Raw genomic sequence first — 288,358 nt, 5'->3', positions numbered from 1 at the left:
CTCATGTCAAACTGACTAGTGTGTAGTTTCCTACTATGTCTCTATAGGTTCACTTTTAAAGTTATGGCATTATGTATTAGTCATCCTTTTCCTCAGAGACCACTCCTGAACTCAGTAAACCTATGAAAATATCTACCAAAGTCTTTCCAGTTCCTACTGCTATTCTGTTCAGTATCCTCTGACACCCTGAGCACCAAAGACCCAAAACCTGGTCCTGTGGAACATCCCCAGGCATGTGTCTCACTTTGTTACACCCCTGGAGATCAAACAGTACGTGTAGAGGTGCCAGAGGAGTTATTTTGGCTTTGCACAACTGTTAGTGACCTCAAAGTCTGGTCAGATAACATTTAAAATAAAATTTCAAATATCATGAACAGCAGCCTGTGGAGAGGTGCTACAATTTACTCTAGGCCTCTTGTATCTTCAACTATATCATGAGGCAATAGCTAAATATCAGTTCCTTAGCAGAACTCCAGTGTTACTTTTCTGTCCAAGTAATTTACCATCTTCTCTTGTAATTGTTTACATCCCTGATGATCTGAATTCTGCCTTTTGGTGACATCGAAAAGAGGAAAAAAAGAGGCAAAATCATTGTCCCCTGAGATCATTGTCAGGTTGTTTGATTTCTCTACTTCTGCACTTCTCTATAGCCTGTTCTCATATTCACTATGAATTTCCTGAGTTGATTACAAGTGGCTACAAGTGGCTTTGAAATAATCACTGTTCTTATAATACATTTTGCCTTATGTTACTGAGATGTTCTCCTGCCCTTTATTCAAATGTACTTGCTGCGTGGGATTTCCATATCAACAACATTGCCTATCTCAGCATTTACATTTCTGTTTTTACAAATACAAATTTATATTCTACAAAAGATATTTTCCCCAAATATTTTCAAACTTGAATTTAACAGATGAACCTATGAAACAATATGGAAGTACAAATACAATTGTAAAATTTATAGTAATGGATGAGGTTTGGAAGAATGATGCATTTTAAATTTGGGACCAACAGGAGAACGGAAGAGAAGAATGTACTACTGTAAAGATCCATAATGAAAAATTACTTTGAAGGTGTGTTTTTTTACTGAAGGATTAGCAAGGAGGCATACGGGATGTTTAAGGAATCTGATTTTCCATCTATAGTGCAATAGCCTCTATCTGTTGCTTAATGTGGATAAAGAAAATCTTGACGTAATATCTTATAGTTCTTCAGAACTTTAAAAAAGGCCAGTGTTTTCCAGACCAAGTATTCATGGGATCATTTGAGAATCAGTGGATGTTTACAAGCCTTACCTGTAACCTGCCCCAACACCATTTTTAGCAGAAAATATTTTGAAATTACTTCTGCTCTGTCACTCTGTTTATCTTTTACTAAGCCAGCAATGATCACATGGGTTTTAAGGACTTTCTCTATTTTCGGATACATTTCTGTACTGCTAGGTGGTTGGGGAAGGCAGGATGTTTGTCTTTTTTGTTTTTGTTTTTTGTAAAAGTCATTTTGGATTCAAGGGCAGACTGAACACTTTCTTGGAAGAGAAACCCAGTGAGGATTATTAAATACACAGGCACCACATCTTAATCAAGAAGTCCCAAACCAAAAATAGTTGGAAAAGGGGAGATTACTAATGGGAAGTTTCATATACGCCCATCTTGTTCTTTCTCTTCTTTAAGCATCCATTTAACTACCCCAGACAGAGAAAGTATAGCATGCTCAATGGACTTTTGCTCTGGTATGTTATGTCTTGTTGTCTTTCTTCTAATGCAAAATTTTTTGATGATAAAAAATGGATTTAGTTTTACCTGGTAATTGCACCCCTACTAGGGGAGCAATTTGGTTGGCTGGCACCACTGTAGATGTGCCTGGAGGTATTCAGGACATTTGGACATTCAGGACTAACAAATGCAATGAAAATCCTCCTTTAAAAGAGAAAGCCTGAACAGATGACCTACAAGAGACTTGTACCCTTCTGGGGAGGCACTAAGAGGCCAGGTGGACACCCTAGGGTGCCTACGATGATGCGATGTGTCTGTTTAGGCACTCATATCTCACCTAAAGGCTAGGTGTTCAGACATTCAGTGCAGTCAAGAGAAACAAGTACCCTAAAGGTGGGATTTACACAGTGCGCCTTAGACATGCATCTTAAGATGGAGTGACTCCCCAAGCCCATATATCTGCCTCTCAGCGTTAGGGGGAATAGAGGGCTCCCAGATAACTACCTAGACATCCAAAGTTGTGGGACGTGAATACTACACACCATTACTTTTGTCTTACATTAATGACAAATCTGTTACGAAAAGAGAAAGAAACAAGGACTGGCCTCTCAGACCAGGCTCATATGCTGCCTCCCTGATGTCACTGTCCCAGCTGGTCACTCTAACCCCACTCCAGATGGCCAGATGTGTGACTGTTCCTTCCCATTAAAATGTGTATTAGTGAAATCCCACCAGGTAGCCTCGGTCAGTGGAAAATGCTTGCTTTGGCAGCATATATAACCAATGTACTCACCAAGCCTTTCCCCAAAACATTGAATTTGAACTCTGCTCTATGTTCCTGCTTGCAGTGACACGTGTTCCTATTTATTAAGCTGACTTCTATGTAGTCAGTGTCTTCTTCAAAATCCCCTATATATATGCATTCACAAGAGATTTTTCCAGCTTCTTTTCAGAAGCTGAATGGAGGCAAATAATAGAACAAAGACCTTAAAGCACTTTTAATGCACTGCACAGTACCCGCAGCCACCTCTTCAATAAAAGTGAGATCTGCTTCTGGATTGTATCCTTATGCGGAGTTCCAGTTTCCAAATCCTCCTTTCAGAGACTCCCTGAACCTGGGATGGTCGCATTTTCTGCTGCTAGCTGTTCCAAATTCGCCATCTGGCACTTCTCAGCACTGGAGAGTGAAGATAGTTGTCAGCAGCAATGCAAATCATTGTTGTTTTGTTAAACTAACCTATAGTACATCCCCTCTTTTTTTTTTCTTTTGCTTCCAGAGGGTATAAATAATAATGTTTAAAAATGAATAAACACACATGCAAAGACATATAATATCTCAACCACATTCCAAAGTCCTTGCTCAGGTTTTTCATTCACTTCCAATGCCAATAAAACTCCAGCTGAGGTGAATATGATTTTGGTAGACTAAAAATTGAGTAAAATTTGCAGAAGAAATTTGGCAGAAATTTGCAACAGCAGCATTGGCAATTCAACTCAGAATTCTTATTAAAAGGAAAGCTGAGCTGCCATTTGTGGCTTGGAAAAATGTCTATTTTGAGGACTTGGCTTCCCCCTTGTCCCTCCATTCTTTCTCAGTAATGGTATAATTATTAACACTTCTGGGTGAAATTATGAAAATCTTCCCATATCTGCTACCTTTCACAGCACCAACAAGAAATCTGCCTCTGGCAGAGTGGTAAGCTCACTAGCATAAGACATACAGGGATCCTAACAGTATCTTTGCTTTTAGTCCTTTTGATCAGTGAGCGGGCTGTTTAATTAATTGCGTGGTTTAGTTAAACAGCAGTTGTTTTGAGTACTGTGTTCATAAACTCCCTCCCTCGGCAAGGTTGTTCAGGAAAATCTGTCGAGGACAGGCTCAGTCACAAAGCACCCAGAAGAGGTTCTATTTAGCACCTGTGGGTTCCTGCTGCCAGTGACACTGTGAATTAGCTTGATGAGACACTCTGGAGTGGTGGAGCTGCCACCCTTTGTTCCCTGGGACTGCAACTGTGCAAAGTTTTGATCTCCTCCTACCTAACAGGCAAATGAGATCGTTTTCTCAGATACAAATCTTTGTTAATTATTAGTGGAGATATTTTTTAAAAACTAAATAACAAAATGTAATCTTGAAGAAGGGAGCACCGTAACTGTCACAGAAGCAGTTAAGGATCTGTCTGGAGATGTTTGAAATTTCCCGTTTGTAGGATTTCCACGCTGATACAATCTAACACTTTTTGAGGACTGTGTATTTCTGTTCTGCTAAGATATCCAAATTATCCATCTCTTGATTATAATATTCATGATACTCAAACAGACCAGAAAGATCACTAAAATAATTTAACCATTTCCACTTCCATATTTCCAAAGTTGCTGATACATTATCCTGGTGCAGTATAACCTCGCATTATCTCTTTTTGTTTAGAAACACTCCATTCTGCTGTCACATACTGGTCTGAGCATATTTTTCCCTTTCTACCCTTTTCAGACCTGTGGGTATCATCCTGACCTGAGGTCCACCACTACAAATTCAAGGTACTGCCATTTGTTTGCCATTACACAGCTCTAGTTTGCACCGATACAAATCACGGCAACACCTGACCCTTTGCATGGGGTGTATTATTCCTGGTGGATGGCCTATTGGCTGGTCTAATTCAGCAGGGTTCCTCACAAAGAGGAACTGCCCTTCGCTTTATCTGTCCCAGTGCTGGTACTGAAGAGGACCTGGGTGACTTTTCTGTTATGATCTTGGTGTACCTTATGCACGACCGATCACTGCAGCTCAGTCCTGCCAAGTCCTCAGGTTCCTGCACCCAGGTTGTTCTCTGGTGACATTCCTGCTAACAAAGGGTGGATGTAGCAACTGCCTTCCTCCTGCGTCTCTGCCCCATCCTCCCCTCCACTCCCCAAAAGGGAAACCTGGAGAAGGAATACAATAAAAAGCAGGGGAGACACAGAGGAGCACAGACTGCCTGAGGTTCAACAGCACCGAACTAATCTGTCAACAAAATCTCATTACAGTAATATACGGTAAGTCTTTCATTGTACTTCCAAGGCAAGCCCATCCTTGCCTCACATTGTTTTGCTTCCAGAACTTTTTTCCCTGATCCCACCACCTCTTTTCTAGTGCTGGATGGTCACAGCTTCTCCCTGTCCACTCAGGGAGGGTGGGGAACAAGAAGGGAGCCTGTTAACCTCATGCCTAACTCTAATTGGTTTGTGGCCTTAGCCAGGAGAAAGGAGTAAAGCAAGGGTTAATTACTGTGGCAGGTTTTAGAGCTGGGTATGGTGCGCACACCATTGCTATCAGCTTTTGTTCATGTAGCTCTCAGTGCTGAGTAATACCCAAAGTTTCGTGCCACTGCAGCTACAGACTTAGCAGCTGCCCTTGCAGCTTCAGACCGCAAGTTGTGGACTGACTGACAGATAGTAAAGGAAAGGACTCAGCTGCTTTTCGGTGGCATATCATCTTTGGCACCAAATATATTTTCTATTCCACATTGTCACATATCTTGTCCAAAATGATCGCTAGGCTCTGTGCAAGAAAAGGTCCACACCAAAAGATCTTGAAGCTAACAGCAAAACTTTCGGTGCCTGTAAGGAGCCCCAGTCATTGCTCTGTGGGGCAATAACAGGGCAAACACTGCAAGGGAAACATCCCGGGGGGCAGCAAGGTCTTCTGAGGAGGGGCTACCTGCTTTATTGAGACCAAAAGTTCAAGTGTAAACCTGATGAGCTGAGAGGTTTCTCCCTTTGCCTGCAAGTCACACTGACTCTCTGATATCTGAGAGTGGATTTTCTCACTCAGCAAAACCTATGAGTATCAGAGGGAAAGCCATAATAGATCCGATATATTTCTCTCATTTAAAGTTCAAAAAAATTACTGAGATTTTAAACAGTAGTGAACCCCAAAAAGGAGTCAGCCGAACAACTTTTTAAGAAGTTACTTTGGCTCGTCATGCTCATAATACAAATGACCTTTGAGGAGGAAGGCAAGAAATGAACGCAAATAGCTGTTGAGTTTTGAGTTCAGTCTGAGCATCTACCTCCTAACCTCCTAAAGAGAAGACACATGTTCTGATCCAGTCATTGAGCACAAGAATTTATTAAACTTCTATTTCTTGGTTTCTGCATCCATGAAATACATGAATGTACTATTCAGTTGAAGGTTTATGAATTGGGTTTATGAACTGGGTTTATGAACGAGGTAATGGTTTTTGAATCTTGCATTACCTAATGGTTAAAGCTAATCCAGAACACTGCTGAATATGTCTGAAGCCACAAATAAAGTTGGTTTTATGTCTGGCCCTTTTGGGAAGGTAGACTGACTTGGTTTTTTAGACTAAACTGTATAGAAAAACCTGTTTTCACATGTGAGATTTGGATGGACATTTCTCCTTTTTCTTTTACTGCTGTTGTCTTAGGTTACATATAGATTTAAAAAAAAACCACACACACACACAAAAAAAAAAAAACCAACAAAACCAAAAACCCCACAACTCTGGATCCTGCAATACAAACAAAAGAGCCTAAAGGATGTTCAGAGAGTCATATTGTGATTTATTGTTCCCTGTCATTTATAATTTTAGTATTCTTACTGGCTCATCTGTGGAGATATTATATTAATGTCTTTTAAGAAGATTGCCATATAAGCCATAAGTCTATGCACATAAATATTATTTGACTTTTAATGCAAGGGTATGGAAAAGCTGAGATGCTGCTGAGATAAGACATCAGTGCTGTACCTAGAAGAAACTTGTGCAGGCCAAACTTGGCCCAGTTTCCAGGTTTACTAAAACCAGACACCTTTGCAGCATTTAGCTCCCAAATCCATAGTGCTTTATCCAAGCCATGACCCCTGGGAGCTGCTGTCACCCAAGGCACACCATGAGAGGGTGTCCCAGTGGCTGCGACAGCAGCGGTGCAGAAATTATGGGCTTGGTGCAAAGGGCTCTCTTTTGGTATAATTTGTAAGTGTGTTTAACTCTGTGGGCTGAGTTAACCATGGTAAGGATCTAAGCAGGGCCAGGCTCAAGGGGAGATTTCCCCAGAGGAGGCTGGGGCTGTAGTCACTCAATATTGGAGGATGTGCCTGGGCAGATATTTGGAGGCAGATTACCAGTAAGTCCTTTGCAGTCCACTTAAGATAACTTGCAAAACCCAAGGCTGGGGCTACACAGGGTTCAGGAGGCATCCTCATGAGGCCAGAGCTTCCCTCCTACCACTGCAAAGGGTATACCAGGACAGGGGAAGGCAGTGGCCTGACTTGGCTTCTCCCAGCTGCCATATGGTGCCTTGATGACCGTGTCCAGCTGCCACAAATTAAGGCTGTCCTTTAGCCTCAGACTGCTGGAGGCTACACTGGAACTGGGCAGGGAATCAAAGGAGTGTGCCTGACTGATGCCCCAATTGTATCCCATCACGGTCGCTCTGCTGAAGCCTCTATGATGTGCACATTTGGATGCAACACAACTGTCCACTGCCCAGCAGTACTTTTGAGGCTCAAAAAAGGTTGGTTAACTTTTTTTCCTCCTCCTAATCTGTTCCAATTTTACATTCTCACCTGTCTCTGGAAATAGATACTTTTAGCTTCTCTTTCAAGAACAGAAATTTATTATTGAGGTGTCTTGGTTTGCCGATGGAAACTTTAACAAGACAAGTTTTCTCTCATGGGATTTCCATTTGAGGTTTGGCCCTTCTGTTTTTTATTGCTTTTGTGGTTTTTTTGCCCCTGTGAGTAATGGAACTGCTCATAGACAGCTTTCACATGAGAAAGGGCTGCTGTGCGATGGCCTTATTTTGCAGCTACAAGGAATGAGATAACTGGTATGTAAGTTATACTGGTTGTCGTGACTGTAAGCACAGATTGAATGGATCCTACACCTAGTATCTGTACCCTAATACAGATATACTGAGGCAAAGGGGTAAAATTCCTTGTCAGCTGTGGAGTAATCACAGGAAAATAGCATTTAGGGAAAAGAAGACCTGTATAATGGAAAAGTGTGATGGTGTATGGCCTGAAAGCAATCTGCAACACAAGTTCAGAGTATAAGGCTGCAACGTGGCTTCCTTTCAGTGGACATAGTCTAAATTTGTAGAAGGGAACATCATTGAAACCAACTCTGAAACTTTCTGGATCCTTGCCCCACTGTACCTTAAAAGCTGGTTACCCTCTGTATAGTAGCGTGGAGGACCAATGCATACCCCTACTGCTGTCTTTGAACCCGAGACAGACGCCTCATGGTATAGATCAAGTATCTAGATTGTTGTACACTTCGTTTCAGTAAAGGAGAGCATCTAAGGGAAAACAGTAGTATGATACATGGCTTGAGACACCAAGGCCAGCAGGATCAACGTTTAGATGTATTAGTTTACATTTAAGATATTGTCTGCAAGATAGGAGAAAAAATATTCCACAAAACTTGGGGAAAGACTATTTCAGTCACAAAGTAAGACACATTATGTTTTTCTATATTCGTGCATTCTTGTACCTCTAAAACACCCCAAGTCTTCCCCAACAAAAAATACATCTTGTAGTCTTTCCCTATCGAATGCTATAATTGTAAGGTGAATTTCACCCTTATTGGTCAAAATTTCCATTTACCAAAACAGCTTCTTTATCTTCCCATTTGTTCTGCTTCCCCAGCTGAGTTTCTCTGAGGGAGGAAAAAAAAAAAGTCCTTTTTATGGGTTACATTACTTATGCACAGGCATGAAACTGCAAACACCTGGTAGAGTTTCCCTTGTGTGAGCTGCAGCCTACCTCAGAGTACTCTGCAAACATCTGAAACTCATTCTGTGCATCTCAAAGGCCCTCTCTATCACTGATTGAATATTTTTATGAGATTCATTATGGAACAGCTGTGATTGATACTGGTGATCACACAATAGAGGCTATTAATGTTTGAGATGTGGTCACTGTCATCCAGAAGACTAATTATTAAATTAAGGTAAATACAACATGTACCCCTATTCCACACGTATTATGCTTCCTCTTGGCAGGGAACATCTGGATGAGGTGATGTTCGCTGTAGGCATGGTGATGGCTGGACTATTGGCTCACAAGGATGTTAATTTTGGCTAGTGAACTGAGAAGTAAAGTATCTGAAAGAATTGCTAAATTAATATCAGATTTAAAATAGCTAAATAAGAACTGAATGGACAACAGGGTATTCTGTGACTGTGCTGCTGCCTTTCTGTGCATTTCCTGAAATATTTTCTGTTTGGTACCAAGGAAACCCCAAATTTTGCCCATGCCAAGTAGTATGTAGTATCTGTGACATCATCTTATACTTGGAAACCCCATGCCACATTCCCACTATCATAGGGAAAATAATGAAATTTTTTGGATGCAACATGAGTGCCCCTTTCATGGATGAAAATCCTGTACAAATGCAGACCTGGTATACGTACTTGCAGAGTGGGGGGTGTGTGGGGGTGTGTGTGTTTATTTGCACACACATATGTCTATGTAGCATAGTGTGTAGGGTGTGCACATGCATGCGTGTGCATACTTCAGAACTTATTTTAATTGAATAAGACTGTCACACAAGAGCAACGTTTAAGAAGCCTATCTTCATATGGGGGGAATCAGTAAGCAAGCTACTTCATAACTTACAACTTACCTCTGGCAGCTGGAGCACAGCCACTAGCAGTTGAATAGTGCTAGGCATAACAACAGATTCATATGAGGGGCGCTCTTTGGCAGTAGCGCCCTTTGAAGGAGCCAATCAAAATGTACATTGAAAAGATGAGAAAACAAGAACTGATTTTTTTTTTTTCTTGTTGACTTGCACCTTCAGTAGTTCTTGCTATGTAGTCTCAGGCCTTACTAAGTGCTATGGTTTGCATAGGGTTTATATACTGACTAAGAAAACCTCAGCCTAGTCACATGCTCTTTAAAATACTTCATTGATCACAAAATGGCTCTATACTAAGGATCTAAAAATTACCACTGTAACAAAGTTTACTGCTACTGCTGTAACATGGTTTACAGTATTGCCCATTTAAAAGAAACTTGTCCAGATTGTTTCATCTCAATGGAATTATGTTGGTTTATACCTGGTGAATCATATGACTCTAAGTAGGACAGAGGACAGAAATGTCTTTTTAATTTTGACTGTTTTGATCCTTTGTTGATTGTTTTCCTCCAATCTTTTTTCTGACTAATCAAGTGGATATTGTTAAAAGACTAAGACACAATCCCAGAAATTATTAAAAAGGGAAAGCAGCTACCTTTTTTCAGTTTTTTTTTATAGGCAGGCTCTGCTGTTTTTCTTGTTTCCTACATTTTTTGTTTTTTAAAGTCAATGGCAATAAGATCTGTAGTTATAAAAACACTGAGTGTTTCTTTACTTTGTATCTTGCTAAGAAATAATAAATCAAATAGGATCTTTCTAGGTTTATTTTTTCTACAAGTGGCCAAATTCTCCTTTCAGTTATACCTGTGTGATTGTATTGAATTCAGGGCTGCTCACTGGTAGATACAAGAATTTAGTTCATATTTTATAAATGAATGAAGTGTTTTACCAGGTTCCTCTTTTCTTCCTGTGTGAGTCAGTTACACAATACATTGAGACTTGCTCCAGCTGGGACTTTACACAGTAATCCACAGTACTCATATGCCAATCTCAAGTTTATGCTAGAAAGAATCTTTAAACAGTTATAAGTTCAACCAAACAGAAGTTCAGGGTTCAGTGTCAGAGAATTAATCTTTTTCCAGATGCAACAGAATCTGGTCATTGTAGATGATCTCAGTTTATGTGGCTGAAAACCGCATTTCTTTAAAGTGCAATTATGCTTACATTTTACATTTGGCTAAATCAAGGATCCAGTACTTCATATCTCTCTTCTGCAAGTCACACTACTAGAGGTGACTACAAATCAACATATGGGTTTTTTCTAATGTAGAGAAAGCCCAAATACGGCAAGGCTGAGTGGTTATTTGACATTTGTATAAAGTACACATATCTTAAGGTATGGAAAAGTATCATTATTTTCAGATGGGAAATACCTGGCAGCCTATTGAACAATGCCTGTGAGAACCTTTCTTGCACAATGCAACATTCAGCTTTGCACTTTATGTTGCTTGCAAGCGTGAGTGTTAGAAGACAAACAGAGAGGAAAAAGCCTCGGCGTGCTACTTCTGTGCGTTGTTTAAACATGACCAAAATTTCTTTCTGTGCATTCTACAGTGCTTTTAATTTGCAGAATCCTTCTGTATAGGTGACTGCATCCATCGGCATTTGAATTCTGGTGGTAAGAGCCCAGTCACCTTGACAAGTGTACTCGCACAAAGTTGTACATATTATGATCTTAATATCCAAAATATGCCTTCTTAGCTTCATTATGTCCAAGGATTTTCTAATATGTTAGAATAATTGAGTCCTAAATGGAGGATAGATAGGGTATTTTCTGTAGCACTTTTCTGCTGGGACTTTGGAGGAGATGAACAGCTGCTAAAAGAACCCCGGTGGTATGTAGTGTTATGCTGTCTCTTGCCACACATGTACAGGCAGCTATCACCAACTAGCCAAGCATGGCTTCCAGCTTAAAATGGATTCATCCACCCCAATGGAAGTACTGGTGTTACCACCTTCTATATTTTGAGGTATAAACTGAAGGACCTTGTTTTCAAGGTGCTCTGCCTTGAAAAAAACAGTTGTTCTTGTACCCTGAAGTCCTAATGCAGGCAGTGGGAGTGGGCTGGCCAAAACCGGAGGTCCACCGCTGGAGGTCCCTGGTTCTGTTGGGTATTGTCCTTTAAGTCAAGTCCTGTTAATATCACTGTGATTCTCAGTTGCAGTTGACTTTGCAGAAGTTGTGAGCGAGTTAGAAATACAAGCTGTGTGGATAGAAGGGACAAGAGAGAGGTAGCCCAAAGGCTGTCCCTGAGGCATCCTGATAGGCAGCGAGCAGGGGTGCAGTCCCCAGGTGCTTACAGCTACTCAGGTCCCATGCTGCCTTTCCAGCACTGCTGTGTTTTAAGACACCTCCAGATCACCAGATAAGGAATGTGATATTGCCTCTGTGTTTTCCAACCATACTTCACCGGAAATCCAGCCTGTGCTTCCAAAACCTCCAGATTTGAGTGTGCATGTTTTTCTAACCTAATTACATTTCAGAGATGACTTCTTAAACCACCTGAGATGAGATCATATCCACAGCAAATGGACAGGGAGAACTTGCTTTTTATCATAGCAACCAGATGGTTGAAAAGAGTTCTCTTTCAGCCATCCTTTCAGAAATCCTAGATGATCTCATACATTTGTGTCCCTTCAACTTAGTTGCGTGCTTTTTTAACATTTCGTTCATTTTTAGCTTATAGTATATGATTCAAAGGGAAAAGCAGCACCGAGGAGCTGCAGATAACCTAGTGAGGCCTGGTGGTATGTACTGCAGTATGCCTCAGAGGGTCATGTTGAGTTTGAAGTGAGATTCACACTCCTCACAGCAGAGATCAAATTCAGTTACAGCAAAACTTCTCTGTTCCAATGGGCCTAAGATAAGGATGCCCAGACTTAAGCATGCAAATCAGCTCTATCCGAAGCTTGAACTTAAGAGAAGATGACTCAGGAAGAAGGGGTGTGCATACCAGCACGTATGAAAATTTTGATCATAACAGTCTGGATTTTTGCTCTGGCTTTCTGTGTTTTTCTAATTCAAAGGCAGAGAGCTGTGCTGCTTCTGTATGTCTATCCACTGTGCCCTACAGCAGATGAATGTACTGGGTGCTGTAGGAAAGCAGTCCCCAACACAGTAGTACATCCCCATATCACTGCTGAAACCCTAATAATAAGACTGGTACCAATGACGTCTCCCCACCCCTTATTTAGGGGAATGAATATTGGTGGTGTTTTGTTCTTGCTAGTGATCAGACGGTGTTTTTAAACATCAGGAGGAGGTGAAGCTATATAAATAGAGCTTTTTTCATGTGTTTACTTGTACACTGGTATTCAGCCAAGGGCTATCTTAGACATAATTCTTCTTAAGCTCTTCCTACTTGGTCTGCATTCTAAAAGCCATGACACAGTGTAGAAAAAGACAGAAGACGTATGTAAATGGGTATATGCACAAATATGTGATATGTGCAGTGCACAATGTTTAATACTGGAATTTAAGAGGTCAGTTTGTCTGCCTGTTGTTCTAGTCTTCTGCTTGTGCCACACATCTCTGATGCCTCACAATTCAGGGAAGCACCCATCATGTACTTTTATTCCCCCAGGCACCATGAGGCCCAGGGCCTTATTTAATATATATCATCAGGCCCTGCAGTGAATACAGAAATGTTAATTTCATTGTAGGCTCACTTGTGAGCTGTTACAAGAGCAAGAGTTGGGTGAACATTTTACAGATGTTGAGACTGATATTTGAAATATGAGATGCGATGGTACTGCTATGTCTATTTTATAGACGAGGAAAGGAGGACTGGGATAAAAATGCAGTCAGCTAAAGGCATCCACTAATTTGGGACAGAGGACTTAGCAACTTTATACAAGTTTGAATTTTTAATGCCTGGCGCTGGTTTGTTTTGTTTTCTTCTGTGGAAGGTCAGATCTCCACTAACATGACCCCAGTGTGGACTTCGTCACATCCTATTTAGGTGCTCACCATGGCTACTTAAGCTGGTAGCACTTCCGGTGTCCTTGTCTAGACTCTCCACATAACTTAGAGAGAGGTAGGCTCTTCCAAGGTGGGATTCATCAGGTCTGTGTAAGGTAATCCACCTTAGGAAGAGATGAAGAATGTACAAGTATGCATTTCTCTCCATGGACTATGAAGGGAGTAAGAGCCAGTAGTTCAAAACTGAGGCCCCACGTCAACTGAGGTGAATTCCTCTCAGGTGTCTAATGTTAGGAATGCCAAAATGAAGACTCCAGTTCTTTCTGGGCAGTTTTTTGGATATCACATCAGATACAGGTAGCAGTGTTGTATTATATACAAAGTTTGTTATAATAAATACATATCAGTTGACCGCATATTTATTAGATACATACACACAGAGATTTTTGCAGCCATCTACACATTTTTTTATGTATGGACGTTGAAACTTAAAGGCATCTCTGAGAAAATGAAGGGCAACTAATGCAGAGCAGAACTATGCTGCTCTTAAATTGAACTTTTGATGTTCTTCAAAAGGATTTTATAAGGAGCAGGTAGTTTCATGTTAACCATTTGGGAAAACACTGCAAAGATCTTTATTGCTGGCTAGTTGCAGGAACTTACTGAATATAAACCTAGGAATGTCTGTACAGGAATAGGATGGCTACATTTATGTATTGCTTTGTACAAATATTTTTAGTGCCTTTGCACTCATTACTAGTGGTGTCGCCTTTTATATGTCAGACATTAAATTTAATTCTGCTCCTCCTTCCTTGATTTACTTTACAACAACAAAAATCTTCCTCAAAAAATTGCCTACATGAGTTGTAGACAACTAGTTGAGCAACTTACCAGAAGATTATCCGATTTCTTGATTGATACATATTGCTGGCAATTCTCTCTGTGTCTAGAGGTCTAAGAAGATATTGTCTTTTCTTCCAGCCACACAAGCAGAGGAAGTGCTGATCAGTTACGTTCTGTTTGTCATTTACTTTCTGTCATAGGTTGGATTGCATGCCTTGACCATATGAAATTTAAATCTCCTCAGCTTTGAGGCAATAGAAGTGCAGCTATTGCTGCTTTACCCACAGCATTGTTGCTTAGTTTCTTCTCCCCTGCCCGTTCTATTTTTCTAACTAACACATTGTCTTGCTGTGTGGGCTGTATATAGTTTGTCTTATACACCCTGCTGGTTGAGTGAATTATTTTAACTACTCAAAAAATCTGTTGTTCTGATAGCGACTTATACATTCATAAGGAAGAAGGGAATAAACTGAACAGGGGAGGGGTGATGCTTCCTGTTACAGTGCAAATGAGGTGGCACATCTGAAGCAACATATCTTAGCAAAGAACATGAGTGTTTGCTTCCCCCTCCTTCTCCTCTCTGCTCTCCCAGTTACTCTGTGAACTGGAGTGGAAATGATACTACCAGCATGCCTCAAGAACAATCTTGGTGACACTAACTTAACAGCAGATAAGTAAAATTTCAAGATAAATAAACATGTAGCTGTATCCTCATCAACTACCTTCCACCATGCCAACCCATGTGCTGCCTTCAAGCCTATTATGTGTCAGTTTCTGACTCCTTTTCATTCCAAATTATCTCCTTCAGGCTTAGACATAAGATTTATTCCATGTCTGCCATTTGTTAAGACTTTTAAAGAAAATTAAGGAGATTCCATATGACTTCTGGGAATATATTTATATTTCATGCCATCTTTTCAGAGGCGTTACTAGTGTTGTGTTTACAGTCTGGTTTGTTTGATTCAGAATAAATTGAGGGAATGTGGTGAAGCCTCTTCAGTCAATGTTGACCTGTCAAAATGTAAAACCACTTTTTTTTTTTTCTTTTTTTACAGCTAGGGTAATAGTATACAGATTAATTTAGTGCTTTCTGGGACAGCTGAGAAGATGCAGACAATGTTTCTGAGGTTGCCTGCAGAATAATCTAAGTATTGGGGGTGTTTACTCAGATATAAGAATTAACTGTTCGTTTATGACCAGATGAATTGTAGGTACATACTTCCCAAACTCTTGGTTTTACTTTAAACATCCTTATTCAGGAATCAAGAAACTCTTGCCATTCACAGCAATGACCAGTTTTTATTTTTTTCCTCCCAGAATTGCTCATTGTTTTGCTTTCTTACCACTCTGAGGCCACAAATTCCACAACCAAATGAACTTCCTACAGAAAAGGGGTTTCTATGTTGATTTTTCGTTCTGACATTTTTCCAAATCATTGCATGTTCCCTGTTTCACTGAATAGTCTAAAAAGGCTGAATATAAATTCCCAGACTATCTACTCTCGTGGTTTTTATTTAACCTATTTTAAAATCAGAGCACCTCTTGCTAATCTCGTATTGAGGTAAAGGAATTATCTGTTAAAAATACCCTTTTAAAGCATTTATCTGAAAGCATTGTAACACTACAGGATTAAGGTACACTCAGGAAAACACTGAGCATTTTGAACACCAAAATGAGTCTTTCTACCTGAAGCGTGTAACATCTCTAGTTCATTGTTATTTGTGGTAAAAAGAATTAGCTCTTAGCAAAGGGCTTTATTAATTTGCATTGGCCAAACAGAGACGACAAAGCCCATGTTCTTAAATTATTTATCAATACATGAGGATTTTTAAATTATTAATTAATTTAATAATAACTATCTGCTACATTGATTAAGCAAAGTGCTTCCCATGGATCCAAACAGGAGCAGAACTACTGAATGTGCTTGATGCGGCTCCCTCTCATGACACCTACCCACTGCATTCAGTAGGACAAACCATATGAGCAAAACCTATAGCACTGAGCGCTCTTACAACTGATTTAATATCAGTTATAGCTTACAATGGGAAAGGTATTCATGGAAGGAGGGGAAGGTGTCAGAATTGAGATCTAGGATAGGAGAACACAATTCTGCTCTCAGGTCTCCAAAACGTTCTACAAAGTTTACATACATTTTATGTACGGCCTTTGGATCCTTTCCAAAATCCATGGAATTAAAAAAAAAAAAAAAAAGAAAAGAAAATACTTTTAATGATTTTGCTTGGTTATGAAGCCAGCTCTGTATTATCGGAACACTACTAGTAGTTAAAATATCATCCATGGGAAGGAGAAAATGTTCATTTAGAAATAACTTTCCTTTACAGAATTCTCAGGCTGTAGCCTTAAATGCAAATTTCATTAACATAGATGATAAAATAATACAATAAGATACTTTTTTTTCCTCCAGAATTCTCAGAGTAATAAAAAGAACAGTGGGCAAAAGTGCTTTAAATATATTAACATTTTTTTTTAACTCTGCAAGCCTTTGTTCTCAAGAAAGAAAACTGCTGTTTCACTTCCCTGAAGCTATTGGTAATATGATGCAAAAACATCAGAGAAAATCTAATCCAAGATAGGTGCAGTCCCCAAGGGAACATGCTCTTCTTTGTTTTATATTTCCATTGGAAATCTAGGAGATTTTGCATGCAAACATCTTATTTCATGGGGCTGCTTCTCAAATTGAGAGATTAAATCTAGCACAGTATAAAGGGCTTTTCAATAAAGTGGGTTGCACAGTCTTCTGTTTACAGAAAATTGATGCATCATCTGATATGTCTGAAATTGCTAACTTCTGTTTCAGTAAAGCTGAAGGAATTTCAACCAGCCCATTATCTAATCAAGAAAAATATTCCCTTAGCATCTTGTCTTAAGGTGGCTGGCTGGCAAGCAGTGCTTGGACTACTATATATCACGATTCATTACAGCTGCAAAACAGGCTGATTTGCTTGGGAAACTCATATTTGTAGAACTATCCATCATCCACAAAGTGTTCACAAATGCCTCAAAATCTGCTAAACACCTATTAAATCCTAACTTCATTTTGGGTCATGTCTTCCCCTTCATTTCATATGCAATCAAAATTTAAATATTTAAGATAAGTGATCATTATTGTTGAGTGAATGTTGACCAAACTCACTGCAGTAGAGACACTCGGTATGAGCCACTGCCAATTTCTCAGCCCTCAGAGCTTCACGGGCCCCTGTGCCCCTGACACTTCCCGTTATTAACATACCTTCCACCAAGGCAGAAGCCAGCTGAGTTTGCTCATTCCTCAGCTCACCGGTGTGACCAAAAGTGTCACTTGCTCTCCAGCAGGATTTCAAGCCATATTTTGCCTCAGCACCTGCATTTCTCTGTGTTCACTCACATGGCAGTGGGTGTATGCATCTATGGGTCCCCACGACAGGGATGAAAGGGGAGCGGGTGGTAAACGTGCCTGCTGGTGAGACCCTGCAAGTGTAGAACCAGCACCTTTCTCCTGCTCTTTGGTGATGCCCTGTTGGACATGCAGAGTTCAGGTCCCAGCAGCTGGTTGCACCCAGCAGCTGGAGCAGGAGGCTGCCGACAGCCTTCCTTGGCAAATGAGACAGGGCGTGAGCAAGCAGAGAGGCCCATGCCATATAATGTGTGGGGGTGCTTCACCAGGTCTGCACACCTTGGGCAATGTTTTGTTGTCCCCCGGCTGTTCTCAGGCAAGTGATGCTATTTAAAACAAGCACCACAGAAACTTTTCAACCCACACTAAGGAAATGAAAGCTGACATGAGCATGGTTGAGAAGCAGGGCAGGTAGCAATGAGTGCAGGCCCAGGGCCGTGGCCCAACACCTTTACAGCTAGCGGCAGAGCAAACACTGTCAGACAGCTGCATTTCATCTCCTACCAAGTAAGAAAGATATGAAAGCTTTAATTAACAAGGCCAACCTTTTCTGCAGGACTTTCCATGAGTAGAACTCAAAGGGCTTCACTAATGAGTTAAGAAGAAAAAGTGCACATCTCCTGGGTTCCCATCCATCCCTCCCAGCACTGCTTCTTCCTTCCTTTGCTGTTCTTCCTTTCTGTGGTTTTGCGGAGAAGAGCAGGTCTTGTATGCTTGCAGGGCAGCACTGTTGACACTCCCCCATGCCTGGAAGGGGCACCACCATCCACTGAGGCAAGTGGAACAGAGGATATTTTTCTGGATTTAGCTTTAAGAAATGAAAAGCTGATCCCTGTTCCCAGGAGGTGCAGTGAGAAATGTATCTGAAGCAGAATCTGCTTCCACATACCTTCTACCACCATTTCCATCTCAAGGTTACTTATATAAGAAAAAGTACAGTCCTTGGCAGAGGAGCCAATTAATACATAGATTTCAAATTTTGATTTTAGATACTTGTTTTAATCAGCAAACCAAACAGAATCCCAAATTCCTGTGATTTTGAACAATTGTTATTTTGTGTTTTACAGCAATACTTCTAGGTACCAAACTTAATGTACTAGGCACAGCACAAATGTACAAAAGTAGATAAGCTCTTCCCTGATGAGTTTCTGAGCTAAATAGATACATTGAGGTAAAGGGAGCATAAGATTATACATCATGTGCAAGACAGGGCCAGGTCACCCAGCTGACAGTCCACGTGCTGACTCACACTACTTCATCTCTTGGGAGGACGTTTGCTTTCAACTAACAAGCCGTTACTTCTGCTAACTGTACCATATGAAATCTATTTAATCCAACAGAAATAAGTTAGTCAAGTATCCGTACTAAAAGCAATTAGAGCTAATGACAGCGATGAGAGAGGGCTGTCCTGGATGCAGCAGGGTCAGGGCGGGAGCGCCCTGTGCCCTGCCCTTTCTGCATGAGTCCTTCGGAAGAGCAGATGTGTGAGCAGCGGCGAGACTTGCTGCACTGGAAACCCCCCGGTTCCAGAACAAAGCTCTTCTCTCAGCCTTGCGCCAGTGTGTACAGACAGACTGACTGTACCAGCGGCATGGGGAGGTACTGAAGCGCTGGCTGGGACAGAAAGGCTACGGCATCCAGGATATCTGATCTCCACTCCATGATTCAGAGGCACTGGAAATCCACTCCAGGCCCTCCCTGGCCCTTCCTCTTCTCTCTCTTCCTTCAACTTTCCCACCCAAAAAGTTTTTTCATGGCTGCTGAGGAGGGTAGGGAAAAATCTGAAGATGCAGGTAGTGTGAGGGGTTTCAGGTGTCAATTCAAGTAAATGCCAAAACAACTGGGAAACCAGCTTCAAACCATGATTCCATCTGAATAGTGCTCTGGACATCATCCCTGCCAACTACTCCTCTGAGGTTGATGGTGAAGGACTCCAGGCTGCCCTCTCCTCCTGCCAACACCAACGGCAGCCCCTTTCCCATCCCACTGACAGCTACTGATGCTTCATTCACTGAAAGAGAAGGGCAAAGACAGACATGTTTTTTCCAGTGCAACACCACCAGTACACTTTTGAAAAGTTTCACCAGTGAAAGGATTTTTAGGTAAATAAATGGATACAGGAAGCATTTTGGTAGATTATCTATTTGTATTCAGTGCGGGGAGAAGGGGTTAGGAACTGATTACTGCCCAGGATCCTTGTCCCAGTCAGCTCCATGGGGAGCAACATTCAGGCCCTGGAACCAGTGCTTGTGGGCTACCCAGCAAGGCCAAACCTCACATTGTGTTGTGCACTCAGGCTCAGTTTTATTCAACTGGAAATCTTTGCTGAGGCAGAACTGAAGCAGAGGCATAACCTGTTATCAGGCATCACAGCAAATCCTCATAGGGTGAGGACAGAAAATCCCGGATGTGTCCCTCACCAGCAGGACCCTGTTTCAGGGACTGTTAACTTACTGAATTTATTTATGTTTTCCTTTGTTGCTGAAAGTGGCAGTGATGTAAGAAAGGGTTGTGGCCACCTCCACCTCACACGCTGTGGGGTTTGATCTTTGAAGGAGATGGAAGTGATCCATGAAGACGTGCCTCAGAGGCGGTTGTTGCCGCGAGGGGGATGCTCCCTTGTCAACTGGGAGGTAGCTCTGGGAGAGCTCACAGGCTGGAAATGGAGGATAAGATAGGAATGGGAGTCTGCAGCTGGGGAGCAGAGGGTAGAGATTACTTTTTTATCATTTTATTTTAAGCATATGTATTAATCATGGCTCAAAGCGGGGATGGCAATGGGAAACTGCAGCTGGAATGGGTAAGGCAGGAGGAGGAGATGATTTTTATTTCAGCCATAAATTATGTATTAATTGTGGCTTGAAGGAGGGGTCAATGTGGGAATCTGTAGCATGGGGAGGACAAAAAGGAAAGATGATTTCAATTGCAAGTATATTTATTAAAGTGTAACTCAAAACAGGGACTGGGTGGGAATCTGCAGCTGGAAGCGATAGGGCAAAGGGAAATATTGCTTTGGTGGAGGGGTATTATTTTAAACACATGAATAAGTTCTTAGCTTAAAGCAGGCATGAGGGTGGGATTCTGCAGTTTGAAGACTCAAATAACACTTGTGGGAGAGAGGATCTTTGTGCCTTTTCACATTCACTCAGAGCTGGTGAAGGTTTCAGGTGCACTCAGAGCTGGTGAAAGTTGGTTAGCTGACTTTCTTAGAGCTGAAACGCCGTCTGTTCCCAGAGCTGGGTAATTCAGGATTCCCCAGCAGCCCTCCAATGCCCCACTGGCTCTCAAAAGCCTGCTCTGCCTGACAGACAGAGATGTGCCTACGTGACTGCCGCAGCAGAGCTCATAACTGGTGAACAAGGCAGCTGGCTCTAAATGCAGTTTGCAGCTCCACTCAGCATGGAGTTTTGCTCGGGGATGGCTACAGCCATCATTAAACCACTGTTCAGTGCAGCCTTCCCGTAGGGCAGCAGCAGCGTGGGCTGTCATGGTCCATATGCCCTTTCCCTGGCCCACAGGCAGTGGGTCATCCCCCACCGCCTTGGCAGGTTGCCATTCCTCGTGCTGGTGATAAGTGACCTCTGGGCCATGGACTTTCTCTGTAGGCACTACCGATGCACAGGCAGTCAGAATGGGCCAGCTGGGAGCGGGGCTGTGTGTTGCTTGTGCCCGCTCTTGTCTGGGCAACAGAAACAGTCATTCCCCAGGAATTAGCCTAAAGGAGCTGGCTGGCGTGTTCTGGAAAGCCATTTTGTTGGAGAAGGCAGATCTTTCATTCAAATGGTGCACAGCAGTGGTTAGAAGGAGAATGCTGATCCCACAGAAACGTCACCAAAGTGCTCGTGCCAATTCATATTCATATATCCTAGAGACAACAGGCCTTTCCTGTCTGAAGCTCTGGTCTGAAGTCTTGCGTCTGGCCAGTATGTTTTGTATTACAGCCCCGAGCAGGAACATTACTGCTTCCACAGGTTGATGTATATGAGAGCCACTAAACACCATGGATTTTTTTCAGTGCATCATTACAAAACCACCTGTGCTGAGTAACTTTTCACTAACAAACTGTGAAGACTGTTAGAGTACTCAGTGAGCTTCATAACATAATTATTATTTTTTTTAGATAGTTAGCTTTACTGATTGCTTCTTTGCTCCAAAACCTAAAAAATACAGAAATACTTGATTCCAGGCTTTGCTTCGCACGCTTTACATGAGGCTTACCAGTGCCTGTTTCCCTCCTGCTCTGTAGCTGTGCTGCTGCTTTCTTTTGAAATCCCCACAAGTGCAAACCTTCTTTATACATTCTGTGTCAGTGTGTGTGTATTTGTGTACATCTGCATATTATATAATTAAGCTTTTTTCTATAGTGGCTTCCCAGTGTCTAGAGCACTCAGGAAAAGCTGTTCCTGAAGGGGATTCAAAGTGCCTGAACTATCATGATATAAAACTTCCTCTTAGGCTCCAGAGTTTTTTTGTTACCTTGTCCAGCTCATGCATGGCATGATGCTAAATAGTAAAGGATACAGGGGTCCTCGCCACATTGATGATGATCAGTGCTGAGCTCATCAGTTGTACCTAACTTTACATTACACATAACTGACCAACGGCGACTGATGAGCTGCAAATAAGAAACTGCTCACGAGGTTTCATGTCAGCCTGGTTTTGCTGTGGACCAGTTGTTATTCTTGAGATACACAAATTTTGAGGTAAATTTACTTTAGTTCATGCCAGTTGCAGACACACTGAAGAGAGACCTTAAAAGGTCTATTTTCCTCTGAGTAAGATAGCAATCTTTGCTGGTTTTCTTGGGCTAAGCAGAGCTGATACCCGTCCTGCTCCCTGTCCTTTAGATCTCAGATCTACTCATCTTCCAGTGCTTGGGCTCATTTTTTGCCTGAGTTAGTCTGTAAGCTCAAAGTGGGATAAACTAGCCAGAGTTTTTGGGCAAGGTACTGTGCCAAACTCACAGCCCAGATCCTGACCCAGTGTCACTCACCTTCAAAAGCTTATCCTGCCTTTTTCTGCCTCACTGTGCTTGGGGACCCAGACAATGTCATAAACTCAGGATGAGGAAAAGGCCTCACCCTATCTCACAGTATCTGAGTCCCTATTTCAAGCCTCAAAACCTTCCTGAAATTGCTATGAAGTCATAACAGTTTAAGCCAAAATTTCTGATTCTGAAGTAGGAATTTCCAAAAATTATAACAAAACTGGCTTTATCTCATCCTGTTCTTTCCTCATTCTTCCTAAATAAATTAGGTAGAGTAGGTTTTTTTCTTATTTTCTGTTTCAACTACAAGCTTGGTTTTTTGCCTCTTTGCAAACTTAAAAAACAGGTGAAGAAAATAACTTATTTTAGTTTAGTTGAGAATGTGTCAGTTGTGAAAACTCAAGGTAATTAAGTATTTCTTGAATTTCAAACATTACTAATATCTACTTTCTATTGCAGATTCTCTGATATTACTGTTTTTACTCATTCTACCATCAGATAAATTTCCTGCCTTTATGCCTTTTGTTTCATGGACCAGTGGCAGATGATAGGCCACAAAATAATTTTAAATTCTCACCTCCTCCAAAATGACATGACTGTTCTCAGATATTCACACATGGAAGTCAGCAGGGAAACAATGTAAGAGAAAATAAATGAAAAAACATTCAGACTATAACCTAATTTTTGTATGGTTGCAAAGATAAACAGTCACAGCTGATTGTGGAAGTTTTTAAAAGGCTGATTTTAAAAAGCTTAAGAGCTTTTTAAATTAAAAATGGTCATGAAACACTTGCCTATATTATTGCTCTATCAAAAAGCAAAGTTGAGCACTTATGACTGAGATGTATTCATGATTTACAATTTGAGTCTTGTTTGGAGATGTCCCAGGGGCGGGTCCTTTTTCATTCATGTCTGCTGTGTAGCTCTGAGTCAGGATGCTTCTCCTTCAAAAGTTTTATAACTCATGATATTCAAGAGAGAAATCTAAAGGGGATATATTTTCACTTGTGAGTCCGTGGTATCAGGTGTTTAGAAGACAGTTCAGATGGCTGGAGTTGGCTCAAATCAGCAAATGTTTATATGGGATGGATAAGTAAGTCTTCTGCTGAAACAGATACCAACCAATGTGGGTGGTTTGGAAATAATGTTCTTATCCTCCAAAAATTTCTGAGATTTTGGAAAAAAGTCTCATATCAAACTGAGATGAAAAATCTCAAATATTGTATTTGACCACTCAAAACACTCAAAATACAGTATTTTGATATCCTTGAAACTTTTTTCCACATTTTTTCAAAACGAGAAATGTTCAGAACTGATCTTTTTCCATAAAACATTGATTTTTGTGTTAATGAATGTGCATTTGCTAATGAAAAGGTTCCTAAATTCCTACTAGCCAGTACTTTCTTAAGTTTGAGAATGCTCAGGGTGCTAAAGTAAAGAGATAGCTCATCCAGATTTAAGTTTTTTTTCTTGTCACTCTCATAGACTTTGTCAGTAAAAGCAAGGGTTTACAGTGAATACTACATCTTTCTCTTGAATTTTATGTATACCTTCAGTTCTTTTCCCATTTTCAAATAGAACTCCAAGCTAAGACTTTTTTTCTCTTTAGTAAGACAGACAACATTGTGCAAATATGCTACTTTAACTGTGCTAACCCCTACATTTCAAGAAACAATAAACCTTTAACTCCCGGAAGCTAAATCAGGGCACAACATAGCTCATATTGGTGCAATTTACACCTTCTCCAATCTTCCTTTGGTTCTCTTTATCATCCTTTTTCAGTTCAGTCAAGTTGTGTGTTGAATCTCCCCATTCATTACCTGGGTTCTCAGGCTTTGAAGTCTTACTGTCCTCCAGTTCTTGGTTCTGCAGTACTCATCCTCAAACCTTTGCTGATCATACTCTCTGTATGATACTTCCCCGGGGCTTCAGACTGCCTATTGATAGTTTCTCTTTCAGATCCTCTCTCAGCTTCTGCTGTATTTCTCTCAAGCTTGAATTCATTCATGTCTAAGTTGCTCCAACTGAAATATTTTAGAGATGTAAGGAACTAGAACCTAAACTTTTTAGACTAGGGTAGTCATGTAAAGCATAACACTCAAAGCATAAGAAAAGCAAATCATGGCAAAAATCACATCACCTCCCTTCCCACCCCCCCACCCCCAAAAAAAAAGAAAGGTGCCATTATAGCTTTGCAGCATTGTCTAGTTAAGGAGTATATATGAGAACTAGGCTTCCAAATAATAGTAAGACTCAGACCTGCAAATGACATTAGACATGGGACATAATGGGGACGATGAAGCATACAATTCTGAAGTGTTAGCAATGTGAACTTTTCTTTCGTGGTGATGCTAACAGGCAAATAACCCTGGAGAGAGCGCACTGTGAGCGTAATGCAGAAATCATGTAGGACTAATGCACTAAAATATTAGCTTCCTATCCCCAGAATTGCATAAGGCAAGCACTATGCTTATCGCCTCTGTATCTCATAGAAGTTTGCCAGACTGCCAGCACAAACAGCACACAGGAAAAGCTAGGTGTACACAATAAACTCTTGGTGTATATCCAAACAAAAAAGGAATCCAGGGCAAAGAAGCATGAATGTTAATAATCTTGCCAGAGATCCTTTCTTCAAGGCTAATAGTTCAGTAACCTCCTTTGATGTATGACTTGAATATATCACAGCATCTGTATGCCTCCAGCACCTCCCCTAATGCACGACTGCAGCCAGAATTAATTAGTAAGCAGGAGCGGGAAGGAGCAAATGACCCTGTATGTTGCAGATCAGTTTGTTCTTACTGGTAACGCAGCACTACCAATAATTTAAGCAGAATTTTAATAAAGCACACACAGTGGCCGGTTCCCAGTAGCCAAGAGTCTGTGGCAGACTTCACGCCCTATAGACTTTAATTATTCATCTCTATGAACAACAAAACGGAGGGATGCCTAAGGTACTGGACGAGTCCCTTGACCTGCTCAGACAAGAGATGAATGTCCATTGGATTCATTCTTCTATTTACCACTCAGTTTCATTACTCCTAATCTAATTAATTTTGTTTGCACTGAGGGATAACACTATCCAGCAAGTGATCACACCGGCAATGCAGGGAATTCAACTGGGTTTAATCTAAATGGCTTTGAGGGAGAAGTTTGATTCCTCTTGCACTGCTAGAATTAGTGAAAGCTGAAGTGTAACAACCTTTGCCCACCCTTGGCTGCAAGCTGTGTAACCATGAGCTGGGATCTGAAATCAAGTAAGTTCTCAGTGCCTGTTGTGTTTTCTGCCTGTGCATGGGACATAACTGGGAGTCTGGTTGACTCTGTGAGAGAGGAAAAAAGTCCTCCTCACAGTTTTTTAATTTTCCTATTCTGGGGATCACAGAAAGATACTCGACGTAGAGAGAAGGTAGTCAGAAAGGAAAGGCAATCTTTCTGCGCATGCAGTCTTGCCATTAAGGTCCTTTGCAAATGCCTCAGTGGTCTTTTATGGTAACATCAGTTATTCTCTTCACCATACTTCCTTTTCCATTAAAAACTTTTGTTCATTTCCCCATGCTACTGCACTGTCCCTATTGAGAAAATTACAAAATTTCTTTTTCTTCACTTCCTTTCTTAAGGCTTAGGTTTGTGCTGATACTGGCCAAACATAGCCTGCTGGCCACAGAAAGACCAGTGGCTACTCTTCCCCTCTTCTCTCCTTTTCTGCACATGTTCCCCTTGATTGTAACCTTAATTAAAACCAAAGAACGCTTTAACTCTATGGAGCATGTAGCTAGCATAACCCATACCTGTTTGTCACAGTATATTTCTATCTCCTGTTTCCCTATATTTGTCTGAGGAGAACGATTCCCTATTCTGACATTAAGATAAATACAAAGCCCCAGTCCAACTGCAGCCTTTGAATGATGTTATAAATAACAACAACAATTATTCCTAACGATTATATAAAGAATCACTTTTGTGTCTAAGAAAAAATTAGAGTTCTTATATTCTGCCTATTTAATCCAGCAAGATTGCTGTGGACTATATTTATATTTATAGAAGTGGAATCACCACCGTGTAGAGATGAACAGGAAAACAATTAAATACCCTTCAACTTGGTTTTCCCAGTCTAAAGCAGACTAAGGAAAAACCATTTGAGGTCAAAACTATCATTGAAACAATAAAACTAATTCCCCAGGCTAAACTCAGTGACTTAATTCAGTGGGGTTATACTGGGGTGAGTTTGGCCCATTATTTTTTAATTGTTTCCAAATGTGTCTCTGCCTAGTGAACTATCCCGATAAAACTAAAGGACTCTCATGAACTCCTCAGGCAGCAGCAATATCCATGGTACTGCTAAAATGTGTCTACCAGTGAAACCTCATCTCTCCATCTCTATGAACACAAAAATGTATAGGCAAAAGGCTGACCCAGGGGGAATATCTGAAGACAAGACACTGGCCAGAGAGCGGTGTTGCAATCACGTGGCCAATCCCATGATTGCCATGGAGCAGCCGCAATGCACAGCCAGGTTAGCCCTCTCACCAGCTCGACTTTCTCTCCCACCTTGTTTGGCCTGTCACCCTTCAGATCTGGAGTCATAAAGCGGTCTTTTGTAGGGTTATAGGTTTAAAAGACATACTCACCTCTACTGTCTCTGGAGCTCAAATCACCATTACCAAACTCATTTCCTTCCTCCATTTCATTTTTTGTTATTGTTAAGTTCTGAGGTGTGGTAGCTACTATCACGACGACATAGGAAAACCGGTTGCTTAAGCAAAGCTGGCTACAGCTGAAAACTGTCCTTTAGTTCTTATGAAATACTCAATGATCAGTCTCCATATTGCACCTGGCCCGCTGCTAGCTAACTGGATGCAAAGTGGAAAAAGGTTAGAAAAGAATCCCAGTAACATCTCCAGGTAGGCCCCGCATGGATTAATTCTCTCAAAATTTGTTTGTGGGATAGGGTGAAAAAGGCTTGGAGCTGTAAGCAGCAAGGCTTAGGAAAGTGTAAGTCCCAGGCAGAACCTGTGCATGATTGTGCCTGAGATCGCTGGGTTTTGATTTTGTTTCTCCTAAGTTGGATCTCTTGACCATGCATGAGCCAAGGCATGGCTGACCTTTATACTTTGTACCCTTAGTATTTTGTACCCTTAGTATTGTTGCTTTTTGACATGGAACACTCTCTAGGCCTGTCTGAACACAAAGCCAGCTCCCTTCTTTGTTTCCTACAAACCACAGGAGAAAAAACAAAGTGGTTATTTTATTTGCAGTTGCACCAAAAAGGATGTAGTAGAGTACCGCTGTATTCATCAGTCTCAAACAGAGTCTGACAAACTCAGATGGTCCTTATTTGAATTTCTGGTGGGCAAAGTAAGAGAAAATGCCTTGCTGCATGCATGCTGTACACATTAGACATGTAGAGCAGGAACAGGAATGGTTGTTTTGTTCCAAATGTAATTCCTGGTCCCACAGGTCTCTTGAATGCTCTTCTGATGGTACAAGCTCTCTCATGATTAGAAATCCTGTAGGCCCAAGCAAGAATGGACATTTTTCTTCCAGTTTGCAAAGTTCCATACTGGTAAAAAGGAGACAGGTAGATATAACAGTTTTAGACTTTTAAGAACACTAAAGGGATTTAAGATGTGGGGCTTTTTAATGACATTTTTTACAGCATTTTATAAAACAATTACATATTTCTAAAGCAAACAGTCCAAAAGCGTGTGTTATTTTGTGTCACAAACTCCAATGGCATAGAACTACTTCCTTGATGTCAGTTTTGTTCCATAAAATGCTTGACAGCATCTGCAAGACAAAGTTTGCTGAACCTCAACTCTAATAAAAATGAGAATGTGCCTATGGGTCCAGGGAAGCTGAACCAAACATCACTGAAGGGGTTTAAGAGACAGGTCTGTGACATACATATTACTACTGCCACTGCCCTGAAAATGCCACCCTTTTCTCAAATAACTGTGGCAATAGACATTCACACCTTCATCACATTTATGCTGGATAATTAGGACTTCAAGTTAGGGTGCTACTGCAACAGCAAAACATGGACGGCCATTTCTCTTTGGAATCACATCGGTGGATTCAACAATTTCTTTTCTCTAATATCAGTCCAGGTGATCAATAAGTCAAGATTAATTTAATGAAATCTCTCTAGCAGCTTGGCCATGGAGGCCCTGAGCTACAGTGCAGCCCCTCAAGGCAGCTGTCATGGGGGCTGACTGGGATCAGCAGCCTCCACTCTCTGCTCAGGTTTCCATTTAAATTCAGCACTAGTCTGAGACATGGTGCTGTGAAATGAGGATGCTGAGTCTACCCAGCCAGTCTGCTGTATGGACACTAGTCGTCTGGTGCATATGCAGGGAGGCTGTTCTGAGATGGTGTGTGGGCCTGCAGGCACAGGGAATACCGGACTTGCGTTAGAAGTGGACTGAGACCAGTTCCAGCCTTGCCTGCATGACTCTAACCTTCCTGTGTGGCTAACGCGGGTGTACTGCGTGCGTATGCACGGAGATGCCTACGGTCATCTCATCTGAGTTAGCTGGGCTGCAGGGCCATCCTATTTTAGGGGGTCAGTTTTGAAAGCATCCTTTGGAGATACTTGTCTCCATTATTTAAATTCATGCTTGACCATCTTATCTTTCTTCTTCTCACATGCTCTTATGTTTCCATTCCCTGTTTCCATTGCTGATGAGAGGATTGATTCTCCTCCTGTTGGCTATTTTGGCCCCATTCAAGTTCATTAGTTTTCTAAGTATATTATGGCTAGAGCTACAGGAGCCAGTGAATGTTATTATATTATTATAGTACAGAGAGTTACCAGTATCTAACTAAATGTTTTTTAATGTGTTGGGATAAAATTTGGGAGCCAAAAGCAATATATTTACTATTGACTTCTCTTCCTTTTGTCAGTGGTATGGAACGAATGTAAAGACTGAACAGAGGAAAGTGTAGTAGCATCAATACCGGTTCCAGATGTTCTGCTAAAAGGTGCTATTTATGAGAGGATATTATTGGGAACAGTCCTGACCTAATACCTAAAGGATTACACTAACTGTACATTACACACACACACACACACACTCACATATATGTGTACATATTCCCACTAGCAATGTGAGAATTCTACAAGTCTGGAGGGGAAAAAGTGAAAAATATGGGAGCAGTGAAAACTGAATTGTGAAAAAATATCTGTCCTCAAGCTTAAAGTAGAAATGTAAAGACTTAGGTTCCCTAGCTAAGTGCCTCAAATTTCCAAAAGAACACTTGATATTTCTTAGTTCTTACTAAAATTAGTAGAGAGAAGATCTGAACCTCGACTTCAAATCTGTTCTGTCTACAGATTGGAAAAGCTGAGAGTTTATCTGAAAGTTTCTATCCAATCTGCAAAACTATGTTGGATATTGCGAAACTTCTTCTTCCAGGTCTTGAAAGAGAATTATCTTGAGAACAGATGTTGTACTGGTGCTTGGACACCCCCAATTCTAATCTCAAGTGAAACAAAGACCAAAAATGGCGAAAGAAAATAGAAGTGAAGATAAACATTTCCAAATCCTGAATGAGATTTGCTCAACTTCTAGGTGAGTCCAGGACTGAGTGGAATCCTCAGAATTCAAATATCATTAAAACTTCATCATCCATTTTTAATAGATCAGGAGCAAATGAAAACTATTTAAAGATTATAGGTGAGAAAGTTAAAGAAAACACTGACAAAACAGTCAGAGGCAGGTGGCCTCTTCACTTTCATATTCCACACTTCCACCTCCTTATTAGATATATGAGGACAAATGTGTGCCTGATGCTTTACAGCCACATAGGAAGATGTTGTCGCTAACTAAAATTTCTCTTAGACTCCTGAGGGCAATGGGACTCTGTGTGTGTCTGGACTGCCCGCACAGCACTCATTAAAGATTGCATATTTTTCCTGAACAGCTTGTACCTATTCACGTGTCATAGGATAATCTTCCAATTACCCTGGAACAAAAGAGTAAAACAGTATTGGGAGATGTGCAGTTTCAAACTAAATCGCACAGGCTTTGGAGATTACATAGACAAACTGAGGGCTATGTGTTTCGGATAAATCCTCGTGCATTAAAGAGTGTGTTTGTTTTAATGGCAACTTGAATACTGCATCACCTTCTCTAATAGGGAAGCAATTAAACCTTCAGATATGTCAATTAGCTACTGATGGGCTGATTTCCTGTTTGTTAGTGTACCATTAGAGAGTCATATGGCTCTGGAAAGTTTCAAGGCTGCTGTCTGGGGCTTTTTGCACTTCAGGGACATTTCTTGCAGACATTAAAACCCTGCTTGATTCCTGATCATTAAATATCAGCTAAAGTCCGGGAGCAGAAGAGAACTTCAGGCTTGAAACCAGCAAAACTGCAGAAAGTGAGCTGCTACCTCATTATGATCATAGAGTCAATAAAGTCACCTGATGGCAGATTTAGAGGAACTCATTAGGAGATGGAATTTGGTTGTGCAGACAAGCTGCTGTGATTCTGGAACCAGGCCCTTTCATTAAGGTCTTCAAATAGGATACAAGGCAGAGGGAGGGGGAGCCTGCAGGGCATTGCAGCTTAAAAGCACAGCAATAAGGATTCTATATGCATACAGCACTGACTTGCAAGGTAAAGGAGGTAAGCTCTTAGGTTAAATTTAAAAGAAAATAAATGAAAAAGGAGTTTAAGTTACCTATATCCCCTTAAAAGTGATACTTTGCAATTCTGACTTGGAGTGCAAGCTATGACATCCAATGAGAATACAGTGCAACAGACCTTTTATTACCTAATCTCTATGTAAATGCACTTATTTCTCCTTCTTGGAACTCAACATTTTTTAAGCATAATTGAATTAATCTAAGTCAAAACAAACCCAAAGGTTTTCATGTGGCCAATCCATTTTTCCTTTGTTTCTCCAGTCTGATTGATGCTGAAAGCAAACATCTAGCACCCAGCTTCTCATCAGTGGGCTCTGTTGCTCTGGCACTTGGCCTTACCTCAGAAAGGCAAAAAGATGAAGCTCCTATAAAGCATAGGTCTAAGGTACACAAGTCATAGAGGTGTCATGTAAAGCCAGCCCGGAGCAGGAGCAACGCCATCTCGTAAGCAGCGTGCAGCCTAGTGAGCTATGAGTACAGAAGCAGAAATAGGTGCTATGACTCTGAGCCAGAGAGAAAACCACCACTAACAATTCTCCTTTTGAGAATCACCGATGTAGCAAAAGTCTAGCTATAATGAAAGAGAATAAAGCTCCTGAATTCTTTCACTGTGGACACTGCAATTTTGGTTACAGTGAACTTAGAAAGAAAGTGAATGGAGGGGAGTGGCTTAATTATAAGAGGGCTTGCTGCGGTTACTTTAAAATCTTGGATACGGTGTAGGGTACTTTTTCTCCCAGCCGTCTCTTTAAAATTAAGGAAGGCCAGGAGCGTTCTGGACAGTCCCCCAGAAAGCACATAGTCAACGCAGTGTGTACTTGAGTTGCTATTTTTTTCACTATCCTATGTCTGCCTTCAAAAAATTTAGCATAAAACTTTGCTCAACACCATTGCGATGGAAAGAAACACTGAACAATTTAGCTCTGCTAGTGAGACAAGTGCTTGAAAACTGCAGGCAAATAACAGATTATTATTGTACTGCTAACTAGTTTGAAATAATTATCAATCCCAGCCCTGTTTGGAAAAAAAAAAAAAGAGAGACCTGGAGAAAGAAAATATGCATCTTTTTATGCGCTGGGAGCTCAAACCAACTTAAACTGTCTGACACTGTTTGCTGTAACTGACCTAGCTCTGTGAACATTTCCAAAGCCGTGTTTCTAGAAAATACAGTCTGTGTTTAGCTTATAGCCATGAATATGTAAAGGTCTTAACCTGTGTGTTATTTGTCTGCCATGCTCCTGTTCCTGTGCCTGGCCGTCCAAACCAGAACAGGCAGCCTAGTCTTCCTTTCTGAACCAAGTGAAGCCAGCAGGAAGTTTCTTGCAAATGTTCATACAAAATGTTAAAGGAAATCACTCTGCCCTGCTTGCTCATTTGCCTCTCAGAGGCAGCCTCGTGAACAAGTCTGCTGCTTTCCTTTAGACTTTTTCTCATTTGTGTTACAAAGTCCCTTGCAGTCCAAACCGTGGTCTAGAACCACTGTGCATTAGGTGCTGCAGAAACATAAAACAGCCAGCCTCTGTCCCAAAGGACTTATAGTAATTATAATAGAAATATAAGCCCAGTGACCACAGGTAGATAAGAATAAGGGAATAACGAGATCATATAAGGGGACGCTTTCCATGTGCCTGTAAGCTAACCATTTTCAAGTTTTTGGCAAAGGAGAATTTTAATAAGGGATTCAAAGGAGGATAACAGTTGGTTTTATGAATGCACATGCAGGCTCTTCTCAAGCCTGAGGGGCAGCAAGGGAGAAAGCACAAAAGATGCTTGTTGGAAAATTTAACAAATTGATCAATTGAAGCTGGCATCTGAGGCTGACTGATGCTGGGCATTTATATTTTGATAGTGAATAAAAAGTGACAAGTTGGGAGTAAGCCATGAAGGGCCTTGAAAGTTAAGAGAGTCACAATAAGCTTGATGTCCCAGAGGAAAAAGGAATCATTGAAAAGGTTCAAAGATAATGGGTATAGTCAGAACAACAGGCTAGGAAAATGATTTATATAGCTGGGGTCTGAAATGAGCAGGGCAAGAGTGCTTATGTGAAGGCCAGAGAAAAGGGCACTGCGCTAATCGAGATGAGTGGCAGGACAAGAACTTCAGCAGTAAGTAGAGACAATAAAGACTATTGTTTAGAGACAGCGTGTGGAAACATGATGCGGACTGGATAGGAGACTCAGTGAGAAGACAGGATCTCGTGTTTCTGCATGTGAACATCCACAGCTGGAAGCGGTGTTGCTCACCACGATCAAAGACAAAGATAAGGGAAAGGACTTATGAACATTCAGGGCTTATAGTCACCCTACGTGTGATAGCCAGAGACCAACCAAGACTCCCATTTGTATAGGAGACATGTCTGGAATAAATTGATATGGAACAGAGCTCTGAATCTGTATGATTGAAATTGTGGTTTGTTTGCATGGGTGTAGGAGATTATCCACAGACAATATCTAGAAAAGGAAGAGAAGGGAACCTTGTGGAATGCCTACAGAAAGCAGGCATAGGGAAGATACTTTCCTTTGAGGAAAAGGGGAAGAGCAATATTGGTAATTGAGAAAGGAGAGGTGGTCAAGAGGAATTTGTTTGATAGCGTTACTGATAGTGACAGGCCCAGGAAGGTGAGGGTGGGGTAGGAGTGCTGAGATTTAGCTAGGGAACTGCAGTTATGGTTTCTGCAGGGTGAAAGGGGAAGAAATCACATTGGGGAGCAGAAGGTAGAACCAGAAGGGAGGAATTCAGGGAGTTATTGTAAAGAGCATCTTCAGTCTGCTTAGAGAGAAAAGAGATATGGGACGGAAATTATAGATTTCATTGGGGTGAAAGGTGGGAGATTTTAGATAGGAGAAGAAACAAGGCATTTTTGTAGTGTGAGGAGAGAAAAGAACCAAATGAGAATGAGAAGTGAAGAAAAGAGGAAGGGAGCAGATAAGAGGAAACACTGAGACTGGAAGAAAGGGTAGGATGAGGTCACTGTGACAAGCGAAAGGTCAGCTAGAAAGAATGTTAAACAAAATATCTGATTTTAAAATATATCTTACAGGCTATTTGTGGGAAATGCATTTGGGAATTAGATATCCACAAGAATTTGCCCTGAAGATCTGCTTTGAAGACCTAAGCACATGCAGTCAAGAAACAGAAACATAGAGACAAATAAGACATGCTAATTGAAGCAGCTCAGTTTTCAGTGCAGGTTTCCAAAGCAGGACATCTGTAAAGAAAAATACAACATCTTTTGAGAGTGGAAAACTGTAGAAAGCAAACAAGCACAAAAGTTCTGAAGGCAAATGGGTTTCTGGGTTGGCGCCGACCTATTTCAAGGGTAGAAGACCATTGGAGAGTACAGAAGTGCGTTCATTTTTCATCAGAATAGTATTTAAGGCCACACTGCGTTCATGGAGATATTCTTCATGAATACATGTCTTCGTAGTTTGGATTTTAAAATCTGTAGCACGTCATGGTCTCACCCTTGCTTAAAGTGACACCCCATTGAATTGCTTCTATGACTTGCTTCAGCAGAAAATTCCTGAAAAGCCATCAGAAAAAGCTAGTGTTTTTAAAATAGACTATTTTCCAGAAGATTATCCATTTCAAAAACCTTCTGACAAAGTGCTAATGACATCCCGATGAAATCTGGCCTGTTTTCCAAACATCTTGCCTGAGTGCCTGCTCAGCGAGCCAGGTCTCCAGCACCTCTTGCTCTGTAAGAGCAATTCTTTGCAGAAAGAGAGGCAGCAGTCTTGGGGTTTAACCTTCCAAGTTTCATCTAGGTTTGAAAGCGATGGTTTAAAATACCTTCAAATAGTTTTCTTTTCCCTCTTTGGGAGACTTCTGATGTTTATTCAAAAGTGAAATTAATTATTTTTTCCCGGCACTTCTGAACATGCTGTGGAACTCAAATACCAGCTTTCGAACAGCATAAATGCTAAACACTGAAGTGAAAAATCAACACATGCCTTTCAGTCATTAAGAAACAGTACGAAATGAAACAAGTCTTTCTTGCACATTGTCAAATGTGTGCATTTTGGGGAAAATTTCAGTAAATTAATGAATGTGTTGAATTCACATTAAAACTTCCATCGAATAGTGCCTGTATTGCGATACTTAACAAATGTTGCCTGTGTTATATGGAGCAGAAGAAAATTAGCTGCAGTTTGGGGTGAGGGGAATGTATAATTTGGTATTGGCAGTGCTTTGCAGGGAATGGCGCAGACATCGGATTTCTTAATTTTATCGCTGGATTTGTGGATGAATCAATTGATCGCGACAAGTAGCCCTATTAAAATTGCAACTTAGCATTTTATCTTTGCAGATCACATTTCATTACGTGGTCTTGTAAACACATGATATTTTAAAGAGAATGTTTTCTGTCTAAACTGCATGAGATAGGATATAGAAAGATATGGGGGGAAAAAAGGCTTACTGACAACAGACTACACTGAAATAGGTGAATTAGCGGAATTTTAGGAACTGAGATTGAAATCAATCCTGTGAACACAGATAGGTCAGGCACCTGTGTTGGTCCTCTAATAGAGAGTAACAGCTTCATGTGGCAGTCACTGTTAGTAAGCTGATCTGTATTTCAAGGGACAAAACCGTGCTGTAAGAATAAGCTATTGGGACAACATCCTACTGTTACTGTAGTAAAGGTATCCTACACTATACAAAATCATAATGTTATATGTTTGCTTATGAGTTAAGTGCATATAAGACAAAAAGGTTGAGCGATCACAATAACTTCTAGTTTAGAAACTAGAGAGGAACAAACAGATGACTATCATTGTTCAAATTTATATTTTATTTATTTTAAGGTAAGCTGATCCTAAAGTAAACTAATTTCAAAGTAGCCTGGAAAGGCTATTTTAGTTATTGAAATAAATTCTGAAGAAAGGAGGTCACTGGAAGGGCAACATTATGGAGATGGAAACAGCTTGAGAACCACTGAGAGCATGCAGCATCTCTTCCCAGCACCCCCATTTGCTGCATGGAAATCACAGTGTACTACCTATTATCCATCTGCAACCAACTTCGAATGAGTCGGCACCTAACGTAATAGGACCTTGCCCCAAATACTGAGTTCTGCTTCCTTCATGATAGTTTCTGCCATAGATGAACATCTTTTTAAAGTTGCCTTGTAAAGCCAGTGTGTATATTTGTGAAGGGATATATTCTTTAATGTTGAAATGAATTGGAAAGGGAATTGGGAAATGCTTCTCGTTGTTGGATTATTAGAATACTGCGATGTTTAGCTTGGCATGTGTGTATAATTGTGACAGTGCTCAGCTTTTATTGAAGTGTGTGATAATTATTTTATATTTAAACAAAATAGCAGAACTGCACAAATATCGTATTTACTGCAGGTTGACACCACTGTGCAAGAAAGGTCTTTTTCCTTTCTTGCACAATGTCAAAAGTTCCGAAGTTGTAGTAAAGATAGTTTTCTTAATACATTTTGCTTCCTTTCACAAAAATCACAGCATTTGATTCTTCAGGAAATGTAAAGATAGAGTGTTTTCCTCAGATATACATACCAGGATAATGCTTGCTTATCTGTTTCTTTTCGGGTTGTTTTTTTCTGTATATTCGACATCATTAACTAACTCATTTTATTTCGCCAAACAGGACTGCAGTTTGTAAGTGGATTGAGAAAATCAGAAAAAAAGCCAAAAAAAAGATGAGGAAATGAAGTGGGGAAAAAATCAAGGATCCTTCTTCTGGAGTCAAAATCCCATCAGCTGATATAGTTTGCATGGGAAAAAATGGTAGGAACAATATACCTACATATAATGTTAGAAGAAAAGTAAATAATATGTAGGTTAAATGAAAATTAAATTTACTGGGCAAAATTGTGTACTAGATTGCACTAATTGTTCCCAGGGATCTGAAAGAAATGTTGCATATTATTAGTATGAGTTAAGCTTATTTTTATTTCTAAGAAGTTGCTGCTAACCATAAAAACTGTCAGATGCTTCAAACAGTGTATGGGCAATGCTAAAACGGAATATTTGCATTTTGTAGTTGTTGCAAGCTGTAATGTAACCTATAGCAAAAGACCAAGTGCCAATCTGTTCCAAAGTGATTCAGACTCTACAGAGATCTTAGTGAAATTCCATGACACCTGCAATAACACCTGAATAACATAGTCATAACTATTTATTACGTTATATGTGCACATTTTTGGCTTTACATAAATTTCCATAATGTCAAGGGTGTTAAGCTGCTTTCTGTATGGAATTAAATGTGAACTATTTAGTATGGACAGTTTTGACGCTATGGAAAGAAAGATACCTTGATAAGAAAAGATATTTGTCTTTCACAGTTCATGCGGACCTAAAGATTCCTTGGGAACAGGAAGAAATCCAGAACTAAAATCTCCTTTGACATCAGTATAACCATCTCTTCTATTTGTTAATCTTAACCTTTTACTTCTAAGACTGTGACAAATATGGTTCTCTCTTCAACAGAAATAGCATTGTTTTACTCTAACTATATAAAAAACTTCTAGTGATTTCTGAGATGTAGCTGGCAGAGTTCTTTGGCAGCTAGTGTGGGACCTTATTTAATATTTTAACAAAGTTTTCTAGACCTTCCAGATTGGAAGGCATTGCTGATATGTGGGAGGGTGAGAATAACCTACAGAAAGGATAGCATGAATGATTTTGAGAAGTGAGGTAGTAGTAATGGGATGATAGTTAACAACAGAAAGTGTTCATTTGGGGTCTAATAACTAGCATTTCTGCCCTAGCCCAGGAGCTCTGGACTCACCGACAACGGTGAAAAAAGGCTGATGGATACATGGTCACAGCAGTAACACACAATCTCAATTGCACTGGTGGGGCATTTGCAGTAGAGATAGAGAACTTGGGAAGGTATGAGTAAGAGCAGCTAGAATTACTGTGCGTGTAGTTATGTCCTCACAGAGTAGGAAACATTAACTGAATCTAGAACAGACACGAAAAAGAACTGGTAGGATGATCTGGGAGTGGCAAGTTTGATGGATGAGATGAAAGCAGGATGGCTTGGCAGAGCAAAGTCTGGGAGGAGAAATATGTAATTCTATGGAGGCAGGAAGGATAAAGAGCAGGTAGGGAAAGCAGTATTTCAGCATTTTTCAGGTCAGTGTTGACACAAAACCAAAGGAAAACCACTGGCCACAAATATATCTGTATTTAAATCAAGATGCTTTTGAACCATCAGAGCGGTGAAGATCTCCCGCCAGAGTTTTTGAAGACAAGTAATCCAGCTAGTTTTACAGTAAGTTTGGGGTAAGTTCTGAGAAGTTTGGAAAGAGGGCCTACGGAAAATATTCCGTTGGTTTTGTTTTGAAGCTAATTAAAATGTTCCTAACATATTGCTTGTTGGTTGAGACAATAAGGATTTGGACATATATCACTAGGAGATCTCTGTCAGTCTATGTTTCTTCACAAAATTATATAAATCTTATATTTATGTAAATTTTCAGCACAGCTGTGAGGTATTCACTCCTCATCATAAAAGACATGGTCCTGGAATCCTCATCAGAATAACAGAAGAGAAGAATGCTAGGAAAACACCATCGACACTGTGAGGAGTTACTTTTATGTTAGTTTTAAGAATTAGTTTACTGTTCAAGCCAATTTGGTAGGATAAAATCTGGCCCTCCAAGCACATTTATATAAATGGGCACTTAAATTTTTTTGGTTTTCCTTCTTTATGATCTTACGGAAGACATCCTGAGTATCCCACGAGGATTGCAACAGCAGAACACTAAACACTAAACTTAGGTGGTGGCATTTTGAACCCTGTCTTTCCTACAGTATCGTTGGCAGGCCAGGTCATCAGATTACCTGAAAAAGCACGAGGCATCCTTTACAAGGTGCTTCTCCATATTGTTCCCTGGTGCATCCATTTTGGACTGCCACAGGCCTCCTCCTCTAGTGTAATGCATAACGAAAGCAAATATAGCAGTGTCTGTAAATTATAGTCTCTGGTGTGGGAATTGTAACAATGTGAGAGAAGTTGTTCAATTCCCTCTTTTTCTTCCCCCTTTAATGGCCACTGAAATGTGCTTAAAATTTTTAAAGCTGTTGCTGTTATGATAATGTTTTATGAAACCTCTTTTCTTTTTCTTGTCTCTAAACCTAAATTTTGGGCCTATTCAAAATTAACAGTGTCCCTTTGACATTCATGGGATTTATGGGCATGCATGGAGGGAAAATACATCCCTTTGCTGGATTTGAGTCAGGAGGATCCCAGAGGCATATACTGTACTTCTGAATTTCCTTCCGCTTTTCATGACTGTAATTCTTGTGTCCTCTTTTGCATACATAATTGATTAATCTGTATTTTTAAAGGTTTAATGCGTTTCCTCTTTGTAATCTGGAGGCATATGATTTCAGTTTCATTATACTCCCAAGGTCTCTGACTTCAGTTTTCGATTTTCCTACCCTTCCATCTGTGGGAATAAATTAGAGAGAAAATAACACTTTTGGATTATTGGGATAAGGAGAGAATAATACAAGCAGAAAAGGAAAAAGGAGAATTAAATTGAAATTCAAAGATATAGACATGGATTCCCTGAAACAGGAGCAGGGAAATTTAAATTACGCTTTGTTGTGCCAGCATCTCTCTTGAACTGCAAGGGAAGACAACCAATATTACCATTGGTGCCCTATTGCCACAATTCCCACTGGGACGGCTAGTCCCTGATCCCACAAATTTCCCACTGATGGAAGTCACTTAATCAACAAATGCTTCAGATTCCCTGGCTCTACCTCCCTACCTTTTTAAGGCTTAAGAGAAGATCCATTAAGAGATTTAAGGTCTTTTCAGATGCGTAAGTGTTGCTGGGCCTGTGCTAATCTGTGTAGAGGTTGTGGTGTCCTAAGCATCCTCTGCTTTCACCACTAAGACTTGTTTTGCAGGGAAACATGGCAACTTTGCCCTAGATTATGACCCAGAAATCCTCTCTCAGTAGGCTGCCTGACTTGTGTGTTGAATGGTTGAGTATCAAAACCCCAAATCTCTTTACGAATATGCCCCTGGCAACTCCTCATACCCTTGGCGTAGAGAAAAGCCTATCTTTGTGCCTTGACACAGCAGCACTCTCTTCTGGTGAATTCTCAGTCTGTGGGTTTCTGCTCCTGCAAATCACTGTGAACCCAGAGTGACTCTAGCCCATTCAACAGATCTGACCTAGTGTTCTTCCAGCTTTCAGCCCCCACTATTCAAAGGTAAATAAATGGAATGAGGTGTGAGGGAGCAGAGATTGGAGAGGTTTCATCTTCTCCCTGTGACTGTACGGTGAGTCAGATTGCTAAGAAACAACTTTATCACTAGCCAAGATACATATTACTTATAACTCAAAATAAGAATTAAAAATGTAGATTCACAGTAATGTAAAATTACAGAAATTTAAAAGAACAAAAATGCATTTAGCAGGACTATGCATAGTCTTAATAAGCATCTAACAATAATGTTCAAGTCATCACAATGTTTCAACTGACTTATATGGCTGACTATATGGAGTCCTTAACCCATTCAAGGACTAGCCTGCCTTGGACAGTCCTTCAGCCTACATCTTTCCTCACCTCTTAAAGATAAGTGCAGTAGCTGCTCCAAACAACTGGCCCAAGAAGCTTCTGTAGCCAAAGGTGTAATGACCTTCTCCTTCCTCTCTTTTCCTGTTTACCTGCCCTCGTCTCCATGACTGGGCACTGAACATTTGGAAATTAGGTCATTTCCTTCCCCCACTGCTTAAGGTTGTTTGATTATTATTTCTATTGTGTTTGCACCTTCCTTCTACCTTCTGAAAACAAGCTGGTACAGCTTTATGTGAGATGTCATGAGACATATTGTATACATGACCTTCTTACCAGAACTGTAACTATCCTCACTCCACGAATGTCATATAAAAGCAAGATGTGATACAGGAGCGGTGATGGTGGAAGGGGGAGCCTTGAACATCTGTTCCCATTGGGAATTTGAGGTGGGGGGTGGGAAGGGAAGGAGTGTGACTGTGTACTTTCCTAATTTGTTAAGGTGCTGATACAGTAATTTGGTTTTTTTTTGCAATACCAAGTTGTAAACTTCTCTTATGGCTGATACCTTTGAGTCTGATCAGCAGTTTGCAGGACTGAGATAGCAAAGGGGTTTGTTGGAGTGGACTTGCCTCAATGCAGGAAGAATGAATCCTGCTTCCTGCCCCAAGAATGAATTAAACGTTTTCCATGTGGATCACTAAATGGTGTGTCCAGACAGGGCTGGGAGCAGGGAGAGTCTCCATTTTCCTGACTCAGGGAGGAAAGCATTTTGTTTTGCTTTGTTCCTCTCCCTGTCCTACCTATATTTCTTCACCACCGTGGCCTAGCCTCACCAGGAGAAAAGACTGATCCACCTTTCACTGTTTCATAGTCTGAGGAATGTTACTGTGTCAGAGGAGTTGTCATCCTTCCCTCCTGTTCCTGGTGCTGCTTGTATCTTCACCCAATGACTTCTAAATACAAATGTATTGGTGGTCCTTGGCAGATGAGCAGCGAGTAGGACATGGTACGATCAGGGATACCAAGGTGTCACACCAGTGTAAACACCTGTAGCATGTCTGGTTTTATCTTATCTCCTTATCAAGGTGTGTGAAAGGAATTAGTCAGTAATTTGTACTGTCAACAATGCTGTCTGGCCTGTTAGCCAAATTGCTGAGCTTGAGAAGAGAGACGGGCTTTGTGTTATGCATTAAGCTCAATAATGAAGACATTGGTGTTTTTCTAACATGGATTTATTTTAACTGTTCAGCTGCAAATACACATGCAGGCTCCAAGGCAGTTTAAAATAGTTCCAGAAACTTCTTCTTCATCTCATTTCTGAAGCAGATTATCAAGTTACAAATATTACATCATCAACAAAAAGTCTCTTTGGCTGACCACTCTGTAAAACGCAGTCCTTTAGGTTTCGCTATGTAGGCATTTCCGAGTGTCATGCACACTCTGCTAGCTCATGTTCTCAGGGACTTTGTAATTCTCCATTGCGCAACTCAGGGGGTTGAATTCTGGAAAAGCTCTTTTCAGTCGTTTTTCCCAAGTCTACCTAAGCGAGTGTCCTTTAGTGCTGGCATCCGTCTGAATTCTGTGATCTGCTGGAGGATGGCTGGTGGTTTTTGCTGGATGCATTCCATTTCCCTTATCTAAGTGTAAAAGGAACATGGTTCCTGCTTTAAAACAAAGATAAATGATTACCTAGTCACTTCAGAGGTGAAAACAGAAGGTCATTTTCCCATCATCTTTTAGCTGACTTGGGTTGTCTTCACCAGAAGCGATGTCATTCCTGATGATTAAGGAAAAGGTTTTTTTGAAGGAGGTGCTATAACCTCCATTCACGAGAACAGGCAACATATCTTGCACTTCCTACATGTCCCTCCTCAGCGGCATCTGCAGGAGGTTTGGGCATTAATCTTGACTCAGGCAGGGCCTGTATTTTAAGCCATTTGCAGCTCCAGGTTAAAATATGTCCACTGGAGAAATGCAGCATTAAAGACGCTACACTGTAGTTCTGTTCTGCGTGTCAGTCCCACAAGCCAGTATCGGTGAGGTCCCATGCATGCAGATGAATGGCATATAACCCAAAGCCTTAACAAAGAACATATTTTCTTGGGTTTTGGGGCTCCAGTAGGGACTATATAAGCCTGTACTTAAAAACTGACTGTTTCTGAACACGGCAAGTAGAGTTATTGTTTCTTGCTGGTTTCAGGGTAGCATTATCTCACTCCTAATGAGAAAGAGAGGATGAGTTTTGAGTCCCATGAAACAGTGTTGCTGCTCTTGTAAACTATTAAAGTGGGTAGGGACTTTAAAGCTGGTAGGTGTTAGTCCTGGGCTCTTTCAGACCTCAGAGTCCTCAGCTTGCATTGCCAGAACTGGCTGGTTCTCCTCATGCTCATCTTCATGTGAAGTCACTGTCCATCCTCACACAGGCTGAAAAAGAGCAGTCCTTTTCCTTCTGCATCTGCAGAGCAGCAGGGTGAGGAGGGATGTGAAAGGAGCGTGGGCTTTACTGCCCAGTTACTGGCTGCAGTAGGTCACCTCGCATAGGTGCTATCCATCTCATGTGGTTACTGGGCAGATCGGCAGTATTTTATTGTCCACCTACAACAAAGGAGGCCCTGAGGAAGGAAACTTCCTAGGAAGGTGGTGTAACATTATTTTCTGTTCCAGACACAATGCAGGCCTAAATGCTTTCTACTCCAGTCACATCAATTCTCTATTGCAAGAATTCCTCTTGATTTTGCACCCCTAAAGAGTTCATCAGATATTTTTTAGAAAAATGGTTTGTTTGCTGTTTTTGACAAAATGGAGTGGGCTGGGGGGGCAGGGGAGAAGTGTCTCTATATTTAAAAAAAAGTTTTTTAAAATTACCGTGGGAAATAAAATATTTTTGCAAGCAGCTCAGCTCCAGAGTGATTCCATTAGGCCCCATTCTCCTTTTACTGATGAAACTAAGCTGATTTAAAGTGGGATGCTTTCCTCTCATGGGGAAGTCACACAAGATCTTTCAACTAACTTTGAAAAACACTTTCTTCTGCATCTCACTATTTCTATTGAAAAGTTATCCTAATTGAATCAGTTTACCTTTTGAAACATTAATTAAATTAAAAAGATCTGGTGTTGCCAACAAAACAGAAAAATGTTTTTTTAATTTACAGCGGAAATCAATTATCCAGTATCTGTACATAGAACTGAAAGAATATTATTGTAGTTTCATTTTATTTTCTTGGGGGGAAGAAAGACTAATTGTTTTTTAAATGAAATGTTAAGTAGCGTAGTTTACCAAGAAGTATAACCACAGAGTGGTTTGATGTGTGTTGCACAGCTGGAATTAGAAACACACACAAAAAGAAAAAGAAATAGAAACCACAAAGCTATTAAGCTGAGACAGTAAAGAAGCAGTGAAATTGGCCTGGCTTTTCTTTTTCCACTTAAAGGTATTATTCACTTGGATAAACAGTATGGTCTTCGCAAATAAACTAACTTACATTTTTTAACAACAACAAAACAAAAAAAGAAACAGAAGAAGGAAATAGGAAAAACCTAAACCAAACAAAGAGTGAGAACATAGGGATCATTAAGTATGTGATTTCAAACAAAAATGCTGTTAATTAAGGGCAACGCCCAGCAGCAGGAATCTGGGAAAGAGGTTGAAACAAGAAACAAATATCATGTCCTTCAAGTTTAATTAATTTCTTTGGACAATCTCCAAACATGTAGGGGAAAAAAAGGAACATAAAATAGCCAAAGGAAGAAAAAAAAAGTAAAAGTGAGAGTTCCTGAAGTTTGAAACTGTAGGATTTACAGAAGTGCAAAAGTCAGTATGTTTTCCTCCCAAAAGGCTGTAAGTAGAACCTGAGAGGTTAGGAAAATGAAGTTTAAGCTCTTACGTGTCTAAACAAACAGGCTCTTTTGAAGTGTTTGTAGCAGCGGGATGCCATGGCAGCCTCTTTGTGCAGCACAAAGTCATTTGGTGGCAGAACACCCAAAGAAGTGATTCCTGCTTCTAGAAAATATATGCTTCCTCCATGCTTTTTAATTGCCTGGGTCATCACTGTCTGCAGTAGTCCTGACCATACCCCCAGCAAAGCTCTTCCCGTTGGTTCAGCAATGCCCCCAAGACAGTTTGTAGCTGGAAATGGGACCAGTGCAACCAGAGAAGAGTAGCAGAGTGAAGTGCCCCTGGCACAGCAAATCCCTGCCAGGTGTTACTGAAAAAAAAAAAAACCCAACAAAAACAAAACCAAAGGCAAAAGAAATGAGTCAAAGCAAAAGAATATGTATTAATTTCCCACTGAATTTGCTTTTATTTTTTTTTTTTAATTACAGAAGTCTTCCTGTTCTTCATGTATTAGCCAGCTTCTTCATCTCAAATTCATCCTGCTGCTGTAACTAACTCATGAAAATATGCCAGTCATGGACTAATGTATTTCTAACCTCCCACTTTTTTTTTTTGCTTTAACATTTCCTGAGTTTTCCAGTCAGCTATCTGACTCCCTTCCACTCCTCTGCCTTCTCTCTTCTTCCACCCCTAACACTTTCCATCACTGCCTAAAGAATCCTTCCCATCGCCAGTCGCTTCCCTATCTCTGTGCTTGGAGCTGAATTTCCTTGCCTCGCTCCAGCAGCCCTGTTATTTCCCATAGTATTTTAAGAGCTTTTCCCACTGTAAGTGACAGGGTAAAGCCTGCCAAGGCAGTAAGTAGCCAAAGGGTGGAAAATAAATGGATTCAGAAGCTCCAGGTATATCAGTGGTGCTGCAGATTGCAGGAGGAAGGAAAGAGATAGGCAGTGTGAACAGATACAGTGAACTTGTTTATGGTGAACACTCATGGGACTGACAGAGATCAGTTGCTTAGTGGAAGTGGGTTTCCTATACACACTGAACGGATTCCTACTGAGTGTCCTATGTGGATATTTTGGGCAGAATTGCATTATGCCTATTAAAATATTCATAAATAAACAAAGATATTTTTAAAAGGCATCTTTTAAATATGTAAAAAGAGTGACTTGGACAATTTATGTTACTGTATTCTGTCTAATTGTGTACAACCCATCCCTTGGATAGGTTAAGCTGCATAAATGTTGGCTGAATCTGCAAATAGCTGAGGATGCTCAATGAGTGGCCACTCGGTCATCAGCCTTCCAAGGTGCTCCCTGTCTCCTGTGAGACTTGAGGATACTCAGCTCTGAGGATCATTTGACCAATAATATAAAGTGTGTGGTAATGAAGAAGTAGGAATGCAAACAGAATTTCCTTGCCTTGAAAGAATAATAGTTTGATAAGTTGCTCTGAAGAATGTTAACCAGATTTTTTAAAAAGTGTTTATTTGTATTTACTATTGTGCAGTCTATGAGGGGAGTTAAACATCTGGATAATGACATGTTTACAGTTTAAAGAACATCCTAACAGTCACATTCCTTCCTCTGTAGAAATGCTTGCACGTTTCTAAAGAAGGTACTTGTTTATCTGTGTTGTTTATTGATCTACTGTCTGGCTAATACACCACTTGAAAATATTCTGAGCCAAATGTACCATTAATGTAAGCAGATGCAATGTCATTGAAACTGGTTGTGAGTCTGGCCCCCTGAGTTTGCTCATGAAAAACATTAACTTGACAATGACTGGTCAAAAATATCTATTTGTTTTAGTTTGAGTCTGTCTCTCTAAAACCAGATTTACACGGAGATAACTTCAATGAGTTCAGCAGAATTGCTCTCAATGTGCTCTAGTACAATGAAAACCCAGCGCACTTGTTTTAAGGAAGCCCTTCCCACCACCAACACTTTAGAGAATTAAAAAATATTTGTTCTCCTTTTTTTATGTCACTCACGTAGCAAAGCAAAATGAGAGCAGCCTATTTATACTGAGGTTCTCCTGGTTTGTATGCAGTAACACAATTACAGCAAGAAAAAGTTCTGAGCACTATAAAGGAGAGTTTAGGCTTTTTCAGTCAGATAAGAATGGAAATCTAGAAACGTATCCACAAAGAGATTAAGGCTGACATTCTCAAAGCCAGCTTGGGTATTTAGATATTCACCTTGCACAAAAATTAACAAGATTTGTTTGTCTAAATACCCTTTGAAAATTTTAACTTTTTAAGCAAGTTCTTCCCACCTCCTAAACTTGGACTCTGGCCTACCCAAATCTGGAGTCTTCCTAGTATTAGATTAGAAATACTGCGTATCTCTGTGTGCGCAAATGTGAGCCTGTGTACCTTTGTATGTTTGAATCTTCAATAACGGATGTAACATTTCTATATGATAAGAAAAACCTTAGCAAATGATGTGAGAAGGTGAGTGTCAGTCAGGTGGTTTACTGTACCTGCATTTCAAAGGCAATCCATTTGAAATATGATGAAAGGTGGACCATGTCCAGCCTGCCACTGTTTGAAAAGATTTTCCCTACCCCCATCTTTAAATAGCATGAGGGAGATGATGCTTTCAAAGCAATCCTTGTCTCAGAGGTCAGTATTGTGGGGAAGGATAACGTTGTTTCAGAGAAATACATATTCATTTTATTTTTCTTGGCAGCCCATTGGTTGTCATCAGGGTTGCTTTGGTGGAAATATTTTTTTCTTTTAGTTAAGAGAAACAAATTGTGAGATCTTCAGCTTTTTGAAAGGTGAGCCAAAGTGAGATTGGCATTGAAACAGACTAAATGGTATAAGCTTCAGCTTCACGACTATTGTGCCTAGCAGAGTAGTACTCAGGTCTCAGTCATACCCTAAAGAAAAAACTCCAGAAGTAATAAAGATTGAAGTTTTGTTGTATGAATCAATTAATTCTACATCCTTTATCAAGAAAACATTGCTGTTTAATCTGTTTAATATATTTTATCCAGGATGATGAAAATCACTATGGGTCTGTTGTACAAGCCAGAACAGGTTCCAGCACCTTTGATGTTCTGCCAAAAAAAACCAAACCAAAAAAAACCCCGAAAGAAAAGGCATTATCCCCTATAGAAAGGAGGAGGTTCTCAGCCTCCCAGCCCATGGAATGGGGTCTGAGTAGAAGCAGCTTCACAACTGACCTGGGAATAAGTGCAAGGGAACCTACTGAAGGCAGAGTAGTCCACGCGCGTGCCCCTTCAGCTCCTCCAAAGCTTCTCTGTGGGCAGGACCTTGAGGTCCTATATCTGTCTGACCCTAAACACCAGAGGGTTTCTCCTTCAGTTTTGGAGCTGCCAGATCCACTTTAGGGAGCGGGTTGTTTTACATGTAGATTGGGCAGGTAGTGAGGATGCATGGGTTGCTGTCTGTCTTTGGCTTTGCAGATAAAATGCAGCTCTGTGTTTGTGTCTCACCGATTTGGTTGGAAGGGCTGATTGTCTCCCCTGGCATGCAAGGTTGGGATATGGAGGAGGGCCAGCTGGCTACAGTGCCATCCAGATAAGAGTGTGTTGCTGTTAATAATGCAGGGAAAATAATCAGGAGTTATGGTAGGGATAATATCTGCCCCTTTGGGAGGGTGTGTACCTGCCACTTATTACTCATGTTCCCAGTTCTGGTTAGCTTTCCATTTCTTGTTGGATAACTGGAATCCAAGACTAATTGAGAAGGACATTTTTCCTCACATTTATCTCCACTTACCTCTTCTCCAAAACAGACCTCATTCGTGTGATTCATGCCTTTATCACCCGCAGACTCACCACTGCCTCACTCACCCCCACCAAGGCCCTGTCTCAGGCACATTCAGGAGCCGGCTTAAAATGTTTGCAGTTGGGCTGCCTTGCTCTGAGCGCGCAGTGCTGGCATTGGCTTTGATTTGTAAAGCCCCATGAGGTCCTGAGGTTGGTCTACCTGCAAGGACAGCTCTTATCCTCTGGCAGAGCCCTGGGCACCTCAGTAAGTCCCTGAGCTCCTCCCAGCCCCGAGGGGCTCACAATTGCTGCTTGCAGGCCACATGGCAAAGTTCATCTCTTTACATGCTTGGGAAGAGGCAAAGAGTCCTTGTCCTTCTCTACAGAATAGGCTCCTGGTTTGGTCAGGTTTTTTTTTGCTATCTGGAGTGAGGAAAGAGTTGCCACTGATTTGTTTCTCTGCTTCAGTCTGTGCAGTTCAAAACTTGGGGTCTGGAGAAGCTACAGCCTCATTTTGTTACCACAAGTCTCAACAGATTCTTCAGAAGATAGCAGACTGAATACAGGAACAGTTTTTGAAGTTTTTATTCAGCTTTTTCTTGCTGAAGGAAGCTTTCTCACTGATGTCTCCCATTCAGGCAGTAAAAAACCATGAGAGGCAACTGGACAAGGACTGCAGAATATGGCCCACTGACCTTAGCCCAAGCAGAAGGAGCAGAGCACACCAATCAATCACAGTTTGATACCTGGGCTTATAAAAAGCTTACTGGAATAGTATGTATAAATGTATAATGCAACTGTGACTCTGCAGCCAGCACATTTTCTCCCTGCTCCATGGAAATTGCCGGGGTTAGACCAGAAAGATATGCTGCTCTTTGTGTGGTATATAAAGAATACCAATACCAAAAGAATTTATGTATGATCCAAGATTTGTTTTTTTAATAAAGTATGTGTTCTCTGGCCATTGCTTCTGTTCTTTATGAATAGATATAGGGAGTGATACAATTTCATCTACGATCGTACACCAAATGTAGATTGCTAGCTGTCTGTAACCTCCTTGAATAGGCTGGGCTCTGGAAGAAGGAGCTTTTAATGTTTTGATATAGTGAGTGATATCAGACTGCTCTTACTTTAGGGCTCAGCACATCATGTTACACAACCCAACACAGTAGAACAAATTAATCACACTTTAGCCTGCTAAATGGGATTTGGGGGGCATAACTATAAATTAAGCTTTCTTCTACTCCACCTCAGAATGATTCCTCCTCCATATTGCTCCTAAGTCGTACCATTCCCAGGCTCCACAGAGCTGAGTAAACCCTGTTTGTTGTCTTACTGCACACAGACTTTGGAGGTCTACCCTGATGGTTGGAGGTTTTCTGTTTGTTTTTAATTGTTTGTGCTTCTCCTCCCTGCATGGAGATGGCAGGTAGAAGCTCGCAGCTTTGCGGTTGGAACAGAAGACAGTACAGATTTTTTCCCAGTGTTGCCTTATCCCAGTTTCCTATACAAACAAGGTTCACTCTGGTAGGCTCCAGTGTGTCTGAGGAATGATGTTATTATTATGGTTATCACCTCAAAGCATTAGGCATGTTTTTTAGCTACAGTAAGCTGAGGAATCTCATATTCTTTGGGATACTTTGGGAAGCCAGAACAGAGGACAAAGGATAGGCTTGATTTGCTTTCAGTAGTCTACGCTGTTGAGGAGACTTCATGAACAGGGTTCTTTTTATGTTATTATAGTAGAAGTGTTGTATCAGGCACTTTTATCAGGCAAAGGTGAAGAGGGCAAATGCAGAAGTCAGAGAGGAGGTCACTGGCTGCCAGGAAGGAACCACAGATGGAAGAAAGTGCTGCTCAGGGACCTGGAAGGTCAGAGCCCAGGTGGGATTTGTCTCACCAGACCGTGCTGGGGCAGCCGGATGCCTGTGCCTAACCTCCTCCCATGACTTCCTTGCAGTCGGCAAGATTAATCGGCCCTGGGTTTCCAGAGGCTGATTCATCTACCCTGTCTTAGTCACCTGTTTTAGGAGGGGTGAATTGCACCACAAGGGCTGTCAAGGATGTCCAGGTGAGGACTTCAAACTGGAGGACGAGCTTTTAGCCCATTAAAGTGGAGTTGACATGATGTCTTCTCACAAGTGTGAGTGAGGGAAAAGCTCTTGTGAACAGTGGAGTGCACTGACCAAATGCTTTTATATACATTTAGGTGAAGGAGACAGTATCATGGCTGCAAGTTCTCCACAAAGCTCCCATCTGCCCACCAGCATTGTCTCTATCTTGTTTCTTTACTTTCCTGTTTTCTATCCATTAGCTGATCTTATCTAAGTCTGGGCCATGGTATGAGTATTCATGAAGTTGTATATGGTGAAGGATGAGCAGAGCTCTCTGTCATCTTTTGGTCATGTTATTGTCTTCTGCTTAAGAATATCCTTTCTTTAATCTATTTAGGAAAATGAAAAGTACCCTCCCTTTATTCCTGTCAGCCTTGTTAAATTCCCTTGTGCAGTGTCCTCAGATTTCCAATTCTTAGCTCAGGTATCCCACTATATCATTTGGGGTTTTGTGAGTACTTATTTATCTCTCTTCAAATGCCAGATTCCTGAATCATGCGAGTATCAGATATTGTTCTGCTTTAACTGTGTCTTCCTTGCCTTTGCAGTTGCAAAGCAAACCAAACCTTGCAAGTCTAGCGCAGTTTCGATTTTTATAGCATACTCTTCACTAACTGATTAACCAGAAGGAACTGGGGAGATTTCAGTAGTATTTCAGTTGTATTTTAATCTTCTTTTTTAAGCACATCTCATGACGCGAGAAAGCCAAATTCATTGGTTTCGAACACTTTGATGTCTCTATTGTGATTACGTACTGTGTGGTACCATGAGCATATTCACACAATATATTCAGAAAGCTCTATTAAAATGAAAGTGGTTTAGATCCCGTTTGTGCTCCTATTAACTAATGTTTTGAAAGGTAGGAAGAATCTGATTTGCAAATCTAGTTTTATAGGTCAACAACAACAGAAAAAAAAAAGAAAAAGGGCAGAATAAAATTGAGAGGGTAAAACAATAAATGAAGGAAAAGAGAAAAGAATCATATTTCTGCTTTTGGAAAGGGAAAAGTGGAAAGCTTACCATGAACATAGGATAGATGCACATTTATGGTATTTGGCATTCTTCATTTGGATTGTGCTTCACCCTAAATGCTTGTAAAATGAACACCTGGAACGATTCTTTGTTGCTTGGGATTTTTTCTAGTTTGTTTGTCTTATTTTTAATAGCTTATTTTTTCACTTTGAGATATTCTGCAAGCTTGCTTCTCCTCTGTAGTTATTTGTGGTGGTTACTTGAACTGACGATGATAACCGTAAAACCATGGTTGGTCTCCATTGTAAAACATCCTAGTGCCTTTGATGGAGCATTGGTCTTACTGTGCTGGGTAAACGTACAGATTGTGAACTGATATTTCCTGCCTAAAAACTCTTGTGATTTTTTTCACAACTTGTGTTTGGTTTTGTCTTACTGGCTCGAAAGGCAGGACTATATATTACAGCACCTCTCAGATTGTTTTCCTTGTCTGGTGTTTTCTTGGTTGGCCAATTGCTGGGCTGTGTCAGTACCAAAAACAAGTTAGCACCAGCCTGCAATGTTTATTCAAGTAAAATTTCACAGACTTTTTGTTTGCTTGAGCACTGCAGGACTGAAACCTTTTAGATTCAAGCAAAATAACATGCACCTCTTCCAATTTGTTCAGTATTTTTTAGATATTCCTGCCAACTGTTGACAAATTTGAGACATGTTGACAAAGTATCGTAATTTCATAAGGAAAATGCTCTTCTATTCCTTACTTTCCAAATAGCTTCCTTTGGATGAAAACCTTCAAACATAAAAAAAAAAATTACTATTTAAGTGTGGGGTTAACTTCAGTAAGTTTAACAGAATGTATTGTTGCAATTACATCCCTTATGCCCATCAAAGCCTACAGCAAAAACTCCGCCGACTTCAGTGAAACCCAGGAGCCTTGATACTGAATTGGGAGGCAAGATTTGCATTTGACACAAATGGTAAAAATAGTTGCCGAGTCCAAATGTGACATCTGCTTTCACTTAAGACTTCCAGGTCCCTGGGTGCCGCAGCTTGCTGGAGGACATTGAAAAGAGCCAGAAAGTTCAGTTACTTTTAGTTATCACCTGGCATTGTATTCAACTTGAGTGGTGGGGATTACAGCCAGGCTGGTGCTGGGGATGGCCAGTTGGGCACGAGGCTCCTCTTCAAACTTCCACTTTATACAACTAACTAGGTGTAATTTTGAGAACTATCTGCTTAGTATTTCAATCCAGGACCTCAAATCTGGATGGAGGGAGCTCATCTTTACTGTATTGTATCTTTCTGAGTTTTGCAACTGAGAAATTTAAAAAGAGGTACCAAAGAATTAAATATGAGGGTATTTTCAAAAAAGGGGGGCATATTGCAGGATCAGTTGTGAACCTGGGATCCCATGTTTGGTTGGCTTGTTTTGCTAACGGTACATAGGAAAGGGTGTAACAGAAAGGTCTGGTAAAAGGACACAGGGCACATCAGTGTATTTTTTTTTTTCTTTCTGAACTACCAGGTCTCTTCTTCCCTTTGAACACTAACTGCATGAACTTAAGCTGCAAATTTCTTCTTGTCTCCCAATGAGGCGTTACCGAAACCTCCAATCTGGGGAGCAGAGCGGTGTAATTCAGGTTACTCCCTCGTGGAACAGTGCAACTCTTCTGCTAGTCAGTTCCTTCCACGCTCTTGTGAATGTTCCTCCTTACAGAAGGGGAAAATAGGGGACTCAAATACTCTGACATAAATGACACGCAAGGCAGTGGCATTCCTAACTACAGGGAAAATGAAAGGCTATAAATGCATTTTGTATATATGTGTGTATGCATATGCGTACATGTTGTCCTCTGTCATTAATGAGAGCTGTGCATACTGCTGGGTCACACACCAGCAATAACTTCATCTGCTGTAAGTGCCTGGCCACTTTTCTGCTGAATTAACCAGATACAGAGCTTGTGCTGGTTTTATGCTGGCTGCAGGGAAACAGAAAATCTCTCACCTGGTATAAATCCTGACTGATCAAGCTCGTTAGTACTTCTTGATGTCCTGACTTTCTGCCAACAGAATAGCTTTATATTGAAGTGGTCCAGTACTAGAAGCTATAAAGCTAGACTTACTGTATTTCTGAACCGTAGCCTGATATGGGGCATGATGCCAGGGGTAAAGGTGGGAGCAAAGTCACAAACAGACACTTCAAAGCACCATCTGGTGCAGTATATGCATTTTATTTGATCCATTTTGTGGGTGCACAGCTCAGTGTCCCATTCACAATGGGACTAAGTCAGCAACTGGTATTGACAGATAGACATGAGACTGAAAGATTGAGAGAGGAAGATATAGATAGATATATCACATGAGGTCTTGGTGGATGAGAGAATCCCGCTTTAGATTCACTAATCCCAGATATCTTCTGTCTACATACCATCAAATATGTTGCGCCCTGTCTTTCTGTAAAGACAAATGTCCACCAAGGACAGATTAAGGTCAGGAAACTGGCTGGATTCCTGTCTAGATTGGAGTTTGCACCTAGGCGGCCAGAGAGGATAAACTAGCAGTTCTCAGGGACTCCTTAATGCCTGTGGAACGCTACCTGATTTATAACCGTTATTGTCACACTTTACCTGGGACAACTTTAACTGGGGATGCTCTGCTGCTAGTGTAGTAGTAGAGCATTAAAACTTTATGAAAAAGACATTGGCAAATGCTCACTAAGCAGTCTCATTATAGATATGTAAGGCCAAGATTAAATTTCTTAGATGCTGTTTACCTATTTTTCCTGTTGCCATTGAAAAAAGCAAACAAATCCCTTGTATGTGCATTTGAACCATGACAACGGGCATCCATGAGCTACTGAAATATTTATTTAAGAGGCTGATGAAAAGCCTGAAGACTGCAAGCTTTCCATGGTATTTGAGAATGCTTTAACTTTAAAATGTTGGCTAGTAGATTTAAGGCTGAGGGAAAAACCTAGTCATTTCCTAGGGGAGTGTCTGAATGCCATGTTTCACCTCAGAATGTGTATTTCCAATTCACTGCATCAACAACTTAAAAAAAAAAAAAAAAAGACATTTTGACGGATCCTTTATGTATGTGATATTTCCCACCCACAACTGACATAACTATACTAGTGTCATGGTTCAACCCTGTGGGCAGTGAAATGCCACCCAGCTGTTCACCCACTCCCCCGCAGTGGGATGGGGGAGAGAATTAGAAAAAAGGTAAAACGCATGGGTTGAGATAAAGACAATTTAATAGGACAGAAAAGGAAGGGAAAATAAAAATAAGAATAAAAAATTATGCAAAACAAGTGATGCACAATGCAATGGCTCACCACACACTGACTGATGCCCAGCCAGTTTCTGAGCAGTGGCCCCTCCCCCCTGGCCAATTCCCTCCAGTTTTTTGTTCAGCATGACATCATATGTTATGGAATATCCCTTTGGTCAGTTGGGGTCAGCTGTGCTGGCTGTGTCCCTTTCCAGCTTCTTGTGCACCCCCAGCCTTCTCAGTTGGTAGAGCGTGAGAAGCTGACAAGTCCTTGACTTAGCGTAAGCACTGCTCAGCAACAACTCAAACATCAACATATTGTCAAGAGTATTCTCATACTAAATCCAAAACACAGCACTACACCAGCCACTGGGAAGAAAAATAACTCCGTCCCAGATGAAACCAGGACAACTAGGCAATGTTAAAGTAGGATTGGATATGCTAGGAAAAAACTGTCTTTTTTCTGATAAAGATTATGTATTCAAGCAACTGGTTTAAATTCTGCCAGAAGAGTCTATATAAACTCCATCTCCTATACTAGGGCTTGTAACTACACCCTGTAAAATACTGTTAAATCTTTTCACATGTAGTCCAACAGCTCAGTCGGCGGCGAAGCTGAGGCAATTCCCTACAGAGAGGTTGAAAGTATCCCAGATCATTTAAAGGGGATGTTAATGATGATCTATCTAATTATAACAACCTAAATATCAGCACCGTTAGCAATTTCATTTCTTATTATAGCATGGCAAAAAGGAGATAAACAGATTATTTATGCTTATTCTGCATGGAACGTTATGATTTTGGTGTCTTTATTGGATGTAGCCTGTTAGAGAGACTGTGCTTTTCCCCATGTGCTCCCCACCTGATAATTAACGTATGCAGGGTGCTTTTAAATAGCAAAGGAAACTCACTCTGCTTGTTTGTTTGGTATGTTTATGGTCATATACCAAAATATCACACCCCCAAAAAAATAAAACATTTTTCTTATTAAAATGGTGTTCATAATAATGAAGTGTTTTAATGCAACCATACCTCTGAAGTCAGAGAGGGTAAAAGTAGCTTGAACAAAAGTTCATATTTAAGAGCTGGAGAGCTCAGGCTTTCTATACAGCCAGCTCAAAAGTACAGAAATTCCTGCAGAAACTAATGCTCTTTTTGTCCATGCATAAAACCTAGCTTTTTTTTGCCTTAGTTTTCCTTCAGCAATCAAAGCAGAGTTAAAAAAAAAATCCTTACATATTTAAGATGGAAGGGAAAAAAACTTTGCCTTGTCCTGTTTGATTTTATTGTAAGGCAAAAAACCTGGTGATGAATATGATATAAATAGCTAGCTAGATTAGTTAGATTAGACATCCAGAGAAAGAGGATGGTGGATAAGAGATGATCTGCTAGAGCAGAAAGATAAACATGATCACTACGGATCAGTCCTTCTTCCACTGAAATCTAGCAGGATTCCCAATGTTACTAGAAGTAGAAAGACACAGAGGTTCCTCGCTAAGGACTGCCAGAAGGAATGATGTATGTCAAAGTCTGTGAAGCGCTATAGTATGCATCCTTAGAAAATTCAGGCTCTTGAATGAGGGTTGTTGTTTTGAAAAATCTGGATATTTGCTGACAATTTTCCAGTTCAAAAAATCCAAATACTGAAAGAACCTAAAGCAAAACAAAAAGTCTCTGTGAGGCTGGAAGCTGAAATGTGTCAGCAAAAGAGATTCTGAAAGGGAAATTGATAGCGAAATTCGTAAGACCAGTTTAACCTTATAAGATAAATGAAATGCAAAGAATTACAAGTAAGTAAATAACGAACTTCAGGTCTGCAATATTTTTGTAAGTTTAGGTACATTCCACAACATGACAATGTTACATTATATTGCCATTAATCTAGGAGAGTAAAAGATTGCAAGCAGACTGCAAGAAAAATAATGATATTGGCTCCAAATATTTTAATAAAGTTCAGTAGTCTGTCTCCCAGTCTTCCTCCAGGAATATAGCAGGTAGTATACTGCCTTTCTCACAGAAAAGTAAAAGAAATTTGGCTTCCACCAAAGACCTAAATTAGACTCGTGTGCAGTGGTACACCAGTTTATAATTTCTTCAAAAGCTATGAGTTTCCAACTAATAAGTTCCTTCCCCGCTCAGGCCCCATCTACCCATTTACTTTCCCTACATCAACTTCCTGTTAGTATTGCAGTTAAGTTTTTTGCCCTGACCATTATAGGCCTCCTGAATTTGGTCACCTCCACACCCCATTTCTGCCTACCACCTTTCCCTGTACTCCAAGCTGCTCCTTATGCAGACTGAGGATTTTCACAGAACAGTAGGGGTTGAAAGGGACATCTGGAGATCATCTCGTCCAACTCCCCTGCTTGAGGAGGGACACCAAGAGCAGGGGGCACAGGAACACATCCAGGCAGGTTTTGAATGTTTCCAGGGAAAGAGACTCCACAATCTCTCTGGGAAGCGTCACTGCTCCATCACCCTCACAGTAAAGAAATTTTTTCTCGTGTTTAAGTGGAACTTCGTGTGTTCCAGTTTGTACCCATTGCCCCTTGTCCTGTCATCAGGCACCACGGGACAGAGTCCAGCACCATCTTCTTGACACTCACCCTTTAGATACTCATAAGCATGGACAAGAATGCCCCTCAGTCTTCTCCAGGCTGAACAAACCCAGGTCTCTCAGCCTTTCCTCATGAGAGAGATGCTCCAGGCCCCATATCATATTCATAGCTCTCCGCTGGACTCTCTCCAGTAGTTCCCTGTCTTTCTTGAACTGGGAAACCCAGACCTGGATGAAGTACTCCAGATTCGGCCTCACTAAGGTGGCGTAGAGGGGGAGGATAACCTCCCTCAACCACCTTGACATGGTAGCACCTCATACCCCTCTTTTTCTGCCACCAGCTACCTCCTGAGCCCTCTCTGCTGTACCAGACAGCCATGAAACAAGAGGGTTGCATGGGCAGGGGTGCAGGCAAGATGCACTGGCCAAGTTCTCTTGTGATGGATATTGCATAAATGACCAGAAACCAGTGTGATTGCTCCATATTCTAGTGCTCCACCCATGCTCCCTGAGTTTGCCCCTGGGAAAGCACGCAACAGATGTGCCCATTTCGTAGGATTTATTCCAATAAGGTATTTGCCAACTGGCAAAAACGTTATTATCTTGATAGCTTTATCTGCTAGGGGGTGACATTTGCCTGGATAACCAGCAACGCTAGGGGGGTGTCTGGCTGCTGAGGGAAAGGTGAGTGCCGATGCTCCAAATTGCGTGCATGTGATGGGGTGGGAAGCTCAAAGGGTAGCAGGTACCAGCAAACCTGGAGACAGCAGTCTCCAAAGGCCGAGTACTTACTGGGATTGGTGAGAAAGCGGAGGGTGGTGCAACTGGGAGTGGTGAGAATACCAGCTTTTGGTGTGACCTAATATCAGGTCTTTTGCGTTGCAGCTTTTGTCAGCAGAGCGCCTGCTCCTCCTGATTGCGCTTTCCTGGAATAATGGGTGCAACAAAAAGGGAATATAAGCGCACAGCCTGGAGGCCTGTAATTTTCAAGGCATAGGCTAAGAAGAAGTGGGGACATAAGGTAGGCTGAAGAAATGCAGGAGTATTGCGTGCGATACAACTTTTGGCAGAAATGTCCTGCGGTTGTGGTATCTTTTGTCAAGAAAGATGGGTTTGGCACTGACCAACAGGTCTTCTGCAAGAGCCCATTCCTATTTGCAGGGGAACATTGTAGACAAATGTCAGAGGTCAGTTTCTCTTGGAGGGGCAACACAGATGTGTGGAAAAAATCATTACATTTTATTAATACATAGCTTTTGTCTTGCTGTCACGTCTTTCAAGTATGATTCCTCTGAAGCAGACATGAAAGATGTTAAGAAAGGCACCTCCCTAAACAGAGCTGCCCATTTTCATTTTGTTTAGCTGAAGGGTCTTGGATGCTCTAAGCTTCTGTTCTGCGCTTCATTGTCAAGGTGTTGAAACATTTACAATATGTTTCAAATGGCAAATGTCACCCACTCCCCATCGGTTTTTATTTTCTGCTTGGCCTGACCATTCAGACAGGCACAGGCAGAAACCTTGGTTGTTGTTCCTGTTTCCCTTTTCTCAAGACTTTCACTGCTCAGAAATGTGTTGGGAGTCTTTTTTTTTCTTTTTCTCGAAAGCAGAGCTCAAAGCGTACTATTCGCGCCTTAGTTTTTAAAATTTCTTGACTGTCTGATTTTTGGTGGAGTTGAGTGTAGTGAAATGTTTGGGGCTTTTTTATCTTAAATCAGAAATGTGTGCCTTGAACAGAGCTGGTGTGAATCAGAATAAAATAGAAGAAAAAAAAAGATGAAATGTATTTGACATGACAAGATGTCCAAACTCTCAGGAAATAGGAAGCTCTTTTTTCAAAAGTCCAAAAGGAATACTGATTTGAAGGGCTACCCTCAACTTAAAATCACGCCCCATTTGAAAATCTTTTCTACCTATTGTTAGAATTAGTATCTTAAGATCACCAGTACAGAATTACAAATGGTTAGACAAACAGCATTTTCCACATTAATTTGTTTCTTTTATAAAGTAACACTTTGTACGTTGGTTAATTTCCCCTGTTACTTTTAAGGGCTTTCATTATGCAAAGAGGAAAAAAAGGTTAAGAAAAAAATTGATTGCAAAAATACAAAGGAATTGGCAACAGGCAGAAAAAGAGAGAGGGGAACTATCAGCTGAAAAAATCATATAGCTCTTAAACGGATCTCTAAAGGGACAGAGGTTTGCCTAATCATTCTGTATACCCCCACCCCTGGTATATAAATAAATTTATATAGAAATATATATATTTTTATATATACATATACTTTATATACATAAATATCAACTAAAACATCCATAGCACCATATCACTAATGTCACAGTATCTGAAACAGCCAAAATTTTCCCAGAAAAATGGGACGGGAAAATGAAGTCGTGTAAGATGAAAAAAGGTGGAAGAATGTCAACTCTTGATATCTGTATTCAGATCCTGCTGGTGCACATGCCTCCTCCCCACGTAGCGCTACACCTGCCAGCAGTATCGGTTGGGCAACCAAGCGCTCCTCGTCCTGAGCAGGGGCAGATTTGCCCATTGGTAAACGGTAAAATTGCTGGCTAGGGAGTCATGGCACCAGGCTCACAGACTGCTGTCCTTTCTACCGGGTTCCAGGGCTCGCCTTTAGCTCCCCACAGCGCAGGGGAGCCAGGTGCTGGGGATCTGCCGGGCCAGGCGTGCAGGGGAGGTTGGAGGATGTGCGCCCCTCACTCACTGTAAAAGCATCTGCCTACTGTGTCTGTTCTAAAAGTCAGGGTGCACCAGGCCGGTGCTGTGAAATGTGCACACAAATGAGTGTGCCTGGGACTGCCAGTGCGATGGGTCTGACCATGCCTGGGACATCCATAAATTACAGGCATCTCTCCAAAATCACCCCTCTGCACCCAGAGAAGATTCCCAGGAGAAAAAAAGCCAGTGAGTCTGAGGAAGTTTGGATTGAAGTGGCCTTTGGGTAGATAAGGCTGCCTTCTTTTTGTTTCTAATAAACTCACGAATCAGGTCGCCCCAAACCACAAATACCTGCACCTTTGCTTTGTAATAAAATGAGCATTTTCAGCGGTGAGACTAAGGGCAGCTTTATGAAACACAGAGCATCAAAGGCCAGCCTCCTCTCATTTCCATCAGCAAACATGGCTTTCTTCAAGAACCATTGATTCTTGTGGGTCTTCTCAGACGCTTAGGGTAGCCCACGCTTAGGTACTTTGCTAAATCATCTACATCAGTAACAAATCTTTACTTGGGTCTGTTGCGAGCTGAGTTATGAACAAAGGTGCATGTGAAGTACTTGGCATTGTGATGGCGACAAATTTACACAGTTTTCCTGAGAGCCAGCCTCACCTTTTGACTTGATGGAAAATGGTTATGGAAATGTTCATTTACAGTTTCTTAGACTTTTTTAATACCAGAGGAGCAATCTGTGGCAGTAGAAAAAGGTGAGGTGCCTTGTCAGGGTGTGTAATTTCCCAAAGGATGGACACATTGGAACGAACTAGTTTTTGCATTCTGGTTCTTGCTGTTTCTGAACCGCAGCGTGCCTCGCTGTGGGAGACCTGCTGACACGGATTCCCGGGGGAAGCCAGAGCGTGGGGCCGTGATGGCGCCAGCGAGGAGCCCCATTTTGGGGTGTGAAGTGAAGGCCCGACGACGCCGTCAGGGCACTGGGGAGGCTGGCAGGCGGGCTGGGACAGGAGGAGCAGGCAAAGGCACCGCTGCCATCCTTCCCCTCGCCCAAGTCCTTGCATTTTTCCCCAAAAGCGCTATTTTTCAGCGCTTAGGTGAAACTTTCCTTGAAGTCCGTCAGTGAAGTCAGCCTGTGGCGCCGCAGCGAACGTGAGTCCAGGAGCCGCAGCACACGGGGAAAACCCACGCGGAGGGCACGTTTTCTCCCCAAAAGCCCTATTTTTTGGGGGTGGGAAGGCCCCGACCCCCCAGGGCGGGAGAAAGGGGGGTCCCACGCGCCGGGGCGCGGGGAAAGGGGGCTGCTGCCGCAGGCTGAGCTGAAGGATGAAGCGGGAGAGGAGGAGGAGGAGGAACGGGAGGAAGCGCGTCCCGAGGCGGCGGGGGGCCGCCCCGGGGTGGGGGTAGCCCGCCGTCCCCCCGCGCTGCCTCCCGGCTGTGGGCGGGGTGTCGCCGCCTCCGGGCCGCCGCCGGGGCGGGCCGGGCCGGGCCGGGGGGATGGCGGGGGAGGAGGAGGAGGAGGAGGAAGGGGGGAGCGGGGGTGTCATGCCGAGAGCGCGCGTCGTCGCAGCCCGCCAGGCCGCGGCCCGACCCGCACCCCGGGGCGCAGCCTGCCGCCCTCCGCCGCTCCCTCAAGGCAGGCGGCCCCGCTTTCCGCCGGGCCCGGGGCACCCGCGCCGCGGGCGGCAGCAGCCGCGTCCCAGGCGGGCCGAGGGAGGGGGGGACGGGGAGCGGAGCCCCCTCCGCCGCCCACGAGGAAGGGGAGGGAGGGGGGAAAGTTTGGCGGAGGGTGTTTGCATTAGGAGTTATCCCTAAAGAGCCTTTCCCCTGCTCTGATCCAGAGCGCAGCGCCGGGAAGAGGGGGCGGCGGCGGCGGCGAGGAGCCCTGCAACATCTGCAAAACTTGGAGGCGGCGGCGGCGGCGGCGGGGACCGTGCGAGAGGCAGGAAAGCAAAAGGGACAACTTTTCCGACACGTGAGTATCTCGGCGCGATGTGTTTATACCCCTCCTTCGGTGGCTGCGCCGAGCCAAAACAATGCCGGGCGGCGGCGGGACGGGACGGGACGGGACGAGGGGTCGCCCCCCTTCCCTCCGAGATCTCTTTGGTACCAGGCGTTGGATTTGGTCGGGGTTGTTTTTCTTTTTTTTTTCTTTTTCTCTCTTTTTCTTCTTTCTCTCCTCCCCCCCCCCCCCCCCCGCGCTCTTTTTGTTGAACCAAATCAGAAATGTCAGTCAGTGCGGGTGAGTCAGAAGGGATCAGATTACAAGATCACTGAAACTGATGTCGGATCGGCGCGCACACACACACATACACTCAGAGGCAGAGGCGCGGGCTGCTCCCTGCGGGAGGCGGGCAGGGATAAAACAACCACCAACAACACCCGCCGGCCCTCCTCTGCCGCCCGTGCCCCGTGTCCGTGTGCGTGTCCGTCCGTCCGTCTGTCCGTCTCCGCTCCCCGGAGAATGCCCGCGGGCCGCGGCGGGGCCCGGCCCCACTAGCCGCGGCGGCGGGGCAGCGGCGCGGGGGCGAGCCGCGGCGGCCCCGGCCCTCGCCCATGGGCAGCGCGGGGGCTCGGCGGCGGCGGCGGCGGCAGGTACGTACCCACTTGGGCGAGAAGTTCTTTGTTCCCCGCGCTCTGCTCCGGGCCACTTTTCTTCTCGTCTCCCAGCGCTCCGGCCCCGCTCCCGGCCGCCTTCCCAGCTTCCCTAACTTGGAGGCGGGGGGTAGGGGGAGCGAGGGGTCTAACCCCCAAAATGGCTGTCACAGAGCGCGGGAGCTGGGGGTGCGGGGGGAGGCGGGGGCACTCCCCGCTCCGGGCCGGGCCGCCCGGTCACGTCCCGCGGCGGAGCTGCCGGTTTGCGAGCGGCAGCTGCTTTTTTATTCCCCCTCCTCGCCCCCCCCCCCCATTCCCCGAGTAACTCCCGGGCATTTTCACGCCCGTGAGGCGGGGGGCCGGCCGCAAACTTTGCCGGGCGAAAGGCGAGAGGCGCGGGGGGAAGGCGCTGTCACATCTGGCGGGGCGGGAGGGGGGGGCGGCCCTTGTTCCCCGCCGGCGGCTCCCTCGGGGGAAGGGGCGAGTTGCGCCGCGGGGGTGGGGGTGCGGGGCTGCGTGCGCCTTTTCGCGTGGGGGGTGCGGCGGTGTGCGGCGCGGCGTGGGGCGACGCTCCTCGCCGCCCTTGGCGCTGGGTCCGGCCGGGCCGAGGCGGGAGGAGCGGCGCGGCGGCGGGAAGGGGCCGGCGGGGGGGTGGGGGTGCCGCGCCCCGGGGGAGCTCCTCGGAGCCGCCGCGGCCCGTCCCGGCACCGCGCAAGTTAGGAGTGTCCGCGGGGGAAGGATCCTCCGCCGCGCGAGTTACCCCGCAAAGTCGGGGTGTTGACACAACTCCGGCGGGCGGGAGCTCCGCCGCCAGCCCCCGCTCCCACAGCCTCGCACCACGTGAAAAGGTAAAAAGGAGCACCCCCCAACCCCCAAATTTTCATTATAACCCTCTGGTGCGTAGTTTTGATCCAGTCCTGCGGGCACGGTGTCCGTGGCCTTCTGCCAGTTTGTATGTAGATATATTTATGTAAAACATTTTCTCTGAGCTCCTTGCCAGCTGTTCCACATTTTCCAGCTGCCACTTCAGTTTGAAATGATGGACTGTACGGATCTCAAAGAGCCTTTTAGTCAAAGGTAGGGATAGCTGTCCGTTTGATATAGGCTGCTTCGCTAGAGGAGCATTAGGTAGCGACCCACAGCAAAATACTCACCGCCGTCGCGCCCCTGCTACCTCCCGCTTGATTTTCAAGGCTCAATAAACGTGATTTTTTTTTTTAAGCTTCAGCGTGCAGGCTTCATTTCTTTTGTGTGTGCCACAGGAGAACTTGGGAGCGAAATTTTTCAGAGGCCTTGGGATGCGTGGCCAGTTGAATCAGCAAACATTTTTAAGAGGGCACGGCTGCACCTCTTTTTGTGCAACGACCCGTTTGGGTCGTTGGAGTACTGAGAAATCACCAAGTTTCTCTGTGTTACAAAATTGTTTTTGATGTGGTGTTCGGCGAGAGTACGTATTGAAATTTGCAAGAACTGACCTTAAGTAGTTTGAATATTTGTGCATTGTAATTTGGAAAGGTGCCTCACTGATTGATTCCTATAATTATTTCACTTAGGTCCTTTATTAAAAATTAATAATGATCTGACAGTTTCTTAATTACATATGTCATGATTATTTTGAAGGAAGACGAATGCAGTGTTTTAAAAGTAAAGTAACCTTAAAATGTAAAAATTGCCGTGTCCACACCACCGTGTTTCAGTTGAGGAAATATATATTAAAAGTAATGCTGAATGACTTTAGCAATGTAAACTGTAGGCAGCCTCCTGAGAGTTTGTTTATATAATGAAGGTTTGGGTTTAACTAGCGAGTATGTAAATACTTTCAGTTTGGTGTACAGCCCAATTCTAAAAACATAAATAATAGTAACTATGAGAGAAGGCTATTTTAAGGGGGAGGATTATTTCTTTAGAAGCAGGATTATGTGATTTTCAATGAGTAAGAAGAATGAGTAAGAAAAGGGCTCCCTCGGTTTATACGTCTTTTTTTTAAGAAGCAGTGGTAGTAAAACTATGGCTTAAGGTGCCTAAATGAACGCACTCTTGCATTCCGATAATTGCACATGCTTTGCAGCAGGACATGCTGTTTTCCAAAGCATTTCTGCGGAAGTACTACAAAACAAAGGCATCACCTGCGTTTTCCTGCTTAAGTGGGGTAATGTTTTTGGCTTGAGAAGGCGTGCAGTGGCCAAGACAGTGTTTACTGCTGCAACTAATCTTCAGTTCTGAAAGACACGTTGTGCGTTTTCAGACACAAAACCATGTTGTAACTAAGAAATTAAAGGATCGGTGGTTATAAATAATTTCACTTTGTTTTGGAATTGGTGTTAGGGAAACCAAAATACTCAATTTTTGAGGTATAATCATAATTTGTCAATCTTACAGCTTGCTTAATTTTTTAACAAGATAAATGTGAGCATTTGATGCTGACCCGTAAAAGTTGCAGTTACACTCCCTGCCTCATTTCTGGGAAGGCTATTACCTGCACTCCATAGTGTGTTTCAATTTCATCCTGCGCATTTGAGGAAGGAATAGCGTATTTCTGTCTTGCAGAGTGTTAGTGAAAAGTTAGTCATCTTTGCCTGATAAATAAGGAATCTGATGGTTATTAAAGCAGGATTTATTTGGAGTTATAGAAGGAAGCAGTTTAATGATCAGTGTTGCATGCACTCAACTATATGGAGACAGTAATGTACAAAGAAAAAGCAGACTTGAAGGAAAAGTGAATCAATGAGTCATGAAATCCTCAGGAAAACCTTAGTAATGGAATGTTAATGCTTTTAGACTATAGTAGATTATCTTAAGAGTCAGACTTTTCTTCTTTATGCAATTGTTGTAAATCCCTAGCTAAAGAATACTTTGAAGAAGGCTTTAGTTTTTCTGGCACTCATATTCTGTAGCCCATCTGATTGTTTTGGAAGATTCAAGAAATTTTCTGCCAACTTGCAGTTAGGCAATTAAAATGCTGAAATGGCTACAGAGGAAGCTTTTTATTTAAGAAAGGTTCAGCTGTAATGATGATTTCAAGTTTTCTTTTAACCATAGGTTTTATAGACGTCCTCCCTTTAGACTTTGTCATTTTTATAAGGGAATTGATTTGTTATACTTTAAAATCAAATAAAATGAGACAGAATAAACAAAAATAGGGCATGGGTGCTGCTGCAAACTTTTCAAGTTCTTACAGTGCATGTTTCATCTTTACTTTTATTTGATAGGTCTGTGAAATAGAGCTGTAGACTGGCAAAGACTTTAAATGAAATTTCACACTTTGATGTTTTTTTTTTAAACTTTGATATATTGACAGCAAAAGGAGCTGCAAAGCTTTTATATAACTTGAGCAGTAACGCCAAGCAGCAGTCAAACGTCTCTATGCATTTGTGTTTAACTGCAGAAGAAAAACATGTCCATGGGCAGTAGAGGGTTCTTATCAACTCCCTAATCCCAGATCCCAGCAAACCTTGAGGGCATGCCTCAGATCTTGCTGAAATCATTGTAGACTCACAGTTTGCAGATTAAATATGCTATGTGTTCCTGGCTCCAACAACAGTTTTATGAGCTCACTAAGCTTCCTGTTTTAAGATCCTTTTCTGAAGTTTTTAGGAGCTGCTAAAGGCGATGCTGTCTATGGCAAGTGGTACTTGTTAATTTAGAGACACTTCAGATATTTCATTCTGTCTGTAAAAATAGCCAAAATTGCTATTTTCAAATTGGAAGTCGAGTTGCACTGAAAAAAAACCCAAAAGAGCCCCTTTAAAGAGGGATTCTGTTTTAACGTGTTTGTCAGTACACAAGGTTACAAAGTGTATGCGGGGCTTGATTTGTTTTATGGGGGCTTGACTTTGACTGGCCTCTTTAAAACGAGACTTTTTCAGTTGTAATTCTAAGCACAATGCAGCTTTTAGTACATAATTTCTGAGCCTCTTTTAACCAATTGTATTTGTAGCAGCTCATCAAACATACCTTTGAAGTTCTCATTCTCCTTTAAGTGTCAAAGAAGGGAAAATGTATTCTGCCAAGGGTGAATTTCAGTGAATCAGGTAGTTAACCCTGGGGTTTGTTGACCCTTCTGCACGAATGGTGTTGTACCCCAAATTCTGGGTCCAGTCTTCTGTTCTAGCTGCTAAACAGTTAACTTATGTTTTATTCACTGTAATCATGTTTATGTATCTGGTGTAATAGTTTTAATTAAAAAGGAAAATGCTTATTGTCCAACAACATGTGTCATGTTATTCCCGAGAGAACTTGAGCCAATTTTGTGCTTAAAGGTTATTCAATGAATGAAATTTTGAAAGCCCATTTGTCAAGGTACTGCACGGTTTCTGGTAGTTTTCAACCCCCAAATTCATTGTCTGCATGGCCCAGTCATTAGTCATCAGTGTATTAGTGCTGCCTTCAGGCAATGCTGCCCAGCACTTCTTCACACCATTATAGCTCTAAAAGTGTACTCTGCCGACTTGTAGAATTACTGCTCTGATTTCCGCTTGGCTGGGTTTGAGGTAAGTCCCCTCCCTACCTTCCAGCTCACTCTAATCCCTGCTTTCTTTTAAGTCTGCTTTTTAGGGGAAAACTTTCTTAAAGATTGTGCTGGCATCGTGCTGTGGTTTTGTTGTGGGATACGCTGTACGTATAAACGGTACCTGCGTTACCTTGAAAGTGTATTAAATTGGCTGCTGATCTGAAGAGTTGGTTTCTCTCTCTTTTTAAGAACAAAACAAGAAACAAGACAATACATTGATCTTAAAAATGCCTGCAAGATGGTTTAGATTACAAGGGGTCGACTAATTGGCATAGAAAGCATTTGTCTCTAAATACTTGCTGGGTGTCAGAACTGGTAATATCAGAATCCACTACCAAGAGATCTGATTGAATAATTTTCTTAGCTGAAGCTTCCACTCTAATGCCAGTTACTTTTTGCACTGATTACCAAGACAGTTAATACTTTTTTTTTTTTTTTTAAATGATGCTCAAAGTGCAGCTTCATTTTTTTGGTATCTGATGTTTAGGGCAGGACTAAAGAACCCAGCTAACCTTTTGGTGGTATAGAGCTAAACCTCCCCCAACTATGTCTGCTGCTTCGTATGATGCTCTGTTTTCTTTACATAGAAATGTGTTAATGTCAAGAAAATCAACTGCATGTAAAGAATACTTCATCCAGCTGCCGAGAGAATGACGCCTTCATTAGATAAGATGTATGAATACCTGAAACCGAATAGTCAGAAACACAGATCAAGTTAGTGCCACTTCAGTACAGCGTCTGCTGTTCCGAACCGCATATATTAAAACGAAATCCTAGCACTACTAATTCTGAACTAAGAGGATGTGGTTTGGTGTGGTTTTGCTTGGCTCTTCAGTCCACTATGGGTGTTTCTTCTGGGAGAATAAGACAGTTGTATAATGCTGTGATTACACTATTTGAACAGGGATAGTGGATTGCAAAGTAATTTATACTGCAGCAGTTCAGCGTTGTCCTGTTGCATTTTGTCAAGCTACAAAAACGTGAAGGAATCATGAGGAAGTTTTACTGCTACTGTGAGACAGGTGTAAAACCTGAAGTAAACTGTAAAAGCTGAAGATAAAGTTTTATAAAGTACCTTTCACACTTGAAATTCTTCCTGGATATATGGAGCTTTCCTAGCTCTTTTACGTGTTAAAACATCTGTGTTGGGTTAGAATGTGAAATTCTGGAAGAAGGCATCCCTTAACCTGAGAGTATGCTGAGGAGATAAACAGGCTTCCAGGAACGGGACTCATGATCAAAACATGGCACTTTCAAAAACATTCTATTTGATTTCTTTAATCTTGTTTTAAAATGCTAATTGTAAAATATTGAATACAGCCTTTTCTTCTTTCATTTGCATATCGTAGGTTGGAAACAGAAGGCACATCTTCACAATAGATGTATATTAAATATATTCTTCCTTGAGCTCAGTTCCTGTATAGATTGACATTGATATATAGATCTAGTTTTGATTCTAAGGAAACTTTCATCTCTTGGGATTGATGAGATAAAGCAAAAAGTGTGAAGAAAGTGGTCATGGCATTGGAATTCACGTTTAGCTCCGGTGCTCTAAATTAGAATATTTCTGCATTTTTCTGTGGCAGTTGTAGTGACTTCTTATTTGATGAACTAAAATCGTGGTGCAAAGCACTCCCGTTACAGACGTTTGCAGTTTGCTTTACCAAGCTGTTTGTCGACAAAGTGGCAAGAAGGGAAAGAAGAAAACACCCTGTATCATCACCATAAGTGCCCGAAGTGCTAGTAACAGTATCAGCAGAGGAAGTCATAGGGTATGTTATCAACACAGCAAGTCTTGCTGGTTGTCCTCCTCTCTGCATATTCCTGTCCTTTCAAATCTTGAGCATATAAATGCTCTGATTCAGGTTTCATAAAAACAAGTGTTTTACGGAATGAATTCACTGTGGTGTTGTTTTTGTTTTGGATTTGAGGCTGCTGAATTCCTGAAGAAAGATAGGGGCTGAACCTGAGCGTAGACTTGATAGGGAAGTTTGAAGCGTCACCACTCATTTTAATCTATTGCTACAAACAGCAAAGTCCACAGGAATTTTTTTTCCCCCTCTGTGCTAATTCTTTTGCAGCTAATCTTACGTTGACATAATTATTAGAGTTTCTCCTGCAGAATTTGAAGCAGAAGGACACATAGGATTGCAAAACAAGCAGTAACACATCTTGCACTGAATTTTTACACTGCAATATTAGGCAGTTTAGTTGGCAGGAGTTCTGATTTCTTAAGGGTAAGTGCCTTACCATTTTTAAACCTCCCTGCCTCCCCAAGTATATTTACAGGTTTGGAGACTTGAAAAATATGTGGCACTTCTCTATTTTTTACGAAATAACTTTTGTTCTTTCCATTGTCTGTATTTAGATAGTTTGTAAGAGAGCCAAATGAAGAATAAAGAAACCCAAGACCATGAGATTAAAATAACAAATGCTGAGATGCAGAGTTAATGACCTGGTTTGTTTGTTTGGTTTTGGTTGTGGGGTTGGTTGTTTTTTTGTTTTGTTCTGTTTTTTTTAATTTTAAAGTTCAGTTACTTACTCTAAAGACTTTTGATAATGAATGGATTATGAATTTTTATCTCAGAAGAGACACTGTATCTGACATGTAAAGCCACTAAGATGTCTTGTAAGTTCTGGCTCTGTATCCCCCAGCTTTGTGTTGCATGTCCCCAAACAACAACTGCTGTGAGGGATGGGCTGGTTGGATATGGACAGTTTCACCCAAATCCTTCAGAGATGATATCCGTTAAATTCTGTTTACTGGATAAGAGTCACTTCTTTCCTGGTGGAAAGCTTTTTTATTTAGATACAGAGTTTAATCTGTTGAAGTAATAGTAAAAACATTTAATTGGGGTTATACTTAACAGCTCTCTAAATGCTGTAATAAAAGTAGAGAATCTACTTGTAAGAGTATGTGCGTGATGGGTATTAAAAACAACTGAGGTGCTGCCTCAGTAGAAAATGCCACTTATTGATCCCACTATATGTGTATGTTTTGTTTTAAATGTTTTCAGAACTTTTGGCAATCCAGTTTATCTGTAGCAGAAAGATGTAAGCAAATGTAATTCCTCTGGAGTTGAGCAATTATTACAGTTGATCAGTAGTTCAATGAACGCCATAGAATAGTTTCTCACTTAGGATCTTAATCACGAGGATACTGATAGCACTGCTTTGCCTTAGCTGATTGCCTTTGTGTTTGTGATCCTGCATTATTGTTGCTACAAGCTATTTAACCTATCAGGAGCAGATCAGATCATCATTAACCAGGCTTTAGGTCTAGTTGTTTTGCAGCCTTTATGGGGGGAAGAAATCAAAGGAATGTAACACAGGAAAAGACAGCAGATAGTAACGAATGTGGAAAGATTGTATTAATACATGTTGTGCACTGTAACGGGGTATTTTTAATATCAAGTGACAAATCTGCCTGTTTCTATGAGAGCGTGCTCCCTCTCCCCCTCTCTCCCGCTCCCCCTCTTCCCCTCTTCCCCTCTCCCTCATTTTACTTTGCATTTCAAAACAAAATTAAGGTAAGTATGCAGTTTGCAACTAGCACAATTATAGATTATGCATGTAATTTAAATGGAGATAAGTATTGCGAATTATAAGATTTTTTTTTTCCCAACTTACAAGAGTTTTGTGTATTTATATATAGTGGATATAAGACTATTTCTTTGCTCTGTTCATACTGGTCTTAGTCCTGTTGTGACCAGTTGGCTCAACAGGGAAGAATTTGAATGAAATTTGCCCAGGAGTAGTTAATGGGGGTTGCAGAATTCTGATTTAGCTTTCTAACTGGAAAAACACAAAACTATTTAAAAAATGTACAGTATTTAGATTAGTTCCTGTAGCCATTATAAAAATGGTGAGGTGTACCAAGAGGTTAATGTTACACTTGGAAGACACTTAAAATACCTGAGCACTTGTGTATTTTTCAGCAAGTACTGTCAGGGGTAACTTTGTCAGTGTAGCTTTGCCAGCAGGTTTGATGGAAAGCAGTGCTGAAATCTAGGTGGGTTTTGGAAGTTAAATGTACCTGAATCAAGCCTGTATAAATCAATGTGAAATGGCTCCCGTATAATAGCATAAGATTGCCTTATGTAAATTCTGCATTTGAATGTATCTGAACAAGATAGATTTTTTTTTTATCCTTAAATAATCCCAAGGAATGGTGTAACCAGTTTTGATAAAATTGATAAAGGGTCCTTTATGGTTGAGAGAGACTGTAATTTCCTGATTGTTCTTCATGCCTCCCCTTGTGTTTTTCACTTTCATACAGTTGTGCTGTTCAAGATGTATTGTATCCCCAAAGACTGCTTCCAGTAGCGTGGATCAAAGTAGTACCTATGAACACCGTAACTACCCAGAGTCATTTTCTGAAAAATTAAACATGCTATGTTTGCTTGCACGCTGATTGGGGCACTCTGGTCGCTGATAGCAATCAGTATGAACTTCCCTACTGCTGATGTAATGATGATGAATGCTGTGACACTGCTATTTCAGACAGCTCTTCTCAGCGGATGCAAACCACTTGTTAATGAATTGAATACAACTACAGCAGCATCGAATAAAACAGGGAAAGGATTTTCTTTTTTTTTTTAAAAACCCAACACATTAATGATATCCCCTCAAAAAACTGTATCAAATAAAGGCAGAAGAAGGTTTAAGTTCACAAGAAACAAAACTGTCTAACTAGCAAATTGAGAATGTTAGATTCTGATTCCTGCCCAAGCACTTACACTGAAGCAAGTAGTCTTGTTGAAGTCAGTGAGTTTATTTGCACAAAAAAAGATTTGCATGATCTGGTCTTTAAAACTAACTCGCTCAATATAAATGCAATGATTTAAAAAGTATAATTCAGAGAGGAAAAGGAACATGGAGCTGAAGATTTCTCAGAAAATCGAAGTGTGTGTTCAGAAAGGGTCACGTTTCCTGCTCTTCCAGGCGGAGGGCTGCTCCACTGGTTTTGGTTAGTTGGCACTGTGAGTAAATGAACAAAAAGATTTTTTTTTTCTCCCTGGTGTATTAATATGATTATTTTTACTACTGGGGCACAGTTTTACGACCAGCATACATAGGGACTGGAAATTATATCACTTCAAATTGCTTGAAAGAATTTTTTTGCTTGAAATATGTTACCAACATACTGTTCACACTCCTTTTAAAAGAGAGTTTCCCTAGTTCATTCAGGTGGCGTGTTCCTAAAATTTTTGCAATCTAATATGCAATTGGTGAAAGTTTACATTTATGATTTAAAAAAAAGAGACACACCTGCAGGTAGGTTGGTGTTTTGAGAGGGATTAGGTTTAAAATGGGGATCTGGAATTAATTGTGCGGTGGGTTCAGGCTTTAGGGAAATTACAAAAGGTTCAAGCATGGTTGAATGGGGAAAAGCCATGAATGTTTGCTTTCAGGAAGGAATGTTTATCCCTCTATTTACCTATGAAAGTTCAGGCTTTTGCCCATATACTGTTACAGAATTTTCTTGCCATTCATATGCACATGGAGATGCTGGATAGCCTAGAGAAACTAGCTTTCTGGTTTTTTGAAAGCAGAGCTCCTTGCTGTGGAATAGATACACCCTGTCTTGGGCCTGGGGGCAGGAACAGGGAAGTGACTGACCCACAGGAGAGCTGGGGAGAGCCGTGTACATCATCACATAAACCACTTTGTATTTTAATGTGAGGCTGGCTGATTTTCAGAATGCTTTTTGATAGGGATTAGCAGCCAGTGGAAAGAAATCTTCACATCACCCTGGACTTTTTTTTTTTTGGTAGACTGCAATTCTCATATTTCAGTACAACTTCTGAGAGAAAATAAAAATCACAGCCAAAATTAAGGGGAATGATTCTAGAAGATGTGTGTCTGGTTTGTGTTTTCAACTTGGCCTTAAGTCTGTCTTCAGGAAAAAAGAGATTTTTGGGGCACCATATTGATTTCTAGTTGACTGCTTCCGTATCAGGCATGCTTGGCAAAACATACCAAAACACATGCCTCTAATTATTAGTCCTGCCATCTATCCAGGCTTTCCTTACTCTCCCAGCCATGCATATCACCATGATGTGCTGCTGGAATTCTTGCAGATGCCCTTGCCACACGTGTGTGGGTTGGGAGCAGCGGAAGGAAGGCATGGGAGGAAACGTCTGCAGTGCCGGGGCCATCTGCTCGTGGTGCAGGGTGTAGAGCTGAGTGAGAAAGTCTACTCTTGCTGTGTTCCCTCTTCCATGCTGACATGAATAAAAGCAGATTTCTGGACATAAACTAAGCAGACATGAACCAGAACAGGTACCAAGAGCAGATGTTTATATTAGCTCACGGCCAATTCTGCAATTTTCTGACCAAAAATTCTCTTTAAGCTGCCACTTCAGGCCTGTGTTCTGTACCATTGTTCAGACTAGGTAGCATAAAACAGGAAAGTGATAGAAGGTGGTGGGAGATGTGGAATTATGTTGCCTAGTCTTCACTCCATTAAAAAAACCAACCCAAAAACACCAGAAAAATCTTATTGGTAGGCTGTTGGGGAAAGAAAAAGATAGCCAAGAGAATGGGTAGATGCCAGTCTGAGCAGCCACATGTTGCTCTTGAATTGCATATGATCCAGAGATGCTTTTTAGGACATTAAAGCTGTGCTAACTCCTTACAGTACCTTTGTCTCCTTCCTTTTCTGAGCAGTGGTAGGATCAGGCTGTAACGGAGGCACTGTCCTGCCATGGTGGAGAGGGGAAGGAGGTGCAGATAAATGAGGGCTCCTGGGTTACATCTGCACAGATACCTGCATAGCAGGAAGTGGTGGAACCGGTGTAGATACCTGTCATCATTTCTGTGACCTTTGTCCAAATATCTCACACCACTCTGCTGGCCTTGTGAAATGGGGGCAAATTATGTGGTTTTTTCCTTTCTAGTTGAGTAAGGAACATTATTGTTTCCTTTCCTGACTTTTAGCCAAAAGAATCAGGCTTGTGAACCAAGAACAGAACAAAATGGGGGACAAATTCTGCAGCTTCCCCTTCCAAGATCTCACACAGTCAAACTCTTTGATGTAAATGTAGATGTTACCTGAATAACAGACTTGGCCCTTAAAAGGCAAAACAGGAGGAAAACGACCACAACTGAAAATATACAGCTTTTAAAATTCCTTCAGAGACACCAGAAAAAATTGCTCTTTTCAGAGATCATTAAATAACTTAAAGGAGGGTAGTCAGAGCACAAGAGGATACATTGAAGGACTTGCTTACGTGGTGGCTGGAGGCTGGGTAGAGGCAGATTTTGGTATTTACGTGGCCAGGGCTGTCCAAAGAAAACAAGCACGATCTGGTCAGTGTTGGGTGAACAGCGTGGCAGCATCCTCCCAATTTCTGCCAACACAAGGGACTGAAAGCCTGATATATATGATAACTGACCAAAGCTGTGGATGTTCTTGCTTGAGGTGTGCAAGGGGAAAGGGGGAGAAGCATATGAGAAATTTGGAAAGGTGCCGTTTACAAAGCTCGTATGAGGTCTCTCCTCAAGGAGGTTTGTGCATTGCTGGGTACAAGTGAGGGCTATTGCAAGTTGAGTATTGTTGGTTCTCTCCATATTTGAAGACACCGGACGTTCCCCTTCATGTTCTGGTGGGAAGTTGTTTTGCAGATCACAATAACATTTATAGCACTTTCACAGGTGGATCTTGGAAGTACTCTTACAAGTACTCTGCCATGGCAGGGAGAGCTTTGTTATTCCTGTTTTATAACAAGAAAGGATCTCAACAGAAGAAAAATGCCTAGCTGAAGGTTGGACAAGTAGGTCAGTGGCAGAAAGTTTCTGATACCTTGTCCAGTTCTCTGGCTGTACTGCCTAGCTAAGTAATGATTCATTTAGTCACTGGGCTCTTCTTTGATCCCTACTATATAACAGTGAGGCATTGGAGTGTTTTATTGTGCTATTAAAAAGAACTCCTACTAGGGAGGTGGGAAGGGGAAGGTTTACTAGACAGCTGTGTTCATGATGAATTGGCTTTGTAGCCTTTTTTGGGGTTTTGGGTTTTTTTTGTTTTTTTTTTTTTTTTTTTGGCCTGTCAGAATAGGGGAAACAGGTTGCTAATGTAATTACACTTCATTATAGTTTATTTTGTGGCTTGTCTTGAAGCCTTTGGTTTTTTAATTCATTTAAATGTTGTTCTAGAACAGTGTGACTTCCTTCTGTTTCAGACCCCTTTAGCTAATGACTCCAGTGCTGCTCAGAGCTGAAAATGCTCTCTTTATTTATGACTATTTTTGTTGTTCTTGCATAGGATCTAGGATCATGTTCAAACTACTGAAGTACCCAGGTACTTTGGTTCTAAGCATAAAGTGTGCTGAATATTGATGATTTGTGTAAAGCTTATTTGAACAGGCTGGCATGTGTCAAGTTAAGCTGTAGAACAGCGCTTGGAAATGCTTGTGGTCTTCAGAGCCTAAGATCCCTGCAGTCTCAGATCCGTACCTGCAGGGTGTGAATACACTGCTGCACAAGCACTGTTACCCTTTCAGAAGCTTGTGGGTTTCTTGGGTTTATGTCAGGAATGTCACAGCTCTGAGAAGTGATCTGTGGGGTATAAAATGAATGTATCACTGGAGATGACACTGAGAACATCCAGGAAATGCAGAATAACCAGACACACACCTCTGCAGTGTTTTCCATTTTTAGCATTTTCATGCAAAAGAAAGTGATCTCATTATCTGCCACTAGTAATGGTATTTGCCTTTCCCTGTGGTTTTCAGGGTGTTGCTCCAATGCACTTTTGTTTGAGTTAGATTTCTGAACAAACAAGGTGAGAGATGTTTACACGAGTAGGACAAGGTGTAGAGATAGACAGGATAATTCTTGCTGCAGTGTATTCGGGTAGCGTGAATGTTGAAATTTAAATATTTGGCTTCTATAGTGAACATGAAGTCTTGATTTTTTTTGCGTTGTTCCGGAGTGTTCTGGACATAGGAGAAAAATACTGGCTTTTCCCCCCTGGGACCATTAAAACCCTACCGGCTTGAAAAAAATGAACCTACCCATCAAGCAGCATAGTGGTTTGGGATGCTGATTCTCTCTAAAGGCAAACATACTTATTTTGGGTGTTCCCATTTCCTTAAATTCCTCAGGAATTCATGCATGCAAACATGAATTGATGGGCATCCAGAAATGGTCTGTGGACTGCTAATTCAGTTGTGCTGCAGGCTCTTCTTCAGGTGAGGGGTTCACATACTATTTATGTCTCTCTTGTTGCATTCAGGTATTAGTACAAGGAGAGCTGAAGTAATGAGAAGTCATCATGGAGGCGCAGTCCCATAGCTCTACCACGGCGGAGAAGAAAAAAGTGGAGAATTCCATCGTGAAATGCTCCAGTCGAACAGATGTCAGTGAGAAAGCTGTTGCCTCCAGCACAACTTCCAATGGTGAGTAACAGCAGGGATTTACTAGCATCCAAACCTACAGTAATTTTATGTTCACTGCATTCCTTGTGAATTGAGCATTTGCACCTGGATTAGTGTTTGTTCTAAGGAAAGGCTAAAGAAAACTAACAAGGCGGGGTGGTGGTGGTGGAAAGTGGTAGGATACAATAAGGCCTGTTTTGGCATCAGGTGTAGTCTTTTTCTTCCAGATGTTCTAATTTGAGATGTAAATGTGCTAAGTTATTTATTATAGGAAGTTCCTGTTTTTGGTGTTTTCGAAATTGTCTTGATTAGCCTGGCAGGGCTTGTGAGTGCTTTGCATTTGGCCATTGAAATCTTTTACACGAGTTAGATAATTAGTTATTACAAAAGAGACAGAAGTAGCTCTGTCAAAATTAATGGCAAAGGTTTTTTTCTTCTCTTCTTTTACAAATAAACTTTCTCCTTGCAAAGAGCTGCCCCCACCTACCCAAATTTCTTTAATGGCCAGGGACAAAACATCAAGAGAAGAGTGTATCCTCCCGTGAATTCATTTCAAAGTTGTGAATGTACAGCTTGTAGATCGGCAAAACTGGAGTAGTTTGTTTAATTCTCCCCAGAGATTACCTCACTTGACAATTCTACATATTCTCTGCCTCCCTGGAGAGTGGGTAATCCCAGGCCTGGCCCTTTCATTGTTCAGTGTAAGAGGAGGGCTGAGTGTATTGGTCCATGCTAATACAAAAGTCCCTTTGCATTAGGAAAGAAAATAGCTTGAAAAGGTGTGGGCAGAGTTTAGACCTGTGGATTTTGGATAGCGGCAGATTGTTGGTTTTTGCAAATCAGTCTAATAATGACTAAATCCAGAAGATGTCTTTCTGCATATTTTGGAGTCCTGCTGTACTCCTGGCTAAACATTTTCTGTTCACCCTTTCTGCTTCTATCATGCTCACTCATCTGGGCTTGGGGTCCAGGTCAGGTTCTCACTTTGATATATTGAAGAAAGGTTTCTGCTTTCTTAAAGAAACATGTGTCTCCCACTAGACTAAAGCAGAAAATACATGAAGCCTACAGCCATACTAGAGGGGGATCAATGTGGGTCAGTAAAAATTATATGGCACATGTCCCAGTATCCTTCTGTGTGACTGGACTTCAGATTCAAAGCAAACTCAGCACCTGCTGACCTACTAGTTGGAGATGATCCCCACGAGAGTATAGAAACTCTTGAGCAGCTATGGAAAAAGTTGCATCAGTTTTTTAAGGCATATGAAATTAGATCCTCAGCTGGTGTAAGTCGGCACAGATCCGTTGCTGTCAATAGAATTACAGTGGTTCACATTAGCTGAAGAGCTCCCCATTGTTTTTTTGTTTTTTTTTTTTGATAATAGGATTTTCCACATTGGCCCAAGTTTTCAAACAGACATGCACTTAAACATGTATACGTATTCTTTGATGTGTCAGGTTTTGTACACAAACTTGATATTGGCACATACCTCTGACTGTTTGGGCTAGCTTTAACATTATCATTAAACATTTAGATTTAGAGGGCTAAAAATAAAGCCTTCAAGATGTTTTTGCCTAATTCTGACACTGATTTACCCTGTGGTCAAATAATTTGCTCTCTCTATTCTACCTATCAGCTTTAATGGTAATACTAGTTCTTAACTACCTGCTTCATCTAGGTGGTGTATTACTGCACGCCAGGGGCATCAGACTCCCAAGGGCTGGAATTATTCTAAGACTAATGAATGCCTAGAAATTTTTGACATTGGTATTGTTTCCTATGAATGGAATGAGGTGCTAACATAGTACACATCCTGGGGCCTGAGGCTGCATTTGTTAAGGTAATGACAGTGACCTTTGTTTTCAGAGGGTAAGGACTGGGTCTTGCTAGTCTTTGTATTTAGGGAAGTCATCAGGATCGCCTAAGTTTGGGTTTCTAACCAACCTTCATGTATAACCAAGCAGACAACTTTCCAGAGATATAGGTTTGGGCTTCAAAGGGATAAAAAATTCCATTCCTTCCTGGATATGAAAAATTTCCTTTTAGTGTAGAGGCTCCATGGAGCATGTACCAAAAAAAAAAACTAATACCAAAAGTTCAGGAACTTAAACATGAGTTCTACTGTTGCAATGTTTTAAAGTTTTGCTTCTTGTAGATGTGATTGTCGTGATAATGAATTTTGGTTACAAGAACCAATTTTGCATGAAAGCTGGAGCTCGCATCGCATTTGCATCTTTTGTTCTTTCATGCTGGTATGAGCATTACTACAGGAACGTCATCAGTTGGTATAAGAGCCACTCCTACAAAACCTGCAGCTTTTGTTGATTCAGTGGCTCTTTTTTGCAGAGGGCTGTGGTAATGTTAAATGGTTGTGATTTGCATTTGAATGCTCTGTTAAACAAGGTAAGGTACCCTTAAAAATAACAAAAAGGTAGAATGATCCTTGCTGGTTTTGTCAGAAGACTGCTGTCATTGCAGAGCAACATCGGCCTATCATACCGATATCACCTCCTAAGCATGCCTAATATCAGTGCTTCTCTCCTTCTGCACAACACATTAATTGGCAAAGTTTGCAGCGTAACATGTTCTTGAGTGACTTCTGTTGGAGGTGTGATGTAGAAACTAATATTTTCTCAGTAGCTCTGCTGTCTTCTGAAGGAGTCAGAACCTGGATCATAAATAGATTGAAAGCTGTAAGTTACGGGGTGTATGCAAAGCTTTCAATCATGAAGAAACAAAGAAAATGCCATTCTTTTCAACAGCTCCCAAAAGTGAGTAACACACCCAGTATAGCAGAATCTATGTTAAAACGTATATTGAGTGTGGAAAACTTTTAAATCGTGTGATGTGCAATTGAAGAGCCTGGTGTATACCTAGGTGCAAGGGAAAGAAAGTGGAAAAGGTGACCTGGAAGGGCAGCTCATGTGTTAACCCTAACTATGCAGTGCAAGTTACGAGGCCCAGACTTGTGGGTGCCCCTTGGATGGTACCACCTGCACTGTAGACTCAAAAAATAAGCAAGCACAGGCTGTAGTTTTAATGTTAGCCACTTCTGCTGAGTTCCTGTCATTACTTAATACACAAAAGACTTCTGCTACACTCACCTAACTACAAACTGACTGTATTCCTAAGATGCTTGCACTGTGTTAGATAAGGGCCTGCCAGTGTTTCCATTATAAACCCCTAATTTCAGGGATTTATAACTAAGCCATTAAAATGTGCTCCAGGCCGAAACATGTGGCGAAGGTCTTAGTGCTGGAGCAAATTAAAACTTCTTTTAAAATCCACGTGGTCAAAAAAGTAAAAAAAATAAAGAATTGTGATAACTAACAAAAATCATCGGTACACTTTGATCCCCAGTGGGACTTTGTAATTTGGGATCACTCTTGCTTTGTTTTGAATTAATTTTGCAGGCTTTTGATTTTTTTCTCCTTTATGTTTCATCTTGTGTATCCCAACCAAACTGAACACAGTTTGCTAGGACACATTTCTTTGCAAATTGTTCCTTTTACTCCTCCTTTGTTTGACTGCTATATTTACTGCTAGGCTAATATCCACGTGGGGGAAGGCTGCTAAAGAAAACTGCTAACGGAGATGTTAATTCACAGAAGGCTGTATGAATAAAAAGTTTGGGCTAGGGTATGTCACTGGTATTACATTGGAATAATGAGGCCAGCGTCCCAGACCATGTTGCTACCATGGTGCCGTGTTGTCAGGCCTTGTCTTCTCACAGGCGCATCCCTGCCACTTTTCTGGAGATGAAGCAGTAAGACCCTGTTCCCTACCATGTCAGTGCATGGGTTTAGGTCATCATCCTGAAAGTTGCTGCATGCACACATAGGTTTCTGTCAAATTGTGCAAGGAATGGCTTTCTGAAGACAAGTATCCATTGATAAACTCATTAAAATTAGTTCTGTGCTCCCCTTGGAGAGCCTTCACCTGGCATTTCAGGTCACGAAACCTGCCTTGCTAGACCTCCGTTGGATAATACAGTACCTCCTGTAATTTCAAGTAATCCCAGGAATAAAAAGAAATCTTGAGGTAGATGCTGTAAACGTTGCAGGAGTCCACATGGTGACCTGACTTGCTGAAGTGTAATGAACGCTGACGGGGAGGTTTGTTCTCGGCTGCTCCTCCATGCTGCTCTGCTGGCGAGCTCCAGGGCTGGCAGGGCGAGCAGCGTGCCTGCTCCTCTTGCAGCCTGGCATATGAGCTGTCACTGAGATCAGCAGCACGCTAAGTCGATACGTCAGGCTGAGCACTGCAGTGCCGGAGCAGAAAACTGCTCGCTCCCCTGCCTGCGCAGCTGTGCTGCCCACGCCTGTGCAGTACCCTCCTGCACCCCGGCACGGGGAATTGCCAGTCCTCCTGAGTCCCAGCATTGCAGTAAAGTCTTGAGCTCCAGTCCAGCAAGTACTCAAGCGAACGCCTCGGTTTAGGCACAGGAATAGCTCTGTTGGCCCTAATGTGGGTATTTGCATGTTTACAATTAGGCAGTTGCTTGAGTGCTTTACCAGGCTGGCTGCTTCCACTCTATGCTCTGCTTTGTAGGTGAATCAGATTTATTGTTAGAGTACTTCCTAAGAGGCACTGACCAAAAAAACCACACGCTAACCTAACACAGCCCTCAGCTATATGCAATTTATTTTTTTTTCACTTGATCCGTAGCGTGGATATAATTAATTTTTTTTGCTTTATTTTCTAAAAAGTACAGGGAATTTCTGTGAGGGCTGAATTAATACTTTTACAAGGGAAAGCTGCACTTTGCAGCATTGCTTGGAGAACATTAGGAGATTGTAATACCGTGTCCAACCCTGATTTATTTACTGTTTGGCTTGTGAATTTTGTTGATGACTAAAATGCTTTCCTCTTTTGCACATTTTGGCTCTAAACTGATGTTTTTAATGTTGCATTAAAACAATGCAGTTATTGTGTAGGGACTCCTTCAGTGTCTGACAGGCAAGCACTTATTTTCAGTTTGATGTGTTTTGTCTAGTTTTTGACCCATGAGCTTGTTCCAGTGTAATCTGATATTGCTTATTAACCTATTACTCTGCCTTTAAAAAAAAAACCTAATTATAAACGTATGTAGGTTGTGGACTTGACTACCTTTATCAGGATCAGATAGTTATTGAGAACATACTTTAAAGTGATAGAAAGCAGAAATTATTATCTTAATGATGATGTAACTTAAAACCAAGCTTGATAGATGAATAAATGAGAGGAAGTTCATGCATCCACTTTGATTCTTTCAGAAGAAAAGCCAGCTTCATCTGGGTCTCCTTTTTTGTTTTTCCTAGAAGTTCTTTCAGGGTGAATGTGGGAAGTGTTCAGCAGTCTGCAACCCAGTAAGAGTCACGTTTCCTGTTTAAACTTTCAGGTGGTTGTCCTGCTGCTTGCTTTCAAGCTCACCATAAAATAGGTGTTAATCATAATACCCGTTTTTGGCCCCCTCGTTGGACTGATGTGCACAGGGTCCCGTTGAGAGGTCAGGGTTCAAAAGAGGTTGTTAGGTATCAAGAAACATTGTACTATTTAGCGGCCTGCAAATTGAGTCCTGAATTGATTATATGAGACCTCATTCTACAAAATGATCAGGAGATGCCCTCCTCCTGAAATCAAACGGGATGGAGGGGCCCTCTTCACTTCTCATTTTCAGGTCAAGGAGGAAACAACATCCTGTAGTATTAGATATTGGAAGTGATGACTTCAATTTGTAGGTTTTTCTGGAGGTTTTGTTTTTCAGCAAGGCAAATATTGCAAGTAATTCTTATCTGTAACGGTGGCATACAGCAGCATGAGAAGTAAGGCTAGAATGGTCACATGTGGTAGTGCAGAAAAGTAAGGACAAAGACCTGAACTTGTAAGGTTTTCCTTACCCTTCTGTTCTAATCATTGTGGCCAGGTCCTAAGAGGATAAACTAAAAAGAAGTACCTATCGCGGGGGAGCATAGTCTCTCCTGGTGCTTGGAAGTATTTGAAGCAAAAATATTGGTTGTAATTAAGTGGGGACTGCTAGTCTTGGTATATTGTAATCTGACGTGAGTAGCTGATTAAATATGTGTTCATTCGGAGTAACGCACACGTGATCCTTTAAGCTTACTAATAAAATTTCAGTTGTCAAGTTAGGGTTTATTGTAAACTGTAATAACTCGTTCTGCCTGATACTATTTTCTAGTGTAGTTTGTCAGCGAGCCAGCCCTACCTTTACCCTGCTCTAAAGCCAATGATCTGCAAGTGCAATACAGTATTGCTTCATTAATTCTGCCTAGATTTCCCTCCTTTTTTCCCCCCCTTCTCTCCCCTCCTTGCAGTGGTTAATAGCATAAGGGATATTAAATGTCAATCCTCCTGTATCCCTTTGCAAGTTCCAGAAAGAGATGATTGAGTGGCTTATCCCTGCAATCACTGTAATCAGTAAGTAATGACTTAACATCCTGCTGGATAACACGAAGTGGAATCGGGAGAAAACATTAGTTAGCAGCAGAAGCTTGCCACCTGTACAGGGTGGAGGTTAAATTTAGGGAATTATACACTGGGGATTTTTTTTTCCTGAAAAACAAACAAACAAAAAACAACCCCAAAACACCCAAGCAACCATCTTAACATTTTACCTGGGTTTTGAAATGGAGTAAGAATTGATGATAATAATAAAAAGGTTTTAAATGGGTCTCTACAGTATGGCAACGGTACCATGCTCAATAGCTCGTTCTTTGCAGGAGTCCAGTATCAATCAGACCTTAAAAAATTCAGGCTGTAGCCAACAGTACTGGGGAGGGGGAGTAACCAAGAGGTTTGATTTTTAGTAGGAAGAAGGCTCCTGGCAGCTGAAGCTTCAGTGATATTGTTAGCCTTCCAGAAAAGGGCTCACTAACTACCGTTAAGTCCCGGTCTCTGGGGAAGATACCCTAAAAGAGAAAGGGCCTCCTCATGACCTTGCACCGCTGTGCCAGCATGTGCCACTGAAGTGGAGAGGCTGCACGGCAGCGTGGCAAGGCTCTGCAGCAGCACTGCTGCTCCAAGTGATGGCACCTTCCTCCCAGCTGCCAGAAACGGGTGTCAGCAAACACATGGGTGCCACGCGGCTGGGGAGGATGGGAAGGGCGCTAAAAAATAAAGGTAGGAAACCTCTCTCATCCAGACGGTTTTCCTGGGTCCTGAAAAAAGACTGGGCTTGGGAATCTGCAAGTGAAGGAGCTACACGGGATAGATCTTCTTCTTAAAGTAAATAAGAATTTTTGAAAATCCTTCTGACTGACTTAAAACCAGGCAACCCCTCTGGCAGGCATGGTATTTGGCTTTATGATCTGAGCTGTGTAAATTAAGGCAGTTGAAGTAATTAAATTACTTCACAGGTTTTCAAATGGCATTAGTATTTTCTCTTCTAGATGTTTTCTATTTTGTATCTGTCTCCAGTTAAAAGGAAATAATCAGGCGTCAGTGTTGCATTTGATTATATCCCTGCTCTGTATGTTTGCCTTTACCTCCCTCCCTCCCCCCCTTTTTTTTTTTATTTTTTCTTTTCCAGAAGGTATAAAACCGTAGCTTCTTCTTACATAGAATTTTTTCCTAAATACATATGCCAATAAGTGGGAGAAGTGTGCTTAAGGTATGGTATGTGATTATGTAAAGAAGGTACTGTATTAAAACTACGTTCTCTGTATTCTTTCCAAGCCATATCTCATTATTTTGGGGTGAAGGTGGGAGGGGAGGGAGATGCATTCTTTTGCCATCCCAACTAAGAGTGAATGGGATGGGTTTTATTGCTGCGTTTTTTTATTTCCCATTAAAAGTCTTTGCCTTTGATGTATACTGCAAGTGGTCACAATTTAATTTGCAGATTCTATTTTTGTTCGTAAGGCTGGCAATTCAGAAAAATGTTGATTTGCTTTTAAATGTGATCTGGACCTACAGATGAATGCGTATTTCAAGTGTGCAGAGGCACTTTGGAAAAGAGAAGTACGCAGGAAATACTGGGTTTTGTTCAGATGGTTTCCAAATTCGTAAGCTTTATGGGTCAGATTATCAAAAAGCAGCTCCTAATCTTGTGCCTGCAATCAGTTGGAGTCTTGCTACACAGGAGCTATGTGTGCACATTCTTTGCACATGCCAACCGCTTAAAATATGCTGGTTTCCATGCATTTAGTATAACTTTTCATGCATGTTCCACATGCAGCCAAGTGGAAATGTGAAAACTTAAGTCCCACACGTGCAATAGGTTGAAAATGTACCCAGATATCCCAGACTAAGGGGATTTTTTTTTCTGCTTAATAGAACAGTTTTGTACTGATGGGAGTTTTTCCTAAGATGAGACAATAAATTGCTGAAACTTAGGTTAGTATTAGGAACTGTGTCTTCTCTCTCTCTTGCTCTCTCCTCTCTCTCTGGCCCCGTCATGTACTTGCTTTTCTCTTCTTTTCCAGCGCAGGGGTTCATACATAACAACAGAGGATTTTGTAGAGAAGTTCCTTCTGGGCCTGACCAGTATTGTATTCCCGTCCTCCTTCCTGGTCTTTTTCTTTTCTTTCCTTCTTTCTCTCCTTTCTCTGCTCTCCCTTTTTTTTTTTTTTTTTTTTTTCCTTTCTTTTAGTTTCCAGAAAGTTGAGTTCCATCCCAATTATTAAATCTTCGGAGACCATTCCCACATGGTTCTGTAAATGGTAGCTTCATCCTGAGTTCTTTCATCTCTTTTCCTGCTCTCCTGGCTTGACAGTTGAAAAGGTCTGACTGTGCCACACAATGGTTTGATTGGTTTCTCTAGGGGAGGCTTTACCCTGCCTCATCATTCGCCAGGCAGGTGGACCAGAAAGTCTCTTGATTCTTTTGTTGCCTCTCAAAGTCCGAGGTCTTTGACTGAATAAATCCTCCGTCATGGGATAATTTGCTAAAAGGAGACTGAAAGATGTGAGAGAAAAGCCTCACTACTTGGGTGCTGAATTAATGAAATAACTGGGCCTTGGAGTTTGCAATTGAAAAATAACCAGGAATGCAATGGGTGGAGACAGGCCTCAGAATGCAAGCCCCTTACTTCCCCATAATAAACTATGAGAGCTTTAAATGATATTGCTAAATACGTCGGCTCGCCTGGCCGCCTCCGGTTATTTGCATTTGCAGCCCTGTTCGGCAGGGGAAGCCCGAGCAGAATAAAAGCCGTTTTGGTGCAGCGCCTAGTTAGTCATTAGATTATTACGAGGGGCTGGAAAGAATTCCATATGACAGAACTAGGGTTGAGTTAACACAGGACGAAAAGTAATTTACAGATAGGCTGTCCTCAGCCATCTTCGTAGCCCCTGATAAGGTTTCATTTCAGAATGGATAGGCGACATTTCCACTTACGGGCCCATTCTGCGACACCTGTGATAACAGCTTCTGGATCCTAATTGAAATTGGTTTCAAAATGGATTTTCACTTTTCTCTGTCTGTGGAAAATATTGAATGGACTCAGAGCTGCCACAGAGAATCCCAGACCTTGGAAAATGGAGCAAGAAGCCAGGATCATCTTTCATAACTGTGTCGATGATATGACAGTTTTGTTATCTGTCTTATTAATGAAATCATTGATCACCTGATGAGGGAGATAATAAACTACATTTTTGCTGCTGTTCAGGAAGCTCAATTAGATTTTTTTAAGAATACAGATGGGGGAAAACCAAGCCAAAACAATGAAGTGAATGATTTCAGGTCTATTTTCAACTTTGCTTTTCTTGAAGATTTTTAGACAGAAGAAGTCTCTGAGACTGTAAAATGCTTGCTGCATCTTGAGCTTTTTGAAAGGAAAAAGGAAAAAAAAAAAAAAGCAAACCTGATGCTCACGTTAAGACTTCGTTATTGTTTTTCATTTTTAACAAACCGCACTAAGTAAATAACACTTAAGTCCTAGTAAGTGCCATGGAAACTCAGATGAACTGAGAAACAATGGAGCTCAATTTTAGCTGAAGTGGGATTAGTGATCTGAACTCTCTGAATGCCCTGACGTGGACAAAGGCCGGTGCTAAGTGTAACGAATGTTTGCCATGATGCTGGTCCTCCTGAAAATTATTTCTTCTTTAAAAGTGGACTTCAGCCTTTAGTTGTTAAAGCTGCTCAGGCATTTTGGAAATATAAATTCTTTTTTTTTTGTACTAATGGACTTGAGAAGATTTTTAAATGCAAGTAAACATAATAAACCGCCTGCTCAGGATAAAATGCATTTGCAGGCTTTGAAAATAAAACCTGAAAGGATTTTGAGATGTGTTGTTTCCCTGGCTGTTTCCTAATTATTGGGGAAAGAGACAAATCTGTTGTTTGTGCTTGGTTGCTCTGGAATGCACGCTGTATTCCTTGAGGAAGGTGGGAAGGGATAGTTTTTCTGAAGAGGGATGCCGGTGACTTCTCATATTTCACTGTGAATTGTATCCTAGGTGTTTCTTCAGTCCCTCCACTGGTGTGGGTCAATCTATCCCCCTTTTTAAGCTTGAAAGGGGAGCTCTGATCAAAGGCTTGAATGATGTCACTGATCTCTGGTGATTGATTAGGAACAGAAGTTCTGGAGCATTTTGCATGTCCGCCTTTTCCTTATCACTTCAAATCCATTAGTGCCTACCCGTTAGGGTAGCTTTCAACCAGGGGAAAAATAACCCATGCACATATATATATATATATATACACACACACACACATATATATATATGCCCTCCATGTATATGTGTATGCGTACATAGAGAAAAGGAATAGGAGGGTGTACAGGCTTCATGGTAGGAGTTATAAATGTATTTTTCCTTAATGTAAAAGGGAACAATTTTTATTGGTCTGTGTTGATACAGGGGATACTTATTAATTGCTAAACTCTCAGGTGCAATTCTCCTCTGTTCTTCTGCAGCAGCTCTCACAGATTTAAATCCATGTAGGTCTCTCTTGTCAGTGGGTTTTTGGCTCCTGTACCTTAATTTGCTGTAGTTTACCCAGAGAGGAACCATACCCCTGCTTGTAATTTCTTTGCTGTGCCTGTGATGCACGTTAAGATCCACTGTGTGTGTCAGTGGCTTAGAGATATATTCTAATTAGAGATTGAAAAAAAAGATTTAAAATGTACATCTCTTGAAATCTCAGAGTTAGCCAGAACGTATGTTAACATGTTAAGAGAAAAGATCTTTTGTTTGTAAAGGAGGAGCAGTCCTCTGACTCTCGGTGGTGTGGGAGGTGGGGCAGTGGGGTTTACTCGTGCACATAAGGGTGGTGTGTGTGAGCAAGCGGTATAGGACTTGAATCGGACTTCTTTGTGGTATAGATGAGGAAGATGGGTGGTGTGAAGCTGGAGTCTGTTCCTAAATATCCCTCTTCTAACAGCATATTGTGATTTAAATGAGGAAGGTAAAAACTCTGCACAGGCTTTAAAAATCTTGAGTTAATTAATTATTCTGGTAAATTGAAGCTTTCAGTATGTAGGATAATTCAAAAATGTTAATGTTATTTTTGTGTATCTCTTTTCCCCTTTCTTTTTGGTAGGTTGGCTCATTTCTCTCTCTCTCTCTCAAATCTCCTTCACTCTCTCTTCTACTGTTGTGCATTTCACACCAGGAGATGACAAGTCTTGTGATTGCAGCAGAGGCAATTGAAAGAAAATAAAAAGAGAGTTCTTTTTCTCTGGTGCTGGCCCATGAACATACCGTAAAAATTGGATTAGACACACCTAGAGTTGGGATTGATTGCATCTTGAATAGGAAATTAGAACATCTGAAAAATTCCTTTTTGGATGGAACAGAAGCACAAGAAGGAAAAGTTGGATGGAAACCAGAGAAGAACTGTAAATCACTATTAAAGTTACTTCCTATGGTTTACCATTGGCTGTCAAAGAAAATTGCCTCGGGCTTGTTTATAGCTAATTCCCTTTATAGAAAACTTCAATTTCTGGACCGGCCTCTGAACGGGATTGATAACTCTGTTTATAAGACCAGGATGGGTATCTAAAGATAACAGATAATGCAAATGAGCCTTTTTTTGATAAGCCAGGGAAGCAATTATGGATACAACTTGGTTGATGGATTTCAGAAAGTCTTTTCACAGATTATTGATTTTTTTTTTTTTTTTTGCATTATAGTTTTCTTAGTGGTGTTAGAAAAACAAAATCAAAGTCACTTGAATAGAACTGAAAAGATGGAGCGGCTGATACAACCAGCTTTCCTACCACTTGTAAACATAGCGAATCAGATTAAAAAAATAAACAGGCAGTCCTCAGCCTTCTCTGGGAGAAATAAGTTTTGATAAAAATGTGTGTTTAATATTCAATTTACAGTTTCATCCAAAGTGTGTAAACCTAGATGTCCAGTGGGAGTTTACAGTCCGCTCCAACTTTAACTCAGATAAAGCGCTCCTCCTAAACTCTCTTCCTGCTTTTATTTTTGAATTTGTATTTCTGCTGGAGAGGAGGGAGGCGGAGGCTGCACCCCGCAAGGTGTTTGAGGCTCTCTCCCCAGGGTGCTCAGCACCTGTGATGATTAAGCGCTTAACCCTGGGCTGATTTTGGTGCTGACTGCAAGGTGTAGGTTGCCGTGCGGAGCGGGGTCAGGAGGCGGCTGCACTGTGTGGCACGTTTCCCCCTCAGCTCCATGGATTTTCCCATTGGAAGTGCCTGGGAAGCTGTGGCTTCTCACAGCCAGGAGGAGACCTCGGTGGGGATGGTGGCTGCTGAGCAGGAGAGGGGAGGCTTGGCTTCCCCACCTCAGCTGTTTGGCTTAGCTTGCTGATAGTCCAGCCTGCTGCTTCTGCGTGTTGCACCCCGTGTGAGGAGCGTGCACGTTCCTTGCCCCATGGTGTTTGTGGGGCTGCCCTGAGGAGGCAGATCTGCCTGCTCCCTGCAGGCCAGAGGACATCCAAAACAGGGAGCCTGACTTACAGGATCCACAGTGAGACCGGGGTGAAACAAAATTAACCCCATAAAAGGTGCATGATAAGGCGCATTTGTGGTCATAATTTTGTCTTGTTCTTTAGTGGTAAGACAAAGCTTTATTTCATTTAAGGCCTCAGTCCAAAACTCACTGAAACGCTGGAAGGATTTTTAGCAACTTTAACTAGTCCAGGCTTTAAATATTTAATCTCATGTGTCGCTTCCCAGTCTCCTTACTCAAGCCATTGTCTTTTAGTTGATTCCCTTCAGTGGGACATCTGGGGTCCTGACACTCTTGATCACTGAATTACAACCTTCATCTCTGAAACTTGAGATAACTTCTCATGAAGCTGTCTCAGGACCTAATCCTGGAAATGTGCTTTCTTTTGCAGATGTCCTATTTGAAGGCTCTTCTGTATCATCAGAAAAAAAAGAAAAAAAATTATGACTTAGTTCCCATGCAGTTGTAGTAATTAGAGTGACTCCTTGTAGTTTGAACTACTCCAGGTTTCAGGGATTTGGTAAGATACGAACTTTGCTTCTGTCATGAAGCCAGTGGCGCAACTGCCATTGACTTCCACTGAAGCAGCATGTGAATCCTTTTATTTATTTGATATTTAAATATTCAGTCACAAACTGCTATAGAACTCTTGTGTTTTTCACAGGCGTTTTCAGTGCCTTCATAGCGGATCACCATCTCTCACTGGAAAGCAAAACTGAAAACAGCACAGTTTTGCTTAGAGAATTGCCAGACTTCTAAGCTGTTATCTGAACATTATTTTAAAACTCCTTTTCTGAATGTGTGCATGATGAATTATTTCTTACCTTCAGAGACTTTTGGCTGAAGCGTTAGAGTGAATGGTCATTGGCATCTTTAAAACTCCAGGGTGGGTACAGGATCACAGCTTCTCTCCCAGCTTCATTCCCAACATTCATCCCAATCTAAGTCAGTGCCATGTTTTCTACATATTGGTCAAGGAAAGATATTTATGATGGGTTTTATTTAATATTTTCAATTTGATGTGCATCAGCATCTTCTTCTGACAGCCTCCACGAGCTTAAAATGTCTGTTCCAAGACACCACTTAATTTGCTGACATGATAGATTTTAACGTTGTATGTATAAGAGCAGAAACAATTTAGAAGTCCTGTTCTCAGCTTTGAACACTTTCTTTTGATTGTTCAGAGGATAGGGGAAGGTAGGTTGGTTTTGCTGTTTAAATTCCCAAAGACCTTTTCTTCAGTCATCTAACGTAAATCAGAATTAAAGCCTTGCATACGTTTCCTTTGGCACCACAAAATTAATTCTTCTTTTTCTCTGAGAAAAAAACTCAGTGGGAAGGATACCAAAGCATCTCAAGTAATAAAAATATTTCAAGGGAATGTGATTTATTGCTGCATTTATCTTCAAGGCTCAAAACAGATGCTAAAAATAAGCCTGCTCTTAAAAAACAATAATTATATCAAGTGAATAAGAACCACAAGCAGATATCAAAAATTCCACCAGGTGTTTACAACAAAGGGGGAGAGAGCAAGAGTGGAATAAAGGAAGAAAGGCAGGACCTAAAGGAAAAGGAAGGAAGGAGAAAAAGAAAGACAGAAAGAAAGAAAGAAAAAGAGAGAGAGAGAGAGAAAGCAAGCGCTCTGTGCTCCTCTATGGTGCTCTCATTTAAACAGATTTCAGGTGAATTTTTTGGTTGTCATAGTTGGACTGAGAACATGTCAAAAATCAGTATTTTAGCATTGTTAGGCAGAAGTCGTCGTTTGTGGGACCACTACCTTAACTGCAGAGGTGTAAGAGCAGGTGTGCAGGTGCAGAGTAGTTGATACAGAATAATTTAAGATGAATTTTCATGATAGATGAAAGTCAGAAAAACATTGCATTTCAGACTCCTTAATTATGGAGAAATATGTTACCTTTAGATGTAAATGTTAGACAAGAAGGGAGAGCAACGGAATTTTGTTGTCTGAGTGCCTGAACATAGTTTAGGCTGCTGCTTTTATGCTTGCATTTTGGCCAGGCATACTGTGTTGGATTTACGTCACTTACCGTCTGACATGTGTAGGCTCTTTGGGAAGTGAAGGCAGAACCTCAGCCCGACACAAGAACAGAGCAGGAGGTGGGCACCGTGTTGACTGCTGGCTTTTTGCAGTCCCAGATAAGTCAGACTCCCTGGCCGGGCGTCTGTGTAAGTGGGGTTGCTTTGAGCTTGTGCTCGGCAGGGGTGTGATGGGCATCCCTCGTATCTGCAGGTCTCAGGCGTGGCCTGGCTGTATGCAGTATTGCCTTGTACAGATGCTTCTGGATTTCCAGGAATCTTGGCTGCTGTGGACACCAAATCCTTGGCAGTCTGGTTGTAAGAGCCCCCTGTCTTGCAGGATTAAACTTATTTTAATGTGGAATGTACCTAAACAATGAGAAATTTAGAGGAATCTAAGGAAAATCCTTTATTTTGTTGGGCTTATATTTTGTTTTAGCAATAAAGAGAGCAGTGAAATTGCTTTTCCTTGGTTCTGCTGGAGGAGTTGCAGAGGGCAGCAGTGTGTCTATCTCAGGCTACCCAGCTGTAATTGAAAGGGAGAGCGTTCAGAACTTAGCAACAGTTAATTCTTCTTCAAAATCTAAAGAGTCTTCGAAGTTTGGTAGATGTTATCTGAAGTAAACACAAGCCACGAAGAGGTATGAAATGATCTCACTGAAAATCTGTTTCCCAGGTTTCTGTCCCTTCAGGTTGTAGACTTCTCTTTTGCTTGTTCTGGAGGTCAGGCAGGATCAGTTTCCAACCTGAAAAGTGAGACATAAAAATAAAAATGTGCAGATGTTGCAAACAACATGGTAACACTGCTCATTCTTCTGTTGCCTTCTCCTTGATAGGTTCATCCAGCGTAAATTCTTTCTTAAGAGGTCAGCAAAGAGTGTGAAGTTGGCTCGTGTGACTATTCCCAGTGATCCTAGTGATCTCAGTTTATTACAAGGAATGGAGTTGAAAGGGAGAGATGGAAGGAGATTCCACTTCGAGTTTACAGTGTGTTCGTTAAACTTTTGTTTTACTTTTTTAAAAAATTGCTCTCTGGTACAACTTTTTTTTTTAAAAAAACCAAACCACTCAGAAGGCTTCTATTTATAAACACATGTTTCTTTTTGTTTCAGTGCAGTAGATGCCTGTGCGTGACTTAAAACTAAAACGGACCGTGGAGGCAGGGGAAAGGAGGGTAATGTTTTCCATTTCAGTGTTTTAGGAAATAAAAATTAGGAAACACTAATAGGTGTCTGTTCTTTCCCATTCTTTATTAAAATGCATGGGATGTGGATCAAATTACTTTATTCAGTGCTCAGCATTTCAGCTACCTTGAAATGGGAGACTGCAGGCAGTGGGATAAGTTCCCAGGAAACTTGCCCAGTTTCACTACTGCTTATACAAGCTTGCCTGTATCCTCTGGGGAATGCTATTTTGTAACGTTATATCAGGATGAGTATCCCTATGTTTACTTTAGCTCTGGGATGCCAGAAGTAGGTGAGTGATGGTGGTGGTGATGATGATGGCTGTCTCTCTCTCTCTTCTTTCTGGGGTTCATGAAAGACAATCATTCGGGACCTTTACCAAATCAGGGTGCTACCCCTCGCTGCTTTGCTATCATCTGAAAATAACATGCAATGTACATTACTCACAGTAAGCAGTTATGGTTGAGTTATAAATTATTTTGCAATTGCCATGTTTTTGGAATTGTCTAAATGGATAGTTAAACTTGTGGTGGAGACAGCATAATTAAGGATGTGCAAGTGACTCCCTTATTAGACTGCCTTCTTGTTGGGTTTCAAGAAAAAAACCATCACAGTTTGTTTATGTGCTGGTATTTTATTTTTGCGGATGTATGTTCAGCTCTTGGATGTGCTACAGTTAAGATGGGATTGGAGGTCTTGTCCTTACCTCTGTTAGATAGCTGTTTATGTCACAAGGAAATGCCTGAGAATTTCACAGTTCTGAGATGACTACTGTAAATTCACTGTTGGGGCAGATGAGATGGCTGTGAATCTGTAAGCACTGCAGACTGGACCTTCTTGTCTTTGTCACGGCGGTAGCACTGGGAAACATCTTGTTTGTGGAGGCAGACCCTTTCTTTTATGAATGCACATGCAAATTCCTCACTGGAACCTGCAAACGAGCACATGTTGGGTGCGCCTACACGCGCTCTGATTTGTCACTGCATCCTTCTGCTTGGGTTACTTAATGCAGAACCAAGAAGTCATGCTTTCAAAAGTCTGTGCCAGTAGGTAGCAATCTAGCTTCCTTACCTGCAGGCCTAATTTTATGTCAAGAATTGCCACCACCTTGGCAATAAACCCTTGCAACCAGGTAGTTAGTCTGATGATGTTAGTTATTTGCATTTTTTAGTGCTTGTTGAGGGCTGGAATGCTCTGAGGACTCCAGTGAGGCTTGGAGTGACAAGGACAATACATCTTATGGCACATTTCAGAGTGAAAACAATCTGTTAGGGTATTTATTGTCCATAGAGACACTTAGCATGAAGGTTCTCCCATGCAGAGCAAAGAGAGATGCTCTCCTGACAGAAAAAGCGAGACCTACAATGGAATGGATCTGTGAGGGCATTGTGAAGAGGACACTGGGAAGTGGGTTGGGTAATGACAGTGGTCACGGAGCTGAGGTGACACAGGTCACCTTGTAGGGTGGTATAGCGATCAGTTATGTTATCTTAATTCCTTACTGTCTCCCTAACTGGTAGGGTCCATTCCTCTTTGAGAAGTTCTTTTTGTTCCTTGCCTGAAACCCACTAATCTGGGTAGAGGAAATTTCATTGTGTTGTGCTTTCCAAACTGTCACTAATCCAGCCTTGTACTGTAAAATTAGCTTGAAACGGTGATTGCTTGAAGATAAGGACCTGACCTAAAAATCCCAGATCTACATAATGTAAAATTGTCTTTGGATGCTGATGGGCGTTACTTATGCAGGCTGCTACCCTGGAATAATTTATATGTATGTCTGTTGGTGGGACTGGGAAGTTGTATGTAAAATGCCCATTTAAGAACAGAGTTACAGGTTGAATGAAATTAGAGGAGAATCTCTTGGCTTCTTTTCATCGTGGATATGAAGAGATTTCTCTTTCACGATGTACAAGGTTGAGCAAGCTAGAATAAAGTGGCAGGTGTCATTCTTAACACGTGAGTCTGCACTGGTGGAAGTGATTGTGCATATGGCTTTTGCATATGCTCCGGGAGTTGCTGTTAAGTCAATATTTACTTCTCAGGGAGTAAATGCCAGAGTTGTGTCGGAGAGCTGCTACTGCTGCATCAATGAAAGAGTTATTTGCTATGTCATCAAGCATCCTGTGGTGCAGATTCCTGGAGTTTTAGAAGTGTTGTGATTATGAGCTTGTGGTAAGTAGCTGGAAACACAAAAGGTGTTTTTTCAGGAACTCTGTACAACTTTCCAGATCATCTATTTAAAAGATGTTGCACAGTGGCTCTCTAATGTTTCACAAACAGCTTAAGTGTTTCTCCTTTAGGACCTTTAACATCATCAAGGACGGTATATGCCAGCTGGCATCACTGAACTTTTGGTTAGAAGTTTTATTTTGTTGCGGGAGGGTGATGGGGGAGAGAGTTCAGCTGATAACTTCTGGAGCTGTTTTAATTAGCAGCCTTTACACAGAGACTACACTCAGTCCGGGTGGGACTCCCTCCCAGCAGAAAAGCCCTGGGCTTCACTGAAGATTACAAACATCTGACATGAGGTAGGGTATGTAAGACGGTTGCAATATGGTTTTGTGTGAATGCTGAAGAATGCTTTAAAAATGCTCTTTTTTTTGTATCAGATCACCATTACCTTCCTGGGGGACCCACCTGTGCAGAATTTATGCAGACAGGTTCTCTGTCAAGGGTGGGAGAAGGCAATCTGCAGGTGCAAACGTGTGCTGCAGTGTCACATCAGTGCTGGGCACACCTGCCATGTGTTTGTGTTTATGCATAAATGCATTACTCCTCCCACCCTTGCTTTCTGCAGAATGTGGCTACAGCTTTGCAAGTCTGTGGGAGGTAAGCTGGTGGTTATGTGGTATTTAACCTTTGACTGCGCTTTGTGGGAAGCTTAAAAGTCTTCTGGGAAAGAGGCTATGGTGTGAGGCTGCCTGTGTCTTCTCCCTCTGCCTGTAAAGCCAGGTTGAGCATAACCTCCTCGGAAGTGGGAGGCTTCTGTGAAGTTCAGGGCCTGATTCACAGTGTATTGAGGTCAGTACCTTCCTAATGGGCTTTGGCTAAGTCCCTGTGAGAATAGGAGCAACTGGCCCACAGAAAGGGTGCTAACCCATTTTTCACAATTGCCTCCTCTCCCCTGAAGGAACTAGTGGGGAAAAACATGACTCTTAATGACTGCTGATTATAAGTAATTAGGAGTCACTCAACATTTAGGCTAACACATTTAGGTTGTGTTGTGTTTTGCATTTATTAAGTGTTGGCTGCTCTCCTGTGGCTTGGTGTCTTTGCTTAGTATCTCTCGCCAGTCCCTTGTGTAAACACTGGGGGTTAGATGAGGAGATGGGCCCCTGGTTTGAATACTTTGGCATCCCATGGAGGCTGGCTGCCATGCGAGCCCCTTCTGTGCTGTGTTTTGCTATGGAACCACTAATTAGGAAGTGTTGAATTTTATCTTTAGTGCTTGCGTTTATCTTAGCTGGATTTTGCATGGAGTGAGAATTATTAGTCTATAGGTGAAGCACAGCATAGAGCTTAAATAATTTAAACAACGTGGCTTGTGCAAACACATAGCATGCTGAAATGTAGTAAAGCCAAAGATTTTTCATTTGTAGCACAGGGTCCAGTAAAGATCAACCAGTCCATACTGCAGTCATGGTACACCAGCCGTGCTCTTTGGCATAACTGAGTATATTTCTTCTTCTTTGCAGATCATGTAACAAAAAGGTAGCAGATGAATCTAATAAATAATCCAGCAAACACTTTCATGTGTTGTTTACTGTAAAATAAAATTAAAACCTGTACCATATGTTAGTTTTTCAGGGAAACAGGTTTAAAAAAAAAAAAAGAGGAACACCTCAAAGGCTAGATGTTAGCATTTACATGTACCAAAGAGAATTTTGAAATTAAAAAAATTAAAAAAATATGGATTTGCACTTCAGAAATGGTATTGTCTTCGTCTAGTTCATACATGTGGAGGTGAGGTGAAATTACACAGTTAAGCTGTGATGTGACAAAGGCAATGTATAACCTCTTTAAAGTCTATATAAATCAAACCTTTAACCTACTGCTTTTAAAAGGGAATGCCTAGAGGATGCTTTTGTATAACACTTTTTTTTGTATTCCATTTAAATGTAGATTTTTAAGGCCTTTAGTATAGTGGTGCATCTTTTGCAATGAAATGTTCATCAGGACTCTTTTGTAGCAGCTTGGTTGGAAGATAGAATATTTAGTACTGTTGTATATTGACCCTACATTCCTTACACATGCACATACAGGCTCCCCCCCCCCCCCCCGTGGTAAAGAAGTATTTTAGTTAACATTTGAAGAACTGATCTGTGCTTTCCATTACTGGTAACTTGACTTAGTTCCATTTCTAGCAGACTGCTAGGAGAGGAGTATAGTACTTGGGTGGCTGAATGTAGTTAATATCCAAGATTGGTCCCTTTCCCCATGTGTCCTGTGTTTCTGAGTAGTAGGTAGGTTACTTTGAGCAAATTTGTGATATTATTGGAGATCTGGGCTTCTGTTTCCATTGATTACAGTAATTCTCAACCAGTAGATACGACTGTATTGTTGTGGTTTAACCCAGGAGGCAGCTAAACACCACACAGCTGTTAGTTCATCACCCCTGCAGTGGGATGGGGGAAAGAATTGGGGAAAAGAGAAAACAGAAAGATTTGTGGGTTGAGATAAAGACAGTTTAATAGGACAGAAAAGGAAGGAAAAAATGATAGAAGAATATACAAAATAAGTGATACACAATGCAGTTGCTTACTACCTGCTGACCGATGCCCAGCTAGTTCCTGAGCAGTGGCTCTGCCAGCTAGCTTTCCCCTGGTTTACATACTGAGCATGACATCATATGTTATGGAATATCCCTTTGGTCAGTTGGGGTCAGCTGTGCTGGCTGTGTCCCCTCCCAGCTTCTTATGCACCCCCAGCCTTCTCAGTTGGTAGAGTGTGAGAAGCTGACAAGTTCTTGACTTAGCGTAAGCACTGCTCAGCAACAACTCAAACATCAATATATTGTCAAAATTATTATCATACTAAATCTAAAAGAGCACTACACCAGCTACTAGGAAGAAAATTAACTCTATTCCAGTGGAAACCAGGACAATTTTAGTGTCACGTAGATTACTTGGGTTTTGGTTTGTAATGCTGTAACCAAAACACTAACATTCAAGGTAAGTCCTGAAGCACACACAACTGCTACTAGAAATTGGGTTATTTAGGTGTGTAAATTGAAGTGTGTGCCTAGACTGTTCACAGGTTGAGGGCCTAAATGATCAGTTGAGTTACTCAATAAATGTCTTTTTACAAAGTTTGTATCTTTTGAAGAAAGAAGCATAAAAAGTAAATTTTGTCCTTACTAATGTCCCGTCATAATGAGCCGAATTTGATTTCCTCTGGTGTAATGGGTCAGAGTTTGTTCCAAGATTAATACTTGTTTCACAGAAGTCATATTTCATGTAAAATGACTTGGTTTCTGTCAGATTTTTCTTTTTGATTTCTTGATCTTTCTGGATTATTTTTTCACTAATTTGATTTTGTGTGGCTTGATAAAAGCCATAATGATAAGGATATTGTAACATTAGACTGAGTTAACTGAGATTTTCACAAAACCCTGGACTTCACAATGCAGGAATGATCCTCCTTGATGTAAGGCTTTACTTCAGCTGTGTCTCTTGTGTATCATTTTCATTTTTTAAAGGGGCATGGTAATAAAAGATGTCAGGAGTCAGTCTGTCACAGAATGGCAATGTGTGGGATTAAGTCTGTAGGGTCTACTTTCAGTGAAGTCCAGAGCACAGATTTGGACTGTGAGGATGAGAGAAGCAAGGGAGATCGTCCGCTATTCATGCACTGGCAGGTATTTAGTGTGGGATTATACTTTGTGTTGTCTAAACTCTGCTTTCACAGACATCAGTGAGTTTTCTGCAGCACAAACAGAGCTGTGTCAGTGCATGCAGCCTGATGATCCTTCTTTTAAAACTTGGCAACGGCCACTGCACTGGAAATCCTCATCATGTGTTTGTTTTTATCTCCTTTCTAACACGGGGTGGGGGGGAACCCCACCAAAACTCAAGGGGACTTGATAAATGACCACTTTGACATCTTCTCAAACTTTATCTGTTAGGCTCGTGTCCTGAATGTAACGTTCTCTTCCCAGCTGCCCCAAGCTATTTGCTTCGGGATGGTACTGTGCAAATGCAAACCAAGCTGAATGTTTGCAATCAAAAGGCAGATTGCATCATGATACTTTGTGTAACACAACCCAAAACATGCAAGGATACCTCCTGTGGGGATGGTGGAGTTGAGGTATTCCATTTTGAAAAACTGTGCCAGCCAGGTTCACTTGATCTCAAGGTATTGCTATATTACACTGGCAAGTTAAAACCAAAATAATGCCAGGTGTTTCAGTATTGTGTTTAGCAGGAACCTAGTATAAATATTTCTGATTTTCTGCCAGTCTCTTCCAGTTCTGCAGGAATCACCAGAGCACTAGGAAAAACAAGTCCCTGGCTGTTGTATATGTATGTGGACTATTTGTCCCCCAAAAAGAGTCACACTCGTACAGAATGAATAGGCTGACTGGCCCATTGCTTTGTAGGCTTCAGACTTTATTTTTTCCTGATGAGTCCTGAGATTTTGGAAGGATCTGTACTCTGCAGCTCTATGAGGAGGTGGTAGCATTTCTTGCTCCATTTCACTGAGAATTTTACTGGGAAGTGTGGACTCAACTTCTTCCATCTGGCTTATTACAGTGTGGCTACAGCTCTGTTGGTGACAAAGCATGGTAATTTCTTAGTTTTATAACAAGGAGTCTGTCTCTAGACCTGAAGGCAAAACAGCAATCAGTAACCTGCAAGAGTTCAAATGAAGCAGGCAGTGCCATTATATGAAGGTACAGTAAGAGCTGTTGTGCTGGATCACAGGGAAGGCCAGCTTTGATGCCAATAGGGAGCTATTGGCATTGGCAGAATAGCTAAGATTGGCTTAGCATGTAAAGAAGTGATAGCATGCCCTAGGAAGGCCTTACTATACAGAGGGTAATTTTTTCATGAAACTTCGTGAGATAAGAGTCACTGAAGTCACAAGTCAGCAGCAAGAACATAATGACACTCATTGATTGTAAGCCAGCCCGGGTGAGGGGGAAACTCCTTTCCCAGGATTGTGCTCCTTCAGATGCCTGGATCAGTTTTATCTCTGTGTTGCTTCACTGTATGGCTCCTCTTAGTTTACATTGGTTTTGAGTGAGTGTGGAAACAATTTTTTAGTGTTTAGCTCATAGCACTTTGTGTGGTGTGCCCTTTGGAAGTGCTTTCTGAGGCCTTCCCCAGGACTATTTGAGCATGAGGTGGGATACTTAAATTTTTTAAAAGCAATTGTCATTTGCTCTGGCTGTAGTCAGTTCCACCTGGCCTTTCAGTTACTGAGCACAGCTTTACAGAGCCTGTAAATGCTGTTCCTTAATTGCTTCTGAGCAATAAAAGGAACTCTAACACTAGCCAGATCTTTAAAAAAATCACTGTTAAATATTAAGCTGTCTCTTATGGTTTAAATGAGGCAGCCTTGCTTTGTAGGGAGTAATGCTGGGGACCAAATCAGTTGCAATCTGAGGTTGATCAACTTGCTATGTTGGGCCTTCATTCTTTCAGGGCATGTTACTGTCATCGGTAAAGAGAGTATTATATATCCAACAGCCTCCACACTTAATCTTCTTTTGTTTTGGAAGAGTGTGACATACAGAGGGTTGTTTGCTGTACATGTTTAAGATGGTACATTAAGATGTGTGCGTGGCCTGTTGTCCTGCTTCCTGGAGGACTTTGCTTTTACTCTGAAGTCAAGTATTGCAACTGCTTCACTTCACAAAAATCTGAGATCTTTTTCCTTTCCTTACCCACCCTTGCAAAATGAGGAGAGAAGTCAGGACAATAAAACAATTTGCAGCAGTTTCCACTAGCTGCCTAGAAGAGGGAGGATCTCTTCAGGCTCTCGATCCCCCCTGCCTGGAAGCAGAGGAGTGGGAAACACAAGGTGGTGCGTCCCCATGAAAGACTGCTTTGAGCTCCTGCTGCTCTCCCCTCCCAGGCCTTTTGCCTCCATGGTGTGTTCTCTCTAGTAACAGTCAGCAGGTATTATAGCTGGAGGCTTTGGCAGAGGCGGCAGCATAGATCAACCTGGCCTTGCTCAGAGCAAGCCTGACCCTTAGATGTTCCTTCTGCTAGGGCAAGGGAAGAGAAACAAGGAGGGACCTACTATGTGGTAAGAGTGGTGCAGGAGGTGGATCCTGTGCTCTCCTAAGACAGTGAAGGTAGCAAGGCCTCCCAAGCTCGGGTACTTTTGCAGCCACGCAGCTGCTCTCGTTTCAGAAGAGGGAGTGGACTCCCACCAGCTGATGGTGGCACCAGCACACTTCTGTCCTGGGGGATTTGGGTCAGGGCTGTATTTGGTACCTGCTTTGGTTCATCTTCCCCTGCCTGTGCTTTGCAGTCGCTAGAGGCATGGCTCAATCCTGGACTGGAAGGACTGGGCTGTGGGATGCTGGAAAAGAAAATGGAGAGTGGTGGAATGTGGCAGATTAAGAAACAAGGCTTCCCTATAGGATGAAGGAAATGACAGCTGGATGGAAAAAAGAGAGGGGGAAGTGTTTTGAAAATGGTGGTGCATAGAAGGTAAAACAGCTGAAAGAAAGCTAAAAATAAGTGGTAGATGAGATACAGGGGAAACAGCAAATGGGTGGGGGAAGACAGACATAAGCTTACAAGAAAAGTTGAGCACGTGAGCATTTTTTGGGAAAGAGAACATCTGTGGTGAATCACAAGCAAAACAGAGGAACAGAACTGAGGTTAGAGAGAAATAAACAGAAAATACCCAATCAGGGAAAGACATTAGAGACCTGTGAGGAGACAATTTAATGACAAACCAACATTGTGTTGGTGTAACGTACTGAACACCAGCTTCTAGGTAGGGCTTCTTAAACTCGCGGTTTCTTTCTGCCTGACTAATGAAGTAATTCAATACTGTATGTAGAAAAGACAGCATTTTTACACCTATAGAATGAGTGATGTCATGTGTTTTGGTTAGGATGACGAGAGTTACAAAAATAGTCCATATGAGTGTTTTAAGTTGGAGCAGATAGTGAGATCACAGCATGAGCTGAAATGCAGACATTTTGCTGAAGCAACTTCATGCATAAGAAGTGGCCTGTAGATTTTTTTTTTTTCTTAAGCAAGCCAAACAAACCTGAAACAAAAATAACCTCTCCCCCGGACTTTTTTTATGGCAATCTTCAGGCAGGCCCCAACCAATGACTCTCACGACAGGAAACCTCAGTTTGCAAGTATTTTGAGTCACTAGGGTTCTCATTATCCTAAGTCTACAAGTGATGAGTGGTGTAGTATGTAGTGGTAAACATGGAAGTACAGCAGGATTTACAAAAACAGCATAAATCAACTGGTGTTGGTTTTCTGGTGGCAGAGTTCCCAGTGGAGTTGCCCAGCAGAGGATGACAGGAGCTGTGTGGGATGGTGCCCTGCTGCAGGGAGGGGAGATAAGGCTGCATAAGTGGGAGGACAGGGAAGAACAACATGAGGGGTTGCTGAATTTGCCAGAATTGGGAGCCCTGACTTCCTGAGGGGGATAACATGGACCTGGTGCTCAAGATAATGTGCTGCCCTTCCAGCTTTTTTAGTGCAGTTCTTTAGATTCCTTTTTTTATGTTGCACTTTGGATCTGGTATTTCTGGCTCTTCTCACTAGCCATTTCTGTTTGTGTGCTGTGGCAAAACTGGCTTTTCCCATTTCTTCTCCTGCCTTTACCTCCTCTTCAATTTTCTTCCCTTCCTTCCTCAGTTTTCTCAAGTTACCCTTTTGTCCATCATCATCTGATCTCCTAGTGAAGTATTTCTCTTTGCCAGGTTCTTGTTGTTTCTACCTCATTAGCTCTCTTAAGGGTTTTTTTTTTTGTGTGTTCTCATATGCTCATAATGATTCGTCCATTCCCTCTCATTTTCTTTTCCATTTCTTCAGTTTACCCCATTTATGACTGATTAGCAAAGATTTCCTTTTTCTGCTACTTATATACTTTAGTTTCCAGTGAGAATCTTGAACAGGGAATTAATGAAGTGACTCCAGTCACTGTGCAGGATGGAGAGAATGAAATGGGCAACTTTGCTAGTACATTGAAAAAAAAGGTGGAAGTATGTATATCAGATTTTCCTCCTGTTCATTCACTATCCCTAAATCCTTTATGCATTTGGCAAAATGAGAACTCCTTTATTATGTGTGTCTGTTCAAAAATTGGTTGGGACAAGATAAGGTGATGAATGGATGCCTCAGGGCTCTGATGAAAAGCTGTATTTATTTTTTTTAAAAGTCTTCCCATTTAATGAAGAACAGGCACCACACTAGACTGAGCATGCCCTCAAGATATGCCAACGTACACAAAACACAGAAAAATCTGTGAATCGCACTGCATAAATGGTTGCAGATACTGGCACTGTAGTTCTTCATAGACACATGATGGTGATGTTTACAAGCTGTAGGCATTGTGTGGCTTCAAGCTTCATTTAGAAATGAACGTGATATAGATTTTCTTGCTGCAAGGTTTGCAGTAAGAAAACAGTATGTGTTGGTGTCTTGTGTTCATTTATTGGTAATGTGTGTGCCCAAATAAAACTTTCTGGTTTTATAAACATTCACTTCAATGCCAAATGTTGATATTAATATAAGTGGATTCCTTAAATGCAGTTCTGCTAAGGCCTGTTAGACTTTGGTTAGTCCTGTAAATACTGGTCAGCAGTTCTGAGGTATTGCTCTCATGACTGTGAAGGGGCTGCACTCTGTGCTGTAACGGTGCTACAAAGTTCAGCACATGTGCAGAATGCGTTTAAAGGTGCAATGAAAGGTTATTTTGTAATTGTCACTCGCTTCACCTGTACTCTGCCTGTTGCTCTGTCCTCATAATTTATTCTCATGTGCTAACAGGTTGCTATTTTCCAGATGAAGCTGAAGGGGAAATTGTTAATTCCTTTCCCAAAAGTGTCCTGCCTGTAAGAGTGCGAAAAGCTAACAAATATCCCCAGAAATAACCTAAGTGTTTTCTTTAAGGCCACATCCAGGTGCAGAGCAGCTTTTCTCTCTTTCCTTTGCTGTCCTGGAGACTGGTTTGGGCTAAGTCAGCAGGGAAGCTGTTGGAAATGATCTTAGTAAGAATATGAGCTATCAAACAGTTCATCTTATTCGATGCATCACTTCAGCAGGTGTTGTCTGCAGGTACAGCAATGATGAGGAGCACAGCAAAGAGCTATGTTGAAGCCAAAATGACTGATGTGTGTGGAATTGTATAATACCAGGCAGGGCTGGTGGTGCTGAGTGTCTTCTGTGTAGGACTGGTAGCAATGACTGTGTCTGTGTGGCTTATAAACAGAAATGATATAGAACAAATGTGTCATTGTTCATAAACTGTTACTACCAGATTCCTTGAACATGATGATGAACGCAATATAATTAAACTAAAATGTACATGAGTAAATGTGGGGTTTTTGTGGTGTAAAGCTGCAAGAGAAAGTCCCCTGACTTCTGTGTTCTCACATTTCTAGGAATGATACAACTCTGCAGTAAAAGGCCAGTTCTTACTCTGATGTACAAAACATGGAGACAGTTTCTCCAAACTGAAATTGGAATATTTTTGGAGAGATCAAGCCGTAGTGTTTGGAGTACTTTCAGAGACAGAACAGTTCTTCCTCTTTCAGCTTCCTAAGACAGCCTGTAAATTCAAGAAATAAAGGAGAAACCAGTTGCCTTCATTTTTAAATTTCAAGTTCTTCCCACAGCTACCCTCTGCAGACTGGATGAGGTTATTGGGGGGAAGAACAGCCTTTGGTTTTTCAGTGCAAAAAAGGGAGTAATGACGTGTGTAACACTGAGTTAATAGTGAGGATTTGGTATTTGGCTACTTGAGCTTGTTAGCATGCCTTTGGGAGGCAGAGGAGCTGAAGACATGACTTCTGTGGAATCCATTGAAATCCTTTAACTTAATATTTCATAACATTTCATGAACTTCTGTAGACAGTCATATTTATAGTTTGCATTGTATGTGCTGCCTATCTGTACTTGCAACATTATAGTACAGATGCCAGTGATCTGTCCATGCTGAAGTCTGTAAAAGATACGGGATTATTCACTGTCCTCTACAAACCTCTGATGGTGCCGCGGAAGTGGTACCTGTGTGTATGTGACAACTTGAGTGTGACTGGTCATCAGTATTTAAATGAACAGGTCCATAAATATTTTGTTAGTCCATACCATATTATTTCCAGGAAAAACTGGTGCACCACTGCTGACCAGCTGCGTCCTCACTACTGCTTTGCTGACTGGTCACACAATGATGGCTCCTTGCTTGCTTGAAGCTGCTAAAATGCATTAGGCATAGCTAGAAGGTGCATGTAGCTATTCTTTCTGGACAGGTAACTTTTGTAGTTGCTGTCGTGAAATTTCATATAAACATTAAGAATGTTAGATTCAAAACCAATCTAATGACTTAAGTTCTGAACAACCTTGTAAGAAGTTTGAGGCACCCTGCTGTATTTTCCTTTGACGTGAATGATTTCTGGGGATGTGAGTACTTTTGTGGTTTTTTTAATACTCTGAGGCAACTCTGTGTAAATCAAATATACATTCTTTGGCTGTCACCTAGATGGTGCTTACTGTGTCAAGCACGAGACTTGCTGAAAACTTCCTCTTTTAAAGGATCAGACTGCACATTTTGTCTTCACCCAAGAAGGTGGGAAAGTTCAGGAAGTAGAAGAAAAACAGCACAGATGTTAAATGAAGAGGTGTAGTATTGAACAGATAAAGATATGTGTTTTTTTGTTTTTCAGTGTTTAAGATGTTCTTTCAAATGGAGATATCACTGGATGATGCTGTTTTACCTTGCCATATGTTAATAGCTGCCCTGAACCCGCTTATGCTCCTGTGCAAGAAGAGGTTTAATGGTACATAATCAACGTCTGCCAGATGCTTAACAGTGCAAAGCCTTTAACAATTTGTACAGGAAAGGTATAAAACAAAACATTTGGATTTTGGATGCAACTCCATCTGACTTGATAAAAATTGATGCGAGAGCAGTTGGCATAAAATGTAGACTGTTCTGAACTAATATTGACCCAGTATATCAAGCTAGTATGTGTCAAACACACAAGGTCACACAGAATAAACACTGATCTTAAAAGCATTGCATTTGGACCAAGGTTTCTTTTGCTTTTTAGCTTGGCAAACAGTGTGGGACTTAGTCTGATAACAATTTTTACTGCCACAACAGAGGAAGATTTTTTTGACTGTGTGGGCTCTAATAGTTTGAAGATGTTGAGTGTTTTGAGGAGGGTTCTGACAAACTGCGACTGCCAGGGTGTGATTCCAGCTCTGCCACTGATAGACCATAACCTCTCGACCTAGGTGTATACTGCTCCAAACCCTGGGCTCTGGCATCTGGCTGATACTGCTGATGTCCTTCAGAGGTATCCCTGGTGCTGGCTGCCACAGTCTTACTGGGAAAACCTAGAGGTCTTACAGGATGTGGTGCTGTTGGAGAAGGATCCTCAGTGCTGAGGTTTTGCTGTAGAAAGGATGGATCTTTGTACCTCGCTGTTAAAGTGAGCTTTAACAATGTGTGAACTTTCTGTATCTGTAACCAGGTGATGTATTGTACTGGAAAGCTGGTCCTGGCAGCTGACATGACAGGCTAAAATCATATTCTCTGGTTTGTTGTTTTGCTTTTCCTTCTTTTCATGCTGGGAAGTGAAAGGACATAAAGGAGAAAGAAGTAAAAAGGGGGAGTTTATGGGGTAGTACAGTTAAATTCTTCCTCTCTAAGTCTTGTTCTCATGTTGGTCCAGGTACTGCAATATCATGAGTGGGAGTAGACTTACCCTAGCCTAGCTACAGTTTCTTGCTTATTGGCATGCTTCAGGAATGTTAGGAGTGTTTTAACTTTTTTCTTGTTGCTCAATTTCATTCACAGGAATTTCACATTTTTGCAGTTACTACTCATACTTCAAAGAAGCAACACTTCAAAGTTATGTCCTTATGGATACTGTGACACCGAACTTGCTGCTCTTTTAGCCTCAGATTTTGTCTTTTTGATTCTGAGAAATGTTCATCTCTGCTAATGAGGGATAGCTGTCAGGGGCTTTTAAGCAGTCCTCTGTTGAACCCTGCCTCCCTCCTCTCTTGCTATCTTAAGTTATAACTTCTCAGAAGAGCTCATAAGCAATGATGTGGTTTGGATCCTGAGAGCTAATGAAGGCCAGCAGCCTAGGAACTGCATGGATCTGTTTTCTATTACTGGATGGTTGTGCCTTTATTTTGATGGGCTGCTGTAACCATCCTCTGTGTCTGGTTTGGGCAGTAGTTCTCTCACTCAGTGAGAGATGCAATATGTTCTTGCAGTAGAGACATTCCAGTGCATGTTGTCACTGGTCTGCTTGCTCTCTGCCTTCTGCTAAAGACCTCAGAGGTAGCTGGCCAGGTATTTCCAGAAACGAATTCAAGAAAAGCAGAAATGGTTTAGCCAGGGCCCTTGCAAATGCTGTGTGGACACAGCTCAGTTGCCTTTGTTGCCATCACAGATAAACTGGTGGTCATCTATTTTGAAATAAATGTAGTTATTATATTGTCAAGACCTCTGACTTAAAGGCTGGAAGTAAAATACCATTGTCTGTGGTGTACAGTTGTGTGCAAGCCTGATGAGACAGGGACCTCATTTATTTGTATCTATTCTGAGAGGGAAGAACATAGTTTGGTTTGTAGTTCTGCCAAGGGATGTATGGTACCCATGAAAACAAGGATGCTGTTGTGATGCTTTTGTGTGTCGTTATGTCTGGGCAGCTTGGCCATGGGAAGAGGAGGTATGGGCAAAAGTTGGAACAATGTGCTGCATGGTCTTATTTTGGATGGATGGATGGACAGATGAAAAAGGTTGTTAACGAGAGAGCTTCAGGCTTCTCATTATTTAGTACGTGCCTTTTGCTGGGAAAATTGGATGCTTCAGAGAAAGTCATTGTATAGTAGCAACTCTGAAAGCCTCCCACTCTGGTATTTCCAGAGAACAGTACAATATTGATGCCAAGCTGTGATAACGAAGTTCTATGTTAAGATTAGCTAAATGACTGCTGTCCATAGCCCCACAGTTCAGCCACCTCTTGCCGTGCTGTTAGCAGAGCCCAATTAGTATCAAATAACTAGTCTGTCAGAGTTGGGTGGATACATCAGACCTTTTTGTTCAAAATTACTGGCTTGTAGTTGTTGTTTTGGCCGTTTCCAAGCTCCTTGTGCTGTATGCAGTTGTCACCAAGATAGTGCTGGATGCCATCACTGTGGCATCTTTCTCTTGTGTGCATAGTTCTTGGAGTTTATTTGTAGAGATTTCAACATCAGCTCGTTTATAGACTTGTCTTCCCCAGCACTCTTGTCTTCCACAGGCTTGCACTGCTGGTGAGGGCCAGTGCCACATACAGAGCTGGGCAGACTGTGTGATTAGCTAGGATTTCCTCTTTGCTGTGTGTCACCCCACCCCCAGCATGCTGTTTTCATATGATGGAGAGCATTTTTTTGCCTATATTTGCATAAGCTGCCACCAGATCCTGTTATCTCTCTACATCTGTGACGCTCTCATTCACTATTAGGTTTCTGCCAGCTGGGTTTATCCTTAATATTAGCAAGATGTAACTGCTGAATAGTTTTTACATGTTTTTCTCTGCAGATTTCTTGCTTTTTTTACACTCTGTGTGCAAAATGGACAAATAGCATTACTAGTAATCTGGACGTTTGCATAACGGTGTACATGTGTGGTCAAATTCACTACTGTATTTGAAACCAAGTAGGGGTGGTTGGGAAGGAAATGAAATCCTTCCGAGCCAGTTGTCGGAGTGGGTGGACAGTGCTGTGTTTTGTTGGAAGTATGAAGCATGAAAACCTGCAATATTTCATTTGTTAGCTTTGCTTAAAATCACTGCCAACTTTTCTTTTTGAGTGACTGCCTTCAAGATGGCAGAGGAAGGGGTGATAGGGCAGTGGGAAGGAATTACTTGCTCACGTGTTAGTGTTTTATATTTTACTCAGTAGTGACCTTTTGATACGGAAGAAAAGTCAAGTAAGAAAGGGGTGGTGTATAAAAAAAAAGTGGAATAAGGAGAAAGGTGGGAAAATAAGCTTGGAGGGGAAAAGGTAACGCCAGTATTCTTGTCAAGTTAAATTCAGTCTTTGTCAAAGCACTTTTGTGCTAGACACAAAGTTCCTCAGATGCTGGTTGTGTAAAAATGAATACATTTTCCACAGGTTTATGGCTGTATTCTTACCTGTTAGTTCTTATGAAGCCATTTGGTTTGCACATACGGTCAGAAAAAGAATTTCCTATTTAAAATACTCGTGTTCAATCTACATTAAAAGCAGGAAAAGTTTTGTTGTTGCTAGTTCTCGTAGAAGCCTTGATATGTTTACTAACAGGAAGAAATGTAACTCCAGTTTAAAGAAAAAATAGATGCAAGCCATATGTACTGTGCACGAAGGAAGCATCTAAAATCTGGTTTGAGTAAAGAACTGTTCTGTGATCTCTTTGTAGAGCTGAAGGGAGAAGTATTTTTTGTTAACAATTCCCTTGTCCCAGTTTTGTTCTGTGGTTGATTTTTTTTCCTCCAGATTTGTTAGCTGTTAAGAGACAGCAACAGTATTAAAACTTACTGTCCCTCAATGGTAAATACAGCCTCCCCTGAGTTTGAAATGAAACGTTTTGGCAATGCAAGTTAAAATTCAAAAGATGAAATCTAAACACATACCAGCTATGCACAAATGCTTGACAATTTTTCATGAATTACTAAGGTTACCCTTTGCCTTATTTACAAACACCCACACTTACTCACTCGCAACAGTTCTTCCATGATTTTGTCTGCCAGGAGTGGGCTGTTTCAAAGCTGTCTTAAGTCAAGCTCTGAAAGTAAAGAAATCTAGAGGGTTTTTTGTTTCTTATTTCTACCTGTGTTTCTGTAACGTGGAGATTGTCCTGAGTGTGTAAGAGGAAAGAGGGCATGTGATTTAATTACTCCACAGCTTTAATAACTCATCTGGGAACAATGACAATTAATTCTACTGTACAGTTCATCAATCTTCACTGGATCCTGGATTTAAAATAAAAAAACAAGGTGTTCTCAGAAGATAGGGTACATGTGCTTTTCTTTCTCCATGTGATCAGGAGACCAGTGGTACCAGACAGCCCCCAACTCAAGTGATGTTCTTCAGTCATTACTGGAGGTTACAGTGATGAGGTTAGAGGGAAACACTTAAAAGTTTACAACCTTTTGCTCTCCAGGCTAACTACCTCTGCAGCAGTTTAAATGAAAATCAGAAGGGAAGGGTGAATATTCAGAGTGCGGCATTCAAGAGATTACTTTGTTAAAACATTAGTGGTGCCAGTTAAAAATGACAACAAAGGGAGAATTCTTGCACTTCCTTTGAGACTCAACCATGACTGAGACCTCACCATGTTTACCCTTCATGTGTAGCATGCCATTTTTTGCAAAGGTTAACTGTATGCACATGGGGTAACTGATGCATAAATATAGGTTCTCCAGTAGACCTCTGAGACACTCAAATTGTGCTGCTTGAAAAACATTTTTGTGGTGCCCCTAAAAGACCCATTCTGAGAGGCATCACTTTGCTCAGTTGTGGATATATATCTGATATCAGTCAGCTCCTGCTGTGGAGGGTTTATAGTCCGAACAGTCAAAACAGATACAGGCAGGCAGATGGAGAAAGAGTTAGAGAAGTAACTGGCTGCACAACACTCATGGAGATTTTGTTCTCTTGCATCCCAGTCTTCTGTGAGGGCACAGACTGATACCAGTTGTTCACTAGGACACACAGGGTTTTGAAATTCAGTTGCTAAAGACAGTGCAGATTGGTAAATTATGACTGCAATTACTTAATGCTGTGAAAATCCATATTGTTTTAGGCCTTGACTTTCAGATGCCCAGTTTGAGCAGACTTTGAAAGTTTCTGAGTAAATCACTGATGTAAATGGTCTTGTGAGCATTCAGTACCCTTGCACCTCAGGCACCCAGATGTCTAGAGCAAGGTGTCTCTAAAGTGAGACATCTGACCAGGAGAACATTTTTGGGAATGGAGTGATCTACCAGTCTTACAAAATGCCTATTGTAGCCTTACTGGTTATAAGGCTGAAAGTGTTAGGTGTGTTCCTTAGACTTTAGAAAGACATGGCTGAAATGATTTGGCTCTGTTATCTTAACTGTGATCATAGCTGATAGCACCTTATTACAAGACGGTACACTATATATTTGATTAAAATAAGCAATCAAGATGAGAAGGCATATTATTCACTTGTAGGAGTGATATTGTTTGGTTGCTGTTTTGGTGTTGCTGTTTTCTAGTTTTGGTACTGTTTGGCCTGGCTTTCTTATCTAGCCAGTGAGAAGATGATCTGGTCTGTCCCAAGCCACTGTCGGTATCCCTGGGACTTAAGTTTTCCCAGTAAAGATTTGATGAATCATTTGAAAGTGGTAATTATTCAGTGCTCTTCAAATTTCCCTGCAATATTTGGTTGCTGTAACAAAAACGGAGAATGAAATTTGTTTGCTTCAGTTTGTTTGCTTATTTTATTGATAGATTAAATCAGACCAAACAGTTGCAGAAGTAAATTGAAGATTGGATGCACATAGTTATTACTGGATGGCAAAACAGTACCTTCTACATAAACCTATGAAAAAACACTTTGCATTCTCCATTTTTCTAAAACTTGAAGTGGATTCACCTTACCTACCCTTATCTTTCTGAAAGGTAGACATCTAACTGGCATTAATTATCTGGGTGATCTGTAGTCAGTGATGCAGATCCAAAGGATGAGTCCTTCCATTTTGAGATAGGCTGAATCACCATCTGGAGGTGTCTTTTCTCACCTAACGATAGAAGAAGCCTAGACAACTAGATTATGTTAGAATTAGGTGAGATGGATCCCACTTTATTTGTTTGTATGAACTGGCATTTCTCAGCTTCCATACACTTAATGGCAAATATTAAAGTTGCAGTCATAAATACTCTTCAGGTTGTTACCTTCCTTCCGCCTGCAAAGCCTGCAAGTGGACTTTAGGCCTGTGTTTTTCATCTGTCACAGTTATGATCCAGCTGCTTCAAAGAAAAGGCAATGCCAACAAAACTGAAGAAGATCCTACAGGATCCCCACTGTTTTGGATATAATGTGAAAGACATGTCCACCTCTGTTTTCCTGTGCTAGCTCAGGGTTTGATGCTGAGAACGATGGCGGAAAGCTTCTGTTCAATTAAATGTAGGTTGGAGAGTGGGAATCTTGTCAGATGGGAGCAAGGGGTGAGAAAGAAAAGATCCCATACAAAGAAGCTGAAGTAAGGAGCTCAAACTCAGGGTGCTGAGATTAGATGGCAAACCTGGAGGGAGAGACAGGGAATCATCAGGAATGGGGTGCAGTGACTGGCATGCATGACTAAAAAGTAGGAAAAAGATTGAGTGGAAAGATGGGAACAGCTGAGCAAGGAGATTCTTTCCACAAGGAACAGGATGAAGTGCTTCGATTTCACAGCTAACATATATTGGCTGAAGAGAATGGGTCTGAGATGAGAGGTTTGTGGAGAGCAGGGTTGGCGTAGCAAATAGGACTGGGAGGAAGAGGCAGTAGTAGGAAAGATGCAGCCTTTTAACAATAATACAGTAAAAGATGGAACAGCAGAAGTACATTTCAGTGGAAGAAGCAACAAGTTTGTTCTCACTGGAGCAGCCTTCCTCTTCAAAGCCTGGGGTAGGATTCAACATGCCAAATTTGCTGTTATCAGCAACTGTGTGTGAACCCTTGACAAGCTGACCGTTGTCTTCTGGATGTCTTAGGGGATGATAACTTACTAAGGTTACAAGGTGTTTTGTTTGCTTGAGGTTTCAAAGGGATCAGTGGGTTGAATCAAAAGCACCTCTTTTTTTATGGCTGCCATATTCAGCTTTCCATTCTGCTTTTTTTTGTTGCTTTTTATACTGTATGAAGCTACGTGCAAGCCATTAAGTTTAAGGAATTTTATTTATATCACAAAATCAGGAATGCCAACATGGAATTCTTTGTGCCTGTGCATTATAAGGCAGTTTTAAAATATATGATCACATGCATTTGTCCCTCCCTAGTGTGGTAGCCTGAGGAAACAGGACACGTGACTGTAGTATTTCTTTCTCTCTCCCCCCACCCTTTTTCTCCTCTTATAATAGCCTGTCACCCCCTAGGCCAACTTTTGCTGCACTGACAGTGAGGTAGAGGTCTCAGTGATATAAACTTCTGTATTTTCAATAAAATACATAACCAAGTAGAAGGTAGAGCATCTCTTTGCTGCCATGGAAGATGTTACAGACTGAAATCACCTTTTAGATAATAAAATATCTGTTCAGGAGGGAGGCTTCTTATAAGTGCCCCAGAAGCAAGGAAATCTTCAGTTGCAACTTCCATCTTTTTAAACACATTAACTGCGAAAGTACAAATATGTGGGAACTTTTGTGGTGTCACTAATTACAGCACGCCTACAACTCTGATTACTCGGGGCAAGTCAACACCACTAATATATGGTGTGTTTCTTGTTTCCTTGGTATGTGACTTGCAGTTGGTTTTCAAAAAGGTATGTACTTCATGCTAACAAATGCAGTCATAGATAACTCTTAAACGCAAACTGTATAAAGTAGATGTGATGCTACATACTCTGAAAACTTGTGTTCTCAGGCTCTTTAAACTGGGCACCTACAACTAGGGACAGTGAATGGGTAGTCTCTGTAGGCAGTGGATAATACCATCTCTTCACCTTGCAGAACTGTTGTAAAATACATTTTGTTAATATTCATGAAGCACTCATATTACGGTGATGAGTGCCAGAGAAAGCCCAGGAGGAAATTAATAATTCTACCTGGAGAGCTGGGCTTCAATGAAGTGCAGCACATAGAGCGGAGGAGCCACACATTGAGCTCTGAGAGGAGAGCCAGGTAGTGACAAGCTGCTCATTAAACACACACTGTCCACCCTGTGCACTGGATGGAGCTGGGGTCTTGCAGAACAAAAATGGCAGATGGTACTTACACATGTGAGGTCATAACTGATGGTGCATAGGTGACCTTAATTTTGCCATGTCTTTCTTTTGCAGGCTTGATATTACATTCCAATTATCCTCTTTCTTGTATTATGTTTGACTGGCTCTGTGTGTACATAAATGTGTAATGCTTCATCGTAAACAGTATGTGATAGTTTTGTTTTACACTTGTGGCAAAAATGCGCACTACTCTGAAGTCCTTACAGGTAAAACATCACAATTTGGGAAGAGGGAGGATAAATTAATGACCTATCGTTACAGAGTAGGTAGCTGCAATCATGTGATGGGCTTCCCTGAGTGGTGCTCCTCAGATGAGTAGCTGCAGGACAGCGTCCTAGGTGATTAAGCAGGCTGATATTTTTTCCTCATTCCCCATATTGTTGATGCTCTGTTCTGTTGCCTAATGATTTAGAAACCTGCTTGCATTCCATGAAAATTTTGATTACTGGCTCCTTCTCAGTAATGAGACAACTTGCTGGGTCATAGATATTTTATTGGTTTAAGGTGCAATTTGTTCCCAGCTTCCTTTGGGCCCGCTCCTGCTATTGTTTCCTGCTTGTAACTTTCACCAAAGTGAATTGTGGTCTTCCTTTGTGGAGGAGTTGAGAAGAAGGCCCTTTTGCCAGTAAACCCTGCCTCTGATATACAAGTCTGACATTTTTACAACCATGCTGCTAGTCTATGAAGATGACTATGATCACTCCTGAGCCACACTTTTAATTGCTAGCCTTCGTTAAGACTGTGCATGTATAGCTTTTCTAATTTCCCGTTTGTGACAGATTTTATGGTAAGCCTACCAAGAGCACTCAACTACTTGCAAACACTATGGATATCTTCATCATCCAGATACTGTTGTAGCGCACAGAACTGCATATGAAACTGTTCTTTGGTTAGTTAGAATCAACTACACTTCTGTTAGTTATGATTAGTTAGTAACTTAGAATCAACTACAGCATTCTGGTGCTATAAGTTGTAAGATTTATCCTGGAAACTTGCTCTGAGTCACATCCCTAATCAGGATCTTTGTTTGTGTTTCTGTGAGACACAAAGCTCCTTGGAGTAGGAATGGACCTTCCTGGGAATTTCTTTCTGGGCATGATTTTCTGGTGTCTAATAAGGTGCTGGTTCTGATCAAGGATCTTTTTTTTTTTCCTTCTGGTGGGACACTTATTACACTATGCTTCTTAAATACTCTCTTGGGTGATAAAGAGAAGTCATTCTGCAACCTTGGTGTTAGAAGGGCTGATAATAGAGCATCTCTTCCACCTGGCTGCTTTTTTTTGGTAGAGATCTAATACAGAAACTCCTGCCCCAGACAAAAATGGTTTAATCTGATCAGTGGGTTTGAAAGCTACGGAAAGGAGACACCAAATGCCTTTTGTGGGAAATGGTGAAGGTTAGGAGGGAGTAAATATTATTTTTAATGAGAGAAGTTCTGTTGAGATATGCAGATTCAGACATAAGAGTGGATACATGGGATACATTGTATATTATTGGCATCTGTTTACCTTACTACTTTATGCACTTCTATATTCTTTTTATGCTTAACTTGAGGCTTTGGCAAGCTTACTCTCAAAGTATTTTGAACCTTGATTTCCCTGAACTTCCTAGGAAAATAGCAAGTTTCACCTTCTTTTGACATGGCATTATGTATTACTTCAGGCTTACTTGAAAGGGTTTGGTAGTTACACTGGGGTGCTGTGGGGGACTCGTGGTGGTACAAGACTGAAAAAAGGCTGAATGTCTCTAAAGCCTCTGAAATGCTATACAGTAATTTTTATGTGAACGAAAGGGCAGTGATGTGATGCAGTCCATGGTTTGCCACTGTGCAAGGGAATTGCTCTAGATGGAGACATTAAAGTTTTAAAAATGTGTTAAAGAAAAAGAAACAAATAGGCTTCGTGTGTTCAGAAATGTGGACAGATTAATTCTGAAGATACCAAGAAGTGAATTAGGATTCCTGCTGCTTGCTTGATTGACAGCTAGTTGTAAAAACATACAGCAATAGTGTGTTTGAAAAGTCAGTGAGCAAATGCAGGCCACGGCAGAGAGCTCAGTTCAGCTGTTTCTGAAATTACATAGACACCCCTGATTTGTGCCAGTTAGATTGCTGGTTCAAGGCTTTGGTTAATATCAAAAGTAGTGCATGTACTTTGATGTTAACACTCTTTAATGTCCAAGTTTACATCTTTGTTTCCGTGATTTTTGAAGATAAGACCCGAAAGAGAGGGAAGTACGTAGTTCAGTGCAGCTGACAGTGGTAACCTTACTGCTCTAGAAAAGATTTCCCCCCCACCCCCCCCAGTCTTTAGAGAAGAGTTGCAACAAGCAAGCTCGATACGTGTTCTGTGAGGAAGCTGTGGACTGTCAGTCTTTTGCTATGAAAAACTAGCATTTTCTAATGGGAACTTATTTACAGCTAGCCGGTTTTGATGTTACAGTTCTGGTACATCTAAACAGGCTAACTGAATTTTATAGGACAAGTGTGTTATCCTCCTTGCAGAATATATGAGATTTATGTTAATACAAGAAACTCTTGTGGCACAGTTGACAACATTGTCATGGATAGCTGTAGTATACCTTAAAGGGTTTAGGCGACAGGTTATCTTGTGCTATTTTTCATGCTTACAAGACTTGTGGTAAAATTGGTCCAAACAATGAGATTAGCAGGAAAGTATTATTCTTAATCGGAAAGATTTGGCAGTGTGATGTGAGAGATCTGTGTTCCAAAAGACTATTGTTTCCTCTATAAAGGGGAAAAAAAAAGAATGCTCGTTGCTGGCAAGATGGACCTTCTGTCCTGCACTGGGGAAGAAAGAACATGGCCACTATTTGGAAAAAAGCTTCTTAAAATATTTAGCGGTCCATAGAGAACATTGGTAAATCAAGTCCACTGCCATTATTTTTTTTTTCGGGAAGCTTATTAAAAGCTGCTGTTCAGAAGGTAAGCCAGTTTAAATATGAAGAGGGGGAAACGGCGTGTTTTGGGTGAGATTTCTTTGTTAATAATATAATAGGCAGAATGGTTGGATGGGGTAGGCTTTGTGAATTCAGGGCGGTAACACTTTAAAGGGTGGTTTGTTTCATTCTGATTTTACAGGTGGGTTTTTTCCCCCTCCCCTTGGAGGGAAGTGGTAAATTGTTATTAGTCGGTAGTTATGTATTTGTGGACAAGTTGTGCAAGTCGTGGACAACCATTTTACGTAACAGAAATGGGAGGCATGCTGCTTTTTGTGGAATTGGGACATGTAATATACAGGGTTATTTGTAGGGCAGCTTTGGGTTGACTTCAACATATTCTGCTTTCAGGTCTAACTGGATGTTTTTGTATATAAACCAAATGGACCTTGAATCCTTCCATCATTACTGTGCTTATTAGCTATATAAAAATACTTTTATTAAATCGGTTACCAGTATTTTACCCATTTGGTGAGTGAAGAAAGACAGTTGTGAGAAGTGAAGTGGCTTATGGAAGACCAGGGTGAGATTTGAGGAGCGGAAAGATTTTCAAGGCCAGGGTCCACTGTGAATTCTCCCGTAATGATTTTACCTTTGCAAGAACAAGCAACCCATGACAGTTGCTTGTGAAATGCTTGCAGAAGTTGTGTTTTCCTTTAAAAGAAAGTTCTGGTTATTCTTTTCAAGAGGAAGCACCCTTTCTGACATAAGTTTTGTTTCTTTTTGCCTCACCTTTGTTCAGTGCAACAGTGCAGCACCTTTTTTCATGCAAAACTTGTTAACAGGAATAGAGGAGAACGGATTTTCGTTCTGATTCCGCCATGATGGGGAAAAAGTGTGTAGTATGCTTAGGGATAGTTAGAATTCTTAGTGGTACATTCAAGAGGCAGTCCTACTTTGTTTTTTAAAAACAGGCTCCTTTCACTAAAATTTACTAATTCTTTTGTTGTTGGAATACTTTCTGGATTGGAATGGATCCTTCTTTACTGGCTACAGTTTTGCATTCTTTCTCAGCACACAGAAGTGATTATACTCCTGGGCAGTGTGCAGTGACTTATTTTGCTTATTTGTATATAGCCAATTGAACTTTTCAGGTGGTTCCCTTTTTCTTCCCCAATCTCCTTCTTGTACAAATCATGCTTATTTAACTTTTTTGGGGGATGAAACTTAATGTATTTTTCTATTAAATGAATGTTGCCTGAAAATCTAGGTAGCCAAAAACTAAGGAAACATTAAAATCTTCTTTTGCCAGATTGTGCGTGGATGAAGCCACCAAAACATGATTAACAAGTTAAGAATGCTCTTTTTGAGCTGCCGTGGCTAGTGTAGTAGGAAGAGAGGGTGCTGCTTTAATAAAATTGTTCTGACATTTTCTTTCTGATCATATGAGTGTTTTTCTAACTTGGCTATCTTTCTGATCTCAGGTGTCCTTTGCATAATGAAGTATCAAAACCAGTTTTGCTCATTTCTAGAACTCAATAGAAAACATTAACCACTAACTTGTTTTAATCCATAAAATTATCTGGTTGGTGTTCAGTTCCTCCTGCTGTGGGGGTTGTGTTGAGAAACTGGAAAAAGCTGTTCTGCCTCAGGCTTTCTTGCCTCTGCTCAAATGTAGCAGACGAGGCTGGTGGACCCTGCCAGAGGCTGGGAAGCCTGGCCAGAAGTGTGCAGCAGAAGTGGAGAAGGGAAGAGTGCCACTGGCAAGGAAGAACTCACTGGCCTGGGAAGGGGACCCTAGATGCTAGTGAGCTGTAGTCAATTATCTTAATTCTCCAACTCCATGTGTCACAAGCCTTCTCTCCAAAGCTTTAAGAGTATTCTTCCCCTAGGTGAGGTGAGTGGAGATCATGGTACGAAGAATTTGCTCCTTCCTTTCCTCCCAGGCTCTCTGTCCTCCATCCCTCTTTGCCCACTCACATGTACCCGTCCTTGGATCCAGTCTGATGCTTGTGGCTGGCAGTAGTATTTTTTGAAGAGTGGAATGTGAAGACAGTAACTATGAGGTAGTATGACAGTGTGCACCTCTGCCAGAGCTCCTCCATCCTCCTTAGTGGAGAAAACTGAGAAGAAAATAAGTGGGGGAACCAGGTTGGTCTTTGGGAAGGTCAAGCACTTTTTAAGGCCTGAGGAGAGAGCTTTTTTTTTTTTCCTTTTGTAAGGAGGTGTCTTCAGGCAGGTTAGACAGCCTCTGAACTTTAACACTTACTGCACCTACTCAATAGGTAAAATAGATGGCATCAGGTCTGAGGTTCTCAGAATACCAAATTCTTGGGGGAGAAGCAGTGTTGATAAAAGGAATATTTGATGATATCTGTGGATTAGTAGCTCTGCAGTTTAACTAATGCACCAATGCCCAGAAGATCATTCAAAGCATCAAATCGTTTGGTCTATAGGACTTGATTGTTTTGTGGGGTGGTGTTTTTCTTTGCTTGGAGGCATCCTTTGCTCTAAGTCTTCCATTTGTTTTGCAGTGTCTTCTCCCAGATTATTTAGACTTCTGATGAGGAATGTGAAAAGTCTCATTTCTATGTTCAGGCATCCAGCATGCCTGTGTGGACACTTACATGCTGATATCCGTGTATCACGCGGAGCCTCATCTGCAGTCATTTGGATTTTATGGAATGTAAGGTGGAGCTGAATTTGTGAGTGTACGTGACCACATGTGTCTGTATACATATGTGTATACAGAAATACATATACCTCTGCACACATAAAAACATGGCATTCAGATTTTTTCCCGAGACCTTGATGAAATCATTGTTCGCAACTGAGATTGTAGCCACTGTAAATCAGGGCAGAGTAACCCATAACATATTTTTAAACAGCTGGTATGCTTCAGAGGCCAGAACTACAGGGATGTAATGGAAACACTGACTCTTACTGCAACTGTGCAAAAGGATGCAGCAATAAATAAATTTTGCAATGAAATAGGTGATATCTGCCATCTAAACTGAAGGGTTGCCATGGCTCTGGGTTGTTGCAAACCACCTAGTGATTGGCTAATGATTGCATTTAGCAGTTTGAATCCACTGAAGGAAGAAAAGGAAGAAATGTCAACTCTGTGTGCAACACTAATTGAAGTAACTTTTTTATTCTATCAAGGCTAAGGTGTCTGGGCTGTAGATGCTAAAGGGAGATGGTGCACCAAAGGGTTTATAACTTCTCTTTCACTCTTGTACGGCTTCTAAGCATGGCTGACCAAATTTATACCAGGCTACAAACAGCTTTGTAAAATAGCTTTAAGGCCCAGTGTTGCTGCTGCTTGGTAAAAGTGACAGCACCACAGAATGTCCCCCAGTGTCTGAGTGAAATGAGGCAGTTACCCTCATATAGGCATAAATGTGCTATTAGATGGTTGAGAAATAAATTCCCCTCCCCACCCCCCCAAACCCTCCTGGGAATTTATTGTAGTGCCTTTGATGTAACTAATTAGCCTGCTCGAAGTAAGCAGTGACTAACAGTCTAATAACTGGCTAATGGAAGGAACTTCATAATGTTTTCAAATCCTTTTGAGTGTCTTGCAAGAGGCTGGGGAGCTTTTCCCTGCTGAGAAATGGTTGCCAATACTGAGATCCTGATGTCTGTAGTCAGCTTTCTCCAAGTTATATTTGAGACTCCTGGCTTTTTGAAGGGGCTGGATGTTGGAGAGGAGCAATAGTCCTAGAGATATTCTGGGAGTGCAAAGCTTTGAGTTTTAGCCCTGATCAGCAGACTTTGAGCAAATATTTCAGTTTGGGGCTGTCACACTGTAACTTGCAGTCTTTGCTGAATTTTGTGAGGTGGACCACTTTTTAAAAGGGGAAATGAAAAAGTAACACTGTTTTTGCAAGAGATTTTTTTCTTGTGGGAGTTTCCCAACCTCAAGTAGCAAATCAAAACATAAAATTTACTATATCAATAAAGGGAGGTGTTTTTGCCTGCCTTCTCGTTCTGCAAATTTAAAAGGAGAAAACGTGTACTACGTATTAATTTTGCCAATTAATTATACCTTCAAATATCTTCTGCATTAAGGCTTTCCTTTTTTTTTTCCTTGTCCAATGGAACTACAAAGGACTTACCACTAAGAGTCCCTTTCTCATCAAGCTAATGATACAGCATTTCCACATGCTAGCAAACACCTCCAGTACGTTTTCCAGGCACAGACCCTTCGCGCCCAATGACCAGACCATTTCTGATGCTGGACGTGAATCCCTCTTGCTCTACTTGCATGAGTAGTTTCACTGAATCCGTGGTATTAATGGTGTGAGTAAAGCAAGCAGGATTTGGGCCTTGTAGGCCCCATGAAGGTAAACTCAGTACCTGGGCACAGGGTTTAGTGTTTCTCCTGCAGCAGCCAATGTCGTCACTAACACCTAACCCAGAGTGCTGGGGGTTGCGCTTGCGAGCGGTGTTAAGTATCACTGCAATAATCCACTGTCTGCCATGGGAGAAACATGCAGCCCTGAACTTGGGAAGGGAGAAAATGATTTTCAGCTGTTTTCATTTAAATTGTTTGTTTTTGTTATTTTAAAGCCTGTGTGGAAATGGGCTGGGAGAGGGCTTGTTCAGAAGTGAGGCTCCCACTTCTTTGGAGTCTGACCCTGTGAGCTGCTGGGAATTAGTGCCTCTGTTAGCTTCCCTGAGACTCACAGCCCCGTGGGCTGGGGCTGGGCATTGCAGGGGCTCAGGCTCTGTGTATTGGCTGGGTGGCTGTTCAGCGGGCGGCTCTAGGCAAACTTGACCAACAGGACACCATGGGAATCTGGTTTGCAGCAAGCAACTTCCGCAGCTTGATCCACAGTTATTGAAGTCAAGTGGGATGGCTCAAGTGTCAGGTCAGTAACTTCAGGACTATACCCAAATGTTACTCCTTTTCCCTTCCCTGCTCCCCCTGCCCCATGTCCTGCACATAGGATGAGGTGCAAGGCAGCCCAGCCCTCCTCCTGCCCTCCTTGTCTGCCTTCTGAGGCCGAGAGACTGAGGACTGATGGAGTTTTCCACAGCACCCTTTGTGTGTAGGTGGCTGTGTCTGCAGCTACCTCTTGTGTTCCCTAAGTAGGATTTTTTTTTTTAGCTGAAATGAGATTTTTAGCATCTCCCTAGAGGTCTGATGCTGGGGTTTGTAGATTCAGACCCCCAGTTAAATCTTGGTAGGTGTTTGCTTATATGAAATTTTCAAGGTGGTTTGATTTTTATGTAACTTCATATATGTCTGTTTAACTTCAGTCACTTGGTTTTAGTTGGGAGCAGTTGGGGAGGCACCATGTAAATTCATCTGGATAATCAAGAAATTGAGGTAAAGACATTGCTAGTAACAAGGCTTTCTCTGACCTAGATGTATGAAAAAGTTTACCTGAATTTTAAGCTGCTTTGTACCATTAGCAGGTTCCCCAGCAGTCTTGGAAGAGTTATGTACACAGCTGGAAAAGGCTGTGAGCCATGTTCTGCTGATAGCAATGCATGGCTGACAGCATGAGCTCCGTACAGGGCCAGTCTTGCCTCCTCCGGGTCGGTGGGAGCTCTGCCATTGACCCAGAGGAGCGCAGGATCAGGCTCTGTTTTGGAAGTCGCAGAAACTGTATTGATGTGCTGTGTTCTGGCCTCCTCCGTACTTTCCAAAAAAAGGACTTAATTGAGTTGCACTGTAGGTGCAGCAAAAATGAACATATCATTTGTGGAAAATAATGGGGTGGTGGTGTATTGTGTAGGTATTGTCAGGGTTGGGTCTGCTCTCTGCCTCGTTGTTAAATCCTTTTCTTCCAGTGAAAGTTAAAGATGACAAACAAAAGAATATAACAGGTTTCTCAAAACAGACAAAACAGAAGAGCTGTGTATTCGTATTCAAAGGTCACAAATCAGTTCCTGGAAAATACTATACATACGGTAATGGGAAAATAACTAAGCTGAAAATCCATTACGAATGGGAATATAAATCTATACATTTCCAGTGGTGAGCTCAGATAATGTATGCTTATTTATAAGACAGAAGTCTTGTATAAGGTATGCTTAAGCATTGCAAATAAAGTGAGTATCATACTTGTTATCTAATAGATTTTGTAGCCTCTTGTATGGTTGGAGTCTATTTTTAAAACCAATTATGTGCATTGTGCTTCATATCTGTTAGTGTTTCCAGAGCCTGTACTTCATGTGCAGTTGCTCCAAAAGCAGGAAAATAACAAACTTGGGTTCAAGAGTGCCCAATTTAAACTACTGTACCCACCCAAAGCAAAACTTTGGCTACAACATGCACTGTTTTTAAAGGCATGCACAATCCTATAGAGGTATTTCCTCCTGCTTTGCTCTTAAGGTGGCCAGAGAGTAGTGATCAGTGTGTGTATGCAGGGAGGCGCAGACACAGATGTCCTAATGAGCCTGGCAATTGCTCTGTTGCATCATTTCAAGAAAGAAAATATCTTAGACCTTCTTAAAAGTGAGGGGAAATTGCTTTCTTACTTAGGTATCTATTCTGTTAAGGACCTAAGTAGTCAATCTTTTTTTACATTCCGTCTGTCCTCCCTCCCCCTGCTTCCTTCTGGCTCACAGCAACCTAAAATGCTACTTTTCTGGGAAAGACTGATATTCTGACTTCAGTTTTGTAATTTAATGATGGAGAGTTTCCTTAGTAAACCAAATTTAGAGTACTAGAATGCTTATCTTATATCCAGACCTTGAACATAAAAGGCATTTTATACCAGCAATTGTTCATTTAATGAGCAATTGCAGAGTGCAGGACAGTTAAGGGATTGAGCTATATGCACCATTATTGCAAGAAGTATTCCGAAATACCAGAAATAGGACGTAAGCTCTGATCAGGGGGACTGTGAGCACAATTACCTTCTTTTCAAATCCTTCTGTGACACTGCGGGAGGAAAAAGGACTTTGAAACTTGAAAGGAAAGAGCTTGCTTTCAACCTCAAAAGCTAGGAGGAAAGGGCTCTGAAATTTGCTCAGTATTCCCAATTCACCATTAGCCTGTTTCTTCCTTTAGCCTCAAGGCATTCTCCGCTTTTTGAAAAGATGTTAAGAAATTCAGTCACAATAGAGAGCCTAGTTTTGAACATGTTTCACTCGGTCCATTGAGGTCTGGTCTTCAGCCTTTGTGTGGGGTGAATTGAGCTGAGCAGCAAGCTGGTTGGGGAGAGGTGAATGAGCAGTCTCTGTGCAGTCACAAATTCTGGCAAAGAAAAGATTACCCTTTCCTTTATTTTACAATATGCATTCCTGTACAATCCTGCTAGTGGCAATATGCGGAGCAGAGCTTGTGCTTAGGTCAATATGGAGCACTTGGTTTATAGCAACTCTTGTTAAGTTTGTCTTGTAATTGAAGCTGCTGTTGACCTTGCTTGGAGACCATTTGTAAAACCGTTTATTTAGCATAAACTGAAATAATAAACCCTCCTTCTCTTAGGCCGATTGTGATAGGGTGACATTAGTTTGATTTAATGATTAGCCGCCTGACCCCTCAGCTAGAGAGAGCTGCTTGAATAGGGAGAGTTCACTAGGAAGCACACAGGAAGAATACTAATGAGCTTGTTAAATTTAGCATGGCACCAACCACTTTTAATTCCTCTAATGGGAGAAGCACTGCCTCTGAGAGAGAGGGAGGGAGATGGGGAGAGGGGGGAAAAGTGAGAGAGAGGAGAAGAGAGGGAGGAATGCCCACATCCTGGTAGCCAGAGAATTTTGGTCAAGAGAAGAGCTTGGAGGGAGCATTAGCCAGGGTCTCTTGGACTGAGTTGTAAGTACCTTATCGTTTCTCTTACCCAGCCGAAGTGTGTCGGCAGATTGCTTGTGAGATGGTAATGCTCTCTGCAAGTCACATGCAGAAATGTGGCAATGAAACTTAATACATAAAGAGATTTAACTGGGCTGGGGTTGTCTTGTTTAAGCGGGAGGTATCTCTGAAGTGTGTTGCGACTGATTTTTAGTATGATGTATTAATAGATTTCAACTTCTTTTTAGTTGCTGATTTTGAGGTTTAAAGTAAAAGAGCTTCTACTTTGTGCTGGTCTACAATAAAGTTCAACAGGGAAAGAAAGTTTAATGGATTTTTGCATTAGGTTTTGGCTTGTCCCGATTTTTAATTTTCTGGGTAAATTAGCAGAGCAATTAAAAGTGTGTTTATTCAGGCATGCTGTCCAGTGTGAATTTTTTTTGAAAAAGGTTGTTGATTAAATGAGGTGCTCCTTGGTGCTTAGCACTCCTAATAAAAACTGCTTCTGATCAGAATAGAAGGACTAAATCGTGTATTTCTCAGTGGATGGGAGAACCTTGGAGTAATGTGATCGTTCCAGGCTGGGCACTGGTAACATGTCTCTGGCTACTGGCTTGTTAAGACAGAGTAGGGTATACATAAAGAAAGAGAAGCTTATGCAGATTGCTTTTGGGGCCTGATTACTTTTTTCTTCTTATTTAACCCTTCTCTCTTATACCCACAAAAGGTAGGATGAGCTGTGCTGGAGTCAGTGGAGTCCCACCAGCAGGAAGGAGGTGGAGATGAGGGAGGATCAGTCCCTTTAATTTTGGCATTTCTCTCAGCAAGTTTTTAGTAAATCGGATGTTTCTTTTCACCCTAAAGTCAGCCACTTCTAAAACGTGAGCAGAGCAGTAACAGTTGTCATGTATTTGGCTGTAAACCCCTTTGGCAGATGCTGCCGGAGAAGTAGGCTGTTTGCTTACATTTTTGCTATAGAGTCCCACTTGTTGCCATGGTGGACAGTATGTTTCTGTCAATAATTTGGCCTGGCGCAGCTTGCCTGCACTTACTCCTAAAACTTCATTGAACGATTCAGCTGAAACAGAACAAGATTAGGCAGCTTTTGCCTTTTGGCACACTGGAGCGGCTTGCTTGCTGTTGTGAGAGTCAGCAGCATTACTGCAAGAGGAGTTTCCTGCTTGGTGCCCAGGGAGATCCTGCAAACTGCCTCCTGCCTGTTCGTGTCCTGGAGCACAGGTGCTGTCAAGAGTCTCATCTGCCCCCTATCAAAAGCAGCTCAGTGGCATGGAGTGGGAAGTAAATGCTTAGCGAGATGTTTGGCTGTTGAATATGCTTCACTATTGCAAAAATGCTGTAATGTTTACTTTAAAAAAAAAAATACTTCTGGTGACATTTTACATGGCAGACAGCGTACAGAAACGTTTGACTTCTAACAGCACGCGGCAGTAATTTCATAATGGGGAGAGACTCTTTGATGCAGAAGGAAAACCACTGCTTTTTTTCTTTCCTTTTTTCCTTGAGGAACCAGGAAAAAAGGAAAGCCTATTAAAACAAAGCACACTTTTCCTTTAGTTTCAAAGTTACTGCAAGCAGGTTTTGAATTTCATTCAGCAATTTGGAAAATCGGCTTGTTCCATAACAGTCACTAGTACCTTGATTCATGATGCATACATGTTTTGAGAAGGGAAGAATAAAAGTGGAGCCTGCAGACAGACGTCACCTTCTTGTTGTATCCCAGGATGGCAGTTTTAACAAATATTATCTTTATGTGGAAGTGTAAAAGAACTGAAATACTATCTGATCCTCGGATTGATTATACAGCCCCACGAATCACTCCAGCTTGCTTCTTTCCATACTGTGGTAGCACAGGTTAGCTTGCTCTGCTTAAGGGTCTGTCAGGATTTCAAATAGAGTGTAATCCCCCATTTTTACAAGAGTTTACATCTCATCAGTGAAAGTTCACTCTAGGTTGAAATTTAACATAAAAGACTCCAGCTAGAGAGAAACACGATGGAAAATATGACTTTGGGGTGATTTTTTTAAAAACTTTTTTAGTTATACAAGCAGCTTTCTAAAAACCTCATATAAGTTTTAAAGTTTTAGACTCCCTTTTGCACTTTCTTAACTAAAACCAGCTTTGGTGTAAAAAGTTGAAACCTTAAACCCTGCTAATCAAGAGCAGGGACCGGTGCCTGTGCATATTAATAAAAAGTAGAAAAGGGCAAAGGGTTTAAATTCTGCAGTGGTGCTGTCCGTTTCCATTAACTCTTTCTCCTCAGACCCAATCCTGGAAACGCTCTGTATGGAGAATTACTGCTGGCTGTAAAAAGAATTCAGTCCCTGGAAGATGCTGATAAGTCAGCAGACCCTGGTTGCTGTAATACTTGGAGATAGGAAAATAATTAAGCACTCAATAGGCTATGCTGCTGGGTTTTCTTGTTGTTGCTACCTGGGAGGAGAGGGGGCAGGGCGAAGCCCAGTGAGCTCTGCATTCAAAGCAATGGTGTAGCTAGTTTATGCATATATTGGCTAAAATTCAGGTCCAGGTATCTATGCGTATGGAGCCTGTTTCTAATCTAATTCATATGAAGGTGAGTAGTTTGAGTTATGCTGGTGTCAAGCTTGGTGAAAGTAGTCTACTGGTGAATTGCTCACTGGTGCTTTTGTGCTGTGAACGAGTGTACCAGAGCAAAGTACAAGTAAAAAGTCAGAGATTTGAGGTCAGGGCTGAAAACTGAAATGCCGTCTTGGCACTGTTGTCAATGATTCTTCCTTGCGTGTGGATTGTAGAGTGAGTGTACCTTAGTTTTATTTCCTAGGGGTGTTTTGATTTCCTTCCCAGTTACCTTTTTTGATCCTGGTGTTTAATATGAGGTTCTTCATGCACTTACAGAACTGCTGAGCAACTTCTGAAGCTAAGCATATTTATCAATACTTTTTCAAGATGTATTGGTGTATGCCTGTATGTGCAGGGTGGGTGATGGAGCAAGGCTGTACCTGGAGTGTGCTTATGGGCCGGGATTACGGCCAGCAACTATCCTTGTTTAGAGAAAAGTCGCTGTGTTTTAATGCAATAATGCAACTTTAGGAGAGCATTTACAGTAGAGACTTGTGTAGCTAACAAAATCCCTCCACCATATGGGATGTGTGAAATGTACCCAGGAACGTGCATCTGGTTTCTGAAAACTAGAACTGTTTGGGCTCGTTTTTGAAGGGTGCACGTGGTCTGTGGTGTTTAAAATTCACGGGGGAGCAGGGGGCTGGTTCCACACCCAGTCCTGGGGCTGCCTGCAAGGGATTCTGGTGGAGCCATCATCAGGAGGCCCTTTTCCCTTCACAGTTGGTACAGCAGGCCTAGAGGTTTAGTCCAGGCTAGGACTTGGGTTTGATATCCTAACTTTTTTCTTTTTCCCCTTAGTCATTAAAAATTTGTGGGTTTTTGTGTGGATATGGGGAAGAAGGGGGGAGCATGTTCCACCACATTCCACACCCTCGTGGTGACACTGGTAGAGATGGTGGCCACACTTGTGCCTGCATGATGCTGCTGGCGCTGTATCTTGAGCAATTTTACCCACTTTATTGTAGCCCACTTCTGATTGCTAGCGACCTTCCTGCGAGGCTCCAGCCTCTCACACAAGCAAACTTCCAGGGACTGGAGCTGGGCTGCAGAGCAGCAGTGGGTGGCTAGGTTTGATTTAGGCCCAGCCAGCGGGGTTCATCTTCTCCTCTGTGACAAATTGTTTTTTGCCTACCTATCAGGCAGCCCAAACTCCCAGTCTCCTTGTCCCAGAGGCAAGAAAACAGCAAGCCTGTGTCTGTTCTCTCATGATTGATAGCCCTGCCGGTAGGAGCATCGGCGCATGGGTGACGATGATCTACCGCTCAGCAGCTGCCCGCTCTGAACAGGCGGGCTTCCCCAGACCATCTCTCATAGCCACACATGCACCTACTGTCACAAACTTACACTGTGAGGAGGGGTTAGTGAGGAGGAGGGTGGTGGGGAGAACTTTTCTTTATTATGTTTGCTAAAAATGGGCTAAAAGTGCGTGTCTCTTTCTCCTTCCCTTCTCTTTTTCTTTTCCCTCTTTTTTTTTTTTTTTGCAGAGGATGAAAGTCCTGGGCAGACCTATCACAGAGAGAGAAGGAACGCGATCACAATGCAGCCGCAGGGTGGGCAAGGCCTCGGCAAGATCAGTGAAGAGCCTTCCACGTCGAGTGAGGAAAGGGCCTCATTAATCAAGAAGGAGATCCATGGATCTATATCGCACCTTCCTGAACCTTCTGTACCCTACCGTGGGACACTCTTTACCATGGACCCCCGAAACGGTTACATGGACCCTCATTACCGTGAGTATTGATTGCTGGTTTGTTTGGGGATGCAAAGTTGGAAGGCTGTCAAATTTAATGCAGGTTTATTTGTCGCCTTGCACTGTCCCCAGGGAGAACTGCTCTGTCTAGGGGCAGGGTTGAGGTAATACAATCTTTTTTCTGAAGTTAAAAACTGGGGGGCAGTTGCATTGCAGCACAAAATTATCACAGGCCTCTGCAAAGCAACTTGCACAGGACATCTCATCTGTTGCTAATCCTCAGCCATCCAGGGTTGCATTTGCTCCACCTCCTTAATACATGAAGAAAAAAAGCCTCATTAAAGAAAGCACAGAAGGAAAATGAAACAGGCCTTAAAATCAGCCTTTTAAAACAATGTTAAAGTACGGTATTAAGAGAAGGAAGGACCGTGCCTTGTACAAGAAAAATGTTTGGGTTTTTTTTTTTTTGGGTAGAAGGTTTATTGCAGTGTTTTTGGGGGTCTTTGTTTTGGAGGTTTTTTTAGGAATTTGTGTGTGTGAGTATGTGGGCTGATGGAGTGGCTTTGCAGTTTTCTTCCCCTGCTATAGTTCCCTGAAGTTGTAGGGCGGTGGAAAAGGCAAATGGTTTCTGCTTCTGAATTCCTGCTCAGGCATTAATAAAAAAGTAAGAAATTAACTGACACTTGAACACAGATGTGGAAAGGATTTCTCCACAGGCAAATATAAGTTAAGCAATTTTTTCATCTGCTTCTAGTTTACAAAAAAAGAAAGAGGGGGAAAAAAATCATTTAGTTGTGTAGTAATGAAGTACATCTTGAGGTGTCAAGGCTTGTGCCTTTTGATTATAGATTTATCACCCAGTCAGGATACAGATTTGCCATTTAACCTTCCAGCCTCCAGTTCCAGATGATAGGCTTAAGACCCACAAAGAGGGGCCAGTCTGTGTTAGGTTTTTTCCACATCATTCAGAAATTTTAGTGTTTTAAGGCAAAAGGTCATTAGCCAGATGACTGATTAGTGAGGACAGCTGATTAGTGCATGTTTTTTTGCTAAAGAAAGAGCCAGGGATAAAAGCTAATTTTATCCCTTCATTAGTTGGGCTAGCAGCAAAGGGGAATGTTCACTCATCAGGGTGCAGATCAAAGTATGTCTCGCACAACCTTAAGTCTCACCAACCTTTTTTTTTTTTTAAAAAAAAAAGCCTGATTGTTAATAAGGATGGAGGTATTATCAGAAAATGAACACTTGTTGTCTTTATAGTTTAGACCAGTATTTAGGGAAAAAGTTTTGCAGTTAACCTTTTGAGCTTTCTTCTAGTGTAGGCAGTTGGTTTCTGTATACCCTCCTCTCTCACACAGCCCTGCTCAAACCCCCTGGGGGAGTTACTCATCTTTCTGCTGAGGAGGATGTGCAGCAGCACACCAGCAGCAGACTTGTCTGCCAGAGAGTCATGAATGTGCAGAGCAAACAACTGCTCCTGAGCAGCAGTGCGTAGTGATACTAGCTTGTGGGTTGGAGACACCATTCGTAGCTTACGGTTTGTTAATGCAACCCCCAAATCTCATTTAAAAATAAAATCTTATTAGGGAAGCAAAATAGCTTCTCTGTTTATAGGCAGTGTGGCTGGGGAAAGATGAAATGTGGGATGAAAACAACCCCCCTAGACAACCTTGTGCTGAATTTAGTGGTGACAATTGCCATTTTGACCATCTGATCAGCTGCCAGCTCACCCCTTAAATCTAGTTCAAAGATTCAGACTGAAGAAAAAGGGCTGGCTGGTCAGAATGAGTCTGATGGGTGTTCATTTAGTTTTATTGAATTTGCCTTTTGATGAGAATTCTCAAGATATAATGAAGGTACTAGGTCTATATTGTGACCAATAATGCTAGCTAGTTAGGATGTGTGGGCTACGAGAAAAACATTGATGCCAGAAGTTGAGAGAACAGCAGAAGTTATCCAGCATGTAAGAGTAGAGAAACAGGAGAAGTTAATTTTAAATGAGCAACATGATCTTAAAGCAGAAGTCCAAGTCAGAAAACATCAGATGGGCAGACCTGCTTCACCACTGCTGTAGTGAGTTGTACATTTGTACTCACCGATTTACAAAATCCCTCAAGCTATGAATGTTGTGAAGAGCCATCATGCTTTTATTTACTTTTAATGGATGTGATACAGAAGGACAACTAAGGAGACAAATGTCTAGTTAGATTTCTAGGAAAGCAGACAGGCTTACTGAAATTTTCATAGTAGTTCTATCATGTATATATATGTAAGACATGCTTTCATCCAAGCGGTGATTGTATTCAGGCTGACGCTTATAGTGGTCCATATGAAAAAACTGAATAATGTAAACGTACCCCAGTCCCACTGTAGCAACAGGTGAAGAACCAGCAAGGCTATTGTTCCTTCCTTAGTTTCTTGCCAGTTTTGCTGGGCATATGGATAGAAAATACTGTTTTAATTCAATGTAGTTGGGTATGTAAACACTCACAGTAATTCCTTAGTTTCCCTGTGGTTGGAAAATATAGACTTTTCAAGATGCCTAATTTGTGCTTCTATTTATACCCACTTTGTATTTAAAAGTGTGGGCAGGCTTCCTGTAACACAGGAAAAGGGAAAATAATTTTTTTGAAGAAGGACATCTGTATATTTTTATGGCAAGAAAAGAAAAAGAGCATTTAAGTCACTTGTGTGTGGAATGCATGTCCCTTCCAGGAGCTGCAGTTATTAGAAACAACTTGAATGCTTTGCATTTCTATATGTAAGCGTGTGTGTCTGTATATGTGCATTGTAGGATTTTTTTGTCATAATTTTTTTTCCCAATTAAAATAACTGCTGTTGTAAATGTTGGAAATAATAGTTACCATATACATGGAATAAATACCTCACTGAGGGGGAGTTTGCTCTCCTGCAGAGTGTGGGTGGGGATAATGGTTGTGTTTCAAGTGGACCAGCTTTTCAGACAGCTGGGATGAAACATGCTGTGGAGCTGGCGGCCCTTCTGCACTGCCAGAGAGCCCCTCAACCATTTAGCAACAGAGAATCAGAGCAGCCTCATGCTCAGCCCACAGCTCTCTGTCCTCCAAGACAGAAATTTTTGTTTTCTTTTTTGTTACGGATTTCTTCAGTACTGATTAAATATTGCTCACAAAGTGTGGGGGTTTTGGTTTTGTTTTTCTAACTTTTTTAAAAACTTTTTTTAAAAGCTTTAGGGCAGATGACAAAAATGGTGGAGTTTCTTTTCATGTATTGCACCTTTTCTTTTTTGAGAAGACTAGGGTTACTGAGCTTAATCACAGTGTTTCTTAAATGGATTTAAACCCCTGTGTTTCTCAAACACTGATTGCAATGGTAGTGGGAGCCCCTTGTTAATGTAAATGCTGTCTCTAGAGGTGGGGCTGAGGCAGGGGAGGTGGGGACAGCAACTTCCCTTTGTTATTCTCTTCCCCAATTTTAATTCCCACGCAGATTTATGGCAGTGCTAAGACTGTCAAACAAGTCATTCTTCATGGAAAAAATGAATCATTCCTGATGTAAACACTTTGATTTAAAACATACTGCTGGTATTCTTCCCACAGCTCATCTGAAAGAATTGTTAGCTCCTAATTAGTAAAGCCTGAAGAATTATCTTAAGTAAAGAGCAGTGACAGTTCAGTTGGCTCTGATCTAAAAATTCATATATACAGGAATGGCCCTGGCAGGATTCTCTTTCTGGTACATCCCTTCATTTCAAAGAGGTTGCATTGAAAGTGGCTGAAAGCAGGAACTCACTTCTTTACTTTTCTTCTTTTTTTTCTTTTTTTCTTTATTGGGGTTTTATTCTGCTGGTTTTGAAGCTTCTGTATCTATCTGGGGAAGTGGGAACTGCTCATTGCACATTTCATAGGATTAACCCTCCAAAGGTATTGATTGCCCTCAGTTCCCACTGACTGTGTCTGGACTAGTGCTTTGTAAGGATTGGGCCCCCTATAACTGCCCGGGTTAGATTACCCAGTGTTAGATGTCATCTCAAAATCAATTTGCAATGTGAACAAAAGACCACAGCAAGGAAAATACAGTGCTGGTTCACTACGTGCACTTGTTCATTTACTGCATTTTAATTTCTATTGACAAGAATTCCCCTTCTGTCATCTCCCCATAGGAAAGGAAAAAGGAGGGAGGAAAGTAAAACGAAATTAGATTCCGTTTCTGCAAATGCAAACTGGTAACTGAAAACACTGCCTTAAAACACAGTAATTAGAAAGCAGTGACTTTTCATGGCAATATGGCTTGAACCATGGTGGGCAGCTATATGTGGTGCATTGGATGATGACAGCAAGTCCAGGTCGCCATCAGCAGATGATCTCATGGAAGGGGGTCTCCATTTGTTTTGTAGAGGGGGAAGTGGTGGTCCCCCTCGTCCTTTCCCTGGCATGTTTCAGGACTCTGGAGGGACAGTCCAAGACACTTCTTGATAGTCCCAAAGTGGATGCTTTTCTTAGCTCACCTCTAGTTTACCAGTGTCACAGGGTGGCAGGAGCCTGTGATGGTTTCCCTCCAGCCTTGTTGGACAGTGGTAGGAGAGTGTCAGTGGGGAATCATTGTAGAGATTTAAGGCCGGGATCTTTAAAGACATTTAGGGGCTCTTCAATTTCAAAGTGAGTTTGGCCTCTTAAATACCTTTGAAAATCTGGGTCCTACTTCTTCAGCTCTTTCTGCAGCATTCTGCAGGGAAGGGCTTAAGTGCTCTAGTAACAAAGCTCTTCCCTGGCAGTGATTTATGGGGTGGTTTCCAAATGTTGTTAAGGAGGGGTAGTTGAAAATAATAAAAGTTTTAGATTTTACTTAACTTCCAGGGAAAAAAAGCCTTGAGTACAAAACTGAATGTCAGATTACTGGTATCGGCTGAACAACTGAAATGTTGGTCTTTGAGAAAATCAGCATGTTTGCAAAAACATTTTTAGGGTAAAAATCTAAAATGTACTAAATGTACTAAAACCTTTTAACAGTATCAAACAAAAAGCATTACTGCTCTCAAAATCAAATTTAGGGTCAGAGGCAACTTCATTCTGAAATTTTGGAAGGTGCTGCAGATCTCTTAAGCTTAACAGCAGCTTATAAATAGAAATCTTTTCTCTAAGATACCTCCCTGGTCATGTTTGGGAGGTGTTGCTCACTACAAATACTCCTGCCCATTTCTCTGGAGTCCTTCTGTGGAATAAGTGCTGTCTCCTGAGAGCCCTGGAGTTGCTGCCCCTGCGTGGTCCTCTCATTTGGAAGTAACAATTGCACCCGTAGACTTACAGCTGGAAGTGGCACAGACATGTCCATTTTTCTACTAGATTTTTTTTTTTCTCCTCAGCATGAGACAGACTGCAGAAATGCCAATACCTGAAAGCGCTTGGAATGTAATGTGGCTGAGAAGCTGAAAGGTGTTCTTTTAGGTCTGGTTTTTTTTGCTTTGTTTTGTTTTTAAGTTTAGGTGAATACATATCTTTGAATATTGACTTTTTTCCCTTGTCATTACCAGTAATTAATTTCAGCTGGAAACTATAGGCAATGGAATGGAAAGAGGTGATCCTGTTTGTGTGGAGGGTAGAATAGGACATTTATGACATCTTAGGGCCCCATAATTCTGTTGGACTTCAAAATTTTAAAAATGTCTTGAGGATCACATTGAAAAAAAAAAATAGCAACTTACCCCTCTGTTGCACCTAAGAATTTATCTGCCAGATGCTACTGGGTGTGGAGCCTTCTGAGAAGCAGATGAATCCTGCTAATCTCAGCTTTTTTTTTTGTTGTTCATGTGCATGTAAGCTGTGGGGTGAGGTTTTTTGTTTTATGGTTGGTGGGTGGGGTGTGCGTGTGTGGTTTTTTTTTTTTTTTCTTTAAGGAATAGTGAAGATGAAGATGGAGGACAAATGCAAAAACACCTCTTTCACAGATTTCGTTTGCTTTGTCAGCTAAAACTTTTTTAGCTGCTTTACAGTATGTATTTGTTGTATAACTGCCTTCATGGAAGGAGGCAGAATATGTTGCTCAGAGCCGTAGAATCATAGTTAAGAATTCTGGAAAAAAAAGCCAAGAAATAATGTAATCCCTCTCTTCAGCCTCAAGGCAGATCAGCTGTCCCCAGATCAGGAGAGAATGAAAAGCTGCTTCAAAGTTGCTGCAGACATTAATGTATTTAAGAGCCATGTGACAAGATCTGTAGTGGGTTTGGACTGATCTTGTATCCCTACATGGTAACTTCTATAGCATTAGCAGCTGAAAGATGGGGGGGAAAATTCAGAAGCTATAAAAATCAGAGTTGAAAAGTTTTGATAAAGTTTCCTCTTCCCTCCTAGAGATCTGCTAGCATGCAGGAGATATAGTATTTCCCATTGCTGTGTTTTCTGAAAAAAATATACCCATGAACACCCCACCCCCCCAACCCGCCAAGAAAAAAAACTCAAACCCCACAGCCTGACATAAAACTGTTGTGCTCATTACTGCCATTTCAACAGGTAAGATCATTAGTTTTCTCTTTTTTTATTAGTTATCAGAGTGATCTTTGTGCTGTTGTGGAGGCTGTGTAGTGCAAGGGGTTAGCAAAGAATGACAGGTATGCAGAGAACTGGTGGCCAGAGGAAGATTGTTGCAAATTTTGAAGCATCCCATAATGCCTGACGTTGCTGTCTGTCAGTCAGCTTTGTATGAGTGCTCTGCCCTCTAAGCATTTCTTGGCCAAGGGATACCATTTGAAAAGCAACCTCTTTGACTTGGCTGCTTAGAGCTTTAAGAAGGGGTAGCCACTGCTCGGCCTCATGTGGCTTTTGGTGTCAGATGTGTTACCTGTATCTGTGCGGAGCTTTATGGCTGCAACAACTGGAGGCTTTGTGGAAAAGCATGGGGAGCACGTGAACCAGATGCTGGTTCAGAGATCGTGATTTTCACCAAGAATTGAGGCAGATTCTTGCCATGTACTTAACCACTGTACTTTGCACTGCCAGGGAGATGGTTCTCTTGGATTGGTGGTCTTCCTTCTGGCTAATGCAATAGAGGGAATTCAGTTGCCTAAGCAGGTTTCAAGTGATGTTTTTATGCCTGGGAGGTTCCTAGCTGGTCTGTGACTGCCACCCTGGAAAGGCTGGTCTTCACTACATCCTGTATTGTATCTGTTAACTCTGTATGAATGTCTCAACTGCCTTAGGGGACTAAGATGGCACTATGTGTCTGTGTTTAGGCAGCTGAATCCATGTCAGTGATGTAACTGGGTGTTCAGATCAGTGTGTCCAAATGTAGAAAATAAACATTTAAGTTCAGTTCTTTTTTCATCCCTGTCTCTGCTGCCATTATCCAGCTCTTGTGAAGAAATCTGTGGCAATATTGAGATTGCAGAGTAGCTAGTGTCCACAGGGTCCTCCTCTTTCATCGTTCTTTTATGTTAATTTTGTTGTGTTTCAGGTGCTTGTCACTGAGGTCTTGATGTGCACTATCCTTCCTTGCTGCTCCCCTTGGGGCCGGGGGGAAGCCCCAATGTGGGGGACTGAAGGAGCGTGTTGTGTCCAAGAGGATGCCTCAAGCTGGGCAGTGGGGGTAGTGGCAGCGAGGGGGCACAGTGGACCTGTGGATGGACTTGTCAAGGGAGGCTTTGAAATGCAGTGTGGTTCCTGTTGCCAAGGTGTAGTTTCAAGATTGTCCCATGGGAGCCTCTCAGCACCAGCTTTGGCTTCCTGTTGGATTCCAGGGTTGAACAGGCCTTTACTTTTAAGACAGTTTAAATGCTTTGGTTCCTGAACCATTTTCAGGGTCGCTAGTGAATACAGCTTTATTCCTATTGATTGAGCTTAGTACTTAGGAGGAGAGCCTCTTAGCCGTAGCCTCTGCTTCCTTTTATTCACACCTAGCAACCCAATTAGCTTCCTCTTAGCCTGGCTCTTGGGTAGTTTACACAGTACTCTCTAACCTCTTATTAAAACACTGCTCAAATTACTAACAACTGGGGCTCTTGAGCTTGCTCAGTGGGTCACATCTGAGTTTGGAGATCATGTCAGTAATGCTTCCCCTTCAGTCAGAGTTATACTGGCTACCTTTTTTCATTTGTGATCGTAAAACTTACAGCCCAGACAGCAGCCACCAGTGCATGGAACCAGTCCTGTACTAAATATCACTGTGTTGGTAACTCTGTTTTAGAGTACAGTTGCTCTATTGCTGTGTGGTCATTGGCATCTGTGGTGGTGGTTGGTACGTGGCAACAGTAAAGGCAGTACGTGTATGGGAGTGTGTGTTTGTACAGGCTTGTACATCATCTCTGTACTTCCTTTTAAAAACTAGAGTAATCACTTAAAGGCGAAAGAATGTTTTGTATTGTCTTTCAGAATTTGCCTTGCTGAGTTTTTAGAGTTCAGCACAGATAGCTTCCTTGATAACAGAATTGCTTTGTAATCTAAATTATGTTTTTGTGCTTCACACTGAATATGGTAGCAGAGAGGATCCCCCATTGTTCATTCTGGTTTCCCTTTCACATTTCAGTGCTGCCCCGAGCCATCATTTTCCCAAACAGCCGAACGGCGCTGATCCAGAACCCAATGAATTCAGTGACTCAACTGCTGCTGGCTTCAGTGAACTTTATAATAATCCCCTGTTGCCTTATATTCTGCCCTTTCATTTTACCTGCTCCTCGTGCTAGTTGTAATCTAAAATCATAATTCCTAACGATCCATGTTACCATTTTTGCAAATGAAGAGCTATCCTCTATCTACAATCCCTTGTTGAAGTAGCTTATGGTAACACGCCACAAGTAATGGTATATGACATACGTTCAGCTAAATGACTGATTATGGTAACAGCTGAGTGTAACACCATACCAAGTGTTGAAGTAAGTAACTAATGAAGTAGAATGTGTTGAAATAAGTTTCATTCCCCCGTGTCATACTCCTTAGTGTAAAAATGTACTGTGTTTGATTTGTATGTTTTTTCACTACCCTGCCTACAGACACAACTGTTGAAAGCCTTCAGCTTTGGCCTTGACTTCTGTTAGATGTCACTGTTGAAATGAAATTGGGTTAGTTTGGCGAGTAAGGTTTTTTGGATCAAGGCCTATGTTATGTATAAACAGTGGTTGCTCGCTTTACTGGGATGGACCGGCATGGTATGGTGATAGGAAGCTGTTGGCACCAAAGCCACATTTCATGCTGGACTATATTTAAGTTGGCATAGGCACCAGTGATCCACAGTGTTTTTAACAATAAGATTGGTGCCAGACATCAAAAACATTAATTCCTGCTATGATAGGAGTGGAATTTTTTTCTTTTAACTAGAAGGGAGAAGAGGAGCAGTGGTCATATATCACTGGCTAATCATTGAGCTGCCCAGTACTTGGGATGTTTGATTTGGAAAGTCTGATGTATGGCCTGCTTATATATGCCCCTACTTTGGCTAAGACTGGCAGTGACCATGGCCTATGCTTACCTTCACTCTTAGAGCTTTTCAGGTTTTCTTGATTTGTCAACTTGAGTACAGAAAACTTAACTAAGCTTATCAGCACATACAGCTGACTAGAAGAAAACCCTTAAAAATAAAGACCACAGGCCTGATGTGGCTTTGTCTGCTCCTATGGGAAAAATTACAAAACCTGAATGAAACCCAAAATGCTGGCTTATGAAAATGCTTCTAGGTTCTTATGGGGAAATGGCACATCTCTTCAAAGACGGTAGTTACTTACCATGTATGTCACAGATTAACACGTCCTATGTTTAGTAATGCCTTCCATCCTCTGTGCATTATAAACTAGAAGGGCAGGTTGAGGACATGGGCTGTAGTAGTGGTTCCTCCCATAGATGTTAGTTTTGCGAGTATACCACTCCAAAAAGGTGGTCTGTACAGGGAAGTTAAAGCATCTCGTGCCTTTGCATCCTGACCTGCCTTCCCCCTGGGTGTGCAGGGTCCTGCTGACGAGAGGTGTGTAGGCCACTTATTGCTGAGGCCATGCTTGGAGGCTGGCAAAGTGCAAGGTTGACAGGTTTTATCTTAAGGGGGTGGCCTCTGGGCTGCCTTCAAGAGATGATGTAGATATGGATCCTGCTTATTGAGGCTATACAAGGTATTGACACAGCTCTCTGAGGAATCACAGAATTGTAGGGGTTGGAAGGGACCTCTGGAGATCATCTTGTCCAACCCCCTGCTCGAGCAGGGACACCTAGAGCAGGGTGCACAGGACTGCCCAGGTGGGTTCTGAATGTTTCCAGAGAAGGATACTCCACAACCTCTTTGGGCAGCCTGTTCCACTGCTCTGTCACCCTCACAAAGGAAGACAGTTATCTGAAATGGTGTGCTCTTCTGGCTGTTGAGAAGTGACTGTTGTATTTTCCTATGGGAGGCTGGTGCTAGCCTGACACTGCTACATGGTTCTGAAGCACAACACCCTGTTGTGAGAAATGGGGAGAAGTCATCTTCAACTTCAAATTCCTTCTGAGCCTGCCTTGAGGCCAGATTGGTTTGGAAATACATGCCAGTAAGTCTTGACTCCAGAAAATGCTGTGGTCTGCTCAGTAGTGTTTTTTCATGTAATGCCTTTTAAAATTAACATTCCAACCCTATATATCTGCTCCTTGGTTGCTGCAGCCTTTGCTTATCTGTGTGTAATGATGAGAGATCAAGTGTGCAGCTCAGCTGTCTGATGAGTCTTGCCATTTATGTGGTTGGTTGAATCTCCCAGCTGTGATTTCCCAGGAAGCTTCAAAAGCAGAAGGTGCTTTCTATTTCCTGCTTCCATCCTGCTGCGTAATACTTTCATGAGCCCCACCTCACTGCAGCTAATGACACCCTTTTATTTTGTCAGCGCAGGGAACAGAGAGGTGCTGTTGGCAGGCAACATCCTCTTCAGCCTAACCATACTTTGCTGCTTGTTCTTCTGACAGTGCCATGCGGTTAGAAGAAAAGGACTTAAAAGGTGATCCAGAATTGATTGAACGCAAGAGTAGGAAGCTAGAGGTGGGAGCTGTAGCAGCATTACCCCTCAGCCCAGCCTTTTTAGGACTGTGGTGACTTCTATGTTGTGGCTTGTAGCTATCAGAATAAAATCTGATGAAAACCCCCTGAATGCATCTTCAGCTCTCTAACTCTGGCTGATACCTACTGGAAGTACATGTCACCAAGGCGGTAGGAGCGTGACTGCCAGCGTATCGCTGTTTACAGATGGAACCCTAATGCGTGACATTGATGGTAAAGCTATATCCCTGTGTGTGAGCCAGGGTGTATACTTTATATCAATGTATGAATGTGTCTCAGGTAGCAGAGCTGCTATTTTATTCAAACTGGCCAACTCCTTGTTTTAATCTAGGATGAATTCAGCACTGCTACAATATACTGGACACTGATATTATAGGATATTTGTGTGCAATATGGGGTGCATGCTTACCCTACCGTAATTTGGTGTTTTCTCTGAGGCTTGTTGCTTCCTGGTTATTTTCCTGCTTATTTTTGTAATGTGATTTTTCATATACTTCTGTATTATGAACCTTTTTGTTTTTTTAAGCTATCTCTGATATGCAGCTTTCATATCTTGGCTCCCAGCAACATTGAACCTCATCATAAAGTCCCTTCGTGTAAAAACCAGCTAGTTATAACTCTCAAAAATAAGAGGCTCGTCTCCTGAGGACAGCTCCATATTGCGGGTGGAGTATAATCCTTAACATTGTTTTTTTGCTTTCAAATAGCTGGGGACAGTAAGTCAAGGAGTGAGAACTCCCTTTGTTTCATGTAGTGTGCATTTCAGGGAAAGAATGTAACAGAGCAGAAAATGAAGAAAGACATAAAAGAATCTCAGCTCAAGGAGGTCAGATCCATCAGAGGCTTAGCGTTGCCTTCAAAGATGCCTGGGACAGGTGGCAGTTCAAGACAATCAGAGGAGAAGCATCCGCTAGCGCTGAGATAAGGGATTCTTGCAGAATCCTGCTATCTGGTCCCAGTTTGCTTTGATGTAACTCTGCTAGAGAAGACTTCTGGGAGCAGGCTACTGCTTCCCTCCGTGATAGGCTGCTGTTGTTCAGCCTTTTAAGGTCTCATTACAGTGGTCCTTGAGGATTAATCCTCTTTAAGGTTTACATGGGAATGGTTTTGTCTGAAGGCCCAGCCAGGGACCTCAGTACCACCTGTACAAAGCATTATTGCATTCTTTCATTCTGTTTTTTTTAAGTGGTTCATATTTAACAGTATTTGACAGAAATTAAAACCAAACATACTGCCTTTTTTTGCTTCCCTCTTTAGCTGTTACTGAGTTTTTGTTGAGCACAGCTTGAGCAGTCCTTTGCAGACACTGAACCATTAGCAGTAAATTGTACGCTTCCGGTTACTCTACTTAGCCTGCTGGTTTTGGCAGTCCTTCTTCTTTTCTTCCCTTGCGCCCACCCCTCTTTCCCCTTTTTAAAGGAGGGGAGTGGTGATGTTTGGTTTCAGAATCAGAAATCATCCCATTGCTGGTTTATTCGTGTGCCTGCAGTAGTGGATTTTGTATCCATGCCATTCTCCTCAGGGAGGAGGGTTCAGGATATGGGAATGTTGTAAATTATCAGTATTAATTCATTAAAAAGTTGCACTTAAGGGTTTGTTTATGAAAAGCATTTACCATTTTCTTCAAGGGGCAAAGCTGCTCTCGGTGGAATAGCATCAGGCAGAGTGCAGCAATATGACGCATGCAGGAATCATGCCCTGGGTTTGGTGATGCAATTAGAAGCAAGTGCCTTCCAGATTCTTGATATATTCTGTTATTGGTACCGTTTCTGTGTAACCCTGTTATAGATCTATGTCTTGGAGATGGAGAAAAGGCATGCAGCCTTGATTCCAAAGAAAGGAACATTACTTCGATGAACTGATTTTTTTCTTCAGTGTCATTCGTGATTTCCCTAATTGAACAAAGTGTTAAAGTCACTTTGATACTGTAACTTTAAGGTGGTGGTTGAGGTAAAAGTAAGACAAAGGTTCATGTTGGATAAGTGAAAACAGTATCAGTGACTGTGACAGGTAAAGGTAAGCTTAATGCTCTGAGGGTAATAAATAGCTGAAGGGACTCATCTCTGTCTTGCAGTAGAAGTCCCTGAGTTTAGCCCTTCTGAACCCATATTAAGCAGCTTGATAGCCCTAATTCAAATTATTATGAAAGATGATAGTGTGTTTTACTTTAAAGCCCCCCATGTTTCTACCTAGAAGACTCAGCAATAGCTGTAAGTTAAATCTTTTGGGGTGAAATAATTTGTGCATTGTTGCCTATAGAGTACCTGGTCATTACTTATGTAGTGATTTTACCTTATAAAGAAAAAGCAAGTAAAAGAGTGCCTTCACAAGCCTTCTGGCTTGTTTTCGGAGTGTTCTGTTTGGAAGTTATATGGTATGTTGAGAAGTGTTCATAGTGCATGTACAGCAGATCAGTTTTCTTTATATACATAAAAGTATTATAGAAAACCCTACAGTTCATGCTGCCTATATAAAACTGTATGGTGCCTTTATTACCATAAATATGCCTGCAACCTTCATATACTCTTATATTTCCAAACAGCACATAATTTAAGAGTAATGCACATATTTAATTTTTACTGTATTTACAAAGATCGTTAAATTCTGCCCGTACGAATTTTTTCCCTAATAGCTAATTCTGAGAGGGTGTGAGGATGAGAGAAGCAGAAACTAAGGAAAAAAAGATTAACTAAAATAAAGGTAATAAAATATGTTGTGATGTGAGGTGCTGTAGATACCTTCAAAACCTTCAAAAAGACCTGTCTTCTGAAGAAATACAGGCAAATTCTTGGCAGCCTAACCTTATACACACAGACACACCTGTGATTTATATATATACATGTGATCAAGTGCTCTAGCCCTAGTCTTGATGCATATATTGAATATGTATATAAATAGAATAATCTAAATACTTCGAATAATGTGATGTTAAATTTATGTCCCCTTCAGTTTCACGTTAGAGCTAGTTGTCAGCAATTTAGACTTCTATAGAACTATTCTGAAGGTTGCTGTAACATTTCTGACTTCATAAAATACAGGGAATCTGAGATTTTTTTTTTCCATCTGATGACAAATGCATGAAAACTGCCAGTGCTAAGTATTTAATTGAATTTAATGGCTGTTTGTGTAATTTCAATGTAAGGTGCCATTATGAAGTGTCTCTTCAAACCAGAAGTCAACACCACAGTTCAGCAACGGTCCATAGTACAGCATATGGCTGTTAAGTTCACTGCAGGTGGAAAAATGTGGTTGGCTGCACCAAGCCAAATTGTGAGCCATTCTGTAAACAGCCCTGGCTCCTTTCCTTTTTCATCCTAAATGCAAGTGAGCTGGAGGGGGCAAAGGGGAGGCTCTGATTTCGGACAGCTTGATGGGAATGTGGTGCTGTGGTCCAAGGGTTCAGCTGCACAGTCTGCAGCAAGGCAAGAAACAGAGTTGCCTTCTGGGCCCTGGGGCTGACTCCTGGGCTTGTCTTCACCCAGGCTCTGAGAAACAATGTCTCTTGGAGGCAGAGTATTAAAATGGTCGGCTCTTGCACTGTTTGTACATACACCATGGTAACATTTACTAATATTAGTATTAGTGTTTTCTAAATAATAAAAGTACCTAGTAATCAGCAGGGGTCAGCCATCCTGGGAGTTCAAACTGTAAAGTTCAGCCATTCTTTCATTGTGAGAGGAAAACAATATATTAAAACCTGTCGGGTTTTTTTTTTCACTGTGACATAAACAAGAAATGTGGTACTTGATTTTGCTTAATAGGGGAACAAGCATGGAAGATGCAACTCCTGAAAAAGAAGTTTCCAGAAAGTTATCTGCTAAAAATAGGGTCTTATAAGCCCTTATGTAAATATGCTATAGCAGGTGCTACTCAAACCTCTTACATAGTGTATAAATATATAGGAGAGTGTGTGTATACCTGTATTACATATATTAAAAATTTATTTGCAGCTTTTTATACCTCTCATTAGTCTAAAATCTTTTGGTGGTAGTAATGTCTGTATTTTTTATTAGCAGCAGTAGAAACATACCTCTTTTATTAGGAAGGAACAAAATTGTAATTGAAACCTATCTCAGGCTAACAAGTGGGGAATGGGCTACGAGTTGTTCAAAGTAAGTCTGATGGTTATACCTGGCTGTCTTTATTTACATTAAAAAATACTTATAATCTGAAAACAAAGAAAAGGCAATACAACAGAAGTGTGTGGGTGTGTACTAAGTATTAACATACATGCATGCCATACAGCTGCTGAATGCTGCTGTAGCATGTATAAGTTTTTCAGAAGTGGCTGCAGCAATTGTAGGTGCCAGCTCTGCAAGTAGAAAAGTATACTCAAAGTTTATTATGCGATCTGAGAACTGCAGGAATTCACCTTAGTTAAATTGTTTCAGTGAATTTTAGTTGCGCACTGTTGTGTTAAACACTTTGTTAATATGATCTGAATTTATACTAAGAGTTTGATAAGGAAAAAAGAAGTTAAATGGATTTCTACATTGTCTTCCTTCAGAGCCTTTTAGGGTCTCATTGTGCATAGCACTTTCTTTGGTCTTCTCTTTCCATCAAGGTCATCCAAATTTTCTCCTTTCTGTGAAACCTTGTGCACGTTCCCTTACCTTCCAGGCTCAGTTTCATCCATGCTTGAATATCCACAGGATCATCCGTTTTCCTAACCTCTCAGGGGCCAGAAAGAAAGCACACAGTCTCCAGAGCTAGAGCCACGTGGGATTTACTTGTCTCTCTTCTGTTCGTACTGTAAGAAGAGAAGAATCTTCAAAACTTATTTCTGTGCATTCTGTCGCGTTAGATCCCGTCCTAAGCGTGCATGTGCTGCAAAGCTTTCCATCTCGGGAAAGGCAGTATAAGCGTATCCTATAAGATACAGCAAGGACCTGAATACTGGGTGGCAGAGCAGAATCAAAATGTCATTCAAGCAGATCTGGCAGCATTTGGGCACTCAATAGGTGTCAGCTCAATTCCGCAGTATTTATGCTGAGTGCTGGCTGCAGCTTTGGAAGAACATACAGAACATAAGGTGGCAAACGGGTTTTCCTTGGTTTGGGTGGTACAGTATGAAACGGTGGGGTCTGACCTTGGCCCTGCAGGTAAGTAAAGCTCATTCAGCAAAGCTTAGGGTCTTATCCTGTAAAGTGTACAAACTGATTTTGGACTTGTTAGGGATGAAACCCTTCCCTACCCAAAACAGGATTAGATCTTATAGTCTAAAAACAAGAACACAGATGACGTACTTCTAAAAATAACTCGATTGGAAGTGATTCCTCTTTGAAATTTTGGTCTATTGTCTGTTCTGTTGTTTCTTGCTACATACTCTATTTTTTACAAGGTGTAATTTTTTTGCAGAAAAAAGGAAAGTAAATCTTTCCATCTGTTCAAGAAAGCAGTTTTCTAAGATACTAAAGGACTTGTTAAACATGATTCCTCATAAATAAAGTCAGTATAGAACAGCTAGTAGTGGAGAATGTTTTCATCATTGACCCACATTATTTTTTCAAAAAATGAAACGAAACTCCAGGGGTTGATTAAGAGAGGCCCCATGTCTTGTGTTCTGTATGAAGTGCTATTTTTCTCTCAAAGCAGTATGCACAGACCCATTTCCCATTTGTAGCAACTGACAAGCAGAGAGGTTGAGATTGTTGGAGATCTCCAAGGAAGTTTGTGGCAAAGCCACAAATAAAAATCTTTGTCTAGTGTGCTGAGCTCATGCCTTACTAATTAACTAGAAAGGCTTTCAAAGTGGATTCAAATCTCTGTTTCTAGCCTGGTTTTCAATATGGGTGAGTTTTTTTAACCCTTCATTTTGTGGGTGATATTTCAATGTGTCTTTATCGGCTGCAATTTTTTCACATTAAGCTGCTTAAAAACTGGGTCAGTAAACATTGCGTTAGGAATGATGTGGAGTCAAACTACAGCTTGATGCAGCCATGTAAATAAATGGCTGTATTTTCAGAGGTGCTGAGCATCTGGATTTTTCTTTCTTGGAAGCTCTTGGGTGTGTGGTAATTTGAAAATGAAGTTTTTTCTCTAACTTAGTCAGGTCTTAGATTAATAGGATTTACACCCTGAATTTCTAGTAAGGTGAATATTTTTGAAGATCCCACTCTTAAAGCCTAACTTAGAGTTCTGATTTCTGAAATCTTGGCCATAACTTCTAGTCTTGAATTTGGATATCTTCTTCTGTGTGTTTTGCCAGTAACCAAGGTGAAAATAAGCTGTGCTGTAATGCATGTGGTGAATTTTGCTTCATAATGAAAGTGCAGGTGTTGTTAGGTGTGCAGTAAATGTGGCAGGTCTCAAAGGAGCCTTATCAGCCTGGTCAGCTCTACTCACACCTAGATTTTTACATGATGGGCCCATTTTTTCCCCAGTTACTGGAAGATTTTTTAAAAAAAACCAACCAAAAAACCAAAACCCCACACCAAAAAAAAACCCCCAAAACCACCAAACTGAAATACTCTTCAAGTTATGGTCATATTGGAACATTTCCTCATGTATTTGTATTCCCCAAACTGTAAATTGTTACAAAAAGTCTCTTGAAGTTGAGTATATGCTTAACTGTCCTTAATAAAGTGCTTTGATACAAAAATGCTGAAAGTTTGGGTACCCCCACAGAAAAAAATATTAAAAGGAGCTTGGATGGAGAGGGCAGTGCAGGGACCTCTCTTACGAGGAAAGGCTAAGACCTGGGTTTGTTCAACCTGAAGAAAAAACTGAGGGGTGATCTTATCCATGCTTACAAATATGTAGAGGGTGTGTTTCAGGAGGATGGGGCTGGACTCTTTCCAGTGGTGCCCAATGACAGGACAAGGGGCAATGGGCACAAATTGGAACACACGAAGTTCCACCTAAACACGAGAAAAAACTTCTTTACTGTGAGGGTGATGAAGCAGTGACGGTTCCCAGAGAGATTGTGGACTCTCCTTCCTTGGAAACATTCAAAACCTGCCTGGATGCGTTCCTGTGCCCCCTGCTCTAGGTGTCCCTCCTCAAGCAGGGGGGTTGGACGAGGTGATCTCCAGAGGTCCCTTCCAACCCCTACCATTCTGTGACCTCATGGGGAAATTCCCAAAAGAAAGCACTCATTTTAATAGCCAGGTACAGTTGCTAATTGACAACAGTAGAGTTTGCCTGTCTCATAGTTTATACAATCCTAGCACTTATAAATGTGAAAATTAAGAGTTAAGGCTGTCAAATCTACATCTACTACCCACATAGTAAATAAGAATATTATTCTTATCAACTTTAAACTAAATTAACTCAACCTCGAGTAATTACTAGTTGAAACTTTCATTTTGGAGTGGAAGGAGACAGGCTAAATTTTGACTATTTGTTCGAAAACCCAAAATTCTGCTCTTGTAGCTGTAACATCAAAATACTAAGAGCTACACAAAAATCTTGCATGAAAGAGTAATAACTGCTGTATTACACTACATACTTATTAGTTATATATTCCTTAAAATCTCAAGTACAAGTCACTACCTATATGTTAAATTTTTACCAAAAGTCTGTGTTCCTCTTGAACTCTCTGTACGGGATTGTACAGGGAAAATCTCTTTTGGACATTGTAAGTGCTAAGCAGGAATATTTAGTTTCTAATAAACTTATGAAGTGGAGAGTGTGCCCTCTTGAAACAGCACAATTTGATAATGTGATATAATGCAATTGTAAAGTCTCATCGGTTTAGGCTGCAATGTTTGAGGTTCAGGTACATGGAGAACTTATGTTCCCTTACCTGATGAGGACATGAGGACAGTCAAATTTATGTCTACAGCCACTCCTTTCTTTGCTTTTAAATTGCTAGGGTTTTGGAAGTGATGTGTTAGCTAGTTATGCTTCTGTCACCTAGCAACATTAAACAGACTTTTGAAACAATTTGTATTTGGAATAAGCAGTTTTGGACCACCATTGGCTGGAATAAATTTAGGTGTATCTGGCATTCTCCAAAATCAGATATTGGTGTGACTTTTCCACATGTTTCCTTTGTCGGGAAACCTTTGGAAAGCAAATGGCTTCCAAGGTGACTTGTCAAAGCTTAAGTTTCAACTGAACTTAAAACGTCTTGAGAAATAAAGGAAGATCCTGATCTTCTAAAAATCCCACCTGTGTTGCAGTTACATGTCATGGTCCCACCATGACAATCAAATGTGTTGATCTCTAGTGCCACATGCCCGTGCACTGAATGATCTCCCAAGTAACTAGTGCTCCAGCCCACTAACGCTTTACTGGTGCTGGCTAAACCAACACTTCAGACCACAGCAGTAATTAAACTGAATGTTGTTGCAAAATGGGTACCCGCAGAGGGTGTAGACACTAATGAAATACATGGGTATTGCTATGTAGCAAGAAACACAAAAGGTAGATAATGGTAAGGTTGAGTATCTCACAGTTACTTTCCAAAGGTAATGGCTAGTAAAGATGCATACTCTCTGGGAGATTTTTGTTCTTGATAAATAGAGCAGGTGGGAGTACTGTATTTCCTGTCTGCTCATTGGCAGCAATTACAGTATTATATTTAATTACAGGGGTAGGGTTTGTGTACATTATAACCTCCAGAAACAGCAGGCATCAATCAATGATCCTGGTTTTCTTGCCCTGTTTCGTTAGGCTCTTGCTCTGAAAGAATAAAGGAAAAAAAAACCAAAACAAACCTTCATTACAAACTTGCAAGAAGAGACTGGGAAGGGTGTAATGAGCAGTACTGTGCTGATATGTTTTAATAAATATTAGTTTACTGCATACCACAACAGAGAGCAAATACATGCAATTACTTGCAAATTTCTTCAGTGTTTGTACTTATAAATCTCTGCCTAAATCTTCCCAGCTGGGAGTTAGGCTGGTCTTTCTGCTGTGGAAGCAGGGCTTTGTTCTCATGTTCAGCTTCAGCTCAGTCTGGAATAATTCAGAAACGTATTAGATAGATTGCTGCTCCCAAAAGGCATAATGAAATAACCTTCACTCCCAGCCTTAGGGAAATAAGCACACAATCAGGGTTTGGGCAGATTTCTCGATTAAACAAAGAACTAACTGTGCACAAATTGCTCCATAACAATTTGTAAAGAGTCCACTTTATAAATTTCTTGCAGATGTAAAGCTGATATTTTTTAATCAGAATGGCAGGGCTGTTAAAGTTGAAATGTCTTCAACATTTTCCCTTTGCTCTGTAATTAGTATCAGAAATATTTAGATTTAAAATGGAATTGGTAACACATCCTGGGTTATTTTTGATTTGTTTTTGGGAGTCAGTGAAATGCAATGTCAAACCGAAGCTAAAATCTGCATTTAATATATACAGTGAACCTAATCCATCTGGAATAGATTCAGGATAACTTGGTGCTGTCAATTTTTATTTTGTTTAATTTCATAGGGTGTTCAGCAAAGGAATGAAAAGTTATTGCACTTAATGTTGTTGTGACTTAAGGTGTTCTCTAGTCAAATTATTCAATAAATCAAAATCAGGCTCTGGTTGTACCTGCTAAGCGTTGTTTAGAATAGGATATTTAGGAGATTTTTAGCAGCTTTCCATTGATAGAACAAGACACGCATGTCATGCAAAAAACATGCAGTATTTTGATGAATAGCTGTATTAGATGGCAAGTCTAGGGAGCTAGTAAACACAACTTTCATTTTACTGGCCTTTGTTTTTAATGTGAGGGCTTCAGTGTAAAAGAAAATACTGCTAGAGTATCGTTCTGATGCCTTACTGCTTATCTACGACCCATGCGCTTATCCTCCGAAATCTCCCCCAAGATTTAAAAAGACATACCTATTTTCTATATGTTAGCATGCCACCCATTACCTCATTTTTCAGCTAATTAGATGGTTCAAAGTCCTGCTCTCACCTAAATACACAGGATATTACTACAGTTTGTGGAGAATGGTAGATATTTTCAGACTATCCTTTCCGTGAAGCAGCGTTCCTGCTCCTTAGGCTGGTGTCTGCCTGCATCTCTGGCTCTGGTTCTCAGTCTGCTACATCCAGCTACCAGAGCTGAAGTCAGTAGACCTGCAAGCGTGTAACAGAAAGAAGAATCCGCTCCCCAGTTTCCTGTGTCATGCACTGAAGAGGAGCTGTGCTTGTATCAGCACAGCTGTCAGCAGATGCTGGTAGGTCCTGTTTCTACAAGCACAATGTTCAATTTCAGTTTAAACAGACTTGATTTAAAAAAAAAAAAGTGAACTTTCCTCCAAATGCGTGCAGCTACTTGCCATGAAGTTGCACTGCTTTCTAAACCAGTGCAGCTCAACTAGTACCCAGCCAGAGGCTGCCTGGACAGCTCTCAGAGACCAAAGGTGTCAGTGCAGCCCGGGGAGTTGCTCCTGCAAAGCTCGGGCTGAGCTTGCAGCATGCTTGGTGTTTGCCCCCAGAACTTCATCTGTGTACTGCTCTGCACTGATGGTAAGTTATCAGTCGGGGAGGTTTTGACTTGGAGGCTGTCTGCAGTGTTTTGTGGGTAACATGTAGTTCCTCATGCAGGCCCAGCTGGCCTGAGACTGACTATCCCTTTCAAAGGAAATATGTGAGACATAAGCAGGACGCCTGCTCCTGTACTCCATTAAATTAATGATGGAATTGGAATTTCCAGTTCTGTAAGTTTAGCTGTGGTTTGGGCACATGCTATGAATGGGGAGATAAACAAAAACATATAAACACGTGCTTACTGAAGAATGGATTTGCCACAGTTCTACGTAAGTGCGTAGCGCCCATGCTCATCTCATTTACTTCATGCACCTGGGTCAGCATGTGACCTTGTGTGTAAAAAGACTAGAAAAATACTAAAATGGTTTCAGGAGGGATGAGTGCTAGGGCTCCTCACTGTGAAGGGAAACAGCAAAATGGTAACGGGCATCTTGAACTAAAGAGAAAAAAGATGCAACTGAACTTACTGGGAAATTCATCTTATCTTTTACTCTCTTTCATGTTTGACAGGACCTTCTGACAGCTTTTACCCATTGAGCAGATATGAAACACTGTTCAAACTTACTTCTATGCTGATAGCTAAACCCAGGGTTAGGAAAAGAATTTTAGAGTTAGAGTGGACATTTAATTAAATACCGTGTCTTTCTGCCAATAGAGTCTGTAACAACTGCTTGAGGTACTCTGCTTTTACGCTGGAGAATCTGCAGTGGCATGTTGAACAGGAAGGCCCCAGCTTGGTTTTCTTTTAAAATTGCATTTAAATGTACACTAGATACACATTCATCACTTTAATCTAAACTCTACTGTAAATTAACATGTATAGCCTCTGAGATCATACACTTTCACAGAAGTACTCTAATGAAACTTGGCAGCTTTCGCCCCATAACATCATTTGTTCCATTCACTAGCAAAAGCAGACCTCAAACAAGTCAAAACTGTGCTCAGTAATGAGTTCCATTATTTTTCTTCATGTTTTTGGAGTCTCAAAAGCCTCCTGTCCCGTGTCTTTATTTTATAATAAGTCAAAAAAGCACGACAAGCCTACAGATGTATCAAAGGAAAGCTTTCTCATGTAAGATCCTGAGGTGTTTGTCATTTACCATAACCAAGCGTGGGACTTCAATTAGCATGAGTGACTTGTTGTCAGTAAGGAAGCTTTCTTCTCAAAACTGGTACATTAGCTGCTTGATGTTCATGGATGCTGTTACGTGTACAGTTGCCTGTTGCCTGGATGATTCTGTCATAGTCTTTTGCATCCCTGTTGATACTCATCTAATGCTGACATGAAAACCAGCTGTCAAAGTAAGCTCATAAATATAAAGGCTTTGTTTGAATTAACTATTTCTGTTCACCTCGTGGAAAAGTACATGCTGTTTATAACAGAAGCATCACTGAGGCTGGGCTGGTGAATGACTTGGTTACAACCATACATTGTCAACAGGAAATGAGGTGACAGTTGCTCAGTTTTGGGGTGGAATGGGGAGGATGAAACTTAACATACTGTGTTTCTCCTCTGTGTAAGGGGAAACCAGTGCAACCCAGTTTTGGACATCTTGATCCATAGCAGTGGCGGGAGGGGAGCTATAGGAAAAACTCATTCATGCAGCCTGTGTGTCTGGAGAAAGTAAAGCAGTATCTCCATGCAGTTTGTCTGCTGTGTGAGCTGTGACATCTGATCTGTCTCAGCCCAGATCTCTGACTTGAGCTCACAACATAATGGGGCAAGCTGGGGAGAGAATGGGCTGCTTCACTGCACCTTGGGCCGCTTAATTTATACAGTCTTAAGGTTTCTGCTGAAGAGGGCAGAAAAACTAAGTTTATCCTGTGCCTAACTGCTTTGCTTAATTGTGTAGGCGCCACTAATAAGTGAGACGTTAAAAAGCTCTGGACTTGCATATTTTCAAGCACGTTTTTTTTTTTCCTTATGTTCTCATACTTAAATCTAATAAATCTAATGTCATTCAACTTCAAGATAAAAAAATAATCATGGTAGCAGTCATATCTTGAATATGTTCAGTACAAATTTCACCCTCACTAAGCAAGTGATTTTGTAGTCATTCACTAGATGATAGGTTTTATTGCACTATTATTTAAGCTAAAAATAACCAGGAATTCTTTCTACATCCTTACCCATCTTTTTTTTTCCTAGATACACATGTATATATTTTTAAATCTAGTAATACATGTAAATGTAGATTGTTCATGAGTTATGCTGTTTTTCTAATGATGAAGAAAGCATTAAATGGTAAACTGAAATAGAAGAATTCTAGTTGCAAGGGAGACAAAATCTGTTCTAGTATAAATGACTTGCCCTTAAAAAATATGGCTTGATTCAGCATATGGGTTGATGAACTGCAGAAGTCTTCTGCAGAAGTCGATGTTGGTCTGCAAATCATCAACAGGGCAGTCGATGGCTTTCAGTCTATCTGTGTGGATTAAACCTCACTGTGTCTTTGGTCTATTCTGATGAGCTCTCTAGACCCGTATTTTTGGAAGCAGGATCAGGTGCCCAAGAAATCAGAGAAGGGAATTTGTCTTAATAATAGTAATTCATTAAATAATTCTCTGTGTGTATAAATTCTTAAGTAATCAAGAAAAAAAAAACCACCAGAAAATATAGTAGAACTATGCTGATGTGACCCAGGATTTGTAGCATGCTTGGGGATCCCACCAATTATGGCATACACATAACACAACGGAGTTGTGTTGCAGACCAGATAGAAGTAGGGGAAGAGGATACAAAGGCTCTCAGCAGAACTGAAAACATCTTTCTGATAGCAGAAATGAGGAATGTCCATTCCAGTTTCCAACTATTCCCAACTTGGATTGCTTCTGTTCTTATTTGGTTTTTCTTGGCTTCTGCTCACTTTGTACTTTATTTCTGTCAGACCTTTTTCCTTCTCTTTTAATACAGTGTCTCTGCAGCATGCTTAGATAGTGATTAATGGGAACCCTGACTCAGAACACCTGGCTACAGCGGGTCTTTCATTTAACAGTGGATAAGCCAGCAAACTTCAGGGCAGAGAGCTCACGTACCTCATTCTGGTGATCAAGTTTAAACAGCAATCTCTTATAGTCCGACCCCACCATGTAGGGGAAAAGAGCATATGCAGCTGATAATACATTGTGCTTTTGTTGTCGGTTGCTTTCAGCTTGGGTCTCTGTAGTGCCCCACAGGTTTTATTTGATGTGTCACTTTGTTTTGTCTTTACTCTCTATGCTCCAGAATCCATAGGTACTTCCCTCTTCTTTTGTGAAAGAAGCTAAGGATGATCCGTTGTTTTCTGTAGCTCAGCCTGTGGTTAGTAATTTCCATATGGAAGTCAGAACCAACTTCCTGGTGTGGGAACACCTTTGCTGCCCATGTTTCTGTTGCTCTGTACATAGAATTATAGAATCGTTAAGGTTGGAAAAGACCCTTAAGATCATCGAGTCGAATCGCTAACCTATCACTGCCAAGTCCACCACTAAACCATATTCTCAAGCACCACATCTACCCTTCTTTTAAATACCTCCATGTATGTATGTGTCTTGTATTGCAGAGTTTTCATTACATAGCCTGTGTTCTGGTTCTTCCTTTTTTTCCTTTGATTTGGCCTTAATGAGAAAGGAATGGTTGAAAGATGAAGGCTAAGGATTAAGATGAACACAATGAGAGGAGATAAAGGTTGGTGACTAGTGTAAGCTTTGGGTTTTCCACTGATCAGTGGTGAGAGTTGGAAATGTTGAAAGCAGCCTGTGGCACTTAGACACCTTCATTAAGATGGAGTGAATTGGTCCTGCAGGTACTTGGGTCTTTGACTTTTCTGGCAGTGTAGGAAAAAAACCACCTCAGACTGAGCACTGAGCTCTTCGGACAGGTCAACTTAGTTGTCAGTCTTCTCACTCAAGTGCCTAGTCATGTGTAAAGGTAGATGTAAACAGCATTCAAGAAACAGAATACCCATTGTAGGGATGAAAACGTGTCAGCACTCCAGATGGCAATCTTGTCACCGAACTCTCAGACGCCCACTAAATATATGTATTTAAGCTATTCTTCCACTCTGTGGTTCATATTTTACATGACTAAGTTTCCTTGTGGAACTCTTTGTTTCCAACTTACCTGAAAGTAAAAAGGGATCCATCCGTGTTCAGGGCTTTACTAAGTATCCTTTAAAGTCATCTTACTAAGCAATTCTTCTGCATTATTTTGGACAGGTACTCTTTTTTTTAACCCTTTTTCTGTAGCTTATATCAAAATTTAAAAACCTTGTTGTTTCTGTCCAGAGACTGGACGCTTCCTATGACTGTGTTTGCTTCCACTGTACGTACTACCATGATTCGGGCTGCCTCTTGCAAGGTCACAGTGTTGGGATTTTGTAAGCTCCTTGGAGGATTACTTGCTTGCCCCAACAGATTTTGTTTTCCCTTTAGAACTTGAATTCAAATCTGGCCTGGTCTAGTCTGCAGACAGAAAGGCAAATTCTCACTGTTTGTAAGTATTAATCCCAGGGTGTTTTTGGAGTTTCTGATCCCTGCTGTAATCTGATCTCAAATTAAATATTCCACAGGCCCTCCAAACCTGCATGTTTAACTCCTCTGTCTCAAAAGAATAAGAAATTAATTTAAAGCTTTCCCCCTTAGGAAGCTTTTATAACAAGTGGTATATCTCAAAAGGTTGTTTCAATAGTCTTTATGGTTCTGTAGTACAGTTGTGTTCTTCTGCTTCTTTGTGCAGGTGTCAACTATGAAACAAACCCAATTCTTCTGACCAGCAATAGTGAACTTAAGTCATAAAGATATGTCTTGGTGCCTGTAGCATGCCCTCTAGTCAATGCTTAGGAAATGAGCCATTGTGATGATGCAGAATTCAGGTAAAACTTGTTTGCAGCTGGGAATTTGAACACAATGCATATTTTCCAGCATGCCTTTGAAACAACAGGAGTTGTCAGGAAGGGTGTTTGGAAGAAACCCCACATGGCAGCAAAGGCAGAATAGATAGAAGCAATGCCTGCCCAATAAACTCTAGAGAGCAGTCGATCACTGATCCATGGGTTAGTTTGGAGAATCTGACCTTTGCTTCCAGCAAGGATTACAGTGCTACAGTGTTGGGAGAAATGATGGACAGAATGAAGAGGTGTGTGTGAAAAAAAGTTAGTCTTCTACTTTGAGGATCCCAAGGACTTCTTGATGCAGCTAGACATTTGTCTATGTCCAGCAGACATATAAGCAACAAAAGACAGTAGGAAAGAGTGGCCTTGCAGTATGCAAGGGAATGGTAAGCAGTAGTAAGACAATTCATATGAAGAAGCTGTAGGTTCATAATAATTAACAGGCAAAGAGGAAATTAGCTTTGTAGAAGGCTCTGCCTCCTACATCTTCCCTTTGCAAAGGAAAAAGAGGTCTAAGCAGAAGACTTAGTAATTGGCCTTCCTGTTGTAGGGAGGTCAGAAGAAATTAGATATATTGGCAATGCACACAAATAATGTGAATTCTCCCAAAGTAGTGAAGATGGCCGTAGAGTGGTAACATCAACTAAAGGTATTAACACAGACAAAGAAGTGGGAAGACTAAGAGGACTCAATGAGTGTGACAAAAGGCATATTGCATGCCAGTCCCTTTAGGTCAGCAAATGTTGTAGAAAAGATACAGAAATAAGGAATTGATTTATTAAAAAAAAAAAAAAAAAAAGGCAGCTGTTAAGCTATCACTAAACTTGAAGGTGGGAGCAGAGGTTTTGGTTTTGTAAGAAACAGCTTGGTGGACACACTGAGATACCAGTCTATAAGTGCATGTCTAAAGTGATAGGTACTTCAGTAACCCCAACTACCTTATAGATGTTTTTCTCAATAAAACATCAATTTAATTTCAGAAGTGTGGAGTCTTCTCAAACTGACTGATGTCACCTTTTAGAATATACCGTGCTATATCTGTTCAGCATGGAAGATCACATCCTGCTAGCTGAATGAACTTGTGCTGGACTGAAAATAAGAATCTTTTTATTGGTGAATGATGAACAACATGCATGCTATACCCTAGTTATGTGTACAGAGCTTACCAGATGACAAATATATATATTAAAAAAAACAAAACAAAACAAAAAAATCAAAATAGGCTGTGCCAGAAACATCAGTAGGCATCAGAGACTTGAATATATATTTATTTTTTAATAAACTTGCCAAAAGGAATTTCTTCCCTTTTCCTTTCTATGTCTGTACTCGAATAAAAATTGAATTTGTGCAAGGTGGCAGGGCAGCACCAAAATACATAACCCATTCTGAAGGTAAGATATTGGAAGGAAAATAAATAGTAAGAAATTCAAACCGTGAGAGAGAGCGAAGATATGCAAGGAGAACTTTGCGTACGCTTTTGTCAGCCAAGCCCAAGGTGACAAGTTGTTGACTCAAAAGGCTCTGCAGGAATGTTAAATGGTTGTCGTTATTTAATACTTACTCTCTATTAAGTGACAGCCTCTTCTTTACATCTTCAAAACACTTTTCAAACACGCACTAGCTTGTGAGTCTGGAAGCTGCTCTCTTTTGCAGGCAGGCGTCGAGGTCTGTCTTAAATCCTGCAGTGGAGCTGAGCTGGGGAGGAGTTGCAAATGGAGTTTCTGCTTTCACTGGTCCCTGCTTGCTCTTTGTAGCACAGAAACTGTCTCAAATAGGTTGACTTGCTCTGGGGGTTGTGGCTGGTGAGCTGGTCCCCTTTTACCTGCAGTTATTGAGGGTTGTTAATTTAGAAGCTCTTTTATGAAGCTGTTGGTGTGCAAACTAAACAAATAGCTCCTAGTGTCTCCACAGGGCAATCCTGCAACTTCCCTGCTGGTTAGGGGAAACCTAAAACTCCTCATTTCAGGGGGCCAGGGCTAAGTTATATTTCATTTTTGTTCACCCTGAATAAATGCCATTCTCTTATTCTAATCACTTATTAGGAGCTTTACAGTTCTTACTGAGCACTGAAAACAGCATGCTTTTTAAAAACCTGTATTAGAAAGTTTGGAAAATTAATGATCAATAATGGCAAAGTTTGGGTTTGATTAGTGTCTGAGTAATAGATATATTTGAAAATCAGAGGTGAAAGTGTGCCCCTTTTAAAGACAGACAGCCTTCTCCCCCTTCCCCCCATTTTAAGCATGTTGGCTTTAGGGAAGTATAACTTTAGGAAATCTATAAGTTGTGTACTTCAGTCTCTGCTGAGGACCATAATTTTAGGCCCTTCTCTTTCTGTCTTGGCTTTAATTACTGTATACTCCTTTCTCTTAGTTTCAGTCCCTCCTTTGAGTTCTGTGATGTATTCTGAACAGTTTTGCTTGCTTTGTTTTGCAGCTAACTTTCAAAATTGTTGTAATCTGTTCAATGTTACATGATTATTTCAGTTTAGAATATCTCCACCACACAATTCACATGCTTTATAATTAAGAAACATTCGTAATGAAAAGCTAGATCCAAACAATGAAAGACAAGGACAAGACTTGATCATACAGCTAGGGAAAAAACCAGCAACACCCCAAACCTCACCATATTAGAGCTCTAATTTTTTTCATCTGTTTAGTTCATTGTTTTCATCATCAGATGTTCTTTCTGGCTTCATCTTGCCAGCAATGCAGTACAATATTTATGCTTCAAATGTATTTTGGAGAAACTAATTTTTGCAATACCTGTGAAGTCGCTGCTTAGACCTCTTGCAATACCCCTTGCTGTCTCTTTTTGCTGGGAAAAAGTGTTGGCTCAGCAGAAATCACCCAGAGAATTTAAGACAGTTAAGGTACATTAAAGTCTTTTATACTCATAAATTCAGAATTTCTCACTTAAAGGGCTTGCATTTTTTATGAATAGACAGTGTGTAAAAGTCGAATACATTCAGCACATAATGAAAAATATCTTTGTTAAAGAAGAGCTCGGGCTGCTAGAAAATACCCATAATACTAGGAAAATATCAAATTATGTGACAGTAGTTGCACATTTTTGAAGCATGACCAAATAACATATCACTCGAGGCATTTCCCTACCCTCTAGTTGTTTTTTCCCCCCTGGAACTGGGAGGAAATGGATACTACACACCCACCCATTCACAAAAATCCTGGCAGGAGGCCAGCTTCCCTCTCTCTTCATCCCTGAGCCAAGCTCTGGTCTCTTTTCCCCTTCTCCTTTCTTACTCCCCTTTGCGGTTGCTGCCTGCCAGATTTGTACCTATTTCAGCAACAAATGAGCTCTATGAGGCCTTCTTACAGAGGTCCTGTAATACTGCTCATTATCCGCACAGATCTTCCTCCCTGTGCTTCCTAAAACCTGTGTGTGTGCTGGACTCTAGCTTGTTGGGGAATCTTCTTTCTTTTTAGCTATTACTTTATTTCCTGATTCTTGTTCAGTTTTCTCTGTGTTCTTGTCTGTCGTTTCAAAGCGTCTGTACTGGCATAGGCTGTTGCCAGCAAGTGAGGGAGGAAAAAAGTTCAAAAGCCCTTGCACACATCCGTATGCCAGATCTTTGCCAATACTTCTTCCCCAGCTGGTTTGGCCGCAAAAGCAATACCTGTTATGGCAGCAGCGGCTGCTGCAATCACTCCAGATGCTGTGGCTGGAGCAGTGTGGCAGGATTTAAATGCAGTTTAACATGCCCCTACATGGGGTTTTGACTCTGAAGCTGTAAAATGAAAAACAGTGTGTACTGAGTTGTCCCTGTAGAGATTCTCAGCTGCTTTGGGAATGTGGGTTTTGGATCATGTCCAAAGTCTGATCTCCCTCCCCCATTTTTTATACTTCTTTTTTTCCTTTTTAATTTTCCATGGTGGGGTTAACACCATATGAAGAGGTACTGGGGTATTAAATAGAGAACATTTGCTGAAAAAGCTCTTCCCAGCAGACACTTCTATATTGTATTTGATGGGCTGGAAGCTCCCTGGCCTGCTTTACCTTACCAGCCCTTAACAGACTGAAGGCTATGAGCCTGTATAGGAGCATGAAGGTGTCTGTGTATGTTGAAGAGTGCCTAGCACAGCCATGCTCTGCTCGAGGTGCTGGCTCTGCTCACAGCTGCCCTGGGAGCATAATTAGAGCATTAGTTTAGCATCCTGCCAGCTGCAGCTGGCCTTGTTCCCACTTACCCTTAGGCCAGGGGTTTGCACAGAGCTTTGAGTCCATCACTGTTAGAGGTGTGGCTGTTGTTTGCCCACTGGTGTCCCACCAGCTCAGGTGCTGACGCCAAGTGCAGCAGGCACTGTGCAAGCTACCACAGCTTCAGGCTCACTACCTGCATAAACAGGCCAGGACCATAGCTGCGATGCCAGGGTTTATATTACCACAGTTCTGCTCTTGCAAACCAGACTCGGTGGATACATTGCAAGTATAGCTTTGCTCGTGGGGGTCAGTGGCTCCAGGCGTCTTGTCCCACTCCTCTGTCCCTGCTGTACCAGCAATGGCAGGGGGCTGTGGTGAGGGACTGAGAGAGGAGAGAGGCCGTGGCTTCTTTCTGTGGCTGCAGGTGGTAGTCCCTGAGTCACCATAACTGTCCTTGCCATTTCTGGGCTGTGGGGGCATACCAGATCATTGTACGGCTCGCACATGGGACACGCAGCTGCCAGTCCTCAGGAGAACTTCACCATTCTCTGATGTCTGTGTGTGCTGGTCATATCTCTTGCATGCAGGCAAAGCTTCAGTGGGTTGCTCCATATGTGTACCAAAGGTCCCTGTCTAGGCAGAAATACTTTCCTTAAAGAATTGAATACACAATGGAGCACTTGACAAGGCTCCTTTGGGTTGATTAAGTTTCTTCTGCCAGGTCTCTGTCAGACTCCCAAAAAGTCATTGTATTCAGAGCCTCCTGCATGGTTTGCTGGGTTTGTGTAAGCAAGGTGAGTGAACTGGCTTCTCAGTCAGACTTATTTCAATCTTATTGTGCATACAGCCGGCTATCGCTGCACATCAGGAGTTACACACGTCCCTTAACGTAGCTCTCATTTCAGTGCAGTGTTCGTGCTCCCCATTGCCCACCAGCTCAGTGCCAGGGAACACAGAGTTTCCCTCTGCTCAAGGCATGCAGCTTCGAGCCAGGGATTTCTCTCTGCTGAGCTCACGTGCACAGGAGAAACACCGTCCACCCAATAGCCAAGTGTTTCAGTTAAGAACGAACTTAATTGGGGACTATTTACAGAAGGTTTGCTGCCCCCCTGGTTCCCACCCCACTATGTGCAGGTCATGGCAGGGGGAGAGGAGGGAGTGTGAGGCTCTTGTTTTTTCTCTAAGCCTGTGTCTGAAAAGGAGACTCTGCCTTGAATTTTTTTTTTTTCAAAAAGCAAATTCTATGCCAAACCTGTAATCAGATACAAATAGGAATAAATGCCAGAAGCAAAGGCAGCCAAAGGGAGCTTTTCATCTTGAAATCCACTTTCCCACCTGGCCAAGAAGTCCCTGCATGTGCCTGGCACGATGGGTCAGCCCTCCCTGAGTCGCCCATGAGGGCCTGCCTGGTGCTCAAGTGTTGACTCAACTCCACTGAGTCCTGGTTGTTCCTGCCTCACTTTGACCTTCCCAAAATCTTTCAGGTGAGAGGGGAAGAAAGGCATGTACCTCTTGTCCTGAGGATTTACATGGCATGTCTGCCTGGAATGGAGCTTATAGCCTGGGTGCTTTAAGAAGTAGCTTCTTAGATTTCTGCCAGAACAGACCAGCTTTGAGTGTGAAGGAGAAGGTGGTATTTGCTAGTCCTTTTGAAACATCTTCTGTTGGTCTCAGCTTCTGCCGTACCTCATCATAGGTTCACTGCATCCCAGTTCAAGGTTTGTTGTTGATGATTGTCTCTGTCGTTGGTTCCCTACAAGTTCTGCCCGTGCTGTACTAATGAATCTGCAGGCCTATGAAGAATAGCTTTCCAGCTCCCACCTGCGTTAGTCACTGGGGACTGCTCAGGAAGTTCTGGAGATCTGTTTTGGTGAACTGAAGAAAATACTAAATATCCTTGTTGCTGCTTTATAGCCTTGATTATGTTTGCACAGGAGAAAGGGACAAGCCCCTCTTACTTGCTCCTCGTCCGCACTGAAAGGCGGCTTGTGCCACCATTATTGTAAACATCAGTGAAGTGTTGCCATCTCGTTTTGACTAATGAGAATATGTCACCAAGAGGAATCTAGGAGCATAGGCTATTGTTGATGTTGCTTGTTCACATTCCTCTATCAAGAAGGCTGCTGAACTCAAGCGTGATTGAGAGTCTCTCAAGGATGACCCTGGGCTTGGGCATCAAGTGAGAGGTCATTTTTTCCAAAGAGATGTCACACCAAGTTAAACACTTGGAAAAGACAAGCCATGGCGATCTCTCATAGAGCTAAAGCAGAGACCTGGATTTCTTCAGTGAATGCTTGTTATCTGTTTCAGTCTTTAAAGTACATTCATAAGATGGTTACATGAGTTGTTCTCTTTAGCTCATTTGATGTTTGTATTGCAGCAGTATGGGTAGATGAAATGAAACTAATTGCAGACTGTTCAAGTAAAGAAAGGAGCAGAAATAACACTTCCAGAGAAAGAGATGATGCTTTTTCTATGTTCCTATGTTTCTATGTTTGTGGGTTGTAGGATGTGCAGTTTCCTTATCTCTAAACTGACTCTTCCATGGAGGTTGTCCATTTGTGGCAAGAGGAGCGTGTACTGGATTTGGAAGGAAAGCTGTAGTCTGTTGGCTGGTGCCTGAGGTGGAGTTCAGATTCAGTTCCCTCCACCTTGAACCACCAACCCAACAAAACCATGTGCTGTTTGGGTAGGTATAACTTGCAGAAGTGAGATCACTCTGAGAAATAAAATTTAGGATGTGTCTTCAGGGGAGGCTGGCGCATCTCCTCTTCGGTTTGGGTGATCAAACAGAAGGTAAAACTGGGTCTTGCATGTGCAAACTGTCCTTATTTTGTTATTATATGAAATAAATACATGCGATAAAGAAATAGACAATGTTGCTGTCTGTTAAGTCTTGTTCAACTTAAAATTATTCCTGATGCTACCGAAGATGCTTTAAGGAGAATGGCCAGGCAAATTTCAGCTAGTAACTGAATGTGCTAGGGAGCAAAAAACTGCAACAGAGGACTTGCTGGAACATCGTAAAAAACTTCTGTAGAAGTGGTCTGTTTCAAGTTGAAGATTGGGGAATGGCATAATGAAAAATAAACTGTTCTCCCCTTTTTGTATTAGAAAAGCCTCAGGCCATAAAGATCTTGAAAGAAATAGATTTCTTCTTTTTTTTTTTTTAACCTTTCTGAACAGATCAGAGTTGCTTGAAAAAAATCATATTGTTTGTACATAACCCACAAGAGTAGCAGGGTTTAGATTCCTATTTTTAGTATCAGTAAGTCAGCCAGCTTGGTACGCTGGGAAATCCCCAACTCCTGGCACCTAAAGGTTAATATTATCAGCTCTCCAAGAACTGGTTTAGAAGATATTTTAGTTCCATTAGCTCAGCTGTGTTACCAGTTGTAATAATAAAAGTAAATTTATTGTTTATATTATTGTAGCCCCTCAAAGAGCTGGCTAAGACTGTTATTTTCTCTAGGTCATGCTGAAACTCAGGGGTTTTTATTTCTACTTTAAACCTAAATTCAGCCTTTCCACTAAAATGCTTAGAAAGGATCTTTCTACCTCACATCTTTTTAGTAAACAATCCTCATAAACCCAGATTGTAGTCTTAAAGTAGAATCTAAAAGAATCCCCAACTCTTAGTAGAGAGGAGAAAAAATACCCTTTGTACAAGAAGCATCTACGTAGTTAAATAAAAAATGTTATGTGGTGTGCAGTTTTGATATGGTCCAAAACCTGTGCAAACAACTTTAAAGATGATCACAGTTAAAAGCCACAGATTTTAATGCCAACAGATACCATTTTTAAGAGCTATACTGTCCTGCCATTCCCAAGTATCTAGGTGTTCAAAATAATAACTTTGTGTATTTGAGCATGCAAAACAGGTCATACCTATTGAAAGATCCTGTACCTACATACCTGCTCTTGTGTGGTTTTATTCAATCTTTTCATTTGCTCATAGGTTATGAAACCTGGGGGTTTCTCATTTTCCACCTTCTCTCTGCAACCGTAAGGGCTGGAAACATACGTGTGGGTTTTTTTGGTTGGTGGTGGGTTTTTTTTGCCTTTTTTTTCTGTTTTTAAATGAAAGCTGAGATTTTTACTTAGTGACATGACTGAAAAGACTGGAGCTTTGAAAAAAAAACACTGAAAAGAAAAATAAGACTAATGATAAAATTACAAGAGCTGGCTATACTGACTCCTCTGAAATTAAAGATGAAACTGTCATTGACTTTGTGGGACTTAGTTTCACCCTGAGACTGAAAATGACTGAAAATTATGTTTTGAGTCACTGCAAGGTTAAAGTTATGGTTGCTGAAGTGTCCTAACCTTCGTGTCCATACATGACAATACTTGATTTCCCCATATAAAAATGTTATCTTTTCCCCGCCTCTTTATGTGATAGTTGGAATAATTTCAGTGGTCTCATGGCTTGTGAACCCTTGCCCTACAGCCAGGTGTAGTCAGTCCCTGCTTATGAACTTTCTGAAGGATTTTTAGATTTATGGCTGTTTCTTTTTGCCTGAGAATGGATTTAAAAGCATATGGATAGTTGATAATTTATTTTTTAAGGTGATGTTAAAGTTCTGGGCATACCATGGGTCTGTGCTTTATGACTGGTGCCGAGAGATGCCATCCCGATAGCTTGCTGCGATTGCTCTGACGATGACGGTAGTGGTGGGGATGGTGAGAGTGCCTTCACTTGTAACAAGCAACCTAATGTCCTTTCCCTCAAACATGCTAATGCCAGTAATTTGATGAAAACTTTTCAGTTGGCACATAGCAGTAAAAACAGCAGGGAGTGACAGCAAACTCTGTTTCTTGGGGGTGTATTCCCAGCGAGCGTCCCCAGGAGCCGCATGGGTGTGCAAAGGAGAGGGCAGGGGACAGGAGCCTCCCTGCACTGGCTGCCTTCCATCGCCTCTCCTTCTCTCTGTGTCCAGTTGTCTGTCTTCCTTCTCCCTTCACGCTTGTTTCTGGGATTCAAGAGTGTGTCATGTGCTCTTGAGGCATTCAGACCACCATGTGTATTTTGTCCGGAAAGAAATAGCTTAGTGCTTTGTCTCATGATTTGTTGGCTACGTAGTTTTCTTGCTCTTTTGTACAACTCTCTGCCGTGTGCCAATTTAACAACTTGGATAAATAGCTATGGAGATGCAGTAACCTTTCCATTGCTAAGGGTAAAACTTGCTTCCCTTTGTGAAGCCAAATATGCCAAAGCAGGCTACCAAAGCAGCACTGCTTTTCCAGTTTAACAGGTTTAGCTGATGTTACTGGATTGCCACTGAGTTTATTATAGTTTCATAACTCACCCAGGGCTGGCAGCAAGCGTTTTGGTTTTTCTTTCTTTGCCTGTGCAGCGGTGGTGATAGTCATCAGGACTCTCAGCCCTGCAGATAATCTCTTCAGGGTTATCATTTACTTACAAACGGACGTGTGAAGTATTTGTGAAAAGGCTTTTGAAGTGGCGTAGCAGGCGGATGCTGCCCGGAGCTGCAGAGCAGGCGGTGTTTACACAGGGGCAGAGGATTTCTCTGCCCGGCGTGGTTCTCCTCAAGTGCTCGTATTCTGTGGCTACGCTGTTTGCCTTTCTAATGAAGTGAACTGTTTGTTTGAAATATGTGGTAGAAGGTATTTAAACAGAGACTAAAGTAAACTTTCGGACTGTTCAAATAAGCCATGCATATCTGGTTTGTGAAGTGAAGGAAAACAATTTGGCTGCAGCTTACCTCTGGGAAGGGCAGTTAGGAGCTGTTTGAATAACAGCGGATGTTGCTGCAGCCTCTTACGGCCTTTGGTGATGACTGCTGCTCATGTAGGCATTCCTCGGGATGCTGCCTCGATGGAGAGCTCAAAATTACTCTCGTTATTTAAAAAGGGGATTTATTCATTAGCTGCGAAAACTTGGGTACATTCATATTTGATTAAAACCATCCCAATTAGACAATGGACTGTTGAGAGCCAACATATGCTGTTGCCTTTATAACGTCATTAGTAACCCAGAGTCCCCACTTTGAAATAAGATCGTGCCCGCGTACGCGGACATCTGTTTCTGCCTAGCCAGATGGAGGTCAGCAACATAACTTAAACTGCTAATCCTCATTGTGGAGAGGGGAACAGGAATCTGAGGAAGGTAGTAACAAATGAACTTGGATCCTGCTCCTGGCAAGGCACGAGGTATCGATGGCTGATACAATGCTTGGAACATGCACTGCAGAGCTCTGGTAATAAGTTTCTGCCTAACTGCAAGCAGAAGTTTTGGGAGCAAAGGAGGGCTGGGAGAAGTGATACTCTTTGTGGTTATGGCATTACAATTCGTCTCGGAGAACCTCACTGCTGTTCCCGGCTCTGACACAGTTGTGCCTAATAGGAACGTTAGTCGGCTGTGGCACAATGTTTCTCAACAATGATTGGCAAAATGGAGATCTTGATGGTGGGGAGAGCCTTTCACCCCCTGCCATAGCACAAAACAATTAAAACCGATCATGTGGGGAGCTCAGGAGCAGAGATTTCCAGCCCTGTCCAATAGAGACCATATGTTTCCATCCATAATTTATGTTTTTTGGTGGGGAAGAAAGCGCCAAGTTGGTTGGGACTACAATGCCGCATCCTCTGGCATTGTTTTCCTGCACATTCTCTTCAGGAGCAAGGGGAGTCACAACACTTCAGACTCCTTCGGTTCAGCATAGAGATTAAAACAAACAAAAAGTCCTTATGCTCCTGGAGTGCAATAAATATGCTAGAATTTCAATAGGATCCAAACAAGCAACAATGGTAGCATTAAGAGCTGGCAAATCCTTTGATGCTATTGACCAGAAAAGGACTGCTGTCGTTTCTGTCACAAACATTTAAACTTTTGACCTCCAACCTTTGTGTCAAATGGCTTTTCCATATGGAGGGTTACCATACCTCTCTGAGTGCCACTGCATTTAGTAGAGCATCAAACACTTCACTGGCAGGAAGCTGATGCTTAATGTGTTGGAAAAGCTCCAAGATTGCCAGAGGGTGGGACCAAGGAGAGCTGTCCCCTCTTCTTCTGCCAGAGGGTAAATGAAGTCCCCTGTGCAGTCCCCGGTTTTCCTGTAGCCAGATTGCATCTGAACTCTGCATGGAAATGTAGAAGGGAGGATTGCACCTCAGTGTGCAGGGGACAGACATCTTAAGTTATTTTTATTACCACCATGTGCTTGATGTTAGCTGTAGACCAAAGCCCTTTTTTGTGCAGCATGTTGTGCGAACATGCAACTGAAAGATGGGCTTTAACAGGCTTGTGAAGCCTTCGTGTTTGTGCCACAGAGCTGTATGGGCTGAAGTCCCGCAGCTTGGGCACTGCTGTTGGTGACATGCCAGCTGAGTGTTAGGTGTTTGCAGCTATCTTGGCCTTGGGGAACATGCCCGGAGTGCACAGGGCATGAGGGGCTGTACTGGCCTACACCACAGGTCTGTCCAGCCTGGTATCCTTTCCAAGCAATGACCAAAAGCAGATGCCCATGAGTTAATGTAAGAACATGGCAGGTGATTGTCTTCTCCCTTTGCCCCCAAGTACTCTCTCAACTTTCTAAGATTTGTAGTCCAGGAATTTCCTGGTCCGTAAGTGGTTTCTACACATTTGGACCCTTACTGCATTTCTCTTCTGTGACTTTCCCCTTGAGGCCATTTAAACTTTCAGTGTCCATAGCCTCCTGTGGCAGTTGGCTGTGTGGCAGGGAATGGTGGTTTGTGCGCCTCATCCTAATTTGCTCATCTTTCTCCTCTTTTGTCTCCTATTGTGTCCTCTTGGCACCCTTGGCTTCTCCTCAAGGGTGTAAAGAGAAGAGTGAAAAGCAGCGGCCTCCTCTTTAGTGCCCCCTTGCCCATCTGGGGGTGCAGAAGAACGGTCCTTTCCCAATTCTGTCATATTTGTGCGTTATGCTCCACCTAATTCTACGTTTCCTCCCATCTTGTCCCTTAATCACCAAGCTGAAGAACATGACTGTGTATAGGCAGGTAATGCAACTTTTTCTCTGGTCCACCTTGACTGGAGGCTGGAGAAAGCCATGCTGTTGTAATGATCTATGGTAGTGCCAAAAAGCTCAGTCAAAGACTGGGGCTCTAGTGCGGTAAGCACTGTTGACAGGTGATGTAAAGATGGAAACTGCCCTGAAGAGTTTGCTTTGTGCTGTTGCTGTGTGGAAAAATCTTTGCTAATGCCATCTGTGGCTTTGCCTGCTACTGCATTTGTATGCTTCTGCCTGTTCGTGTCTCTGTTCTTCCATTCTTCCTTTTCTGTCATTTTTGGGAGTGGTTTTCCTCCCTGGTGAGGCTGGACCTACCCATGCAGTCTGTGCCACTCTAGTCCTAGCAGTGAGGGTTGTGCAAGTAGGATGCAGCAGGGGCAGGAGAGCTCAGGAGATGCTGGAGCTGGTTCTGCAGCTGGGTGCCTTCTGCAGTTATGTGCCCCTACTCCGCAGCTTGGATGCGTCCGGATGCAGTGTGTGGTTTCGACACATCACGCTGCTAACTCAGGGCTGTCCTCACAGGGTGTAAGGACCATGAGCGTTAATTGATCTGAGGTTGTTCACTCTGATTTTTTGATTTGTGTTTTTAAACAAGTACATTCCGACATACATGCCCTTCATCTCGTTTCTCAGTGGTGGTGCTGGCTGTAAATGGGTGATGTAAAGGCTCGACTGCTTTTTGTCAGCAGCACTTAGTTCCCAAAGCAAGAGAAACACAGGCCAGAAGATAATCCTAAAAAACCAGCAAAAATGTGGTTATATCTAAAGCTGGTACTTTCACCCTCTGTCTGAGTAATAGGAAACAAAGAAGTTGTCTGTAAAGAAAAAGAAACTTGAAAAAATCACGAGCAAAGCCCAAGAGAGATTCGTAAAGAACAAGCAGTGTTAGGCAATTGAACCACTCTTTTCAAGGAATTAAAGAAATAATGGGTAGTGGGTGAAATACTGTTGTTCTAGCTCTTTGTTGGGACTTTTCACTGAAGGGGGTCAGAGTGTCTCAGAAAGGATATCTCCGTGTTAACAGTGACCAGACTGAGGCACAGGGAAGTGATGTAATTTGACTATGGCCCTTTTCCTTAAAAATATTTGCCTCAAAGCACTAACTCATATTGACTGGAATATTGACAATATGACATTCTCAAAAATAGGCTGAGTGAGCACTTAGGATAAATGTCGATATGGCAAATTAAGGGAACTCACCGTACTTTCCATCTTCAGTAATGATTTGAAACAAAAAGTACCCAGCATAGAAATGAAATATCGGAGAGAAACTCTGAGAAGCTGAAGGAGGACGAGAAAATGAGGAAGAAAACAGCTTAAAGTCAAGTATTTAGAAATGTCAAGAAGTAATAACCAAGAGCCTGTTTGTGTTGCCTTTACTTGGCTTGAGCAGTGCCCATTTCACCAGCAGTCCCTAGAAGTGGTAGGGTAGGTCACTGCCACATGATGAAGGCACCCTCTAATAGTGGGAAGATGAAAGGTAATGGTATTTAAGACTGTGTATAAGAAACACATATGCCTGCTCAAAAGAGAAATTTGCAGGAAGAGGTTATTTATATTATAAATTCCTAAGGCTGCCTCTTCCTAAACAGCGTCATGTCAGCCCACATGAAAACCTGATGCCCAAGAGTGCAGGGGTGACAACTATATATCTCTCCCAAGCTGGAAGAAACCCAGGGAGCAAAACCAAGCGACTGTGATTAATTTAGAACATGGACGTAGAGATTAAAGGATGCAATAAATGTATATTATCGAGTGGCCTGACAGCACATGTGATAACTGTCTGCTCATCTGCGAGAGCTTGAAGAGTGTAAACACCACAGAAGGAGAGTAATTGCTAAGGATGGTACAGAGAGAAGCTAAACAATTACGAATATTTGGATGAAATTTTTAAAAATCAGGTTGAACAGCAGGGAGAAAGAAATCTCTGAGTGTTCATCTGATTGTGCATCCCATAGAATCTGAACTGTTTTAAGATCTAAAAATAGACATAATTGATCTAATTATACTTTTCCCTCTCTAATTCCTATCATGCCATAAATTACTCATCAAAGCTGCTAAGTATAACCTATTTCCAAGTCTTTCACCCTGTGGTCCAGACCTTCAGCTGCTGGAAATCTGTTTAGCTACAGTGATTTTCATCGTGCTGTACTTGATAGCCAACTGTTTGAGGTTTGGCCTTTCAAATAGCTTTTAAACTTCGTTCTGGTACACAGAAGAGCACACAAGTCTCCAAAGCATCATTTAAACAAATAACATTTGCAGACTGACTTACGCTGCTGCTTTATAAAGCTTGTTGAATTACCCGACTTGTCTTTACTTGTTCCCACATCAAATCAGCAGCAATACGAGGACATTTCTAGATTTTTTTCCCTAGTTTCTAGCTTTCTGTTACCTCTCCTTAGCCACATTTACCTTTCCATCTTACAAATATTTGTCATTGCTGAGTTAGTGCATGCAGCTGACAGCAGGGAATTTGAATGCTTTCCTTGAGCTATGTTGAGCCATAGGGAATAATCAAGCTGTAGCATGGCAGCTCCTTGTTCCCACTGGTCAGGAAGCCCACGTTAAACCTCTGCTTAGGAGTAGTTTGGAGCTGCTGTGAGATTTCTCCTTTAGTTCTCTCCAGTGTGGATCAGGATTTAGCTCTTTTATAATCTTTTCATTTCCTTAGTTTCCACTTTGTAGCTCACCTTCGACCACTGGAATTTGCCGTGTGTTACAGGAACGGGTATGCACACGTACATAGGTACAAATTATTTGTGTATATATTGTGGTTATGCATCCAGTTACTTGCTGCTCGTAAAGGAGGAAATGCTGAGGATGTGATCCTTCATACACATGTGTAATCAAAGGTGGGAAGTATTCCAGAGCAGCTGGATAAAACCACTTGCCTGGGGTTGTTGAGAGTTAAACATGGATGCTTGTTTTGTTTTCCGTAATTCCTGTGGGGGGATTTTTAAGTGGTGGAGGATGCACTGATGCACGGTGGCATGAGAGGTTAGGGGGAGCAACAACAAAACAGCAAGCGTGTTGCAAGGCAGAAGCTGAATTATTTTTTTGCTGCAGAGTCCACTGGAGGTAGCGGAGGGAGGGATTTCTTTTGTCAGCTTCCTGGCAGAGGATAATTTGTCATTTTCTTGCGGAGACCACATTATTAAGTTTGTTAAGAAATGCTGCGTGGGATCCAGAGGTTATGAAAAAGATGAGCTATGCCATACCAAGAGCCAGCTGTTAGATGAAACAATTTTCCCTCCAAATAACATGGTGATGAGGCTAAGAGGTCTCATTGTCATCATCTTTTTCTGAAAGCATGGGCCGATATACAGATGCTGGCTATATGCAACTGTTTGTCATGTTCATGGGGGTTTTCTAAGGTTGCTGATAGGATGAAGCAGACAGTGTTGTTTGGGTGGAAGAAGCTACTGAGGTGGGATACTCCTGGTGCATTTCTACCAATTTGCTGTTTGTTCTTGGGCAAACTCTGCTGGTGGAGTGCCTTGGCTTTCTTCCTCTGAAAAATGTGTATCCTGGGGGGCTGTGGGGTGGCACTGCTGTGCCCACCCCGCTTACCAGGCAAGTTCATGACTGCACGATCAGGGCAGCACATGGAGTCCTTCCTTTGCTTACCGGTGAGTCCATCCTAGTGGAAACAGTCATTTGTAGTCACTGGGCTGTGATGAATCAGAAATTATGTTCTTAAAGAATTTGAGATTCCTCAGTCCAAGGTGTTTTATACATGCAATATATTTATTATCCTGCAAGGCTGTCTCTTACTACTTTTCTTTTTTCTTTTTCTGACGGTCAAACAGCAAGGAAGCACTGGAGTCAGCTTAGTGGACTTGAGGAAGTCAAGTTAGTATTCCAGAAGGCAGTCCTGCTCCTCAGACAGCAGAGTTGCAGTGACTGGGAGGAATAATAAAGCATTCAAACTGAAATCAATCCAGCAGTTGTTTAGCCAATACCTGCAGTAAATTTGGCATATTAAAGACCTCTCAGTGCCAGCTGATGAAATAATTTCCAGCCACTTTTCTTCCAGCACACAGATAACTGCTTGTCCTTCATGTGTTTGGCATGATGGTGGTTGTGGAACTGCTAAAAAAAATGAAGCATGTTCCCACAAGGTGTTTAAGTTTACAAACTAAAAAGCGGTAAAATAGATGGCAGGGATCTAAGATGCCCTGAAATCTTAATTTTCAGTTTTGCAAAGGTAGAAATTATTTTTCAGCTGTAACAAGAGGCACAGAGCTGGAGCTGTGCTCTGGTTTGTGAGGTTTGGCCTGGAACTCCTGTGGTTTATTTTTAAGGTCAGTGTATAGGCTGTGCAAGCATAAGCAGAGGGTAGGGAGGGGAAGTCTGATCATCATTAATACACCCAAACACATGGAAGGGATGTGATCTGATTGAAAATTGTGTTTTTCTCTGAAAGTGTTATATTTACTGGATGTTTTATAACAATTAACATTTAGTGTTACTGAAATGGAGAGGATATACCAACGAAAAATTCGTTTTCCCACTCTCTCTCTGTCCATTTCTTGGCTTGATCCATTTATTTGCTTTTTTTGGTTTTGTTTTGCCATGGCTTTTTCTTTTTCCTACTTAAAATCTCCTTCTTTGTGAAGTCAGAGAGTGAGTAGTTGTGTCCATGTCAACACGATGGTTGCTGCATTGGAAGTGAGTGCGTGCATGCACGCACGCATGGACACACACACACACGGAAAAGCCTCCTGAGATAACTGGCTGTAGCACATCTGTGGATCAGCCTGCAAATAAGCAGTGCTTCAGATGGCAACCAGCCACGCTGAAGCAGCAACCCCAGTCACCGTAGGGAGACTCTTCAAAGTGCACGAAGTTAAGTGCATGCATTAATGTGTGGCTGTGGCTCAGTCATTTTTCTTCCTGATTAAAGCCTCTGTATAAGCATACGTAGAGAACGTAACTCACCCCTTTCTGAAAGAGAACCGAAAACCCCCCCAAAGACAATGCATGCTCTTATTGAGCCCTAACGCAAGCTGTAATTAAACAGAAATCCAAAATAGGATCTTTGCTTGGCAAAAAAGAACCTAATTCTTGCCATAAAACCTGGCAATACCATTAAGTTCAGATCATCAGAAGCAAACGTACATGAAGAAACAGTGGTGCCCTTAGGGATTCTGCAAACCTGAATATTAGAAAATTCCCATCTGGTGATCAGCTTATGAACCAAAGGAAGTGTAGAAATTTGCTGGCAAGCTCTTCAAAACTGTTCTGCATATTGAAAAGACATTAGTGAGGAGGCTGTATTTTGCCTGATATTGTTTCTGTTACATCTGGTGTGAAAGCCTGGTACCACCAAGTTCAGCATCAAGACCATAGTGAATTTAAGCGGGAAGGGGGTTTCACCTCAAATGACGTTACATCTGAGATGGAATTTTGCACCTGGCTTAGTTCTGACATATAATTTGGTGAGCTGATGGTCCTGAAGACAAATCTGCTGAAACGTAACAAGGGCTTCCTGTGTTGGGCTTGAGTCCTGTGTTTGCTTGGCCCTGATCTCATGACCCAGGTGCAGGCATCAGGGCCACACTGGGCACGTTCAAGCTGATGCAGGCGTTTTCTACAGTAGCAAATGTTTTCTTGAGATGCTGAAAAATGCAGCCTGTCATTTCAGCAGCCGTCTTCTGCAAGGGTTTGGCAGGAATCACAAGGTGCTTGAGCAAGTCAGTTAGCTGAGGGCAGAGTGTTTCACTAGCCTTACCGTCACAGCCAAACTTTCCAAATGTAGTGATCCCCTAACTGAGTAAGGCTTATTTGAGAGACTACAGAGTCTGCAGAAAAGTTATCCTTAATTTCAGCAAGCTTTAGAGCAGCCTAACTTCTTTGCCGTTGTCTCAAGGTGTTAAACAGCACCTTTGAGCCAGCTGGCATTGTGCACCTTTCCACCAAGTCTTGCAGTGAATTGCTGCTGCCTGCTACATCTCTTCAGACTTCTGTTCAGGTTTGCTGTTCAGCAGCAAGGACCATACCTGTCATTTCTCCCAGATTCTTTCCCTTGATGCTGCTGCAGCAGAGCCCTAGGTTGCTGACTTTCAGAGAACAAGTGTAGGTCTCTTCTTTTTTCCTGTATGGGAGTGATTGTAATTTGAGAGAGATGATCCTATTCACTTTCTTTAAGAAGGCAAGAAAGATTCTTGAAGAAGAAATAAAAAGGCACATTTTACACAACAAAAAATCAGCATAAATTGACATATTTTCCAGAAAATCTCAGAGTGATAAAATGGATGAGTTTGTAGCATTTCAGGCAGTTGTATCCCCCATTTTGTTTCGAGGAGACCCAGTTAGCTATGCAGGAGACAGGAGAGCATCTAAAGGAAGCTTACAGTAGTAGGCAGCAGAGAATTCAGAAGGCAGCAACAGCCACCGAATTCAGCAATGCATGAGGAATGTGTTTGAGTGTATTTCCAGTGCCTTGGCATGTCCGTACAGGTTCTTGAAAATAGTGACATTTAAGCACAGGATTGGATACTGCTGCTGAATTGGAGCTGAGGGGTCCAAATACAGAGGCAGCATCTGTCTGTCTCAACTTCTGTATGGTACACTTACGTCAGGAAGTCTCTGCAAGGATGTAATTGAAGGATTGGTCGAGGAATTCTGTCTGTCGCAACTCCTGTACTGTACATTTAGGTCAGGAAGTATCTTCTTCCTGAAGAAGGTAGGTCTAGATTCAATTCCAGCCAGTGAGTAGTCTCACTCATTCTTTACTCAGCTACAGCATAAATAATAGTAGCAAAATGTGCCTGTAACCTTCTGATTGTGCCTTTAATGAAATAGTTACTGGGTGGGATATGAAAAAGCAATGTGAAACTGGCTACAGCCCGAGTTACTGCTTTGCAGACTTCTTACTATGTATTTCCATATAAATGCATGTCAACCAATTACATTTTTATGGAGTTTCAAGTGAATTCCAAGTGAAGCCCTGGATGATGGGTGCTTTGGCAGGTCTCTGTTTGATCTAAGAGTCTTTCCATATACATATTCAACGCTCTTCAAAGTGGAGTGGTTTTGGACCCCAAGCATGTAGAATTTACTGCCCTCCTCTGCACTGAGGGCTGACCCAAACATGGCAGAATTTGAATTCCCTCAGTAAAATTGACTCCACTAGTTCTGCATATTATTCTCCCTGTCTGCCATTTAGCATGTTAGTCTGCTGACAGTAGAGTACACAGCACTTAGCAGCTGGTTTGTGGAACCATCAGTCAGGAAATTATATGATAAATAGGAGGTAGCCAGGTTTAGTGGCACTTTATTCTGCTTCAGCAGTTTTAGCCTGACTTTGGAAAAGTCATCATGTGGTTTTTCTTAAGGGTTGCAACAGGAGATGGTTACAGTGGAGTAACTTATTACACATACACTTGAGTTATGATGTTCACCAGCTGTATTGCTCATGTGTAAATAATAAACTGTGAGATGGATAATTATGTTGGGTTTTGATATGCAGCTCTGCTCCAGTCGGCACAGGGCTGACAGAAACAGCTCCCTGTGCTGTGATGGTATAAGGCTGTTTGCCAGATGGAAACTGCAAATAAGATGCAACCAAGATATACAAAGGAGCTTAATGTGAGAGGACTTAAAAAGGTGTTCTTGGAGATTTATACCCCATGTATTAAATACAACTTGTTGGTTCTCTGTGCTGCGTAGGCCCCACAAAGGGGAATACCCTTTTATGGGTCATTTAATACTTGTTTTCCATTCCTCAGAGGAAGATAGATGATTGCATTCAGAAGGGTTAAATGGTGTTTCACTGCATAGATGTTGGGGCTGCTTTTAATGGGCAGTTGCTCAGGCTGGGTGAGGGTGGGATGGTGAAGGAGGCTAGTGTCCTGGGTGGGATTGCTTGCTTTGACCATGTGGAGCCCATACTGTCTGACATGAGTAAGGGTGACAAAATCTTGTGGTCTCACCTGTGCTTCTCAGACTCACTCTTCAGAGATGCATAGGGCAGAGTACTTGCCTGTGCATCTATGAGGGCATGACCGACTTCCTTCTTTGCTGAAAAAATGGTGGAAGTGTTTTTACGGTAACATGCAAGACACATGTTTTAAGCTCCTCTGTTCGGCTTACGCTGCTGTAGTCCAATACCAGCGAAGTAGGGAACAGGACAGGCAGAAAGATGCACTAAAACACACTTCTCATGCCCCTTTCCCCCTTCTCCACCTTGGTGGCTGGTGAAGAATGTGTTTCAGGAGGCGGCAGCAAGCATCCTCCACTGGATGATGACAGTGTGTTCACAGGGGTACCTGGTCATCTGTGACCCACCTTTACTTCTGCTGAAGCCCAGGAGTGCTCGGCATGGGGAGCGAAGCTGGTAACGGATTGCGTGCCAGGGTCCAGTTGGTGCAGCAGAACAAGAATTCAAGCTACTGCGAGTTTGAGCTCCCAGCTCTCAGTAGTAAGCCACAATTATTTTTCATTTATGGTGCCTAAGCCCTGAGTCAGGAAACGGCAAAAATGTGCTGTGGCTGATCATATGGTGATGATGTTTCACAAAATCAAGCCATGAAACTGGACAGGCCGTGTCAGATGTTTCCAGATTTTCCTGAAATACTGGGAATATTTCCTTAGAATTTATGTGATTTCCCCTTCATACCCTCTGTTTACTCCCTCAGGGCCATGTGGTGTGTTCCTCTCGTTCTTTCTCCCTTTTCAAAACATAATAATAAACCAACCCAACTTTTTTTTTAAACAATCCTAGTTGGCGTGAGGGAACTGCTTTCACAGATAACATAATCTAAGAGGAGGATTACATTTTGATGAATAGGAAAGGCAGGAAATACAAAGAGAAGATACCTTCCAGAGTCAGCAGGCAAAACCAAAATAGGCTTAGTTTTACTGCCAGTGCATAATTTTATAAATCCAGGATGTGATCTAATGTCAGTACTTCTCAGGTTTTGGTGTTGGATAAACACATGACTTCATCCAAAGTGGCAATTGGGTAATAATTGGGCAGGACTGGTTTGTTTCGTGCCATTGGAGATGCTCAGCACCTCGTTTGAATTTTGGGCGTTTGGGAGGCAGCAGTGAGCAGCACAGTTGGCAGTAACCCCCTTTAGGCACACAAATAGCACCAGTGTGCTGGTGCGAAGAGCTGTGGTCTGTGTGCGTCGTGTCCTCCGAAGCTGGGAGGTAGTCCTGCTGCAGAAGCACTGGGGAGCTGCGGCTGGACTCATGCTTGGCTCCTCAGGGCAGAGCCCTTGGGGGCAGCAGGGGTGCATTCCCCCTTTTGTCAGCCTCATTGCTGAGGCTCTCCAGAAGCAGCGGGGAACAGGAGCCCCAGCAGCTGCAAAAGCCCCAGTGCTGTGAAAGCCTTGGAGGAGACAGGGCTGGGGAGCTTATTGCAGCCGTGTGTCCCTGTGTCTCCAGCTGTGGGGGACAAAGAAAGCACCCCTCCTTTTTAAGAGCAGTGTATGAAATTAGTCTCCCTGTCCTCAGGCACATTCCTCCGGATGTGGCCATCCCTGTGACGCAGTTAAGCATCTCCAGTACAGCCTTTCCCAACTGCATTTCCCTTTTAACTCTGTTGTCTGATTTACTCCAGATAGTAATTTTTTCAGCATGCCGCTTCAGTTTTGCTTTCCATTGTAGGATTGTGTGTTACATCTCTGAGGATGTACTTTTTTTATTGTATTGTATCTCTGCTTAGGCTTTTCGTCCTGGGATTTTTATTTTTTTTGTGTACATGTTTTAATAAAAGATAAATAAATGAGGAATGCTTATGAAAGGCTTGATGGTCCTCTTGGTCTGACACTTCATATATGGGTACATAATTATTTATTAAAGACATCTTCACATCCCTTTCCATTTAAGCTACAAAAAGAGAATAATAAAATTAGTCAATACATACTCATGCAAACACCGAGGGCCAAACTCTCCTCTAAGACAGACCTGACTGACTGCAGCAGGGAAGTAGAATGCAACCCGTAAGTCGTAGTGGTGTTGACACATGCTTTTCAATATCTGCTCCATTTTTATGAATGTTGTTTTTAAAGTGTCATTGGAGATACTCAGATCTGGGAACCTCGCTTGTTTTTTCAGATCCGCCTCACCTCTTTCCAGCATTCCATCCTCCTGTACCAATTGATGCGAGACATCATGAGGGACGCTACCATTATGAACCATCTCCCATTCCTCCTCTGCATGTGTGAGTATTTGGTATTTCCCCTCACTTCAGCTGCCTGGAAGAATGGGCAAGTATACAAACCTTTAAAGCCAAGTACCTGGGGTGCTTTGCCAGTCTTGTTGGAGAGCGAGATTTACTTTTGGAAAGCATCAAGGTTATCTGTTCGTGAAGCAAAACCCAGGCCGGTGCCTGGGGAATTCCTGTTATAATAGGTGGCTGGCAAGTGTTACCTATATGTTTTGCTGATGTTTATTCTGTGTGCTGTTGCTCTATCAATACTAGAGTAAAAAGTGCTGAACTCTCTGAAATACAGTCAGACAAAACACATATTTTGTCTGTATTAAGTTTGGGCTTATTCATAGCTAAAATTTCCTCTAATGCCAAAGTTTTTAAAATTCTTTTTCTTCAGTGACTGCTAGGAAGCAAATTTTTGGTAAATTTTCATAGTCCCTGTTGTGTGCATGCACAGGCAATCATTTGATTGATGGGAACGTCACCCAAACAAAATGGCAAATGTGATAGAGCACATGGTTTACACAAAGATAAAAGAAATGAATACCAGTGATAACATGCATTAGAAAAGGGTGGTAGTGGTGAAATCCTGTAGAAATAAATATTATCTTATACTATATGGGGAGATGGCTATCAATATTGCTGAATAAAACAGCTGTTGCATCCAGAAAACTGCTGTATACCATTAAAAATGGATCCGAAAAGCAGGGCTTGGTACTTTGCTAAAAGGCTTGATATATACATTTAATCATATCTACTAATCACCTCTCATACTTAGAAAATACAAGAAGAAAAGCACAAGTAATACTTTGAAGAATAATGCTAGTTGTTTAGATGGCAGATTGCTTTGCTATGGCTATTAGTTACAGCTGTGTAATTACATATATGCAGAAGAAAAATGAAGTTGTTTTAAAACAAGTCCTCCTCTGTGAGCAGAATTAATTGATATTAACAATCCTAACTACATGCCCAAGTACACACACGATATTTTACTAACAGTTTTTTTGGGTCAGTCTTCTATTACTGAATTGTAATTTCAGAGCAAATTTGCCTGGAGGTAAGTAATAAATCTGTGTTGTAGTCGTCTTGGGCATTAGAGGAAAAGTGGGTATTTATAGAAGGAGGGAGTACAGAAACTTGTGATTTATTCCTCTGAGTTCCTCTGATGCATCACTGTTTACCCCATGGTCAACCCCGTCATAAAATATACTCAAACACATGCTTAAATTTGCTGCTAAAAACTGTTGCAAGCTGAAGGTGGCAGGCTCAGACAGAGTTATTACATGGTCATCCTGGATTTTGCAGTGCAGCGAATATTCTGCCTGGATGTTTTTGGGAGCTGGGAGGATAATCCTGCTAGTGGGGAATTTGCCTGAAGTGTTTTAACCTGGATCAGCAGAGCGACTGTCATCCAAAACCTGGGGACCACCTGTGAGCCTTCCTGGAGGCTTCTGGAACCCATGCCACGTGGGACGCTGCCTGGCTGCGTTTGCTGTGCTGAGCCCTCTCTGGAGCCTGAGTGCCATGAACACAGCCCACACTGTGGACACCCTGCACCCGCAGGCAGGGCTTTTGGGTGGTTAGACCACTGCTGCCTGCTTCAGGTGACAGTGGGAAATCGGGACTAGCAGCCTACACTGCTAGAAGTGCCAGGATTTCTGTGAGAGCCCCAAAAGATGTTGAAAATGTCTGCTTCATGCCTTATTTGGCATGCAGCAGTAGTCCCCTCTGATGCCGAAATCAATGTCCCTTTTACGGGAAGGTGCCGTGCGCCCCCAATCCCTGATGTACCCTGCGGTGCAGTGGTGATTCAGCCGGGCCCTGCAGAAGCTTGTTAAAGATGAGGAGATCTTAGCGAGATCTGATATGACTGCAGGCAGCTGCTTTAGAAACATAGTCTGGTATCAGCCCAAGCTTTAAACTGAAAATTTCCTTGATAGCAGCTGTTTATTTTTCCATTAACTTCTGTTGATTCCTCTGCTCATCTGGTTTGTGCTGCCATTGGAATGATGAGCTGCAGTGGACCCTTGGAGCTGTTGTGGTCAGTGTAATTAAATGTAAATATGCAATTAAGCAACTTAAAAAAAATATCTGTCAGACTCCGACAGCTTCTTTGTAGATGTTAAGGTTTCTCATGCTTTTGCAGTTTTCAGGAACATGTTTTAATGTACATATGAGGTAGACACCCAGCAGTGTTCTTACAAATTTTACAGAGCCTGGTGAGAATATCACTTAGGCATATTAGATTTAGGATTATTTGGAGCAATTACTTGAACTGCTCTCCTAACGCCCATTAAAAAAAAAAAATAAAGACGACTGACCTGGGTCTGAGAAGTTATTTGAGAATTCTGAGAGAAAATGGCAAGAACACCAGCAGGATACAAATGTTTACCCACAGCTTCATCAATGACTTAATTGTATGAGTGGTTTTCACCTCAGCTTCATAATACTCTCAAATATATGTGTGTGTGGAATATAAATTAAAAAAGGGCAAAAATTTGGCATCATTCCAGTTACCCAGGTTCCTAGAAATGTGTTCCAGGACCTGTCAAGCCTTAGTGAAATTCATTTAGATATAATACAAATACAGAAAAAATGTGGAGAGGGCCTTGTCCGCATGATGCCTACAACATGTGCACGTAATTTTGAACAATGGCCAAGTGAAAAAGAAAAAAGAAAGGGGGTATTTTTAAGGTGTTACAGGGACCTTACATACTTTCAGCTCTAAAGATTTCTATGTATAATTGCTGATGGGCAGAACCGTTGTATCCCAAATTTCAGCCTGGAGCCAAATTTTATAACTGAGTTATAAACCCCTAAAATAAGGGTTTATGTTTATGATGGAATTGCTGACAGATGCTTATGTATAGCAGGACTAGCAGGCATTGCTGTAATTATGCTATCGTATCCTATCATTAAAGATTTCAATTGAAAGAGGTTTATAAATTGCTCCTCTTCTTAGATAAACCACCCTACATTAAGGCATCAACGATATGGTGCAGAATTAAATTAAAATCTCATAAAATGAAATATGTTCTGTATTAGCTGTTTGACACTTAATTTGCCTCTGAATGAGTAGAGGAAATCACAAATTAACCTGCCTTTGTTTTTCCAGCCATGGCTTATTAGGTGTTAGAACAACTGCAATTACAGCCCAATAATAACCCCCAACCCTTATGAATATGTACTGAAATGTGTCACTTTGTGTTACCGAAACCTGTTTGTTAGGACTGTGTAGTTATCCTGGAATTTCTACAGTACATCTTTGGTTTATACTAAAGGGAAGATGTATGAAACTTAAGTTTTTCTTTAACAGCAACATATGAACGGAGTAACTGGAGCTGGAGCTTGTGTTTTCTGTTTTTTTTTTGTTTGTTTTTGTTTTGTTGTTTTTTTTCAAATTCAAGGCATGAATCTTAGTTTTAAAAACTATTCCAGTAAACTGTAATTCAGTTTTGCTACTTTTCATTGAACTAGCAAGTTAAATTATTTGTTACACATCATATGTTTGAAACCTACCAAAAGAAGCATGGCTTTAGTAATCCCACTTGCTGTTTTTCTTTGTTGTTGTTTTTGTCTAGTTCTTTCTTAATTTTCAAAATTGATTTCTAAAGTAAGGTACTAAAGTAAAAACTGAAGCTAAACTAGGTTTTGGTCCTTGGCGTTTACTAGACCATCCAGTAGGCTGTGATGCCTTCTCTGGTCAGTATGCAGTGATTCAAAATCATGCCGCTGATTTATTTGAACATAAATTAATACTTTGAGAATGCTATTTTATTTTTCTCCACAAGAACCAAACCATAACCTTTTACTGTTGGCTAACTCTTGCAGTTGCCTGATGACTTTGTTGACATTGGCTTTGTTGGAATGAGAGTTGTTAGCAGTGAGCAGAGGAAGAATACAGGCGTCTTGGCTGTTTTTGTGACAGTGCAAGTGTAAATAAATTTGTAGCCCCACAACTTTTAAAATCTGACTTGGCCAGAATGAGAGTTTCTATTTATTAATTTTTTAAAAAAGAAAAAAGCTCCTAAGGCAGAAGCAAACTTCTACTGACGGATTTAACTGCAGCAATTTGGGAAGTTAGTGTTCTTGGTCATTCATTTGTTCCCACACCTTTACCAAGTTGTGTTTAATAGGTTGCTCCCAATCTGCTTCATTACAAAGTTGGGTTGGACAGCCTTTGAAGGTGACCTCCCCTTAGTATTTCGAGGTGCTGTTAACGCAGTGTGAAGGAAGCACGCTCCTGCAGATGTGGGGCAGGGGACGACTGCCAGGTGGCAGTATCAGGAATGGCCTCCAGGGTGATGGCCAGAGCGCTTAATGGACATGTCATAAGAGGCTAGTAGGAAGTTAAAGTTTCAGGGCTGAACATCCTACGAGTTATACCATGTGTGCTCCCAAAACATTCATCCATTTAGTCTCTATCTTGGTTTCTCTTGCCATCTCGTTTTACGTTAGCCCTAGACTATGAGTAAGGGAGTGTGAGCAGGTAAATCTAAGGGAATGTGCACTGATGTTATCCATATGCTTACGGCCGGGGAGGGTGCCCTTGCAAAGAGGAGGCTGCAAGGTAAAGCTGCTGTCTTGTAGTTTCCTAGGATCAACAATACTCCAAGCTCCTTTTTTTCCAACTGGTGATTGAGGCTAGCGGCGTCTGAGCTTGGCAGTCTTACACCCTGAAATGGTGCACATGCAGCTGAGTGTGCATGTGCCTAACATGAATGCCTTGAACAGATATTTTGAACTGTGTGGATGCACCAGTACTAAAGCAAAGCATGTGTTTTGCTTAGAGTCAGCTTCAAGTTGATAAAAAGAAAGTCCAATTCTTGGATATGTTATTTCATATCTAATTTATACAGACATCACTTACACAAGGGTGAAAAGGAAAGGAAAGTCAGGCCCAGATGCTCAGCTTTCATCAGTCTCTGATTTTGGACCACGCAGTATAATGGGGGATGTCCAAATGCAAGAAGATTAAAGCATGGGCTCTGCAAAATATACTTGATTATATGAGGGAAACTGCTTGCTATACATTTGATAGGATGTTTAGGTTTCACCGACATTTTGATTTTTCCTTTGGGTTTTCATTCCTAAGCTCTCATTTCTTTTAAAAATCATAGTATTTAAGCATCTTAAATCTTTTACCTGCTGCTTTACCTCAGTGTACCTCTAAGCTGGAAACTTGGCAAGGAGTCTGTCAGCCTGTCAGAGCATTCATTAATCCTTTCACAGTGGAAAGGAGAGCCCCACCCAGTGTGAAAAACATCACTCGTTGAATTGGCTTTAATTACTGTAAGACTTGGAACAGGTTTTATGGTTTAGCCAGGAGCCATCAAAGAAGAAAGACTGTTAAGCTCTTGGGACCTGAAAAGATGACTGTAGTTACAGCTTTCCAAAATCATCCATGAAAGTATTTTCTGTAAGCAGGGAGCAATCTTGTATTAAATGGGAAGCACCCCAAGAAACCTGCCCCTGGAAGAGAAGTGCAGCACCAAGAATAAGCAGCTGCTAATAGCCTGGAGGATTTTTGTAGTGAGACTCTGAGAAGGAAGCAGCATGGTCTGGTGCTCCTTAAGGTTATTCAGAGTTTGTTATATCATAGAATCATTTAGGTTGGAAAAGACCTTTAAGGTTATTGAGTCCAACTGTAAATATGCCATGGAAATGCATGTTGTATGCTCTGCAAGCGACATGTATGCCTCTTTCTTAGTGACAGAGCAGCATGGTGATGGTAATTCACAGAAGTAAAACAGCAGGGCCCGATGCCCGCACGTAAACTTCAGCAGGTAGTTTTCATTCAGTGCCAGGCCTTTCACAAAGTGGTGAAGAGGAAGCCTAAGTCTAGACCAGAACTGCAATCTCTCACTCAGTATATAGTGTTGCATAATTTAAAATAGTGAATCAGTGTTTTGTTTAGCTGTTGGTACTTGTTTAGTAATATTTACCTTAAGACTTGCAGATCATAAATTCTCCATTGTAAGTACACTTGCGGAGTAGCTTCAGAAACAGACTGTGTTTTTAAGAACAGTCTGAAACTGGGAAGAGTTTGGAAAGCAAATTATTGATGGCATATATCAAATGGCAGAAAAAAAAGATATGTAATTCTCTTAAATTTTTTTATTCTGAGACACTCGAAAGAAAAAAAATTAGGTAAAAATAGGTATTTTTGAATGTAGCTGTTCTACATAAGTTTAGTTATATTGCTTTATTTAGGTAAGCTGTAGTCAAAAGTTTCTGCACCCTCAATTCAAGTCTTACATTTCTCACAGATTTGTTCTTTTCCTACTACGAAGAATATCTTATTTAAAAGTTCATTTCTGCTGGCAAATAAATTCTAGATCAAATAAGGATTCGCTGCTAAAAATCATCCCCGTTTTTAGCAAGCACATTTACATGAAAGTCAACAGAATTGCCTCTGAGCACAGCAGAGTACATTTGGTTCACATCATTCATCTGTTTCTGTGGCGGATAATACTTTGTGACATAATCATTTTCTCTGGAGTAGCTAATTGTAATGCCAAGGACCTACAGATTTATAAAGGAGAAACAATAGCAGCAGATAAATATTGCGTTAACAGAGGCTCTTTGTTCTTCTCGTACAGCCAGCTTGATTTTGGGATGGTTGGAGGAGTTACAGCAATTGAAATATGAGGAAAATTTTGGTGAGGTTTTTGGTGTAGAGAGAAAAGCTTGTAAAATTCAATGGTTTGGTTTGTTAAAAATCCTTTGGTAGAAACTTCCCGCAAGTCTTCTGTTCATTCCCTCCCCCCCGAGAAAAGCGCTCGAGAGGCAGCAGCCCCCAGCCTTAATGAAAAAGGCGAGCTTTCACCGGCGGGCTGCTGGCTGACCACCTCTCATTGTACGGTCACTCGGTAGCAGCAACAACTCGCAGGGCAACTTCCTGGGGCGATATGGAGGGAGGAAAAAGAGGGGAAAGCCCCCAGTGGTCCTCAGGAACACTCATCCACTGGTCTGAAGGGAGTCAGTTGCCTGAGCCCCACCTGAGAGGCAGAGTGGCACAGGCTCATCTGGTGGCATGCAAATCTAGTGAGAGGGATTCTTGAAGAGGTTTGTATGGATTATGTTGTTGCAGACAAACAGCTCCTAGGTTTATCAGCAGTGAGGTCTCTATCGGCACTGGACAGCGTTGCCACTTCTCTGATTTACCCCATCTGGGCAGTTAGCGGTGCTTAGACGAATTCTCAGCTGCCAGGGAGAAGTGGTTCCCTAAGGCAGACTTTTGAACCAGCATGAATTAAGAGATGATGGAAGCAAAATGAATGGCCAGGAAAGTCATGCCTCGGGACACTGTGTTGTATGTAACATTTTTCTGTAGACTGAGCAATAACAAGGCATGACTTTGAGCTTTTGAGGCGCTCCCTGTGTGCAGACGTGTATACAAGTGTGCTTATTTGTGTGTGTGTGCATGCATCCTGTTTACAAAATAGGGTGACTATCTTTGCTTGCATTTATCATGGACTGAGTAACTCTAGATCTTTACAGTTAAAACTAATAGAGGGATCAACACAGAGTCTGAGAAAGATGGAAAATTAGAGGGAAAAGGTGAACAAAACAAATAGGAAAAATATTCATGGGCAAAACCATTGAGAACATGTGGATCATTACCTTAATTTGACATTTAACCAAAAGTACATGGAATAGCTGCAATGCTAGAGTCCTGCTGCTTGAAATTTCTATTATCTCATGCTGTTATCAGCTGCAAAGAATGCAAGCTCTAAATATAGTGCACATTCAGAGGCTCTGAGCCTGTGGTTTCTTGGACAAAATTCCAGTGTTCTTTGTGCTGTAGTCAGCATTATTAGTTGAGTGAGCAGATATTGACTGTGTTATTCACGTGCAGTGAACCAGAAGCAAGCCAACTCTATAGAGGCTGCTGTCAAACTTGTTGCAGTGGCCTGTGAGGTACTGGACTGTGACAGACTCCTTTTTTTTTTTTTTTAGTACAATTCTTCCACTCATGTTAAATCTTGCTTCAAAGAGAGCTGAAATGTTACAATCTCTGCGTTCTTTATGTCTGTCTTTCTCTTTTTTTTTTTTGCTTTCATTTTAGAAATGTACTGGTGAGATTTCTGTGTTGTGAATTGGAAGTCCATAAAGTGAGAGTAGGTATAAACCGGATGAAAGGCAAGCAATGAGTACATCTGCAATGTAGGAGCACAGAGCATCTTCATCATGCTCTCATACAATCTTTCCCTGACTTAGATTCTCTCCTTCCCCAACTAAAGCATCATGTCCTATACTCTTGGAGTATGGATTGACTTTAGTTCATAATTTCTTTCCAAAGAAAGGAAAGCCAGAAGTTAAATAACACCTTGTTTCCCTTTTTGTCAGCCCTTACTCAACCCACTATATTTTTATATATATCTGTGTGTGTATGTATATGTCTATATTTGTTTGCATATTTGTAACAGAAAGCAGGCTCTAGAGCTGGTGTTGGCTGGGCTTCTGAGATGCAGGAGACTAAATGGCTGGCCCTTGCATATTCTCTATTATATAATGCCAGGAAAAAAGAAGACCCTAAATCCACCCGAAGGAATGTGTGCAATGGGTGTTTTATCTGTGCGCCTCAGGGTAAGCTGGGCCAACATTTCTGACTGTTGTTATCGATTAATAGAGGAAACAATTTAAAGAAAAATGGTATGCTGCTTGTTTTTTGCTCTTAGGATGCTTTACATGACCAAGGAAGGACTTGGGACCTTTTTTAGAAGCAGCTTTTCATTGAAGCTGGGCCCTATGAAGTTGCCATTAAAGACCAGGCAAGAATATATTGCTCAGTCCTTTGCAGCACTGAATGTGTAGGTCTGATCCTGCAATAGGTTATGACTGCATTTATAGTTAACTTTACAAGATTATTGGAAATTTTCTGGAGATCCCACAGAGGTTAGACACAGAGGCAAAACGTCCTGGAGCCTGTGTGCCAGGAATACAGTGCTTCCGAAGGAACAAACTGACCTGTCGTCTTCTTGAAAGCATTATTTAAGAGGTGCTGTGATCCATTGGTGTTAAGGATCAACAGAAAATTAGGGAGTATTTCGTGTGAGGGAGAATCTCTAAACATATCAGATTTAAGTGGCTATCTCCTTTAGGGTACACATCTTTCAGTCCTGCATTTCCTGTTGAAATTCAGCCTGGATTTATCATGCTTTTTCCAGTGGCCTGTGGGAGAAAAGATTGATAGTCTAGTCCAGTTTATAGAGGCCACCGATGCAAATAGCCCCATTTAACAAAATTGTGGACAGATTTGCAGGAGGAGGTGTTTGGGGTGGGTGGGCAGGAGCTGAATGACCAGGGGCAATCAGGTGTTCTCTGCTTCACCCTGGAAGATCACTATCAGTGTACATCATCAAGACAGTACCAAGAAAGTGTAGCTGCCTCTGCTGTGGTTTGCCGTACTTGTTCCTCTCATGTCTTCCATGCTGACGTCTTTTGTGGGAACTGTGATTCTACTCCTGTGATTAGATTGAGTTACAAAGGTGCTGAGGTAGCAAATGTGTAGGTCATCCTCTGGTGTAGGTGAGTCCTGAGTTTGGCCAGTTTGTTCCCTTTTGTGGTTTTCATCTGCACACCTAGCTACCTATTTTGTTTAGGTAACTAATAATGCTTCCAGAATTTAGATAGTGTATTTACTTCAAAGACTTCAAAATGGAATTACTACTTCTCTAAAAAATGTGCAGCCAGAACACTCATTTGCTTTACACTTAATGCTTGTTTTTCACGTATTTCCCCCCACAGCCACATTAGAAGTGGTATTCCTACCCGTTTCTGGTTCTTGAGGTTGTTCAAAGTTACAGCTTTGCCCAGGGAATGCTTTTTCAACTCCCGTGTTGCACACAAGTACAGCAAGAACGTCGGTGTGAAGCCTTTGTCTCTTGCTTCTTCTGATGGCTGTGGTGTTCCAGCCATTATATATTCACCATTTGTGAGAACCGACTTGTAGGGAAGATTACGTAGCTCTACAATGGCTTTCAGTGCCTGCATGATCAAATAAAGAAGCTGGCCTGGTTGAGACAAAGCATCTTAGCCTAAGATGAGAACTGAGTGTTTTCCCACTCTGATTTAGTTGCACTCCAAGGCAGCCCCTGCACCTGGACCTTTGATACTGGCAGAGAAAATCTGAGAAGTGACTAATAACAGAATATCTTTCTTTCCCCCTCTTAACTTTGGTTTAGCAGCATTCACCTTTGATATAAGTTGTGCTTTATATAGCTGTGGATCCTACTGCCCTCATGGGTGTTGGTGCTGATCTGTGGCTTGCCTGGTATTTGCGGTGGTGCTTGGGGGATGGGAGAAGCTCGGAAGCGGTTGTGTTTTCATAGGGTCACTCCTTGACTCATAGTCGTCAGTATAGCATACCCAAGTACCATGCACCTGCTACTGTCACTGAGGTGCACGCTCAAAATTACTTTTCTTCCCCAAATCAACTGTAATGGATTTGTTGGGGGGGAGGGAGGCATTTCAGAAAATCATCTGTGTGTTTTATACAGGCATGCATATACAGAAATTTTTATACAGAAATTTCTGTACATCTGTGTAATTTTTTTTGCTGCAAGTAGTACTGTTAGGTGAGAAATTCTTGCTGGTACTCTCTCTGTTTCATATAATAGTCACTAGTCCTTGTGAATATTGATTTGGGGATGTCTGCTAATGTTAATACAGAAATGTGAAGCAAATCCAGCCATACTTCAACTGAAATGATTAATGCTGAACCTTCACATCACTGTTTCTGCTAGGACTGTAGTCCTTTAAAGTTAAAATTGTAGTCTAATGTTACCTTCACAACCAAATTTAGGTAGCAAGTGCAATATGAGAGACATTCAGTCACTGAACTTGTCTTTTGCTATTGCCAACTTGCTTTTGTTTTAAACTGTTAAGATGTTATTTTAGCATATAAAATTAGAATTGAAGGAAAGTTTTCTCTCTTTCCCCAGTCTCCGTTTTATAATATTGTGGACATGACTTACAGTAGGCACTGGAAATGAAAGCTGAGGAGTTTGTTTTGCTTTGGTTTTGAATTTGGAAAAAGAATGTTTCTTGGCATCACAGAATAGGCATTGAGGAGAGTGTTCATTTGAGGTAACGTGAGAGGCTTTTTGGGTGCTTTGCCAGGAGAAGGAGCGCCTGCCTTAGCAGGAGGAAGGAGTTAAGGGAAGAGGAGGAGCTGAAACGTGCTGAAACAATAGTGAGCATGGCGTTCTGCAGTGCGAGGTCGGGAAGGCTTAGAAAATCTTTGAATGAATGAAAAGAGGAGAGAGGTACTTAAGTACAAAAAGTGCAAAAAGCTTTATTCTCTAAAATGTAAAAACATTGGATTATGGGAGTAAAAAAATATTGTTTTTTGAGAGATGAGAGTATTTATGAAATCCATATATCAATTGATTTCAAAGTTTGATTTTACCGTCACGGGTCATACCCATCAGGAGAAACTTCCAATGAATACCACATGAGTTTTGTTGAGATTTAGGACTAACCTCAAGCTCTTCTTTCTGTTCAGGTAATCCCCCTGGTGGATGCAGTAACCTGGTCCTCATGCTGCAAGAGTGGATCCCAGTTAGCAATGCTTTTTTTCCACCGAGAGTATTGCTGCACATAGGCGGGAGCGCTCTTTGCATGCAGGCTGCATCCTTTTCTGATCTGTGAATGGTAGAGAAATCGGGAGTAATTGTAGAAACCATTTCAACCTCTTCTTAGCTTTATACCATTTTGGATGTTTTTCTTCTTCTCCCAGTCATGCATGCATGTAGGTATGTGCACTTTCTCTGTTGAAGGTTATTTTTTGAAGACCTTAAGGCATTTTCTGAGTGTTTTTGAACCAGTGTACCATTCACCGGTGTATTACTTGTATAGAGGTCGTCTTTGATGAGGTTTTTGTCATCTGCACCCACTGAAGTTTCTGTGTACTCAAGCATTAGAAAAGCCACTATTTGAGCGTCTTTGTTTTCTTTGTTGAACTGTTTATTTTGCTTTCTTCCCACACAGTTCCCTGGCCTCGCTCTGACAACTGCTTTTCTGCATGAATTACATTCCTCGGGGCCGCAAGTCTCCTAATTCTTCCAGTCGATTTGATTCCTGCCTGTGTGATTAGTCCTCTGCTCCAACACACAGTTGGTCTTTGCCAAGCAAACTGCTTGCTAAGTGCCTTTAACATGAAGACCTAACTACATTTTTTAACCTCATTAGTGTGTAGGGCACTACTTCATTCCAACTTAATAACATGGCCACTATTGAATCATCACTTGCTCTAAAACAGGTTACAAAAAGGTTACCTAAGTTGTCTGGTTTTCTTTTTGTATGACTGTGCTTTTGCTAGATAACAGTTTCTCTCAGCACATGTCCAGTTTTAGCATCTAAGTTGCTTTTTGAAAGGAGACCCATTGATTCTGCTCAGATAAATTTGTGATGCTGAGAAATTCCCTATTTGTATGTTAAAGAAATTCGGCACCTATTTGGAAATGGCAAATCTAAGTAGTGAAATCGGTAAGAAAATGTGGCATTGGGAGAAAAGAGGAAGAGGACTTGAGAGAGCTGATAATATTTTCCTACTTGTTTCAGCTTTAGAATTACAAAGATCTTGTCTTCACCAGTTTAAATGCAGGCTTCTCACCGTAACACTGAATATACAGCGATGTGGCCACAGCCTGCATTGGTTCACTTTGTCTCATGGGATCAATTTTTAGCTGAACATATCGTCACTGAAATTTAGATTTCAGTTGCAATTGCACGTATACAGGACTTCCAAATGTTGTAAAGGCAGTAAAAAAAAATAAAAGTTTCCTAAGAAGGCAGCGTCACCAGGGAGCTGAGGGAAGAAAGGAGGCATTGGGTCACATGCCACTTGTGATGGTGCATTTGTGCAGTTGCATAGCACAGCCACTCAGAGGGTGAGACTTCATGATTAATGGTGTTTATTCTTGACAGAAGCCTCCTTTATTTATCTGCAATACAGTTTAGTGATTTTATCAGTCACCTGAATGAAAAATATTCAGTCATACCAATATTGCAGTGTAAATTGAGTAGAGTCACTTTTTATTATATCTTTCAGCCTTATCATCTGCACAGTAATTTTCTAGCAGGGGTTTGATACAGAAAGGCTGGATTTAGCTGTACTTGACACAAAGCCTCTTCAATTTCCCCTAAAAGTTCAGGCTACTCTTAGAAATGTGTATAAATATATATATATAAAACCCTCTTATCCAAGCAATTTCAGGATTTGAAAGAGTAAAGATAAAATGTGCAAACCTGGATGTGAGAAATGTTGTTCATATGAAAACATCTAATAGCTCTGAAGCCACTAGTGAAATGCTCTTTAGTGTTTAAGCTTGTGGCTCAGTGCAGTTCTTTTTGCATGGCTACGTAGTCTGACTTTCTTCTAATCAATCATCATCCAACTCCAATCAGCATACAGGCAGAGCCTATCGTTCATCCTGGGTGTAATTTCAGAGTTGAAGACTATAATGGCCACATACAGCACATTAGTCACTGCGATAACAGCTAGTGGCACTCCTGAAGAAGGGGGAGGATGGGGGAGAAGGGGAATAAAATTCTTCTCATTCTCAGAGTGCATTAGTGAAATAGGAGCAAATGTTAAACAAATGTTTATTCAATTAGCTGACTTAACAGCATTAAGTGTGAGAAAGCTTCTGACGTTCCTTTGACTCTCTTTTTTGCAGAGGAGAAGGGGAAAAGGAAGGAAAGAAGGGGTGCATGAATGCCGTCAGGATTTATATATGCCCACATATTAATATGATGGTGCCGCTGTGGTTAAACACTTCAAGAGATGGCAGGCCTTGCCTGTAACCAAGAGGAGGCTAAAATTTGAATAGCAAATGAGACCACCTCTAGAGCATCAAAAGAGAATTGCAGAGCAGGGAAGTTTGCTGTAGGAATGCAGTGGGTAATTTCACTGTCCAGTCAGTTATTAATAACAACAGATGATGGGTATGCTGTAGACCTTTTAGATTTCCCTGCTGCACTTTGTGCTACAACATAGTTTGAAGAGGGAATGCTATGTGAAGGTCCATGGCAGTCTCTCTTCTAATACGTAGCAATGCTTTTCTAAGGCTTATTCGGGTAACACTTGTGCATCTGTTTTATATTTGTGATCATGAATTCTGCATCAAATGCAGCATTAATACATTATCTTTGGTATATTAATGACCACAAGTCAATAGACTTGGAACTGCCTGAAGACAGGAGGAAAGATTTACCAGTACTGAGGCTGGGGGTGCAATGCAAGTATTGGGTCTTACCCTAGTTATGGTTCACAGAGGTCAGTGTGAACTGAGCAAGTAAGGCAGTGCCTTGGTAAAGCTCTACCAGAAGCAAGCGATGGAAATCACAGCGTATCTTGTTAGCATTACTTTTATTTTCTGTTTACATTGCTGCAACATCCAAAAGCTCCGTGCAGGATCAGAGCTCTGCTGAGTGTTGTGCAAATACAAGGAGCTCTGCCAGGGAGAGCTTGTGGTCAGACTGCTTTGGCAAATGAGCTCTGGTGAGTTGGAGCTGATGGCCTCAGGGGTTACCAGTCCCAGCTGTTTTCCTCACTCTGAAGATTATCCCTCGTCCCTCAGCAGGGTCAGACGGTGTGCCTTTGCGCCATTTACAGTCTAGCAACTTTGCTTTGGCTTACTGAAACTGGGCACCGAAGTGGTTAGAGGCAGAGATGTGCTGCCTGTGCTGGGGTGACACCAGCTGGGTAGTTGGGGCAGTAAGAGCTTACACAGCTGCTGCAAAATTTGCAAGAGGACATCTGCTAGAAGCCTGAAAGGCAAGTGGCATTTGGATGCAGTAGTTATAGTCGGTCACGTTTTTGTATGTTTGCACCCTTTATTTGTACAAGTGAAGAAATTGCCAAGCAAATCCATGTAATCCTTCCCCTAGTCACCAATTTCTCTTCAGCAGTCCTGAGAGGGATTTGGCAGAAGGAGAGAGACAAGCTGGGACACTCTGTATGTAAAGGCCAAGTGGACAGTGTTTCAGAGGAGTGTCAGGAGGCAGTGACAGCAGTTGGTGGCAGGATATAAGGAAGAGGAAAAGGAGGGGCAGGTTGTTGTGGGGGAATTGCCATTATATGAGGAGGAGAACAAGAAGCCTGTGCTTGACTTGAAGAAATACTGGGAGACAATACATGGTTTTATTTGCATTTTGCAAAAAAAAGAAAGAAATTGGTCAGAACTGTATCTTCACACACATTTAAGGAATGCATATCAAGACTCCAGGTCAAGGTTCGCATAACGAAATGAGTATACCTTGACTAAGTGGCATCTGAAGCAGCAGTTGCTTACTGCAGTCAGTAGGGGTGTTACTGTGGGCTGAACATCACTGGTGTTACAGCTGACGTTATGTAAACAAAATGTTAAATAATGGAATGAATATTCCTTGCTTTTTAAAGTGTAAACCCTTCTTAAGGGAATCCACAAGCTAATGGTTGGGTTATTTATGAAGTAGTACAAGTATCAGAGGGTGTATGTAGAAAAGCTGGATCTGCGTTCAGGCAGTCCATCAGTTGAAAAATAGGAATACAGTCACTGACTAAGGATTTAGTGCCTTGATTAATGTAGCCAATTTTTAACTCTAACTACATAATGTTAACACTTCCTAAAGAAGGAAAGGGGAACCAGAGTAATATTCTTTTGCTGTGGGTCATCAGCTAATCGTCGTGCATGATTTGCAGCACCATGAACATCTTGTGTAGTCATTTGTCTTTTTTTTTTCTGCAACGCTACCTTTTAACTTCGAGGGAGAAACATTTTGTTCTAACCCAAAGTGAGGTTATTTGTATATTTTAGGAATTTACAGTCTAGAACTACACCCATTCTGTAAGGCATTGTCCTTGCCTTAATGAGAAAATACTAATAACATAGCATCTTTTGGTCTTGGGACCTTTCCACTATAGATACCAAGCACTTTGAGTGCTTTACCAGTTTTACAGATGTGGAAACAACAGATGAGGAAGTCAACAAACTTCCTTCAACTTTGGCCTAGCTCCTCTTATGCATAAACTACATAGGCACTGCCCATTCATGATTTAGTTGTACATATATCTACTGAATTGAAAGTTACTACCAAATCTGATCTGTGACTTATTTCCCCATACTGACTACAGTTCCACTGTGAATTTTGGAGGAAAAGTGAGCAAAATATTGACTATGTGTTGGAACATGGAAAGGAGTACAGGAAACCAATGTTCTTTCTCACAAGGTCTTACCATGTTCTCATTTTCCTCTTTTCTTGATTTGCACCACTAAGAAAACTCAGTTAACAGTGCTTACCTTTTTGTAGCTCTTGAGACCTTTTACGCGAAGGGCGCTCTGACATTTCCATGTATTCAATTAACTCTGATTCTTTAAATATTCAAAATAATTTGCTTAGTTTTCCCAAGTCCAAGAATGCAATACAGCAGCTTTGAGGCAATGAGTGATTTTAAGGGAATGAACTGCCTATTTTTAAGACACAATTTCTGGAAGAATAAAAAAAAGTATTAAAACATGATATTATTGATTTCCCATACTATATATTTATGTGTTTGTTTACAAATTCATTTAGAAGTGCAAAGAGAAGAGGGACTGTGGAACTGCATTTTAAAAATACTTAGTGCCGGCCTCACTCTCCTTGCATTGAAGTCAGTGGAAGCTTTACTGGTGGCTCACAGGGAGAGAAGAATTGGGCCAGCACTTTGTGCTTATGAAGATCATGTCCATTATCACTTAAGGATTTTATCAATTAAACCAGTGGACAGTTTCCCATCGATTTTGGTTTATATAGGGTTGAACACTACAATAGCAGCTAAAGATTTTGAGAACTGGATGATTACCTGGCTCTTAATTTTCCCATATTATTTAGGCATATAGTTAGCTGCCCGAGCCTGATTTATCAAGTACCTAACAACCGCATATGTGCTTCTAACAGTGAGGAGTAACTTGATCATTTGGACTAATCACAACTACTAGAATTGTTCTCACTTGCATTTTCAGGATCAAGCCTTACTTTCTTAAAGCTCAGCTTTCTTAATATAAAAACCTTTTATTAGCCAGTTGTTGACTGCTGGTGCCAAAGGGTCAGTCTGTGCAAGCAACTATAACATTAAACAAACAATACTCATTTAACATGGGAGGTATTACCAAAGGAATTGAGCCATATGCTTTAAAATAGGAGTCACTACATAACAAGAAAGTCCTTATTGTTTGTTCATCTTCCAGGATCTTCTAGAAATAAAAACGTTAATGTTTTCGGGGCAGCCATTGGAAGGTTCTTCCAGGAAAAGAAAGGAAAAGAAAAAAGAAAAAAGAAAAGGATCATAGGCAGTTTAATGACTTAAACATTTTTCAATTCTCCAGGCAGGGCTGAATTGAACAGGTATCAGAAAAACAGTGTGGATATCATTGGTATGAGAGTTATGCCATCAGTGCTTGCTTCAGCATTGAATAACGTACTGTTTAATGATTAAATATCAAGGTTTGAACTTTGACACTTTCATAATATAACAAGATGGATGAAAAGGCAATAATAAATTAGGTTATGTTACAATATTTCATCCCACTTCGTTGACAAGCTTTGTTCTGTGAGATAGATTATTGTTCCATCTGTAACCTCAGCTCAGTGTCATATTTACAATGTTATAGTTAAGGATCACTTGCTGTTTTCAATATAAACGTATTTTTCAACAGATTCATAAAAGAGCCATTTAAAAATTTATCAGGACAAAACTTGGCATTAAAATTTCCAGTCCTGGAGTTATAGTTTCCTTTAAAATCAGGAATTGCTTAAATCACCATGATATTTTTTTAAATAATATGTGTTGTGCTTAGAAGAGGTTTTTGCCCAAGCACAGCTTAAAGGTATTTGGAAACCATTTATGACAGATCACTTCTCTAACACCAAACCAACCTCAGAATTTTCATCCAGGTATTCCTGTGACACCTTTGTGGCTGTCTCGAGTGGCTCTCATCTGCTTCCAGAAAACATTACTATTGAAAAGTGTTCTCTGACAAGTGTGGAGGTCTCAGTATGCCCCAGGGCCCACTGTCCCTTTCTTGCAGCTCTTGTGAAAAGTGCAATGTGCTGTGTATTGGTATTCTGGCATGTCTTAGAGCAGTTCAAGGATTCCAAAACAAAGAAACCCAGTATGAGGACCCTGAGCCACTAATAGGCCATCATCGCCTTGAACAGCCTCACCTGGGACCTCTACCCACACCCCTTGCACCCAGGAACCCCTTTTAAGCTCAGCCTGGGCCTTCAGACCCTGCCTTTGGACCATCTGATCCTCTCCACTGAAATCTGGCTAATGCTTAGGTACAAAAAACAACCTGAAGTATGTGGTATGAGTCCCCCGTTCTCTCTGCTGGTGGAAAAAATGTGTGATCCTTTCAGGATGATGTTAGGCAATGATCTGTGCATGCAGATAATTTTGAAATACGTATAACTCGCTCATGCTTGCTGCATCTACTCTCAGATTCCCATAATCTTCTTTCCCCAGTTAAAAAAAGAAAGGGCTACATGGACTGAAAAGGGAATTGCACTTTGTTCAGTTTTTGTGGTGGCTAAAAACCAAGCCTGCTGCTGGTCAGTCTTCTTGTGCAGAATTCATCTGTTGCAGCTGTAAGAAACAAAACCAAATGGTACACTGTTTTCATGAGTAATAACTGAAATCTTCCACGCAGCTCACCTGTAGCTCAGTAGTGTCCAGAAAAAGCGTTTAAAAAATAAGTGGCTTTACATGTTTTGTGATTTGCCATACATCTGATGCTGTTCACAGCTGCTGAACTGGTGTGACCACGTAAGTTTTTAAGACTGCAGACACCTTTGCCATGTTCATCAAAAAAAGTGTTGTGACTAATAGGACAAAACACACCTGTTTGCCCTTACACTGATCTCACTGCCTCGGCACGTGTGCGCTGCTCTCCTGCTGAGTAGTTGAGACTCTCCAGAGCATCAGAGTCTTGGCAGGCAGAAGGTGGCAGGCTGGAGATGGGTGGGCAGCAGGAAGACCTATGTTAGGTATGGAATCTGCATGGCATTCACAGTATTTTGGCACCTTAGTGGTGAGCAGGAAGGCCGTCTGGACAGAAAGGAGGACACCTTCACAGCCAGCCCCATTCTCTGCTTCTCTGTCGTGTCGGGGTGCAGGTGTAATCAAGGTTACTGAGAAAATAATAAAATCAGCCTAATGTGCCAGGATAAAAATTGCAGTGATAAAACTCCGTCATGGGATTTTTTCTACTCACAAAGCTAGAGACTTCCAACTTCAAATAAGTATTGAAAGTATGACATGCTTTGTGTTAAATATGAGTTGAGTTTGCATGGCCTCTGGGAGTAGACACAAAGGTCCTGATTCAGAAAAGAGCGTGCATCTGCTTTGCTCCCTTTTTCTGAAAGAAGCCTTAGTGCTCTGAATATGTAGTTGAATAGGAAAACCTCTGCATAGGAGAGGATGCAGAACAAGTTCTGCCTTCCCGTGGTTTACAGGTGAGGCATAAAGTTTCAAGCAATAGCACTGAAGTCCCATGAAGTAGCCTCAGACCCAGGACAGGACGCCACTTGCCAAGGCCAAGGACAAAGTACATGTGAAATAAAGGCGATAGTGGGGGACTGCCACCCACATCTGGAGGTTTGATTTGCTTGTCACCTAATGAGTGTCTGCAGAGCCACTCCTGGGCTGTACTGTTTGTTATGTAGATGGGACAAAAGTCATTATTTATTGGTACACAAAGAGGTTGCAGCATAAGATGAGATGCAGTACTGGAAAGCAAAAACTAGTAGTAAGTGTGTTTGGCTGCACCCTTTCTGAAAGTCAGATTTTACTCTGAAGGAGGAAGTATTGGAAGTTTTTCACAGAGGGGAAGGAAGGGAGGAATATGTGACATCTATTGGAATAAATCAGGAAGGCTCAGACAGTGGGAGCTGAAAGCAGATGGAGGCAGGAGGGGAAATGAGACTTTAGGGGAAGGAGGATCCAGAAACGCAGAGGAGTGAGAAAAGTACAGACTGGAATTAGCAGCATGGTAAAATTGGATGTTGGAGAGAGGTTAGTAAACGTTAGAGTGCAGAGCTGGGGATTTTATGTGGAATCTGATGACTCCTTATTTCTGCCTCTGGTAATACAGCTTATATGCTTGCTGCCGACTGATGTTACCCAGGTCAGCGTCCTTTCCCTGGCATCCTTGGAAAACTGAGGAGCTCAGAGGAGCGGAGAGAGGAAGAGGCAGGGCTGCAGAGGAGGAGAAGCGGTTGAGTCCCAGTGTCCTTGAATGGCTCCCATTGGATCTGGAAGGAAAAGCTGACAGCCTGGCTCTTAATCTTGCTCCTGCGGCAGCATTTGGCTGTTGGCCAGCTGGAGAGTGAATCACTGAGGCTGATGCAGACTTTCAGCCTTCTTGCAAAAGCTTTTAAACAGTTTTCTGCTCGATATGCACCAGATAAGGTTGCTGCTTGCCTGCATGCTCTTCAGGTTTCTAATTCTTTGAGTTGAGAACACATTAGAAAAAATGACTTGTAAAATGATATCCAAACTTTGTTCCTTTGTTACTCTTGTATTAAATTTTCTATACTACTGTTTTTTCCTCACTGCCAGGATGGGGTATTAACTCTGTAATGTGATATCTAGCTGTTGTATTTTTGCTTCCTGCATCACTGTGAATTTCAAGGCTCCTGTCTTCCCCACGAAGCCTGACAGGGAATCGCAAGACAGCAAATGCTTCACAGCTGGTCAGGTTTCACAGTACCAACAAGAATAAAGCGGCATTTCCACCATAAAACAAAGGTGCTTCAAAACCATGCAGAGAAAAAGTGCTCTGAGGAAAGGAGGAGATGCCTGTTTTGCATGGTGGTGGAAAACAGCTTCTGGTTTAAGGTTCTTGGTGCATTTTAAATACAGTGAAAGCGTACCAGTGAGTGGCTGGGCTTTGTGTGGATCACTTGCTTGGGTGCCAAAGGAGTGATTACGCTGCCGGTACCTGCTGCTCACGCACAATGAAGGCAGATCTATAACGAACTTGGGAGCTAGGAGGTAATTTCAGGAAGGCTAAACAGATTTACCTTGCAGAAAGCTGTTGGAGACCAAGAAACACACAAAAGCCAAATAAGGAAGGGAAGAGAAGAGGGAGAAAAAGCACAACAGGAAAAATCTTTATTCCCCAGATTTTATGAGCCCTTGGGGATTTTGTGGCATCGTGTTAGGAATGCGTAACTTTGATCTTTGTCCCACTCATATGCTAGCGTTTCCAAGCTGATGGCAGGGCAGAATTGGCTCTTATGTAAGATTGTGTTCTGTTGGCCTTTCAGGTGATGACAACTATCTCCATTGATCATGGTATGTGTATGTTAAAGGAAAAAAAATACATTTCTAGTTTTATTATTCTTTGTAAGCCAGCAGCATCAAAGGAACAGGCTGCCCCCACTGCTCTCGCAGCTGCTGCCTGTGTCTGTGCTGTATATATGCTAAATTAATTGGAAAAACAGGGACAAAAAGGCATTTAGTTCGGGTCAACCAGTTAGACTACAGCAAATGCATGACAGGCTTAATCATTGTTTTTTGCCAAAGAGCAGGTTGGCAAGGGCAGGCACTCCAACCCCTTCTGATGAAATTTGGACTTTTTCCAGTGCCTTTGGAGGCGGAATGCTGTGGGAGAAGGGTTTCCACGCAGTCGGGATGCTCTTATATCGACATGGTAGGATGATGGGGAGGGTTACATCAGGTTATTTACCTTCTGTCAGCTGTGAACTCAGCTTTCAGCCTTGGTTTGCCACAGCTTCATACACGTAGCCTGAGAAGGCACCACAGCTTTCCCTTCACAAGAGTGAGGTAGTTAATTAATGTGGTCTTGGTAAAGGCATCACTCTATGGTGCCATTCTACAAACAAACATATTCAGCAGTCTTTCTTCCTTTGCCACCAAGTTTTCTGCATCTTTCATGGGGAAGGGACATCAACAGGAAAATGCTCCAAAGGACCCAGCTGTCTTAATAGCTTACAAAGTTTGAGTCTTCTGAAATGACTTCTGTATAAATGTGCGATCTTGCACTTTCAGGAATAGTAAGCTGGCAAATGAAGGGAGTGGGTGCAGTGTAGCTCTCAAAGCTCTTTCTCCACTAGCCACGTGGTTTTGAAGATGTAAATGATACAGCATCTCAGTATTCCTTCCATACTGCAGCAAGAATTAATGTGGTACACAAGGTGCATATTTTACAGTAATTAAAGTGATTTTCTGCTGAACTTCATGGGGAAAGGGTATTGAGAGATGTAAAGATTAAACCAAATATAAACTCAGGTTAAAACCGGTCAGAGAAGCATTGCTGGTATTGGGTACAGAGAAGAACTCATTTCCTATCCTTTTTATTTCTAGGCAGTTGACTTTAGTGGAAGTTACTACATGTGCAAGCCAGTTGTTATTCTTCAAGAAATGAATGTGTTACCTTTGCAGTATTTTTCTTTATCGTATGGATAATCTGGCTGGTTTTTGTTTGTTTTTCTTTCTTTTTTCTTCCAGGCCTTCTGCCTTATCTAGTAGCCCGACATACTCAGAGCTTCCGTTCCTTAGAATTTCCCCACACCGAAATCCTGCTGCAACATCAGAGTCTCCCTTCAGCACTCCTCACCCGTACATTAACCCCTACATGGACTACATCAGGTCCCTGCACAGCAGCCCGTCCCTCTCCATGATCTCGGCAGCCCGCGGACTCAGCCCAACAGACGGTGGGTTAAGACAGTCTTCCTGTTTTCTGTCACGGTAGTAACTTCAGTTATATTAATCTTGTCAACATTTTTTACCCCCGGTTCAAAGTAGCTTCAGCAGGTTTGTCAGACATATTCATTATGTCATAAATGTTTCAATACTTCATCAGCCGATCACGGCTCATTTGTACATCTCACAAATGTTGAAACTTCAGGGAGAAGAAAAAAAAAAAAAAAGCCCTGCCTCATTCAAAATTTAAGCTGGAAGGGTGGTGTATGTCTTGTGACATCTTTTGTTTGTAGAGCTGTTGTGGGGTGTGATTCTGATTTACCAAGAAATCCACTGTACTTGCACTGAAGTAAGCCAGATTCTTCATGAGTATAGATCAGTGTATTACCACGGTGTTCTTCAGGTGTGAAAGGCTTGCTAATTAAAATAGTATTTTTTGATAATGTAAAGTGTGCACTGACTTATTATATTTAGTCATTAGTTCTGTTAAAGTTGTGTAGAATTATTTCAAGTTACCCTAGCCAACAGTATGGCCAAATGAAATGCTGATGTAGAAGTGGCTGATGATCAGAACTAGCCCGTTTAGTTTAAAAGGTGGGCAGTATACTTGAAATATTGATGAGTTAGGTCTTGGTGTGACCATGGCCATTACTTTGGAGGTTATTTGGGTTGAAGTGAACTCCTGCGATCACTCTTGTCATTACTCTGGCACATTTTCTATTCATTTCAATGGGAATTTTGCCGAAGTGAGCAATGAATAGAGTTGCAAAGAGGCTCAGCCTTGCTAGCAGTAGGTTTTTCAATAATAGAATAAGTGGTTCAACATTTCAAAATTGTAGCATTTGCTGAGGAGAGCTAAAATATAACATACTCCCAGACAAATATGTAGTGAGGATAATTAAACTATTATTTTAACCATGGGAAAGATCTTCCCAGTGTATGCAGAAACTTACCAAACAGAGTTAAACCGCCTTTAGCTGAATTTGAAAAATGAGCGGTGCACCCTATCCAAACGGATAATTAATTAATCCTCGCTTATAAGAACATATACCTTTACAGTTAATCCATTAGTTATGGGCACATATTCATATGAGAATAAATTTTAATGACCTATTGTCAGTCAAGGTATATGGCATGCACATAGGGCTTTCCTAGCAGCACTTTGGATGTCTGAATCCTTGCTAATGCTACCCTTTTTATTTTAGCCATAGCATTAAAAATAAAAAAAGAATTGAAGGAACAACTTGAATGCTCTGAAATACATGTTTTGACTCGGGGATTTTTGGAGCTTTTGATATAGGATAAATGTCATAGAGCTATAATGTAATGGCGTAAATTGAAAAAACTCTTGCAATGTATATTTGGGCTTTTCACAAAAGCTAATATGCAGAACACTCTACTATGTTTCCTTCAGTAATCTTCAGATCACGTTGCTGCAGAAATGTATTTATGTTTAAGGTATGCTCCGGTTGCTCATACAAAGAAAGGAGGGAAGGAAACCACCTATCACACAACCATGTGACATTAGCTGTGTACATTCTTGGTCTCAGGTACACAATGCTAAATTCACTTGCATAGATGTAGGCACATGGAGGTATCTGACCCGACACCCAGCTGACACTCCAGAAAGGCAGAGATGTCCTAGAGGTGCTTTGTCATATTCACCAGGCTGGTGGTAATCTCTCTGAAGCTCTAGGATGTCTCAGGGAGGAATTTGGTTCCAGATTCTGGCATCTGTTTAGGTCTCTACAGTATAGAAATCTGTGATCTTGGTGTACTGTTTTGCCATTATAGTCCAGTGAGGTCTAGGTAGTGCAGTCAGTGGAGCCTTAGAGAACCATTCAGTTCACTCAAATATAGACACTTGCATGTTACCTGCTGAGTCTGGAGCTCTGTCGTAACTACGGTGGTGCTGAGATTCATCTGTCTGCAGCGTAGGTGTTTGGTGTCAGTTCAGGTCTGTGAAAGCTGCCGCCTCAGAAAGACATTTTTCTCTTCTAAGGCCTGTCTTATGCTGGCCAGCCTCATGTAGGTGCCTTGGATACCCAGAGGCTTTCAGATGGCACAAGACACTCAGGTGTGGACCACACAGATGAGTATTCTCTGTCGTAACACTCGTCCCCTGAGCTTTGATCACTGACTGTATATACAATCTTAGCCTTTCATAAGTACAAGCTAAACTGACTAGCTTAAGCTTCTTCCTTTGGGTTTGAAACAAATACATCTTAGTTTGTGCTTCCTTTAGGCTCACAGCTCAGCTTTGATCTGTTACTGCAGCCCAGGTGTTGTGCAGCACCTTGTGAAAATACACTAACTTGATTGAGGCATTGGAGATATTTCAGTAAAACAACATGCCTATTGAAAAGCTGTTATATTTGTTCTCTGGAATCCATAGTTTGTTGCGTGATCAGTCAGACATACAACAAAATGCTTTTTTCAGGTGTAGGTTCCTGGGATCAGATAGTCCAAGTCATGGCTTGGGCACTACTAGAATGCAAATAAAACCCACCCTGTGATTTAAAGGGGTACATGCACGTAATGTACTCATAACATAATGGACACCATGGCTTAAATCATGTAGTATTTGAACTCTGAAAACTTATTATTGTTCTCCTGAAGTTATAGCGAGATTTCTCTTGTTGCCCTAATTGCTTTAGGCCAGTTAGATAATTAGGTCAGTGTGCTATTGGGCTCAGTCTGTTGACTCACAGATCTGGGCATGGCCGAGAGCCAAAACAATCTGGAACATAACGGAGAGCAGTTTCATGTTCACTACTTGCCTTGCCAGCTGTAATTAATGACTGCCGCAGCAGCAATGGTAGGATGTCTACTGTCTTATCACTTCACCTTATCCGGCAGAACTGGTGGGCAGGGGGTGGCCAAGAACTCCTCTGAATAACACAGAGGGTTTGGGGCAGGGGTAAGGACTGAGTCGGTGGGTGTAGAGCAGAGTGCTCAGACAAAGCTCAGCAGTGCCACAATGCAGAAGCAAATCCCTCTGCTTGTAAAAAAAGTAGGGGTAAAGCTGAAGCTACTCAGGAATAAACAGGAGAAAATTCAGGGCTGCAGACCTTCCCATTTACCCTTCATTTACCCTTCATGCAATACATCATTTAGTAGGCTAATTTTTTATGTTTGAAGAAGGTAGTAAGGAATGATCTTTAAAGAGCACCAGAGCATTTCTCAGCATATGGAACATTTAGTAATGCAATTATGTACTCACTATGCAGCAGTTCATTTTAAAGTTCGCAGCCAATGTTATTGTTAGTTAACCCAGACACTTATGTCAGAAAGCTCAGGAAGTATTTTAAGTGTGCCTGGAAAGATATGGTGGTTGCCTACTACTGTAAAGCTTTTAGAATCAGTGATCCAGTGTGAGTTTCTCCTCTTAAAATTTGGTCTGAATATTTTTCTTACCATTTCACAGAAAGTAGTGGTGGCTGAAGTAGATTATGTTTAATTGAGGAATCAATTTTTAATTTGGAAAAAATACCAACAACCTTTACCTTATCTCAGCTCATTTTTTATGTCACTCCTGTTCCTGTTTTATGTACTTTTCTGAACCTTTCCTGAAATTGGTTATATTTAACATTATAACACAAAAAGCACATTCTTCCCTTTTTCTTTGGTAAAAATAAGGACAGATTATACTCTTTAGAAACATTGTTGCTTAATACACCTTCCTCTAAACTCTAAAGCCACGTTTGCCTCCTTTTAGTGTAGATGTTGATTTGTTTCTAAGGTTTGCATTTAGGATCTGATTCTCTAATGTAAACATAAATTATCCTTTTTAGCAATACTCTGTAAGTAGCAATATTCAGGTTAAGGTGGTAATTCAAAGAATTTCAGCTTAAAATTTTGCTTCCATTCAAGATTCAGTTCCTCAGATCAAAGAAAAATCTCATTAAATAATATGAAAGAATATAAAAATAATCTGTTGGGGTGTAACCCATTAACCTAAGGAGCTTGAAGTATATTAGGCAAAGTTACGTACTATCTTCTGGTGAGCAGAGCGTAAGGAAATTTTAACTGTTTTGCAAGTGGGACGAGTAGAGAGCAGAGAGGAAGGCTGCTCACCTCAGGTCACATAGCAAGTCAGAGTCAGATCAAGGAGATAGAGCCAAGCTTATTTTATGAGTACTTCTCACACAAGCCCATGAAATGACCCTCTACTTACCGTGGCATCTGAAGCCTGCTGATATATTCATTGACTTCGGTCTTTACTTAAAAAAAAACTTGCCCAATGTTGTTCATGGACAAGTGGTATTAGTCCTGAAAACATGCTTTGTCCTTGTTTACTCCTAAATTTATATACAAACTGCCACTATTTGTGAAAATCTTCTGCTCCTCTAAGCAGAGACCCCAGAAACTTGAATGCTTATGGAAGTTCAGCCACATTGTTACCTTAGAGATGGATTCCTTTGGGCCAGGGATGAGGTAAATGGGAATAAAGCTCCAGGAAGGTTTTCCTGCTTTTTTATGTCACTAAATAAATCATACTGGTTTCCATTGCTGTCAGCCTGTCACTTTTTGAGTCACTTAATAATAAATATTAAAAAAATGAGATCACCGAGATCATTAATATTTTATGGCTTGCAGTTTTTTGAATGGTGTCTTTGCAGTATCAGTGGATGAAATATATTGACCGGTGGTGGCATACTGCAGATGTTGAATTACATTAAAAAATAAACAAGCTGTTTTAATAGCCAGAGAAACCAGCAATGTGATAAAACTTTCCTTCTCATTTATCTTACGTCATTAACGGTGCTTTTTATGTTGTTTTTTTTAGCTCCACATGCTGGCGTCAGTCCAGCCGAATATTATCATCAGATGGCTCTGTTGGCAGGCCAGCGCAGCCCGTATGCAGACATCATTCCTTCAGCTGCCACTGCTGGAGCCGGTGCTCTTCATATGGAATATCTTCACGCCATGGATAGTAAGTGATGTTTTCTAGAAATATAGAGAGTCCTGCAAAGGGAAGCACATGGTTTGTTCCTGGTCTGACTGAAAAGGCCTCCATGGAGATAAGAGAAGTGGGAGTCAACGTAAGCCGCCTCATGAGGCTGGAGGGCCAAAGCATTGATTGCCAAATATACAAGGGTTATGTCAAGTCTGAAAGTAAACTCTGAAAGTAAGTAGGGAGAGGAACAGGACTGCTCCTGAAAACAGGTTACAAATTTTATTTCCTGCGGGGCTTGAGTGCTTTTGAAAATGTCTTTTTCTATTCACAATCAGTAATGCACTTTCATTGTTAGGGTGAGTATTTCCCTGATGATCTCTCTGTTAATAAAAGGTTTACATCTGTTTTTCCATTAGGAGAGCACGCTCCCCTCCTTTTTAAAGAGCTGTAGCCATGCTTATGAGTTGTGTATCGTAGACCGATAGACTTTGAGACACTTCTAAGATGAAGGAGTTTGCTGAATTCTCAAGGATCGTGACTTAGTTTTCCCGAACATTAAGAGCCTTTTTTACCCACATCATCATCTTTGAGACCTCTAACCTGTCTCCCTTCCTCTGGTAAGAGGAAGAGAGAGCATCCCAGTCCAGACTGCTTACTATTGCTGCATTGATCAGTCAGAAGGGATTATGCAGAGCACTCCCCTCCAGTCATAAGATGCTTACATGCTTTTTAGGATGTCCTCAGTTCCTTCCAACATAGAAAATAAAAAGTGGTGACAAGAAAAGGTGGTGGCTGTTGACTCTTGCTTGGAGGTACAGAGCAATACAATAGCATTAGATCACCTTGTCCCATGGCTTTTAAAAATCTTTGTTAGCATGCAGTTTCTTCTCGCCTGCTGTTGGCTGCATACCATAGCTGCTGATCTCAAGGAGTGTGGGAGTTAGGAGGTTCACCTCTGAACACATGGGAATACAGATAGCTACCCCTGCAGAATGCATGCCTGGGAGTGTGAAGTAGTTGAATGACTAACAATTTTTACAAGAATCAGGTAAGGTAGTGGTTGAACTGGGCAGTGAAACTATCTTCATTCTGTTACCTTGATAGTGAACGATTTTTAAATTCAGTTTCTGTTATCAGTCTCACTGCACTGGTAGCATGCATAGTGATTTTACAGTAATGTAACATACCTTGAACTCACTTTGGAAACATAGTAAACCCACGCAAGTAGTCTGGACTTAAAATAGAAATTAATGTGCAGGCTTCGGTGCTTGAAAGCTTAAGAATATGTTACTTCCTGGTTTGGATTTTGAGAGGAATAGGGAGAGGCGAGGTATACTGCTAATGCATTTGATGCATATTAATAATATGTTGCACAATGGAAACTGTTATGCATGGTTGAGATAATGTAAACCTGCTGTTGTGTTCCAGTTGCAAGGATAAATCCCCAGCTTGTCTGAATGGACATGACTTCATTGAAGTAAAGGGATCATAGAATCACAGAATAGTTTGGATTGTAAGGGACCTTTAAAGGTCATCTAGTTCAGCCCTCCACCCCCGCAATGAGCAGGGATATTTTATACTTTCAATGTTTTTGATTCCTACTGGGAGAGAGTTTCTAAATGCCTGTAGGTAGCAGTACCAAACCACATACTTGGATGCAGGCTTGACTGAATGTGTCTATTCAGTGTATAGGAGTATAGATACTCAGATGTATGCTAGAAAACTTAAGAAAAATAGAAGACATTGCAGTACTCTCACAAATCATGGCATTTGCACAAAGGACCTTCATGTGTTAGTAGAGACTGTGTATGCTGTCATCTACATAGAATTAGAGCTTTTGCGTCCCAAAAATGTTATCACTTTTTACTTAAGGGAAAATATTTTGACCTTTGCCCAAAACTTCAACCCATTCATAAAAAGTACCTAAACACTATCTCTAATAAGGATATTTGCTGTCACCAGCTTTAGCTATGATATAGTTGAAATGCACTTTAATTTGTTATGTTTGTTTTTAAAAATTAAGATCACATCTTTGAGATTCATTACAGCAGCAAATTTTCAATTGGGGATTATTTCAGAGTTAAAGACAAAAAATGTGCAGCAGTATTATGCAAATGGGTTATTTTTAAACAGTAAATAGAGAATTAAAATTAGAGTGAATCCTAGTAAGGTCACTCAGCTCACCTTCTGTATTTGATGAGAATGTGTTTAGTCAGGCAATAGCTGCTTTTATCTAAATAGAGTATGAAGTTACCCTTTTACTTTGTAAAAACTAATTAAAACTATCTTAACTTGCATGGGTATACGGTAAATTAGTTGTCATTAAGTAGGAATCTGAATGTCCTATCATTCATCATGCTAAAGAAAACCCCTTTATTCTTTGTCAGAATTCTAGATTAGAAACAAGAACAAAACAATTAGCAGGAAGCTGATATTAAGACTTTTTATTTAAAAAAAGGAAACAAATGCCCATGTTTGCATTTAATAACAAAGTACAGTGATCAATGCAAAGCAATGCCATTTGTTTGGGTCTTTCCTTTTAAGGGTGTATATGGTGATCTTAAAAGTACTCCTTTGCCTTTGCCCAGTCTCGTCAAAGGAAACAGAAGAGAGATTGGTAGTTTCCCTCATTATCTGCTGTCAAATTCTGAGCAAGTTGACTTACCTCACTCAAAGGCTGCTACTCATTTATTCCACACAACCACTAAACAGATAGAAGTGATACAGTGTTCTTTTGTGAAGCAAGCCTGTCTCCTAATTGTGGGTTTCTACAGCATCTAGCACAGTAATTTGGCATCTCTACCCTCTCCAACAGTACAAATAATAATTCCAACGCCAGCATGCAGTAGGCACAAAAGCATGTTACATACAATATGCTCAGGTTTGGGACTTCTGTTTTGCTCTGTGGTGCTGGAAAACTGATTTCAAAATGGAGATGACATGAGTGGGAGAAGTGTTAATCAGATAGTTAAATCTTCCATAAAGAGTAGTAGACTTCTTGAAGCTCTGAACTTCACTGTCTATGAACTGTCTAATATATTGTGGAAGCATGAGGCCAAGACGTTGTATACTTGATTGTCATTTTGCTTCATCCTGTCCTGTGTGGCATGAAAAGTGGACCAGAATTTTCTTTGCTGCTGTAGAGACTTTCTACAGTTTTGGTGCTGGAATCCCTGACTAAGTCTACCTATTTTCATAACTCAAAGGGTCAGATGTGCTACCTTTAAGTATAGCATCAAAATAACTAGGAGGGGAGTAGATGGGGAAGGTATTGAGAGTACCACAGTAGCAGCAACTGAAGCTCCTTGTTCTGGCTGTAAAGATACTGTATGCAAAAACTGTTGTTTAAGCACTTAATTCCAAAAATCACAGCCTTTTTGGATTAATACCTGCATTTTTCACTTGGGGAATATGTTTTACTCTGCTTTTAAATGGTGGTCAGTGGAAGGCAAGCATGTTCCCTAGAGGTTTCTAGATTCACCCTGCAAGTATTAATATCCTCACTCTGATTGACGTTTGCCTATGCTCACTCAGAATGGGAGGTTTTGTTTTTTCAAAGGTATTCACCATTGCCTTTTGGCATTAGAGACACTGATAGCAACCCAATTAACATAAAGAATTTGGCCAGCCTGAAGAGTTAAGCCAATGTGAGAAGCTTTGGACTGGGTATGATTTCTGATTTTCAGGCACCGTTGGGGAATGAGGGTGGAGTAGCAAAGCCATTCCTTTTCCTCTCATACTGACGACAGATTTACCATTTTGAAAACTAGGACAAAATTTATGACAAACTTTCATGAAGTGAAAACAAAGTTTACACATCTGTGTGCAGAAACCAGAAGGAAAACAAAGGAAAAAAGCTTTAATGTTAAAAAAAAAAAATAATCAAACTTCTTATGTTCACAGCCCTCAACAAAAACTAGTGCCTGAGACATGTTCAAAGAAGTTTGAATTAAAGGGATGGAATAAAAAAGGTTTGATGAAGTTTGATTTAAAGGGATGGAATAAATGATATATGTCTGAAGATTGCCTTATAAATGATTAAGCAATGCTAAAAACTTCAACTCAGAAATCAAATTCGTGGGCAAATTTGCTGGATGGCATATTCAATTTTTGAAATTTATGATGGAGATAGATATCTGTTATTTTAGAATTGATCTCCACCCCAGGAATAAGATCTTTTCTTCTGACACCTGCTAGATTTTTTGTCGGCACACTCAAGTCTTTACTATCAACCACTGACTTTTTATTACTATAACATCTATCTGAAAAGGTGACATTCCTAATCAAATCTTCACTGTCAGCTTCCGTTTGCATGCTTTGACAAAGCTGATGGTTTTTTCTTTTAGCAATTGCACAGAGGTAAATGGATTTTTAGTGAATCAGTGCTCCTGCATTTTTTGGTTTTAAAGTATTATCAATTGGGGAATGTGATGCTTCTGTGGGAGAACACGGTGAGCAGATGAACATCTCAAATTGCTAAATAAATATTGAAGAGTTTGTGTTTAAAATAAATGCCTGGGCAAGGCTGAAAAGTTTGTTTTAGTATTCAGAAGTGCTGACAAATTGTGACCTATTCCTTTTTATAGTAACATACTGACTCAGACTGATGTTATGCTAAATGAACGGTTTAGCAAATGTCCTGCAGTGTAATGAGTGGTCAGCTCATGCTTAAGACTTTTTAGGCATGTGAAACCTAATTAAACCACAAAGATCTGAAAAAACAGTAATTCCATTTAATTGTATTTTCAATTTTGAAAGTCGTGGCCTCCCTTGAAGCAAATCCCCCTCTCCTGTGGTCACTCTGGAGCTCTTGCCCAGCCTCAGCCGTTAGCTCCCGCTGGGAAGCAGAAATATTCCCTTTTTGCAGGACACTGCTGGCACTTAGGAGGTTGTTCCCACCCCAGGTAGATGGGGGACTGCCGAGTTCTCAGATCTAGGTGGAGCCTAAAACAGGTGCTGCCTGGAGGAGAAGCCTGAGACTGCTGCGAGGTGTGGCTGAAGCCTGGGCTCTGCCTGGAGCATCTTCCTCCATCATGAGCCACAGATCTTGTGCATCCCCTGCAGAGCAGGGACAAGGGTGCCCTGGCATCAGCTGGCAAGCAAGGGGGAGGTTTAATGAGCAGTGGGCAGAGAGGAGCCTCTTTTAGAAGAGCCATAATATGACTTAGGCCAAGGAGGCAAAGGAGACTGGCTCAGTCCAGAAAGGGCAGGGAGGAAGAGGAGGGGGGAAGTCTTTGCAGTTTTTGAGAATCCTCACAGCACTACAGGGAGTGTACATTGCCCTCAGATGTGATCTGTCAAGGGTGACTCTACTTCTCTCCAAGATCGTAGGAGCTTGGAAGAGTTGTCAGTAATGCTTGCTCAGTCTTCTCTGAGATGTGGGCTGAAGTACAAACAAGTCCACTTGGGCGGCTGTGGCACAGAAAATAAATGGTGTCTGATTGCAGAAGCAGCAAAAACAACTGTCATCTCCTGCTTTTATTGTCCAGTCTAGCTCCAAGAGATGCTCAGTTGCTAGTATTCTTAACACCTGCTCTACTTTTTTGATCAAACCTATGCACCCCCTCTCTAGTTAGCGTCAGTAGCCATCAGCCCATGTTTAGCAGGCTTGTAATGGATTTCTCAAAGTGGCAATCCCTTTGTAGTTGTACAGATTCAAAACTGGACTTCAGATCCAGAAGAAGTAATTTTTTAAGTGTTTCTCTTGGAAATCGCATTTGAAACTGTTCATACATGGCTGTCAGTAGCACATGGTGACTCTCAGTTGTAAATACAGAAATGTAACTAGGTCTTGCTTAACAAAAGTGAGGGAGCTGTGCTTGTCTCCTTTGCTGACTTCTTGCTGGCATGACGAGGGCTGTGCCCGTCAGTCTGAGGAAGACAGAGGGTTCATAATTATGTTCACAAGACTGCTGGTAGTAAGACATGATACTGTGGCAGCAGTGCTTGAGTAACATCTCATTTTGCTGGTCAGCCAATATCTAGCAGGTCTGTCCTGTCCCCTTCACTTGCTGTTTAACCAGGAACACCTGTACTTAGCTATCCTCTTGTAAAACTGCAATAGCAGAGTTTATTCACCTATAAAGCACTTGAATTATATCCTCAGCTGAGGCAAATTACATTACTGCTACTGACTTGCATCTGAAGTCAGTTGTTCTCATTCACGCTGGCTGAACAGTCAGCAGAGGAGAATTGTGGATGAAAGATGTAAGTGCAAAGTATTACTATTTTTGTTTTACCATGTCATGTATTTTGTATTTCCTTATAAAATACATTGCAGCTTCTTATAGCTGCTGATCATTGTTGGTTTTTATTTTAGCACAAATAAAAGATCTCTACCTTTGAAAGACATGAAGCACAGCACTAATAAAATATCAAGCAGACACAGTACAATAGCAAGCTCATAAAAAGGAGATAAAACAGATTACATAAAATAATGTGTAGTAGCTTTAGGAAGAAATAAATGGCTATGTCTGAGTTCTAAATGATGAATCAAGAGCATGAATATTCATTGAAAAACTGAAGCGGTATGGGCTGAGGCCTATTGTGGGGAAAGAGCACAAAGGAAAAGAACCTCTCTATTAGCCAGATGCCAAAGAGAATTGACACCCCTGTTGGCTGGTTGAGGCAAAACTAAGCACGGATTAGGAGAAGGACTGTAGGCAGAGGTCTGATTACACAATCACAACAGTTCTAGAGTGGCAGCTTTTAATACCAGATGAAAGTCTTGGATAGCATGCACAGAAGGAAGGGCAGCCTGCTCAGGTGTGTAAGGAGAATGTAATGGCATATACTAATCCACCTCTGTCCTTGAGGTGAGTCAAACTGGAAATGGTTGGGCTCTTCCCCTGGTTAATGTTGGGCACATGAGGTTCAATAACCTATTGAAAAAAGGTCCTGGGCATCAAGAGGTGAGCAAGAATTTGGAAAAGCAGACCCATAATGGAGGCTTGTGGCCAACTGAATTATTAGCAAGTTACAGACAATGTCAGGGACTCTGGGAGAAGTAGCTGTAAAGTAGGCATCACCCCAAGACCTGCATGACCCTGGCTGTCAGGATCATTAGGACTTATTCCTTTACTACAGGTTAAAGGGATTGAAAAGGTAGAAGCGGCAGTACTGTTAAAGGAAAATAGTTCAGTACACAGTGGGGAAGCTAATTCTCTCCTTCTCGGTCTCAACCAAGATGGAAAATAATTAAATAAAGGAAAGAAATTTGAGGTGATATATCTTCTGTCAGGACTGCAGAGAGTTGGGAGGGCATGGTAAAATAGACCAGAAGAGGTAGAGAATTTCAGAGCAGCACAGAGGATTTAGAAACGTAATATGTATTTATTTAAATGGTATCTATGTTGCCGTCTCTTCACTGATTTGAAAAGCTTAATCTCTAGTTTTAAAGAAAGTTGGCAACCGAAGGCCCCTGTATACCCTAAAACAAGAATATCATGGATCCTGGTCAAATTCAAATAAAGCCTACTGTTTCTCAGTCTAATGCTGTGAATGTCAATTTAACTTCTTCTGATAGAGCTGGCTTTTATAGTGTTTTTTCAGTCCTGATTTTTAGTTTTGCATCAAGTATCGACCAGGCAGAATTATGGTCAACAAAGGAAACACTGCCTCTTCATTTCTACACTATATTTTACAAGTTTAGCTTTGGCTGTATGTATTAAAGTGATGGGGGTTTGGGTTTGCTGGTAGCCCAGATCTGAACCACTGTCTCATTGCTCGTGGTTGAATTAATGATGTGAATGTCTAAGAAGCCATCAGATTCATAAATCACCAGAAATGAGAGGGATAACTCATAAAAGTCTTTTCCCTTTGTTTAGCAATTTATCATTTTGCTTGCACATTAATAAACAGGGCTCCCCTGAGGTAAGCCACAGGAAGATAGATTTTTCTTTCTAATTTTTCTCAATCATAGCCAGTAGATCACAAGTGGAGAGAGTGTGCTTGTCACAGTGTGTTGGTGTCTTGCGACTCCCTCTACCCATCATTGATAAAAAATAAATGCGATTAAGTACTCTGGTGGATAATTATTTGTGTTTACATAACAGGCGCCAGGTTTCCGAGTCCGAGATTGTCAGCTAGACCAAGCCGAAAGCGTACATTGTCCATATCCCCCCTATCTGATCACAGCTTTGACCTTCAGACCATGATACGGACATCTCCAAATTCCTTGGTCACAATTCTCAATAATTCTCGTAGCAGTTCCTCAGCCAGTGGTTCATATGGCCACTTATCTGCAAGTGCAATAAGGTAAGAATAGAATTTTCTACCTATATACGTATTCTCATTTTCTATGTCATACACACACACAAATGTGAACATATACTCACATCTTTAACTGTTTTGTTTTGCGAATATGTGTATTTTGCAGTTTCCATAATGTATATTCACTGGAGCTTAAAGTACAAAATATGTTTTTTCTTGTTTTGAAAGGTAACCACAAGGGATTTGCTGGCATATTATTGTCCAGTGCAGATAATACTCCATGTGATCAGCGGTAACTGTGTGTGTATGCATGTGCTCAGGCATCTGTTTTCAGTGAAGAAGCTATAGGATAGGTTTGTGACTTAAGTCACTTGGGTTTTTCTGGCCGTAGATATAATGGACAGTGAAATGTTCGTACATCACAATCATCAGAGTAAAGCACAGACATGTGTTCAGATAAATGTTTGGCTAGAACTTCTTGGTATTCATCTCCAAGTTTTTTTCATATTTCAGTTTGTCTGTTGAAAGATTAGACTTTCTGTGGCTAAATTATCTTTTTTTCTATCAAGGAAGTACTGTTATCCGGTATCATCAGAAATGCTATGATTTTCACTCGGCTGCTTTACTTGCATGTGCAAGAAAACATTTGTTCTGGAGGCAGAAGAGCAGAGTAGCAAGGGAAGAGGTGGGCAGAAGTTGTACAGGAAAAGGAAGTAAACAGGCACAGGGAGAGGAAACAAGGGCAAGAATGTCAAAAAAGGAGTGGAAGAAAGTGAGGAGAAACAGCAGAAAAAATGGACATGCAATCGCAGAACATTCTTGTATTCGTGGCATTGCTACGTGTTATTTGAGAAAAGCTCCTTTGGTATTCCAAAAAAATTCTCCCACGTCTCCAAAGTCTCAGAAAATATTGGTTTTGCATTTATAGCACTCAAACAGAGCACCGCTGGTCCCTGTCTTAAAAGCAGCCTCCACCTTCAATTTGCAATGAGGCAAAGGAGCAAGTCCCTACAGCAATTTCTTGAGATCTAAAAGACCAGTTTTTGGCAAGGCTTAAACATGCCTCTCCAGCAAAAATGACACACTTGCAACTTCAAAAACTGGCTATGGGGATTTGCATTTTTGGAGAAAATGGGGCATGCAACTGGTGTGTTAGAAACTGTGAGCCTGCCAAACTTCGAAAGTGACAGCACTGTAAATATTTGGTATTAGCGTAAGTGCTGTTGTGTGTTTTTTTTTTTTAAGCACTTCTCAATAGTCATGCCTGATGTACTTGTATAGCTGTATAGTATCTCACAGGTGTGATATCATAGCTCTGTAATACAGCTCTGGGTCTGTGTAACCACAGTCCCAATTATAAAGCTCCATGATGTGAAATATGATTTATGCCAATAGCTGGCAGCAGTTTTGGACCACATCTGTTAAATACATGTACTCTGTGGAGATGTACTGTCCCCACTGTCATTAAGATGGGATGGCATTTTAATTACTCACCTCCTTTTCCATTGCTTGTAACTTCGGTAAAGCAAATAGGACATGAAAGTTGGTATAGTCTCCACAGTGGAGTGAGTCTTCTCTCCTTTTACTCTTTCTCCACAGCTAGAAATGGTTGGTATATGTTTTTGACACAGAATCACAAACCTAAGGGCCATCCCTGCAAAGCCAGAGTCAGATGAATAATTTTGTTGAAGACAGTTGTGGAACTGGGATGAGTTATGGGCAGAGGCTGAGTAAGGATGCTAAGGAGCGGCATAGTGAGTTTTGTGAACTGGTGTCACTGAAGAAGGCAAGGATTGTGTGACTGAGCCTATGGCTGACCGCAGCCTTCAGCACTTCCTGGTCATACTTTCCAGGCATGCATAATCCAAAATTTCACACCATTTTGAATTAATCCTTTTTTTTGTTTGTTTGTTTTTGGTAAGATATGCCTGTTCAACATGAAAAGTGGGAAATGTACCTCTCCATTCTTCTGGGTGGGAAGGAGGGAAAGGGAGAGAGCCAGCTCTTTTTCCAGCTTTGCAGCTCACCTTTGTTGATGTCCTTTAACTTCTCCTGTGTGCACCCGTCTATAAAAGCATTAAACCAAAAGAAACAGTGACTTAAGGTATTCAACCCAAGCCACATTTCATTGCTTTAATAAATTCCAAGACTAAATAATAAGGCTATCAGTAAAACTTAATTTATTGCAACTCACTGTCTTGTAAATAATGCATTCAGCACAAGGGCTGCTGTACTGAATCAAGCCGTAGGTTCATCCCATTTAATATCCTGTCTGCAACAGTGATCAAAGTGTAGATGAAACTTTTCCTAATGTAAAATCCCAGCTTCTGGAAACTTGCAGGTAAATCTCATAGGAAATGGTACAGTTCAGCAGGCCACTAGATGGAATTGCAAAGACAGGAAGGATTTGTATTTTAGGCAACATCAGCAGCAATAACCATACCTAACATTACACAATCCTCCTACTTCTAGAGCTTGTTTCCAATCACTTTTAACTTAGCCCAAATGGTTTACATTTGGCAGCATTCTTCATGGCAGATACCTATCTAATGCTGAGTTTTTCCAAAAAGTGTTGGCAAAGATACTAATTTCTCAGAATGAAGTTAGTTAGGGAAGAAGAGACTTTTCTGTGTGAACTAAAAGACCTCTTGCTACCTACTCACTGAGAAGCAACAGCTTGCTAGGGATGCTGCCTAGATGGTATAGATCTGATCTTTGCTGTTCTTGAGAAATTTAGCCAAGTGAGAAACCCTGAAGATGTTTATGTTAGTATGTGTTAAATAGACTAAGCGTTCCAGTATGTTCCAGTCCAGAGCCCACAGAGAGGAAGGAGGACCTTTTCCTGCAGCTGCAGCTGTGGTTAATCTGGTACCTCCCTGGGAAGCCTGTGGAGGCTAAGCTGTCTGCCCAGCCATAACAGCCTTCCTTGAATGTGAAAAAAGAAGCAGTCTTCAGAGGAGACAGGAGTTAGACCAGGAACTGTCGAGGTTAAGCAAGCTGGGACAAAATGCATTTATATAGCACGACAGAGGGTTTTGCTAGAAGAGAGAAAAAGCTACAGAATAAAGCATGCAGAAGCCAGTTATTAAGGAGAATGAAGGTACTGCCCCCTTGTGATTGTGCTTTGATACCATCTTTAATTTCAGGGTTGCACAGTATTTTTTTTGCAGGGCCCCTGCCTGCTTAAGTGCACAGGCTGAACATCCTCCCTGAATCAGCCAGAGCTGTAGGACCCCGTCTCACCTGTCCCAGGCAGTTGTAAAAAAGAACGGAGCCTCTTACCAGGTTGTTTGCTGCCTGGAGGGTGGACTCTGCTCTTGCAACACAATCCCAGCCTGAGACTGAGCAAACTGAACTAGTGGGAAGTGACCACTGAGCTCATACAGCTTCTCTTCCAGAGGCCCAGGCTACCAGAGGAGCCAAATTGCTCACAGCTATGGCTAGAAGCTACTGACAGCTGTTTCGAACATTTCACATGCTGTGTCAGGTTAACCTGGGAGATCTGGTCTCCATGTCTGAAAGTGAGCAACCACAATGAGTGGCACTTCTTACCTTCATCTTTCTTCGATTCGTGTTCCTGTGCAAAATGAGTCCTTCCCCTTCACCTCAGAGGGAGGTTGAAAGCATTAACATTTGGTGAAGCACTTAGATTATACAATGATGAGCACAGTAGAGAAGCTCAGGAGGGTATAAATAATTATGTATTCACTGATGTTTAAATACAGTGGAAGGAAGGCCTATGGGCAGTACTCTGGGCAAGGAGAAGAAAAATACCAGAGGGTCTCTCACTGAAGTCTATTGTGCGTCTTTTGCACTGAACAAGATATGAATCCTGAAGGGGGGGACAAGGAGTGCATGGTCACGTAACTAAAAGCTGATGAGTCAGCAGATGAAGGCGTGGGCAGGTTTAGTTCTGGTCTGTGATTTTGCAGGCTCAATGCTCTTTCATCCTGCTTTTGCAAAGGTGCTACTTTTGTTAAGAAAGTGTCTCCAGGACCTCGCTGGTTTTTGCTTTGGCTAAAAAAAGTATATCTTCTGGCTAAAAGATTACATCCCATGCTTCACACAGCTTTTCAGCGTAGGACCCTCTATATCAGCACTGTGGAATGTGGAGGATGAGATCAAATGAAAGGAACCACGTTTTGGGCTCTGTTTTTACAGAGCTGAGCACAGAAGAGCTCTGGTCCTTGACATGGGTACTACTGCAGTTCAAATAAATAATAATAGCTTAGCACAATCCAGATAGGGCTTGACTTGGCGGGCGCTTTGTCATTGTCAGCTGGCAGCGTAATGCTGTATCCTGACTACTGGCTGAGTACTTGAAAAGAAGATGTCGCTCCTGCTGACAGCTAATAGTGGATCTCCTTTAGCACACCAGGTAGAGCTTCTACTTTGTGCATTTGAAAACACCTGGTTTAGGTCTCAGCTGAGAGAGATTATACAGAAAGGAGGTGTATGAAATAGCATCAAATGAGGATAATCCTTCATTTGACATTTACTCATTTGGTTACCTGCCTCAGTCCTGCAGTGCGGCACCCCTGCTATTAATCTTTTGTCAGGATGTACTTAATGTTATATCTGCTACCTGTGACAATTATTAGACTTTGCACTTTGGTAGCACTTCTTTTTGAGAGGCAGCCTGGCCTAGAGTGAGTATAGAGAGGGTAATCACTTCCCATGATATTGAGAGTACTGATGCAAAACCTTCACAAAAGATTAGCTGGTTTTAATAAACATGTTCTATATCATCTGAAATTCAGAACCTCTATATTTTTTCTAGTCCTTTAGCAGTGCTGTGATACCAAATTTACAAAGTCAGTTTTCAGAAAATGAGCTGAATTGCATGTCAGCTACAACTGTTTAAATCAGGAGTAGTTCCACCTCTACAAGGAACTTTCTTTGGGTCTAGGCAGATGTAACTGTGAATACACCTTAGCCATCTCATAACTTGTTAGAATTCAGTTTCATGTGAACATGAGAGCCCTTTGGGGTCTTCTCCAAGATTTGAAAGTAACTGAGAAAGCACAGCAGCACTTTTTTTTCCCCAGGCTCTGCCCCTGCTTCCCTGATGTCATCAGAACAGGAAGGAACAATTAACATAGTGTGGTTAATTACAGCCAGATCCTGGTTGTTCTGGCTCACATCAGTTTGCTCTTGGCTGATGGGAAGCTGAGCATCAGGGAATGGCGGTGAGGGTACTTTCACAACGAGTGCTAGAAAAAAGATTGCTAGGTTTGTAGGTTGAACTTAGGCAGCAGTGGATTAATATCAGTGAAGAAGACAGAGTCTGTGCTTCTGCAAGCAGGTATTGGACTCTCAATGATTTCCTCATCTCAGTTAAGCTCCTTGTAGAGTGCATTTGTTGTATTAGTCAGTGCCCTCCCCTCTGAACTGCTTTATATCTAGAGACAAGTGACCACATATTAATTTCTCCAGTTTCCCTTGGCAAACACAGAGAGAAAAGCAAAGAGAAAAATAAAAAGACAGTTAAAATACACAAATGAAAGCATAAGCTTATCACAGAGAAAAGTGAAAATAGCTTCAGCAGAGTGCCCAACAGTCTAATTATGCACTGTATAAAAAAAGCAAAGAGTATCCTTTTATCAGATTTAAATTATCCAGTTTTTAAATTTAACAGAATGTCTTATAGTTATAAGACAGGGAGCCCTCATGTTCACAGTCTTCCTTCTTTATTCAATATTTTATATATTCTTATTATGTCTCCTCTTATTCATCATCTTTCTGAGGTAAATGGTTGTTTTCAGCCTGCTCTTTAGAAAGTTCTTGCATTGTCATTTCTGCCGATACTGTGTGAAACAGTGTCCATCTGTGACACACAGTAATGTTCCAGAAGAGGACCAGCAATTCAAATGCACCATGATTTTCTGTGTCCTGTTTCCCATTCCATTTGTTTTTGCCACAGCTTCACATTGATCAAATTTTCATTCCTCCATTGAATTTGCACTGAGACAAACAAGTGCTTCTCATGAGTTGTCTCAGCTGATTTAGGACCAGTGTGTGAGTAGTTCAGTCGCCCTATCAGTATCAATATGCATCTTGCTGCCAATATGGCTCATTCACGTAGTGTACTTGGCTCTAAAATAACCTTTTAGCTCTTTGCCATGCTGCTCAAAATAATTTTGTCATATATACGGATTTCACAGAACCACAGAATCACAGAATGGTAGAGGTTGGAAGGACCTCTGGAAACCATCTTGTCCAACCCCATCCTTGAGCAGGGACACCTAGAGAAGGGATTCATTTTTTCGTTACTTGACTCCATGCCTGGATTGCTGATAATTGCACTAAAAACCAGAAGACCCCACCTGAAAATTTGTATCCAACTTTTACTAAAAAACAACTGCTTAATTCTTACCTTTGATTTCTATTTTAGACTGTAAGTTTAAAGTTTTTATATTTATATAATTAAAACCGTATAAAAGGACACAATCAAATGCTGCTTTAAGAAATAAATCTTAAAAAGGACATATTTAGAGTAGAACAGGTAGAACACTATATTCAGCAATGGTTTGCAAGAAGCTCCTTATGATAGGATGTACAGGGTGAAAAGTATGTTAACTGGATGAGCATTACAGGCGTTCTGCTGTTTTATTATCAGTCTTACTGGGATCTGCCTAAGTGAGATGCAAAGCTGACTTTGAGCGAAAGCTTTTCTTGCAGTAAAAGGGCTCTAGTTAATTGCATGTAATATGTTGTAAATGAATGCTTAGTTGCAGTTCAGACTGAGTCAAATTCAGACCAGGTGTAACCCCACTGAAACAGGTCCTATTATAACTAGGCACGTCACATATGTGCAGCACAGGGCTTTATTCTCCACAGTCTTGTACTGTGTATGGTTAATCTAAAGAAGGGAATATAATGCTCTATCATGCCATAATAGCTTCATTTTTTACCCTCTTTCAAGAAGTGTGAATGGCAGTGAAGTGCTACAAAGTGAATAAAAATGAAATTCATCAGTATTACAGAAAGTTGCATCTAATTCAGGCTCTGTTGAAATGTAATTTTGCAGCTAGCCTCCTATAGAAAGTTCGTATAGATTATAGGATGGTGACATTCAGGGAGATTGTTTTGGAGATCACCTGCATCTTTCATTAGAAAGTGGTGGATGTTTTTCACTACAAATACACACAAATGGCAAGATTTCCGCCTTCAGAAACGGTATAACGTAAGAAGTCAAGCAACATAAAGAATATAGACTATGCAGGCGCGTGTTGCCTGCCATATATGTCTATAGAAGGACATATATATGAGTGTGATCATGTATATATGCCTGTAAATGTGTATGTCACAGATCTTGTAATTACAAGTCAGTTTGAAGCAACTTGCTCCAGACTGGTTCAGTGTTACTCAAACGGTTTAAAGTCATTGGACGCAGCACGTTATTAATTCCAGGAAAGTTCTGGAGCTGAGAGAACTGTGCTGGAGTTTAACACTTCATTACTTCATTTTCAGACCCTAAAAGCAACTACTAATTAGCACTTTCCGTGTAATTAATGATACAGGTTTTAGAAACTCAGACATGCTTAGCCGTGATTTTAATTCAAAATGATGCTTGCCAGAAGTGTCACGAGCTTGCATGGAGGGAGCACAGATTAATTACGCAAGGTACTGTTAATACAAAGTCCAGTTAGGATACTAAGGATTCCTGAACAAGAATATCCCAGTGAGAAGGACAAAGCTGTCGATGCTGTCTGAGCACATGAGGTTAATCAGTGTGGCTCTGTTGTGCTCAATGAAACTATTCCATTTTACTCTGGCATATGGCAATGTATTCATGAAGAAAAATTTCACCTACCCTAGCAGATAAAACAGAATAGATAATACAGTAAGCTGAAAGGAAAGAACAAACCACAGACTCTGTTAATTTTGAACTGGTAACAGAAAAATGAAAAAAGAGGCAATGATGTGTGTGAGTTAAATACAATTGTAAAATGATGACTATTAGCTGATGAAACCTGGAAAAAAGTATTATATATGCTATACTTTATTAGATGCAGGATACGTCTTTTTACAAATTCAGTTAGATGACTTGTCTCTAAGTTAGTGATTTTTAATGAAACTTGTCAACATTACAAATGCAGACGGATTTTTGTGAAACTTAGTCATTTTGAAAAATTATTTCAAAGTATTTCAAGTCTCATACCTGCCTTTAAGATCACACCACATGTCTGGTTTCATAGTCACAGTTTGATACTGTTTTCCCCTGTACTTAAGTAACAAGCCGTAAAAGCAACTGATGACTTGTCTGCATTGTCTACTCAAAGCTTAGTGTTGTCAGTTAGAAAGCAGAGGGAAAAGAACAGGATTTAAAGCAAAACCCTTTTTTCACATTACTAAAAAATCATACATATATTGTGGGTAAAATGCTCCAAACAGAAGTGTGTTTTTAAACTCTCCCTTCCTGTAATGCCATTGGGTTTTCATTTTTAATCTAAGATATTAGAAGCAGTAAGAATTTCACAGATCTCTTCAGGGCTGCAAGGTTGCTGAGTGCATTGTTACTCCTGTGACCTGAGCAATTTGTCAGCAGTCACTTTTTCAGGTTGTTTCCATGAGGAGAAGTAGATGGCAGGGTTGGAAACTTCTTTTTATTCACTCCTGTTTGTTTACAAAGAATGTACACAAATTCCTGCTTCCGTCAACTCAAACAACAGGAGACAGTTTTCTTACGTGACGCTCCTGGCTGCTTTTTCTCTCCCAGGTCCTGCCCAAGGAGAATTCATTCACGTTCTCTCTCCTACATCTCTGTTGGTGTCAGACTATGAGTCTGTCCTGCTGACTGTCCACAGCTTTCCGCATCTGATTACGCAATATTTCTGGCTGCATATTACACATATACATAGCTGCATCAAAATATTTATGTAAACTTCTGTGTATAAAGTCAGCTATGCAGACCCCCTTAGCACCCATGGCTCAACTCCCAGCCACCCTTATTTACATCCCACGTTTTGGACAGGGGCTCCTACATGTCAGTTTACCAGGGGATGAATGAAGCTATTTCTTACATTACTCCTCATAAAAAAAGGAGCATCTGAGCATGTGAAAAGCAGTATTTGATCACTGTTAACTTAGTTATGATTTGTTTTTGTGACTTAATTCAGTTAAGATTGCAATGTCTGTAGGGCCCAGGTTTTAGGACAGCACTTAAGGACTTGCTGAACTCGGTCAGGGGTGCTTTCCTGAAGAGTAGCTGGCTACATCTGTAAAATGGGAAAGGTACTTCTTTGCCCCTTAGCAACAATCCTAAACAATAAATGAGGATTTTGAAAATTCAAAACAAAAACTAAAGGTGAAGTCCTGGCCTGGGGTAAGGAAAGGATGAAAACTCCATTGAATTCAGTGAGCCCAGGTGTTCATCCAACGTTTATTAGTGGGTTTCTGCACCTTCGTTTCTCAGATTCACTTGCCCACAGACTTCATGCAACTCTTTAGGGAGAGTAAGACAAAGCAGTGACATCTCTACCTATTTAAGCATGAGCTAGAAGCAGCCATGGTGTTATCCTAATACCTGATGATCAGCTTTATTGAACATTATACTAGGCCATCTACAAGTTACCTCTCCCTTCATGAACTGGGGTCCTTTTTGGAGGGACTTGTATCATTTGGTCTGCCTAGTGTCAGTTGCTGATGGAGGCTACAGAATGATCTGGGAGTACCAAGGCTTTTCCACAAGTGTGGAAGGGCCTGTGTGCTCTCTTGCAGTGCAGGGTGAACCCTCCCTTATGGAGAGAGCACTTGGCTGTGAGTGCACCACCTGGATATCAAAGGCCAAAGGGCCTGAAGCCTTGTCCTGCATGGTGGTGTAGAGGGAGTCAGTGTGTCTCACTATGACAGGTTCCTCTACTGCAACCAGGTCTGTATGTTTTATTTCAAGAAAGATGTTAGACAGTTGGGGGGACTACAAGGAGTAGCAGGGAAAATTATCAGAGGTCTGAAAAAATGATACCAATGAGTTAAAGTAGACTTGACCTAGTTTGTACAGATTAAAAATAAGACGACCGGACAGGAAGAGGTTATAGTAATAATTACAAGTATGTGAAAGAGAAAAGAAAGGAAGTAACTGTGAAGGTGAGTGATGAGTGCTGGGTATAACAACAACGTGCTGGTCTTGAATTGCTGCAGGAAAGATTTAGGATAGGGGATAGGGTAGGAAAGGAAACTTTAATATGGTAAGCATAACATTGGTTCTATATGAATAAAGACATCCCAAAGAAACAAATCTATCCTTTTGAAATTTAAAAAATATTTTAAAACATAAGAAATGTCCCACTGGGTCAAACTAGAGGTGTCAGATACTATATAGTCACACAGTCTGTCTCTGATGGTGGAAACAGCGGATGTTATTGAAGAAGCACATGAAACTGCCTGCTTTCTGACTTCATTCTTTCTGTGGTCTCCCAACATCAATAATCATTAGATTAGCAGTCCCAAAGCATCTGCCCTTCCTTGTTCCTTTTAGTATTTTTTTACAGACCTGTTGTCTTTGGACTTGTCTAATCCCATATGAACCTGCTGGGTGTGTCTGCCTCCTGTGGCAGCTGTTCCAGAAGTCCACCAATGCATTTTTTAATCTCTTTAAGCTGTTCGCCGATGACTTTCACTGAATGCCCCCATTTATACACTTGAAAAGCTCTTTTCCTAAAACCTTGCAAAGCAGAACCAGAAAGAAGGCGGCACTCAGTTACTTTTGCAAGACTTACATGCATCAGATCTTGCAGAACTGTGTGTGTTTTGTGATACAAGGAAGGCATCTTCACAGTTTCTGTGAGGAAAACTATCATGATACAAACAAACTATCCTCACAGTATTCACAAAATTGGGATCTCCTCAGCATTTTTGTATCAGCCTGTCTCCTTAGGCACACCTATGCAATGTATAGGAAAGAAGGAATTTTTCCTGACTTGAATTCACAGCTGTTTTGCAGTAAATTTTGCAGCTGTGACCAGAAACTGGATGACCTTGTTAGTAGGACAGCCACAAAGTAGCCACAAAGTTTGGTTTTGATTATATCGTCTGTTTTTCTTCTTCTTGAAGTCTGTTCCTTAAAATTTGATGTGCTCATGTAATTGCAATGTAGTTCACTGCCCTGCTTTGCCTCCGGTGAGGGGAGTTTGAGACTTCGCAGAGGGGGAGGAGAGAAAGAGAGAGAGACAGACAGATGGATAGACATACACAGAAGTCTGGAAGTATGGAAAAATAAATGATATCACTTATGGGCTTTTCTGTCAGTGTATATGAGTTATTGAATGCTTAAGCAGAAGTATTACACATTTGCTTCTAACCCTTATCCCCCATAAAACTCAACAAGTACAAAGATAACCTGCATGTAGTTTATTAGTGGTCTTACATGCATTAATCTTTTTTTTCTTTTTCCTTTTCTACTTTGTTCAAAAAAAAAAAAAGTCTGTAACAGAGATACAAATCAGATTCCCTCCAGTGGTGTAGGTTTCCATTTCTCAATAGGTAGATGGAAGAAAAAGATTCATAAATCACTTACACTTCTGTGAATCTGAGATTTTTTGGAAGTGACTGGTGTTTTGGAAAATGTGAACGATTGGGGCAGGCATCTTGCATTCTTGTGGCATCTGGATTTTGGAAGTGTTGAGCCCTCCCGTGTCTGAAATGCAGCCCCTTTAAGGTGTCGTAAAAGGAACATGTTGCAAATTGAGGCCTCTGAAACCACTAATCACTTTTGAAAAAGCTGGTTGTTGGTTTTAGTAGTTCTGGACTCTCAGAATGCTTGCTTTCAGGTCTTGTTTACCGCCACTGGGCATGAATTGAATGGCACCAGTGCCATCTCGGTGCACATTTCTAAGCAGACATGGCTGGATCGGCTGGGCAAGGCCAGGTGGTGCCGCTGCCCACCCTTCCTGCTGATGCTGACCTGGCTAGAAAGCAATGGGAGCTTGGTGGGGCAGCAAGAGGGAATATGGCTGCCAGTGAAGGCTGAGGGCTCCCATGGGGTTTGAGGGGACTCTGTGCTATAAGGATTCTTCACACATCCTGTATTCAAGAGGTATTGAACAACGTAAATTAAAAACTTTGGGAAGGAGGGCAGGAATCCAGGTCTTCCCTTCCCAAAATAGTGCACCATACCAGCAACATTGTGAGCTTTGATTTCTTTTTCTTCTTTTTGGCCCACAACATCAACTTTATTGTTGAGCAGCCTAAATGGTTTCTGAAAGGCAGAGAAAGACCTGCCACCTTCTGTTCTCTTCAAATTCTTCTGATCTTTTCAGATCAGAAAAATCATCCAGGCTGCCCTGTGACAGTATCTTGCATGAGGGTGATGTTAAACCCAGCCAGGTCATCTTGCCTTATGAAGAGCTCTCCAGAAACAGCTGGAGAGAATTATTTGAAGGCAGCTATCTGAGCTATTTAAGAAATCACCCTGAATGGCTGAACCATTGTCACCATTTCTGAGTACTCCCCTTAGCTGTTCTGGCTGTTCCTCTGCTCCCTCGTGATCTTTTCAGTTAAGTGTTTGAAGTTTGGAGGTAGAGGGAATGAAGTGCAGGTTGCCAGGCTCCACAGGAAAATCCTAGTACCTCAGACTCAACCCTTGCTGCTGAGCACGGCGCAAAAGAAAGATACTAAACAAATAAGGACTCCTCCTTTCCTTAGCACACCTGTCCAGTTACGTCTTAATGCATCTGCTGCTGGTGTCATTGTTTTCCAGTAAAAGCCAGTCACTAAGATGATGTCCGTCTCCTCTGCCGTACCCTACAAGTTTGCTTACTTGCAAGTTGGGCAAAAGTTGGCAGAGTCTGGCTTAGCATCCTCCTTCTGGAGGCTTATATGGTGTTAAAGGAGATATAGATAAAGAAGATGTCTCTGTGAGGTAAAATCTGTCCTTTGATGGAAGCCATTTTTATTTATATAAGGAGGGCCATAGCAAATATACTTAACATTCAAGCACTTGCACTGTACAGCTGTAAGGCGCGTCACTGCAGGCCAGTGAAACTATCTTCTGTATTTGTATTTGTCCTTTAGTTAGAAAGGTATTTTGCCATTGGGGAGGCATAATCACTTTTTACATTGCTCTACATGGGGTAAAGAATGTGAAGGAGGGATGCTTGACCACAAATACCCAACTGACACAGCAGTCTCTTCTCAGCTTGGAGGGACTGAGTGGAGAATATTGCCAAACTTCAGTAAATATAAGTGATCTGCATTAAGTTCAAGTTGTACGTATACATCTTACGGCTTCTACAGTCTGTTTCCTACTTGGGGCCAAAGGTTCCTCTTCAGCATCCAGCTTCCCAATTCTCTAGTCACCAGCACCCTAACAGCCTCCTACTGAGATAAAAATATATTCAGATCACCGCAGTTCCCTCCTGCCCCTCCCACACTGTTTGGCAGGGATCTCCTGTGCTCTTGCTTTGAATAGGTTAAAAAATTAATGTTAGATGCAGGTGCTCTTGTAACTGTCGTCACAGAGCAGTGATGGGCCGGATTGAAATCTCTAAGCTGAGGTCTTAAGTCAGTCATGTCTTGTGGCTGAATCGTAAGTTTGTCTTTTTACCAGATGGGATCTGCCAAAGTTTTGAACTGGACTTGGAAAGCATTGTTGTGCATGCATGAATACTTAGAAGGTAAAAAACCCTCAACCACCCTATATTTCCAACGGTGCTTTGTACTTGGAGCTCCCAATGAAATCAGTCCACTTAGTTTTTTTTTTTTTTTCTTTTAAAGTGATTCAGCTGGTGGCTGAAGATGTCCTGGGCATTAACCACTCACAGAGAAATAAAATACTTTAACCAGATTGTTTGTATGTTGCATTTTTTGAGCTTGGTGAATTTGATAGCATCTTCAGGATGCGGCTGTCTAGTGTTTGAAGTGTGAGGAGTATGAACTCACAGTATATATATACAAGAAAAAAATGCTAGGGTACAGTAAGGAGGCATTGTTTTAGCCTCATGTATGGTAATTGTATGTTTTTTAATGAATAGACCAGAGTAGTTACACTTAGTAATGTTTGTTCACTAAAAACGAAAAGGGGTGTTAAATCATTGTGTTCTTTGATGAATGGCTTGTACACTGAAGAATAAATTGAACAAACTGGCATAGAGCTCAGTGAACATGAAATCAGCTATTAGAAGAAAGCTTGTGAACAAATTCTGAGCCTGATATGCATCTTTTGATTAATGTCCTATCAATCATCCATAGTGGCTACCTTAGCTAAATCGTGCTGTAATCATTCATGGTTGCTTACAGGAACACTAGCAGGGACTATAGAGCTGCAATAACTGAATATTATTACTGATTTCTCCCTAACTCTTGCTGTGAACAATTACTGTTTTCACTACATTTCTGCCTCCCTTTATTAAAAAGAATACAATGCAAAATGAAAAGAGAGTTCCTCAAAGACCAGTAAAATTCTCCCAGGGTATTCTTAATGATATTCTGTCCTAAATGGGCAAACTATTGTAATGCAGAGTTCTCACCAGGAATAATAGTAATGTAATCACATTGAAGCTGTCTCTTTATGGATTGTAGTCAAACAGACAAAATGTATAGTCAGATTAATGAACACAGAATTTCTGTAGAATTATTACTTAAAGTGGTTGAAATTATTTTAGCTCTTTTTGTATCCCAGTTTTTTCAGTTAATGCACTTAACACAAACAGCAATTAGGTCTCCAGACTGCAAATTTGGTTTAAATCCACCCTTTTGACATTAGAAGCAGCTTTGATTCTTAAAAGGTTTTATGCCTGCACCCCTCTCTTTTAAGACCTAATGTTTTGAATTTGTATGGCTCTTTTGAACTGTGGTGGTTTTGGGGTTTTTTAAGGAAAAAAAATCAATGAATATGCTTTTTCTTTTTTTTTTCCCCTTCTATGATTATAAGTTATTGGCAAATGTTTACAGGAGAATTTCATATTCCTGTGTGTGAAGATTTAGTTCCACACCATTTATTTCTCAAGTGTGATACAAAGAATGCTGTGGCACTACCCACAAAATAGGTCCTTAGATGGCAGTGTAATTTCCTCCAAAGTCACTGTAGTCTGGGAAATACGGTGAAGTAATGAAGTGATGACAGGTATTAACATGCATAATGGGCTTTAATAGACATTTAATGTTGTTTAACTGGAAGAAGGAGAAGTGCTTTCCCACTGGAATATTTCTACATTGAAACTCATTGATCACCAATTTCAGAGGGGAAAGGTTAATCCATCTGTTTCTGTAACCAAACGGCACTGATGACAATTCTTTAGGTGACATTCTGGATGAACTGAGCTTTCCATCTTTGCAAACAAATGAGTGATATGACAAGCATAGTGTTCAGAACACATTTAACCAATTGATTTTCTCTCCTCTTGTAATAAGATCTAGAGACATATGAAAGACCGTAGCATGAGGCAAGATTAAAGGAACTGCTTCATACACACGAACATAGGGGAACTGCATTATCAATAAAAGTACTATAAAGCATGTAGGCACCCATTCTTTTTCTTTATATAAAGTTTGTTATTGCAATAAATAGCTGTTATTGAACTGCTTGCCTTTTATTTCAGTTTTTTGAGTTTTATTTCAGTCAGGTCTCTGTGATTTCCTGGTAAATGTTAGGAAAAAACATTATGTTTTGTTATGGTATCATTTTTGCACCCACTAGTAAATGCAGGCCAACTCCAGATTTAAAAGCAGATTTTATTGTCCTTTGGGACGTGAAGACAGACATGAGGGAGACAGAGGGGCTTGACTTCAATTAACATAAATATATCAAATATATTTTAAATGTTTAATCTGTACAGTTCTGTACTGTAATGACCCTCATCTTCTTCCTTCCTTTTCCCTCCTTTTTCTCCCAAATTCAGCCCTGCTCTGAGTTTTACATACCCTCCTACACCAGTATCCCTCCAGCAAATGCATCAGCAAATCATAAGTCGTCAACAAACCCTAGGTTCAGCCTTTGGACACAGCCCTCCACTCATCCATCCTGCTCCAACTTTTCCTACCCAGAGACCTATCCCTGGCATCCCCAGTGTCCTGAACCCTGTCCAAGTCAGCTCTGGACCTTCTGAGTCCACACAGGTGAGAAACAACAAAAGAAACCTTTGCACCCCACTAATTTATGAAAAAAAAACCCCACTATTTATATTGCCTGTATGGCAATTAATCACCACGGTCACTGAGACCCTTCGATAACAGGTTTTTTGCAGCTATAGCATTTGCAGTCCCTTTATTATAAATCTCAGGAGTGTATGCATGGTTCCTGATTGGTAGTATGCTTTTTAGTCCTTGTAAATATTTCAGTGTGCTGCAGCAGCTTCTCATTCCAAACTGTCTCTCCTGGATCTTATACAGGAACATGATACAGGTGGGGAGCAAGAAAAGTGGGGAAAACCTCATCAAAACACTAATGTTTTAAAGACCAGCAGCTTCACTTCCAAATCAAGCTGACTGTAATATACACAGGGTTAGATTCTGCCCTCCTGACACAGGTGTGAGTAAATCAAAGTGAGTAACGCAATCTGTGAGCAACAGAGAAACCTGAAGACAGCACAGAGATGTGAAGGGTTTTTTTCTCAGATTTGTGGAAAATTGGTCTTAGTGAGTTTGAATTAATCATTTTGATAAACCAAGTTGTATTCTCAAAAGCTGGAGATGCGCAGCAGTGAGTTAGGCCCATAATGTGGAGTTTATCACAGTTCGTGGTTTGCCTGTTATTAACTAGTGCTGCTTGTTTCCAGATGACCTGGGATAGGTTATTTATCAGTCTGGGAGCTGTTTATCTCCTGGCTAGCTTTTACAAATGTAGAAGCAGAACATACTGCTGTAGGAAGCATATTGATTTTTTTGTGGGGTCCATACAAGTTCAGATATCTCTAAAAGATCTCTGGATTCCTACAAGATCCATTTGCAGGTGTAGATAATGGTGTTCAGTCTAGCACGGCAAGAGAAAAACAGGATTCTGGCCTGTTTATGTCAGCAGTAGTTTTGCTATTGACAGGAGAATCCAGGACTTCATCTAGGATTTTTTGGCTGAGTGTTGCACACTGGTGTTCAGTTTTTATTCCTATCCACCCTTATAATGGGAAACACAGTAAAAGAGCTGAGGTCTTGCGTGCAGATGTTAAGTGCTAAACCTTTCCTCCAAGAGTGAAAAAATACATCTTTTTCTTGTGTTGATTCAAACTAGTGCACAGTGATTTCATTTTTCAAAATTGCTTTTTTGAAGTCGTCATTATGTGGCAAATCAAGTTCTTCCTATCCCTCCCTGGCCTGACAAAACCAGCACTGGTTTGTAGCAAGGAGTTACATCAAATGCTCTCCTTCCTGTTCCCTCCCTGCTCCATTACAAGGTTGAGCGATGCAGCTCTTCCACAAGTTAATGCTATGTGATTGAAGCACAATGTAATTGCATATCCAATATAATTAACAGTGTAGCTTCTACAAATAAAGTTGCTGAGCAGATGCTGTGTATTTCTGTTTGGAGCTACATATTTATCACAGTCTAATTTTGTCTTTTTTTGGGAAAAAAAAAAACCAAACCTGCCTGCAGCAGAATAAACCTACAAGTGAATCTGCAGTGAGCAGCACTGGCGATCCCATGCACAACAAGCGCTCCAAGATAAAGCCCGATGAGGACCTCCCCAGCCCAGGAGCAGGAAGCGTGCAGGTATGGCTGTCAGGTTACAATCATAAGCCTTTCCTCTTGCTGCCAGAGGGAAAACGGACCTCACCTGTAGCATGTGTTTTCAGTCTTTCTGCCCTCATACAGCCCTTAATCTAGTTCACACATGGGCAGCCTCAGCTCATGGTAGCAAGTGTTAAACGTAGGCAGTGAGGGGCTGCTGGCTGTGTTGCAGAATGAGGGCAGAGAGGAAGGAGGCTGATAGAGAGGTGCCTCTGGTCAATCAGAGAGTGCTCAGCCCTCTGTTCACCATGGAAGAGCAAACCAGAGACATTCAAGTCTTTATTGAGGATGTCTTTTCTATTCAGCAAGAATATTTAAGCCACGTTGACTTTACCAGGCCTTAGCGCTGTACTGCATTGAGGCCTCAGTGTCAGGCTCTAGTCTCATTAGCTATACTTCCTATACTGGTTAATGCCACCGGTTTTAGTAGGGCAACTCCTGATTTACAGTGACTCGGGGGAGATGAGAATCAGAGCCTCAGTCTTGTGAGTGAATCCATGAAAACAAAGCAGCAGTCCATCTAAATCCTTCAGCAGGTTTGAAATGGAAAGAGCGTGAGTGCATAATCTGAACCAAATGTTTACGCTAACATCTGACCCTTACCCTGGGCACGTAACAAGCTGGGGAGAATGAGGTACCTTAAGGAACTGAAGATGGAAAGTCAAAACCCAAAATTAAATACTCTTTTCTCCTGCTCACCCCTTTCATGCACACATTACAGGCAAGAACAGACTAACAAGTAGCCTGAAAATTACCCAATTACCAAAATTGCTTTTGGAAAGGTTTTGTGGACAAAATTGTCACAGGATTAACAATGAAAACACACTTTGGATTACTGCTGATCTATTTTGTGTCTAACCATAGTACTAAAGTCAAATTCCAATTAATTCAAAATATTGAATGGTGCCTTTTTTCACTAGTGATGCCACTGAATAATAATGGGTAAGTGTGCAAATAAAGAGCTGCCTGAATCTGGAGAGAGGGAAGCCAAGCCTTTACGATTTGCTTTGAATTGAAATGTAAAGGGATTTTTTTTTTTTAAATTCTCTGCAGTGAGTACTTCTGGGGAGGAAAAATTTGTTTTATTTGTATAGTCTGCAAATGGCTTCCGGCTTACCAGGCCTGTTTCGGGCTTATGTATTTTGTAGAACTGAGTAAGAGAATGAACTGTGAGTAAAATAATCTGCATGCCCAGCCCCATCTTTCTTTTAATGCTGAAATAAATCACTTTTCTTCCTCTTCAGTTTCAGAATTTCCTCTCTCCTCACCCCTGTTTTTTGCCTCTCTCCAGGAACAGCCAGAAGGAATGACCCTGGTAAAAGAGGAAGGGGACAAAGATGAAAGTAAACAGGAGCCTGAAGTGGTCTACGAGACAAACTGCCACTGGGAAGGCTGTTCCCGGGAGTTTGACACGCAGGAACAGCTAGTGCATGTAAGTTAATGGTGTTCAGGAACTGGGTTTTAAAACTACGTGACCTTTTTCATGGGGGTCGGGTTCTCTGACCCTGTGCTGAGTCAAGTTTCTTAGCTAACAGTGCTGCAAACCAGAGAGGGGTTTATGAGTTTCTGAGAATAAAGAAAACTCAGAGCCACAGTGCTTGACCTGTTCAGTCAGCTAAAGCTTAGTGTAAAATTCAATAAAGTCTTCAATAGAGATTGTAGTGGCTCTGATCCTGTAAGCCAGCAAATGCTATTTTGAGTTAGAGACTTTGATAGTTATTGAGTAATAGTAAGCTGGACATGAATTATTATTAACCTTTAGCCAAGTTTGATTTCTTTCTCCCAAAAGGGACTGTAACAGCAGAAATGGGCAAGGGGAATTCTTCCCCTTCCCTAAGGGGGTTTTTGGTATCAGTTTCCTGTTGTGTGTAAACTGATGTGGATTATTCAGCTGAATACATGGAGACCGAGTTCTTTCAGTCTTTTTAGCAAAAGCAAACTGTATGGTCTTATTTGTGCTACCCAAATACTAGTTGTGTCTGCCTTGTTTTTTCTTCCACTCTACCACTTCTCCAAAATAAATGATTTTCACTGTTCTGTAGTATTGTAAGCTAGAAAGTGTATGATCAAAAACTAGACAATAACCTGGCAAGTACAGTCCCCCGCCATTTCCAACCTCCTTAGCTAGCAGCACCTCTCTTAATTACAGGCATCATAGAACTTATCTAAACACTCTGAAAAAAAAGAATTCCTAGTACAGATTAGAGAGGAACATCTTCCACAAATAATCAGTGTCAGAATCCTATTTATTGTAGAAAACTGTTTAATACTTTCCTGGAGGTCATGCAAAATCTGTTGCATAATGTGGCCAATACTACTGAAATAGCTTGTTGAAAAATGTACTTTTCTACCCAAAACAAATTTTAAAAACCCACTGTATATTTCCAAACACTATGCAAAATGGTAAACTGATGTTGCAAAGCTGACTTTAGTAAAGCAATGACAGCTTTTACTTGGTGGAGTGGGAGAGCTATTGGTGTTGCAGTTATTAATCAAGATATATTTTCAGTTTCTTATTAGGTAGTAATAACAGTTACAGTAACAATAATAATAAATGAAAGACTATCACAAACTAAAATAATGGAAAAAATGTGACTTTATAAAGAATCCTTTGGACATATTTTGCACAAAAACATTTTAATAGGCCAAGATGAAATGTGAGGAGGGACACTTTCAGTGTCATAATACCTTTGGGGAAGAAATGCCATATGGACGGCTGCTGCAAAGGGTTGGACACATTTAAAAGATCAAGTGTCGGTCTTGCAATTAATTCCATGCAAACAGACCAGTTGACATCATCTGGGCTCTGCACAGCCAGTCTGTATACCTGCTAATAATTGTTAGGCTGAAGCTTTATGATGCCTGACAAACCTTTCTCAATATTCAGAAATTATTCCAGTGATGATGGCAAATTTATACCAAAATATATGAAATAAAAGAGAAATTCAGAATAAAGGTGCCCTTGGTAATGAAAATAAGGAAGAGGTTTTTTTGAAGTTTCAAGCATAAGAATTAACTGAATTCCACTGTGCCTGTTAGCTAATAGCTGACATTTTGTAGTTTCAGGTGAATTAAATTGACAGTGTGATAGTTTGTTTGGGGGTTTTTAAATTTGTTGTTTCTGGTGTGATTTTTGTAGCGAATCTGAGTGTACTGTAGGGGTCAATAGCAAGACTCCTCTGCAAAAAGTGTATTTGTTACATTTCTGCACGATGGCAACATCTGAGATGGGTTTCTCTAGACATAAAGAAGGCAGATAAAAAATGTTTCTGTGATACAAGGAGTTCTTTTTGGCAGGGCTCAGGATTCAGATACGTTACGATGGCATTTAAGATTACGAGGTGCAAGTCCTGATTCAATATCCTGAAGACAATAAAATCATCATCATCATCGCAACCATCACATTCAAGTAGCGCAAATCATGCAGTAAGAGTCAGCGTGACTCAGTGATGGCGCCCTATTTTGTGATTTCTTTTGCTGCTCCGACAGAGCCCTGCTGTGGGGACTTGAACGAGTTATTTCTGTCAAGAATTGCAAAGGGCTTTAGACATCTAACTCTGTTTGAAAGTCTGGCCTTTCACCCTGGTCTGTCTCTCCCACATTTTGCTGCCCTTGATTGCCACAGCCTTCTGATGTACACCTGCAGCAACTAGGGAAATGAAGTCCAGCTCTCCTTAGGGCTTCACGGGATGGCAGTCCTGGTTTCGCTTAGGTGTGTGATTCCAGCAGAAAGCCTTAAGTTCCTGAGCAGCAGTTCAGCCCTTGAAAATCTCCCTGCTGGTGTGACTGATGTATGCCTCCTACCCAAATACTTGTGGTTAAATCCAAGTAGATACAAATTGCCACAATTTGCGCTTACCTTTGCACTGGATGAGTTCTTGTCTTGGTCTGTGCAAGTGTGCACTTGAATTAGGCAGAGAGAGAGTATGTGTCTCAGTGGCATGAGTACATGCTTTACTCAGTAATATTTACACAGCAGTAGCAGCTGGAGGCCTCATCAAGCCCAGGGTACCATGTCGCTAGACGCTGTTCAAAACAGAAGAGAAGGAATGGCCGTGATATGGGCATGACGTCTTTCTTCACCCTGCAACTCCAGAGCCATGTAGATTGGGCTGTTCAGTGCTGTCTGGAGGTACCTGAGCTAGTTCATATATGGGTAGGCGTGTAGCTAGGATCATGCTATGCTTCCCAGCAAGGTCAAGGCTTTGCAAGTTAATAGATATTAACCTTCAAATCTTGCAGCAGAGCTCTGCCACGTTGCCTCCCCTGGCAGCATGCCCTGCTGCTCTGCGAGTGATTCCCAACTGGCTGGCAGACTCAGCAGACCCTCAGTTGCTCCAGCCGAGTTTGAAGGGGGGTCTGAAGTCAGATGCTGGACTGCCATCTGGGACATCAAAAGTATAGATAACCATCCTGTTTTGTTGACTTTGCTGTGGGGTAGTAATCATCAAGGCAGGGGCAACTGGCATAGATAAAGACGATAAAGGCTTAAATTGCTCTAGCAAGACTCATCTAGACAACATCTGCCAGCTTCCCTATACTCCCGAACGCTCAGAAAGGTTGATTAGCAGTCACGTGTTCAGAAGTCGGGTGGGTATGGCACATGTGATACTACATCATATTGTGTACACACACCTACTTGTGGTTACTATGGGTAGTCAAGTGAACTGTATAGTGAAACTAAGAGTGAGGTATGTAGACCTTCACAAAGGATAGCAAGAAACCCCTTCCCTGTCACCCACTTCACTGAGTACATGTTACGTAGCATGTATTCAGTAGAAATGAAAATGCATTTGTATGTTTGACTTTGAAGTATTTGGAGTATTCTTGCACCTGTACAACTCTCTAAACCACTTCCCTGGGCTTTGGAAGTTCAGCTGGGAAGAGAAAATTTGCAAAAATGCAGAGCTTCAGAAAAAAGACCTAAAAAGCTTCTGTGTACATTCTGATAAGGCTAAATTTTCTGGATCTATGCAGGCTAGCAGTAAGTCTTTTAATGAATGTGGATTATTTTTTTTTTTCAGAGGAGCAAAGCTACTGTTTGTAGCCATACATAATAGTAAGATACCGGATCCAAAACATCCAATGGCACAGAACAGCCTGTTATCCAAGCCTTGCATCCCAAAGCACTGTAATTGTAGAGGAACTGCAGTGTTTAGGGAAAAGATGGAAATATGTTTCTCGCTGTTTGTTTTGTTTTCTAAAGGGTTAGGTACCTCAGCGTGAATTCTATTCGCGCTAGGTTGAGCAGAGCTCCGGAGAGCTTTTCCACAATACACAATGTACACAGTTCACATTATAGATGTCATTACTCCCGTCACGTATAGGGTGTATACACAAGCACGTATGCATGTGTTTTGAGAGAGGTAAATATGAATTTATGTATATTCTGGGCTTTCTGTCACATGAGAATAGCTTTATTATCTTTTGGGGAACGATGGGACCCGATTTACTTTGAAATCAGTTGTAGGTGAATCAGATTCTAGCAACATCTGCATTATAATGTGATGTGTGGTGTAGCATGTATGAGATGGTGAATACAAAAATAACCTGTGTCTGAATATGTGGTATACCTTTAGAGCAGAAATTGCAATCCTCGGCACAATAGTCAGTATTTGATGGCATTTTTCTGCATTACTTTCTGTGGCAAAGTCCTGCTGTTATTAGTGTAAAATGTCGGCACTAGTGAAAGTGTGCTTAGGCACCAAGAGACAATGTTTTCTGACTGAATTTGTGAACAGAACATGGGCTGCTATGAATAAATAACTGAAAAGCTACATAAAAGAATCATTATTGACCCACCCAGAAGCGTTTGACACTGCAATGATTTTGGTGCGGGAGCTCTTATTTTCAAGTGATATGTGCCACTTAGAATTCAGCGTGGTTAAATTTTCATGATACATACACCAAAAGGCAAGGTGTTAAACCATTCAGACGCTCTGCCTTATTTATAGCACCTATCCATCCTTTCCCCCCCTCCCTCTCTTACAGTTAATAGAAAGATTCATGATTCTTCATGGTTGTCTATCTAGCGTCTGACAGTACTGACTGCCCTGCTAAAGCAAGTCACTATCTATAATTGATATCCTTCTATGGAATAGGGTACTGGCTGCAATTGAAGGGTTTTGCTGAAAGCTCTTAAATCCTGACAAGTTCTGCCCTTGTTCTGGTTCAGTCGCCAAGCTGTACTGCTGGGATCCCAGGGTTATTTGAAGTTGGTGCAAAAGGGGTGCGTGTGTTGCACATTAGCAAATCACAAAGTTGGAGAGCTGCATTAGAGCTGCCACTGCATTCACCTGCCAGGTAGTCTTATTTACATTGCGTTGCACTCCTGAAAAGATTGCTTACATTACTGCTTGAACATGTGTATTAGAGGTTTCTTTCTTTCCCTTTTTCTTAACAGAAAAAAAAAAGGATCTTATTTATTTTAAAACCTCAGTTTGCTGCTGGGGTCTTTATCATTCAGCTGTTTAATTAATTTCTCTGCCCAGCGAGATATTATAATTGGGCTTAGCTGAGCTCAAGTTTGTTTTAAATATGTGATAAATGCACTTGAGCGCCCAGAAGCTAATAAGATATTGTATATTTTTATAAATCTGATTTTTGTTGCAGTTTGTCTTTTTTTTTTCCCCCAGAAATCAGTTTAAGAATAAAATATTGCAAAAGGTTTAGACACTGAAGATAAAAGTTTATTTAAGAAAATTATCCTTCAAGGAAATGACGGAAGTTATTGTTAAATATTAATACAGTGGCAATCAGAAAAACGCAGTGCTGCCTATTTCTCATCCCCCTTGCTGTGCAGCCTTGATGATAATTATTTTTCATTCAAAAACATGCTTGAAGAACTGTAGAGCTATTTTTTTGTTACTGTTTTCGCCTTAATTGTACAGCAATAAAATTCCCTCATTGTTGTTACATTTGATTAGATGAGATCAAAAAGCCCTAAACTGACAGCGATGGCTTACATTTAGGATTTCATTTTCTGAGGTCTTCCTGCCTATTTGCAAAGCCCCGGTGACTGGAGCCCTCCCCTGCCAATCCCCAGGGCAGCTGCTGTAATGCTGAACCAGGCTCTCTCATCGCCCCAGAGGAGTTTCTTGTGTTTCTCAGGTAACCGTATGTTCCGAAGGTAACCGCGGTGCACTGAGAACCACCATTACATGAAGCTCCCTGAGTTGAGTTTCTTCAGGTTTTTGCCCTCTGCTCCTACAGAAAAGGGTGGATTCAGCCCTGACTGACAGAAGTTGGCCAGCAATCCATGGAGACCTACACCTGTCTACAGCCTGCCTCAGCTGAGGTTTTGCAGCACCTATAGTGATACGGACTGCCTTAATCAGTGCTGTGCATCTCAAAACACTTAAGAACATGTCTGATCAGGAGGTGAGGAACACACTGCTCTCTGAAGGACCATCTTTGGGGTTGGTCATTTTGGATGCCCAGAAATAAGGACTCTCAAAGTCAATAGACTTTTGAAAGTCTCATTTGCTCTGCCACCATGCTGTCCTTGGCCTGTGGCTTCTTCCTCAGCTTCTGTTCTGTAGGAGAGTGGTAGGTAAGGACTAGAGAGAGGTTCTCTTAAAAAAAGACCCAACTGCAATAGGAGAATAAGCCAAATTAGAGCAGTTCCCCTGAGTAACAGCTGCAGTGGTAAAGCTGTAAATGACCACGAGCATCATGCATTGGCCCACCGCTTCCAGGAGGAGAAACTGTCCCAAGAGCAAACAGCCCTGAGCTGCCAAAGCTGCTGGGGTGCTACTTGCAGCTGTGTGGGTAGGCATTGATGCCTGAAAGGAGGCAATTACACACAGCTGCCCCAAAAGGCAGATTATCCACTGTACATTAGCAATTTCTTTTCTCTGGGTACTGGAGGTGGTGTTGCAACTGGTCATGATGCAGGTAAGCATCAGCTATGTGAAGCAAGTCCCTTCACAATCCTAAAGAGATGTCATTGAACATCCCAGTTTGCATGTGTCTCCGAATACTTGTAGGGATTTATTTAATTTTTAATTTTTCTTTGCAGAGGCAGTTTTCAGTGCATTTTTATAATAGTTGTATTTGGCTCTAGTGCAGTAACTCAGAGAAGCTCCAGCCCATTCACAGGTTCATTGTGCGTGGTAGTGACAGCCACTGCCCTGAAAGGTTCAGAAATGTTCCCTTTAAATTGAAAAGAGTAAGGAATAGATAAGAACATGAAATCCATTATAGTAATCATTTTTTTCCTGACAAAAGGAGAATGTGTTACGTACCACAGCAAAGGGGGTTTTATTGGTGTTTTTATTCTATTTCATCTTATTTGGAGAAGCAATGCTGTGGCCAAAGAATCAAGTGAGACAAGCCCGGGGTTTGGGACACATGAAGAAGGCAGGGAGTTTTAGAGGCAAACAAGTGCCATGGAAAGGTGTTTTTCCCAGTTTGTGCATCCCCTTAGTATATTTGATCTTTGTAGCTGTGATGGAGCAAGGGGGAGGAGAGAGAGGGCGGAGAGATTATAGCAAATAATTGTGGGAAACATCTGTTCAGAAGTTTTTAGATTTTGAAATCTCCTCCTCAGTGCCTGTTTAAAGGCTGAGTTATAATTACAGCACCACCTTATTGTGCTGGATTATAGGCTGCTGAGCCCGTAGTTTTAAACTGTGCCAGAACGGTAGCAGTGTTTATAGGCCAGCAATTCATTACATGGCATAGGAAAGCTAGTAAGCAGATCTGTGCCCCTAAACGCATGTTCGTTTTCTCTGTGTTTCCTTATGGGTACCTAACACAGGCTTGTTTAAATGAAGCATGTCTTTAACCCTCCATCAAAGCTAACCATGTAAGTGCTGTCGGGTTTTAAGGTTAAGTAACCACAGACAGACCTCTGCTGTTCTGTAGCCTCAGTAGCCCTCGGGGTCTGGTACAGCCCGTTTGCCTTCCCAGCACATCCTTCCTCTGCGCCAGCCACTGTGATGCCCTCTGCCTTCCAGCAGTGTTAAAAGTCAGCACTGCTGCCTTGTGATGAGATCTTATTCACTCTGGGGTTGACCCAAAGGCCAGCTGTGCTTTGGCTCAGGTCCTCTTAAGCACTCCACTACACAAGCACATCGGCAGTTCCCCTACCTAGAGTCTGGCTTTTGATGAATCACAGAGGAGAAGGGGGAAAAAAAAAATGAAGTGGGGATTTCTTTTTTTGATAAAGTAAGGTTTACAAAAAAATAAATCCACCCTAATCTGTTAAGTATTAAGAGGGGATTTAGAGAGAGAAATGTAATCATTTTTTATTTTAATTCCTCTGTAATTAGCATTTCTTTCACAGCATTAGGAAGACTTGTTGTTAGTCTGCTGCTGCTACAGCTACTGTTCATATGAGTTGCCAGAGTAATTGTCTTTGAATTGGTGTCTCTGAAAGAAGTTGCTAAACTATGACATGTCATTTAAATAGCGCTTCTTTTTCACTGATGTGGGTAGAGATGAACAGTGCTCCTCCTATGCCCCTAGAAGTTATTCTAGCCATTTAGATTGAAATCATAACAAGTGGGCACTTGAGTGGAAAGGGCTGTGTATGGTAGGGAGCAGAGTTTGGCCTCTGTTTGTATTTTTAATTACAAAGCACTATTTAGGTGGTTTGTGGATATATGTACTTTTTTGAAGTGTTTATTTTGCCTGAGGGTTCAGCTAGTGAACTCTTCCAGGTTAGTGATGTTTCGTAGGTGACTTCCAGTTCCAGGGAGAAGTGTAGGATAAGAAGCTGACAGCGAAGTCCATGGGGAGCCGGTGCTGACTCAGTGACAAATGCGCAGGCAAGAGTAAAGCTGTGGAATGAGTTGGCTCTTTGGCTCCTGACTCTTGTAGGCTTATCATGGAAAAGACGGAAGAGGGAAGACCCTGCCTGCTTTTTTGCTGCTTCCAAGCTGCAAGGAAGGCTGGGCTTGGGCATCAACTCCAGCTACCTTTCAGTCCTGACCAATGGGCCAGGACAAAACGGATTCACCAGGACAGAGCTGCGGTTTCTGTGCAGCTTTTTCCTGCCTTGCTACTGCTGACTAAGTGATTTACTGTTATGTAGCCTGTGTTATGAAGTTGAACCAGTGGAGGATCTACCTCGAACCTTCTGGAGTCTCCTGTTTGGTGTGGTGTGTCTCTGCGCTGTTTTTGTCACCTCCCAATTAATAGGATTTTAACCATAGTGCAGCCCGTCTTTGTATCTTTGTCACAAGTGCCGTGTTCTGCCTCTTAGTTGCCCATATTCTACCCAAAAGGTTTGCCCATAGAAACCTGATGCCTGGGAGAATAGAAATCTATGAGTGCTGGCCCAGCTATTGCATGTGGAAATGCTTTTTGTCAGACACAAGCGACAGATCAGCATGCATGAACAGAGGCAGGGACAGGCACGCTAAATACAGGGGCGAGTGCAGTTTCAGCATTTGGTTTTGAGAGGGCTGGGCTGCCTGGATTCATTTTTGCAGTCTCTTTTGTTTGTGTAACCTCTTAATAGAAAGAAAGAAAAAGCAGATGAGCCTTTTATCGTAGTGAAACGAATTAGTGCTTTCCAGTGCTTGAACTTTTGTGTGAGCGTGACTTTTCTTCAAGGTGTCGTGTGCCTAATCTATAAAATGAATGGGTGGTGGTTCTGTCAGGAGTGGGTCCTCTCGTGGCTTGCACTGTAGGTATGAGGTCTGCATATACCATTCTTACATGTATTGCAGGGCTGAGATGCTGCAGTTCTCTGTGAGATAAAGTAGTCAAGCTGAAAATGAAACAAAGCTCTAACTGTATCCCTCCTTGTGTTTAGCAGAGATAAACTACAGTGGAGTCTCAGTGCTGCTCCGTTTGGCTTCTGGCAGCAGCTTTAATTGGTAAAATGCAGATTTTTTTTTTTGATCAAGAGAGGATTATTCTTGTTATCAGTCTGGAGCATCTTATTTCAAGATGAAAAGGCTTCGCTGAATTACAGATGCCAACGTTTTTACAAAGCACTTTGGCGATTGACATCTCAAAGAGAAAGTATGATTTATTAGCCTATAATGGCTAACACTGAGCACTGGGCTAGGTGCCACTGATTTGTGAAATTGCTTAATATGAATTGCCTTTTTGTGTAATTCAAACCCCAGGTTTTTTCAAATAAAGTTAGAATATAAAGTGTATGAAACGTTACATACCCGGAAAAGGAAAAGGGTAATGGGGCTGTGCCACTAAAAAGAAAAGAAAGGCAAAGGAAGAAAGAGAGAGAGAAAAAGAAAGAGAAGGAGAAAGAAAAAGAGAGTCAGAAAAGAAAGAAAAAGAAAGGCCTACTTCTAAATCCATCTTGGTGGTGCTTTTTTACAGTAGTTTGGTTGATATCTTGGCAGGGTAAAGATTAATAACAAGCCTTGTCGCTATCAGTACCTGCTTGTCGATTCTCTGTAACAGGGCTGTCTGTTCAGCATGGAAATTATTGATTAAATAAAAATTGCTATTAGATTGTGATGTGATCCATAATCACAAACAATGGTGGACATTCCTCTTTCAGATCCCAAGCCATGCATCAAGTTTTTCCTTGCAGTAATTTATATTGTGCTGACACTCGCACCCATTAGGCTTTTATCCTCTGCTACATGTGTCAAGAAAGCACTAAAAGAAAGAACAGCAGCAGCACAGCAGCAGGTAGGAACTCACTAAATTTTCAGAGAAGCACAAGATAGCTTTGCTTCTAGTTAGCACCTTACCCCGGTAGTGATTACTGCCAGATGAGGGCAACACCCCTTGAATTCAGGGCCTTTTTCAGAGTGTTTTCAGTGAGGGCAAGAGCTTGCTCCACAAGTATTCGTACCTAAAATTACTACTGTCCTTTTTTTCCTTCCATTATTCCCTTGCCTCTGGTTTTATTTCTGATTGATGCTTAAGGTACACCCATTGTTAGGCCCTCGTGATGGTTCTGGCTGGGATAGAGTTAATTTTCTTCATAGTAGCTAGTATGGGAATATGTTCTGCATTTGTGCTGAAAACAGTGCTGATAATACAGAGGTGGTTTTGTTATTGCTGAGCCGCGCTTACACAGAGTCAAGGCCTTTCCCACTTCTCACCCCACCTCACCAGTGAGGGGGTTTGGGGTGCACAAGGAGTTGGGAGGGGACACAGCCAGGACAGCTGGGCCCAACTGACTGAAGGGATATTCCATTCCATATGACGTCATGCTCAGCATATAAAGCTGGGGGAAGGGGAAGGAAGGGGGCGACTTTTGGAGTGATGGTGTTTTTCTTCTCAAGTGACCATTTCCTGGAGATGGCTGAACAACTGCCTTCCGGTGGGAAGGAGTGAATGAATTCCTCGTTTTGCTTTGCTTATATGTGCAGCTTTTGCTTTACCTATTAAACTGTCTTTATCTCAACTCAAGAGTTTTCTCACTTTTACCACTCTGATTCTCTCCCCGATCCCACTGGTGAGGAAGAGTGATTGAGTGGCCCTGTGGTGCTTGGTTGCCAGCTGGGGTTAAACCCTGACAGCCTTCCGTGTCAGGACGATGTGGAAAGGGAATGCATCCGGGGAGATCCAGTATGTTTTTGTGGGGTATTTTTAACATTTTGGACTCCAAAGAGCAAGTGGGTTTCCTGTATTTGTTTAGCTCTGATGCTTCCTAATTTGGGGAATCCAGGACTGGAGTGCTTCAGTTAAGACTGCATCACTTCAGGCTGAGTTAATTAAAAAGATAGTATCTCACTGTTCTCTTCACGGCACATGTGAGCATGATACCAACTTTCTTCCTCCTGTGAGACCCTTTGTCTAACACTAAAGGAAGCTTAGTCAAAATGTTTTCCAGTGTTTGGTCACTTACAGGAGTTATGCCCACACAGCTTTTCTTGTCTCAGAAGATTTAAACAATATATATGTCAAAACTGATCAAGCCCACCTGGCCTGACTGCTAGGGAGAGGCATTCCTATAGCTCTGGGGCGTGCATTGTAGATTGTTTTGCCAGTTACCAGCACTAGGCAGGATTACTAAAAGAGTTTTGCAGCTCTGTATGAGAGGTGGGAATATAGAAGCTTAATACACTGTGGGTATGTGACTTTTTTTGTTAGTGTAATTTTTCTTAAAGTTAGTAAAATTAAGACTTTATCCTTTAAACTGTTATCAGTACTAATTATCATACGATGTACATTTCTGTATCTCGCTGCTGTTGGGGTAGTTTTTGCATATCTTTGCTTCTGACTAAACCGTTTCCAATATTATCACAGATAATCAAGAAAGCCCTGCCAGCAGTATTTGACCGTTTGCCACATTACACTTGGCTTAAGGAGTGTTTAACAGTGAGCTTAGCTTACTTCATTATGCAGGGCACATATGAAGTTTTCAGGCTTGGCCAGTGTCGTTTAAATCAAGAGGCTACATTTTGCAAAGCTGGAGCATGTGCCTTGCACACCTTCCTCCAGTGCAGCCACTTTCTCCACGTGGATCAGAGCCAAGGGATTACCAGCCAGGAAATTAATTGCCAAGGGGATTCCAACACTTACAGTTAGTAAAAAAGCCTGAACAAAGAGGTTTGTTTTATATCGTATTCTGTAGGCGCCAGACTCCAGCTCTGATAGTTTTTGGATGAGGGAGGGTTACAGAGATACAGGACTGCCCTTTGGTTTGCAGACTTCTGGCGCTGACTGCCAGCAGAAGTCTGTGCCATTCAGGTGGTGCCACAATGGTATATAGGAGAAGAGATGAGTCTTTGAGTTAAACCAGACTATTTAGGATTGATTTTTAGTTACCAGAAGCACCTGTAAGTTCTCTGCAGGTCAATTAAAGTTAGTGTGTGGAATGCAAGGCAGAAAAAAAATTGGCCTTGGCTCTTTTCAGAGTGTGTTAGGTGATACCCCCATGTTCTGCTAAGAGATCCTGTACAGTTTTCATTCCAACAGCTCACACATACGTCTGTAGTCTAGCTACACTACTAGACTGTCTGTGGTAGAAAATGTTATCCTGTGGCGAGAGAGAGATGAAAGAAGCTATCTCTGCTGCCACTCCCTGGAGCATCAAGGGCGACTAACTTCTAACATGTGACAGGCCCTTGCTAACCCCGACTTTGCTAGGATGTGGTTAGGATGTTTGCTAGGATGACCAAGCCTAGTGCAGCTGTGAAAGATAAATTCTAAATTTTCCAGTGGAAAAATGCCGAGGGAGGTCTCAGAGGAGCAATAAACTGTTGCATGTGCTGAAGCTTTTTAGAAATGTTTCTTAGAGATATTAGGAAGGAAGTGCCTGAAATCTCCAGTTCAGTCGTGGTGTCATGGCTTTAACACACCGCTGCTCCTGTCACCTACCAATGTTGTATTAATTCTACCAGGATCTCCTCTGTGATGAAACAAATGTTAAAACGTACACTGTCTAGTAAAGATTTTGGTAATGCTTATCACTACCATCATTTTTCTTTGTAGTCTCTGTGAAAAGTGTTGTGTGCTTTTAAGTCACTACATTCCTGACTTTCTTAGGTTTTGGTTTTTTTTTTCGTTTCATTGCAAAAAGTGGATCAGGCAATATCTCCTAATCTGAATGGCAGCTTTTGTAGATTATGTATAAGGAGACACTAAGTGCATTTACTGAAAAATATCCTGCTATTTAACAGTCTCTTTCTGCAGACAAAGCATTGGTGTTTTATTCATACAGGCAATTCGGATGTGTCCATGTGGAAAGCATAGGACTCTCTTAAAAAAATTAAAAAGACTTACTGATTGATTTACACAGGAAGATGCTGCTGAGGAATAGCTTTTCTTTCATTTTAAGTGGATCAGTGTTAGCTGTGCTGTAATAATTTAAAAAGGACTAAAAGCAGAAGAAAGCGCATGGTTTTACAAAATCTGGTCCAAGGTTGAAATAAACGAAGTGCATATTCTGCAGCAAGTCCTGCCTACATGCTTACTGTTACTGTCCATACGTTTAATACACTCCGAAGAGCAGATCCCGTTTAATTGTCTGACATATACCTTGCTATTTTGCCCCATTAGGAGCATAGGATTTTCAGTAAAAGAAGGCAGAGTTTTAACTGTTTTGCAAGGGATCAAGTACTTTTCTAATCCTTCTGCATAGATAGATAGATGACCCATTGTACCAGTCTGGGAGATTGGAAGACTTCAAAATCTTATTAAAAGAGTACTTTTTAGCTTTTCCTTGTTCTACCTTGCTATAACCTTTCATAGATTTATAAGCTGGCTCATGGGATTAAGCAGTTTGTCTCTGCTAATATAAAATGATACAGAGCTGCTGTAATATATGGTTACATTTTAACTCAAAGAGCCTGTTGGTACTAACCTGCTGGCAGTCTATTTCCAAACCCATGCACTGACAGGCAGTGTAAATTTTAACAGATTTTTGTCATTAAAACTATACAATTTTTATAAGATGGCTCTGGCTTTATATATTCATTTGGTGCACCACAACTGTTGGGATATTTTGCTGGGTACTTTTTTACTTCCATTTTTTTCTGCTCAAGGCATCTTTAGTGTTGAGCGTTTATTTCTTGGCTCCACCATTCTGGGGTGTGTTGTGGAATGTAAAGATTAGAAATCTCATCCCATTTTGTTTTCTTGTGAACATGTCCTATTTTAAAGGAAAATGTTATTCCTTTGAGCGTGGTTTGAACCCATGGCTCAATAACTAACTATAAGAGCTGCTAAAGCCCCGCTCCTGCAGAGACCTCAATGCATTTGGACCCAATGGAATTTAATGGGCTCCAGGCTGCCCTAAGAGCCCATGCGAGCAGAGCACCTAACAGAACCAAGATCTGCGCATCTCAGCTAGGAGCAATGGCTGGAATTCATCAAAGCCAAGCAATATGGGGGGAGAATAGTTAATTTCAGGTTTAATATGTACAGCAGGTCTGATTTCCATTGAAGTCAGATGAGTTATGATGGCAGGAAGGAGGTCTATACATTTTTGTCTTCTGCAGCAATGTGGGAAGACATCTGAAGTATTTAGTTCTTCTGCCTCATGTGTGCTGGTCAGCTTCTTACAAAATCAGGATGGTATTTTCATTCTTCATACTATTTACAAATAAGATTAAATACCTTATTGTAATGCCTCTTTATGATGACTTCCTTCTCAAGTGTGCTGGCAGAAGTTCTCTGTGGTCTTTTTTTTGCCAGTGAGAAAAATCCAGAAATAGAATAAATGCTTTTAAGTGTGTTACACTAACATCTGTAGCAGTGCTAAGTGCCGGGCTGTTCAGGTTTTGTTTGATTGGGGTTTTGGTTTTTTGTGGTGGTTTTTTTTTGTTTTTTTTTGTAAGGTAAGGCCTGTTTTCCACATATGTTTTTGTTAAAGATTGTACAGCTGTATGTGAGTTCAGATTTGTAAAGAAGGAAGTCAGCCATCGCTCACATTGGGTACTGCCTGTGAGGGTGTTTTAATGGGTTTTAAGTTGGTTTTCCTGGAAATTTTGTAGCAGTTGCACGTAAAATCAATTTTTATCCCTAAATGCAAAGATCATGAAGCAGAAAATTTTGAAGTTGAGCCTCAGGTGGTTTTCTCTCCTTCCGTATTCAGTCACTCCTAGAAGGTATCAGACTGCATTTTCTAGGCAACATTCATTGGTAACCTCAGACCTAGTGAAGGGCAGTTGTTTGGTTTCAGCCAGTCTTTACCCTCTTCCCCATCCAACTGCAGGAAAAACTCTGTCCTTGTTAGCACACTACTGTTTTGACTAGCTTGAGAGAAGCATGTGTAACACGTTTGCAGGGAATGTGGAGCTCTCTGCAATGAGGATCTCCTCTCTTGTGGGCTTAAGGCAGGAACAGCCATCGTACCTCCTCACAGTCATGGTGTAGAGCTGTTTCCTGAAGGCAGGAATCCTTCCTGCATCCCAAGCTGTAGCACTCCTGCCTGTAGCCAGCTCTCAGAAAGCCTGTGGGGAGAGCTTGTCTGTATGTGTGACAGAGAAAGAGAAGGAAAGCAGGCAGAACAGGCTGAAGATCATCACTGCAGGGGTAGCATATAGGATTTGGGAGAATACCACCTTTGGTCGCTATTGCATTGTAAAGGCCAACATTACAGTTTCATTGCTTAGTCAGCAGCGGGACTTAAACCCTTCAGCAAATGGCCTTTGTTCAGTCTCTTCTTCCAGCCCAGGCATTCTGAGTCAAGTTTGAATTCTCCATCACTGGTGGACCCTTTGCCTGGCTTCTTTCTTCCTCTGCTTTTTACCTTGCTAGACTCTCTTGGGTCTCTTGCTTTACACTTCAGGTACCAAATTTCCCTAAATTTTTCTTATGGGACCTATACACAGAAGACAGGTAAAATGTGGGTGTAATTTGGGGACCTAAATGGGAAGACCACAAAAAACACAAAGTAAAAGCGAGCCAAACATGGATATGTAAGATTATATTTCTTAAGGCGATTTGTTATGCATTGCTGAAGTCTTGGTGAAGGTGAAAACTGTAATGGATTTCTACCTGTGAGGTTGCCTTTTCCAAAAGGGGTTACCATCCAGCAAAACACTTTCTTGCTGTTAGCGAAGCAGTTACATGGTCAGTGCAGCTCTTAAACTATGCATCTGAACACACACAGTCTGCACCAAGAAAGATGCTGGAGTCAGTGGAAGTTAGAAGAGGGTTTACCAGCATCCACACAGTGGCATGGAGCGTGGAATACAAACTGCAGGAGTTGTGCACGGGAGTGCATAACTGTGGCAGAGACAGCCGAGAGGGCAGCCAGAGCAGGGAAGTTTTGCAGAGGGCAGATGGGTAGAAGAACATGGTTGGGAGAAATGCCAGGAGCAGTCAGCTTGCAGTTGGCCCCTTGTACTCTTTCAGGAGCGGGGCGGGGCCCTTCTTCCCTACAGGCTTCTTCATCCCAGTGCACCAAGCCATCCTCATGGTTGACAGCCATCCTGCTCCATCTTTTCGTGCTTCAGCAGTTCTCAGGAGAACAGGGCATACTCTTGGAGGGCAGAGACATCCCATTTGAGAACAGTTGACCTGAGCATCTGGTCTGTGGTTCCCACTTTCAGTTCCTTCACTTCTCTGCTGCAGCTCCCTCACACAAATGCATTTGGCCCTGTCCTTTGGCAGGCCACAGATTCAGGTGGTTGAAGAGAGAGGTGGAGCTTTTTTGTGTTTGTTTTGGGGTTTTTTTGTTACATCACAAAATATGGAATCTGTGATACCTTGCTTGAACTAAGGCAACGCAATACAGAGCATCAGTTCTGGAGGAACTGGCAAAGCCCAGTTATCACACCAGCAGACATTGAAAAATTAATTCCATACATTTGGAAAAAAAAAAACAGGAGTAAAGAAAGCTGAAATTCCTGCAACATACCAGCTTCACCTATTAACCTGCCAGCTAGTAATACACGTATGCAATCTTCAAGAAAGAGACGGCACTTGATTTTAGGCAGTTATGGAAGAGAACATCAGAGAAAAAACAAAGCTGAGAGTCATCAAAGCATCTTTCCTACCACTGTAAAAGTGGAATGATTAATGTCCATAGAATTTATGTAGATATTCTGGCAGAATCTCATTTATTAAATTTTCAGGTTTAGGAAATAAAGATGCAATATCTGCCTGTTGCTTTATAGCTGCATGCTCTTACACAGGAAATCAAGGGAGAGCTGTAAAACACTTGCCCATGATGGAGCTGCATTTTGCTGCTAACAGACTTAACTGTACTGTATACGTTAATATATGTATATTAAATGAAACAAGAACAAGATGTGATCTTATTGGGAAAGAATCCCTGCAATATCCCGTAAGTTCCATTCCCTCCACAGAATATCCCAAAGCCTATCAAAAAGATGTCCAAACCCTGGAAATACAGATATAGGCAGAGCAAGTTGGTTCCCAGCCTGACGAGCAAGCTCTGTTTGCCCCCTTGGTATTATATCATATCCATACTGTATAACTACTCTATCAGAGATTAAAAGAAGGTCGTGCTGTATTATGAACCACTGTCTTTATTTTTAGGATTAGATAACTTTTCTCTTTTTTTTCCCCCCACTGATTCTCTTTATGTCCTAAGGGCAGATCCTTTCTCTTGGGTCAGGAATGTAATAAGGCAGGTTTTCCTCTCTCCAGGATATTGTGTCTGTCTCACTGTGTTTAAATTGCCACAGAAAGCTCTTCTGAGCAAAATACAGTATTTTCTTTGTACAAGAGCCAACGACTGACGTATCCTTAGGGAATTCTCTGTCTTTAGCATTTAAACATACAAGTTGGATATGTTTAACCTATTGATAGGCAACGAAGACAACTACAGAATTTATTGCAAGAGAACAAAAGGAGAAGCAGAAAGAAAACATCTTTTTAACTTGGGGGTTGAGAACTTTTATTGCTGCTGTTAGAGCAGAGAGATTAAAAAAAAAATCAGACCTATATTTTCAGTTGAAACAGGGAGGTGAGAAGAAAACAGTCCTGCTGGGTTGTGTCCTTTGAATTAGCGTATTCCTGTTTATTAGTAATACAGTTTCATGTTCAGAGAACAAGACTTCTCCAAGCCCATACTTTAAAAAATCACCCAATTTGCCATGGCTTGGTTAAACAGCATTTGGGGCAAAAGGATGACTCCGGCTCAGGCTTACAGTAAACTCCACAAAATGCAAATGTTCGTTTATTATCAGTTTGACTGCTCTTGGTCTTTGTGCATTCCTCGCTTCTGAACTTGCGTGACCCGGGAGACGAGAACAGTCTCTTTCCATGTGTTGCGCTGACCCCAGATCTTTAATACATTTTCAAATGTGGCTGTAAACCCAGTCTTCTCCCAGTGGTAGCCGTTGACCCCAACTGCTTGTTGCAACATCTCTGAGGTTCCCCTCAGCCTGCCCTTTGCATGGGAGTGCTCCCTTGGACGCTGAAGTCAAAACAGCCAGACTAATCCAAGCTCTCCGGACCAATGCAGGTGAATAAGCAGTTTATGAGCTACTGGGGCAGTGAAGTTGGAAGTACAGCAACGTCTTGCTAAGATAAGGTGATGAGCTGTTACGGGGCAGAACCATGCAGTGTCTCAGTGCAGCCAGAACATGATGTGATTCCCCTCACCACCTTCCTCCTTTCTTACTGTTTCTATCCTCTCTTCTAGCTACTGGTTTCCATGCTGCCCTTCTCCTGTGGCTGTCATCCCTGTCCATCTACTTCTGTGGGCTGTCTCAAGTTATAAATCATCATTATTTTTCAGTTGACTTGGGCTTCTAATTTTAATCCCTCCTTTTCTTCATTGACTGCTATTGCCAGTTCTCAAGGGACGGAGATGGGAATCCAGAACGGCACAGTAATAAATGAGCTTCAAGCATGAATTCAGCTGGAATGCTGAATGGTCTATTTTTTTTTCTTAAAATGAAGTATTAACGGTTGTATCCACAGAGTTCATATAATAAGTTTGTAAAATAGTATAAGTTATTTCCTATTTTCCACATACTTCGCTCCTTCCTGTAACCATCTTTTTGACTGAAACTTTCTTGATTTGGTGAATTGATTTTTCTTAATGAGTAAAACCTTTTTAGTCACACTGGAGTTACAAACATTTGTGGTACATATTTTTTTACACTGTTAAAGTCACACTTCTCTGTCTGACATGTAACCCCAAAATTTCTGATTCCTGACAGGTTGCCACCTGCCACTAGTCCTCATGAGGTTTAGTCATGACCAAATCTGGGGGGAGCGGGGGGCTTAATTTTTTTAATAGTGGAAAACTTTGAAAATTAAGTATTGAGATTGAATGACAGGATCAAACACTGCAGGGTGAGGAGTGCAGCGTGCAGACAGAGTATTTAGTGCATTCATTATACACAGAGGAAATTGCCGTGCAGTGCTTTTAAGATCCAGCTAATTTTAACCGTAGATATTCCATTTCAGCAAAGGTGTCAAGACTGTCGAGGCACTGACCTGCTTTGGGCCAGATCAGCGGATTGTATAAATTGTCATGTTGCTAATCAGCATTAGCAGAGATCTGTCAGAACAGCATTTCTTAAATCTTCCATAAAGTATGCAAGACAGCCTCAAGAACTCTAATAGAATAACAATAAATGCATCCAAAGGAAAGGAAGCAGGAGTGGAGATAGTTATCTGAGCTTCTCCACAGGCATATGCCTATGCAGAAATGCAGAGTTCTTCATGTATAGCTGTAGCTTCAACTTGGCTTTAGGAACTGCAAACAGCTTAAGCATTTATGCCACCATAAAGGTTTAAAGCAGCTTAAGTGCTTCTTCCATCTCAGGAACTAAAAATGGCTTAAGTACTTATGCCACCCTAAGGACACAAGGTCAAAAGCATACTCTTGACTGGTGCAGCAGGGAGGAGACAGGAGTCTCTTGTGGTTGTTTAGCATGGATGTACCCACAGATGATCTTTAGTAGGGAAAGGACAGAAGGGATCCATACTTATTTTCCAGCAGATAAGAGGAAATTAAAATGCATGTATTGTTCTAACAGAGAGTCACAGAGGTTAGAGGGAGACTCGATTGCAGTGACTGGAATGTGTCCGAAAAGTCTGCTGGGGATTTCACTCCACGGAGATGCAGGTTTTTTTCCTCCTCATAATGGGATTTCTGTTGTCATAGGGTATTTCCTGCCTCACCAGGACCTCCTTTATATGCTGACTTCTTTACAAAGCTTCTGTCTGTCCATCTTGCTATGCATCATGGAGTTAATCTTTATCGAGATGTTAATGAGATGGTAGGGAGGCCTGCCTGATGTCATCTCTTAGTTGCCTGACTACCTAAAATGGTAGTGAGGAGCCGTGATGAGCCATGGATTGCATCCCTGGGGAGCAGGCAAGCATGGGTACTTGCTTAAGTGCTGCCCTGTCACTTTTCTGGATGCTGATACTCTTTTTACAATCACTCAGATATCTCAGGAAGGTCTGTGGGTCAAGAACCTCAGAAGTATGCACACCACTCATGAATAAGTGACTACTTGCAGTGGGAATCAGACACCTAAATACTTCCTGACTTTCCCTCTACTGCGACCGTAGTAGTAGGTGCTGCTTCCCAAGGTTTGTTGGTAAGAGAGGTACATTCACTCTATGAGGTACTGAGATGCTTTGGTAATTGTCTCAAGTCCAAAGTGAAGGAGAGATCTGTACTTACACCTAAGCAAGGACAGGAAAGTTTAATTCTTTTATGCCAAGTCTGGCGGGCTCTGGTGTACTTCATGCTATTCTGGTGAAGAAGGTGAAGTCATACTAGAGCAGGTGAAGAGAAGAGCCAAGAGGGCCACTGAGGCAGGATGCACTAATGCAGTCCTGGAAGTGGCAGCAAGGAACCTGGGAACAAAATGACAGGCAGGACACCAGGGACTTCCACATCTCCAGCCACAGCAGGGTAGGAGTAGTGGGAGTGAGGACTTGGTCATCCTAGAGAAGACCAGAGGGAACCAGTTTATTTAATCCAGCAAATGAAGGCCAAGGGGTTGATTAGTTGGGGTAGGGAAGGGAGAGAAATAACCACTGTCCAGGGAAGCAGAGCTGTTTCAGCTAAAGGAAAGTGTTGGCACAAGAACAAATGAGTATAAATTGGCTGTGAATAAATTGAAGCTAGAAATTAGTTGCTAACCAGCAGAGGAGTGAGTTCCTAGAAGAGCCATCTGCTCTTACAGGACTTACAGGTCAGGGACAACTAATCCCCTTCCAAACCTGCCTCAGAGCTCTCCAGTCTGTTAACTGCTGGACACAATCTCTGCACATTTCCTCTCTGCAGCCCATGAGCTCCGCAACTCCCTCGTGCAGCTGCAGGATGAGCTGCGTTTAGCAGCCGTTCCACTGCAATGCCTCTTTGCCATTTGCTTTTCATCTTCCACACAGCAAATGCAGTGGCTCTGCTCTCAGTTGCAGGTGACAGTCATTCTTCTTCTGTTGTTCCTAACTCATTCCACCAGTATGAAGGGGCTTTCCTCCTGCTGTTTGACTACAGTGAGAGCCCATTTGGCCTTTGTTTATGGATTGAGTAGCTAATGCGTACCAAGCAGTCAGCTAGGATATGCTTAGATACTCCTTTTCTTCTAAAAGCCACAGGGAGGGGGGAAATAGAACACTAAGATTATTGCAGATCCTACCTCCAGCGTCACCTCACATCATGTGCTTCAAGATGGTGTTCCACATATGGCGTGCATTGATTATATAAGAACACGTATGTTTTAAGTTGTTCCCTTTTTAAATAGTATTACTTACCATGCAAGCATTTATGCTTCCAGGACACTGCAGGTTGTGCTTCCTGTTACCTCTGGTTTTTGAGCTTCCCCGATAGAGATGGGCCAACTTCAGCCTTGATTTCAATAAATTTGGTGGTGTTTTTGCTCTGGAATTGAAATCCATCTCAGAGCTTCCTCCTTCAAAGCCAGGGTGTTCTGAGACCAAAAATCATTATTTAGGTAATCTCCCTCTGTTCATTTTAGGGTATTTTGAAGCCAAATGATAATAACATTTTTTAAAGAAAAGAAAGTGAGCCAGGACAGACTGAGGTTTGGTAATGAGCAATGAAGTTGCATGAAAGTGACTGGTATTCTGCAAATGACCCCTGTTTAGCAGCTTTTTGGAGCTGTGTGCAATGGGAGATAGCTAGTAGAATTCCAGCTTTTAATGGGGGCTTTTTTTTTTCAGGTCAGAAATTCTTAGTAATACAGAGCTGGTGCTTTGGAGCCTTATGTTAGCAAACCTGACACTGGGGAGTAATATCATTGGCTTTCATGCGCCTATTTACTCTAATAAGGATTACCAGTGTAAGTAAAACTTGCAGGTTTGGGCCTACAAAATTAAAAGAAAAGCCTTTTCACACCCTGAAACTGCATCAAAATTCAATTTCACCAGAAAAAAAAAAACCCTTCTGATCTAGTCTCTGGAATGTGACATTTCACGGGTGTAATAAGGTTACAAACAGATTATAAATTGAAACCCCATAAATCCTTATTGTACTGTACCAAAGCTGCTGCTTTGCATAATACTCTTATTCCTGACTGTTCTTTGTTTTACAAGCTCAAAACTATTCATTCCCTCTCATAATAGAGACCAGGGAGCCAAAAACACCGTGCAAAATCCAAAGGTAATTATCTGAGTCAAAGGACCTGAATGCCAGAGTTCACAAACTTCTGAACTTTTCTAATTGCCGTTGTTTGCACAGTGAGACCTCCCTCTTCCTTTAAACATGTTGTAAGTATTGCACATTGTTTCTGCCAAATGATAAAAAAAACCAGTGTAGATTAGTTCCTGTTTTGTATTTATATAATTCTGCCTACATGTCCATAGCAGATGACTGATCAGTTTTCAAATCATAACTTGAGCAAGCAAGAGTGTTTGAATCTGGCCCTACATGGTCAGGATTACAAATGCTGTGAATCTCCTTACCTGAGAGCACTGCTGGTTTCTGCTCTTGGACTTTTACTGGTGCTGATTTAATGTCTAGCACGTGTCCTTCTTCCAGACCAGCCTTCCAGTATTTGGGCACATTTATAGGTCTGCTAAAATACACCCCTTTGCAAAAAGCAATTGAGCAGCTCACCTGAGAGATAAAGAAATTACCCAGCTTAGCAGATGATGTCATGGACTCATTTCTTCTAGGCTTTACTTGAAGGTGGGAGTCCTCGGAGGGGTTGAATGAGAATGAGATAGCTTTGCAGGTGAGCTCTCAGAGGCCACTTGGAGCATCAAAGCAATGAGGGAAAACAGTGCGAAGAGGGGATTGTAGGAAGAGCAGAGGGAGTAGGAAAGGAGTGACAGGATAAGAGAGCAGGGCAGATGAGTAGGGAGGGACACATTTGTGCAGTGACCTGAGGATGATCACAAGATACTTGACAGGTGAGCCAGTGGAGTGCTGTAGAGAGGCAAATGATCAAGTCACTATCCTGGGGAAGCTTTGCCAGCTGCTGCATTGAGCCTGAGCTGGGGAGGGATTGAGGAAGAGAGTTTTACACCCATGAGAAAGGTTAGTTTTAGAGGATGCTCTTGCTGATAAAAGCTAGAGATCTGGAGCAATGAGCAAGGCCGTTTGCAGGGACAAATAGAAACAGTGTCCTATGAAGAATTTCGCTGAAAAAGCATCCATGGTGCCTAAATGTCCACACAGTGGGAGGTAAAGAGAGGTGCTGTTGTGAACTGATTTTACCGGCCTTGAAGTTTTTATATCAAATTAAAAGCCTGTTTTGCACACTCAGTTTTCATTTCCCTCCATGCTGTGTAAGTTTAACCAAAAAAGTCACTGTCTGTAGTGTTTGCAGAAAGATTTGGGCAAGAATTACTTGAATGCATTGAGTTTTGTCCTGTTACTTCTTTCTCTTTCAGGAAAGAAGTGTGCACATTAACCTCATTGTACTCTTCCAATGCCATTTTGCAGTGCAGGGCATCTGTACACTTTTGGTACAGGCGTGTGTAGGAGCAAATGGACTAGAGATCTGCACTTGAAACATAAACTCCTGCAGATTACAATGTTGTACGTTGTCCAGCACATCTGCTCTGTTCATGCGCTCTGCACCCCATCACAACTTCTAAGAAATGGCAATAAAGTTACAGAAAAAGAGCAGTCATCTTTTACAGGCAGTGCACAATTGTTTGCCATGGCGATGCTGCATAATTGTGAACATAAGTGATTTTATTGGGTTTTCTGATTGTTTTCAGGACTTTAGAAAGGATCGGGATTATCTTCTTTGTGTTCCAGTATGAACTACTGAGTTTCTGTATGGTGGCTTTTTCTGTAAGCTGCGTACAGAGCAAATACAGATTTCATACCTGTGCTGTGATCGAATACAAGCTCCGGAAGGAGTTTGTCTCATGTCTTCATGGAAATACTCACATTCGCTGAGAAATGTGGCCATCTAGTGGCACAGCTAGCAAGCTGTTCTAGAAAGTACAGCAACGGTGAAGTCTCTGAGCCAGGCTTTCCCCAAGAGTCCAGAAGGATGAGTCAAGTAGCTCTTGCTGAAATTCCAGCCTTCATAAACCTTTGAAAGTCCAGGTGTAGGTGTTTTTATTGTTTTCTGAAGCTGTGCAAAAAATCCAAACAGTTAAACCCTGAGAAAACAAACCAATCTTGAAGCTGGCCCTGATTCATCTGACGTTTCTTCTCAGAAACACAGTCAGCAAGAATTAAATCCATATTTAAATACTCTGCTGAACTGGATCTCAGTGAAGAGAACAGAGCAAGCTATTTTTCAAGAACAGTAAAAGGTACACAGCCCCAGCCTATATCTGGATACACTCACGCAGATGACACTGACCACAGAAAGACACGTGCATGTGTGTCAACAGGCCTGGAGCAGGCAGGTGTTGCTCCCAGAGACTTTCAGGCAGAGCTGTACTTGGCAATGGCAAAAGCTGGCTTGATGGATGCTTCTGTGCTCAGAGTTTTTAGTTCCTGCAGCGTGAAAGGTTTTGTTTCTGCTGCCACAACATGTACACTAACCCAGCTTTTTTACTGAAAGAAAATTTGGTGAGTTAAAAGTTTTGGTGGAAACATGGTTTGTCAGCTCTGTTGTTTTGTCAGGTTGGAGAACGTGTTTTTAAAGGCCCAATTTTGTAAACCTTGTTTGTGTTGAGTGGCACTTAAATAAGGCTTCCCTGATCCGGGAAAGTATTACTCAATGTGAGTCATGCAAATGGTGCTGTGCATGAGGTTATCCAGGATCCATTTAACAGCCTGTATCCGTGAGGCCTGATCCCAAAGCCTGTTGATTTCAGTAGAAACAAATTCATGGGCCTTAGTGGACTTCCAGTGAGATCTATGATTCGAACTCCATGATTGCTTTGGAGCACAGACAGTCTTCATACTCTTTTAGTACCGTGGGATCCTGGTTCACACCTGAGCCTCTGGTGCCGTTCCAATGCGAACTCACAGTAAGGCTGATGATGATGTTACATTTCTGTTAAGCTGTAATCTCTCTTCTACCCAAACAGCATATAAACAATGACCATATACATGGTGAGAAGAAAGAGTTTGTGTGCCGATGGCTGGACTGTTCCCGGGAGCAGAAGCCATTCAAAGCCCAGTATATGCTGGTGGTCCACATGAGGAGACATACAGGGGAAAAGCCACACAAATGCACTGTGAGTAAAAGAGGGTCAGCTCCAGGCTCGGACAGGGGAGCTGGGGCTGTGCAGGGAACAGAACAGTGCAGATGCTGCATCCCCTGATCTCTTGTCTGTCGGACTTTTGTTGGAGAAGACACTACCTTGCATGCTTCATTATCCAGCTTGCCCAGATGGCAAGAGCCTTAGGAGTGGGGATTCACTGGGTAATTTGGCCCACTACCTCAAATGTAAAGCGCAAAGAAGCCCCAAAAGGCATTATTAAACAGGGCTCAGTTTGCTTAATTATTTAAAATCACTTTCTATTACAGAGCTACAGCTGGGTATTATTGCTGGCCACCAGCCTCCTAATGACTTTGCAATGGATTTCTGTCTTAGGCGAAGTACACAAAATACTGTGCCCTTCTGTAAGAGAAGATTTACATAACGCTGGAAGCATTTTAACTTGAGCTGTGATGGGGTTTGCCTGGGTAAAATTAAAATCTAACAAGTCAAAACAAAATTACTTTGGGCAACGTTATGAAGGCTTGGAAAGTTTCTAAACTTTTATAGGTCAGCTTTTACTGTTTCCTGTAAATCCAAAGATTAAAATTAATCCAGACGTACTTCTTGTCTGCAGTTTGAAGGTTGTACAAAGGCCTACTCCAGGCTAGAAAACTTGAAAACGCACTTGAGATCTCACACTGGAGAGAAACCATATGTGTGTGAACATGAAGGCTGCAACAAAGCTTTCTCCAACGCGTCCGACAGGGCCAAGCACCAAAACAGGACTCATTCCAATGAGGTAAGTAAGCACAGCTTCAAAAAAAAAAAAAAAATTCAGGAGTTGAACAGACTTACAATGTGATCATAGCAATTTATTACAGAGGACAGGAACAGAAACCCTCAGCCACCTGAAAAGGGATAAGTTCTAGATGGGTCTTACAAGCACAGTCATTCCAGCGTCATATGGACCTAAAGAGGCTGTGGGTCATTTTATTAAGTGTAAGAGAGGTTTGAAAGAGGGGTCTAACATAAACATATGCGTTAAACGGGGACAGATCCAAGCTGAAACACTGGGGTTGTTTGTCCCTCCAAAGCTGGAGGGGCTTGTCCAGCACCCGGAGTGTGTCCCCTTGCCTGGGTCAGTGGTGACACCTGGCGGCTGCTGAGCTGCAGCTCCCATGGCGTCTTGCAGCATCCTTTCTGGCTGCTGTGGACAGCCATAGGGAAGTGTCCAGGGTTTGGAAAATGTGGGTTGCCCTGTAAGTTCTGAGTTATGTCTTTTCCTGCTTTGGGCTATTTCTCTGTCTTTCTATCCTGAACAGACCTCACAGAGTAGCAATGCAGTGGAGGGAATTTGATCTTGAGCAAACCAGCTGTGGCAGTCACAGCCGTCTCCCAAACTCTCCATTTGTTACTGTGTGTTTCCTGTTCCTGCTGCCCACTCTTTCAGGAGTCACACCATCTTCATGCCTTCTCCCTGCTTTATTGTCCCATTTCAGGTTACACAGGGAGTCACATCTTCTCAGTCTCACATCTTCGGGGAGTGCTATCTCTCCTCCTTGACCTCTCTCTATACTCCTTCTAGCCTAAAGCCAAATATACTGGAAGGGCAGGCCATACCAGCATGCTGTGTGGTTTGGACACCATAGCAGGTGTATACATTTTCACATGGCTTGTATGCTTCTCTGTCTGTCAGGTCTGTTGCAGGCATTCACTAAGACTGGCAGAATCTCCTGGGAGCATTCATCTCCTTACAGTCCCCTGGTCCCTGCAGCCTCTCTTGAGTCACAAGGGAAGCAGAGTGTGTTGCACATCTCTGAGTTTGCCCTGTCCCTGCAGTGTGCTCTCAGCTGCCCAACAACAGTATTGCCCAGTAGCAATTTTGTGAATTTTCACCAAGGTAGAAAGAAGTTCATCGAAGTGTCACCAATAGCTGACTGAGCTTTTGTTTCATTCACTGTCTGAACCAGTCTGTTGTTGCCTAGTTGATGAGTCAGATCCTCACAAACTTGCAGGCATGACCCAGACTCCCTATTGTTTTAAGATTAAGATTTCATGTCTAACAGTAGGTCACCAAAAAAAAATTTCTGCTGCACATCGTATCTGGTAGTTGCAGCAGCAAACTCAAATGAAAAATTTCCTTCACTGTTATTTCCCAATGAAACGGGCTAATGCTCTTAGACAGTGTAAAATGATGTAGTGCCATGAATACCATGGAAAGCACAGACCCAATTCATCACTTCCTTACAGTGCAGTTTTGGTTGTAAGTAGGTAACTTACAGACAGATTTAAAAGCAGCTGAGATACCTTGATAGAGATCTGCCCTATACATACACAGAAGAGAGCTAATTGATTTGTATTTCCATAGCATCTCAAGAAAGCCTGCCTCAGTAGCTCAGCATCAACTGTAAATTGCTCACAATTGACATTTTTGCTCCTATTCAAGTCAAGGGGAGTTTTTTTTCCTGCTGACGTCAGTGTAAGCAGGCTTAGGCCTTAGACAGCCATTCGGAAGCTACATTTGTCAAAGGCTCTGCAGTGCCATGTGTAAGCGGACAGAGAGCCCCTTTGAGGAATTCTGCATGAGGATCTCTCTTTTTTTTTTTTTTTTTTTTTTTTTCCCCTTGAGGGCTAGTACAAGTAAAATTTTAAAATAGTAGTTTCTTGGAAACAGTTCTGTAATAAAAGTGAGTGAATGATACTTTGTTTCCTGAGGCAATTAAAGTGTTAGGAAGGGTTTAACTCTTCCTTTCTAATCCTCTCATAATATAAGACAAAGAAGGTCTTTGTGGAATTATAAGACAGTAAATTTACTTCATTCTGCATTGCTTAGTGAACTAGAGAAATTAACAGGAATATAGTTTTAAAGAAAATTAGTGAGTAGTTATGCTAGTAGCAGTGATAGTACTAGTGCATCATTTTGGCCAGGAAGAGAAATTCTTCCTCAGATAATCCTCTCTGAATGTATGTCCCAGTATGTTTTGAAGCGGGTTGTTCGCCTCTGAATGTCAAGGAGTAGGTATTGGGCATACTAGAAACAGGGTATCAAACTGCTGAGGGCAGTGGACAGAACAGAAAATTAGGCCAGTCTTCCTAAATTGCCATAGCTCTCTTGGCTCTGCTGTTATGATAAGTTAAAGCTGTGCCAGTTTATATCATGAGAGGCTCTGTCCTCTGTAAACCATGCAACATTAATGGGTACCATCAAAACCAAGGGGAATTGATAGGTTTGACTAGGTGCAGTCACTGTAGAGACCATAAATCAGATAACAAATTCACTGTGAAAGCGTATAACTGTAACACCAGCTGTGCTCTGATGGGTTCTTCAGGTGTCCCACATGGAATTAAATCTAATTTAAGTGTTTCTCCTGTCTTGGCAGAAACCGTATGTTTGCAAGATACCGGGCTGCACAAAGCGCTACACAGACCCCAGTTCTCTCCGGAAACATGTGAAGACCGTGCACGGCCCGGAGGCACATGTCACCAAGAAGCAGCGGGGAGATATCCACCCAAGGCCTCCGCCACCGAGAGACCCAGGCAGCCACTCTCAGACCCGGTCACCAGGCCATCAGACTCAGGGTGCAATTGGTGAGCAGAAGGACCTCAGCAACACTACCTCAAAGCGTGAAGAATGCCTCCAAGTGAAAGCGGTCAAGTCAGAAAAACCAATGGTATGCAATACACCGTGCTGCTCCCTTTGTCCTTTTTCTTCTTGCAGCCAGTTAATAATGCCTTTATGGAATGCTCAAACCCATAAACTCTAGCTCACAAAGTTAGGTTTTGTGAGGTTTTCTTTTTCGTTTCTATTGTAAAATGTTTTTAAAGTGTAAAAAATAGCAGATAAAAAGATTACATCTAATCTGTGCAATATGCAGTAAGTGCAGTGTTGGCAATTCTCACAATAATTGTTTCTCCTAAAGCTCTGTCTTTTGGAATCAGAATATTATGAGAAAATCACAGCTTTCATTTTTTAAGAGGCATTTTTTTCTACTCTCCTGTTTACAGAAGAAATTTAGAGAACGTGAATCCTGCAGGCTCAAAACCAGAATGCAAATAAAAAATCAACAAGTCCAAAAGACTAAAACGATGATACTGACGATAATTTTTGGACAACCTGGGGCAATGATCAGATATTAGGGGCTTGAGGTTGTCAGGTCATGGATCAAACTGGAGCAAGATAAACAGACTTTCTTAAACAGCAGGAGGAGATCTTTTGATAATAGTTGGTCTCTATTTTGATGTGACCTCTTATGTTAATCTGATACTTAATTTAACTTGACCAAATTAACCTAATTCCAATTTAACTAAATGGAGCTGAATTAAGAGTCTCTGCAGGTCTTTCCACTGGTTTACCTTAATGTATTGCATTAAACCAGTATAGCCTTGAACATTGAAAAGGACCTTATTCCATTTTTTGACATGCTATCTTAAATAACAAAGTTGTTTTTTTCATTTGCCTGCTTTCCTGTGCCATCCATCCTCTCCACAAGTATTAAAACTAGCAAAGGCAGTCACTCCATCCTCTTCCACATCTGGGTCTACATTTCATCTGGACCCATCCCTTGGGGACTAGAGATATGAGCCCTCCAAATTCTGCTCATATTGTTAATCATGCTGCAATTCAAAGTGATTACTCATTGAAATATGAGTTACTGCTATATTGTGCCTAAGGCTTATGCCAGAACTGCAGAATATTAATCATGAATTCGGAAACTTCCAAGGGCCCAGAGTTAACTCCTGCTGAAGTCGAAAGGAGATCCTCTGCCGTCTGTGGTGATAACTACTTCAGATTACAAAGGAACAAAACCCATTCCATATAGGTCAATCTATAGCATTACTGAGGTACGTTGAGTGTAGTCAGTTTTAACATTAATAAAATTTGCAGGAGAGGGGTATTAATGCTGATTGCTTACACAGATATTTTTCAGTGGGAAATATTAATACTTCAAAAAACAATTCTGTATTTCCTGTTTTTCATTGCTTGTATGAATTAAGATCGATTTTCTGGTTTTTTTTTTTCAACTAATCCAATGTCTTTTCTGTCTAATGCTCTTAAATGTCATGTTCTAACTTCCTAAGGACAGTGGGTAATAAGGTGAGGGCATTTTAACTTTTCTGATGTTTTTCTTACTGCAACATTATTTATGTCTTTATTTTAGCCTTCTGCCTGTTGCCAATCATTCCTTTATTTAGTAATGTGCAATCCATCAAACTCATTCCCAAATGTGATGTGCTGTGAGTATTTTGCAATACTTCACATGTGAAAAATCTGGCTTATATTGGTGAAATGTCTTCAGAAATGTCTTTGTACCTTCCCCTCTAGATGAGACATCCATTTTTTCTGTATTGCACATCTAGAAATGTATGTTCCCCATGATACAGTTCTTATTTCTGTAACCTACCTCACTGTGATCTTGACATGTGGCTACAAGAACAGGCTTCTGACCAGTAGTGCTCTTCCACATGGCATGGAACTGTTGTCCAGAAGCACAAACTCTCTTCTGCGTAGTAACAGTTACTCCTTATCACCAAATCTGCCATGGCCAGGATTTGGAAGTGAACATGCTCAGTGTGGTCTCATAAATTCTAAGTATTATCGTTCAAGTTAGAAATAATAAAATAGTTATTGCATCTTAATGGACTCCTCGGGGTATATGAAGCTACAGTATTGCCATGAATCTGTGTCTTTATTCACCAATGTTAAGAGTGGGAGCTGTCACTGCTACCTCAGAAATTCGAGCCAGCATTCATCAGTAAAGTGTGCAAAAAAATCACCGGCTGGCATGGAAAAATAATTTTAAAACCCAAGAAAAACCCAAAAGTTAAATACTTACATGAAACTGTTCTTGGGAGCAAAATGATACTGCATGCCTCACAGATTTGTGATCACACTGATACAATCTACATTAAGATATTACGTCCAGAGACTTCTGTCTGTCTTGCTGTCTGTTCTGTCTGTCAGTTTGTCTGTCTGTTGCAGTTTGTGAGAGAAATTTTCCCATTCTTTTATGAGACCTTTATGCATATAAAAATTAAATCAAGCCCCTGTTTCCCCACAGCAGGAATCCTGCTAGAGCGGCAGGGAACACTGTTAAGAAAGAAGAAGCTATTGCGGTATTATGCCCGTAGATTAGCAGGCTGTACTGTGTATTTAAATTCTTAAAATTAAATTCTTAAATTCTAATGAAATGAAGTATTTGATACAGTTGAAAATCGCTGTCTTGATTCAGGCAGAGACGGTATAAGTTAGAACATGCTGCTAGGGTCACAGGATAATATGATACAATATTTTTGTGCTGATGCTTTGTCCCTGTTTTATTACATGCCAACATTTCAGGCCAACCGCTGCTCATAACAATGAGCCTTAAGCTTGGAAAATACTTACATTCTTTAGCCACAAGTCTAATTAAAAAAACCCCAAATTCCAGTGTTCTTGGAGTCTTGTTTGTTTGTTTGCTTGCTGCAAGCCTAGCAGTGTAAATTAGACCTCGTAACGTGGCTGAGTTCTGATTTGGTTTATTGACCGGCAGTTTCAATTGGGAACAGCGCGTACCTGAAATAGAGTATCCATACATACAGGCTCAGGAATGACATGAAGTGATAGAAGTATGGGAATAACTGAAATAAAAGTCTCATATAGATAAAATGTATACTGTCAGCAGGACATGAAAGTGGATTTTAATCTTGAATTTTGCAGTGGCATTCATTGCAGTTAAAATCAGTGTTCTAGAAACCTGCTTAATGAACGATCACCATCATCATTTAATGCTAATCTTTTCTTTACATTCGGGTTTCTTTGGCTCCAGTTAGACTCGCGTTTGCTTAATCCTCACATTCTTTTGTTTCTTACTTCACCTCAACAGACATCTCAGCCAAGCCCTGGTGGTCAGTCTACATGCAGCAGCGAACAGTCCCCCATCAGCAACTATTCCAACAATGGGATCGAGCTTACTCTGACCGGTGGCGGTAGTGTAGGAGACCTCAGTGTCATCGATGAAACCCCAATCATGGACTCTACCATTTCCACAGCCACCACAGCACTTGGCTTACAGGCCAGGAGGAATATGACAGGGACCAAATGGATGGAGCAAGTGAAATTAGAAAGGTTGAAACAAGTTAATGGAATGCTTCCAAGACTGAACCCCGTTCCACCTTCCAAAGCCCCGACCTTGCCACCTCTCATAGGAAATGGTGAGATACACATAGTGGGAGTGATAACACTTTTTATCCTTAAATTCGTTGCTTGCTAGCAGAGTCTTGCAACCCTTGCAAAAAGTAGTAGAGCTTATGAAGCTCAGCAGCTGTGAGAATGGTTCATAAGTTGATCGCTTTTTGTCTATCCCCTCATTACAGGTCCTACTACCCACCCTAAGAGAAGTCAGATAGTCACGTGTTTTACAGAACAGGGACCAGCAGAGGAACCATGCATTATGTTTGAAATATTCCCTACAGTTAGACGTTTGGACTCAAGGTCATCACAATCCTGTCTTGTTTTGAGGCGAGGCAGATGAAATAAGTACCTGCCAGTTTATCATATGGAAGTCTTTCAGATGAGGCCTTAACAAGGCACCTTTTGCATTGATGTGTTGGGCTGCCCTTTAAATAAACTGTTTCCACACATAGAAGTAATCATATCTACAGACACTACTGCTACAAAGGGCAGATATCCATGAATGGGAGCAAGGCAAGATTGAACCATGAAGATCTGTAGTTGTTTTCATACAAGGAGCTGCTCACTGCCAAAGTGTATGACCCTGCTGCCTCCAAATTGCCCATAGGTTTCTGCATTCCATCTAGCAGTGACGGCCCAGGTCTCCTGAAACCCATTCAATCAAAAGAAACTATGTAAATTAAGAAATTTATTCTGTTTACTTCAAAACAAAACAAAACAAGCAAACCAGCAAAGATGTTTTGCAGTTGTTAGGACTTATTTCAAGAATATTTCAAGAAGTCTTAGAAATGACCTTGAATAGCCTTCAATTTGTATATTTTGCCATTCCATGCAAATGCCTGTTCAATTATATTTTGCCTATAAAAAGCTCCCTTACAAATGTGTCCTTCTGGCACATCAGTCAGCATAGCTGCACTGCGGGCCAGAGGACTACACCAGCTGATGACAGTTTGTGGCTATGGCCTATAAATTTTGTGCTGGGATTCACACTGAAATGTTACCCTTGAGTCTCTGAATTAGCTTTTAACCTAAGGACACAGTTTTCATCCCTACTTCTTTCAATAAAGAGCACTGCTATGATTTGCTGTGGCGATGCAGGCTTTTCCTCTATACTCCCCTTACTTGTGTACTGAGTGTTTTCTGTTTGAGTTCCTGGGTGATGCCTGTTTTGTTTAACTGTGAATTTTACCTCCAGGTACCCAGTCGAACAGCAGCTGCAGTGTAGGAGGATCCATGACTATTCTGCCGAACAGGAATGAACTTTCAAGTACAGACATCACTGTGTTGAACATGCTGAACAGGAGGGACAGCAATACTAGCACAATCAGTTCAGCCTACTTGAGCAGCCGCAGGTCTTCTGGAATCTCACCTTGCTTCTCCAGCCGGAGGTCCAGCGACGCCTCCCAGGCAGAGGGAAGACCGCAGAACGTGAGTGTTGCAGACTCCTATGACCCCATCTCAACGGATGCTTCCCGGCGCTCCAGTGAAGCAAGCCAGTGTGATGACCTGCCGAGTCTTCTCAGCCTCACGCCAGCCCAGCAATACAGGCTGAAAGCTAAATATGCAGCAGCTACTGGTGGACCCCCACCAACTCCACTGCCTAACATGGAGAGGATGAGCCTCAAAACAAGGATGGCACTCTTGGGTGACTGCAGGGAGTCTGGAGTATCTCCACTGCCTCCAGTGAATGCCCCTCGAAGATGTAGTGATGGTGGGGCAAATGGTTACAGCAGGAGGCATTTTCTGTCTCATGATGCTCTAGGAAATGGGACCAGGAGAGCCAGCGATCCGGTAAGAATGGCCTCCGACAACCTCTCTGTCCCTAGAGTCCAGCGTTTCAACAGTCTTAATAGCTTTAACCCTCCTGCTTTGCCTCCATCCATGGAAAAACGCAACCTTGTTCTTCAGAACTACACCCGTTCTGAGGGTGGCGTCTTCCGTGGCTTCAGCTCCCCCTGTCCTCCGAGCATCAGCGAGAATGTTGCCCTGGAGGCTGCTACGATGGAAGCAGGTGGCAGTCTGAACGATGAGGATCTCCTGCCAGATGATGTGGTTCAGTATCTGAATTCCCAGAACCAGGGCATGTATGACCACTTGTTGAACAACGTCCTAGACAGCAACAAAATGCATCACAGCTCAGTGTTAGGAAACAGCAACCCCAGCAGCTTTGACCAAGCCCCTGCACCGAGCAGTCAGCAGGCAGGCTCCGAGGCAAACAAGAGCGACTTGCCCATTCAGTGGAATGAAGTAAGCTCGGGAAGTTCTGACTTATCTCCTTCGAAACTGAAATGCGGTCAGCGCTCAGCAGTGCAGCAGACTCGGGCCTTCGGACTGTATAACAATATGATGGTTCAGCAGCAGAACCTGGAGAGAAGCAATGTGGCCCAGCAGAACGGCTATCAGAACCTGGTGGAAAACAACGGTTCCTATGGTTTACAGCAAAACACGATTCTCGGCAGTGGAGCCGGTAATTCTTTCAGCGTGCAGCCCAATAAGCCTTACAGTGAAAGCATCGGCAGGCAAGCTATGATGTCTGGGGCAGTGGACAATTCCTGTGGCATGGCAGTTCAAGGGCAGAAGCTGAGAAGCAGCAATATGCCAGTGAGTGGGAACCAGCAAAATTTCAGCCATCCCATGGCATCCAGCGATCAAGCCACCAGTATGGCAAATGGGATGCAGAACAGGAATATGATGGAACAGGAATATTTGCAAAACCAACCAGTTGGAGATAGCGTCCATTACCAGGGAGTCAGTCAATCCAGTCAAATGATGCTAGGGCAGGTTAGTCCTACCTCACAAAGCAGCCTCTATCAAGGGCCACAGAGTTGTCCGCCCATGTCTCATACCATTGGTAGCCAGCCTTCAGGTTTGTCGGTGGCCAAAAGTTACCAGCCGTGCTCTAATTACAGCGGCAACAGACGGCAAAACATGTTGAGAAACAACGTGGCACAACAGCAAGGACACATAAGCGATGGCAACCAGACGTACAGGGTAAACACCATTAAGATGGAGATGCAAGGTCAATCACAGCAGTTCTGCTCTAATGTGCAGAATTACTCTGGTCAGTTATATGACCAAACCATGGGCTTTAGCCACCAAGCTATGAAAACAGGTTCTTTCTTTGGTTCGGAAGCTAACTGCCTGCTGCAGGGGACTGCGACTGCAAACTCAGCCGAGCTTCTTTCCCCGGGGGCTAACCAAGTGTCAAGCACAGTTGACAGCATTGACAGCAACAGCCTAGAGGGTGTGCAGATTGATTTTGATGCTATCGTAGATGATGGGGACCATGTCAGCTTAATTTCGGGAGCCCTGAGCCCGAGTATCATTCAAAATCTCTCCCGCAATTCCTCACGCCTCACCACTCCCCGAGCGTCTCTTACATTCCCAGCTATGCCCATAAGCACAACCAACATGGCTATTGGGGACATGAGCTCTTTGTTGACCTCGCTTGCAGAAGAAAGCAAGTTTCTTGCTGTTATGCAATAGACATGAAAAAAAAAAAACCCTTAGGAGATACCAGATGAAAAAAAAGACTCATATTTTTTAGTTGTGTATGTATTTTAGCAATCTCATCTCACCTAAATGGGATGTGTTTCCAGTATATTCCTTTTATGGAATAAGGACTCTGAAAACCCTAAAGTGTTCTAGGGAGAAACTGTCTTCCATTTCAGTTTTGAATCAGTATTGCTACACCCATTCCCTCCCTCTCTTTCTTTTCTCTCTCTCTTCCCCTTTTTGAATGTCTGTAAGCTTCCTTTTTTCTTTTTTTTTTTTAATTGTAAACCAATGTAAACGTGTGAAGTGCATGTTTTTGTTTTGTTTTTTTTTAAAGAAAGGTCTGATGAAATGACTTTACAATTTTCTGTTACTCAAAAGAAACTAGACCTTGTAAAACTGTTGCAATTTTTACCCCTAAACATATAGGCACAAAATAACCAGGCACACTGTAAAGTGAGCATACAGTGATGAAATCCTCTCTGGATGCATTGGATACATCACACTGAGGTGGACAACTAATTTAGAAATGCACTGCCATGGTACCCCTAGGCTGTAGTTTTAAGAGTCGTGCAGCACAAGAAATTAGGATGTTCAAGCTAATAAGGAACGTAAAACCATCAGCCCTTTGATCCCTAGCAAATGTTTAAGGTTTTTGTAAACACCCACCGAGATAGATGTCACTGCCTTGCATAATGATGCTGAGATTGTGTCGTGTTTAATCCATTTCAGAGGAAGGAGGGGACCAGAAAGCTATTCTTAGTCCGAATCATAATTTGCAGTATCTGGTATTCTGTTTTTCAGCCTCCTTTTTTAAATGACTGGATAGTAAAATTATGTGCATGTTTGGTGATTTGGGTAGTCTGTAGTCCCTTCACTGCATACCACACCTGTGGAGAGACGATCAGGGTCTTATGGAGTATTTCAGACAATGAAATAACAAAATTGTAATATTCCATACTGGGGATTTTTTCCTTTTTTAAAATGCAAATAGTTGAGATGTAATTTGCTGAGCCACTGGTTCTTATTTGCAGTGACAATTCCTTCGCCGGGAGAACTGTCTTGTACCTCTCTTTTAGCACATACACCTTTGTGGGTGGATGGTATGTTTTAAAATAAGTAAATGCCCGTTGACACAACACACAGTTACGGCTTCAAAAGCATCATGGTCATGGCATGTAAAACAAGCAGAAAACCAATGGCCCAGTTTTCAGACTAGCCAAATAAATGAAAGTGATTGCAAGCAATCTGATAATCTTAACTGTTTTTCCACTCATATCCAGAATTTACAAAAGTAAGTAACTTAAACTGCCATTTAAAATAGCAAAGAAACAAATGGAACAACAAGTATGTCTGGAATCTAATCAAAACTCAAAAAGACAACCCAACTTCTCTCTCTTGGTGACACCAACGTGGATTTCATTTCAAAGCAAACCAGTGGGTCAATTCCCAGGCTCAGTTACACCAGCAAAAAGTGGAACACACGGTGGTCGTGAAGCTACTGACTGGTAGAGGTGAATGGCGTTTGCTCCGTAAGCACTAGCTCTTCTAGCTTGCTTTTTGCTGTGCTGGGCTCCGTGTCTGCAGCCCTGAGCACACAGTGCTCCTGGGTGGATGGGCTGGAATGGACAGTTACAAGACCAAGGATTAAGTTCACCCATCCTCCCATCCTAGGAGCTGCATGCAAGTCCAGCCCTTGCAGACTTCTCAGTTAAATCCCGATAGCAAAATGCTGCTACAAGTTGTAAATGACGCAGGCATTTTCAGTCGTGGATTTGATGTCTGTAAGGAGCTGGTGTTAGACGTACAATGAGAAGCGGGAGTGTGGTCAATTTTAAAATGCGGCTGAACTTTAGCCCAGTCAAAATTAGGAATAGCACCAGCAGGTGATTTCTATAGGCTGGAAGGCCATAGCCTCTTTTTTTTTTTTTTTCTTTTTTACTGTAAAAAAAGGTGAAATACTGGCTGATTCAGGGCATGGCATCTGAGGAACGTGTAGGAATAAAGCCTCAGTGAAGCTGTTGGATAACATTCATCTATTAACAGCTCTTAGAGGAAGAAGCTGTAAATCAGTAGGAAAACATCATAGGAATCCAGTGCTGGGGCCATATTTGGGCTTCTCACAGCACGTACCAGGTGATCTGCACTGTGAGCGGGAATGTCAGAAACCAAGACAAATGTAAACATCCTACAGCTTTTATCATCATCCACCTGTCGTCCTCTGTATCTTAAGCAAGCATTTCTCCCTTTCGCTGTCTCATGCGTGCATATTCCCCGGTCTTGCCTTTTGCCTTTTGCCAGTTCCCCTCCCAGCCTCCCTGCCCAGGACCAACTATCAGCCCTCCCATCGTGCTCCCTGGGCTGCACAGGGGATCGGGCGCAGCTCACCATGGCAGACGGTTGGTTTGCTGTTGCAACTTGGCAAAGCTGCTCCCTGTTGCGCTCCCGTCGCCCAGAGGCAGCCCTGTAGAGATGCGTTGCCTCTGGGCAGCCCTCGCCCCTGCCCTGCTGCCGGGGTGAGGAGGGACGCCTCCGGCCACGCAGGTCCCTGGGGTAGAAGGGACGCTTTGGTGTCCGCGCTGTACATTGCAGCACTATGATGCAGCTGGTGCCCCCGCTGAGGAACAGCAGCATGTGCATGAGGAAAGGCTGTGCTGGACACGTTTCAGATGGTTCTCGGTAACCAATGGCTGGCTGTTTATGAAGCCATCAATTACATGTTTATAAACAATTTCAACAGGGAGACTTATGACCAGCTTGGGAGTAGGTGGCTTGGGAGAGAAGCCTTTTATTGTTACAGAGCCAATACGTTAAAAAAAAAAAAAAAAAAAAACACCAACAAAAACTTATTTTAAACTCAGTTTTCCAGTTCATAATTGTATTTGCTGGTCGAATTGAAGCTGGGAAGCTATTAACAGATGTGAGCCATCAGAGCTTAGAAGGAGCCATCCATATTGCTCAAGGCTAAAAGGGACTGTTTGAGTAGCTAATTTGCCTTCCTGGATTTGACAAACCTTTGTCACTCACTTACCCCTGTCTTGGGCCAACAATGTGTCTTGGCCGAAACCACACGCTCCAGAAAGGCATTCTGTTTTGATTTGGCAAAGTCAAAGAACCAGAGACTCCACCATGTCCCCGGGGAGTTTGTGCAAATGGTGTATCGTTTTCACCCTTAAGCGAATGTGCCACTTAAGCTCACGTGTCACTTTTCAGCTTTTAGTATCGTCTCATGTTTTTCTGGTTTAGGCTAAAGAGCTTGTTTTGGTACCTGTGAGGGTAGCAATACATCGTAGCTCAGCTATCTTGGGGTTTGGGTTTGTTTTGAAAAGGTAGTCTGGACACACTCAGCATGGCACAGTTAGGCTGGACACCAGCTTTCACTTGCCAACCTCCTCAATGTGTGGCCGTCTGGGGAAAGCCCCACCATCATTGCTCACGGGCTTACTGGTACCCCTCTACTCCTGCTCTTCCAGTTACAGAGCCAAAGCTTGCTTTTGTGTATGTGTATCTGGCACATCCATTGGCATTGCCTTAGCAGTTGGAAACCCACTGCTCACCCTAGAGTACTAGAAAGTGAAAAATATATTGTGAATTTCCTAAATCACCTTTTCTTCTAATGGCTCTGTTGGGGGTCTTCCAGGTGCATTACTGTTGTCCTTGGGCACGCCCACCTCGCTCAGCCTGCGTGTTTCTCCAGCCAATTTTACTTCCCACGAAGTCAGAGTCACCAGGGAGAGCTCATCTGTCGGGTACGCCTGGGTGGAGGAGAGGTGTTTTTGCAGAGAGATCAGTTGGCTTCCAGAGGGGGTTTGCTGGTGGGTACGATGGCCCCGTACATCCGCATGGCAGATGATGTTGTTACCTCCTTGGAGAACGGCCCCAGATGGTATGTGCAGTAAGGTGCTGGCTCACTTCCTCGCTTCCAGTCGCTGCTCCCCCCCCAGCCCCTGATGAAGTGGCCGGTCGCTCCCCCATTCCTGTTGGGCAGTGGCTCGTCCTTCTGAACAGCAGTGTTTATAGTCTCGCAATGTATGTGCCTTATTTTGTGTTGATCCTGTAAAAGAGAGGGACCAAGATGTGTTGCCAAATCTTCCCGAAGAGGCTGTACTCGCCATTCAGCTAATAGCACATACCACTGTTAATAGTGTCCGAAACGTCTTGTAAACCTCTGGTATTCACGTGTTATTGTCCTTGGATTGGTGGAATGTCTCCTATGGAACAGTTACTGTTGTCAGTCATGCAGATGTGTAAGATAAAAATGTGTTCTTTTTTTTCTCACCGTTTTTTAGTTTTTTTTTTTTTAATAAAGCTTGTAATCCTTTTTTTAAAAAAAAAATATGTGTAAATACATTTACGTATGGTAGGAGTAGTGTTCGGCTGTAACAGGCCTTAGTGGTCTTCATTTGATAAACCTGCAGTTATGATCTGATGTTTCTCGAGCCTTAGGTTGATCTGAAGGGTCTGTAGCACTGTGTACATATAAACTGTACTTCTGCTTTCAGAACCACTTAGCTCTTTTGTAACAAAGAAAAAAAAAATGTTTCTTACAATGTCAATAAAAACACAAAAGCCTTTGTACTTAAGTTCTTAGCTTTCGGCTTTTAAAATATCTCCTTGGGGGAGGGAGTAGGTTTTTCATTCGGCTGGAGCGCCTGGTTGCAATCAGCGCGTGTATCGCGTCCACTCATGGTCGCTCGCTTTTCTGTCTCTGCCTCCCAGCCTATTGCTTCATTTCATTCACAGCTTAAAAAACTGTCAGGGAAGCAACACAGGGCGTTTACCTTCCCTTTAAAGAAGAATGGCTGGAGGGTGCCGGGTGGAGAAGTAAATGAAACTGCAGTGTCACACAGATAAAATGTTTGAAGGGAGAGGAATAACTGAGCTGGTTAACTGCTGCAAGGACAGTCGTCTCGGAGGACAAAGCCAAGCTGCGCTAGACTCCGAGCTGTTATATGGGGGCTGTGTTTTCATACCTCGCTCACTGAGGGTCTCTTGCAAAGGGTTGGCCACCCACAAAGAAGCACGGGAAGGGTGAAGAGAAGCTCCTCTGGCTGGCTTAGTCTGTGGGTGTCCGCTCTGGTGGGTTATTGCATGGTCTGCAGAAGAACTAGGTGCAGTCTTCAAAGCTGGGATTTTGGAGATAGTGTTGCTGATGAGTGTCACAGTCATGTGGGTGATGGCAAGTTAGTTGGGGCAAACAGTATAGCAGTTGCAGCACTGCTTACTTTTAAGATGAGTGAGACATTCCCATGTCAAGAGCTTTTGTTTTAATTGCTCGTACCTCATCAAGACCCAGACCGCTTGTTTGAGCTGTCAGTGCTCAGCATCTGTTTTATTCCTTCCTTGGCCAAAATGGTTGAGCCATTTCCAAGGCCAAGGCAAGTAACCTTACATTGTTTTTTGCTTCTGCTAACTTCTCTTTGGGTTTTTTTATGGTCACCCTTCAACCCTTATTAAGCTTTTGTCATTTAGCACAGAGCTTAAGGTTTGGGGTGGATGGAGGGTAAAAGGGAGAGGTGTGGCTTGCCCAGCTGAGAAGCCGGTGAGGCAGGAGGAGAGGACTGGTAGGGGTGAAGGAGACCCTGCAGAGGGCAGGGTGCTTGATGGTGGCCCTGCTGCCTTACCTTGTGCTGCAAGCCAAACTCCTCCCAGAGCCTGGTGATGCTCCACATCAGCTCACTGCGGGGATGGCAGTGGCTTTTGCCTGGCTTCATCCAGCAACGGGAGGTCAGAGGTGGGGATGGAACAAACCTTGGACAAGGACACAACGGAGCAGTGGGGAAATGAGCAGGCCTATGGTATTGGAGGGTGTCAGTAGCAAGATCCATGCTGACCACAGAGCACATCTGTCGGGATCAGACTTGAATGAAGCGTTTCTGAGCCCTACCAGCAGCCCCTTGCTGCTAGAGGGAGACAAGAAACTCCTACCTCTTAAGCTCTAACGCAGTGAAGACATGGGCACATGCATGCACGGGTGCAAAGCATCATGCTAAACAAGCGTCAGTGGCTTTGCACACCCGCTCCAATGGGAGCCCACGCACTTGGATTGCTCCTTGCACCGTGGTATCACACCACTACCTTTAACCACCCTCATGCATGCTCATTTTTCAGTTGTAGCGCCTCCACCAGCTGGATCTACATCAGGCTGATTGCCAAGAGGGCAGGAGATGCCGTGGGACCCCTGCCTGCTCATACCACACCTGTTTGCTGTGTCCAGGGTGCAGACGACGCTGCCAGGTGGTGCAAGGTCAGGCACAGCGTTTGCAGAGGTGAGCACTGCTACGGGAAGGGCTGGGGGCTGCAGGACATTTTCTCTGGTCCCAGCCTGACTTGGGATTGGGCTGACGAAGAGCTGCGTGTGCAAAGCTGCAGCTGCAGGCAGGAGGACCTGTGTTTCCATGTGATAAAATAATGCCAAGTCCTCGGGAAAACAAGAAATGGCAGGGCAGTCATGGTTTGTATGTACAAAATTAGGGGATGCTGTTGACCTTTAGTCTGTGCTTCAGTGCCAAGGCTGTAAATTAATTAACTAAATTAATTAAATTGGTTTCTTCCTTCAGAAGAACACATACCCAAGACAATGGCAGTTTGCAAAGCAGGAGATACACAGCACTGATCAGCGAGGCAGGAAAAATGCCACCCCCTGAGCCCCTGCACTACCCTGAACAGGTGATGTGCCGTTAATACACTCAAACACCAAATGGAAGGGCAACACAAAAATCACCAGTAATGCTGAGGCCAGACCTGCAGGGGTCGGGGATGAAGCAGGGGAGCTGCGGGGGAAAAGCCAGCGGTGTGGGCCCAAGGTGCTGGTAGAGTTACCAGCCTGGCTGGGTGTAAGCGATGGCACTGTAGGACAGCCCAATGTCATTTTCTTCCTTTCCCAATTTTTGTGGGCTCGACTGTGCAATCTTCATACTGTTTTTTCAAAGGGGGGTGGGTAATGGGAAGGTGACAGCTTGATCTCCACAGGCTGAAACACAAGCTATTTGTGTTAGGAACAGGGCTTTGTTACATGATTAGTGCAATGGGAGCCCCTAGGCACCACTTCCCAGTACAAACAACTAATATTAATAACTCATGCTAAAATTGCCTGCTATTTAATAACCTGGGCCTCTTTCCACCCTGAGAAGCACAAAACCACTTAGTGTTTCCACCCCTCATGTTCCCACTGTCTCTTCCTGTTTTCCCTTGCTGGCTTCACACTGGCCCAGTGCATTTCCCAGGCAAAAAGGAGTTGGGTTTGGGCAAGGAAGAAGAAAGAACTGATGTTGGTGTTTAATGGGAATCCCTGCACCCGGTGTCTGCCTTCAGGCGTACCTCCCTGCCTGCCCCCTTAGCAGGGTACAGCCCCTGCCTCTGATGCAAGGCTGCATGTAGGTGCCACGTCTTGCAGCCTTGGTCCCTGTTTCAGCCGTGTCCTGAAGGCGGAGCGACCTATTTCATGCCTCGCTGAGGAAGCAGCCTCCCGCCCTCCAAGCTGCCCCGGCTGGCTGAGGCGTGATAGACCAACACTGTTACTCATGGGTGGGAGGCCCGTGTGAGTCACGCTTCCCTTCACAGCCACACGTGGGGCGGCTGCGGCAGGAGAGCGGGGGGCGAGCGGGCTAGACTGCATCTTCCTGCCTGGCTCTGCACGGCCAAGCACAGCGGCGGCACAGTTGGGCCCAGGCGGGAGCAAGAAGCAGTGGGTAGATCAGATGGTGATGAACCATAAACAGGATCGTTTCCCAGGGACTGGCTGAGCAGCCTTCGCCAGCAGCGCTAGGATGGCTGTCAGGTCTCTAAGCCACCCTGCTCTACAAAAAAATATTACTAATGTTCCCACGACCAGAGCAAGACAGAAGAGACAAATAACTTGGACAGCAACATGAAACAGTGGCAAAAATCTGGAAGACAGAGGAGGAGAGAGGAAAAAAACAGGAGGGTGGAAAGCTCTGTAATGACTGCAAAGAGTCCCAGATGGATACAAACTGAGAAAAGGCCAGAGACAGAAATAGTAGCACTAATTAGCTGAGCTGAACGACCCCACTCCTGCTGTACCTGAGCGTCCTCCACTATCCTTGGAGCCCTGGCGCTGCCAGCCCCACACTAGCAAGGGGGAGCGGGAGCACAGAGCTGCTCAGCCCTGGATGCACAGAAGTATTTAAGTTCCTGTAGCAGCCCTTAGTGAAAACCCCAAAGCAGAGGCACCTATAGGGCTGGTCAGAGAAAGGGTTGTGCCTGCAGGCAGCATCCTCGGAGGGAGGACCGTGGGAAATGTGTGCATCCCCCTTCCTGAGCATCGGTTCCACTGCACCTTTGCTGCTGGAAGACTTCCCATGTCCATGACATGAGTGGCTAGCCCTCCCAGGCCATAAGAGAAATTCAGTTTGCCTATCTTGCCTTGGGGCAGTTTTGCTTTGAAGACCTACAGCACATCCCACGGTGCCAAAGGGTCATGGCAATATTTTCACTGGCTAAATACTTTATCCGCCTAAAAGACTGTTGCTGGGAAAGGGCAGATATGTCTCATTCCTGGCATTGCTGACCACTTCAGCCCCCGGCCAATCTGGTCTCCATTGATTTCAGTAAACTCCTTCAAGTTTGGCTGTTGGAATCCACAGCTGTGGCATCGCTGGAATATGACTTTTGGGCTGGAGCTTCAAAGAAAAAACTAAAATGGGCAGAGGCCTGCCCATCCCCAGTAGTCCTGCTGCAGAAGCTGAACTTGAGCTCTCACCAGAGGGTTACAGAGGTGAAAGAGGGCTAAAAAAACAACTCATACCTTGTGTGAAAGCAGTGATCAGGCACTGAACCCTCAGAGTTGTGGAGCTCGGCAGCTCCCTGAGAGACATGGCTGCACATCAGGCTCTTGCTTGCTGGAGCTGGAAGCGTCCTCACCTACACTTTGTCCCTCCCATTCATCACTACCCAGCGGCACAGTATCGGCTGGAGGAGATCCCAGTGCCCACAGTGAGGCTGGGGCCTGGGGCAGCAGAGGATGGAGGTCTGCACGGCCACAGCATGTGGCAGGCTGTGCCGCAGCGCGTGTGGGGATGGGGGCCGGTTTCCTCCCACCAACAGTAAATGTCAAGCTCTCCTTTGCAGCCATGCAGGGAGAAGCAGTGTGGCTGGTCCCCTAGAGCTGCTCTTTCCTCTTCACATCACCCCAGGAGCAGGCAAGTTCCTGCTGCTGACCAAGTGCTCGCCTTCGGGCACTGTTAGTGGGGACATGCCATGCCACGCTTGTTTATTGCTAAACTCAAGGAATTCATGTCACTTTGAAGTCTGCAGTGCGGTGTCCCAGCGCCTGCCCACCAGGTGGCCTCACTGCGGGCTGGCACAGAGTGAGTGAGCGCGGTGGCACAGCTCCTACACCTGCTCTGTGTCCCATCCTTTCCTCGCCTTGGATGCCTCTCCCTGCCCTTTCTCAAGGCTGGGCTGTGACATGGGAGAAAAACCAAAAATATTGCATGCTATTTTTTTCCTCTCCTTAGCTAGTCCCTTGGAGATTGCTGCTGTTTTCTCCCAATTACAGAAAATGCTTGAAGCTGTACAAAGGCTAGCCACACAATTAGGGAGGCAGCAATGCCTTTCTTAGCTCTGTGGAGTGCAGTCTTGAACCGCTATAGCACTTCTTACTTACCTTCGTGTCCTGAAGCAGCTTGGGTTTCAGTCAGCGCTTCACCTGAGCTCTGCTTGGCCTGGGCAGCCAGAAAGTGTGTGGCTCCAGTTTAGCTGGAGGGTCAGCAGAGACAGAGAGGGCTGGAGCATCAGCCAGCAAAATGCATTCAGGAATCCTCTGCCCAGCAAGACCTTTGCTGGTGCTGAAGCCAGGGCCTCTTCTGAGATGTGGGTTGTCCTCTTGGCCTGGGATCTGTGATCGCAGTCTTTGCATCTTGTGTTTGAAACATGGCTGGCATCCGGGGTCGCCTGCTGCAGGCTCAGCTCTGACTTTAGCAGCTCCCATAGTTTCAGCAGCTCGTGTGCAACCCCTCTCTGCCAAGCTTCACTTAGAAGCGCTGGTGCAAAGGGCCCTGTTTTGCAGAAAGCCCAGGAGATTACAAAATCCCCTTGGACTATTCATTGTGGACGACCTGCTGGTCACAAACAAAATCTACAGTCCTGAAGCAAGTAGTAAAGGCTTTGATTTATCCAGTTAATTATGAGCACTGCTGAACTTGATCCTCTCCTCTTTGTGCGTGTTCTCAAACAAAGTATTTGCCTTCAGGAGGCAGGCTGCAGAGAGACAGGCTCTCTTTTCTCCTGTCCTACACCAGGTGATGAGTTTTACGTCAACATTGTCCTGAAAACTTCAGGGTTTCCATCAGTTTTGGATGCAAATTGCCTCACTTTAAAAGAGACACAAATGGGCACATGAAAATCAGCCCATGTCTGGCTGGTCTTGCACTAAACTTAAAAATGGAGAGCCTCAAAACCCCAAATGCTGTTCCCAGTGTGCCCTAGATAATGGCATTGCTTAGATTTGCTGGTGCCACTGTAGTGGGTTTGCCGAGCATGAGTATTTGGTCAAAGTCATTTTGCTGGTAAATGCTGGTCCACTGCAACGAAAACATCAGATTTAGAGGAAGAAAAACAAAGCGAAAAGGCAGCATTTAGTCATTTTAGAACCACCACATGCGCTCACCAAAACTGGGACCAGCCCAGTTTCAAGTCGGGGGCGTCCTTGAAGGCTGCAGCAGCTGGCCACCAGGGCCAGCTCTTCCTCCTCTGCCCAGGGACCATTTCATGATTTTTGCAATACAGGAGGGCTTCAAAAGGCATGTCTGAGGCCCTCGGGAGATGAGCACCACAGCTGTGTCACCACTGCTGGTGCCAGCATAGCTGGACCTCGGCTCCTGGCTTTTAGGTCCTTCCCCAGGTGGTGCAGCTGCAGTAGGGAGCTGACCCATGTCACCCTGCTCTCAGGGCTTGAAAAACCCCAGCTCCAGCTTAGGTCAGGGGAGGAATGAAAGGAAAACCTTCCTGAAAGGCAAACGCATGGCAAAAGTGAAACGATGAGCCAGTTGCCTCCCAGGAAAATCCCCCGGCTGCTGTGTGGGTGGTATGACAGCACAGCCCCGTTCCCCATGACTTCCAGAGAGCCAAGGTCTCACCAGGAGCCGGGGCACAGTAGCAATGCTGGCTGAGGAGCCCACGTCCTGCGCAGCCTGGCCAGCCCAGCTGGCTGCCATCCCCACGAGCTGAAGTCAGCAAAGGTCTGAGGTGCCTGTGCAGGAGGTTTTGTGTAGGCAGCCCTGCTCACAGCCACAGAGTTTGGTGGCAGGAGGGAGGGGGTGCACCTTGCCTCCTTCCTTCCACCCGGGAGCGGGGCCAGGTGCCTGGTTCATGCTGTAGTACTGCTCACCGTCTGCTGCATCTCGCTCAGTTTCACACACTCAGCTCTGTCACGCGTTGGCTTTCTGGCTTCTAATTAATCCTCTTCCAGTATTTTATGGTCACCTCCAAGGGCTCAACAGTGACCCTGTCTCCCCTAGACATGTGTTTTTCCCCTGGGCTACAGCAAAGCTCACACTGCTCGAAGCAGCTGGGGAAGAGCCATCTTTGAGGCCGAGGTCCTAAGACGATCTCAGCAGTTCAGTGCTGCCACGCTGTGGGAGTCCCAGCTCACTGTGCGGTGCCGTCCTGGCTGCAGAGCTGGGCTGCTGACCGACTCCCAGCTGGCCTGGGCATCCCGCTCCCACCCCAGCGGCCCTGCTCGGGATCGCTGTCCCTGTGTGAAGTGAGATCCTTAATTAACCGACTGGGGCTGTAATACTGAGTAGTGATGTGCTTCTCACCCCCTCCCTGGCCTCACTTCTGGTCTGCACCCAAGACATAGACCCATCACCTGGCAAGGCTTCAGCCACATGTCCCCAGGGGTAAGACCTCTCTAGGCGCCATTGACACCTTCCTGCCTTCCTTTTTAGATAGTCAAACACTGACCAGGGTAAACACCTCAGGAGCACAGGAGAAGGTGGTGCAGGAGTCTGGCCAGGGGACACGAGCATCATTTTTCCCTGCCATTGCCCTTTCTCCCTAGGAGCATCCAAACAAGTGAGTGAGGCATTCCCAGCAAACCTCCAGCTGCCTTGCAGTAGCAGGAGCAGCAGTGGCTCTGCCACCAAGATGAATTTGGCAGCCATGAAGCAGCTTCTTGCAGATACTCTAAATACCATTTGAGGATGGCCAGTAAGGAAAAACACGGTTTTGCCCTGGAAGGGCCAGGAGTGGTGGTTAGGCTGCGTGCAACTACCTGAGCTGGCTGCTGGCCAGCAGAGCAGGTAATTAATATCATCTGCTTTATTTAAAGTAGCAGGAAGGAGCAGTCTGCTTTCCACCAGCTCCCAAAGCATGCTGGTGGTGACATTGCCACTGGGATGGAGGGCTCATGACCGGAGGACCAGCACCACTCACAGCAATGCCCGCAGCACAGCTTGCAGCCTCTTGCTGAACCGTGCTGCACTGCCCTCGAAGGCAAACCATGAGCCACGGCCAGCTCAGTTTGGGAAAGCTGATGGGCCGGCAGCCCAAAGCAGTGTGGAGTTTTCCATGGTCAGTTATTGTGCTGGCATGGCCGGGAGCTGCTATTATTAGATGGCATATGAATCACCCGCACAACAGGAGTGAGCAGCCTCAGCCTGAGATGGGCTGGACACTTATTGGAAAAGCCCCATTTACAGCCCAGCCAACAGCTGAAAGTGAGCAGGGCTTAAAGAAATTGTCTGCCCAATGCCCACTTCAGCACTGGCTGCCGCCTCTTCCTGCTGAGCGGGAAAAACCAGTGCTGGCGGTCTTACCCAGCCCTGATGGTGTGACGGGGGAAGGAAGGGGCAGGAAAACTACAGTCCTGTTCATGGACTGCCAGCCCCGTGCAAAACACTGCAAGACAAGAAACTAAGGGAGATGCAAGATTACTTGACGGTCTGGCAGGTGTGGCTGACAAAATGTGTTTGAATAAAATGCAAAGGAAAACACTGGGTTTAGTGGAGTTGAAGCCTAAGGGCCTGTGTGCCAGCAGGGAGAGGGGGACCACATGGCTCAAAGCAAGCCTGCCAGGGGCAGGGGAAGCATTTTGGGCTGTGTGGATGAGGAACATGAGAAGCAATGTCTGCATCTTCCTCCAGCTCTGCTCATACAGGCAAAGGCTGTGCCCGTGCCACAGCTGGGTCCTCTGCAAAGCAATGCCAACATGCAACACAAGCAGATGTTGAGCAGCGTAACAGGGCTCGGGCTTCCCTGCAGCTCTAGGGCCAAAACTGGCAGATTACCAGGAGCTCGCTGGGTGCAGAGCAAAAGAAAGAAGGGAGGGAACTGGAAACACATTTACTTTTCTGGATGGGAAAAGACTGACGCCCTTTGATTCCTGTTTTGACTCATTTAAGCCTGGAACTACAAAAATACAGCCCAGTAAGTAACAAAACTTGCAGGAATATGCAGCTGCTAAAGTTTTCCCTCTCTACTAATTTCACCCCTGTTGTTCCTCATTTACCCTGTCCTCTTGTACAATCATGAATCAAATGCATCAACAATGAAGTTCAATCATCAGAGCTGTGCTATGATCTTTGCTTTACCCTGCGCTTTTCCTACTGAAATTAAAATAACCCACTATGTCATCTTTTCATGGGACATGAAATACGATTTTATATGCATTGCAGAGTCACACCAAGGCACATTGTGAAGAGCGGCAAAGTACACATGATTTCTTATAGCCTAACAAAGGAGCCTTTCTTTAATAATGAACTATTACAGCACAGTACAAAGATTTGCTTTGTTCAGTGACTAGAAATTGTTTGCAGATTTTTCTAGCCACCGGGAGTTGACAGTTCACTTAGGAAATCAAGTCTTAAAGTGAGAGTGCCTACATGCCTGCTTGGCTCTCAAAGTGCTGCAAGCCCAGAGCTGCACGGGGTCCAGGCCATCTCTCTTTTTCAGTGGACTGAATAGTGAAACATTTCTGGATATATCTCTCAGTGGAGGAAGTAGCTCCACAGTTTCAGCTGTTGCCTCTCAGGAAAGCGGCAAGCATCTCAGCCAAACGCTGAATGCAGGGGACAAGAGGATGCACCTTGGAGTAAATTCACACAAGCTGGTCACCTTGGCATGAGGCAGACATACCGCTCAGGTGCCACAGAAGGCTGAGCTACGTGGGGTTGACTCTCAGCTCTCTGCAGCAAAGAAATGCATATTCTGGTATAGATGATATAGAGAAAGGTGTACAGTGACTGCAGCTGAGGGAGGCCTTTCAACCCGAGCAGAGCTAGGCAGTGTGGGAAGAGAGCTGTGGTTTTTCTCCCCTCCTAATCCCTTCCCTTGTTTCTGTTAACAGACATCGGTACCAATCCAACCATGGGGCACAGGCACATGGAGACTCTAGGGATCCCACCACATGTGCTTGCACCTCTGGTGAGAGAGGCGATTATCTCGGGCAGCTTGTTTTGATCATGCAGGGCAGGGCAGGTTGTGGCGCTTGGCTCAAACACGCAAATCCCACAGCCAAGGTGTTAATGAATGAGGAGCAAAGCCATTATTTTCTGGAGAAGGACTGTGACAGGAGGGAAGGATCAAGAATCAGCATTTACCCAGAGCTGTACCTTGATACCTGTGACCAATACCCGTCACCAGCAGCCACCCCACCCTGGGGGTAATGCAATTACCAGGCTGTTTTCTCGTCATCTGCCTTTAACCATTTTGTTCATCCTGGCGACCTTCTTGTAGCAGAGGAAGGAGCAGGCGCGTGCTTAGCCCTTTAACTCCAAGTGAGGGCACTTAATGAACATACCTCTCCTTACCTCCCAGCTGGCTTTCCCAGAAATATCCAAGCACACAGCAAGGCTCTGCCTTGATACCAAATCCTTTGGCAGGCTTAAAGCCACCAGAGCCCCAGTTCTGCCTAGCAGCTGGAGAAAAGGGATCTCTGGAAAGTCCCAGCACAGAATTGTCTATCAGCAGGCTGAGGAACCCAAGTCCTGAGTTCAGGAGAGGTCCTTAATTCCCACATCAGCTTCTAAGGCCTTCCACTCCTTAGGTCTTTCCAAAGTGCATCGTGTGTATGTGCAAACACATACATATACAGGCACAGATTTTTTTTGTTTGTCTGTTTTTAAGCAAATTAACTCACCTTTATGTTTTTTTCTGGGAGGGTAATTTAAGGCCCTACGGCACCAGCCCCTCTCTGTCAGTCAGCGACCTACAGCAGGGGGTTGCACATTTGGCACTTGGCCCATCCATTAGCTTCAGGTTAGCACTGAGCAGAACCAGTTGCAGTAGAACTAAAGAGCCTCATTTCTCCTCTGCACCCTGCTTCTTACTGCCAGGCTCTGCTGTAATTTCTGCATGTGCCACCTCTGACGAATGTAAAGATAGTGTCAGGAAACAGGCGTGTCGCATACTGGGACACAGTGGCAAGAAACTTGCCAAATGCATTGCCCGATGACATCACTTGAGCCTTTGTTTGTCTCTCAATGGTGAGAAAGGAAAAGAAAAACTTTGGGGGGAGGAACTTGACTCGGAGCAGCTCCCTCTAACCATTTATTTACCTTGTGTGCATGCTTCATGCTCTTACTCATGGGTTATAGTCATGGGTGCACATAAGGTCTTGAGAGTCCTTAGCAGTAATCCCTCGACAGAGGAGCTGGCTCATGGCATGCTCAAAGCATTTCTGCTTTGTTACTTTTCTCATCAGATAACAACAAAAAGTAACCATCATTGGTGCTTCTGGCAACTGCTGCACTTCCTTTCCCCACGCGTCCCTGATGCACGCGTATCGTGGGAAATGCTCCTCTGTTTCAACACACAGCTCAGTGCTAGGCCAGGAGGCCAGACAGAGGACATGGGCAGAGCTGAGCTGTCAGGAGCTACAGCACAGGGCGCAGACAGCCAACGTCCCACTGGAAGATCCCCAGGCGTCCGTGGCACTTGGAAGAGCTCTAGAGTCACAGCTCTGCCATCAATGATGAACGGTCCTTTGCACCAGGCCTCCCAGGGATTGTGAGCACTCAGCAGCACACTGATGCTCCACAGGGATGTGAAGATGGACCCACTGTACTGAAGTCTGGAAATGAGAGGTGGGAAGGAAAGAGAGGCCAGGAGTGGAGAGGTAACTGGTCTTGCAGTGAGCTGCAGTGGTGTCAGAAAGGCAGTAACTCTAGCCTGCAAACAGAAAAGCAGAGGTACCTGCTCTGACTCAAAACAAACATAGCCTTGGCGCTAGGGTGACATCCAACAGTGACTTTTACAGGCATTTTTTCTTAGGCCATTTCCTCTCCAGCATTGCACTCCTTGCCTCCTGTCCCACAGTGAAATAAGCTCCAGCTGAGCTAATTTATCCCACGCCGCTGTGGTTACTCAGCATTTGCTGGCAATGCCCTCACCACAGCTTGGTCCTTTGGTCCCACATCAAATCATTGGCTTTGGACACCCGATACAGCATGGGCTTCATCTAACTTTACAGATCTACACTTTTAGCCTCTTCGTTGCAGCTCCTTTTACAAGCAAAGAAGAGAAATGGACAAGATTCGCCTGACCTGTTTCAGACACTGACCTGGGGAGGGGATGACTCATAGCTGTGCCTATATTTCCCCATATTCTCCTCCATAAAGGGAGCCTAGCGTGACTAGCTCAGATGGAGACATCTATGTTTAGTCAGATGAATCCCACCCAAAGTGACTGCAGCTGCTGGAGGAACATGAGCTTTCTCATAATCGTTTCCCTTCCCCATAGTTTTGGGGCAGAGAGAATTACTTGAGCTGATGAGTCCTTAAAGGGTTCCTTGAAAATTGCACAAAATCCACTTGGAAGGATGTGTGTCTGTGTACATCAGATCTAAATGCGGTTCAGCGGGCTGTGGAGGTCCCAGGCAGTAGGGCACTGAGAGGGCAACACAATACTGGTATTATCATGCTCTCTCATAGCAGGCAGCCTGAAAATTGAAAAAGCAAAGACAGTAACAGAAGGAGCATCCAAGACATCTCCTGGGTTCAGACAGCTACTAAGTTGGCCACATCCCAAGAGAAACAACTTCCGCTCTGTCCCCTGGCTCCTACCCTTACCTCCGCCTTCCTCCTTTCCCTCTTCTTTCTTCAGTCATTTCCCTCCTGAATAGAAACTTCTGGGAGGCTTATTTCCTTGCACCTGTTTCAGCTGTGATGTAACTGCAGTAATAACTCAACACTGTTGGATGGAAGGTTACAGTTATTTCTTGGTTTTTCTTTATTGCGTTATGGTTATATTTAGAGATGGGCCCAGATCAGAGCTGTTCAAGAGGAGCACTCCCACGGTTTGGGAAGGTCTGTAGCGGGAGTCAGACCCCTTCATCTCAGCTGGCCTTCCTTTAGCTAAAGTGTGGATCCAAATCCCAAGGTCCAAAGCTGGAAAAGTTCAAATATAAGTAGTAGTGCAAACTCTGTAGGTGAAGCCAGTCTGTAGTTGTGGTGGGACGAAGCAATGTACAAAGAGTTAAATTCTGCCATAGCATGAAATATCTTTGTGCACTTCTTGATGGGAAAGAAAGTCATTAAGGAAGGTTGGAAAAGCCAGGTGCTGCCTTGCCTTCCAGAAGTAGTAAATGAGACAACACGGGGATCAAAGTTAATGGCAATAATGTAGGACTCTGTCCCAGGAATATTGCCTATATGGCCTCAATCCCCCTCTGTGTATTGTAAGATCTCATGTTTTTTAGTCACTGAGAAAAACATGTTTTTGGACCTGTTGTTTGACGTGATTAGCTGCTTTCCTCAAAGTGATGTTTTGACCTCACAGCTCTCAGGGTTGAAGATTAGCCTGTTATGACCAACAGATAGGAGCTCCTGTGCTACATGGGCTGGTCAGCTTTGCTGATATGGAGGCTGAAGGCTTCATCTAGACCAAGGCAGCACAGTCCTCCACAAGCAAAGCTGCTCTGTGCCACAGGTAAAGACTAGAAGAGACCAAACCAGGGAACTGGCTCATGCAACGTACCCGAGTGATTTTGGCAGATGATTCAGAGGCCACGCTGCATGGCAATGCAAGCCTCCACCTAGCCCAGCAAGTTGTCAGGGAGCTGGCAATCACAGGCAGGACCACAGGGAGGTCTCAAGGGGAGGGGGATGTACTGCACCAGCTCCCACCTTCTAAAGCATTTTCCCCATCAATTTCTAATGCTTCAGAAGAAGGTAAAGAAAAGCCAGCAATACCCACAGCATGCTGCCTGTTTTGTACTGGATAATAAAAATCTGTCCTGTTGTGGCCCAAAACCTTAAAGCTGAAGGTTGGGTGCTGTCACTGTCTCAGTGCAGAGCTGCAGCAATGAGCAAATTGAGGGCAATGCAGACTATTCATTTTTTTTCCACCACCATGACAGAATGAGAATTCAGAGATGACAATCCCAACCAAACTTTACAAACTCCAGCACACAGCTGGATAAACACATAATGCAATGGGTGAGCAATTGGCTGAAGGGTCAGGCTCAAGGGTCATAGTAAATGGGGTTACACCAAGCTGGCGGCCAGTCACTAGCGGGGTTCTGCAGGGATCCATCTCAGGGCCAGTACTCTTTAATGGCTTCATAAATTACTTGGATGCAGGACTGGAAGGAATACTAATTCAGTTTGCTCGTGACACAAAGTTGGGAGGGGCTGTTGACACTCCTGAGGGCAGAGAGGCCCTGCAGAGGGATCTAGACAAGTTAGAGAGCTGGGCAATCACCAACCGTATGAAGTTTAACAAGGGCAAGTGCTGGATTTTGTACCTGGGACACGGCAACCCTGCATGTACATACAGACTGGGGAACGAGAGGCTGGAGAGCAGCTCTGCAGAGAGGGACCTGGGGGTTCTGGTCAACGGCAAGTGGAACATGAGCCAACAGTGTGCCCTGGCAGCCAAGAGGGCCAATCGTGATCTGGGGTGCATCAAGCGCTGTATTGCAGCCGGTCGAGGGAGATGATTGTCCCGCTCTACTCTGTGCTGGTGCGGCCTCACCTCCAGTACAGTGCGCAGCTTTGGGCGCCACAGTACATTAAGGATATAAAACTACTAGAGAGTGTCCAGAGGAGGGCCACAAAGTCGGTGAAGGGTTTAGAGGGGAAGCTGTACAAGGAGTGGCTAAAGTCACTTGGTTTGTTCAGCCTGGAGAAGAGGAGGCTGAGGGCAGACCTCATTGCGGTCTGCAGCTTCCTCACAAGGGGAGGAGGAGGGGCAGGCGCTGATCTCTTCTTTCTGGTGACCAATGACAGGACCCGAGGGAACGGCAGGAAGATGTGCCAGGGGAGGTTTAGGTTGGATATTAGGAAAAGGTTCTTCCCCCAGAGGGTGGTGGAGCACTGGAACAGGCTTCCCATGGAGGCAGCCATGGCATCAAGCCTGACGATAGTCATGAAGCACTTGGAGAACACTCCCAAACACATGGTGTGAATTTTGGGGTTGTCCTGTGCAGGGACAGGAGTTGGACTCAATGACCCTTGCTGGTCCCTTCCAACTCAGGACATTCTGTGATTCTATGATTCTATGAACTCATCCTGTAGAGTGTCTCTCCTAAGGTAGACCCAGGCATGGCTGTTAAGGTCACTTCCCTGAGGTGATTTTACCATCTCCTGCCTGGTCAACCTTACCCACCATTAGGAAGTAAGGTCTCATGTCACAGCTGAATTACAATAACTTCAATGTCCCCTCACTACAATGCTGTGATCCACTGTCACAAAGACATACTAAACCTTGCCTTAGAAAAGCTGACCAGATTGCACGCTTTAACCCTTACATGAAAAAAAAGGCTTTTAGTTTCTCAGCCACGTCAGTGGTCCTCCCCAGTGTTTCCATGTTCTTGCTAAAATGTGGACACCTGGTGAGACCACCACCCGGTGCTGCAGCCCAGGGATGCTGCTACTGATGCTTCTGCCATCCCCGAGTCCCATTATTTTCTTCTAGGATCCCAGAGACAGCTGAGCCCTCTTAGCTGCATTGGACCAGCAGCAATCATGGAGGTAGTTACCACAACGACCACGTAATCCTGTTTTCCAAGGCAGAGTCTCCTGTCCTGTAGGTACTGCCTGAACTCTTTGTTCCCAGATGTATTACTTTTCATTTAGCTAAATTAAAACACATTTTCTTGGATTGTGACCGTTCAGCCAGGCAATTCCGATCCCTCTGTAACAGTAAACTATCCTCGCCATTATTTACTGGGCTGCAGGTGGACAGACTGAAACACTAGCTCTGCACAGACTG

The 288,358-nt window shown here is 42.1% G+C and overlaps 1 protein-coding gene across 2 annotated transcripts; it reads left to right on the top strand.

Annotated features, from left to right (window-relative positions):
- Positions 1-61,367: 61,367 nt before the first annotated feature.
- Positions 61,368-272,763, top strand: GLI3 (GLI family zinc finger 3). Of its 2 annotated transcripts, XM_075083707.1 has the most exons (16): positions 61,368-61,486; positions 61,692-61,825; positions 76,197-76,359; positions 128,327-128,569; positions 177,033-177,138; positions 199,634-199,839; positions 204,618-204,764; positions 212,783-212,984; positions 228,779-228,995; positions 230,467-230,583; positions 231,893-232,033; positions 257,398-257,547; positions 258,149-258,313; positions 260,895-261,185; positions 264,378-264,705; positions 265,881-272,763. In XM_075083707.1, exons 3-16 carry the CDS (start codon positions 76,236-76,238, stop codon positions 268,169-268,171), a joined length of 4,728 nt encoding a protein of 1,575 aa, XP_074939808.1. In that variant the 5' UTR covers positions 61,368-61,486; positions 61,692-61,825; positions 76,197-76,235; the 3' UTR covers positions 268,172-272,763. The 2 variants fall into 2 exon arrangements, with proteins under 2 accessions (XP_074939808.1, XP_074939809.1); XM_075083708.1 differs by having other exon boundaries at positions 61,386-61,825; positions 230,470-230,583.
- The last annotated feature ends 15,595 nt before the right edge of the window (positions 272,764-288,358 follow it).

This window comes from Phalacrocorax aristotelis, chromosome 2 (assembly GCF_949628215.1).
Source record: "Phalacrocorax aristotelis chromosome 2, bGulAri2.1, whole genome shotgun sequence".
NCBI lineage: Eukaryota > Metazoa > Chordata > Aves > Suliformes > Phalacrocoracidae > Phalacrocorax > Phalacrocorax aristotelis.
Note: the sequence above shows the minus strand (reverse complement) of the source record. Positions and strands in the feature narration are given on the sequence as shown.

What these genes read in the sequence shown, in the direction of transcription:
- GLI3 (XM_075083707.1), top strand. Translation starts at nt 76,236, where the DNA reads ATGGAGGCGCAGTCCCATAGCTCTACCACGGCGGAGAAGAAAAAAGTG. An exon ending in CGCAGGAACAGCTAGTGCAT is followed by an intron (nt 232,034 to 257,397) that starts GTAAGTTAATGG and finishes CTACCCAAACAG; the next exon opens with CATATAAACAATGACCATAT. An exon ending in TCAAGTCAGAAAAACCAATG is followed by an intron (nt 261,186 to 264,377) that starts GTATGCAATACA and finishes TCACCTCAACAG; the next exon opens with ACATCTCAGCCAAGCCCTGG.